This window comes from Meles meles, chromosome 1, assembly GCF_922984935.1.
Source record: "Meles meles chromosome 1, mMelMel3.1 paternal haplotype, whole genome shotgun sequence".
In the NCBI taxonomy this organism is placed as follows: Eukaryota; Metazoa; Chordata; class Mammalia; order Carnivora; family Mustelidae; genus Meles; species Meles meles.
Window position 1 is genome coordinate 163368197 of NC_060066.1, and position 288358 is coordinate 163656554.

At 41.4% G+C, this 288358-nt stretch overlaps 3 protein-coding genes across 6 annotated transcripts in view; 1 reads left to right on the top strand and 2 right to left on the bottom strand.

Moving 5' to 3' along the window:
- Positions 1–9756: 9756 nt before the first annotated feature.
- Positions 9757–133973, top strand: JAK1 (Janus kinase 1). Of its 3 annotated transcripts, none has more exons than XM_046000318.1 (26): positions 9757–9988; positions 52654–52782; positions 84803–84885; positions 87563–87761; positions 91199–91322; positions 97221–97374; positions 100967–101130; positions 102982–103324; positions 104852–105037; positions 108707–108864; positions 111088–111211; positions 113142–113328; positions 118370–118476; positions 121299–121442; positions 122218–122305; positions 122750–122877; positions 123473–123608; positions 125242–125393; positions 126284–126434; positions 126554–126648; positions 127656–127848; positions 128569–128693; positions 129089–129261; positions 131002–131119; positions 131827–131937; positions 132744–133973. In XM_046000318.1, exons 3-26 carry the CDS (start codon positions 84880–84882, stop codon positions 132837–132839), a joined length of 3462 nt encoding a protein of 1153 aa, XP_045856274.1. In that variant the 5' UTR covers positions 9757–9988; positions 52654–52782; positions 84803–84879; the 3' UTR covers positions 132840–133973. The 3 variants fall into 3 exon arrangements, with proteins under 3 accessions (XP_045856274.1, XP_045856282.1, XP_045856268.1); XM_046000326.1 differs by having other exon boundaries at positions 52654–52769; XM_046000312.1 differs by lacking the exon at positions 52654–52782.
- A 2-nt stretch (positions 133974–133975) lies between these two features.
- On the bottom strand, positions 133976–220925 carry RAVER2 (ribonucleoprotein, PTB binding 2). 2 transcript variants are annotated; one of them, XM_046000345.1, is made up of 12 exons: positions 220462–220925; positions 198955–199021; positions 193359–193828; positions 189685–189876; positions 180168–180294; positions 171142–171224; positions 169659–169763; positions 169393–169504; positions 167205–167473; positions 161958–162069; positions 160441–160577; positions 133976–136075 (listed from the first exon to the last, which is right to left on the bottom strand). In XM_046000345.1, the coding sequence occupies exons 1-12, from the start codon at positions 220699–220701 to the stop codon at positions 135929–135931; spliced, it is 2061 nt and encodes a 686-aa protein (XP_045856301.1). In that variant the 5' UTR covers positions 220702–220925; the 3' UTR covers positions 133976–135928. The 2 variants fall into 2 exon arrangements, with proteins under 2 accessions (XP_045856301.1, XP_045856292.1); XM_046000336.1 differs by having other exon boundaries at positions 171142–171227.
- A 48351-nt stretch (positions 220926–269276) lies between these two features.
- CACHD1 (cache domain containing 1) overlaps positions 269277–288358 on the bottom strand; it is a 208235-nt gene continuing 189153 nt past the window's right edge. The window contains exons 20-27 of the mRNA XM_046019830.1: positions 286643–286803; positions 286235–286321; positions 285190–285306; positions 283899–284050; positions 282450–282611; positions 281068–281145; positions 280348–280449; positions 269277–271084 (exon numbers count right to left, since the gene is read on the bottom strand). Coding sequence (XP_045875786.1) covers positions 270846–271084; positions 280348–280449; positions 281068–281145; positions 282450–282611; positions 283899–284050; positions 285190–285306; positions 286235–286321; positions 286643–286803 — 1098 coding nt within the window. The 3' untranslated portion in view covers positions 269277–270845. The remainder of the gene's footprint in view (positions 271085–280347; positions 280450–281067; positions 281146–282449; positions 282612–283898; positions 284051–285189; positions 285307–286234; positions 286322–286642; positions 286804–288358) is intronic.

The window sequence follows — 288358 nt, forward strand, 5'->3', positions numbered from 1 at the left end:
AATAACTAATGATATTAGTTATTAGATTATTCATCCTCATGATTATTCATCCTCATGATAACCCTATCAAGTGGATGTTAGGATTTTCCTCACAGGTGAAAAAATACAATCGTATAGAAATTTGGTATCTTGCCCAAGATCCCACAGTAGGAGAGGCCAAGACTGAACGAGATAATATATATGCACTTAGCACAGTGCTGGGCAGATAGTGTGTTGAATAAATGCGATAGAAAGAGTCAGTGTGAAGTGAGCAGAAAGATGAAGCTGTTCCAATGATAGTACATAAGATATATAATTCCTATATATAAAACATGTATGACTGGGGGCACCTGGGTGGCTCAGTCATCTGACTCTTGGTTTCGGCTCAGGTCGTGATCTCAGGGTCGTGAGATGAGCCTCCATCTAGCTCCACGCTGAGCTCAGAGTCTGCTTGAGATTCTCCGTCTCCCCCTCTGCCCCTCCCCCTCTCCATGTGCTCTCTCTCAAATAAATAACTAAATCATAAAAAAAAAAAATGTACGACTAAAATTTGATTCTGAGCTTCCTAACAATCAACAGGGGAAATATAATCAGTTAAACAAATAATAAGTAATCTTGCCCAAGAGAATTATAATTATCTGGAGCTCAGACCTAAGGGCTTTTTTCAGGACACAGCATTTAACATCCCAACAAGACCTGAGAGGATGAGGCAAACTCACCGCGGAATACATGGGATGGCTGTTTAGAAGCCTGGAAAAAGTGATGGCCAAACCTGGGTGAAGTGGAGATGCCAGAGTTGCCCTGGCAGAAGGCAGAGTAAGGATTAAGAAGTTGAGAGAAGGAGCATGTAGAGTTAAAATATCATGTCAGGCCAGAAGCTCCATGAGATGATTACGTTACATGGGAGGCCCAAAGGACATACCCTTCACCAAGACCATTAAGAATGTACTGCCAAGGGGCGCCTGGGTGGCTCAGTGGGTTAAAGCCTCTGCCTTTCGCTCAGGTCATGATCCCAAGGTCCTGGGATTGAGCCCCGCATCGGGCTCTCTGCTTGGCAGGGAGCCTGCTTCCTCCTCTCTCTCTCTGCCTGCCTGCCTCTCTGCCTATGTGTGATCTCTATCTGTCAAATAAATAAATAAAATCTTTTAAAAAAAAAGACTGTACTGCCAAGAGAAGTAGCAGTGTCACTAAGAAGTCACTTCGGAAGGTCTGGGCTTAAAGGAGGAGGAGAGTTGGTCTCAGAGCTGGGCTCCTTAATAGCCACGGGCATGAGGGAACTCTTTCTAAAGAACAGAGACCAGCTCGAAGTGCTTACCTACCAGAAGCCATGAGGCCATGACACCATAATCACCAGTAGAGATAGAGGGCTGGCCACAGGGGCTTGGCCTGTAGGAATTACGGATTAATAGGATTAACAGCTCATGGTGTCCCAAGGCTCAAATGTGCAGACAACAAAGGTACTACATAAAATCTAAAAAAGAGGGGGCCTGTGATCATGTGGTCCTCTGGCCATATATATCCTATATGACACCGTCTAGAGCAGCAGACCTCATAGAATGCTGGAGGCCGGGGCGCCTGGGTGGCTCAGTGGGTTAAAGCCTCTGCCTTCGGCTCAGGTCATGATCCCAGCATCCTGGGATCGAGCCCCGCATCGGTCTCTCTGCTTGGCAGGGAGCCTGCTTCCTCCTCTCTCTCTCTCTCTGCCTGCCTCTCTGCCTACTTGTGATCTCTATCTGTCAAATAAAATAAATAAAATCTTAAAAAAAAAAAAAAAGAATGCTGGAGGCCTTGGAAAGGCACACTTGAAGTGACGGATCAGAAGAAACTCTCTGAGAGACCGGGTTGTCTTCCTGTAAGATATGCTTTAAAGCTGACCTCTGGTATGACTGTGTGTCCACACTTAGGAGGGTGACTGGATCCAGGAACCAAGGAATCAGAGAAGGAGTGGCACCATCTACCCTCACTCCTAATGGCTTACTCGGGAACTTTGTCCACATTCTGGTCTCTTCAAGTGTTAGAGGTCCTGGGCCCTTGCCAGGGCATGTAACAAGAGTCTTTTGGGTTTATGAATTATAGCTGTCACCAAGGCCCTTTGGATTCCTTGTCTCTAGAGACTAGCAGGGGGGAAAGAGTCAACCACTTATGGCAGGGAAAATCTGTCTTCAACAGCAGGAGGTAGAGTTCCTCTTATCCATGTAGCTAGGGAGGAACATGGGTGGAACCCAGGAGAACACTGGGGCCTCTTCTGGCACTCACTTGCCCCATCGGAACTATGACCGGAAGTGTATAGCGCTCCTGGCCTGGGAAGCATGTGACTGCAAAAGGCTCAGATCCCTCCAGAAGGAAGATTTGGGTCACTTCACCAGGTAAGCCACCAGGACCTGCCAGACTAATAACTAGGCATGAGAGGAATTTAGAATGGACAGAAGAGAAAACAAACGAACAAACAAACAAAAACAAGGGACAGAAAAAGGAGAGGATGTGAACCAGCTGTAGCTCTGAGACCAACAGTAGTGACCTGGCCATTGTTTGCCTCATTAACCACCCTTTCTATATTTGCCTGCAGAAAGTCGGGTCCACAGACCTGTGGAGGTCCTATTCCCTGAACCTGCTACAGAAGCAGACCTGAGCAGTGCGATGGGTAGAATGTAGCCGCCATGAAACTGTACGACTCCTATGTCCTCCTGCAGGGAGCATGGCTGATGGAGAGTTCCAGCTCTTTCTTCTGTGTAATCTATTACCATGTTTGTGTGGGGACTGGACTTCCCATGCCCACGACTGAACACGGCAAGCATACTACATGAGCGGCAACCACTTGGCTTGAGGACTCCCAAGGGGCTTCCCTGACATTTTTCTTGGAAATCTCCTCTTTCTATCCCTTCCTCCCATTCCCCTACTTTCTTTCCACAGATATTGGAGCTGCAACATGGTCAGGAGGCTTCCCTCTCCTTCTCTTGCTTTCTCTCCCTTTACAGACATTTTCCCAATAAATCTCTTGCTTATCTAATCCTGTCTTACTTGTTTCTTGAAGCACCTAAACTAATATATACTACCCAGTTAGTGACTAGAAAATTGAGGGCAATCCATGCATCATAATGTAGTTGAAACAGTGAGTGTGCATATCCATTTTTACTTGATCTTCATAATCGTTGAATGATACTACTTATTACCATTTTATATATGAGGAAACTGAGGATTAATTTAGGAGCTTGCCTGGGGTCTATAGCTGCTAAGTGGCAGACGTGAGCTGAAATTCAAACTTAGATCTGGAATACTCCAAAACCACCTTTACTGCTCAGCTATGGGACAGTTGGGCTAAGGGCAGAGTGGACATCTTAAGAGAGTTGAAGTCTCTAAGGAAGATGAACCTCGTGTCTTAATAGGAGTGAGCCAAGAAAGTTCTCCAAATCAACATCAACGTGTGTCTCAAGCTATAATTTTAGGGCAGTACTGATCCTCTCATAAAATGCATGATAGAAACATCAACGTTCTGGACAGTGTTCCTTCAATAATATTAGTCCAGAAGGTTTTAAACTGGACATTTACAATCATACATATGTGATTCCATTGTTTATATTTTTTCTTTCTCTGAATTATACTTTATCAAATATCTACTGAACTTTTACTCTATGTCATACATTATTCCTTCTAGGCAAAAATTTATATACATCACTTTTGCTTCCCCATTACACTTAATCAGACTCTATTTTCTTACTTTCAGTCTGTCATTATCAACATTGTTGAAAACCTACTGTTTTCATGGCAGTAGGCAATGGGAAAGGATTTCTTTTCCATAAGTGTGATAATTTCTCCACCTTAGAAGGAGACTAATACTTTTTTTAAAAATAAATTTTATTGGAACACTTGGTTATCCATGTACTAAAAAATCAGAGATTATACAAAAGTTTTTAGATATGAAGTGAATCAGAGAACTTAAAACGAGAACTGAAGTTATAAATTTTCTAGAAGAAAATGGGTGAACATATTTATTATCCTGGATTAGGCAAAGATTTCCCAAATGTGACACAAAAAACATACATCAAAACCTTTTAAAAATTGACAAGGAGGATAATCAAAATGAAGACCTTTGTTGTTTGAAATGCACTCAATTTTTAAAACAAAAAGGCATGCTGTTCACATTGCTATCTATAAAACATGTCAACAATAAGAGACATATATCCAGAAAGAATTCATTCTTAAAGTGATATAATAAGAAGATAAAATACTGATTTAATAAAAAAGAGAATGACTTGACTAGACACTTCAAAAATAGAAGATACTCATTCACATGGCAAAGAAGCACATGAAAAATTCTCATCATTCTTTATTCATTGGGACAACAAAAGGGATCATTTCAAACCTACTGGAATTGCTAGAATTATAAAAAGACTGCTAATACCACGTATGGTGAAGCTACGGAGCCACGAAAATTTTATACATCACTGGTGGGGATACAGTAAGAGACTGCACTTTGGAAAGCCATTGACCTGTTTCTTATTAAGATAAGCGCACAATTATCATATAACCTAGAAGCGAAGGAGGCTAATTCAATGGACTAGAGACCACATATGTATCTGTTCAGTTACTGTCTAAATTTAGGTTAGAGGTGAAAGACCTAACATTTTATATTACTTTTCCTTTTTCTTTGGAGGGTGGGATAAGGGAAAGGGATTGTTAAATAAAGAACGTTTATTGAAGGACGCCTGGGTGGCTCACGTCATGATCCCAGGGTCCTGGGGTCGAGTCCCACATTGGCAGGGAGCCTGCTTCTCTCTCTGCCTCTGCCTGCCATTCTGCCTATTTGTGCTCTCTCTCTCTCTCTTTCTGATAAATAAATAAATAAATAAAATCTTGAAAAAAAAAAGAACGTTTATTGAATACTACATTTTCAATATAAATGACAGTCTTGATTTAAAACAAATAGTGTTTCAGACACCTTGGAACAACAATTGAAAATTCAGATGGTTTAAATATCGGATATTTAAAGCATTGATCTGTATAAAACCCAGAGTCATGTAAAACAAACATTTGTGTCATCCTTCCTATTCTGTCTCTTCAATCTCCTCCCCCCCCCACCCTTTAGCAATATCACTATAGGACATTATTCTAATTATTGACTCATTTTCTTGTTTTCAGCTATCCTCTCCAACTAGGAACTTGCCCTGTCTTGTTTCACTGCTGTATTTACAGTGCAGAATAGTGCCTGGTGCATACTTTGGTACTCAACAAATATTCGTTGTTTCATTTGTCTAACCTAAGGAGAGAGGATGACTTCCTACAGAGTTGCAGAGGAAACCACAATGCAAATAAACAAACAAAAACCCACAAAGGCCAAAATACTTGACTATAAGAAAATGGAAAAAAAAATTAATTAAAGATTTTATTTATTTAAGAGACACAGAGAGAGAGAGAGAGAGAGCACGAGTGGGGAGGAGAGGGAGAAGCAGGTTCCTTGCTGCCCAGGTACCCGAGATCATGACCTGAGCTGAAGGCAGAGGCTTTAATTCCATGTGTCCCTTTAAATTTTATTTTAAGTAGCTTCTACACCCAATGTGGGGTTCTAACTCACAACCCCAAGATCAAGAGTTGCATGCTTTACCAACTGAGCCAGTCAGGTGCCCCAAAGATGTGAATCATTTTAAAATGATAACATTTGGGGCACCTGGGTGGCTCAGTTGGTTAAGTGTCTGCCTTTGGCTCAGGTCATGATCCTGGGGTTCTGGGACTGAATCCTGAGACAGGCTCCCTCTCCCTCTGCCCCGCTCGCACGGTCTCGCTCTTGCTCGCTCACTCTTAAAATAAATAAATAAATAAATAAATAACGTTCATTGTTGCAGAACCCGACAATGTGTGCATTTTTCAGGGTGGTAAAGATCTTTGGAAAATTTCTGGAAACTGACTTGCCAATATGTATCTATGAATCAGGACTCTAAAAATACACTGTGCATTTTACTCAATAATTCCATTTCTGTGAGTCTCTCCTAAGAAATTGTCTAAATAGTATATATTTAATTATTATTTATTTGCATGAAGAAATTTATTAGTTATAAAGACTTTTGTAGTAGCATGGAAAATGCTCATAAATTAAAATAAATTTAAGGAACAACTTATAAAATTACATGCACACCATGATTATACTTAAAAATATACCTAGTGAAAAAATCTGGAAGAAAATATATAATATGATAAACTATATATTAGGATTGCAAAATTACAGTGATTTTTATCTCTCTTCTCTGGTTTCCAAGTCTTTGTAATTGAACTTCATGATCTGTACAAGGGTATTTTAGTTTTGTTCAGTTCAACTTTTTGAGGCAAACCTTACTGTTTGAATTTATTTCCCCATTGTAATCTAATCTTTTCCAGAGAAGCAGACTGGTGAGCAAACACTTTTTTGATGAAGATTTACCTGGGAAACCCATGTGTATGATTGCTGGTTGGATGGGGTTGTTTTTTGAGAATTTTCCTGATAAGAGCTTTCTGCTTCATTGCGTTTGGTTTAGTTCAATTTAGATGAATAATTGTAGTAGGCTTGCAGGTTTTTTTTTTTTCTTAAAGATTTTATTTATTTATTTGGCAGACAGATATCACAACTAGGCAGAGAGACACGCAGAGAGAGGAGGGGAAGGATGCTCCCCGCAGAGCAGAGATCTGGATGCGGTTCCATCCCAGGATGCTGGGATCATGACCTGAGCTGAAGGCAGAGGCTTTAACCCACTGAGCCACCCAGGCGTCCCAAGGCTGGCAGGTTTTATGCTATACGTTACATATCAGAAGGAAATATGGGAAGTTCTCCTTTTATACTCTCTCTCTCTCTCTCTCATATGTTCCTTTTAGGGTGACTTTCCAATTTTTTTCTGTACTCAAACATAAAATTGAATTCCTTATCCAATTTAGTTGGTGGTGTTCTTAGTCGGCTTGTTAACTAATTTGAACTAATTGAACTAATTTGAATTTGTCAACTAATTTGAATTTTGGTCATGTGAGGCTCTTCTTCTGCCTCAGCTCCCACATCTAAATGAGTTACCATGCAGTTTATTCCACCTTTTCAGCCTTTGGACACTTTCATGTTTATCCCTCCCTAGTCCACTGCTTTAAATATTGATCTTATCACTTGTAGCCTGCAGCTCTACAATGCTATGGACATTAATCTTGTCTTCCAGTCCTTAGTTCACCTTATTGTTACATTAGTGGTTCTCAACAGGAGTGGTTTCTGTCCCCCAGGGAACATTTGGCAATGTCCAAGGACATTTTTGTTTGTTATAACTAGGCCAGGAGGTGGGTGGGGGGGTTGAGGGGCGTGGAGGAGAAGCGAGGGGGATTGCTACTGGCATCTAGTGGTTAGAGGAGAGAGATGCTGCTAGAATTCCTGCAATACACAGTAAGCATCCCACAACAAAGAATTTTCTGGCCCCAAATGTCAATAGTACTGAGGCTGAGAAACTCTGCCCTAGGACCATTCTTGTAAAATAAAAACCTGATTAAATACCTCAGGAACACACAGCATCTTTCAGATAAGGTTTGTGCCTAACTCTCATCTTTTCCTCAGCCACACCGCATGTGTGTGTTACTATGTAAATATGCCATGATCCCCGCCTGGGCTCCTGTGATTTATCTGCTGCTTGTAGTTTCTTCTTTTCTTCCTGATTTGCCGAGGGTAGGTTGGGTAATTCTCCTCTATGACCAGTTTTAGCAGAGCATGAATCACACTGAACACTCACCTGTTATTCCACTCCGATGTGAGCATCAGAGGTCAGGAACTGGGCCTCTTTTCCCAGAATCTTCAGCTCTTAGTGCAATGCCCAGTATAGGGAAATACAGTCAACCAAGGCCCTCTGTCCTTATTCCATTTATATAGCAGTCAGATTCATTCTTGGGTACAATAGGGGTCATTGCTGCTGTCCTGGCTTTCCTTGATCTTTATTCTTTGCCTTCCCTGAAATGTGGCTCTTTCATGTTTCCATCTCCATTCATCCACTCCCAACTTGTTCTTCAAGGCCCAGATCAATAAAGATGATTTACCAAGCCCACCACGTGTGCCAGGCCTGCATTATCTTTGTTCGCCTTCGGCATAATCCCAATAAGGAAGATATCCCGATTTAACAGGTGAAGAATATGATGGAAGAGCCCTGAGTGGCAGGTGAGGCAGCATATGCACGCAAACACCCACAGGTGGAGGCAACTGGGCCACGACCCTCCCTGCTTGATTCTCCTGTCTTCTCTGAATTCTTCTACATCCTTCCAGAAGGCTTTCTCTTTGGAGATCTCTTAGACTGTCCTTCAACTTTTATGAGTAAGCTGTAAGTTGTTTAGGGTATCTCAGGTGGCTATTGGTGGTAGCCAGACCTAAATTCCAGAACTCTAGAATCAAATGCTCTTTTCATTCACCAGGTACCACATCAGCACTTCTTGCTTAGTATCAGGTTAAGTAGCAGTAACCTACCCCAAGTTACCGGAAGCCCTCCAATAGGATTAGTGAAATCAGGGCGGTGGTGCAGCCTCAGTCCACAGTGACGGGAGCTGTAGAAGCTTGACCACGCCCAGAAGGATTTTCTTTTTTTTTTTTTTTTAAATTTTTATTTCTTTGACAGAGAGAAATCACAACTAGGCAGAGAGGCAGGCAGAGAGAGAGGAGGAAGCAGGCTCCCTGCCAAGCAGAGAGCCCGATGCGGGGCTCGATCCCAGGACCCCGGGACCATGACCTGAGCTGAAGGCAGAGGCTTTAACCCACGGAGCCACCCAGGCGCCCCCCCAGAAGGATTTTCAAGGGGAAGGAAGGCACCGGAGTGTTTCAAGCTCAAGAGTGGAACAGATTTGAACTTTTAAAAGCTCACTGTGGAAAATTAATTAGACACTGGAGTGATGCAGAGCCTGGATTTGAGAGGTGCTTGTGGTCCTTCAAGTGAGAGATGAGGGGAACTTGAATCATGTTGTTGAAAGAGAGAAACAACGGACTGGAGATACCTTGGAAGTAAAATTGTCAGGATTTGGCTGTAGACTGCCTGCAAAGATACGTAAGACTCAATTTGTTTTCTCATGGATAAAATGAGGATAATATCTACTATGAGAGATTATTAATAAAAAAATGAAAAGCGCCTAATACATTAGGTATCAACAAGTGTTAGCTAAGTTTTTTTTTTTTTTATTTAAAAGAGCTCTTTACGGAATGCGTTGGATCTGCAGTAACTTGTCTTTTTCAGATAAGATTTATTTGCTTTGAAGTTGCTCGTAGTCAAGTGCCACACAGCTGACCTCTTACTCTATCCTGACAAGGGGCAGAGGACTGTGATAAGGGCATCGCGGTGCAGGAACATGTGGTGGAGGGCACTCCAAACTTAGGAGGGATAAACCTATAGCCAAAACCTGACAATTTTACTGTCTGCCCTGGCAGAACTCTCGTTCCTAGACTGGTGTCTCCACAAGGCGCGGTTAAGCAGCGAATGAAGGATGGAGGCATGAGCGAAACCAGATGGGGACCGGGCGGGAAGACTGGAGGCTCGGGGACCCGCTCCGCGGCGGAGCCTACGCCTACAGCGCGGCCTCCGCCCACTCTTTCCTGGGCTGCAGCTCGTGACGTCACGAGGAGGAGGAGCCGGCTTTGGCCTGGGAGGCGGAGGCAGCGGCGGGCGGGGCGGAGGCAGCGGCGGGGCGGGGCGGAGGCAGCGGCGGGGCGGGGCGGAGGCAGCGGCGGGAGGGGCGGAGGCAGCGGCGGGGCGGGGCGGAGGCAGCGGCGGGGCGGGGCGGAGGCAGCGACGGGCGGGGCGGAGGCAGCGACGGGGCGGGGCGGGAACGTCGCGGAGCGCAGGCCGCGGCGGCGGCGGGGTAGCTAGCAGCCGCAGACAGCGCGGGCCTGCGCCGCAGCAGTGGTGGCAGGTCCCGCGCCCCCTCCTCAGCTCCCGGGCGCGCGCACGCCGGGGCCCTGCGGGGCTGACTGCTGAGCGAGTAGGCAGTGGGACCTGCGCCGTGACCCGGAGCACTCCTCCACCCCAGCCTGGCACACACGGAAGTGGTGAGTGTCGCGGAGGGGAGTGGAGAACCTTGTGGCGGCCGCGGACGGCCGGGCGAGGGGCGTAGAGCCGGCGCTGGCGGGCGACGCGGCCGCCGCTTTCTGCCCTCGGCGAGCCGCGCATCCCCGGCCACTCAGCAAGCACGGCGCCGGACCGGGGGCCCGGGCGGGCTGGGGGAGTGTGGGTGCGGGCTGGAAGCGGGGGATTTCCAGCCGAGCTGAGCCGGCCGGTGGCTGGGAGATTGGGGGGCGGGGGCCTCAGACCGGGAAGCGGGTGGGGGGGTGTTAAGGCTCGCCGCCCCCTCCCCCAGAGCACACACCAAGTTTTCATAAACAAGCCTGGAACGCGCTGACATCCTGTTTATACCACCCTGAGATACAGGCGCGGGCTTGAGGTCTGACGTCCCTCGCCCTTGCACAGACAACTTGACCGCCAGCTCTCTGGCAGAACTGTCGTGGAGGGTGGGTGGGGGGCGGGAGGAGGTTTTCTGGCCTCCGGACGGAGGCCGAGGGTCGTCGTCGTTTTCCTCCTTTGCCATGCCAGTGAGGGAAAGTTTCTGGGCTTTGGGGCCATGTTTGGGGCTAGAAGAGGGTCCTCTGTGAAATCAGGAAACGCCCCCTCCCCTTTTACGTTCTTTTGGGACCCTGGCCCTAGGCAGCCAGCGAGACGGTCAAAAGACGAAGCATCCTGGGCGAGAGGGCCAGGGAAGAGGAACAGTGAGAGAGAGCCCCGGGGAAGTGCGAATTCTACTGTAGTGGGACTGATAGCTGAAACTGGGCTGGTCTCTGGCCTTCTGTCTTACTCTCCTCACCCATTCCACGCGTGGTCGCCAAGCTTCAAAGGGAGACGTCGCTTTAGCCAGGCTAGTAAACACCCCTCTCAAGTCACACCCCTAAGGTTCCAGGGATGTGGGCTCCTTGGATGTCTCTTTACCAAGGAACTTTTTTAGGGAGACTAGATAAAAGGTGTGATTATTGCAGGTGTTCACATTTTTTCAAAACACTCTGTATTTTCTGTGAATTCTTGTGTGTCCGTTGGGAAGAGGACCCTGCCACTCTTTCTAATACGTAGCTGTGAGCGGTCTGTCTTCTGCCCCCGTTGAATATATGCTATTAACTTTATTCCCCCCTTTTTTCTTTTTACGAGTCATAGGTTTTTCTCTCATGGCAGTAGTTCACAGCGGTATATAATTGTCATTGCTTTCAGGAGGAACGCATTAAAAACCTTGCATAGTTAAGTGATGAGTAGAATGCAGACAATTAGATGTGATCGTGGAGTCTTTGTTGGCAAATTTTTAAGAAAAGGATTCAAATAATGGGCATATACACAGTGCAATTTTTTTAAATTAGCATTTTACATTGATTAAATATTTTTTCCTCCCTTTCCAAAACCCTATTTTGTGCTGTTTCTTGCTTTTGTTTTTGGTGACTCTGATATTTTTTAAGACCAGGGAGTCCTTACTGAAGGATCAGTGTGTTCTTTTGTACTTTGTGGTGAAGGTTAATGGAGACCATAAGGGTACTAGACATTTGGGGTACAGCATATTGTGTATTATGGAGAAAAATATCTATGTATAGGTCCAGATCATGTTTAAAGGCATAAGATATCATACTGAGCGATTGTGGACATTTATGAATAGGAATAATCACAACCTCTCCTTAATTCTGTATATCATATTAACTAAGCTCTTCCACTGTATCTTAATTTCTCTAAATAGCTGCAAAAATTATTTTTAAATCTGAGGATTGCAGTGTGAGATGACACAGTCCACACTGATTCCCAGTTCCACTATATACTAATTACAACCATTGGGAAATGATAGAGGGTAAATAAATTTCACATATATAGATAAAAATAATTCAAACATTTTCCAAAATATAATTTATATAACTACATTTCAGTTTGCTATAATTTAAGCAGTCTTGTATCAGTTTGGTTAATGCTATACTTTGATTATCTTTCTAGTCTTTTGGTATCCACCCTTTACAGATTAAGGTATTAAGGTGAATTAGGTTGCAGAATTTTTGCAACTCAGGCATTTGTTTAAAAGCTGTAAAAATAAAGAATCTTGAGGGTGGAGTTGCTTTTGCAGGAACACAGACTCAGATTAAATGGCATGAAGAAACTTAAACTGAGTGCTTTTAAGTCAAGATTGTTAGGTCTGCCAGTTTAGATTCTGGGTTCACAAACACTAGTGGTTTCAACTGCAGGCCACAAATTGTAGTGATGTTTCAAAGTTATCATTCAGTTTCTTCTGAATAGCTTTAGGTCATGCATATATTAGGACAGAAACCCAACTGAAGCAATTATTGAGAACGTGTAGGTTTATATTAACTTTTATAGGAGGAACCCTGATATATAACTGAGTTAATAAGATTTATTAGAAAAGACAAGATCTGTGTTTTCTAACTCCTCTGATAAGTGTTTTTTTTCCCTACATACACAAATATTTTATATATTTTCCTTATGTATTTCCTTATTGTATTCTAATGAGATAAATCGCATTTAGAAAATATATCCTCTGAGATGTGAATATTTGTACAAGGAAATTTTTCTTGTTCATTTCCACATTTTGAAAAATTGTTTCAAGTAAATGGGGAATTGGTTAATTGACTCAGTGTCCCTGAACAAGCAACATCTGATGCTTTGTGATTTCTTGTGGCTCAGTGGTATATGGAGTCTTGTCATAAAATAGAGATGCCAAAAAGAATCTCTTGGATTCTTTTAGACCAGTATTTCTCAACTGGGTATGATTTTGTGCTCAAAGAGATATTTGCAGTTTCTGGAGACATTTTTGGTTATTATAACTTAGGGGGTGGGGTGGGAGGAGGCAGTGTTACTGGCATCCAGTGGGTAGAGGCCAAGGATATTGCTAAACATCCTAGGATGCATGGGGCAGCCCCATACAACAAAGAATAACCTGGCTCAAAAGTCAGTAGCACTGGGGTTGAAAAATTCTGTTTTTGAATGCCAGGTGGGGAACAAGAAGATATGGGGATCTGTCATAGCAAATAGCTTCCCTTCAGTTCCCAGTTTTCCTCATCCGTAGAATGGCAATCAGAGTATTCACCATTTCAGAAAGTTGTTGGGGAAAATCAGTTAAATAACACATGATAATTGATGTGCCACACAAATTATAATTGTTATGGAAACATATTTTAAATAAATTGTTAGATATACCAGTAGTTGAGGAGTAAAGAGGTTAAGGTTATTGAGTGAAAAGATTGGATGGTTTGGTATTACTGAATTCTTTGTTATTAACTTTTTTTGGGTAAAGGACTTAATATAGTTTTCTTATTAGAACATAAACTTTTCAGCTCTACAGTTTTTTTGAATGTAAGAATTGTTTTCTTAGCATAACAGGAGGGAATACTCCTAGAAAATCAGGAAATTAAGGAGAGTAAAGGAGGAGAGTCATCCATGGTTTACTCCCTTTCCCATTTAAAGACAATCAAATCTTACCAATTTTCTGTAAAAATCCTTAAAATTGGAAGAAGAATTAATGATGGAAAAAGGGGGGAGCAGCTGGTGACGAGAGAAAGTACTATCAGTTTCTATGCCCTTCATTTTCTCTCTCTTTTTTTTTTTTTTTTTTTTTTCATAATTACCACGGACAGGTAAATTACATTACGGGAGACATTAGAGAAATTTGTTCATTGTTTTTGTACTCTGTGGGCTAACCTCCAAGCCGTGTTCTCATTCGGCATGTTGTTTCCTCTCTGCTTCTTGCTCTCCCCTGTACTCGGCTAGGTGTGCCACTATTGCTTCCTGTCTCAAACCCGATGGTAACATGGAGTTTTAAACAGCTGCCATGTTGAAGTGACCGGGTTTCAGGGGCAGGAAACTACCTCCTGTGAGTATTCTTCCTTCTGAAGTGCACCAGTTTTTTTTGGCGACAAGAAAGCATAAAACATTAAGTTCGTTTCCATGATATATTTACTTCTAAGGTTTTATGATCTGTGATTCTTAGCAGCTGGCACTGGGCTCGAATTTTTCCTTGGTGCTCCGTGAATAAGTTGCCCAGTCCCAAGGCAAGACCTGCTTTAGAAGAAAAATGAAAATTTCTTTAAGTCTACTCTAGCCAAAAGACAGAGCTGGTCTTTGTTAGGATATTTTTAATCTGTGGTAACCCAGTTTATTTTGCAGTAATATTCACTCAACACTTTGTTCATTCCTTTATTCATTCCGTAAATACTTGTTGAGCCCTTGCTATGAATCTCGGGGTGTGAATAAACTGAAGAAAACAAAAATCCTTGTCTTTATAGAGTTTACAGTCCAGTGGAAGAACCTTGAAGCTGTTCATTCAGGGTTTCTCAGTTGTAGATTTTACACATACAAAAAAGTAAGTCCTACTTTGAGAATGTAGAATGTTTCCTAGGAACCTTCATGGCCCTCCTTTAAAGTCTGAGGACTAAGAACTGGCTTCCTACCTTTCCTCCGTTTTTTTAATGTTACAGATTAATTAGCTCTGTATAAGCAAACATCTCTGCAGTACCTACTAATTTCTGGTAGATGAATAAGACAGTTTATATGGAAATAAACCTGTTGTATATAACTGTCACACAGTGTGGGTGATGCTGTAATAGAGGTTGGAATTAAGAGTGCTGGGACCCCTGAGGAAACTAAACCTAGCTTGAAGCCCTGGCCACTGCTTTTTTGAAGAGGTTTCACTAGAGTTGGACCTTGAGGAGTGAGTCGGACTTCTCTTGTCTAGGGATGGGAAGGGAATCTAGGCAGAGATGGAGCATGCAAAGGTGGGTAGGTATGTGGTGTGGGTGACAAACTTGGAGGCAGCCACTGTGATTAGAGCAGAATAGGGGGAGGCAGCAGAAGGAGGTGAGGCTGGACATGTACGATGGGGCCAGATTGTGAAGACTGAGACTATCTTCAAGTCTTTGAGCAGTGTGAGGTCAGGGGCAGTGGTCTGTGTTGAATGAATGGGGAGCCATTCGTAATTCTTGAGCTCAAGCATATAACATCATTAGCAAATGAAACAACTGTGAAACGAGGAAAGGATCAGCTTCAATCCACCGTTCTCTTTTCCTCCCTGTCACAGAAAATATTTCTTACTTATCCACCCCTTATCAACTATCCAGAAGACTGCTAGGAGGCAGGAAATGTTTCGAGCCACAAGAGGCATCATGGAATCCATATGTGCTTTCCTGATAGTAGAGAAAAACCCACTTTGATTTGCTTGTAATTTATAAAGAGTTTCTTGACAGCCCATTTAACTGGTGTTCAAGTCAGCGGGAGAATAACTACAAACATAAGAGACAGGAGTTATTAAGAGGATGACTCCAAGAAGGTACATTCTCTGAGACAGGCAGTGTTAATTTTTATCTTGGAAGTGAGTGAGAAGCAGAATGAAAAGCAGAACCATAACTCAAAAAGTGAAACAGTCTGGGTGATGCCATTTAGTGGAGGGGCAAATGCCATTGTAAATACCCTAGTCGCCATCACAACACAGAATGGTAATTGGTGTTGCTAATGATGACCAAGCCATTAAGAAGAGGCTGGGTTGTGGAGCTACACTGCAAAGGGCAGGATAGATAGATTGGTCTTTAGCAGAAAAGGGCAACTCTAGTGGTTGGGCTTTTGGGAGGTGTGCAAGTGGTGGGCGGGGATGGAGTAAGAAGCTGCTGTAACGATTGCAGTAGGACAAGCTCAAAGAAGAGGTTTTCTTCAGAATGAGAAGCCAGTGAGGAATCTTTGCTCACAAGAGGTGCTTTAACTCTTCAGGGAAAGAGTTACTTAGGAATAACCTGAACCCAGCTGGGAAAGGCTAAATCAGTCTCAACTTACTACACCTCGAGATGGAAAACGGAGTTACTGTGTTTTTGCCTTGTTTTTCGTAATCTGTGTTTTTGGTGGCTCAGGAGCCAGTCTGCTTGTTTTGATCCTAGCAGTGATAATGTGGGCAACTTAAGCTTGTTTCCTTATCAATAAAATGAAAGTAAAGATGGTTCCTACCTGTAAGATTGTTTTGAGGATTGAATGATTATGCCTGAAGATTTTGGAATGGTGCCAGGCACATGGCATAAGCTAAACATGTGTTAGCTTAATTTTTAAATTTTTATTTATTTTTTTTTATTGTTGAATATACTTCGGGCTGAAAGCAAAGAGTTCAGATTGTATTCAGGATGCTTTAAGATGGTAGGGAAGTGGGACCTATTAAATACAAAACAGTAGCTGAAACATTCTGTATTAAGAAAGACTTCAATTAGAAATGGTTAAATCAGAAAAGTTTGGGCACTTAGAGTAGGCAGTTTCTCAAATCTAGAGTTTATTATGTAGACAGCACCAAAGGTGATACATTAGGTTCTGCTGTATTTTTAAGGAAAAATGAGAAACAAAGGTGCCTTTAGTTTAACTTAAAAGGTCATGCAAGGTATATAATTCAGTAGGAATGTATTAGACTTTCTGGGAAAGGCCATATAAAGGTTCTGTGTTGCTCTCACTGATTGAGTTTACTTAGGAAGTGGCAGAAACACAGGCATACCCGTTTTAAAATGGTGTCTTCAGAGTTGCGTGACATTAAAAATCTTGTAAGTCAGATGATGTGTTAGGGAGTTTTGCTGTTTAAGCAATTAGAAGAGTTTGAAGGAACTCTGAAATATATATTCAGTTTCTCCTGAATGCTGTTTTATCAGTTTCTATTTCCATATATGTGCTTTCCAAAAAGCAAAGTTTACCCAAAATATAAATGGTACGAAAAGTTGGCCCTTCCTCCTAATCATATTTTAAATAGGCATTTAGTTCCTTCTCAGTGTTGCATTTGTATTCTCAAGAACAGTTGCCACATAGTTGGAGTAGAGCTTGATCTTTTCAATCCAAGTTCTTGGATGGCAAAGAAATTAGCTGTATATTCCCATTTGAGAAGGATAAAGACAGTAAAACTCCCTACTTTGTATTTGTGGAAGAGAAGTCTAACTCAAATGATGAATAGGTTGACCTGTAGGCATTAAAAAAATAAATTTAGGTTTATCATTTTCAGGTGTATTGGGTAACTCCGACAAGTTTGAATGTATATATGAGGTAGAAATAGTTAAGAACAATTTTTAATTAATGCAACTCTTGTTTTTAATAGTGATTTAAAGGGCCTCCAGCTATTAGAACTGACAACAGTTCATTCAATTAAGCACAATTATGTCTGCAGACTTATTTGCACTGTTAATTTGCTCAAGCTGTAGCAAGGCTGTAATTCATAGCATTCTTTTTTTCAATTAATAGAATTTAAAATCTTTTATTTATGGTGAGAGAAAAAGCAAAGTAAAAAAATAAGGCGAAAACAATCTGTCAAATGTATGTTTTCCCAGTAAAAAATTCTGTTATTAAACAAGATCTCACATAGGGAGGCAGACAGATGTGATTTATATAATAAAGAGATGCAATAAAGAGATGGATATTTTACTGTATACCTGCAAACTCATTTTAGGGCTGATTCACAAAACAGACTTAAAAGAAGTTAGATGCATAATGCCTAAATTTAATATTCTGGCTGTTTTTTTTTGTTTGTTTGTTATTTTTTTTTTTTTCCAGTTAAAGCCATTCTGTAAAACTAGGTAGGTCTCCTAATAACCATATATTAGTTTTCTGATTGGAAAAATCATTTGATATATGCTGTTATCCCCAAAGAATCCCATCATCTTACTTGGTTAGAATGACCATTCACTCAGGTTGGTTAGAAGTGGGAGGGGGAGGTCAGAGAAAGCCAACTGGCCAGAATGTAAGTTGTAAGCGCACTTGATGTGGATTTAGGAAGTTGGCCATTAGAAATGCACAAATTGGCTGAGATTAAAAATGCTTTTAGGTTTTCATGTTTATTCCTTTATTTAATAATTACCTGTAAATCATGTATTATGTGAGAGGAAGACCTGATTCCTGCCCTCAGGAAGCTTCCTTGCTAGTGGAAAACACAATAATTCAACAATTATACAGCTAGTTGTTATAATTATGCTAAGTACCAGGAGAGATGTCTTAGTTTTCTATAGAGGTTGAAGGCAGTACAAAGGGGGCGGGTGTCTCTGTGGTATATATTTTTTGAAAGATTGAAATCTGAAGCGTGAAAGAGTTAGCCAGGCTAAGAGGAAGGGGAGGGTTTTTTCCCAGTCAAAGGAAACAGCGTGTGCAAAGGACCTGGGGTGGAACCAACACTGCAGCTGGAACAGAGGATAAAGATTCAGGCTGCTGAGGCAGACAGGAACCTGATTAGGCAGGGCCTTGTGAGCCATATTATTTTGGGCCTTATAATATAAAAGGGGAAATTGAAGGATTTAAAACAGGGCAGTGACATGATGGGACTTAAGTCACTGTATGAAAAAAAAAAAAATCCCCTCTTCACTTGCTGCTCCCCTTGGAACCCTTCTCTCCACTCTCTGCCTAATGCCTTGAAAGCCTTCACTTCCTCCCACTCACTCATTCTTTAATTCTTTGCAACCTGCCACCTCCACACTCTTGAGCCTTCTTTGAGGTCACTGGTGACCTTCTTGCTGTCACACTTTGACACTTTTTTTTCTGCTCTTGTTATCTAAGACATATGATGCTATTAAACACCCTCTTCCTGAAAGATACCCCACAGCCGCACTGCTATCTGGCTTCTGAAACATAGTACCTGTCTCCTTGCTTTCTGTGTCTTTGCTCTCTTCTCTGCCTCTCATCTCTCCCTTTCCCCTAGTGAAGACTTTCCCCCAAGCTGCTGTGAATGGCAAGAGTGATTTTGTTCCTAAAACTGTGCAGATGACTTGCTTTCATTGAACTCCAGTTGTGGAGCAGCTTCAGGCATGATTCAAAGCACTGGGGATGCTTTAGAAAACAAAAGGCAAGGCCTTTCCTTAAAGAGCCAGCCTTCTAAAATGTCACACCTGTCCATAAATAATTTCTGGTGGTGATAAGTGCAGTAAAGAAAATAAGGTAATGGATAGAGAATGCCGAAGTGGATGGGAGAGGGGCTTCCTCCTGGACAGTGACATGGGAGTTCAGGCCTGAATAACGAGTAGGAGCCAGGCCATGTGGTGATCTAGAAGGAGAGTGTACAAGGCAGAGAGAGTGGTGGATGCCCAAGGCCCATGGGGGGTGGTCTTTCCATTTCGTGCTGGGCCCCCTTAACTGACTATCTTATTGACACCTCCCATTTAACTGCTTCAAAATTGGTGTCTCTCTTTCTGACCCCACCATACCAATGGAAGATTTCTCTGTTCCTCTTAATACCGTCTCTCTTCACCACCCTCAAAACCTCTTAGATCAGCAGTCAGAGAACTTTTTCCGTGAAGGGAAAGACAGTAAATATTTTCAGTTTTGAGGGCCAGGCCGCCTCTGTCACAATTATACAATTCTTTTGGAGAACTAAAGCAAATGTAGACAATATATAAACCAATGAGTGTGGCTGTGTTCTGATTTTATGTATGGACCCTAAAATTTGAATTTTCACATGTCACAAAATATTATTTTTGCCTCAACTTAAAAATATAAAAATTTGTACAGCCAAGAAGCTGTACAAGTGATATGGGAGACAGGAGGACAAGTGAAAATAGGAGACAGACCGGATTTGGTGCATGGGCCAAAGTTTGCTGACCCCTGCCTTAGACTCATCTTGACTCCTCCCCTTCCCTTCTCCCCACCCACAGACTGCAGTCTGCCCAGCGCTCTCAGGGCTCCCTCCCAGTGTTGACACCTTTGCTAGCTCACCAGTCCCTGCCTCTGACCCAGCTTTCTTTTAACAGCATGATCCCAGCAAATCCCCATGAGCAAAACATTCCTGCCTCCAGCCCTTTCCCTCCAGTCTGTCCTCCACACAGACATTGAATAGTCTTGCAACTGGATTCAGGTCATAGAATTGTCCTGACCGGGGCGCCTGGGTGGCTCAGTGGGTTAAGCCGCTGCCTTCGGCTCAGGTCATGATCTCAGGGTCCTGGGAGATCGAGTCCCGCATCCGGCTCTCTGCTCAGCAGCGAGCCTGCTTCCCTCTCTCTCTCTCTGCTTGCCTCTCTGTCTACTTGTGATCTCTCTCTGTCAAATAAATAAATAAAATCTTTGGAAAAAAAAAGAATTGTCCTGACCATAAGCCTTTGTCAGCCCCAATTGCATACAGAAAATTGTCTAAACTCCACCTTAGCGTGGCATTCAGGGCTCCTCATGGTAAGACCCCAACTTTTCAGTTGCTTCTCCCATTTCTCCCTTTCTGCACTGTGCCAAATAGATTATTTACTGTTTTGCGTTGAGATCTTAAACATTTCTTCTATTTTTCTGCATTCTTCTTCTTTTCTAATGGACTTGGCCCGTGTCTTGTGCTCTTCACCATCTGTCAAATTTCTCTACCTTTCAAGGTCCTTTGAAATGTTCCTGATCCCGCCCACCCCCAACAAGAGATATACACCCATACACGTAGTGCTCCGGTGGTATGCAGTCCTCTTTTGTAGGGCATCATGTTTGGGTTTATGCCTTAGTTCTTTAGTAATCTGGCTATCTCTGTACAGTTCCAAGGCCCTTGAGGCCAGGAACGATCTCATTCACTATAATATCGCCTTTCACAGTGGGCACATGGGTCTTTATTGAATGAATGTTAAGTCCTGTGTAGATATATCCAATTTGTAGACATTCTCAATGGGAATGTTTTGCTCATGGGAACTTGGTCAGATTAAATCCTTGAGTCTTATATAAAGAGGTACACTTTTGTGAAAGATCTGGTGTTTTGGAAGACTTTGGTTGTATTCTTGGTCCAGTCATTAACTGTCACTAACATTAGGCAAATTACTAATGTTCCTCTTCAGGAATTGCTATGTTTCCTTTTATAAAAAAGAGAAAAGAGTGCTCTTTAATTAATAATATTTCCTTGCCAGAAAGCCCAGGCCCAAGTTACTTGCTTGTTTTAGGTTGCTGTCCGTTTTTCTGGGCAGACAATAGAGTCTCCCTGCCTCAGCCTTCTACCAGATCGTGTGTCACATGTATTAAGTCCTTGCTCTAAGGAATGGTTCTGTTTTATGTCTCTTATATTCATATAGGTAGCCTTAACTCTTTGGGTGATAGAAATGTAGATAGTAAATACTAGCCCCTTAGTTTACCCATCCCCGAGGTGACATCAAGATGGTAGAGGTAAGTATCTCAGAAGAAATAGGTAAACGGGGCAATATAGGAAACATGACATGGGTTTGGAGAAAAGGAGAAAAGCGCTTTATAAGTGTCTTATAATCTCTTGGTTACATATGCTTGGGACAGGTTATGTCTCCCAGGTCTGTGGTGTGTAGCACATCTTTTGCAAGTAGGAAGGAGAGAGAGCATGAGACTCAAGATTAGTAAACTTTCATGGGTCAGCTATTGTATGTGCTTTGCATTTGGTATTTAATCCTTTAACAGCCAGGGAGTTGGATCATGACAGCGTCATTTTCCAGATGAGCAAACAAAGCTAGTAAATGGCAGACCTGAAATTCAGATTTGAAGCTCTCTGGCATTAAAAACAAAAACAAACATCCTATCTACTCTTTCTCCCCTACCCCCAGCTTTACTGAGGTATAACCGGAAAACGCTTCTCTCAGAGAATCCTTTCTACTGTCTTGTCTCTTGCCTCTTTGTTTTTTTGTTTATTTGTTTGCCGACATTGGCATTTGAACTATGCTACTTGTGTCTATCCTGTTTTATGGAGTAATGCTTCTGGATCCATTTTTGGTTCTCAGAGACATGCCTCGTGCACCTGTATTGTATTTGGTGTTGTTAGATGGCTAGGTAATAAAGAGGATCTGAAAGGACTGGTTTTTGTTGGGGGGGTGGGGGTGAAACAGGTGACTGGGTTCATTTAGCTGTCCTAAACATTTAGAGTTCAGTACTTTCTTATGAAACATTTTTGACAGTCTAAATCAAACTTGATTTACGGTTGCTTTTTATTACCTGGTTATTAGATAACATGTTCCATGTTTACAGTGTTTGGATCTGAGTATACCAGATGTGTTGTGAAAAGCAGCCTGGACTTGGAACCAGGAAGAACTGGGTCTAAGGCTGTCCTCTGCCACTTGCTGGCTTTGTGACTTTGGGCTCATAATTGTTCAGTTTTTCTCAGCTGTAAGGTGGATTTAATTGTGCCTCTCACAAAGGTGGTTTTGTGAGGGTTAAATGAGGTAGAACATAGGGAATAGCTTCAGACAGTGCCTGGGATTCAGCGGGATTCAGCAGCATTCAATCAATGTTACCCACTCCTACCTCAGACACTGAAAATTACGAGGGAATCTGTAAATGATTATGTAATGTTTAGATGTTTATAAGTGGGAACCTTATTGATATTACTCAAGTTATGAACTTCTGATGCAGGAAACCCCCGTATGCAAATGGCTGGCTTCCTATTGCTACAAAAGCACCAGTATAACATAGTGGCTCAGACTTCCAAATCTGGAACCAGAGTCTGTGGGTTTGAATTCTGCTTTATTATACTAGCTGAGTGATCCTGGGCAAGTTATTCGACCTCTTTGTGTCATGGTTTCCTCCTCTGTAAGATGAGGATAATAATGGCTCGTACTTTTTAGGTCGTGAGGATTGCATGAGCACGCATGCACGTGCATGTATGTGTACGTGCACCAGCACTCCGTCAGGGCTTGTCACTACTGTTATTTATGATCCCTCCTGTCTTCGCCTCGTTGTGTAGACAGCCCATAAGTCCCTGGAAATTCCTTGGAATTCCCTCTCAAATCTTCTCTTACCAGGAGGATCCCAATACATCCTATACATTACAAATCTGTCTTTTCCCTCTATCTTCCATGCCTTCTCAGTGACTTCATTTTAATTCAGGCTGTCCTTTTCTCATATACTCTCAGCAGTCTTCTTCCTTGTACATTTCTTATCTAGACACTTAAAATCTGGTTTTGTTTTATGTGGAAGCTAAACATTTTCTGACAATGAATGATAAACCCAGCTATGCGTTAAGGGTACTTTTATGCCAAAGAAGATGAAAGCTATGTAGTTTCAAGCAAGTAAAAAAAAAAAAATGTATAAACTACTTTATTGTGTATTGAATGCTTACTCTGTGCCCAACATTCAGATCGGTTCACAGAGGCTAAGAATGATTGAATAACATGTTTAAAAGTTTAAAGGCATCCATTTAAGTGGAGGCACCTGGATTTGATCAAAGTGAGGCCTGCCTGGCTCTTGGTCTCAAAATTCCCGAGATTAGTTGTCTTAAAGCCCTCAGGCACCTCCTCACCACTCCATCTGCATCCTTCATTAACCTACACTCTGCTTACCCTTAAGTTCCAGCTTTCAAAATGGCCAGATCACTCACAGTTCTCTTTGGCTGCGCTGTTTTCTGCTCTCTTTGCACGGCCCATGTATATTGTTTCAGATACGTTAAATGTTAAATTAGTCTTTTGTGTGTTGGCTTGGAAACCTAACCACATTTATGCCAGTGTGTGTTGGGGGAGAATGGGCTTTAAATTTCAGATAACCAGTTGGGAAGGAATTTTTAAAAAGGCAAAACCTTTCATAAACTAGAGAGAGTACCAGTGTATTTGAATGTATTACCTACAGTGATACACTTGAAAGGCTTATATGTCATGGCTGAATTATGCACATTCCGGAATTTATACACATCTTATTGCACTTATTCGCTTAGCTGTCTGTTCTCATCTGTGGCTGACATTTGTATCCACCACAACCATGGTGTTTGGCACATACTAGGAACCCTATGAAGAGACCTATTTAGTCCTCTTTAAAAAATCAATGTTTTTTAATACTTTCTGCATGCTTGATATAGTTCAATAAAAAAAAAATCAATGCAGCAAGGTTCAGGCAACATTGAAAGAGGAATATTGCCACACAGTTACCAATCAGATGAAAATACTGCTTATGCTAGGCTGAATTGAGACATTTAAAGGTCTTTGGGAGCCAGACACTTAAGAGAATGTTACTTTGATAATTGGGAGGCAAGGAAAGCAGTCAAACAAGTTCTTTCTCGACTTGGAGTCTTGTTTACTTTTCTCAGGTTAGAAGTGATAGCTCAAATGGTTTTAAGTAATTGTGGAGACAGGTCTGCCATGAATCCCAGCATACTGGGTTCTAAGTTTATAGACATTTTCTAGTTGGTGTTGTTTAAAGGTTAGTAGCACACAATGATCAGAAAATCTTATAATAAGAGTTGGAAGAAATAGGAGTCACCCAGGAATACTTCCCCAGTTTTATAACAGAGAAAACTAAGAATTAGAACATTCATATGACTTGCCCAAGACCTCTGCGGGCCACGATTTTGTGTATTTTTAAAAACACAGCCTCAGGGCACCTGGATGGCACAGTCAGTTAAGCGTCGGACTGTTGATCTCGTCTCAGGTCTTGATCTGAGGGGCATGAGGTCAAGCTCCGCGTTGGACTCCATACAGAGCATGGAACCTACTTAAAACAACAACAAAAAACAGCCTTGTGCTGGATTTGTGATTGAGTTATAAAATTATACAGAAGGTATTTACATGTAGAACTTAAGAAACTAAATGTCCATTTGTTGAAATAGTTGGGAGAAGTTTAAGATGTATTTGTAGGTTTAGTGATTTGTAGATTTAGTGATTAAGAGAAATTTGGATTATGTAGGATCTAGCCATTGGACACTGGACACTGTAAAGGGCAGTGTCTTGCAGGAGAAGAGAGAAAGGTGCTCTCTTTGGCTCTTGCCTCACTGGAAGTTCCAGAGGTTAGGGACCAAGTCTCTCGATTATCCTTTAGTTCTAGTTCAGCCCTGTGCCTTCTGTTGAGCAGATGGTCAGTAAGTATTATTGAACACATAAATGCTAATCATAAGATGCTGACTATGGGTTTGTGTTGTGAAAGGCCTATCTGATATTTTGACTGGCATTTCTTTTTTTTTTTTTTTAAAGATTTTATTTATTTATTTGACAGAGAGAAATCACAAGAGAGGCAGGCAGAGAGAGAGGAAGGGAAGCAGGCTCTCCGCTGAGCAGGGAGCCCGATGTGGGACTCGATCCCAGGACCCTGAGATCATGACCTGAGCCGAAGGCAGCAGCTTAATCCACTGAGCCACCCAGGCGCCCCGACTGGCATTTCTTTTTTATGTTGTTCCTTTTGTCAGGAGAGAAGACCCTTTACGAAGCATCCCCAGCCTGTTAGACCTTAATGGGAGGTAATAGTTAATATTAGAACAGCAAAAAGCAAAGTGTTGAGAGCTCATTACAGATAAAAAGGAGCTCTCTTGTATAACTTTCATTTGAGACTTAAGGCAGCCAAGATTCTGAGAGGGGAAGTGATTGTGAGCTAGACCCAAGCCCTGCGCTCTCCCACTGGGCCCCGGGGCTGCACTTGACTGTTGTTGACTGGTTTGAGGGAACAGCATAGCCTGTAATGCCTCCCCCTCCCCCCGCCTCCCCCTCCCCCCGCCTTCCCCCCCCCCCCCTCCGCCCCCCCTGCATTCTGCTCAAGTCCGGCTGCTCCTCTGTTGCCACCTGGCTCCACAGAGCCTCCTGGAGGCTTGGTCTTTGTGTCTGCTGCCTTCTGGTCACAGTCAAGGCCTTGATCACATAACTGGGTCAGAGTGACAGCTCTCACCATGTTTTTGCTGTGGGAGTGAAGCCTCAGGAAGTAATTGAGTCAAGGTATTTTTGGCTGAAACCTGGTGTGTCAAAGTAAGATAGTCTCCTCACCTTGACTTGGGCCTCTGAGGAGAGAAAAAATTTTAAACCTCTTCTGACCTTTTCCTTAAATCATTAAAAAGCTACAGCCTATAAATTCAAAATAATTGTAACCATTTGGTTTTATACAAGAAAGATACATATTCTGTGGAGTCTTTTCTGATCTGTGTCATGTTTAGTTTCTATAGATAGTAGGCACTTGCATTTTTAGTTGTTTCTCTAAAGAGTTATATTGGAATTTCAGATAAATTTTCCAGTCTGTGTTCAACAAGTATAGTTTCATGCAGAATACATTTAGCCATTCTTTTGTTTACTTTCGGAGAAGTCAGGATTAAGCCTGATATTGGTGCTTCCTAGGCAATCATTAAAAACTCGCTGTACCTCCTGGAGTCTTCTTTTAAAATTTTATTTAGCATTTTAAAGAAGTTAAATACTGTACTTGAATTTTAGAAAAATTAATTCCAAGACCTATCACTCAGATAAACATTTTTGTTAATATTTTAGTGTTCATGATTTCAGACTTTGGTTCATGAATAATGACCTATAAATTAAAAAAAAATTCAAGGAGATCATAGAACATAATGCTGTTTTGTAACCTGTGTTTTTTTTTTTTTTTTTCACCAAATGATTCCTCACAGTTTTATCCCCACGTGGTAATAAATTTTGGCTAGGTGACATAACTTTTTATGATATACAGTTTTTCTTAGTATGAATGAATGAAAGTTCATTTATCTGACCCTCTAAAGAACATGCATTGTTTTTCCTACTGTAAATAATCCTGTTGAAAACATCTTCGTGCCTCCATTTTTGTGTAATTTTCTGATTATTTCCTTAGAAGACTGTAAATGATACTGTTTTCTGAATTTTTCTCACATTTTAAGATTTTGGATACTTATTTATGCCATAATTTGAAAAGCATGTGCTGTAGTCTAATGGAAGCATCTTACATCTGCCCAGTTGGGGGTTTTATAACAGCGAGTTCTGTAGGTTCTTTGGTTTAATATACAGTTCTGGGGACTTTGGATGCCTGAGCCGTGTTTCTAACAGTTAGATTTTCTTAAGTACCATAAGCATTCTGGGCTGCCAGATTCCAAGATTTACTTTGAAGGTGTGAGGTGGAAGTCAAAGAATAGGAAGAGAATATACAGATACGATCTCTCATCTGTGCTTGAAGAACTTGACCCTTGACCATGTCTTCAACCCAGTGCTTCATAACTACAGGTTCTCTTGGTTTGGTTTTCACTAATTACTGACACAGTTTAATTTTATCAAATATAAATCTAATTTTAAAAAATGACAGGACTGCTTAGGTATAACGGCACTCATATGAACCAGGAGGCATATCCTTCAGTAGCTGGAGGATAATCCTGTGGAAGAGAGAGGCTTTATTATTTTGTGTTTACCAGGTGTGTTGCAGTGAACTTTTGAAAACTCTTCCAAGTAGAATAGGGTTTTCTTTTTTTTTTTCCCTCCTAATGATTAAACTACTGGCTGCTAGTCTGTCATGACAAAGATACCCAAAAGCAGTTTCAGAGGATGGATCTTTTACTGATTAGTGGTTATAAAGATTTCACATGGATAGTACTCTCAGTGTTCTGAAGTTATTTTATTGGTCAGATCTGTTTCCGTGAAGTCAGCCAGGCTAGTTATCTCTGCAGAGACTTGTGGCAACAAGCTTGTAGCTGCATTCCCTGGGGAGCATAGTACGCTTTCAAGATCTTTGCTTCAGGCACCTCCGTGCAGCCTGCTGCTGTGGGCCTTTTAGATTCTCCATGTGAAACCGGTTTGATATTAACTCATAGCATGACAGATGTTTAGATAGCCTGTTTGCATAAGTCAAAGTCTGCAGAGCTAGCACCATGCTCATCACATTAATTTCTTTTCTCTTTATTTGCTCCTTTCTTCATGCCTCCTCATTCATATGAGCGCCGTTATACCTAAGCAGTCCTGTCATTTTTAAAATTAGATTTGTATTTGATAAAATTAAACTGTCAATAATTAGTGAAAACCAAACCAAGAGAACCTGTAGTTAATGAAGCATTGGGTTGAAGACGTGGTCAAGGGTCGAGTTCTTTAAGCACAGATGAGAGATCTGATCTGTGTATTATCTTCCTGTTCTTTGACTTCAGCGTTAGTGTGTTCCATCAAAACTCTCTGTTTTAGGTCATAACCTAGGCAGTCTTTTCTATGTTATACTTCAGGTAATTTAGAAACATTTATACTTCTAACTCAGTCTGTTTCTATATACACCTTTTATGCTTTGTGTGTTTCTCCTATGTATAATCTAGTGTAGATTTAATGATTTTTTAAAAATTATTTTTTCTTCATACATGCAATAGCATTCTGGACTAACATAGTGATATATTTACTAACTTGAATTTAAATTTGAAATTGTACTCACAAAATCATGGAATTGTGTACTACTGTTCTACTAAAGGTATGTGATACTGCAGATACAATTCCAAATGGAGCTGTGGAGAGAAGATTCTTATTCAAGGACCTATAGCTCAGCGTGATTGCTTTTCTTTTGGATTTCTGTGTTCTCTCCCAGTGAGTTAAACCAAAAAAACAAGATATTGGGGTTTATTTGCCCCTGTACCTAGAGCCTCTTAAGAGTAGGAGAGGGGGAAAATCTGTGAACTTAGTGATAATCAAGGCATGATCCCTTCATTAGGAGTCCTTGTTTCTGTTTCTCTCATTGGTCTCATTTCTTGCCACAGTAAGGTTTTCTCCAAGTAGCTTGAGGAAGAACAACGGACTGCCCCAAGATGGTATTCTTTCAGCTTTCATTCATCAAATCTCCCAGGTCTCTTGAGTCACCCTTTTGATCACATAGGTAGATAGTGGTTGGTCAGGCCTGGGTCATGGAGGAGGGGGTCAGGCAGGTCATGGAACTGTAGTCTTAACACCAAATGGGAAGAGAGGTTTCTAGACAGATAAAGATAAGGTCTACCATAACATCTTGAGCTGGCAGTTCAAAAAATTTTTTTTTGTTTTTAATTGTGGTGAAATATACAACATAAAATTTACCATCTTAGCCATTTTAAAGTTATAGTTCAAAAGTATTAAGTACATTCATACTGTTTTGCAGCTTGTCTCCAGAACTCTCTTTGTTTTGTAAAACTGAAAATATATTAGCAGGCAGCTTTTTATACCTTAAACAATAAATTTGTGAAGAAGTGGCAAGAGAAAAAGTCTGGGCTTGGGGTAGTAAATTAATGTAGAAGTAACAAGTTACGTTTCTATAGCCTTCTTTACCCTGGATTTCCTATTTCTGGCAGTAAGGATGCCTTCTGTCCTGTAGGTGCAAGGTGGATACCCTTCACATGGGGAATTTATTTCCTGTTGTCAGGGGGACAGAGGAGGGTCAGAGTGTCCTTCTTGTACTGGTCATTTCTTAAGTAACTTTAATTCGAAATAATCCATATGCCAGAGTGGCATTGTAGGGTGGCCTGCCTGAAATTCCTTCGATGCAGTATTTATCCTTTTGTGGTTGACTTATTTCACTTAGCATAGTGTCCTCAGGAATCATCCATGTTGTAGCATGTGCCAGACTTTCCTTCCTTAAAACTGAATTAGTATGCCATTGAATGTACCTACCACATTTTGTGTATCCATTCATCTGTCTACCGACACTTGTGTTGCCTTATGCCTTTTGGCTGTTATAAATAACCCTATGAATATGAAAGTACAGATACCTCTTTGAGACCCTGGTTTCAGCTGCTTTGTGACTTGGCAGTTTTTAGACAACTCTGACTCAAACAGGACCAAAACTAAGTTAATCTTTCCCCTTAAAAATTGCCCTTCATTTTAACCTCTCTCTCTTACCACCTTCACTGGTCGCCTGAGCCTGATCCTGGCTCATGGACTGTTAGTCACTCCTTGCTCATGGACTGTTAGTCACTAAGCTTTACCAGTTTTTAACTTTTAAACATCCTTTTAGTCCAGTGCTTCCCTAAGTATGTTTGTTCTGGAGGTGTCCTTTGAATAAAGGATTTCGTGGTCAGGTTGAGTTTGGAAATTGTGTGTTGCTTAGTTTACCCTCTTCTTGGAGAACCAGAATGTCTGTTAACAGACTGAAGTCTCGGGAAGTCTCACAGTAAAGAAACTATTAGATGTTGCTCAGTCAGCTCTTTTCCGGCTATACTTGATCATGGAGCCACTGTTTGACTTAACACACTGATATGGACTGGAGTGAGAAGTACAGCTCTCCTCTCCTTGCTTTTCTCTCTTGCTTGGACTGGAGCCCAAACCTTGGAAATCAGGGCTTATAAATCTTTTTTTTCCCCCCATCTCATCGATCCATTTGGCAGTCAGTTGAAGCCTCCTTCTCTTGGAATGAGAGAATAGATAGGGTTATAAATCATTCGCTGATCTGCTAGAGAAGGCTGTCCCCTGGTTCATCTGCAGTTGCCGCAGACTGGGAATGCTGTGTGGACAGAGTGTTATGTGGTGGAGAATAGCATGGGCAGTAGAGTTAGGATAATCTCTGTGGGCAGTTATTTAACTTCTCTCAGTTTACTCATCTGGAAAACTAAGATAATAATAGTACCTACCTCATAGGGTAGCTCTGAAATAAGTGAGTCCTATATTTAAAGCACTTAGAATGCTGACTGCGATATGTAAGTGCCCAATAGCTGTTAGTTGTTATTTCTCTCCTCCCTCCCCCTGTGGGGAGCATTGTTTCAATCATATTGCAAAAGATGATCTACGGTTCCTCTGAGGTTCCTTATTTGGAGGTTTTGCACGCATTTCCATATTTCATCCCCCAATGAAGGAAAAATGCATCTGATGACATTATCCGTAATTAACTTTGTTGGTGCTCAGTAACTGGAAAATATGGACCATCCTTTTGTTAGTGTAGAAAGTTTGCTTTGTTTAACAAACACCTATTCTCAAAACCTAGAAAGCAGAATATTGGAGGAAACACTGTGGAAGGAAGTATGGTTATGGGTGAATGGCTGACTTGGAGGATTTTTATTTTTACTGTGACTGAAATATTTTCCTTTGAGAGTTTCAGCAGGTGAGAGCATGAATTCCCATCATAGTCCTGTGACTGTGGGCAAGTTACCTAATGCCTTGCCACTTAAATGAGATGACATATACAGAAAACATAGCCTCTGTAGGTAGTGTGTAAATGGTTTCCTTTCTCCTTCCAGGGAAGTAGAAGAGAATCACTGTGTGATGGATTGCTCAGCTTCAGTGATCCTCACAGTGTGGGTGGCAAACCTCCCTCTTACCCAGGCTTACTTGGCAAGCCTTTTAAACGTTATTATTATTGTTGTTATTGGTGGTAGGGTTAATATTTTGTTTGGCATGGGCACTGTGTTTACATGGTTCTCAAAGCCAACCGATATAACATGGTACAAATTGAGAAGGCTTGCTCCTGTCCTTGTCCCTGTCAGCCTCCTTCTCTGCCTGCTTAAGTATCCTTTTATTAATTACTTGTGTTCAGATACAATTAATACAAGTGTCTTTTTTTTCTCTGAAGGGTAGCATACTCTATATACTGTTCTGACTTTGCTTTTTTCATTTTGCAGTATATCCTTCTCACTTTCCTTATTAGGACATAGAATATTTCCTATTCATATGCATGCATGCAAGTGTGTGTGTGTGTGTGTGTGTGTATTAGAGCTCCAGAGTTTTCCACTGTGAATGTACTGTGTTTACTTAACCAGTCCCCATACATGGACATTTGGTGTTTGTTTTTTTTCCCCACATTTTTGCTGTTGCAAACAGTGCTTCTTTATATGTATGAGGTTGGACAAATTCCCAGTTGGTATTGTTGGATTAAGAGATAAATGTATTTATAATTTGTATTAATATGGTAACTTGCTCTGCATGGGGTTTGTACAATTTTGCATACATTGGCATGCATTTATTTTTATTTTTATGTGTGCACTGCAGATAGTTCTTACCCCTCCCTCTATACCTCTTTTGAGCTGCCATCTTGTTAATGTGGAGAGTATTGTACGAGTGAAGAGATCTCTTCCTGTTGTTCCTAAGTGACCCTGGGCTGTTCAAATCCTGTGTTTTCCAAGCCAGATACTCTGGCACAGCGCTGTAGTGGGGTGTGAGATGGGGCATTCTGCCTGTCCTTATCTGTTCTTGTCCATGTCTTGGGATGTGAGGATGGAATGGTAGGGTGTATTGTGTGCCTGAGGCACCAGGTGGGTCTGGGGAGACAGTCATTTGCTCTGTTCATAAAATATTATTGGCTACTGTCTCCCCTCCTTGAAAGTTACTTATTTTTTGAAGGAATTATGTTCATAGCTTTATGCAAAAGTTGTTTATGTTTATTGAAGATTTAGAATTAAGAGAAAAAATTTTAAAAAACTTAGAATCTCATAATCATTGTTAATATTTTAATGAATATCTTCTCAATTTTATATGTTCATTGTAAGTGGTCATGATATATTGCATGATATTTTATAACCTTCCTTTCATTTATTAGTGTATTATGAATATCATTCTGTCTTCCAATAATCATAAACACACATATGTACATGTTTTATATGTATGTGTGCATGTTTGTATGGAATTCTGTTGGATGGCTTCACCAAGATTCTGTGTTCCTTAGATGAACATTTGAGATTGTTTTGTCAGTCATTTTAATTTTATTTTTCATATTTTATTTATTTATTAACACAAGCAGGGGGAGGGAAAGAGGAGGTGGCAGACTCCATGCTGAGCAGGGAGCCTGACATGGGGCTCAATCTCAGAACCCTAAGATCATGATCTGAGCAGAAGGCAGATGCTTAACTGACTGAACCACCCAGGCACCCGTTGTTAGTCATTTTAAACAGACTTATAATGAAAATCCTTGTAGCTAACTCTTGTATATCATTGTTATTTGCTTAGAAGAAATTCCTAGAAGTAGAACTGTTGTGTCAAAGTACACGTGCAGTTTTTCTCCAAAGATGGCATGCTGTTTAAATTTCTAAATGAGAATACTTGTTTCATCACATCTAATCAATTTGTGGACATTGTAATCTTTTAAGGCTTGCTAATCTTTTAGTAAAAAATGGTTAACCTATATTTTACTCTCTAGGTTTTTTTTTTCTCTTTTTTCGTACTTGAGAATTAATATTTTCTTTGTGGATTGCCTTGTCATGCCCTTTGCCCATTTTATTATTGGTGTGTTTCTTTTTGATTTTTTTAGAACACTGTAAATGTACAGGATAGTAACTTTTTCTCAAATATGGTACAAATATTTTTCTTCAGCTTGTTTGCCTATATATTTATGGTCTTTGGATTGGGAAGTTATATATTTTCGTGTAAAATATATTTTATATTTTATATATTATTAAATAGTAAATATTTATTAAATAGTGATTCAATAAACTAATTAAATAACTATTTAATTAAATAATCAAATTAATTATTTAATGAATGTTAAATATTTAATAAATATTTAATATTTATATATTTTTATATTTATATTTATATAATATATTTTATATTTATATTTTATATTTTCATTTTGTATTTTCATTTCATTACTCACATCTACCAGACATTTTTTAAAAAAAAGATTTTATTTGAAAGAGACAATGATCATGAGTGGGGAAGGAACAGAGGGAGAGGGACAAGCCGACTCTGCGCTGAATGTGGATCCTGATATGGGGTTCAGTCCCACGACCCTGGGATCATGACCTGAGCCAAAATCAAGGGTTGGATACTCAACTGACTGAGTCACCCAGGTGCTCCTCTACCAAACATTTCTACTTTTGATGTCATGTTGGAGAGACCTTTTGACTTCCCTGATTGCATAAATAATTATCTCATTTAGACTAAGTAGTTGGTATACCTATTGTTTTTAAATGATGGGGTATTTATTTTAGTCTATGGTATAGGATGAATGCTGACTTAATATTTTCTTCTGATTGGGCTATCTAGTTGTCCCACCGCACACACGCAAAATTATCATTCTTCCCTCTGATTTGAAATCCATGTGTTTAAAAATTGTTCTGTTTTTTAAAAACACACTTGAAAAGTTGTACTAAAGCTCTATGGAAAGGGTCATTAGAGCACTAGGCTGTTTTCAGGCAGTTGGTGTCAGGGTGATACTGAGCAGGTAGCTTGACCTCTCTTCGACTAGATTTTTTTCATGAAATCACATCTTACCATCCACCAGAGTTGTTTATGAAGATCTGACAAGATAATGGATATCAATTGTAAAATTCTGTATAGAGAGTGTTTATAATGCTACCAAGTAGGCAGGACCAGGTATTCCTAAGAAACTATAACCATAGTTAGAACTAATAAGACAACATTAGAAAAAGTTACGTTTTTTAGTTTTGGAGGAATTAGGAAAAAAAAACACCAACAAAATAGCTTCTCTGGCTTTAGAGTAATTTCCTATTAACCAAATAGAAGACAATCACTACACTAAACATATAGTATTTAATTTCCTTAATGATTGAAAATAGAAAGCAAATGTAATGCCGCATTTAACTTTTCACATGATGATATTCTTCATTTGGCCTTTTTCTTTCTTTTGAAAAACTTAAGACAGTTCCTTTATTTTGAACAAGAAATTGTGTAAACAACCAAAAATAATGCCCCACAATACAGAGAGGTTCTCCCCCCATTGTGTAGTATACCCCAAGATATGATTTTGGGAGGAAAAATACCATATTTCATTAATTATATTATTTATTGTCACTCCTTCTTCTAAGGCAGGCATGGCATTTTTTGTTATCTGGCTTAAAGTCTAAGAATCATGCCCAGTTAGAACATGCTAAGTAGTTAGCATTTTGGGAGATTAAACTTTAATTTAGATTGAAGTTGAATGTATGTACTAACATAGGGCTACTGAACCACTATTCTTAATTTAACGAAAGAAAAATGTGACTTGTCCATATTTTTGCAGTTTCTCTCATATAAAAATCAATTTTATTTTTTTATTTAAAAATATTCTGATGAAATAGTCTTGCAAAGGAAAGATAACCTAGCTTTGAGTGTACAATAAAAAAGCAAAGAGTAATGTTTAATTTTCTGTTCAGTTATGTGTAGGACCTTTTCAAATATTGTATTAATCTCTAGAGAGCACAACTGTGCTGCCCGGGCCAAAAATTTCATGTTCTCTCCTTGAGGGTCAACATGGTCCATACTGGTTCTCCAGCAAACATCCAGAAGACAAGAACATAATTCTTTTCATTCAGTGTGAAGCAATGATAAAGTCCTACAAGAAGTGTTAGCGTGACTTCTTTTCCCATGAAAAGCTGGATCCACTGTCCTCTTTACCTCTCATATCAAAATCTCCACTCCCATCCAAGATATATCAGATTTCATCATCCAGTGTTCCTCATAAAACATCTTAATTCTTCTCATGTGGTAGTTTGTCTTCACCTGTGATTATTATGTTTATCCGGGAGTGGTTTTCTCTTTTGGGGTTTTATCTAATTCTGGATTGTTCTCCTGCTTATCACAACCCATTACTCGTAAGGGATGCCAAGCTGATGAATTTGGGGCAGGTTGACTGGACTTTAGTCAGTAGGGGTTCCTCTGGCCCATGTACCACGTTCCACCATCTCCCCTGCCTCACCTGAAAATGAAATCCTGGGGGACACTGATGGGACACAGCTGACTTCAGGCTCTTCAGTTGGTCTTTAGATTCAGACATCGCCACTAACTTACCCAGTCAGGCACCTGCACTTGTGTTGGGGTCTGCCAGTAACTGACTTTCAGACCACAGTTAAGTCATTTCATACTACTGAGCTTTGGTTTCTTCATCTGTAAAATGAAGCTCCTTTTAGGTGTTTGAGTGCAATGTCCCAGCTTTGAGGTCCCCTTTGCCGCCCTAGTTTCTCTGATAGGAGGAGCAGGGGACTGTAAGAGCAGGCCAGTTTTTACATTCTAACAATGGAAAATTTGCAATAATTGCTGACTTATTTTTTTTGTCCCTAAAATACAAATGATCTGTGTTTTACCTTTCATTCCTGATTATTACCAGGGTAATGAGCAGGTAAGCCTCAAAGCCCCAAATCCAATAATATTGTTGCAATCTGTACTTAAAAATGTTTCCATAGAGTTAAGGAATGATTTTTTTTTTTTTTAAATATGTGGATGCAGGTTACAGTACAGGTTACTTGCAATGTGCATGTGAATTAAATTCTTGACTCTTTTCAAACCCGTAGGGATGAATCATTTTGGGATAGCCAAGTTTTCTAGATGGATGGGAGTTTATTCTTATAATCACCATATTTTAAAAACTTCAACTACTTTGATGAAAAAGTTAAAAAACAGTTTTGCTATGTCTTTGCACTGAGGTAATGGAGTACAATTTATTTTTCTCTGTTAATCTGGTTCAGTTATGGACACATTTTTAGGCTGAGCACTGCGCTTATAGGGGCTTAGCATGGGTTGGAGTAAAAATGCCTAGGTTTAAATTTACATTTTACCACTTGTTGGTTCTGTTGTCTTGGAATGGCAAACCGCTTTTAACCTGACTTTTCTCAGCTTTTAAGAAATTGAGATTGAAAAACTTTGTATATGGTAGATCTTCCATAAATTACAGCTCTTGTTATTATGATAGAGATGCCTCCATGTCTACCGAGTTGTGTATATACATAATACACACACACACACTCTCTCTGTCATGCACACACATACACACATGATGTATTTCTTTTTTTAATTTAAAAAAAAAGATTTCATTTATTTATTTAGAGAGGGAGGAAGAGAGTGAGCACGAACAGGGGAAGCAGCAGAGGGAGAGGGAGAAGCAGATTGCCTGATCAGCAGGGAACCCCGATGGGGCTTGATCTCAGGACCCTTAGATCATGACCTGAGCCGAAGACAGATGCTTAACCGACAGCCACCCAGCCACTCCATTGTATTTGTTTCATACTAACCAGTTTTGGACTAGAATTCTTGGGCTTTCTGTAGTTTTTCTAACCACTTCTCTATTTTTACTTCTTAAGTGATCATTGTGCCTGTGTATAAAGCCTTATCCCAGAGGATTTACAGGCTTGTTAGCATCCAGGCACTCTTATGTACAACTTTAAGTGAAAAGACTGGGAACATGTAATGTTCATGAAATTTTTCTGAAATTTCTGCAGCATTTCCTTTGGTGAATTCATATTTTATGTTTGCTCCAAAACAAGGTTATCATCATTCAAATGTAAGAGTATATTTGCACGGTAGTATTGAGCCAGCCAGTGGGGAGACCCAGAGTCTAAGTGGTTCTGTTATTTCCTCTCCCCTTTTTGTTGGCTATGTGGCACACATGACAGTGGTATAATACATCTGAGTTCCAAAGCACAGATTGAAACCATGTGGTTTTCTTTTTTTAAGTTTTGTATGGGGATTATGTCTATGACCTTGACCTTATAAATTACACATCTTACTATAAGTGCCCAACCTTTATGCATTGGATGATATCCCCATTTAAAGATGAGGAAACCAAGATTTGGAGAAATTAATTACCTTATCATTTTATAAATGAGTAACTCATGTCTGAAGAAGGTTCATGCTTTTTACCATAAAACCATCCTGTATGTTGGTTCCACACTGAAGCTTATGTGAACTTGGTGGATGTATTGGAGTTGGGGGGGGGCAGATATCTATATTTTGTTCTATATAATGAGCAGTAGGCTGCCGTCTGCTATTCTCAAGTGCACGGTTGCTTTTAGAGGTGTGTGTTCTCATATGTATACATTCATGCAAAGATCCACTGCTTACAGAACCATCTGGCATCTTCCTGTCTCTAGAAAAGAGGGCTGGTAGCCTAGAGGGCTGATGGCAGCCAGAACAGTATGCCATGGCAAAGAGATCTTTAGGGGAAAATTTGTTATCAGCTTTCACATAGCTGTGCTCTAAGCACATATGAGCCAACAGAGTCTCTGTGAAAAGAATGCTAGATGGATCTTTGGTTTTGTTCAATTAATTTCTTTAATTATTAAACATTCAGTGAATTATAGCATCAAATTAGAATGCCGGAGGAGGGCAAGTGACCGCAGTTCTGTTCTGGGGCCCTAGGAAGCATCTACTGAGACCATGTGATGCTGTCATCTGCCTCTGCCCCCATCATATCCTTTTGTAGACATAAAATATTAAGATGAGGGACTCCACAAGGAAACATTAGTTTTTCAGTTTCTTTTGCAGCAATCTTTAGTTGTAGCTGAGAAACATGGAATTATATGATCTGGTATTGGTAAAAGAGTTTGCTTGCTAGTTTCATTTAGAGCTAATAACTGTTTTGGGCTTTGTAAATGGTTCTGGTGTTGAGGGAAGGGAAAAAGAGAAATAGTTCTGGTGTTGAGGGAAGGAGAACAATAAAATCAAGCTGAAACATGGCCATTAAGCCCAAACTAATCAGATCATTTGTGTGTCTTCATGTAAGGTTGAATTAAGGATTCAGACAAGTACAAGTGCTTCTGGATTTTTTTTTTTTTCTAACTAGGCTTAGTTTATAGGTCAGAGAAAGAGTCCATTATTACTGAGCTAGTTAGTTAAGAGTCTTCCTGTCATTAATGGAAAAAATGGCAAAATCATACAGTGCATCTAAAATTTTCGATTGAAGTTCTTTATTAAAGGTTCATTTCTTGTGTCTTTGTATAATTGAACTTAAAACATTTAAAAAATTTTTGTTTTGTAATAATTACAGGTTGGCAGGAAGTTACAAAAATAGTACAGAGAGGGCCTGTGTTGTTCATTAAACTTTAGCACAAGTGATAGGCTTTTCTCTCTAGTTTTTGAAGATTTTAAACTTATGGAAAAACCCAAGATAAAAGATACTTGAAACTTCTTTTGAACTAGTTTTCTAAATGACTCCAGGTATAACTGTAATAATGGCTGAAATCCAGGTGGCGCTGGTCAAGACTGTGACTGTGTCCTAAATGTGACAGGGTTTCCCTGGCGGCCAGAAGCACCGTTTAGAAGGGGAAGAATGCTGTGGAGTTCTCTGGTCACTACAGGTTGGGCCTCTTGAGCCTTTCGAACTTCCTATAGGTCCCTGGGGTTTTGCAAATGGTCCTAGTAGCCCAGAAGCTACAGTTGTCAAAGTAACAGGTGTAGCTGGAAGCCAGCTTGGCAGCCATTCAGCTCTGCAAATAGCCGGGGTTGCTCAACCTTCTCAAGGTCCTGTAGACAAACTGGGGGTGGGAGGATCAGCCCCACACAGATATTTGATCCTTTTTTTTTTTTTTTTTAACAATCATTTGAAATCCCTTGCTTTGTGTTCCCTTTCATACCAATTTGATTTAACCATATGAAATTGCCATTTTTGTAGGTTAAAAAAAATAGTTAAATGCTGGAAGTTTGGTATGGTTCAGTCTAATGTTTTCTCCTATCATGTTGAAAATTCTTATGAATGTGAAATAGCATATTTTCAAGGACACATTGGCTCTGCCTCTTTCTTTGTGGAGGAAATATAACACTCTTAATAATCCTGAGCTTAATCTTAATAATCTTATAGCTTAATCTTAATAATCCTGAGTTAGGTCCTAGTATTTTCCCTCTTCTTAAGATCACAGATAGTGAGTGGTGGAGCTGGGTTCACACCCAGGCAGTCCAGTCATGGAGCTGCACTTCTTCCCAGCACATGTCACTGGCCCCACCTCTCCAGTCATGCTTACAAAAATCCTGGGTGTCGGGGCACCTGGGTGGCTCAGTTCTTAAGCGTCTGCCTTCAGCTCAGGTCATGATCCCAGGGCCCTGGGATCAAGCCCCACATGCGGCTCCCTGCTCAGCGGGAAGCCTGCTTCTCCCTCTCCCTCTGCCCCTGCTTCTGTTCCCTCTGTCACTGTGTCTCTGTCAAATAAATAAATAAAATATTTAAAAAAAAAATCCTGGGTGTCTGGGCAGCTGATGGGCAGTGATGTAGGTGTTTATTTTTGACATCATGAGAAAAAGAACTTAAATGAACTAAAAATGAATGAATTCTACAATATAAGAGTTTTGGGGACTTAACAACGATGCTCTTTCAGTCTTTGGGGCTCTAGAATTGAGGGTAGGAAGAGAGACTTGCCATAGTAATGAGAGTGAGATGGTTATTGCCATAGAAGAGGAGGGTGAGTGTTTATTTGTCCATTCCAACCATGAAATCCTGTGGTTGTCTAATGAACCTCTGCCTTTTTGTGTTGCTCAATCTCTGCAGTCTTGAGTGTGGAAGGAAAGGAAGTGCCATAGTGATGAGGACGTTTTATTTGGAAATTGCTCATTGGGCTCTTGCTTGCCAAGTCCCATATTGATATTGGTGGAGTGAGGCAGGGGGCTAGGAGACTAGGCTCCCTGGGAGCTTTGTGGATCAGGGAAAGGGGTGTGTCCTTGGGTCATCTGTTTCTGGGGCAGCATCCTAGGTATTAAGACACACACAGATCTCTTCTAGGACACTCCTACCGGATCCTGTCACGTCACACTCCAGCCTTTCTTGATTTATTTGTACATCAGTATGGCCCTGACATCCATTGGACAGAATGTAGTGCCCTTCCAGGGACTTTCCCTCTTCCTCTCCCTTAGCATCAGAGATGAGCCATCATGGTTGTGGGCGATTCTGTCATCAGCATCTCAGATATTCTGTCACATCAGGAAAGGCTGGACAAACAGCGAGTGACTGCCAGAGACCCAGATGACTTTCCATTCAGGCTGAGCAGGAGAAAAGGATAGGTTGTTGGAGACTTGGTTTAGACTGAAATATGATCAGTCTTCTTGGTTGTATCCTCTCATGGGCAGAGGAGAGAAGAGGTCAGAAAACTATTTTATAAGTATTTTTCAATACCTTCCAAGTCTGGTGCTTTAGTCAGTCACAATGGATATGAAACTAAAGACCAGTTTGATTTGTTTAGTGGAGTTATCCCCAGAGATGTCAGCTGCATCTGCATTACCATTTCTAGAGGGCAATCAAGGGAAAAGCTCCCTCATTCCTGTGTTAGAGAAAGTAAGGAGGGGAGTGGTGCATATCCCCATGGCTAGGATAGGATTGGTCTGCAAGTAAGTTAGTTTTATAAGTTGAACATGAATCTTCCTGCAGAATGCTATGGCCTTGGGAACTCTGGATGGTCCTGCTGGTGGATATTCATTCACCCATTTAGTACCTATGATATTATAAGCCCTGACTATGAGAAATAAGAAAAAATAAAGCATAACCTCAGACCTTGGTATGGTCTGGTGGGTGATATTTACAAGACAAAGCAGGGTCAGCTTGTAATTCCTGTGTTTAATGAAGTGTGCTATGAAGGCACAGAGAAGAGACTGACTATATTTGTCTGGGGACATCAGGAAGACTTCACAGGGAGGATGAGGCACTGAGTTGGACTTTTAGAAAATGAGATCTAATTCTTCAGGTCCAATAGATGGGAGAACTTTCAGAAAAATCTTAGGAGGATGGAGTCTTGAGAATAGTCAGTTGAGGGAGCACTCATATAGGTCTATGACCTGAGGTCCCTACCCATCTTGTTTTGTTACTGGAATGCCAGACTCTCCCTTTAATATGTTCTTCTTAATTTTTCTATGGATTCATCATGGTGAGTCACTGTAGCTTTTGTTTGCTGCGATGCTAGGTACTGCTGTTGAGAAAAGGGCCGAGCTCTTTACTGACTGAACCTTGGTTGTGTCCGCCCTCACCCTTCACCCTCCCGTTCTCAGAAAAAGCCTTGTATGTTGTGTTTTGGGGTCACTTATTGAGTATGTTTCTCAGGAGCAGACTGGACAACATTTGAGTGATGCCTTTTGGGATCTCACTGAAACCCTTCCTCACTGATCTCAGTTAGGAACCAGAACCCAGGCTGCTTTTGGTCCTTTCCCATTTCTCCATGTGTTTTCTGGCTTCTTGAGGTACATCTGTCTTTCCTGGATTTGGGCCAGCATTTATCTTTCCTCCTGTGTAGAACTCCTGGTAGTATCTGCGTCACTTTGTGCCAGCACCCCAGTTCCAGAGGTGGACCTGAGTTAGGCCCTTGGCCACCTGTCTTGTTTAGTGTACTTGCATTGCTTGAGAGTCTTCCATAGTTATATAGTAATTTTATATTCTGTCGTGCCTGAAAATCCTAAAGGCCAAGGCTGGCTTGAATGATTCAAAGTTAGTCACTTCACTCAATGAATGAAGCAAAGGGAGTCTAAAGCAAACCAAGAATTCTTTGAAAGCAAAAACTTTGTTTATAGCTATGTGTTAATTGCAGTAAACAGATTGATTTTTGTGGTGCCAGTAATACACTGTTCTCTTTTCATTCTCTCCGTCTTGCTGTGTGGCCAAAGATAGGAGGATCCTTTGGAGTGAATTCTGGCCACACAGTTTTGTGGTGACCATCACTGCGACAGTGCAGCATTAGAATGGAGGCTGTCCGGTGTGCCTGGAATTCCCGTAGAAGAGTGAGAGTTACTCAGCACGTTGCCTGCTCAGATAGTGAGGGGAGGAGGCAGGTGCGAGGTGGGTAACCTGCTGGGACACTGTGGAGACACATATGAAGAGCCTTTTGGAATCTGCTTTTAGGCAGTGTTGTGCAAGTCCCTCAGAAGTTTCCTCATTTCCCCTGGGAACGTGTACAGAGAGTGATACGTCACTCTGTGAAGATTACTCAGGAGCCGAAAAATGCTGCACTCGCAAACAGTTTTGCTGAGCTGGAGATTGGTCAGTTATAATGTTTGGATGATGGCCATGGTTATTAAAAATAGCTTCCCGAGTCCGGGAATCTAGGAATTTACAAGTTCAAAGCTGAGCGGTGGGAGCCCTATGTTCTCCCTCTTCCCAGGCAAGGAAAGTGTTTTTCTAGCTGCAAAACTTTCAGTAAAACTGAGCTTTTCTTGAACTTGGGTTTCCTCAAAGTGGAAGTGATAGTGCTACCCACCTTTTGGTATGTTCAGGATTAAATAAGTAAGTATAGGTAAACGGCTTGGCATGATGCCTGGTACATAGAGCTAACGTGTTTACTTCTATTTATTTTCCTTATTCTTTCTTTTGTTTTTTAAAGATTTATTTATTTTAGAGAGTGTGTGATTGGGGTGAGGGGCAGAGGGTGAGCACTTAAGCAGACTCCCAGCTCAGCATGGAGCCCCATGTGGGGCTCAATCCCATAACCCTGAGATCATGACTTTAGCTGAAATCAAGAGTCAGCCACTTAAGACTGACGCACCCCCTTATTCTTTCTTATTTGAGATTTCCCTGAGATTCTGTACTCATTTAAGGAAAAACATAACTTCTTCTGTGGCTTTAGGATCCATCCCTAGGCACTTAAAACTTCTTCCTTCCCCTTGCCCTGGGGTGGTACAGGGTAGAGGGTGGTGCAGAGTCAGAAGTCAGTGGGGAGCAGAGATGTGTGGTTGCCCAGCTGAGGCCCAGACCAGAGCTACTCCCTCCTCATGGTTAGGTGTTGAGATTATTTGGTGATGGAATCAGTGATTTTCCCATTTGCCAACAACAAAAAAAAGCCATAGCATTAACGTTAGGAGAAGATGAATGAAGGCATAGAGGACTCTCTAGACTGTCTTTTTAGGTCTTCTGTAAATCTAAAATTAATCCAAAATAAAAGTTTTTAAACATCGAGGGAAACGAGTTGCTCATGGTTAGAGTTTCTGTCACGGAAGATGAAAACAGCAATGTGCATATAGTGAACAAAACCATAACATACCCTTAAAAATTGTTACAAGGGTAAATTTATGTTAGGTGTTTTTACCACAGTAAGAAAAAGAAAAAAGTTTTGTTTTTTTTTTTAAGTTCAAAATAAAAGCTCCGGTGACAAAGCTGGCAAGTAGCGCCCTGCTGGCACATTAGTAGATGCTTAATTGTTGGATACAAGAGTATGAGTGAGCTAGGTTTGAACTTGGCCCTGACACTTGCTAGGTAGGTAGCCTTCAGCTCTGTTATTTTTCTTATATGAATCTGTTTATTTATAAAGTGCAATAATATCTACATCAGAGTTGGTGTGAACATTAAATAAGGATTAAAGAACCTTGTCAGAGGATCCAGTGTATAATGGATATTGTGGGTATTACTGATGATAGAATTGATATATTCTTGTTTGGATCCCATTTTTAAATCTACGCTTTTTTTTGTTACTCTGAGGTTGCTTTCAACTTTTTGCTATTTTAACAAATACTGTAATTAATAGCTTTCTAGCAAAATCTCTGTGTGCATACATTTTGTTTTCTTAGACTATAGTTCAGAGAATCACATGGTTCCTATTTTTCAGGCCTTCTTATTTCATTATCGCACTGCTTCCAGATAGTTTATAACTATTTGCCATTCTCCAAAGCAGTACAGAGAACAGATTTTTGATAGAGATGGGGGAGGGGAGGTGGGCCCTGTACAAAAGAGGTGCTCTCTTCACTGTAATGTTAAAAGTTGAGGATTCCTCTGAATGTTGGCTCTCAGGGCACAAGAAGCTAGCCTTGTGCCAAATAGCTGAGTGTCTACCACATGGTTCAGGTGAACTGAATGGCCCTCATCCTGGGGCTGCAGGAGGTCGGGACGTGGATGGCTGGCATGCCATCCGGGGGACAGCTGCCCCAGGTGTACAGAACCTTACTGTTGACAGATCGGGGAGCAGAAAGAGACGATTTTGCTTAGGCCTGCGCTCCCCGTGGGGGCTGTAGTGTGGGTAAGCAGGGTGGACAGGTAATACAGACCCAATTAGAACTTGCCTTCCCCTTTGAATATTGAAGCTTGAAGAGGACTTTGATGGTGGTTTTTGACTCTTCGGAAGTCAGGAAACTATCTCAAATTGAATCCCATATGGAACCTCAGTGTACTGAAAACACTAATTTTATAAATTCAGACATACAGTATCATAACTTACCATATCATAGCAATTATGCTAAAGTTAAGAGAACAGCGAATCTGATTGTGGGCACAGAATTTTGAGTTGGGTTTAGAGTGGCAGTCCCAGTCATCTTCCAGTTTTATTACCTAATTTATGTAAGAATTTAGTTTTGGTTACAGTATGGAAAAATCTAATTCACTTGAATAAGTAATTGCAGATTGTTTACTAATAACTAACCTTGCAGCTTCAGGATATCCTTCAATTAAATTGATCCAGAAGCCTATAGAAGAATAGGGGGAACTTTTATCACAAAATAGAATCACAACTGTTTAACAGATGTTTTCGTTCTCTATAAAATAATGCAAGACTGATAATAAAGTGTGCTTACTTTTTATTCTAATGCAACCTATTATGAATTCATTTGTTACTACATAATTATTTCTCTGTGAGTGGGAGCCCAGCAGATGTGCCTGAGATTTCCCTGGCGTTTGATTGAGCATGCTGCAAGTATGCTATAGTAGTGTACTTGCTTGAGCAAGTTCAAGGGAGTAGACAGGTATAGGTCTGAATTTAAAGAATAAAGTTCTGGGGCACCTGGGTGGTTCAGTCGGCTAAGTGACTGACTCTTGGTTTCGGCTCAGGTCATGATCTGGGAGTCATGAGACCAAGCCCCAGGTTGGGCTCTGTGCCCAGTGCAGAGTCTGCTTGGGGTTCCCTTTCACCTCTGTCTCCCCAACCCCAAAGTCTCTCTCTCTCTAAAATAAATAAATAAATTCTTAAAAAAAAAAAAAAAAGAATAGAGTTCCAGTTTCCTTCAGAATCAGAGACAAAAGATGTTCAGGCTGATAAGACAGGCTTTATTCTGAGGTCTATAGACTATCACATTGGTGATCTTTAGTGGGTTAAAATTTGCTCTCAAATTGAATTTGTGGGGGTTTATTATAATTTCAGAAATTGTTAAAATATAGTGAAAAGTGAAATTTGAATATATTCCCCCCCGCCAGAATATTATAGGACTCAGAAACATTTGGGTTGCTTAGAACATAGCTTGAAAGTTCCTGTCTGTAATGTAGTACAGCCTCACTCATTTGTCAGATGATGAAACTGAGGCTTAAAGAGGGGAAGTGACTGTCCAAAGGTCACTCTGCAAGTTACTGGAAAAGCTGAGAGGAGGGATCCTCGGGTCTCTAGACTCTTCTCTATGTGGTTTTTCTCTGTCAAACAGTTAGGACGTCCTGAGGGGAAAACCGAAACGGCCTCCTTCCTCTTGTGTTGTGCTTGTGTGTAGGTCCGTGCACGCACTCCCTGGCCCTCTCACTTACTAGACACGGTGTGAGCTAGCTTCGGGTCAGAGGGTGAAGTGTGTGAAGTGTGGGGTCTCCAGATTGGGCCTGCCCTTCCTGGCAGAATTCCTTGTAGTGAATCTCTCTCTCCCCCTTTTGCTGTATGTAAGCTTCATCTTCTCAGGACTCCACTTTCAGGCTTCTCTGTGTGGACAAGTAATAATAGCTAATCCGATCAACTTGTCTGACTCTAAAGGTGGGAGTCAGCTGACTGGCCCCCCCCACCCCGTTTTTGAATTCTCATAAGCATCTCTTGGAACACAATAACTTTCACCCCGGCTGGCTGTTTCAGGGCCACTGCAAGGGTGAGAGGCGTCTTGTGTGCCCTTAAAAATCCCACGGCACAGAGACCCAGCCTTAAGAACAAGACTGGCCCTCCCCAGGGCTGCTGCTGATCTGTTGCTTTTGTGAGAAGCAGAAAAGAGCCCTGAACTGGCAGTGTGGCCTGGACACTAGAAAGCAGGCAGTGGGATTTCAGCCATCACTCTTTCCCCTCCGTTGGGTACTCTTGGCAGGACTGCAGTCCTGATCTTCCCTGTTGTCTTCCAGCCAAATACAGTGACTTTATTGTTTTGCCTTATACAGAGAACACACAGATTTGCTCATTGTGGGTGCTTAATAGATGTTTTGGGTGACCGATAATTCAAAGTTGACCAAATACAGAAAATGGCGCCTTGCAGACTGACATCGTAGCAGCAGTAAGCATCCAGCATTGAAGGGTTCCATAGTTCGTCATTTATTTAGCTCAGCAGATGCTACTTGAGCACTTAACTGTGTAGAAGCAGGCAAGGTACCAACAAATATTTATTTAGCATGCATTATACACCAGGCTCTGGCTGGATGAAGAAGATATAATACTGAGAAAGACAGACATGGTACCTTCCCTCATCTGTAGTCAGGGCAGTGGACCCCAAACAAATACACAGACCAACTTAGCATAAGTGTCAGAATTCTAGGTTGTGATAAGTGCTCTAAGGAAAAGAAACAAGGGTGTGGTGGGGGATGGACAGGAGTAGGGGAAGGGCGAGGAGGGCACTTGAGGCAGGGCCTAGATGACCGGGATCATCTTGAACTCTGTTGTCAGGAACATCCCTCTGAGATAAGCATATCATCAGACCCAAAGAATGGTAGCAGCTGGTGTGCAAAGAGCAGTCAAGGCAGCTTGGACAAAAGTATACAAAGGTATATTTGAGGCTCTCAAAGTATGGACTTGGAGCATAATAGAGACGAGGTTGGAGGCAGCACTGATAACAGTAGAAAATACTTTTTGTCCAGATTCTGTGTGCTGAGTGCTTCCCATATGTTAGCTCTTTAAATGCTGAGAACAGTCCTATGAAGTACGTATTATTATCCTTGTTTTACAGAGGAGGAACCGAGGCACAGAAGCTGAATAACTTACCCAAGACTCTATAGCTGGTAAACGGTAGATCAGGGAGTCAAACATAGGCAGTCTGATTGCACACTGTGCTGGTATCCACTGTGGTGTAATGCCAGTGGAAGCTGAATCCTGCCAGGTCTGTTTCCTCATCAGAGAAATTGGAACTAATACGTAGATTAAAGGAGCTGAGGTCTGGAAAGTGACTGGCACAGTGGTAGGTACTCATTAAGTGGACTTTCTATCCGTGGTGGTAGTGTTAGTGTTGGGCACGGGGTGGGGTAGGAAACAAGGAACTACAGCTCTGGGGATGGGACGCGTATACTGCCTGCTGTGAGGCAGGAGAGTGCTGTGAAGGCTCTAAGTGGGGTCATATCTCTAGGTGGACAGACTTTGAGGTAAGGGAGGGCCACCTTACTGCAGACCTTGAAAGACAGGCAGGACTCACATATGCAGAGCAGGTAGGAGGAGTATCTCCTCCAAGCTATTGGATAAGCAAAGATCTAGCATTTGCTCAGAGGCTTGCAAAGTCGGGCAGAGGAGCAATAGCACTGACCCTCCTGAGGAGAGAAGCAGGACCAGCTACAGGCCGAGTGATGACGGGCTGGAGCCAACACTCAGCAGGGCTTGATGCCATCCTGAAGCTTTGGATCTTTATGTATCAGGGAACGTGGTGTCCTGGTATCCAAAGCTTGGTTGAAAGATCTAATGTGAGACGTCCCCTCATGTCTCAGATTAGCCTCTGGCTGAGTCAGTGAGAGAGAGGGATATTTTGTTTTGGCTTTTGACATGCTGTCTGGCTGTCCACCTAGAGGTGCTGCCCACCTCCTGGGTCCATGCAGGGAAGTACCACTCTAGTAGGAAGCTGTATTACCCTGCCTCCTTCAGACAGGTCTTGTAGGTAGTTGCAGGCAGATAACGAGCTCAGGCTTTGGAGGTGGATAGCTGGGCTGGAATTTGGGCTTGGATTCTAGCTTTTGTTCTTGGATTTTGTGTTTGGGCCTTATTTAGTTTCCTGTGAAGTAGAGATTTACACTACCTCCTACTGTCCAATGAGGGTCAAATAGGCAGTTAGTACTAGGTACCTGAAGCACATCGTAAGTACTCAGACGATAGTAGTGGAAGTTACTAGGTTGCAATGTGGCAGGCTCTAAATACCCACGGGAGGTTCTTTCGAGGCTATGTATTGCCTTCTCCCATACTGCTGAGGCTGGGGAACCAAAACAGTTGGGAGGACTCATTGGAGCCATGTTGAGATGGATCATAAAGCCATTCTCAGCCTTGGTGGAACATCATGTCCTGATGTGTATTTGCTGTCCTAGTCTTAGGCTGTCATTTTGGGGCAGGAACAATAGCATCCTTTAAAGTGTTTCTGATTGTGAGCGCAATGTCGGCAGTTTTACATTTCCGGTCCAGTAGATGCCGTCTTTGTATTGACTGAAAATACTGACTCTGCTTTTCTGCTACCAAAGAATGAATTTTAGGAGAAATACCACCCAATTCCTCAGACTGAGCACCTGCTTAGGAGCCAGGCATAGTTCTAAGGTCTGTATAGGAAAGACAAAGGCAGTAAGATTGCACTTGGCTCAGAGCAACACCCTTCATCACAGCTAGTTCAGTGATTTCTGTGGGGTTTTATTGGTTGGTGGTGGGGTGGGTACCTTTGGCATTTAGAGGGAATGGCCAAAAATAATAACTGTTCTTTAATGTGCATAGGGACAGTCCTGTGCAAAGAATTTTTCAGTAGCCTATGTGACTTTTGAATGTCTCTCCAGACATTCTTGTAGGGGGAGAATATGGTGATAATTTTATGGGCCTAGAACCTAATTTTATTTTATATAAAGTAATTTTTGTATTATTTTGATATAACCTGAATTTTCTAGGAATGCAACTGTTATATAAATTGATATATTGTACTATAGAAAGATACTGTTTTATTTTGTTTGGACCTTTACCAAATTCTATTCACCATTTTTTTTTAAAAGATTTTATTTATTTATTTGAGAGAGATAGAGAGAGAGCCAGCGAGCGAGAGCGGGGAGGAGGGGTGAGGGAGAGGGAGCAGTAGACTTCAAGCTGAGCACAGAGCCCAATGCAGGGCTTGATCCCAGGACCTGAGATTATGATCTGAGGTGAAGGCAGACATTTAATTCACTGAGCCAAATCATGTTATTTGTGTCACCAAGAAGGACCTGCCGGTGTCTGTCTGTATTTGTAGTTACTGCATTCATGGCTATTCTGGTGTTGGTGCAAGTATTAGACTACTTTATTATGTCTTCTAGTGGACCTATGAGAGGAATTACATGTTGAAATACACATTCTTGTAAATTTCTTTAAGTTCTCCTTTATTTATCATTTGGACATCATACTGATTCTTTTGAAATTTTGCATGTGAGTAGTTTATATTTGATTTTCACTTCAAGGTAGTAAGGAGAGCAATACAAAATATGTGCTTAGAAAAAGGTGAAGGAGACTGTCTGGTGCCCTGGTTTCCTGTCAATTCTTATCACTTATACCTGATAATATGCAGAGACATCTCTGGGGAGAGTTCAACCTCCAGTCTGTTTTAAGTCATAGTATGTGTAGCCTTGGTTCCAAACTCATTTGCATAAAGAGTTGTTTTTAGCTGATGGTTTTGCAGCTTTAGAAAATGGGTATATCTGAGTGGATGTGAAGTGGTTACAGTGGTTTCGTCCCCAGCACCCTGCGCCTGAGAAGCTTAGCTGGAGGGATTCTAACTTGTGTTCTAGTCACCACAGCCAGCAAATGGGAGTGTCCCCGTGTGAGCTGAACCAAAGTGGTTTCAGAACGCTCATTTCAAATGTTAACATTATGTGTTAGTGTTCAAGAGTGATTTTGACATTTTGATTTGACATTCCTGATTCTCATTAAATGGCATAGTGTCATTGCTGTGGCCTCCGTGTAGTTTGTAATCTGTGGGAATGAAAGGGTAACGAGACTGGAAGTTATAGAAACAGAGAACTCTTTCCTTGAAGGTCTTAAGTGGGTGTTGGGACTGGCCTAGTAGTAATCTTGGAAAAATAATACAGTGTTTAATTAGGGCTGATTATGTTAAGTGCCAGTTATTGTAGGCCGGAGTTGATGGAGAGGTGGTGGAGAAGGAGGATGCTGGATTGGGTTGGACCCCGCAGGGAGGAGAGTTGAGTATGAAAAAGATGTAATTGTTTTCTGCCCTGAATTTCCATGCTTTTATTACCCCAGCAATTACACTGGCTTGTATTCCGAATTTACATCCATAGGAATTAATGGGTATCTTTTATTTCATAACTAATGTATGATTTCCTTTGTGCTTGGTTTTTGGTGACAATTAGATGAGAGGGGAATTGGTATTATAGATGCAGAAACCTGAGCTCAGAAACTCAAGTGCCCAAGGCCACATAACTCATAAGTGGCAAGGCCAGGATTGAAACTTGGGTTTGAGTGATGCCAGGAACCACTCCTTAAGGCTCTTCCATATCTTTGCTGTGGAGATGGTGATCATGATTAGCCTGTTTACTCACCGTTTTCAACCCAGATTATAAGGCAGATCTCATTTGGCCCAAGTACGGAGATTTGTTTTAAGTTTTCGACATGTAATCTGTGATTGTATTTAAATTAGGTATGGTTAGAAAGTTCCAGCCCAGTTAGTAATTTAGCAGCTTAAAGCATTTGACTAGCATGGTTAACCAAAAACCTAAATCATACTAAATGTTTGAAGTGGTGAAGGGTAAGGGAGATTTTTCATATTGTTACTACTCTGCTTCTCTGTGAACAGAGAAGCCTAGGTGATCAGTATTTATATAGTGATGTTAGATGGGCTTTGGAAATTCCCTCATGGTGAGTTTTTAAAAACTTGGCTGGATAAACTGGTAGGGGATTCCAGCCCTTGTTGTGTAATTAAAGGTGAGAGTACAGAGTGAATTTCTGTGTCCTCCACTCTCATAAAGTTAGTTGTAGCTGCCAATGAAACTGTTAGGTCAATGAAACAAATCTTGTTTTTAAATAGGGATGGTCTGGTTAGCTGTTCTCCACTTGAGAGGACATGTAATAGTGGTTTTGTTTTGTTTCTTCTTAAGAATGATCTAATGAGGAACCTAACACCACCTTTGGCTGCTTAAGGAAATTTTGTCACTGAAAGTACTCCGGGAAGCCTGTTTCTTGGGAAGGATTACCACATGTCTAAGTGTCTTTGTGCAGAGAGAAGGTTGAAGGCCCTGTGCTGCTCTATGATTTGAGGCCATTTACTTAATTCCTCCTTGCTTCCCTTGACTCAAGCCCTGCTATAACTAGCAGTTTCTATTCTGAGGGTTGACCTCCAGATTGTCTTCTCACTTGGGAGTAGAAGAGAGGGCACATTGGGGTCCAGTCCAAATGGGTAGGCTGACTCAGTTCCTATCCTAACTGGCCCCTTTCCCCACCTCTGGGATTTCTACCCTAGCCTCCCCTTCCCCTGCCCTTCTGAACTTAATGGGCATGAACTGGGGTGGACTTAGCCATGGAACTGTCACTAGGCCTGCTTCTCATTTGGGCTCCGTCACTTTTTTGCCCTTTGGGGAAGTAGACGGAATTCACTCATTGGTGATGTTGGGGGTTGGGACAAGTTAGGGGTAGTAACTTTTTTATACATGGGCTTTTCCTAGCTGCCCTTTCAAAGATTGAACTACTCTCACAAGTAAAGTTTACAAAAGATTGAACTATTCCCATAAGTAAAATCACAAGAGTTCCCAACAGGCTTTATTTCAATCCATTGTTTTCTTCACAATCACAAAGCAGTTTGGTGAGAAGAGCCCAGGTTTTGGTTTTGGAGGACCAGTGTGCAAGTCCCAGCTTCATCACTTGCTAGCTGGGTACTATTGGGCAAGTCACTTAAAATCTCTGAGATCCCTCTTTCTTCATCAGGGTGTAGTAATGTCTGCTGTAGGCACTTTAGTGGGTCACTGGAAATCAGCTAATAGATGAGGAAGTGCTTTGTAAACTTATAAGGGCCTTGTAAGCCAGAAGGATAATTGTCTTTACTGTTTCTAGTATCAGAAGTGGCCGTGCTGGAGAAGTGAGGGAAGTCATATTTTGGGCATCTGACTGGGGGTCCTGTATTCTGAAGCCCAGAAATCCTCACTGGAGTTTTTTCCTAATGCAACAGTCCTGTGGTGGTTTTTGGAGTATGGCCAGAAGCACATGCTATACTTATTAAAGGGTTTTGGCACTCTAATGTGGGATTACTGGCACTGGAAGATAAAATGATAAAGGAACATCACAATATATTCAGCTGTGTGAGTCATACACATTTAGGAGTTACTTTAAAAAATGGAATCATAATAGAGATGGGTATGTGTTCAACTTATATTAATTTCCCTGGCTTTAGCAGTTTTCAGGTTAAAAGTCACTGCATTTAACTGTCTTAAAGCATAGCATTTATTAAAAAAAAACCCAACTTTTAGAACTCAAACTCTGTGTGAAAGCACATGAATTTGAAACATTTGATCTTTGTACTAGTAGGGTATTAGAGACCGATTTGCCTTGTACATGTCTCTGTGCACTGCTCTTAGTGAATCAGAAATCAGAAAGCAGGAATATATGATTCCTACAACCCTCTTGGCTCTCAGAGAGCTTTATGGACATGTGTTCTGTCCACTTGTTTTGCAGTGGGGAAAGCTGAGACCCAGAGGAGCTACTGGACTGTCTAAGACCCAGAGGGAGGATTAGAACTCACTCAGTGCACCTGACACTGCTAACAGGGAGAGAGATTCCAGGAAGATTTGGTCAGTGTGTTGGGTAAGAAGGCCCCCCTTACCACCACCGCCAGTTTATTCCATTTAAAACTCATGGTTTGTTTAGTTTAACCTACTTGCCTCTGATTTAGTTCTTTTCAGAACTGGAAATAATTTTCAAGGATTATCCTTTATATCATACGATCTTTTTATGCTTGAGATTTTTGCTTGATTTATTTAACCAGGAACGATTACAGTGACTTTTCCCTTTCCACAAGGGGCTACTTTTCCATTAATCTGTTCACCCATATTTGTCACTTTTCTTAGAACTTTTTTCTTCAGTAGAAGTTTGAGTTCTTACTCTGTGCCAGGCCCTCTGCTAGGTAGTTGAAGTGAGTGGGAAGACATTGAGTCATAGAAGGAAGGCCCTCATCTAAGAACTTGACTTTCTCTGGAGGATAGAGTGTGCCAGTCAGTCCCACCCCCATTTGACTCAAGGCCACCATGTGTTTTATAGTAGAGAATGGAAGGCTGAAAGAAGCACTCATTAACACAAGTAATGATTTAAAAAAAAAAAACAATTCTGTTCTCAGCCTAGCTAAGGAGAGACACATTGCCAGTGAATAATGACACAAACTGGCAGTAAAAATCAAGGGGATTATTGCATAGTCAGGGCTTTTGAAGGTTGCTGCCTTTCAAGATGGTCTTTAAAGCAGCTCAGGATTTGGATGACCGCAGAGGATAAGGTAGGTAATTGGTAGTTAATGAGTACCTAATAAAGATCTCTCATTGTAGTAGGAGCTTTAAATATATATATATATGCCTATTTAATTATTTGTGCAGGGAATTTTTTTAGAAGATTTTTATTTATTTGTCAGAGCGCAAGCAGAGGGAGAGGGAGAAGCAGGCTCTCTGCTGAGCAGGGAACCCAGTTGGGATCATGACCCGAGCTGAAGGCAGATGCTTAACTAACTGAGCCACCCAGGTGTCCCAGGAAGGGGATTTTTTAAATTGAAAAATGTATTAAACATATGAAAGAGTATACAAAACATATGTATAGTCAGAGAAGAATACCGATGTATTCACCATTCAGTTAAGAAGTAGAACATTGGGGCGCCTGGGTGGCTCAATGGGTTAAAGCCTCTGCCTTCAGCTTGGGTCATGATCCTGGGGTCCTGGGATCGAGCCCCATGTTGGGCTTTCTGCTCAGTGGGGAGCCTGCTTCCTCCTCTCTCTCTCTCTGCCTGCCACTCTTCCTACTTGTGATCTGTCAAATAAATAAAATCTTTAAAAAAAAAAAGTAGAAGAACATTATAAGTATTTTTTTAAAGATTTTATTTATTTATTTGACAGACAGAGATCACAAGTAGGCAGAGAGACAGTCAGAGAGAGATAAGGGAGGAAGCAGGCTCCCTGCTGAGCAGAGAGCCCGTTGCAGGGTTCAATCAGGACCCTAAGATCATGACCTGAGCTGAAGGCAGAGGCTTTAACCCACTGAGCCACCCAGGCACCCCATAAGTATTTTTGAATTTACCAAGTACCCCTCCTCATTGCACTCATCTCAGAGGTATGAACCAGCCCAACCTCTGTATTAATCAATCCCTTTTTCCCAGTGTAGGTGTCCCTAAAGCATGCCAAACTGTGTAAGGAAAGGGTAGTGTTGCCATCATTCTCAAGAGTAGAGCTTAATGGCCTTAGTTTGAATTCTTAATCCCCTGGTTTAGAACAAAAGCTCTGGGTCAAGTCAAGTCTGCATTTGGAGTTGAGAGGTTGAGGGACTTTTGGAAAAGTCAATGGGGCAGGTTGTTAGGGAGTTGTGGGACATGGGATATTGGGAGGACTGCCGTGGGTTCAGCTGTTGGGAACCTGGAAGTAATACCACAGTCACAGGGAGTGAGCTGCTCCATATTTCATTTTCACTTCTAAGTTCATCCTGGTTTATGTCTAGCTCTCAAGGGTAGGCCACAGCAGGAGACTTCTCTGTGGTAATGTGGTCTACCGATTCAGACATCAAGATGCTGAGGGAAGAATAGGAACTTTATCAGTGTGTAATTAAGAAAAGCCAAATTTCGTTAGGAATCTGACATTCTATCCCTTGATGCAGTCTTCGAGGATCTCGATAATGACAGCACTAAACACATCTGTCTCTTGTGTCTCGCTGCCCAACTGTGGACAGATCATCCTCAGAGACTGGCTACAGCTCTCATCTTGAGATCTCTCTCCTGTCCTCCTAGGAATTCCCTTTGCCTCCTCTGTGTTTGATCTTTATTTCTTGTTTTGGAGCTTCTCCTCTGTTTGCTTTTTGAGGGTACATAGCAGGTAAGTTTTTTAAGATCTTGAATACCTAAATATGCCTTTATTCCTCCTTTAGACTTTATTGGTAATTTGGCAGGTTATAGATTTTTAGGTTGGTATTGTTTCCCTTCAAAATTTTGAAGGCATTTGTCACTTGTCTCCTTGCTTCATGCAGCTGTTAAAAAGCTACCCAGTTATTAAAACAAATCAATTTTTGATCTTTTGAATTTGGCTTGGATGCATATAGACCCTTCTGTTTTCCCAGTGTTCCCAGTAATACTCAGCAGGTCTTCTCATCTGTTGTATTTTGAGGCCTTTTCAGTATGACAAATGATAGCCTTCAGTCCTGGAAAATCTTCCTCAAATGATCTTGCAGATGGTTTTCTTCCTCCATTCTCTTTCTTTCCCTTAGGATCTCCTTTTACTCAGATGTGTGATTTTCTAGATTGGGCGTCCTAATTTATTTATTTATTTATTTATTTATTTCCTTCCTTCCTTCCATTGTATTTATTTGACAGAGAGCACAGCATGGGGACCAGCAGAGGGAGAGGGAGAAATAGGCTCTCTGCTGAGCAGGGAGCGTGATGAGGGGCTCAGTCCCAGGAACCGGGGATCATGACCTGAGCAGAAGGCAGCTGTTGAACCGACTGAGCCACCCAGGTTCCCTGGTCATCCCAATTTTCTTATGTTTTCTCTCTTATTTTCAAACTGTTATTTGCTAAGCAGTTTCCAAGATTTTATCCTCAAACCCTTCTATTGAGTTTTAAAAAATAAAGGTATGATTGACATGGAGTAAAGTGCACCATTCTGAATGTTTATTTCACTTAGTTTTGACAATTGTCAAAACCAAGTAACCACCCATATGTAACCACCACCCAAAACAAAGTATAGAATGTTTCCATCAATATAGAAAGTTCTAGATGGTCCTTTTCCAGTCCCGTTTTTTCATTTCTGTGATCAGCTTTTTTTGTTTGTTTTGGAAGTTCAGCATGGGGCTTGAACTCGTGACACTGAGATCAGAACCTGGGCTGAGATGAAGAGTCAATTCTGCAGTCATCTGCAGTCATCTTTTTAATAATCAAGAACTCCTTTTTTCTTTGAAATGTTACTTTAAAAAGAATCTTATTCATGCTTCATAAATAAAATGTTTCTTTATCAGTCTGAGGACATTAATTACTTAAAAAAATTTTTTTCTCTCTGTAAATAATCTTTATTTATTCTGAGTTGTTTTTGTTCCTGTCTATGCTAGAGGCTTTCCTCAGACATGGGTTTGTCTTGGCTGGCTTTTCATGACTAAACTTGAGAAGAAGGCTGAGTGTGTATGTGGGACCTGTGAACTTTGAACTTCACTAAAGAGTGACTTGAATGGGCCATTAATTGGGGAACCTCAGTGTTAGTATTTTAGGTGTGCTTTTGTGGGATAGTAACATTCCTCAGAAAACCATATTTCACTCTTGCCGGAGGGTCAGAGAGTGGCTGCCAGTATTTCTGGAGCCATGTGGGGAAGAGGGTGGAAGTTGCAGCATTCAGGCCATCAGAATTCAGTGTGTGTGCAGACACAGTCCCCCTGTGTGCTGAAGGCCCCTGTGCTTGGCCTGGCCTCTCTAGCCCTAGGATCCTCCGTCTTATCCTCTCCAGAAAATAAGCCTCTTGACCCAAGCAGCCCTAAAATGCAATAGCCACTAGCCACATGTTGCTGTTTAAATTTACATTAGTAAACATTATATAAAATTAAAAAGTCAGTTCCTCATTTGCCGTGGTCACATTTTAAACTCTCGGTAGCCTCATGTAAATACCATACTGGGCAGAGCAAAGAGTAAGCATTTCCATTTTTGAAGAGAATTTTATTGGACAGTGCTAGTCTAGACTTCTGCTGGGTGAAGGAGTAGGCAAGAGAATTGTTTCTCAGACATCACTCCCAGGCTTCCTTTCACCTCAGGTGCTGGTGCTTCCAATTCCTGTGACTTTTGAGGCTTCTGTGGTATATATTTACTTGGTTCTCAGCTTTTGCCACTGTCAATGTGGAATTTAGTTTTCATGGGTTATCTAAGTCATTTTGCTGCACATCTGTCTAGTTACCATCTTCCAGAAGTCATTTGCATATTTCTCCTCTCCTCTTCCCCTTCCATATTTGTAGTTTTGGTCTTAAAACAAAAAGGCTTCCTGTATCTCCTGTTGTGTACACACACACACACAGAGTTTAGCTGGGTTTCAAGAGGGGATGAAATTGGACACTTGTGTTCAGTCAGCCGTTTTCACCAGGAATCCTAATTCATTCACTCTTCATAAACCTATAAGATATAGGCGTAGTTATTCTCATTTTACACTGAAGAGAGGTGGGTAAAATAATTGGCTCAAGGTCTCATAGCCAGCTAGTGGGTTTTGAACTCAAGTCAGGTTTAGAATTCTGGTATCTCTTTCATGGAGTAGTATTATGCCTCATCTTGTACTCAGGAAAGACTCCTCTCCCCTCCCAACATACCCCAAGTTGCAATACTTTATAGTTGTGTTTTAATTATATTATTCCAGATATTTCTCTGTTATCCTTAAACCTATTTAAGAAAAGAGGTCAATCTTGAATAATTCCATCTCAGAAAGGTTTTCTCTCCCCAGCTGTTCATTTCAACTTTGTTCCAGGACTTCATGACTTTGAAATTTGTGTTGGCATTCTCTTCAGTTCTTGAAGTGTTTACAGTCAAAAAAGATTCTGTTGTTTAACTTAAGCCTTTTATTCAAACTATCCGTGGTCATTCTCATATACTGTTGTCCCTATATTTGTCTTCGGTTGGACCCCACTTTCCACAAGGCAGTGAGTGGTCCTGTTTATCTCTGAATCTCTTATCTGAGGTATAGGATTCATAAATGTTTGTCACTCTTTGGCTTGACATCATTTCGTATTTGGACTATTGCATTGCCTCCCCAACTGCAGGTCTCTCTGCCCTCTACCTCCCGTTTGCCTGAGATGACCTATACAGATTGGTCTTTCTCAAATGCAGTAGTCATTGGCTTCCTCTAACCTTCACTGTAAACTCCTGTCTCCTCAATATAGCATTGAGGGTCAACCGTTCCCACCACTTTAGGCCCATCTCTGGCCCCACTGCCTTTCATGGAAGTACTATACCACCCTGCCTTTCATGGAAGGGTCTTTGTATGCTCTTGAATCTGTGCCCTTTACACATGCTTTTATTCTGCGTGTTTCCACCTGTTTCTTCCACCTGTTTCTTCTCCTGTTTAATATCTACTGTTTTCCTGCAAATCTCCACTCCAGGGTACTCTCCCCTATGAAACCATGCCCGATCCACCCTTATATAGACTTAGAGGATTCTGCTTTTTGCTCCCACAGCACCACATTTCAGTATACTTCATCCACCCATCCATCCATCCACCCACCCACCCATCCATCCATCCAGATGGGATCCTGTCATACATACTGTTCTATAGCTGGCTTTTTCATGTTGTAACTGTTGAATGACTGGTCAGTTCTCCTTTCTGGTTTGGAGGATTTGGTTTTCATACACCAGTTTTTAGCATAGAGGTTGGCACATTGTAGGCACAAGGGTTATTATTTATTGAACCAAACTGAACCCTAGTGTTCAGTGAGTTTATGGCAATTGATGTCTTCTTTGTTGTCTTTGAATTCTGCCATCATGGTGACCATAAATTCCTTGTATGTCTATTTTCCCAGGATAATTATGAATAGCCCCCCACTTTTACTCTTAAAATAGCCTTTCAGTTTGGATACTAAACTGTATGACCACCCACCAGCCAAACACATCCTGGTGGAAACCCATTTTTTCTTTATTTTTCTTTAGTGGAGCAACTAAAGAGAAAGAAATAGTTGGGATTTAAGATTACATTTGGAATATTGAATTCTGTTTCTCTGCACCCAGCTAGAGAGGAAAGCCCCAAGTTACACAATGGAAGAGGCACCTTTGATGTACCTTCAAAGTCTAAATGTTTCATTTTCCAGAAGGACTGCTGATTCCTTCCAGAAGTACTTTTATAAAGAGCAGTTTATATTTCAGAAATGGACATTTGCTTTCCTTTCCTGATGTTAATGTTTAGATTTTAGTTGGTCTGTTAGAAAAGCCAAGAGCTTTTCGGATTCTTTTCCCATTGAGACCTCCATGAAGTCCTGGATTTTTGATGCACAGCCTGAATGGAGACTAGCTCTTGAACGCTAAGGGGACTCAATAGCTTTAGCTTAGTTGGTGGGTGTATTGAGAAGAGCTTGGTATTTAGGTTCAAGTCCTTGCTCTGCCACTTCCTAGCAGTATCACCTTGGGAAAGCTATTTTAACCTCTTCAATAATGTGATATGGGGATGGGAATAATCCCACTTTAAATGGTTTATGTGGAGATTGAGATCATGCATGCAGAGCAGTTAGCACAACTAGTGGCACATAGGTGCTTACCAGATATCAGTTTTTATTGTATTATGACAATTATCTTTCCACAGGCTAATTCAGAAGATGTTTATGAGGGTGTTGGGGGAAGAGTGAAGAGGGTTGGCCCCACAGCTTCCTGCCTGCAGTGTGCATGTCCTCAGCTGCTGGTCAGTGCTGCATTGCAGAGTGGAAAAAAGACAATCAATAGAAAGAATTCATGTGGGTTGCAGAAGAGAGAATGATAGATGTGTGGTTGTGGTGGGTGGAATATTACCTGTGTCTACCTTGAAGTGTTGGTTGGATTGGGATTAGAAGGGCTGGATCTCAGAATCACCTGAAGAGCTTAAAATTTTTTCTTCTCTGGATTCCTGATCGAGTACGTAAAGGGTACGATATGGAAGAGTATATTTTTAAAAAGGTGCCAGGTGATTCTGATGTACAGCTGGGTTTGAGAATAACTAGATTAGCTGACTATTTATTACCCGGTAATTTCATAAAACATTTTCTAATCATATGCTGCTTAACATAGGGCAGGTGATGGTACAGTAATAATCATTTTAGGGTCAGAAAACAGATTATTGTTAATGTAGTAAAATGGAGAGCCTGAATTAACTGAGTTAAACTCAATTAAATTTTATGACAGTTTTGAATTTAAGCTTGTCATGCATCTGTGTTGTTTTCATCCAGGATTTTGGCCTATATTTAGATTACTTGAAATGAAGTAACAAGGAAATTTTAATATCAGAAACCATAAAAAAATTATCTTAGAAATATAAAATGCTCAAAAAATAAACCCAGTTATGTTTGCATTTCAAGCATAAAGGAAGGTTTTTTCCTCTGTATTTGAAAATGTCTTCCGTTTTTTTATCCTTGATACTGGATACTGGAGGTCCACATCATTGATATCTGGCTGTTCCAGGTTGTTAGATTATTTAGTGGAAAGGATTGAGTTTGGCGTCAGTCAGTAAACCCTGGTGGAGTCTTTGCTCTGATATTTCCCTTTATAAACCTGAATTCGTTACTTATCTAATCTTTTGGGCATGTGCTTTCTTTATCTGTAAAAGGGGGTTTTATTGGCCTTCTCTATCCTATGTGATGTCATTGAGGGGTATAATGAGGAAATTTGTTCAGTAGGAATGTAAAGCCCTGATGAGCTCACAGAGTGACCATATATTCTGGTTTAGCTAGGATGGCTCTGGTTTATGCCTTTTGTCAGGTATGATTATTAATAGCACCCTCTTTAACTCTCAGGTGTCCCAGTTTGGATGGTAAATTATTTGGTCACCCAGTATTAGTAACACCCAACCATTGTTGACCATTACTTAGTCTGCACAGTGGGAGGGTTTTTTGGCCTCATTCTTATAGCCCCAAATCACTCAGGCAAATAATGTAGCATTTCTCCTGGTAATTTTCTTTACTTTTAGGTCCATCTCATCTCTCTGACTAGATTGATCAGTGGATAAAAATGGTTTGTTTCTCCACTCTTGAATTATTTTCTAGATTTGTCATAGTTTTAGCATTTTAGACACTTTAATTCCCCACTTCTGATGTGTCCTAAGGAAGTAGTATCTAAGTGCAAGGAGAAGATAGGAATCATAGAGGGGGTCGTGGCTTTGTGGAAAAAATACTAAAAAACAGAGATACAGTTTTTAAGTTGGTGTCCTGATTTGATTTTTTTGAAATATAAATGCCCTGTGTTGATATTCCCAAGCGGCGCATAAATCTCTAAATAATTAGAAGAACTACAGAAGCTTCTAGAGATCAAATTTCAAATGCTCCCTCCCTCCTCAGGAAAATTTTGTTTTAGAACTAAGACCAGAAAAAATTTGTCTCTCAAGTAACTGGTGCATTTTCTTTATCCCTTTGACATTGAAAATAATGTATTTCGTTGTTTCCCTTTTCTTTTTGACCCCTCTGAATGTAGGAGCCAAATCCATGGCTCATCTGTTTAGAAAACTGCAGCTTGCAAATAACTTTCCCTTCATCTTGACTTTTTATCCTATTTTATTAGTAATATTATAACATTATTTCAAATAACATAGTATTTCCTTGGACCTGGGTTTTATTTTTATTTATTTATTTTTAAAGATTTTATTTATTAGAATGAGAGAGCGCAAGCAGGGAGAGAGGCAAAGGGGGAGGAGGAGGGAGAGGGAGAGAATCTCAGGAGAACTCTTTGCTGAGTGCAGAGCCTGACGTGGGGCTTGATCCCACAACCCCAAGATCATGACTTTGAGCCAAACTGATAGTCAGACACTTAACTGACTGAGCCACCCAAGTGCTCCTGTTTTTATTTTTTATATATTTCTGTCTTACTAAATATATTCTTACCAACTGCCATGGAATCTTGTGAGTTAAGTCAGAGGTTAAGTAAATAACAAATGTAAAGACAGCATGTCGTTTCAGCATTATTTTCATGTAACTGTTTGGAGTTGAGAAGGCCAAAGTTTTTGTGGCAAAGAGACCTGTATTACTTCTGAATAATAACAAGTCTACATGGATGCCCCATCCTACCAACGAAGCCATCTCCCTCCTGCAAGAATAAGGGCTAAACAAAACACATCATCTTCTTATGTCAGCTCTTGGACAAAGAAGCAAAACTAGTACAGGGCAGCATTAACTGAGGAGAGATAAAGACTGAATCTTCCAAATACTGGATTCAAAACCTTCAAAAACCTGGATTAGGATATGCTTCACACACACACAAAACAACAACAACAAAAAAGGATATGCTTCTCATGACAGTGTCTCTCCACATCTCTCCCTCTGTATCTTTTAGTTTCTCTTTCAGCTTTCTCACCTTAACTGTTCCTATCCACTGTTCCTTCCTGGTCTTGCCTTCTCCCTCCCTTTCGGTCCAAAAACCTTGAGGTTTTTTGGTATTTGGTCACCAGCCAGTTCCCCTTCCACATAGTCTCCTCCCCTCTGTGAAACACACTGTACCCCCATATGCTTTCGACCCTTTTGCCTCAGGGACCCTGTCTTCTTAATCACGTCAGACCGAGTGGTATGCGTGTGCCAGCTTGCTTATTAGGCAGCTGCCATTGGAAGTAGCCCCCTGCTAACCAGCTTCCCTCAAACCAGGAAAAGAAATACACCATCAAATACCAAGATGAGAAAAACAGATTGAAACATTAAATTTGATGGAATACCTTACACTGCCCTTCAGTAGTTTAATAGGAAGGAGAAAGAAAAACATGGCAGTAGCTAGCGTAATGCTAGATAGCAGTAAAGGTCAGTTCTTGTGTCCTTTGTTCATTTATTTGTTGGTTCATTCATTTGTTCACTCAGCATCCACTTACTCTGTGTCTGTTATGTTGCCAGTCATGTTTCAGTGATCCGGGCTTTTGATGTAGAGAGCTTGGTGAAGCCTGTCACCTCATCAGGAAATTTAATACTTGCTTGATTTTCGATCTGGAGAAAGGCCACCTCTAATTATGCAACTTTACCTGTACATAGAGGTTTGCCTTGGTCCACTGGACTGCTGTAACAAAATACCAGAGACTTACAAGATTTTTCAACAACAGAAATGTGTTTCTCATAGTTCTGTAGATTGGAAGTCCAAGATCAGAGTGCCAGCAGGGTCAGGTGAGGGGCTTCTGCCGAGTCATGCATTTCTCATTGTAGCCTCATAGTTCAGAAAGGGCAAGGGAGCCCTGGGATATATCTTTCACGAGAGCAGTAATACTCATCATAAGGGTTCCACCCCCATGGCCTGATCACCCCCAAAGGCCCCACCTCCTGACACCATCACATTAGGTGTTAGAATTCCAATGTGACTTTTGGGGGGGACACAGACATTCAGACCGAACAAGGTTATATTTACACTGAATGTGTACTTTATTTAAACAAGGTGTATATGTTTGCCGTGAACATACAGTGTATTGAAGTCTGTTGGCATATGCTTCCATTTTAGCAAGCTTGGAATGAAGTGCAGCAATTTGATTGTCTGATTGAGATGGAATTTTGCTAGTAAAAGGAGTAAAATTATTAGTACTGGGAAAGATAGGAACCTTAGCTACCTGCTTCTATTCTACTCTGAGGTCTTTGGGACCTTTTCCTTAATGCGCTAATTTAAAAATTAATATTTTCTTTTTTCATCTGTGTAGTAAAACTTATAATTAGAACAAGTAGGAGGATTACTTGCCTGGCTATGTTGAAAGCTTGAACAGGGGAATATATATACACAGGAATATAGAGGACCTGCAAATGGTAGCTCAGTAGAATGACCCCTAGCATGTTAAAATGAATAAGGATACAACCCAATATGTATGTCTTTTTGAGATGCTCACCACCCCGACCGTTAGGACCAAAAAAACTAGTCTTAATAAGGCTAAACTAGGCTTAATAGAAATTTTATGTTTAAGGATTTGATAAAAAATTATTTGAGATTACAGTGAAGGATGTTTTAACCCAAGCCATGCTGACTTGACCTCATTTTACATTACCAATACTATTTAGAGATAATTGGACATTTTTAGAGAAATCTTCTATTAAAGAGGTCAGTAGTCTCCTTTACTTCATTATTACTTTTTTTCTTTAGTTTCATTTTGGACAGATGGTGCAGGCTAAATACTTTGGAATATGTCTCAAAACCCAAACTGGGAAAATCTGATTTAGAAGGATTTAGGCTGATGGGAATAGCAGAGTAAAGATCATAATTATATTTCAGTCAGCGGATACACTTTGGTGTGAGCTGAGGTCTCCTACCTTTTTGTAGTCTTTACTGTCTGGTAGTAAAGGAATGTGTGCATTTCACTAGCATGTTTTTTGCACTTGGAGGTAGCTCCTGTGTCTTCTTGGGGACTCAGTTTCATAAAATTAGGGGAATCCTGGCATGTTCTGGCTGTGAGCACACTCCTAACATATCTTATTTGTATGGTTGTGTTGCACGTGAGGAACCTGAGGCTCAGAGAGGTAAAACGATTTATTGTAGCAAAACCTGCAGTGGGTTTGACCACTCTTTATAAATTCCACTTTGCTTTAGGTCTGACGAAGGCCCAGGGAGGTTTATTATGCTAGAAAAGTGTTATTCTTTCCGTCCGAGCCCAGCCTTTTCATTTTCTAATAGCTATTCTTTGCGGACATCAGGAGGAATCTGTAAGTGCCTTTAGAGAAGATGTATGTATTATATTGCTTAACTTCACAGAAGTACCCACACACCCAACCTCTGTCCTGATATTTTCAGTTCAGAACTGGAGTTAGGCTACAGCAGCCTCTGGACTGGTTCCATCCGCCATCATCACTGTGACTCTCTAAAACTGTTTACACTGCTTTACCATGCAGACTCAGCTTTAAAGGTGTTAATGGAGAGTTTATTGTACTTTGGGTCCCCACATGTGTCTCTCCTTTGTGTGCATTTCCCACTGAGTAGAGTAGAGGTTTGTTGGAAAAGAAGTTTTGAGTATGTGCATTTGAGAGAGAAAGGTGAAAGGGAAAAGAAAAAACACATGCAAGGATGAAAGATATCCCTTCATATGTGGAGCGCTGACTTTTGTCATTAACTTACTCTGTGAGTCCTATCACTTCTCTGAGCCAGTATTCACTTACTCATTAATTCTGAAGCATGTATTGTGTGTCAAAACATGGCAGGTGTAATCTAGAAAAAACTGACACAGCCTCTGCCTTCTTGATTGTTTATGTTAAGAAGGTGGTCACTGAGTACTGAAAGTGGTGAGAAGTTGTTGGATGTGTGAGATACTTCAAAGCTAACGCAGATAGAATTGGTAATGCTTTGGATGGGGGATGTGAGAAAGAGAGGTCAAGGCTGACCTCTGGGTTTTCTGCTCAAACGGGGTGTTGCGTAGCGATGACATTTACTGAGATGTTGAACACGGAGGAGGAGGGTAGTGATTTGTGGTGTTGCAGGAATTAAGGGTCTCTTTGTATAGGGACTTTAAATGCTTATTAGATCCTAAGTAGAGAGGTTGAAAGAAGTAGTTGAGTATTTGAGAAGTGAGTCTGAAAGGTTAAGTTTGAAGTTGGTCAGCATGTAAGTCATGCAGCTGGGGGTGATTGCTGTGTTTGTGAGTGTGATTAGAGAAAAGGGGTGAAGATCAAGGTCGGAGACCTGGGGCGCACCCACAGTTTGGAGCAGGGAAATGGAGGAGGCTCCAACTTCTGAAAATGAGGGTGCTAGAACCTGACCCCTCTTCTCTCTCAAAATTATTACAGAGATTGTGTAAAATACTATACATGAACACACACTGAAGATTCTTACCACCTAATTGCATGAATAAATATAGGAATAGGGGAAGTTATGTAGGAAAATCATTTTCCTACTTGACTTTTCTTCTGAAAATCTATTTGTTATGGGATTGGGCGAGGTGTTTGTGAATTTGAGAGATAGCAGAGGATCCCAGTGTGTAGATTACGTAACTGGGAGGGAAGAGGGGGTGGACATGGGGAGGACCTTTGGAAAAGTTCACAAGAGGCCTGTAACATGACGTATGCTTTAAATATGGTTATTTCTGTTTTTATCCATTCAAGAAAATAAATTTGCAGCCAAGGGATCATGATATTACTCTTAACAGGGTTATAGTAGTAAAAAATATTTAACACTGATATTGACATATATGAAGGTATACCCATGCATAAATATCATGTGTGTGTACTCAGTAGGAATTGGATATAGCTGGAGTTGTCTGTTTTTCTGTCATCTTCCCTTCAGTGGGAGTGAGGCAGGGTTTCCTGAAAAGTGGGCTCTCTTCTGGGAAGACTCAGTGGCAAGTTGCCAGTGTGTCAGACTTGCAAAAAGATGGGGGATAAAAACAGGAAAATCAAGTGGGTCAAAGGAGAAAGAAGCAAGGCGGAGGCAAATGAAGGCAGAGGTTCGTTTGGGACAGAGTTGGGGACAGGCACCTCCACTGTTGACTCAGTGATTGTTTTTTGTTTTTTTTCTTTCTCCTTGGGTTATTTTCTTTGTGCCCACCTGCTATAATCAGAATTGCAAGGACCTTCCCCGGGTGTTCGGTTATTGAGTAATAGGGGAATGTAACTTTTCCCAGGTATTACCTTTCAGAATGTCTGCTGGAGATGACATTGCAAAAATGCCCCTATTCCCCCTCACTTTTATAAGTACCTTTTAGTCTGATCTGATGAAATTGAAATCTTAGATTTTATTCCGATGCTTGTGTCTATCCAGTTTTAGGACATGAGAGGAGATGTGTGTGGAGAGAAACAGAAGGACAGAGACTATGAATATAAGGGGTTGAATGATGGATGGAGGGATGGATGGTTGGATGCATGAATTAGTGCCTTTTCCGAAGAATCTGGCCTATTAAATTACCTGCCTAGGAAAGAAGGATGGATTTCTGAGGTGGGTACTCTTAGATAAGCTTGTAGAATTTGGTAAGTGGAAGAGAGCACAGAGATCATTTGATTCACATTTTTCCAAATGTATATCCATTAAAAAAGAAGTCCTTAGGTCAAATAATTTTGGTAAAGTTGGAGACTCATTACTTTTATTAACATATTAAAGGCCAGGCCAAGCGTTCTTGCTGTTAAAGATCCTGTTGAACTTTGCTTAGCTAGTGTTTCCCCAGTTTATTTCACTATGGACCTCCACTTCTCCCTGCTTTCTGAGTAATATGTATATAAAACAATTATTACCATTGCACAGAAATAGAAGGTTTCAGAAAACAGTTTGGGAAGCTGATTTAATCTAATCCTTATATTTATTCTGAGCTTGCTACTTAACTTCTCTCGGTCTTTGTCCACATTTATAAGATGAGTAAGAGTAGGTTGAATGAACTAAAAAATGATAAATTACTGGCTGTGACACTTTCTGATTCAGGTAGATTCATTAACAAACCGGCATTTAAAAAAATTGTATCTATTTCTGTATTAAAGAAATTAGCCTTTCTTTTTCTTCACTATAACCATAGCATCTAGTACAGTGCCTGACACTGACACTAGCATCTCAGCAGGTGTTACTGAACAAATGCATACCTTTTAGTTTCTGCACACTCTGCCAGTTAAACCTTGATGCTTTTGACAAGAGATCTTATTCTTGCCCTCCAGGAACGTGTAGTCAAATTGGTGACTTTCTAAGAGCATGGGATGTGAGAGGAGAGAGAGAGAGAGAGAGAACCGAAGTTAGAGTTTGATTGTGATGATCTGTAGGATGTAGATATAATGGACATGATTTCTGACCCTGAGTCAGATGTGTGGACTAGAACATAAGTGGGTTGTGTACCATAACTTTCATGACAAAAGGTGTCATTTAAGAGCTATGGTCACTGTAGCAACCGCATAGTCCTTTTACCCTTGACAAGGACTTTCTGATACTAGCAGCACTAGGAGATAAGAGCTAGTATCATTCCCATTATATTTTTTAATTCTTGAAAAATTTTATTGTCTTTCTTCCCATTTTTTCCCTTAAATACGTTTCTAACATGTTGCTTATACTTCCAGCCTGTCAGGTCGACAGAGATTATTCATTCATTCATCTAGCTGTTTATTCCTTTATTTATTTATTAGGTATAATTGGCCCAATATTGTGTTTATTTTAGGCATACAGCATAATGATTTGAGATCTCTGTGTGTGTGTAGTGAAATGATCACTACAATAAGCTTAGTTAACATCCATCTGCATCTGGCTTCCTTCAGCTAACACAATTTTTCAAGGTTCATCCGTGTTTTAGCTTGTATTAATATTTCATTCCTTTTTATGGCTGAGTAATATTCCTCTGCATGAAGACATATAAAATTTTAAGATTATTTTAGGGAAATAAAATAATAGAAGTAACAGTATTCCTTGATCTTAAAAATCACCATAGAAAATGAAAATAGTATCATTACGATATATTCTTTACCACAATGTTCTCACATAATCATAATAACAACCTTGTGAGGGAGGTCAAGGAGTCTTCATTTCTTCAGGTGAGTGAGGAAACAAAGGCTCATAGAGATTACATTAGCTGCCAAATGTCAGTGTGGCCAGTAAGTGATAAAACCAGAAGAGCCAATATATTTTACTCTCTTTGGCTCTCCCATTAGTAAAATCAGTTCTATTTTTGCCATAGGTAAAATCAAGCAGCATTTCCCTGTAACCAGCTGAAAAAGCTAAAGGACAGCGTTTCAGCCCCTCACTCTTCAGTTACTTTCTCAACAATTATTGGAAGAACTCCTGTGCACTATGCCCTGTACAAGGATCTAGGGATAGAACATAAACACTGGGTATAAAAGTGCCTTTATTCACAGATTTGTTGTTCTTTTGTGTTACATCATGTTAAGAGAGAGTTGAGAATATTTAAATGATGATGAAAAGAATTAAAAGGATGAAGGTGAAGGTATGAAAGGGGAAAAGGATGATCTGTTGACCAGTGGTCAAAGGATGGAGTAGATAGGCAAGAGCTCTCCCAGTTAGAGGGGGTGGCAGAGACTGCTGCTTGTATGCCACTGCTCTTCCTCTTTTTCCTCAGTAATTTTTAGCTGTGCCTGTGGACACTCACAATAAAGGCTAAAACTGACAACCTCCCTTAGAGCTGTATGAAACCATGTGAGTAAGTTCTGGCCAGTGAGATATAAACAAACGTACTGTGTAGTACCTTCTTCCCAAAAGGAGAGCATGAGATTTTTGCTCCTTTTTCTTAATCCCTTCTGGAAACGTGCATATCCTCTGAACCTACGTAAGGTTCAGAGCTTCTGATATGAAAGGTACCAAGACTGAATGGGAAAACAGGAAGCCAAGTGGTTAAGTACATGAAGTTTAAAGTCACATACCTGGTCCTACTTCTGGCTTTTCGCTCATCAACTTAGACATGTTCCTAAGTCTCTGAGCCCCAGTTCCTTTGTTTATAAAATGGGCTTCAGTAAATGCCGTTGGGAAAACTAGACAGCCGCATGTAAAAGAATGATACTGGACCAAACTTACACCACACATAAAAGACAACTCAAAATGGATTAAACACTTGAACATAACATCTGAAACTGTAAAACTCCTGGAAGAAAACATGGGCGGTAAGCTCCATGACATAACTATTGGAGAGGAGTTTTTTGGTTTTGACCCCAAAAGCGAAGGCAACAAAAGCAAAACCAAGGAAGTGGGACTGTATCAAACTAAGAGGCTTGTGCACAGCGGTGGAAAACATCAACAAAATGAAAAGGGAACTTACTAAATGGAAGGAAATATTTGCAAATCATGTATCTGATAAGAGGTTAATATCTAAAATATAAACAAAACTCATAAAATCCAATGACAAAAAAACCCCCCAAAAATATGAATGTATACATGATTCCATTTATATGCAATGTTCAGAATAGACACATAGACTAATGATCACCAGGGGATGTTGTAGGGAGAGTGGAGAGTGGCCACTAATGGCATGGGGTTACTTTTGAGGGTGATGAAAATGTTCTAGAATTAGGTAGTAGTGATGGTTGTACAACTTTATGAATACACTAAAAACCACTGAAGTGTACACTTTAAAACATTAAAAAATATTTAAATGCATTCCCAGAGCAACTGTAAGTTAACAGTTTATTTTAAAGCTTTGTCTGTGGTTTGTTGTACAATTTATCATCTTCTGTAATAGAAATCAACATATTTGGTCCATACCTACTGTGAACTTGAGTTTTCCATTTACTGGCCCAGTTGGATTGATTTGATATACCATATTTGACTTTATCATTTCCATCCTAGGCAACTCCAAGCACACTGAGAAATATGAGTATGTTTTTCCTTATGAGAAAGAAGAATTAGGTGTGGGCTCCCTGATGGTGAGGGGAAGATGAAAAATACAAAGTTGAATTGGTTTTCACGGTTCAGTTAGGCATATAACTACAGTGTCATAAAAGTTTTTGAAATGCACATAGTCTATGTTCACATAGACTAGGTGAGTATTCTGGAGAGAAGTGGGATGGTCAGGAAGGGCATCCTAGAAAAGGAAATGTTTAAGCATTCCTTTCACGAGTAATTATTGACTGTTTGCTATACACTAGGCACTGTTGTTTGGTGCTATGGGTAACCTGTTAATAGCTCTCAGACCATGGAGAAGACACAATTCTATAGACAGTTACAGAGCAGGGTTATAAATGCTGCTGTAAAAGGAAGCATGGGATGCTTGACCTGGCAGATGGGTCAAGTCAGGGAAGCCTGCCTTCCAACTCAGCACAGCTGAGTCCAAGTACAAATGGTGGTAACCACAGAAGGTTAGATCACAAGTAGCCGTGAAGGCTGTCTTTCCTAAGAGAGTAGGAAAGAGGAAGCATAAGGTTTTTAGATTTGCAGTTTAGAAATATGACTGGCTACATTGTGGAGATAGGAATAGAGGAAATGAGAAGGACGGCAGGAACTTTTCAGGAGACTGTTGCCCTAATTTGAGAAAGAAATCACAGAATGATGCAGAGAAGTGGAGTAAGACAAAGCAGTTAACAATGATTGGGGCTTACCAGTTGGACGTGTAAGCAACCTGTGAGTCCCAGGACCTCTGTCCACTGCACTGTTGTCCCATCCATCTCAGTCTGATCTCAGCATACCTCCTCAGTCTTATCTCTACCTCTCTGCATGAATGTGGAGGAGGCTTCTGCCAACTGCCCCCAGTGGAAGCTTGCTGATTTTCTGCGTCCTGCCTGGGATCACAACTTTATTTTCACCTGGAATGGAGCTCACTTCTCTTTACCTGTCCTGTTCTCTGACTTATGAGGCCTGTGGAATCATTCCATGCTCTTTCTCCTCTGAAGTCATAGTACTTAGTATCTCTGTTACTCATTAGCCAGTAATTACATTTTGCCTTGTCATATCTCTTAATTGCTTTTGTTTGTTAGCAATTTCTGAACTGTTTTAAAATTACAGCAGGCAGAGTGACATATTGATATGATGGCCTAAATAGTAGACTATGAATCAGCTCTCCTGAATCCCAGTCCCAACCCCCAACTCCCTGTGTAATCTGGGGGAATTAGCCCCCCCACCCCCCAGCCCCAATTTGAGTAGTAACATGTAGTTGTCATAGAATACTTGGAAAAATCTTAAAAAGCATGCAAAATGAATTAATCCTCAATCCACAGAACCTGAAATAATCACTGTTAACAGAGATAATTTTTTCCATGCTCTTATCTGATTTTATTTATTTTTTATTTTTATTATTATCTTATCATTCCTTTCCTTCCTCCATCTTTTTTTCTCTCTCTGGGGTTATATGCATGTATCTCTCTGCAACATAGCTGGGACAATCCTCTATATTGCTGTTATGTAACCTGCTTTCTTCATTCATTTATTGTGGGGTTGCTGAATGAGAATTTTTTGTAACAAACATTTTTTTCAAGATTTTTATTTATTTATTTGACAGAGATCACAAGTAGGCAGAGAGGCAGGCAAAGAGAGAGAGAGAGGAGGAAGCAGGCTCCCTGCTGAGCAGAGAGCCTGATGCGGGGCTCTATTCCGGGACCCTGGGATCATGACCTTGAGCCGAAGGCAGAGGCTCTAACCCACTGAGCCACCCAAGTGCCCCAAACATGAGGATTTTTAAATACAGATTGACATGTGGGGTCCAATTGTCTTCAAAAAAGTTTGCACCAAAAACTGAATAGTAGTTGTCTCTGGGAAATAGGGAGAGAAACTTCTGCTTTTCAGTGATATCTGTCTGTATTGTTGAATATATATTTTTATTAATATGAGTCTAAATAACTTTTATAGTCTGAACATGACAGTAATTTATACCTCTACTTAATCCAGGCTTGAATTTGCATTTAAAAACAACTACATGACCTTTACTCATCAGATGAATTAAAAAATGGCATCCTATTATTTTAATTTGATGATTGGTAAAATTTGACCTTTTCACCATGATCATTTGTCATTTTTTCTTTAGACCTTTGATGAGTCACTTAGTATCAGTAGGCCTTAGTTTGCTTATGAGTAAAATAAGAGGAATGATATTTAAAAGTATTGTGAGGATTAATGGAGATCATGTATGGAAGATGCTTTGTAAGCTGTAAAAAGTATATAATTGTATTTATTGCTTGTGTGTTTATTGATTTTATATTGATTTAGGTTAGTTAATGGTTATGAACAGTTAGGCCAGCTTTGCTTTTTTGCATTCATTGGGAGAAAAGCTAAAAAGTCAGAGATTCCTTCATTAGTATTTATTTTTGTGCCATGTAGGATTCATGAGATTTGGCATCTTAGGACTAGGTTTGTGCTGCATTTCTGCTACTTAATAGCTATGTGTACAGGCATAATAATGCATTGGACACACACATTTCTTTGGTCAAGGCCAGAAATGTTCAGGGAACATCTGGCCAGACACACATCAGAGAGTTCTGTGCACTGAGAAAGCATTCATGCAAGCTCATGAAGACCATCTGTTTAAATGGATTGATAGTACAAGGAACCTTGTCTATGCAGATTCCACTAACTGGATTCCCCCCAACCCATTCCACCCTTCATAGTTTTGTGAAATGAAAATTGGTCAAAATCATGATTCTGAGGCCTTGGAAGGTTGGTCCAATATGTTCTTCTGAATTATCAAAGGCAGATTAATTTCCATCCAACATGGTTTTTGTGAATTCTATATTTAGCTCTCTGGAAACATGGGTACCTTGTTTGTCATTATCCAAAATGCTGAATTCTGGATAATAGGAAAACAGGGCTGAGTAAACAACTCCACTGAGTAATAGATGACCTCCTGGCCTCCTATTTCTGACACTGTGTTCCCTTTTATCCAAGGACAAGATGTTACAAAAATAACTTAGAGTGACTCCCAAGGGTAGCCCTATGAACTCCTCCCTTGGACTGTATGGTGGAGGAGGGTGAATCACCACAGCAGAATGTTGATTCCCCCGGTGCTGTTAGTAAATGTCCCAGCCAGGCACTTCAGCGGTGAGGACACAAGCAATGGGAAAGTTTTTTCTGACTCATTCACAGTGTAATTCGCAGAAGAAAACGTCTAGCTTCTCTCTCTCTCTCTTTTTTTTTATGATGTTAAAGCATGGATCTCCCAAATGAATATTCAGACTAGCTCTTACCAGTAGCAGTATTTGGGGGCTATTTTGTCAGTCAGTTTTTATTGTCCTGGATGTTCACACTGAGGGAAGAGGGATCGGGAGTCTCAGTGTCCAGTCCTATATATATCCATGATTCATTTCAAGTAGTTTAAAACAAGGGTATTACTTTTCCACAATGAATTTCAGGTGTCCCTGTGCCCTTTCTTATCACTCTTTGTGTCTGAGACCCCATCGCACCCCCACAGAACACACATTCACAAACCAGGGGACTTTCTTGCTTCAGAGGAATTCATCTGAGTCTGGGGATTTGAGTTCTTCTTGGGCATTGTCTCCTCAGAGGAAAGTCCACACTCTTTAGGTGGCATTTGTAGTCCATTGTAAATTGACCTCAGCTTTCTTCCTTTCCTCATTTCTGTTCTACACAGTCTGTTTACTCTCCCAAGAGGGACTCCCCCTTTCCCTCTTTTGATGTTTCTTCATGTTTCCTTAGTCAGCTCCCATTCTCATCCTGTTTGTATCTTCCCCATCTTGAAAGGCCCAGTTCAAATCCCACCTCCTTCATATCTATCACGTAACATATCTGTTACGTGGCTACTATGAGCCAGTTGTTCCACGAGACCTGTGAATATTATTTCTCACAGAGTTGTTTTTTTTTTTAAGATTTTATTTATTTGAGAGAGAGAGAGATCACAGAGGGAGAGGGAGAAGCAGACTCGCCGCTGAGCAGAGACCTTGGTGCAAGGCTTGGTCCCAGGACTTGAAATCATTACCTGAGCTGAAGGCAGACACTTAATCGCCTGAGCCACCCAGGTACCCTGCTCACAGAGTTTAAAACAATCCTGAAAAATAATTACTGTTATTTTTATTTTCAGATGAGAAAACAATCACAGAAAATTAAAAAGTAACTTGAACCCAGGTACTAAATGGCAGAGCCACTGTTTGGGTTTGAGTCTTCTTGACTTAAATGTTCAACTCCACATGCTAGTTTTCCATGAAACCGCCTGGATTGGACTAACCACACCAGCCCCCACTTCACACCTTCTCTGAACATGCTCTTTTGACTTGGTTGGGTATGTCTTGTGTTTGGCAGTTAATCATGTGTTATTACCTTGTCACATTCTTGGGTTGCTAATTCTTCTTTGATGATAAATCTTTTCTTGCATTCTTTTCTTCCAACATAGCTGTGTATCATAGGCTTTTCATGATGAGTTTTGTTTGTTTATAATGACTTCATGAATGTTGTCAGGGAGTGTTATTCCTCATAGTTGTTATTATGTTTATATTTTTCTATTAAGTCCAATCAGTTGTCAAATCCTACTATAATATTTATCTCTACAATAGTTTTAGCAAATTATCCTCCCCTCCTGTCTTTCTATATATTTATTCCCTTACCCTTTTATTCCCTTTCCGCTTTTCAGCAGGAAAATAAATGTAATGAAGGCGGTGCCTGGGTGCCTTGGTTAGGCTTCTGACTCTTGATTTCAGCTGGGATCATGATCTCAGGGTCGTGGGGTCAAGACCCCTGTCAGGCTCTGGGCTCAATGGGGAGTCTCTTGGGCATTCTTTCCCTTTGCCCCTGCCCGTGCTCATGCTCTCTGTCTCTCAAATAAATAAACAAATCTTTTAAATCACTATTTTTTAAAGATTTTATTTATTTATTTTTGAGAGAGAGCAAGCATGAGCACAAGCGCAGGCAGGAGGAGGGATAGAGGGAGAAGCAGACTCCCCGCTTAGCAGGGAGCCTGACGTAGGACTGGATCCCAGGATCCCCTGGGATAATGACTCGAGCCAAAGGCAGACGCCCAACCAACTGAGCCACCCAGGCCCCCCAAAAAACAAGTCTTAAAAAAACAATGTAATAAATGATTACCAGGCATTGCCACTGAATAGTTTGCATTGAGATGGATGACACTTTGCTTAAATTCAAGTGCTGTCTGCTAGACAAAGGCTATTTGATACAAGAATTATGGATACAATCAGGCTATGGATGTGTTTGGGACAAGGGGTACAAAAAAGTGTTTCATCGAGGTTTACAGATTGTGAAGTGAGGATTTATCTTGAGAAAAGGTAGTTCACTGGTAGAGTTTCAGTTCACTGGTAGAGAAATATAATTAAAGTTGATACAAAGGACTCCTAATCGAATCCATGGTATATGCCACCTATCATCTAAACCTTCCAGACCTGCATAACTCCAATCCCCAAAAATTCCCATTGGTGGCCATACACTGAGCCCTTCTGTCCATTCATAATGGTTATCTACATGAAATATATGGAAAATTTTGCATAGATGAGAAGTAAACAGTGGATTTTGAATTCTTTAGGTTCCTACAAAGCATCAACTTTATTGTGATTATAAAATTTGAAACTGGGGACTATGGGAATAAATCGTGGGCTTATGAATAAATTGTGGGTCTTAAGAATAGTGGTTATTGGCAAAATTTAAAGCATGGATCTTCTGTGCTCTATAGTTTCTGTGTTTTCTCAACCTGTGGCATCATTATATAGATTTTGAAGGTAACCAACTAAAGAGCTTTCTGGGAGAAGAAACTATATCGTTAAACAAAGATTATGAGTGTAGCTTTGTACAGTGGTTCTCAGCGTGGCTGTTTGGGATATTCTGTATACTGTGGGAAAAGAGAAACGATCCTCTGGGAGTCAGGAATTTCAGATGAAATACATTTCAGTGTTTTATGTTCAGCTGGGGAATGTATGCACACTGAATATGAACTCTTGATGTCAATTCAGTCATGATCTCAGGGTCCTGGGATTGAACCTCACATCAGGCTCCACACTCAATGGGGAGTCTGCTCGAGGGTTCTCTCTTTCTCTCCCCCTCGGGGCTACCCCTTGTGCACATGTGTTCTCTCTCTCTCTCTCTCTCTCATTCTTGCTCTCGCCCTTGCCCTCAAATAAATCTTTTTAAAAAAAGAATATAAACAGTGACTATAAAGTAAATATTGTTGGGAATCTTGTAGAATCCTTTAAACCAGTGTTTTTTCAAACTAGTTTGTTATTCATTAGTGGACTGTGAAATCTGTTTTGAGGGACTTGTTCAGCATTTTAAAAATGTATTAAGTAGAAGGAAATAGTATAGAATAGAAAATGGAATGAATTGCGTATAGTGAATCTATCTTTCTGTGAAACTGGTTTTTTGTCACATACATATACACAAATATACTGTAAAATATATTTTTTACTGTGGCTCATAGTGAAAAAGGTTTAGAAAGATGTTGTAAAGCGTGGCTGTCGGCACAGGATCTCAGATAGTGATGTATAACTAACTAATCCTTAGTAGATTGTCAGCTGAGCTGGGACAGACCAGACGGGTGAATGAGCGGGCTCAGTGCTCTGGAGTGTTGACCTAGTGGTCAAGTCTGCTGCCTTGTTGAGGACAGAGTACATTACTCATTGTACAAATACGGTCCACTGAAGAGCTCTGCCTGCAGTTTAAGATTGGAGTCTTGGTCGGCAGACTGTTTCAATGCTAAACATAAAAACTGATCATAGTTTTTTGGTTGAGGAGAGGTATAGGGGACCATTTTTCTTGAGATTTCTTATTTTTCTCCTCTAACTTCACCTATCTTTTGAGGTAATAGCTGAGTTTGTTGAGACTATAGACTGGACTGGACATTTGCCATTTGTCTAGCTCTGAACTTCCTTCATTTCTATAGTGATCATGTGTTGTTGCTGTGGAAGCTGAAGGAAATTGCAGACACATGATTGGGTGAACTCGGTGCAGCCTCTTGGATCCCCGTGTCACAGGACTTTGAATCTGGAGGGAATGGTGTGAACATGTAGTGGAGGCTTGAGATCGTTCAGGGAAGCAGCAGAGCCAGGAATCCAGTTGTGGTAATGGCCAGGGACCAGTGGTAGCCATGCTAGAATGGTGTCTTGATAAGACTGTTCCTGTGTTCTTATAGCTTTCTCTTAATTCATTTTTATCCTAAGGTGAGTGGAACTGGTTTCTGTTGTTTGCACCCAAGAACCCTAAGTGGTTGGTTAAAGAATTACAGGAAAAATGTTAGATTGTTTTTTGCCCTAAAACAGCTTAGTACATAACAGAGAGAAGGGGTAGGTTAACATGCAATAGACACACAAGTAAGTTAGTAAAACTTAGGAAGGGGTGGGGGGATTCCGCATTTCCTGTGTATTCTGTTAAATTACAGTTACCCTCAAACTTTGTCAGATGCATCATCAGCAAGAAGTTGTTGAAGCATGTCATCTTGGAAATACAAATTAATGAAAAATTAGCTGTGTTAAGATGTGGCATAATATGGTTTCAGACCTCTATTCTTTAAGGAACCTTGGAGGTCATCTAGTATTTTTTTTTTTTTTTTTTTTTTTTTTTTTTTATTACACAGTATTTCAGCTCAGAAAGCTTTGGAGGCTTGCTTAAGACCAGGCAGGTCCTGGCAGAACCAGGCTGGAACCAGGGCTCCTATGGGTGGTTTCTCTTGTTGCCCGCAGGAGGAAGCTGGTGCACAGACCCTGTCCTCATTCAGACCCTCCCTCACCTTTCCATGCTTTCTCCCTCTTTCCTACATGGTCCCTCCTTTTTATACACTCATCCCTGTGATTTTCTTTTTGCCTGGCCCTTTTCCAGAACAGCCACACCCTTCCTTTCTGTCTTTTTAAATCTTCTGTCTTCCTCAGAGCTGGAAACCGATTCCACTGTCCCTCTCTTATGGACTCCTGCTCTTCCTACTGCCTGTCCGCATCCCCCCACAACCACTGTCTGGAGGTCCCCCATGGATCTGTTTATCTTGCCAGCTGTTAATGGATGGCAAGGTTTTGGTGGGCTCAGTTTTAATTGTGATGCTTCTTTAGATTCTGCCAAAGCCCCGTGACCAAGGAAATGGGGCAAAGTGAGAAAAGGCAGTGAAGCCAGAGGCTGAGAAATGTGTTTGAGCCCCGTCTTGCCACTCACTGGCTACTTGACTGTGGGAATGTCTGAACCCGAATCTTCTCATCTGTGAAAGGGGCCATGAGACTCAAATGTGGTTATAGATGTGAAAGCCCTTTTAAGCTATAAAGTACCGTGCAAATGTAAGGTTTTATTGCGATGGCACAAGTGCTTAATATGTATTTTAGGGATGAATGATTGAAAAGCACATAAGGTGAAGACAGGTCATTCTCCCCACCGTGTTTGGAGTGTCTCCTGCCACCATATTCCTGACCCCTATATTCTGTGTTCTTTAGTGACATTATAGATGTATTAGTGGTAAAAGAAGAAAAGAAAAGTAGCAAAGCATCTTGATACAATGCGGCTTTTAGGAAAATACTTATTGACTTTAATTAGGCAAAGTACTATATTTACTTTGATCAGAAATTGTCTCTCAGGGTAAGCAGGCTCATTGGGAGCCGTGCAGAGAGCCCTGACCCATAGAGCTGGCATTGATTGTTTGATCATCCCTAGAAGTTTATTGTAAATGAAGCAGCACTTACGGTTCTCCGGTATTCCTGGAATTGCTGCTATAGTTAGAAGTGAGTTATTCTGTGTGGCAGGAATGGCATATAGAAAAGCCATAATTCTGACTTGCTGACAGGAAAAAATAGCAGATTTTGTATTTAGATTATGTCGTCCTTTTGGCCAGAATCCATCCACTCTGCACAGTATCTTGTGATGCTTTCATCTGAGCACTTACTCTGGGTCTCAGCAAGGCAGGGGGTATTGGGAGCAACTGACACAGGTCACTTCCAGAGTTCATGTAGGAGCAGAGTCCCTAGTGAGGAGACTGCAAGGGAAGCAGAGATGCTTTCTTTCCCTAGCTCGGTGCGTGTTTTATGCCTCAAGGTGGGTCCGTGTGCACGCGGGCTGCGCCTGGGTGCTTCAATTTTTTTTTTTTTTTTTTTTGTTAATGACAGCTGTTGGGGTGCCTGGGAGGCTCAGTTGTTAAGTGTCTGCCTTCAGCTCAGGTCATGATCCCAGGGTCCTGGAACCGAATCCCACATCGCATCGGGCTCCCTCCTCAGAGGGGAGTCTGATCCTTCCTTTTCCTCTGCCTGCCGCTTTGCCTACTTATGCTCTCCATCTTTCTGTCAAATAAATAAATAAAATCTTTTTTTAAAAAAATCTGTTTAAAAAAATAAATGACAGTTCTTTCAGTCTCTGGAGGGAAAGCCTTGGAATGAGTTCAGTCTCCTGGGTGGATGTTAGGCTGTGAGAAATACTAAAAAGTCAGAGAAGACAGTGATGTAGGTGATCAGGGGCATTTTAAAGCAGCTTTTGCCCGCTGTGGAAAGAGCGGTCCTTGGAATCAGGAGTCCTGTGTTTGACTTCCGGCACTTCCATTGACTGGCCTCAAACCTCCCCCGCTTATGAGAATTAAGTGGAAAGTGCCCAGCTCCTCTCATGAGATGTTGCTGGTACTCTGTATAGACTGGAGTTTCCTCTCCTTGACTGGAACTGTGTTCCATCAAGATGTAATCCATTTAACAGAAGTTAGGGCCAGAATGTGAATGCTTGCTGCCTGGTAAGCTCTGCATTAGGCACTTTATTTGCATTAACTCACTTAACCCTTAACAGCTCTGTGAGATGAATGCCATTTTTAGCCCCCTCCCCTTTATAACTGAGAACATGGAAGTTTTGGATGTTAAGTAGCTTGCTGAAGATGACAGGAGCTAGTAGGTGGGGAAGGTAGGATTCACACCCCGCTCAGGATGGCTCACTCTCTTCACTGCCCTGCTAGATTTATGAAGTGGAACTTCATTTATGGCCAGGCTTTTGTTCTGAATCCCTGTGTATTCTTTTGTTCTTCAAACCGGCTCACAGCCTAAGGCCTTTGCCATGAAGCCTACAATATATTGCTTTAGCACTTAACACCTTTCTGGGCACTTCCACATCAACAGCCCTGTTTGAAAAAGGCATTGTAGGAGCTCAATGAAGACTTTTTGAAAGATCTTTTCTGATCCTTTAGGCAGGATGTTTCCTCTCAGATTGAGGGATCAGGAAACTAAGGCTCAGAGATTAAAATGATTTGTCCAGGGGCACACTTGCTAGTTGTGTATCAGCTCAGTAATGTTGCTTACTTTATTACCTTCATCTTTCCTTTAACAACTGCAGTTGATCTTTAATTAACAGAAGTTTGAATTGCATGGGTCCACTAATATACATTAAAATATATATATATATATGTATGTAGTACAGTGCTGAAAATCATGTATTTTCTTTCCCTTATGATTTTCCATTTAAATTAATTTTTTTAAAAGATTTTATTATTTGATAGACACAGCGAGAGAGGGAGCACAAGCAGGAGGAGTGGGAGAGAGAGAAGCAGGCTTCCTGCTGAGCAGGGAGCTGGTTGTGGGGCTCTATCCCAGGACCCTGGGATCATGACCTGAGCCAAAGGCAGATGCTTAACAGCTGAGCCACCTGAGCGCCCCTCCCTTATGATTTTCTTGGTAACATTTTCTTCTCTAGTTGACTTTATTATAGGAATATAGTATGTAATATATAAAACATACAAATATGTGTTAATTGACTATTTGTCTTATTGGTAAGGCTTCCAGTCAACAGTAGGCCAAAGGTAGTTAAGTTGGAGGGGGGAATAAAAAGTTATATGTTGATTTTTGATGGTGTGGGAGCAAGTGTGCCTAACGTTTGTGTTGTTCAAGATTCAACTGTATTTGATTACTTATTGATTACCTAACATGTGCTGGTGACCAGCACTAAACAAAAGAGACAAAAGTCCCTGCCCTCTTGGAGCTTGTGTTGTTGCATTAGGTTTGCTCCCTGACCTTAGGGCTGTGCCTACGGAAATAGTTTTTTAAGGTCTAAGAAATTTAGTCTTAAAATTTTTTAGGCAGCTGATTTCAGGAAATATTTCTAAATTACATATTTTTCTTTTCAATTTTTCTTGGTCATACTTTAACTTTCAACTTTTGTATTTTCTACTTCGGAAACCAAACCAAAAGCTTTGATTCCTTTAAGGTGTACATATAGTGACTCACTGTGTGTGTTTTAGTAAAAACAACCAGATACCCAAAGTGTTGTAGTCTGACTCTTGTCATTGATTTTAACCATCATCCAGTCTGTTTTTATCGTGTAAATCTGACAGTGGCCTTTGGCCAAAAGCCATCCTATTCTGATCATACTTACGAATATTAACATGGTCTATTTCTATGTCTCTTCACTATTCAAAGTTTAATTGTATATTCTTCCCTTACATAGATACCTGTATTTCAATAGATGTCCTTGACAGTGTAAGAGGGTTTCTTTATCTTCAGACTAATAGATTTCTGGGAGTTTAACATCTTGGAAAATAGTTGTAAAATTCCTCTGTTGTAGCCAATCCCTGTTCAGACCCACAGAGTTGTGTTTTGTTTCTGTTAGTTCTTCCTCATTCAGGAAGTATCAGATATACTTGTCTCCTGTATGAGACTTTGTAAATCAAAGAATTGTGAGATCCCACAAAATTTCCCTGCCCCCCCCTTTTTAAATGAAAAGTAACATCTACAAGACCAGGAAACCAGTCCTCTGATCATAGAAAGAAAAGCAATTTTTTCAAAAACTTGAAATTTTATAAGTAAATTAGTGTGGAAGAATTTGCCGCTATTATCAAAGAGCTTTTGATTACTCACTCTTATTCTTCCCATTTTCTGAGCTTCTTTGCTTTGGGAATGGGACCCAGTGAATCTTACTATTTTTAAAGGGTATCGTGCGATTCCTACTGGCCAGTTTTTTTTTTAGCATTAAAGATTTTCCTTTTGTATCTGTAACAAGAAGCTTGAATTGATTTCTTGGAATTATCCAGAGTATTTATAAACTGATCTTGCTCTTTCCTACCTGTTCTTAAAATAAATAGAGAGCATCTTGCTTGCTTTATGTGGAAAGAGATGTTATTTGAGTGAAGCTTTTGCACAGTCTGTAGCAGCAAAAAACTTCTCATCCTGAATGAGGACAGGTGTCATTTCATATAAAGTGGATCAGCAATTTTAGATTTAAGTACTGAGAACGGTCTAGCATGTCTTTTAAGTGTTTTATGGGTGTCTTTACATTTTTATCATTAGAGTGTCAGTTTTTGAGAGCAGAGATTTTGATGTTATTGAATCAGCATATAAAAACATCATAGTAAATGTGTATTATCTAGAAATTCTGTTACTGATCTTGTTTTCCTTAAGAGTTTAAGCTAGCGCCACAAGTCGATACCATTTTATTGTCCTGTCCAGTAATAGTGTGGGTCAGTTTGAAAATTAAGTACTCTCTGATTTCAGTATAGTGTGGCTTGCAGTAGGGAAGGCTAATGGAAAAAGCAAACTCTCCATTACTATAGGTTTTCATATAATCCTAGTTCTTGAACAACCTTGGTAATTTTTGGCTGACTCTCAAATCTTAGATGAGGCTCAGAACAACCCTGTGACTTTTGAGTTCAAGTTATAATATGCAATCCGGTGGTGCATTTTAAAATCCTTTGTGAGTTATAAAAGGATTTATGCTGTACTCTTTGTTAAGGAGCTGGGGGCTAGTGGAACCTATAGCTCTCTTCCTGATCTGAAAAGCTTTGAGTATGTGTCCCTTTCCTGATTTGGGGCAGGCTTTTTTTTTTTTTTTTTTTTTTTAGATTTTATTTATTTATTTGATAGATCTCAAGTAGGCAGAGAGGCAGGCAGAAAGAGAGGGGGGAAGCAGGCTCCCTGCTGAGTAGAGAGCAATGCCGCTCAAAGGCAGAGGCTTAACCCACTTAGCCACCCTGGTGCCCTTGGAGCAGACTTCTTAATGCTTTAGAGCATGGAGTCCATCTGGTCCATTTTCATTCCTCGTGGCAGTAGCATATAATAGCATGCTTCCAGGAATACTCAGAGAGGCCCCAGACATGTTGTTAGCAAATACTGCTGATGAACCAATAGTGCTGTGCTTTGCCCAGGTAAAAAAGAGTATTGGAGAGTTTTCCCATTTATAAAGCAGGAGAGATGAGACTAGCCCCTTCCCTCTACAGGACCTTTGCACATGCTAATCCTTTACTGTTTTCTCCCCACCTCCCTGGATATCCATTACATCTCGGCTCAGTATTACTTCGCTCTTGAGTCCTGCACTAGATGACACTCTTCTTATTATATCTCTCTCTTTTTCCATCATGGCCTTTTAAGCTCTTTATAATTACCCCTTTATGTGCATCGTTGTTTGATTCCACTGTAGACTGTCAGCTCCATGTAAGCAGGGGCCATATTGTTCCTGTTCTTTATTGTGGCCTCCTAATATAGGTCAGTTTCTGGCAATGAAGAACTGTTCAAAATAATGAATTTCCTAAATGTGACATTTGAAACTCTGATTCTGAGCTGAAGCAAAGTGTTAATTAGCATGTAACTAATTTCACATTGCTCTTTTGATGCAGGGCAGGGTATCTGTTCACATAATTAAAATAATTGATTATATTAAATTTCTAAAACCTGAGAGCATAAGGATTTATTCTTTGAATCTTGTTAACATTGTCCCTGTCAAAATAGCCAAGTCGAAATTGTCATATCAGAATTCCTACTTGTATCCTCTTCCTGGCCTCCAGAAGACGACATTGTGACGGGATTGATTTTAGATTGCTTTTATATTTTCATTTGTGCCATCTCCCACTTTGATCGTAAGGTCCTGTGGGAATGCTGGCCTGCAGCCTTGGAGGTTACCCATACTCATCTCCTTTTCCCCACCCGCTTTGTACTTCTGCCATACTTCTGCTTGGGATTGTGCACTTCCCAATGTAGAGTTCTGATGAAATGTATTGAATGAATGGCAGAAAACAGACCGTAATCTGTCTTAACTCGGAAACCACTAAGGATGGTTACTCCTTAGTTACAAAAATTACTTGATTCTACTGTTAAAAAATTTGTGAGAGGCATCTGGAGAGTTGTTAATAGAGAGTTCTGTGTGCATGTTTTGGAGGAGGTGGAGGGTGGTGGTTGGTGATGAAGATGGTGGGATCAGGTACTTTAATTCTACAGAATCAAGCTGGTATCTTTATGTTGCTACCTAAGTTTTCAAGGAAGAATGGCTCAAAAAATATTAGGTGAACAAAAAGCATTTTTCATTAGATTTATTCCTAGGCCTTCCCCCTTTCACCGTATTGTATGATATTTCACCATTAAAATGAGGCCAGGTTGGGGGAGGGTAATTCTAAAGGAAATGGAAATGGGAAGTAAAAGCGTGTATCTTTGGGTGTCCTGTTGTTCACAGCCTCAGGAGGGAGGTTGTTGATGGAAAAGCACAGGGTCCTCACTTAAACTAGACAGGGCATTCTATGCCAGGAAGCAAAGTCCCTGGCTTCCTTTCTTAAAGCAGTGAAAATACCATCTTCTGAGATGCTTCTCTGTCCTCTCAGTGTCCTTAACCAATTTTTTTTTCCTTCTTCCTCCCAAATGCTTTTTCCTGCCCACTTATGGTTTGGGCTGCTTCCTTAATAAAAGTGTACTCTTACTTTCTGATGCAATTACCTCTGCAGCTGATTTATTTATTTATCCTTGTTTTTAGCCCAGCTCTAAACGGACTTTGGAAAGTAGAGAAGAAAATCCAGTCTGCTTTTTGGAGGACTTTGGACAGCCGAATAAATGCAGGTATATACATTTGCATATTTTTAAAGAAGGGCCAAAAGGAAAATAGCTTTTAGAAAGAATAATGAAACTGATCTTGGACTTACAGGGCTATGTGCTCTTATATCCTTTACTTTTAAAGTATCAGTATTTTAATTTTTGTTCGTTTCCAAATTAGAGTATGCTGGTTTAAAAATCCCAAGTATGGAAGTATAGGAATTCCAAAGTAAAAGGTAAACTTCCCTTATAATCCTTCCTAGATATTCAACACTTTAACAGTTTATTGTATGTTTTTCCATATTATGCATATGCATGACCAAAAGGGTCATATTATACATATTATGCTTTTTTCACTTTGCTGTATGTCCTGTATGTCTTCCAGTGTGGGTTCATGTAGCTTTATCTCACCTTTTTTAACAGCTGTATAGTAATCTTTTGTGTTGATTGTTCTTGTTTTGTATCGTCTCCCGTTGGACATTGTCAGTTGTGGTTTTTCTTATTTTAAGTGGTGCCACACCTTGTACATAATATAATTTGTATACTTACCTGGTCATTTCCTTGGGGTGAAAGGGTATAACCCCATCTCTGAATTCTTCCCATGCCACGCCTCTATAGGATCTCAATGACAAAGGCTTATCTTACATTGTAAAGCAGACTGCGGCTGTTTTGTTTTCCCTGTCTATTTTTCATTGTGGGGTGGAGTTGGGAGCTCAGTGTTGGGTTTAAAAACTTTTTTTTTTTTTTTTTTTTTTTTTTAAGATTTTATTTATTTATTTGACAGAGAGAGATCACAAGTAGACAGAGAGGCAGGCAGAGAGAGAGAGAGGGAAGCAGGCCCCCTGTTGAGCAGAGAGCCCGATGTGGGACTCGATCTCAGGACCCTGAGATCATGACCTGAGCCAAAGGCAGCGGCTTAACCCACTGAGCCACCCAGGCGCCCCTAAAAACTTTCTTCCTTGACAGTTGATCTGAACCCTCAGGGTAAGTTATGAGCTAGTCTTACAGCCTGTGTTCTGGAAGATTCTGGTTTTTAAGATGAAACAAGTAAAATTGAGTGCCTCTCAGTTGTAGCATTGAGGCATATCCGATTTGTGTCTCTCCTGTAAGTATCTTGCCTCACCAGGGCAGCTAATAAACAAGCACATGAGTTCGGTGAAAAGACTTGTGGCTGTTGTCTGTACTCTGTGACTTGTCTTGTTTGGAGGAGCTTCCTTGGGCCATTCTGCAAGTACCTATTAAATGTAAGGTTCTGTGCTAGGTACTGGGAATACCTATGATGTCACTAGATGAGTGACATGGTCCTTGCCCTTAAGGAACTCCCAGCATATATGATTGAGAGAGACAGACATGTACATAAGATGGTCGTAACCCAGTGTGATTAGTGCAGCGAGGTGATCTTGGGAGAGGGCATCTAACTTAGGGGATGGGATGGAGGTTCCTAAGTGCTTCTTGGAGGAGGTAATGTCCAAGCTGAGCTCTAAAGAAAATTGCAGCTTGCCATGAAGAGGATGAAGTGTTCCTGGTAGAGAAACCAGGATGACCAAAGGCAGGAAGGTGTGAAAAACAGGATGGGGAGGGAGCTGGAGTGACAAGAACGATGAATGGCAGCTTTGTTGGTTTTAGGCGTGAAGTCAGAGGCTAGGAGTAATGGAAGATAAGGTTGAGGGGGGTGGCGGGGAGCTAGCTGGCAGGCAATGGAGGGGCTCTGTGAGGAGTTTGAGATGGCACTTGTAGATTAATGGGAAGCCTTTGGAGGATCTGATATGTGTTACAGAGACATTACTTTGAGGGCCAAGTGAAGGTTGGCTTGGCAGGCAGAAGGAAAGTAGAAACCTGGGGTCAGGGAAGTTAGTTTGTAGGTGATAGGTGTCAGAGTGAGGGGAAGAAAAAATATATAGGGTTTTCCCTTGTTCTCCCTACTTTCTGCCTCGTCTAAGGCTAAGTAGCTGAGGCTGGCTCTTCAATCCTTGTTACCTTCCCTTTAGAGGGGAGCAGAGGTCTCACCAGCAAGTTCTGACCTCTTCAAAGCAAGGCTTCCAGCCCTCATTCTCCTGTCACAAAGTGCTGCCCATCCTCCTACCTGCCTGTGGAGTGACAGGGACCTGGCTCTGTTCATTAATTTTCAAAACACTTCCATATGGTTCATGAACCCGAATTGGTAGTCCCTTTGTGTGTGCCATCTCAGAGCCAGCCCTGGGCTAGGCTCAGGGGGCATGAGGATAGAAAAGACATGGTTCATGCCCTCACTGAGCTTCCTGGTTAGTGGGAGATAACTTTGTCTAAAGTTAAAAGACCATTCGATCTGTGCCATGGGTCAATTCAGAAGTGAAATGATTCTGGTAGAGCTAGCTGTAGCATCAACATCAGTAGTTCCAGAATGAGTCACATTTTTCAACAACTACTTGTGTGCCAATAGAGAAAACAAATTTAGGCTGTGTCTAAAATTATTCTGATTTTTGAGAACATGATCTAATCATAATTAGAAAGCATAATGGATTATGTGTGTAATTAGAGTGGATGGTTTCACCTCTTATACCTTCTGATGCATTTGATTTTCAGAGAGGGAAGGTGCAGGGAGAGGTACTTAACTTGCTTGAGAGGTAGTTCTGCCTGCTTCCATTACCTTCCTAACATTCTCTTGCACCCCTCGAACTTTTAGCATGTAGAATGACCACACGGTCTCGTTTTCCTTCCACTACAGTATCTAAATATAAAAGAGGACTGCAATGCCATGGCTTTCTGTGCTAAAATGAGGAGCTCCAAGAAGACGGAGGTGAATCTGGAGGCCCCCGAGCCAGGAGTGGAAGTGCTCTTCTATCTTTCTGATAGGGAGCCCCTCCGGCTGGGCAGCGGAGAGTACACTGCGGAGGAGATATGCATCAGGGCTGCGCAGGAATGCTGTGAGTACGGGTTGCCCTGCGCACATTTCCGCTGTCCAGCAGGGGCATCCCAGTGTCTCTGGCCCCCAGGAGCTCTGCTTGTGGGTTCTGCCCTGCCTCTGCCACTTATTTGCATTTGACTGTAGGCCAGTGATTTTTAATTCTGGGAGTTTGACTTTTCACTTTCTTGATCGTAAAATGGTTTGTTCTTGCTCTGTCACTCATGACTTTGGGATACCAGGGAATGATGCTTGCCTGCTGTGGAGGCTCAGTTTTTATTTCCCCTATGTCTAGGAAACTGGAATCATATCAGCACTAAATGAATAAAAACAGGGAGTACAAAGTTACAGGCTCAATAATGGCATCTCTCAATATCTGAATGATTGTTCAAAACTTCTTCTGAAAAGTGTGATCCTTCCTTTCGCCACTTTAACCTGCTCCCTCCCCCATGATTCTGACTTGAAGTGAGAAGTTGAGTGTCACTTTGTGGCTTGGTCGGAATGCCAGCTTGTAAAAAGGGCAGCGAGGCTGTGAACAACATGGTCTTTTTTTTTTCCCCTCCATGTGAACCTTGTCTTACTTAAGTTAGCCTGTTGCCCTCGGAAGGTGAGAAACCAAACTGAATAACAAAATGAAGCCCTCTTTGTTATCCTTTGAACTTGGAATCAGTCATAGCTTTTTTCTACCTCCTTGTATATAACTAGTAAAGTTAAATCATAGAAATGTAAATATACGATCTGACCTACTGGGATTGTGGTGATGGTTGTATAACTGTAAATATACTATAATTCACTGAAATTTACACTTAAAATGGGTGGGCTTTATAATATATAAATTATATCTTAATAAAGCTGTTTCTAAAAAAAAATTCAATTATTTTATGATGATGGTGTGACTAGCAATGATGGCCAATGGTCTGATCTGTGTTTCATTTATATATCATCTTTAGCCCTCAGGACAATTATATTGGGATAATGGAGACATTTCAAGAAATACTTACCTAGTTTGTGATACAGCTTGTCTAGGAACCCATTTTTCTTGATATATATAGATATATATATATATATATCTATATATATCTGCCTCAAATGCTTTAAATACCAGAGTTCCAATAAAAGGGGAGAGGTTGATGCTACAAGGAAGAGTGTAGTAGGCCCTTATTAACTAAACAGGACATTAGATAAAATCAGCTGAGCTATGTAAATTATGAGGGGGGAAATGGATTAATCTTTTAAAGTTGTTTTGACTAGATAGCAAAGTAGACAAGGAACCAGCTTTTGACCTCAGCTTTAAAAGGATTTGTAATTAGCAAAACAACTAGATGTAAATTATTGCTTCTAATGTATTTTTTTAAGGTGGGTGTCTTTTTTCTCTTTTCCCTTGGGGTTTGGTTAGCCCAGCCATGGTGTTTGTACAGAATTGCTGGGCTGCAGTTAATGAGAGAGCAAGGGGCTGCTGCTACAGAAGAGGGGAGAGAGCCTGAGTCTGCAGGCAGATGCAGCCACTGAATCTGCTGTAGGTCCGGGCTCAGGGCCAGTCGGTGTAGGGCACCGGCTTCCAAGCCCAGTCTGGAGAGAATGAGTGGACTCTTTGATAACTGACTCAGGGGAGTGTTGCAAACATTTATTAATTTTAAAAGTGTATGAGTACAGAATGCCACATGTTCTTATAGCTCTGCTTATTATTATAGTAAGTGGTATTTAGAGGCAGAATTGTTTTCTTCTCTATTGTCCATTAAAGATATGGTCTCTTTGTTCTTTCAGCTCTCATTATTTTATTTCCTCATTACCTCTGTCTTCGTTTGAATCGTAACTCTGCATTTTATTAGCCAAGTAGCCTTGAATCAGGCTAAATCTCGGGAGGCCACAGTTCCTTCACCTGTAAAATAGCAAAGACATTAATTACCTCATTAAGTGTCAAGAGGATTAAAAGATAATCAGTGTACAGTGTGTTAGCCTGATGCCTGACACTTAACTCTCAGTAAATGTTAGTGGTGTTGTTACCATTATTCAGTACTTTTGTATAAAAAGCTATCTTTGATCTTCCTATTTATAAGTATGAATAGTATTAAAGTCAGACCTGTGGTAGAATACATATAGCTGATTACAAATTACGCTTCAGTATGTACGTGTCAGTGCACATTCAAATCTATGTACGTATGAGGAGAGGCTGGGTTTCCAGGCCGGTTCAGAAGGGCCAATTCATGAATGAACAACTACAGTATACCTAAAACATAGTCTTAACAATACTGGATGTAGAACTCATTTGCTTTTGTTCCCAAGGAAAAATGCTCTTTGAAGTTTACCCCCATCTTCTCTGTTAAAAGGGACTTCTGAGGGATGAGTCCAGATACCTTGAGCAGAAGGAATTGAGGGCTTCCAGTGAGGCGGCATCAGGATGCCAAGGCATTTGTTGCATCTCCACACAGTGTGTGCGCTGGAGAGAGTTGGTGGCTAAATGGACAGGCAGGGGCAGCGAGGGTCCCTGTCAGTGTCCGTCTTGCTTCAGAGGTCTGATTTGGGAAGTGCTGATTACCTTATATTTCCAAATATTTTTCGGTTAAGTTGACTGTGTCTTAGCTTGAGGCCTGGTCATGCATGAAAATATCAGTTATAATTGAGTATGTGCAATTACCACCTTCTTCCCTTCCCCCATGCTTTTAGATCACAAGTCTGTGTAATTTTAATTATGGGCTCAGAAGTAAGTGGAAAGGTGCTTTCCTGGCCTGGGAATCTCCTTTGTCTTTTTAACCCTTCCTGTATCAAAGGAGGCAGTTGGTGGTGGGGGAGTCAAGGGAGCACTATAGGACCACTTTTGTTAAGCATATATCTTATTAGTTGGCTACTAATAAAAAATATTTATGATAACTATACAGAGTACTTAAGAAGTGTATTTATTATTAATAGTAATAGATTTTTATCCTGACAAAAATCACTTTGGTTATTTATTCTAACTCATGATTTCGTGTACTACTGCCAGGAACTTCTTTGCATGTTTAATGCATAATCAGAGTGTGTTAGAATTGGTAAAAACATTTCTGTACGAGACAGATTGGGGATTTCCCAAACTCCAAGAATGTTTCTGGGGTTAGCAAGGTGCCTGCCCATCTGGTGGGATCTGGGAATGTGGGCTGGCATACTTTTTCTTTTAGGCAGGATTTATTAAGACTCTCATAGACACCGTGATGAGAAATACCATTAGACTTTTATTTTCAAATGGGTTTAGTCTGGTTTGCCAGGAGCTGCAGTACATATTCCTGGGGAGCCATGGTTCTAAATTACCATGATTAAAACTGCCTGATTAAACATGGTTGGAAGTCATATTTGCCCTGAGAGGATAAAAATGTGACCTAGATTCTTCAGATAGAGTTCCTTGTCTTTTCTTACATCCTGCTTCAGGAACAAATGGCCTAATGTATCTGTCTTTAATTTTCTGATATGTTCTTTACCTATCCCCAGGTATCTCTCCCCTGTGTCACAACCTCTTTGCCCTGTATGACGAGAACAGCAAGCTCTGGTATGCCCCAAATCGCGCCATCACTGTTGACGACAAGACATCCCTCCGGCTCCACTACCGGATGAGGTATGGGGGCCCGCCTGACTGCCTCTTGTGGGGGTGTGACAGTCAGCCTGGAGCCCTGAGTCACTTACTGGGAAGATTTGTAGTCATTTTGTAATTGGTGAGTTTTGTATTTGCTTGGTCTGAGAAAGGACTTTTTCAGTATTTGAGATACAATTCAAGATGAATTCGATCACCACTCACCACCGTCTGCCACATTTTAGAAAAGACATCGTTATGATGCAGAGGGTATTTTGAATAGAATTAGTATCCTACAGCAGAGTTTTTCAAGCAGTGAGTCATGGTTATTAGTTTAATTTAGTGAGTTTTGACCAGAATTTGTCTTTAAAAAAATAAATAAATAAATAAATAAAAATAAACAGGCGAGAATAGGTAATACCGGTGTACACACATATCCTAGGAGTACTGTTTTTTCACAACTTCTGTTTGAGATATGCAGGTGTATGTACCAGGTCATGATACAATAAATGATTTCTTAAAAGTTCCAGCTAGAAAGTTTGAGAAACACCACTTGAAGTGGTTCCCTAGAAATCCTAGGTTGGTCTTGCTCTCAAGGGGTAGATGTTGTGATCCACTCCCTGAATATTTTTATCTAGTGGGTGGGACCCAAGTTTTTCTTCTGATGAGTACTTGCCTTTTCTCCTATATCTTAGACTTTCTTAGATGTCACGTGGTCTCCCAGGGTGGCATAGATAGTCAGTACTTCACTGTAGGGTCTTGAGTTTATAAGCCCATTTGTGCTGTACCCAGAATTGAAAATAGGTCTGTTGGATACTAGTTAAGCGCAAGTGAATGTGTACTTAGCAAAAGAGCTTATAAAAAGGGTGAATTCTTTTTGAAAAGCATCTGAATTTACATAGATGTGATGAAATCCGTGGCTTCCCTCAGGTGCTAATGGAATGTAGGGGCCCGCTGGAAAAGCCCTGGGGGATCTGGGAGGCTTTCCCCAATATCTTAGCTGCTGTTTCCTTTGGGAAGTTGGTAGAGTTGTTAACATTCCAGACTGGCCTGGGTGCTTTTCTCAGTGGCAGTTGAACCAGATCTTTCTTTGGTAATCATCCTAGGGCTGACTTTTTTTTTTTTTTTTTTCTATACTCACCCAAGGTCTCACTTTAAGGGGAAAGATGTGTAGCATATGAGATTTCACGCCCCAGATTTAGGGAAACATTCACTCCACCCAGCTGAGCCTTCTGCCTATATTTGGATTTGTTTTTCAAAGTGTAATCTTGCTTTTTGTGGCCTCAAGGGTTGGCTCTGTGATCCAGCATTAAAATGTGTCTTTGCAGCTGGCAGTCCAGGAAGGGGGCATGTCACTGAATTCTAGTCTTTCCTTGTAGATCTCTCCACTTGGCTCAGAATCTGGAATGGTAGAATTGGGGACTTGGATGAGACCTGAGTTTACCTAATTCAACTATTGCAGTTGTTTCGGGGAGAAGTGAGTTACCCAGAGTCACACCTAGTGAATCCTCTTGTCAACCCCAGAGCCCTCCTGAGACGTTGGTCTTTGTTGTGTGTGTGTGTGTGTGTGTCCCTCACTCACCATTAAAAGCTAGTTATCTTTGCCTCCTCCTTGTTCGGTTAGCTGCCAGGAAGTGCTGGGCTACTTCATTTTTTGGCACCTCAACTTTGTACCTGACATTGGGCTTCAACAGGATATTGCTTTGTTACCACAGACTCTTTGAACTTGGAAAAAAGATCCCACCCAAAGCTAAAACATTTGCATTACAACAAACTACAAAAACTTTGAAACCTCATAATCTCACCACTAAAAAAGGTGTAATACAAAACAAATGTTAGTGACTATTTTAGTGGAATCCCAGCTCTATTTTGGGAAATACTCTGTGCTTCAATTTTAATTTTCTGTTTTTAGATAATGCTTTTAATAGTTTTTTTATAATATATCTTAATATAAGCCTATGTTTTATTCCTTTTTAAGAAAAAAAATATTTTCTTGATCTTTCACTATCCATTAGTAAAGATTCTATAGAAACCTAAGGAGAATTTGTTGTGTATAATATCTATATGTAAACTTAGAATATGCAGTCATTTGTAATATAGTTTCCTCAAAAACTTGCAAGGAAGGCATATCTCCTTGATAGGTCTATCTTTTTATCTCTCTCTCCCTCCCTCTTCCTTCCTGTGTCGTTCCTCCACGCCATTTTGAAAAGGAATCTACGCAGCTGTTATACTATATTTATTTATGCCATTTTTATTTTTTTTTTTCATTAGCATGTTCTAATACTGGGAATTTGTGTGTGGCCCAAGTTTGATGAACATCTTGATAATTTTTTTTTAAGATTTTATTTATGTATTTGACAGAGATCACAAGTAGGCAGAGAGGCTGGCAGAGGCAGGGGAAGCAAGCTCCCTGCTGAGCAGAGAGCCTGATGTGGGACCACATCCCAGGACCCTGAGATCATAACCTGAGCTGAAGGCAGAGCCTTAACCCACTGAGCCACCCAGGTGCCCTGATAATTAATTTTGAAAAGGAGTGTAGAGCATCTTTTCATGTGTCTGTTGGCTGTCTATATGTCTTCTTTGAAAAATGTTTGTGTCTTCTGCCTAGTTTTTAATTGGATTATTTATTATGTGGTTTTGAGTTGTAGAAGTTCTTTATTTTGGATATTAGTCCCTTATTGGCTATGTCCTTTACAATTACCTTCTCCCATTTGTTAGGTTGTGTTTTGTTTTGTTGAGGGTTTTTCTTGCCTGTGCAAAAGCTTTTTGTTTTGGTGTCCTCTCAGTAGTTCAGTTTGTTTTTGTTTCCCTTGCCTCAGGAGACCTATCTAGAAAAAATGTTCGGAAGCTGATGTCAAAGAGATGACTGCTTGTGTTTTCTTCTAGGAATGTTACAGAATTGTTGAATCATTATATTGTACACCTGAAACTAATATAACACTGTATGTTAATTACATTTGAATTTAAAACAAAGTATAGAGTTTCTCTCTTCAAGGTACCTTCTGGTTTTGTCCTACTAGGACAAAATTAGGAAGGTGTTGATTTTGGTAGTTACTGATTTAAAGGTTTTTGTTTTTTGTTTCATCATCTTATTAAATAGAAGGCTGTCAGCCTTTGACCATGGGCAATTTCTAGAGACCCAGCCTAGCTTTAGGCTCTGCTTAGCCATTACTGAGGTAGCAAAGCTGCCCATTAGTTTGATTCCCGCAGTCTCATCTTGTCTGAACATCTTACCAAAAGATTTCCAAATCAAAGCTAGTCCCACAGGGCTCAGACAACAGCTTCAAAGAATTGATTGAAGATGATGTTCTGCCCAAAGAGGGTAGGTTGGGCTGTTGGCTTTACCAGGTCTGAGGACTCTTTCTCATAGAGACTGAGTGGGATTGGCAGAAGGGGGCCGTGCCTTGGACTGGTTCAAAGAGAAGCTGTCCTCCGTGCTTCTCTTTTGAGCAACCTCCTCCATCCTGGAGATCCTTTTACCCCTTCTCCCAGGTGTCTTTCCATATTGCACACAACTCTCGTTTTCTCATCACCACCGTCTTCCACTGCCAAACAGAATTTACCTGTCTGCATGCCTTCTTTGAGAGCCGTGCTTTGAATGTTTGCATAAGGAGTGCCTGGCACGGGTTAAATGTTCAGAATTTCTTCGCTACCATCTCCATCATCCTGTTTAGATCTGTTCACCTGTCTCCTTCCATGCAGATCCCTAGAACTCCTAGCAGATGTCTGCTTATTATGTGAATGACAAAAACTTTCTGTTTTGGACTTGACTTGGTAGCCAGAGTAGCTGGCTGTGTTCTCATGGATTTTTTTTCTCCCCCAGTCTCAGCTCTTTCTGTATTTACTCAGTTGGTAAACCCGTTCACCTCTCACTTTCTGTTTACCTGAGATCACTGATCCTCATTGAGTCCTCTTGTCCTGGGCTCTGTCCAGTTCTACTCTGAAGAGTAGACTCCTCAGTTTGGCGAGAATACAAATGCCAGCCGCTTCCTCAGCTGATAGCCTCACGCCTCTGCCGTGACAGGGCCTGATCGCCTCGCATAGGAGTGTGAGAGGACAGTTCCACAGCTGTGGTTCATGCCACACACGGGCCCCATGGATATATGGTTCTTTCTGTGTGTGAGGGAGAGACACCAAAACCCACTGTCAGATTCTCAGTCACTTTTGTAAATTATAGGGAAGATGGGCTATATAGAATCCAGGAAAGTTTTAAAATGTTATTTTTACTTTTATAGTAACTTCCTTATCCACCCTTCCCTTTCCATGTTAATGGCGGCTTCTCGAACTAGTCCGTTCATTTGTCATTTATTCTTCCAATAATCATGTATTAAGTGTCTGTTGTATGTTGGGGGTTCAGTGCTGAACAAGACAGCTGAGACCTCTGCCCCCACAGAGCTCACGGCATTGTCCAGACTATTGCCATAGGTATCTGCTTGTCTGTGGATATCCTGCCTCACGTGAGCTAGCCTTGCAATCTTCTCTGCCAGCTGTGTACCATCCCGGCTCTGAAGCCTGGCATTTATTTATACTGGTCCCAGCTTCTCTTCCCAGCCCTTGCCTCCCTTCCCTGCCACTTCCCCTGGCAGTGGAGGGCAGTTTTTCCCTCTTTGGCACCTCATCAAAGCCTCTCTTCTGTCCAGGTACTACTTACCTATTAGGCACAATGCCTAGGGCTCATAATATTGTTTAGGGACTCAAAAAAGTGCTTTAATTTCTTTTAAAATCAGAGAAAAAATGAATGTAATGTAGCCTGGATTATATTAATCTTTATATCAACACAGATATGAAATATAACTTTAATATTTTTTATGAAGGAAAAATTGTGGGCTCCATGAAAGTCACAGTGTTGTTGTCCTACTTATGAGACATGCCCCTTTTATGTTACTTCATTGCTATTGTTGGATTTGACCGATTGCCATATATACACACATAGACAAGGAACTCCAGAGCACTAGGGACTATGCCCTTTGAATCCACCCTGGCACAGGGCCTGATATATATAAGCTTTGCACATACAGCTCAATGACGGATGTCTGAGTTTAGTGGTAGCACTTTTTTGGGAGGAAATTTTATTTGTTGCTTCTTCCTACCATAGTTGTTTTTGGTCAGCACATGGGCATATCAAGGGAGAAAGACCCGGGTACCAGCTGAGTCTGTAGCCTAGAGATGGGCTGGAGCAGCTTAGCTTAGTCAATTTCACACACCCCCCAGAGCTTGCTGTGTTTCTCTCATAGGTGGCAGGGGCAAGCAGTAGTTAAGAGAGCAGGCTTGTCGTCAGGTCACCTAGCTTCTTGGAACCTCAGTTTTCCTCGTCTGTAAAATAGAAACAGCAGAATCTACCTTGTGCAGTTCCTGTAAGGGTGTAATGGCATAAAGTGCTTATTAACTTCATACCACTGGAAACTGATGGTTGTAGTAGTGCTCATGTATTTCTTCTACTTTAACTTTATTGGTTGTAAGATAAAGTATCAATTTAATAACAGTGGTCTGGGAAATAGGAGCCACTGCCATATTAACTGTACATCTTGATTATACAAGGAAACTTAAAAAATGTTTGAACAGAAATGTTGAAATGGGCATAAAATCGGTCTTGGATTCAAGGCAGGATGGCATTATTAAAGGTGAAGGGAGTGACTGGGCCAACTTCTGGTTCTAGTCAGCTGTATTTTCCTATTTAGGAAGATGTAGTGGAAAGTCACTTTATCTTCCTGAGTCATAGACAGGTTCTGGCAGGACGCTCTTCACAGAGTGTTTGTAAGAGTGAAAAGAAAAAGGACTTTATAACCAGTGAAGTGCTCCACAGCTCAAAGGACAGTCTGTCTGCTTGCTTTTCAGGCAAGTTTAGCCTCCAGCACCAAACACTGTGGGTACAATCAGGACACCTCTCCCATGCGTTCCGAGGTACCCTTTCCCAAAATTGACATTTATTTTCCTGCCTTCCAGGTTCTATTTCACCAACTGGCATGGGACCAATGATAATGAGCAGTCTGTATGGCGACATTCTCCAAAGAAGCAGAAAAATGGCTATGAGAAAAAAAAGGTCCCAGATGCAACCCCTCTCCTTGATGCCAGTTCTTTGGAATATCTGTTTGCTCAGGTAAGAAGTCTGGGCCCAGGAGAACCTGGAGTTCCCACGATGGGTCGGGCATCACAAGGTTCACATTCCCGTGGACAGCTGACCTGGTTGGGAGCTAGGATGTGGGACCTGCTCTGTGGGCAGTCCTTGCTGTCCTTGGACTCAACCTGAGGTGAGGAGAAAGGCAGCAGATTCAGTGCCTAGGGACTGGTTGTCCCACTTGTGGGATTTTGAGGCTTCACTCTTCCCTATTCCTCTCTTTACCCCTCATCTCCTATCATTCTCCTTCTCACCTGTGGTGCCTCCCGTGGAGCTGCAGAGGGAAGCTGCAAGCGAGGAAGGGTGTAGTTCAGTGGGGCGAAGGTGGGGACATGTTAGCAGGCAGTAACGTTCGGGGAGGAAGGAGGTGGCTGCCCTGTGTCACAGCAATAGTAGGGTAGGAAGATTCAAAGCTAGACAAAAAAAGAGAAGTTAGAGTTGCCTAAATTATATTACCCTATCTGAGATAATGAATATTTTTGGTGATATGCTTCCTGATTTTTCCATACATGTCTTTATTATGTTCTGTGTAGTTTTTGAAAATACCATTTTATTAACTGCTTTTTTATCCATCCTCTTGATGATATTTCAGATGTCAATTAGAAATATAGATCTTTGTCTTAATGACTTCCTAATCATTCAGTCATTCAGCAGATACTTACTGCTGGATGTCTGTGTACTCCTCACTGCGGTACTGTGAGTACTGTGTGGAACAAGGCAGACATGGTCTCTGCAAGCAGGAGATGCGAAACCAAGTTGGACAAACAGAAAACAAATAAGCAAATGAAATGATACATAGGTAATACATAAGAATTGTGAGAAGTGCCACAAAGGAAAAAGCTTTTGTGATAGGGAATATGGGGAGGGGGTTAGAGGGGGAAGATCTAAAGATTGGATAAGGTCTCTAAGGAGGTGGCACTTGTGCTGAATCTGGAAGAACAAGGAGTCTGCAATTGTCAGGAAGGAGAGGGGAAAGTATTTCTTGCCTGTAGTTTTTCAGCAGCAGCACTACTGACATTTTGGGCTGTATAGTTTTTTTGCTGTGAGGGACTGCCCTATGCACTATAGCATAATTACCCACACCCCTGGCCTCCAGTCATTAGATGTCATTCCCCCACCAGGTGTGACAACCAAAAATGTCTCCAGACACTGCCAGATATCCCCTGCAGGGCAAAATCTCCCTGGTTGGATGAGTCTGATAGGGAAGGAACAGAATGTGGGAAGGCTCTGAGGCAGGCAGGAGTTGAGAGGAGAATCAGCGTGGCTGCAGGAGAGGAGAGTGATAAGGAGTGAGACTAGGAAGGCTGACAACGGGCAGATCACGTGAGAGCAAGATGCTGCTTTGGCCTCCTGTGGTGGAGGGAGGGTTGGAGAAAAATGGGTGGAGCTGCAGTTCTGAAGATAGACTTGATAGGGCTTGCTGATGGGTTGGCTGTGGAAAGGGGGAGAATGTGAAGTAACAAAGATGATTTGGGGCAGTGTTCGATAAAGAATGGAGTCCTTCCCTACATTGGGAAGACAGAGCAGCAGGTTGGAGAAGGGGTGGGAATTAGGCATTCTCTTTTGGAGATGCCTCTGGAGATTGCAGGTAAGAAGTGAGTATGAGGCTGTAATCCAGAGGGAGAGGCCTCATTTATTTAACTCATCTCCTCTTTGTGAACGTTTTTGTTTTTTCTGAAGTTTTCCCTATTATGCTATCATCGTTATAGTAACAGTGTGTTGTGGACAGCCTCCACATGTATTTGTACATGTGTCGTATTATTTCTTTAAGATACACTTTCACATGCGATTTTTGTGTCCCAGTTACATTCTGTCGTACAGCTTTAGTTTCTGGTTGCATTTGATTCCATACATACCTTAGGATTGGCCTTAGAGACAACAGAAATGTACAGCCCTGGGCAGGTAGTGTGTGGAAAAAATAAAACAAACTGGCCATTTTCAGATGGATCATTTTTTTGTTCAATCTCCCGGTTTTATATATTCAAGGGAAGAGCGTGCCATACTTCCAAGACTAAGTATTGCATTAGAATCTGACCTTCGAGAGGTTCAGGGATGAGTTAGTTGAGGCAGTTATATGGTGATGTTTACAGAAAATCACAGCCAAACAAAATAGTTTCAGATTTTGTTCTGCTCTTCACACATTGCTGGCAGAGACGATTGTTGTTGGCCCTTAGGAGTTTATGGAAGTGAACAGTGTCCCTTTTGTATGTGAGAAAAATAAGCAGTCCTATCTTGGAAGGAAGAGGAACTGCAGCAGTGAGAAGCCTCTGTCCAGAAACCACCAAACCGAAGTCCCTTCAGGGAAAGTGAGTGTCTTACTTCTGTACAAACACCGCCCCCAGACTTCACGTCTGCCTCTGTTCCAGCTAGAGAAAGGCCGAAGAATCCCATGCTCTTGGGGTTAGTGGCTGTGGCGCAGTGTTGAAGATCCAGAGCACTATGGTCACATCTGGGTTTGACTGTCCCCTACCGCTTGCTAGATCCCTGGCTCCCACGGCACTCTGTCTTTCCACTTGACTTTGTCTCTTGTAGCTGCTTGATGCTCTTTATTTCTGTTTATTCTTTCTTCTCAGCACGGAGTCTCCCTGAGGTCAGGAATGCAGTCTGGCTTACTGCTAATGCAATGGTGGGCATTGCCTTTATCCCCAGCACCTAGAATGACATCTGGTCCATAATTGGCTCTCGGTAATCAGTAATTACCAAATGAGTGAGCGAAGGGATTTAACCCTTGGGTACCTTAGATTCCTCTGCCATTAAGTAGAGCTGATGATGTCAGCATCCACCTCATAGGGCTGTTGCAAAGATTAAGTGAAACAGTAAATAAAAAGGAACCTAGCACAGTGTCGAGCACTGAGGTTAGGGTTCAAGAAGGGGGAGCTAGCACTGACATCATCGTCATTACTCTGTACAAGACAAGTGGCAGGTACTGATTTTTAGTTTTCTTTTTTGTTTTTGAAACCCTCACTGGCTCTTGGGATGCTGTGCCCCTCCACCAGGGAGAGGGGCATATTTTGGTGAGACATTTCACTACTAGAACTTAAACAACAGATGCTGATAAACTTCTGTGTGGTAATGATGCACTGTAAAATGTGGATTCTTTCCCCTTTCTCTAAGTCTACCTCAGAACAGAGTGTGGTACCATGCCTGTTATACACCCAGTTCCCAGGCTAGGATATCTCAGCATATGTTTGCAGGACCAGAGAGCCAACCCCAGCCAGCTGTCACCCTCCGTTGCCCAGGTGCTCTCTGAGCCCAGTCCGCGCCGCTGGCCACCATCATTTCTAAATAAGCCCTGAGAAGGGGCCTCACGTGTTTATGCTGTTCAGCAGCAGCTAATACACTGCTTAGTAAATATTTGTTAAACAAATGAATTAACCTGAGAACATTTCCTGAGCCCCTCCATACCCACCTGTTGAGAAGGAACTTTGGTGCCAGAGAAACTGTAGACCTTGTTAGTCTCATTGCTGTCTTGCTTTTCTGGGTGGCACCTCCCTGTGTGGGAAACAGTGTGGGAGACGGGGTGGACTATTGAAACTTCAGTGGTGGTTCATTTTTTCTCATCTGTGCTCCAAAGGGACAGTATGATTTGGTCAAATGCCTGGCTCCCATTCGAGACCCCAAGACCGAGCAGGATGGGCACGATATCGAGAATGAGTGTCTGGGAATGGCTGTCCTGGCCATCTCCCACTACGCCATGATGAAGAAGATGCAGTTGCCAGAACTGCCCAAGGACATCAGGTAAATCTTCCTGCTGGCTAAAGAATTGATTGTGGGGATGGTGCTATTTTTATATGTCCTCACCCGGCTCCGTGTAACCGCTGCCAGTTTTTGGCTGACCCCTTCTCTCTGCAGAGCCCAAATCTGGTTTAGAACATTTATAAAAGGCAGCACGGTTATAATGATAATGGTGACGTGATACTGAATGTTGGCTGACTTGGGTGAAAGCTCTGGGCTAGGGATGCCAATCAGATGGGTGGGCTACGTGCCTACCTCCTGTACCTCTGCCCATGATTTTTATTCTTTATCCCTACCCTTTTCCTTTTGTGCAGGACCCATGTTAACACCCTTCTCAGTATGTTCTACAGGCAGCCTGAACTAGAGTTCACCAGAGAGCCATGGGGGCTGATGTGAATGATGTTACCGCAAGAAAACTGTATTTACTCAAAAATATCATTCATGATCAAGTCTTTATGAAGAAATGTTCAATCTGTGTAATTTCACCTATCTATAAAATGTGTGTGTGTTTACTAAGGAGTTCTTACGAACATCTCATTGGGAAGAATGAGTTATTTAGAGCTGTATTGTTTGTGATAGGTGGCATGCGCTTTCTCAGAAGTTTCCTCCATGTATCTCTTGTCCCGGGCCAGAGTCTGGCAGGGAGTGAGCACAAAGCAGGGGGCTGCTCCTCAGTGAGCCGGGGCTGGATTCGTACTCTGCTGCTGCCTTCTTGTTTTTTTTCTGTGGCTTTTGCTTTGGGCACCTCCTCTGTCCTTTGTCTTGAGACTAAGGTGAAAAATGACACCTCTCCTCTAATCTTCCTCTCTGTTACCTTACCGTAAAATGTTACAGTGTTGGGTGCCTGGGTGGCTCAGTTGGTTAAGCAACTGTCATGATCCTCAGGTCATGATCCCCGAGTACTGGGATGGAGTTCCGCATTGGGCTCCCTGCTCTCAGGAGTCTGCTTCTCCCTCTGACCTTGTCCTTTCTTGTGCTCTCTCTCACTGTCTTTCTCTCAAATAAATAAATCAAATCTTTAAAAATAAAATAAAATATTACAGTGTTTGGGGGATAAATTCCAAACTTCGCAGTTTCCCACTGTTAGAGAGCATTTGTGCTTCAGGGACTGCCCAGTGCCAGATGCCATCTCAGGCCTGGCAGTGATAGGCAGACCAGTCTCCCCACTTGTCTGGTCCCCCATTTGTTCTTTCGTTCATGGGTGTTCATACTCTTCTTGTTGAGACTGTTAGTCATAGATACTCTCCCATCAGCAGGAGTGTAAGTAACTGATCCTTCAGCTTCCTTGTCAATCTGCTTACCACATCTGGGACACTTTGATGTGGCAGACGCGTAGTCGTTTGTATTTAGATTTTGTGTGTGTTCCCCTTTCTTACAAAAGCAGCATGTGATCTTATAGAGAAAGTATAAAACAGACCTGAAAGTAGAATACACAGAATATCTATAATCACTCTTGACACCTTTCAAACCACTGTCTAACTGAGGCTGAGTCTTAGTAACAGTGTATATGGGCACCAGCGAGCACAGGAACAGCGACAGCAGCCAGCAAACACACGAAGTCAGTTTTGCTGCCTGCCTTTGTGACCCAGAAAACTGGATGATACTTGCAGGAATTCCTGTTTCAGTAAAACCTGTGGAACATGTTTTTCCTTCTCTTCCAGTCCCTATTCACCTTTTTCTCCTTGTGATTATCCTCTCCTCGTGCTTAACCCATCTAAGACCCCCCTGGGGGTATGTCTTCCTTTCTCATGGGGCAACACATGGAAGGAAGATTTGTAGACTTGGGTTTGTTTCTGGACTGTTCTCTGCTGACCTGGACATGAAAGACAGACCTATTTTTCTACTTTGTTTTAGCTACAAGCGATATATTCCAGAAACATTGAATAAGTCCATCAGACAGAGGAACCTTCTCACCAGGATGCGGATAAATAATGTTTTCAAGGATTTCCTGAAGGAATTTAACAACAAGACTATTTGTGACAGCAGTGTATCTACTCATGACCTAAAGGTGAAGTACCTGGCCACCTTGGAAACACTGACAAAACATTATGGCGCAGAAATATTTGAGACTTCCATGTTACTGATCTCATCAGAAAATGAGATGAATTGGTTTCATCCGAATGACAGTGGAAATGTTCTCTACTATGAAGTGATGGTAACTGGAAATCTTGGAATCCAGTGGAGACAGAAACCAAATGTAAGTGGTAGTGGGTAGCTGATCAGCATTGACCAACGTGCATCAGAACAGACCTGTTCTGTTGATCTGGTTGGGACTACCTGTTCACATGTCTGTCACCCCCAGCCGCTGAGTGTGTTCGAGTAGAGACCATGTATCTTTTGGTGTGTTCATGCAGCAGTAGATCGGAGTAAGCATTTACTGAGTTCTGTAGGGACATAGAGAAACAGAACAATGGCCTATTTAATATGTAGTCATATAATAGTAATAGCAGGCATTTACTGAGCACCTTCCATGTACCAGGTACTTTTCTAAGCATTTTACATGTATTACTCATTTATGCGCCCCCCCCCCCAAAAAAAAACCCTGAGGAGTGTACTACTACCAATTATCCCTATTTTATAGATGAATGTAAAGAGGCACAGAGAAGTTAAGAAACTTGCTCAAGGTCATAACTAACTAACGAGCGACTGTGCCAAGAATTGAACTTAGGCTTCTGGCTCCATGAAATAGGGTAATTGATTTTGCAATTTAAAGCTGCTTTTTTGAAGTATTTGCTGGACGAGGCAATGGAGCAGAGTGGTTTAAAAGCATGGGTTTTAGATCTAAATGGACCTGGTTCAGATCCGGGTGCCACTACTTATAGTTCTCCAGCTTTGGGGGATTACTTCCCCTGTATCAGTTGCAGATTGTTCATCTGTACAATGGAGATACTTACTAGATCTGCCTTGTGGAGCTGTTGAGAGAACTAAATGGCAGCACAGAGCCCAGCATGTAATACATGTTCAGAAATTATTATAGCTGCCATCATCATCATTATGGTTATCAATAATACTAAAGTAATGGTGAGATTTATTTTCTCCTTCTTATTCATACTAAGAAAACAATGCCTAACACTTACCAAATGCTTTTTTTCTGTAGAATAGGTATACTCTTAATGAGAACTTACCTAATCCTCAAAGAACCTTGTGAAGCGTAAGCTCTGTTTTATGGACAGGGAAATGGAGGTTCAAATTGATGACCTAACTAGTTAATAAGTAGCAGATTATTCAAGCATGGGATTCATATCTCCTTTCGAAAGTTTCAACTTGAATGTTGTTAGGAAGTCAAGCTAATCAGTGGTAGGTTCTAAAAGGAGAAAGCTCAGGTTCTGTCCAGCCACATTTGGGAAGACATGTTCTGTGCTTGTTTTGAAACATTTATCAGTCTGGAAGTGAGAGGACCTCATGGTAGATGCCTGTCTAGTGGGCGGTTATTTCCCTCTTTGAGTTCACTTGCACATTATAGATTATGTGAAGCATTTAGTGACTGTGCTCGTTAAGGTCCCTCCCAGGTATCAAATCCCCAGATTCCCTGATTGGCCCCAAAACTGCAATCCTAAGCCCACCTGTGTCCCCTCCCCCAGTTCTTTGTAAGTCTAGGCAGGCTGGCTGGCTTTTCTTTGAACATAAGTAAGCCCTGCTTTAGTTTTCCAGAAGCATGAACCTTTTTCACCAGTAGAAAATGAGAAAGCCAACTTAACTCTGGCACCCTTATGCATCTTATCAGGTTGTTCCTGTTGAAAAGGAAAAAAACAAACTGAAACGGAAAAAACTAGAAAATAAACACAAGAAGGATGAGGAGAAAAACAAAATCCGGGAAGAGTGGAACAATTTTTCTTACTTCCCTGAAATCACTCACATTGTAATAAAGGAATCTGTGGTCAGCATCAATAAGCAGGACAACAAAAAAATGGTAAGTTTGCTCTGGAAGTAATTCTGTCTGGACCCGGTGACGAGAGGGAGACTTTGTGGAGGACGGTGATGCAGCAGTTGCTTTATGGAGTTCCTGTCCCAGAGAGAAAATCTGATGACCGTCTCTTTCTCCTCCTTCATGCCAGAAATCCCTCTTGTTTTCACTGACATTATCAGTGCTGGTTTTTGAGTGACACCGGGATTTTTGAGTGCCTCTCTGGTTTTGTAAATGTGTCTTGGGTTTGCTACCTTGGGTTTGCTACCCTCCCAAAGATGTTACAGCGTAAATATTTAATTCATGAAAGGGAGTGGATTTGAAGGAAAAGGAGATGGGTGAGCCTTAGCTTTTTCCCCCCAAGGGCTCCTTTGGCCTCTGTGGAGTCGGAGTCCAGTGCTTCCTCTAGGATGAGGTCGGTGGGAAGCCCCGCTTTGCATGTCAGCAGACTGGTCAGGCTGGAGGCTGTGGCCACAGTGGCTGTCCTCGTTGTGGTGTCAGGCACACCCTAGTCACTCTCAGAGGGAGGAAGGGGGGTGTTCAATCTCACTTCCTCTTTTTTGGTATCACTTAGGGACATAATTTAGACAGGCAGGCCAGTTTTGGCAGGAGAAATAGGAACGCTGCCAAAATAAACATGTTTGTGTTGGGGAAGTCATGGCTGACTGCACGTGGAGAAGATGGGCAGCCGAGGCGGGGCACTCGCAGAAGGAACTCACAGAAGGAAGGTAGTCAGCACCAAGGAAAAACCATGTTTTGCCCCAGATTTGGCAAAAACTGTGTCAAAAGGATAACACCCAGTGGTGAGAATGAATCTGGTGCTCTGGTTTAGAACAGATGAACACCCTGTTCATCCGGCGTAACTTGCATTTTGGAAAGCAGTTTGGCAACACATACTGAAAGCCTTGAAAATATTTATGCATCCTTCCATTTAGGAACTTAGGGCTGTTTTCCAGAAACAATGAGAGATGAAGCCAGTGGCCTGTGAATGAGTATGTTTGTCCCAGTGGAATTTACAGTGTAAAAGTACTGAAAATTACCTAGGTATACAGTAATAGGAGAATGGTGGAATATTCTACCCAAGTCGTAGAATATTACATAAACAATTTGCTAAAATTTTTTAATCTGGGAAGATGCTTTGTAAATGGAAAAAAGCAGAATATAAAACTCTCTATAGAACAGTACCAATTTTGCTCAAAATGTTTTTTAAAGGTATGCATATATATAGACACACTATTAGGAAAGTCAAATATTAACAGCTATTATTTGTGGTTTAAATCTTTCTATTCTCCTAACCCCCCCCCCCCTTTTAGCAATAAACAGTTAATTTCATCAGGAAACTGTTAGTGAAAAATAAAGTGAAGGGAGAAGTAGAAGAGTCCAGGTAGATGTTAGTGGGAAGATGGAGACGGAGGGAGGGAGGGAGAGGGTCAAAATAAATGCTCTTAATTCAGCATATTAAAGAGATGAGGCTGGATTATATGCTGTGTCCACAGGATCTTCTTTAGTCTTTACAGAAATTGTAGCTGTAGGCATTTGGCTCTGTTTCCAGTGGGGAAATGGGAGACCATGGACAGGTGTAGAGAGAGAAAGTGGCAGCTCCAGCCCCAAGGCACCTTCTTCCCCAGAGACTGCCCTGAGGAAGAACTTGGCGCATCCATGCTCTGGCTTTTCAGCAGGGTCAAACCCTGAAGATGCGCAGCAGAGCCAGAGAAGCAGCCAGCTGGGACGGTGTGAGTGAGCCTGCCCCTACCATGTCCTGGCTGGTGGAGTCTGGCCTGGCGCCTGGGTGGCACACCTGTCCCCTTGGTTGGAACCTCCTCGGACCACGTGGGCTGGCGAGTCTGCCAACTGCATGCTCTGTGGGGAGCAGGAGAAAGGTGGGGAGAAAGAACTCTGTGATCTCCCCAGGACTTCATTTTTCTTTACAAACACTAGCTCCTGCTACATGCCAGGCACTTCCCATTCTGAGTGCTTTACAAATGTAAACTCTTTCCATTTTCATTGACCGCAGAGGTGGTGGGTGTGTTATTATCTTCATTTTACAGAGGAGGAAACTGAGGCACAAAAAGCTTAAGTAACTTCCCCAGGGTCACACAGCTCTTAGGTTAAACCATTTGAAATGGCCAATATGTGACAGTTTGTGACCTGTAAAAATGATCATTACCTATGCTTCACCGTAATAGCCAGTGGAGATACTGTGACTTGAGCCCACATAAACTAGTTCCAGAAACTGCGACTAATACCGTGATGCTTTCTCTTCTTTATCTCTTTCCCCTGTCCCCTTACCAGGCATGGAATTTCCAAGCCCTTTGTTCAGGCAATACTTTGGCTGTTGGTCTTTCAGGAAAGCATGATGGTAGCATGTTAACCAGGTTAAATCTCTCTCCTCTCTGCCTCTTCTCGACATCTTCCATTTCCATTTAGACTTCTGTTCTAGGGAACTTAAGTGTTTGTGTGGTCTTGATTTTTATGTGATTGGGTGAAGGGCTGCCCGAGCCAGACTACCCTGCGTTTGCTCTGTGGGGAGCTGCAGGTGGATGAAAGGAGGCACACTTAGCCCAGAGCCTCCTGACTGAATATCTGTCCCTGTGGTGGCCTTGACCTCCTTGGCTCACAAGTCCACAGCGGACCTTTCTTTTGGCAAGATAGCTGTCATTAGCCCCACTTATTTCCATCCTTTCTAGTTGCTTCTCTCCACAGGGAAACTTTGATTTTCTCATCTCTGTTTTTCTCTGCCAGCAGCCTGTCCTTTCTCCAGTGCTGTGGACAGAGTCTTATTCTCATGTCATTTTGCCCTCAGAAGGCTCCCGTGCTTTTTAATGTTCTTGTGAGACAAAGCTCTAAATGGCTTTCCTTCCTCCTTCCTAGGAGATGTTCCTGGTTGAGCCCATGGTTCCTCTCACATGGGTAATTTTTGTTCAAGGCTCTATGACCAAGCCCCCCCCAAAAAAATTAAATTAAAAAAAAAATCACCTGTCTTCACCTCCAGGTATTTTTTTTTTTTTTAAACCTTCCTTCCGTGGAAGTTCTCTCTCTCATCTTCTCCATTTTTGCTTTTGCTCTTCCACTTTGAGTAAGACTCTCTGCCTCCTCCAAACCCTCAGAGGTCTCTGGGCTTAATCTAGCAACCTCATCATTGTCTGGGACCATTCCTGGATTAAAATCTGGGCTGAGTTTCACTTTCTAGACCAACTCTGTATAAGAGGAAGCCCCAGTGCCTCTGTTTCCTTTTCTGTAAAATGGGACTGATGCTACTGCGTCAGTCATTGCTCCTTGCTAAGACCTGGGTACCACTTGCACACCCTCTGCTCCTACTCCCTCCACTTTTTTTAAACTCCACTTTTATACCACTGTACCCTTGATGCAGGCTTGCTCCTCCCTCTGGACCCAGGTGGCAGCCTCTCCACAGGTCTCCTGCCTGCCACTGCTGCCCATTCAGCCCTTCCTCCCACACAGACACGCCATACCTCATCTGATAGTTTGGAGATAATAGACAAGAATGTATGCTAATCGGTCAAAATCCTGTATTAATGCAAGGGGTACAGTAACTTTGAGGTCATGTGTTCTGCATTGTGTTTTAAATATCTTCTCGGTGTAGACCTCCTCATAAAATCAGCTGCCTGAAGCGGTAGGCACGTGGTGTAACCATGGCCGTGTCTTCTCTCTCACCAGGAACTGAAGCTCTCGTCCCACGAAGAGGCCTTGTCCTTTGTGTCCCTGGTAGATGGCTACTTCCGGCTCACAGCAGATGCCCATCATTACCTCTGCACCGATGTGGCTCCCCCATTGATCGTCCACAACATACAGAATGGTTGTCACGGTCCAATCTGGTTGGTTCTGGCATCTTTTCAGTTGCCATTGGTGGAAAAGAACCACATTTTAGTGATGGGGCGTGTGGCCTCCTCAGACACAGAGGTCATCAGTTGTTTAGGTGGGGGCTGGTTGAGCGTGTTGAGGACTGACTTGGTGCCGTCTTTTCCATCCCTGCTGTCCACTGCTCAGACCTTACTGTCATGTCTTACCTTGGTTCGCGCCATAGACCCTTCCTTCTTCCCCCTTGGGGTCTCCTCATAGTTTAACGCCCTCACTTCTCTGCAGCTAACTAAAAGATGCTACACTTCCTAACCCTGTGCTGTGCCAGACACACAGATAGGACACGGATCCCAGTTGCACTGTAGTGAGCAATGGCATCCTGCTTGTCTTAAAGTGCCAAATAAATGGTGGAAACAGTGGGGTGACCAAGCCATAGAGCTGCAAGGGGCTTTGGTGGACCTCTTGTCCCACCTGCATCTCAGACCTAGTAGCCCTTATGCAGATCCCTCCGGGGATGGGGCGCTGAGTACTGCATGAGGCAGCCAGAGACTAGCTCTGACGGTTACACACCTACGTGTCTCTGCTAGGGAGTTGGAAATTTGCCTCCATCACTTCTTCCTTGCCACTTGACTTCTGCTGTTTGAAGCAGCGGGGATTCAGTGTACTTCCTTCACAAAGGACTGTTCTTTAGAGGAGAGCAGCTGCTGTATTTCTTCTGAGTCTCTCTTCCCAAACCGAAATAGGTCTGGGGAAGCATCTCTTCAGCTGTTTTCCTCATGATAGGTTCCCACCATCTTCCCTCTGCCGGTTACTTGGGGACAGCGAGTTCATTGGTGGGGGAGCCCCAGTTTCAAGAGGCTCACAGACTCGTGGGCAGATAGACACACAGAGAAAGGCAAAGCAGTCTGCCAAGCATTGTAATAAAGCGCCTCCCTCGGCTATCCGAGCCACAGTTAGGCTTCAGGGCCCTGGCCCTCGCTCTTCCCTTGGCCTAGAATGCTCTTCCTCTGGAATGTATACAGCCACCACTTCCTTCACATGTCACCCAGATAGCGCCTTATCGGTGGAGTCTTCCCCAGCTACCTTCGGTGAAGTAACAACACCTCTTCCTCCACCATACCACACTTCCTGGCACCTTCACTGTGCTGTAGTTTTCTTCAGAGGCATTTCTTACCTCCTGACTCGCTTTGTTTATTTCCGTGTCCGTTTGTTTCTCGCCTGCCTAGCCTCGCTGCCCAGAGTACGAGCTTCATGGAGGCAGAGGCACTGTGTGCTTTGCTCGCTGCTTTTCCTCGGCGTGCATGGCAGGCCCCTACACATACCACAGGCCCTCCACAAGTATTTGCCGAAGCGGTGAACGCTTTGTGTTCCGTGGGAGGCTGAAACTCAGCTGCCTCCTCTGAGTAGGCAGCATTCAGATCAGATTAAACTTTGAAGAATCAATGAAGCTTGGCAGGTCTTGAAGGGGGAAAAGGGCCTCCCAGGTGAGGGGTCACCATGTGGGCATGACGTTCCAGGTCATGCAGCGGTTGGTCTCTGCCTTTCATACACGTGTTGACCATGTCGGTCCTCTTTCACCGACAGTGAGCACCACTCACGGGCTACGTGGTGACTTCACTTGTAGATTTATTTAGTGATCGTTCACTGCTTTCTGTGTGCCAGCACTGGTTGATCCTGGGGATACAGAGGAGTGTAGACAGGCATATTCCCTATTCATATCTTTCTGACTCTTTGTTCTTTTATTTAGTGTTAGTTATTCAATTACTTATTCACTGAGTAGCTACCGTGAGCCACGTGTACTCTGGTTACTGTGGATACAGCAGTGAACAGAATAACCCCAAATTCATGCTCTCCTGAGGCTCATGTTCTAGTTGGGCAGCCTAGGGATGGTGGGGAGGGACCCCATTCTGTGGCGGGCGCTGTATGACGGGCAGCCCTGCATCACCTCTGTGGGGACATCTCTTGCACGAGCTGGAGACCTCATGTGCGGGGACGTCAGGGACAAAGTCAGGCTCAGTGCCTTAGGCGGCAGGCGAGTGCTCTTCTAGACCTTGGAGACTTGATGGGCCTTGAGGCTCCTTGGCATTTTGGCCTGCCGCACGTGTCTGCTCAACAGGACTTCGGGACCCAGGACAGGTAACATGATGGGTCTGTAGTCCTCGAGCCAGCTGAGAGATGTGGAAATCACTTGGGGTTATCTGCTATGAGCTCTTTCTCCCTTTCCCTTTCTCTCCCTCTAGCACGGAATATGCCATCAATAAGTTGCGGCAAGAAGGAAGCGAGGAGGGGATGTATGTGCTGAGGTGGAGCTGTACCGACTTTGACAATATCCTCATGACGGTCACCTGCTTTGAGAAATCTGAGGTCAGTCAGGAAAAGTCTTGGTCAGTCTGGCCAAGTCATATCGCCACAGGGTATTTGGTGCAGCAGGCCCAGGAGCTCCTCTGGAGAGGACCACACTGGGGTGTGGGGTTAGAAAAGCCTGGGTTTCTGAGAAAATCCTTGGTGGTTCTGACCAGGACAACCCCACTCTTCAAAAGGAGACTTCCAAGCAGCCAGACCCCAAGTGTTTCTTCCTCATGGCCCTTTCTTCCCTCAAGGGACTCATGGCAGGGATCCATGGTGGCTCTGGAAGGTAGAGCGTGGCCAGAAAACCAGTTCACACCAAACTATTGTTAAGTTTAATGCACTTGTTGCAAGTGGTTGATTTTACACTCAGTGACAAAATCATAGACCCAGAGCCATGTCTGGTCTGTGGCACTGACTCAGTAGACCAGTGTCACCAGCATCTACTGAGTCAGACATTTTAACAGACGACTTGCTCTCCTGTGTTTGACAAGTGGAAATGACTCTGTTTAGTGACTCTAGTGTAGCTAGAATCCAGGAATGGTGTGAGAGATATCCCGAAAACAAAGATAAAAGCCAAAATAATTGACCTTTTTAAAAGACCATGAGTTTCACAGAATTAGTTCAGATAAATACACTAGTGTTGACTGGTTGGTGTGAGCCGGGAGAACTGGGGAAGCAGGGGGACAGGGAGCGGGGAGCTGCAAGGTGGAAGTCAGCACATGAGCGTGCCATAGACTTCAGACAGTGGAAGGAAAAGTACTGGGGAGCCCCTGGGGACTAGACTCTGTCAGGAGTGGGAAGAGGAAATGGCTGAAGGAACCCAATGCTGCCAAGTGTCCCGTTCAGTGTCTAGGTGCCACTGCCTGCCTGGGGGTGTTCCTGCACAGCGATGTCTCCTGGTGGGTGTGGACGCAGTGGGTCAGAACTTGTCAGGTTTGCTTCTGGGCAGCATGCCTGTCTTCTGCTTTCATCAGTCTTTGAGGAAGTTTAATGTTTTGAACATGGATGGGTGCACGAGACAGCCCAGCCGCCTTCTGAGGGGGAGTAGCTTATGCTGTACCAGGAATGTCGGTGACTCAGAGGCATGGTCTGCCTGGGGTCATATCACCTGGGGAAACAGGATCATAGCTGTGGTTACTCTTGCTGTTCATGCTACCTCACCAGACGCTGTGCTGAGCACTTTTATCTGCCTGCCCTTATTTAAACCTTACACTGACCCTGTGAGATAGGTGGTATTATGCCCATTATACAGATGAATAAACCAAGGCATTAGGATCTTAAATATCTTGTCCTGTTCTATACTATAAGTAGATTTTTCTCACCCTCATCCTTCATTACTGAGATATTTTTCTCTGTACAAAAAGCACCTGTAAAGGAAAACCTCTGCTTATACTTCAGTCTGTGGTGCCACAGAGTCCTGAAAATAGACCAGACCACTGACTGCCACCTCCCAGGGTGGTTCTCCTCAAATAGACGCCTGGCAGGGCTCAGTTTGAGAGACTGCCTGGATAAATATTGTTATAGTAATTATTATTTCATGCATAATAATATTTGCCAATCTTTACAAAGTGCTTACTAAGTTTTTTACTCTGTCGTGTAATCATAGCAGTCCCATGAGGTTGGTTTTTCAGTGGACTTCCTCTTACAGATTTAAGATGAGGTGATGCTGTTACAGAAGTCCCTGCTCGGTTATGCTTTCTCTCCAATGTTAACTCCCTTCGGTCAGTGTCTTCTTCTGGGTTGATTTATTTCTTTATTCGATTACTTGTTTAGAATACATTTTACTTTTGAATAATTGAAGATTTATAGGAAGGACTCAGAGACTGTACAGAGTTCTGGCTCTCTTTTATCCAGCTTCTCCTATTGTTAACAGATGACATGCCCATGGTACATTTGCTTGACCCGTTTAAAACACTCTGTTTCTGGTCATTTTTCTGATGGGCAGGTGCTAGGTGGCCAGAAGCAGTTCAAGAACTTTCAGATCGAAGTGCAGAAGGGCCGCTATAGCCTGCACGGCTCGGACCGCAGCTTCCCCAGCCTGGGGGACTTGATGAGCCACCTCAAGAAGCAGATTCTGCGCACGGACAACATCAGCTTCGTGCTGAAGCGCTGCTGCCAGCCCAAGCCCCGAGGTCAGTCTCCCTGGGCCGGAGGCAGGCCCTGTCCCCCCAGGATTCCCCCTGCCCTGTGGCAATGCTCCAAGACACTGATAACCTAGAGAGGTTGGTTGGTTGGAAGAAAGTGGTCCCTCCCCCACAGTTTCTAGGTGTCTTTCACTTCATCTTGTTGCAAGTCCATCCCCACTTCCAATCCCGGACCTCAAGTGTCTACATTTTCTGTAGAACAAAACCTACACATCTCTTCTTAGCAGCTCAGGCTTCAGGAAGAGCCATGTTTGGATTAGTAAGCAGAAGCTTACCACTTTTCTCTTTAAGATAAAATGTCTTGAGAGTTCCCCTGTGAGTGGTTTATTATCTGGGAAACATTTCCTGGCACATCTTCTGTGGGCCAAGAACTATGGTGAATGCAAAGCATCAGAAATGCCTGGAACCCAGTCCCTGCTCTCCGAGGGTTTCCAGTCGCATGCAGAAAATGCCCCAGGGAACCGAGGCCACTGCGTCACCTTGGACGGGGATGTCAAACATCTGAGCTGTGGCATGGAAGACTGTCCGGAAGAGGTGGTTCTTGGACAGTGAGCGTGGGGCTTGCCTGTTAGTTGAGGGCATTTCCTGCTGAGCATGTGCAGGGGTAACATGACAGGCCACAGCAGGGGCTGAAGGTTTAATGTGTCTGGTCAAGTTAGAAGGGGCAGGTAATGTTGGGGGAGGAAGATTTGGGTCAGAAGGAGGCCTTGGGTGCCATGCGGGGAGTTAAAGTGCCAAGCCACGGGAGGGTCAGGTTGTGAAATGGACAGGAGGGGTGAGGAACCCGGCTCTTATTTTTGAAGCCCCGTGGATAGTGTCACCGATGTCCTGGAGGCAGATTCATCACCTCCTAGAATGTGAGAACTGGAAGGACAGTTAGAGATCACCTGGTCAAATGCTGCATCTTATAGATGAGAAAACTGAGTCCTGGAGAAGTGGAGTGGGTCTCCCTGAGGGTTAGGGTCAAAGGGGTTTGAGTACCAGTCTACCTCAAGTGTTTTTTTGACATCCCCTACTGCAGGGTGCTGCCTGCATCGGTCAGATCCTTCCCTGAGAGGAGGTCAGGCCTCAGAGAAAGGGTGGGCAGCACCGTCGTTCTGACACCCTGGGAAGTGTGGTGCGGGATGTTCTCAGGAGTCTCTTTGGCAGAGATGCCTCTGGTTCTCTTAAGGGAATTTGTGAACCTTGATATCAGGGGTGGGCAGAGGAAGCAACACCAGGACAAAAGGGGGCCTGGGTTCTTGAAGTTTGAATCACTCCCAGCAAGGGGCTGCCACCGCATTCGGTGAAAGAGGAAGGACTTATGTTCTTGTTGATCAGATAGGGTTTCCTGCCAGCTCTGGGGGTAACTGCAGCCTTTGTTTTCATGCTTGAAGATGTTCTGCAAGGGTAAAAACACGTCTGCCCTTTGGCCCTGAGACCTGAGGGTGAGGTAGAACCTTAAAGCTCATGGACCCTATTTACTCACATGATCTCTCCTAACAGATATTAGGAGCAGTCTTTACTATCCTTGGGATGCATGATCTCTGGGTCAGGTTGAGGAAATGGAGAGCTGCGGCCACAGGTAGCGAGGGCTGGTGGCAGATGGGAGACAGGGGCATGATTGCTTCGCTGGAATTAGCTGGGGAGGTCACTGGTCCCGATGCCACCCTACTGGTCCGTATCTGGGATCTGATAACAGTACTGGAGAAGCACAGGAACAGACTGAACACCTCTCATGGCTTCTCATAAGGCTCCTGGAACTCCACACTGAATGTGCCTTGTCTCTCCTACTTGAGTATGAACTCTTAAGACAGGATCACGGAGTCCATGTTCACTGATGCCTGTCAGGTGAAGGATTACAGCAGTAACCACCGTATTGTGGGTACCTGCTAATTTCAGGAGCTTTTCATGCATATTTGCATTTATTACATCTGACAGTGGCTCTTTGTAGCTATTATAGAGATGCGGAAATGGAGTCTCAGAGATGTTCAGTGCCTTGCCACTGATAATAATAGTAGCAACAAGTAGCAATGATGATGACGAGGGCTCTTATGCCTCCAGGCCCTGTTTGAGGGTCTTTCATGTTCGGAGTCATTTAATCTTCAGAACAAGCCAGAGTGTGTTATAATCCCCATTATATTTGCCTTGGTAGTTAGAGGATGACTGGGAAAGTGAACTCAAGCCTTCTGACTCCAGCTCTGGTGATCTTCCCCGTACATCCCATCATGCTCTGCAAAGGTGCAGGGGCAGCCATCAGCCAAGGCTCTGGGGTGAGAGCCTGTTCTCCTGACCTGGAGAAGGGAAGGACCGGGTGGTGGGAAGAGGAGGAATGAGGCCTGCTTCTGTGGGCTGTCAGAAGCCCTTTGTCTTGCCTCCGCCACCTGCAAATTAAGAGAAGTGGTAAAAACATGAAAATTAAGGAGAAGGTCATTTTTGGTTCCTCAGTGCTTCTGCCCTCTTAACTGTAAGGTTCTGATGGTCCGACTCCGACCCGGGTTTCTTACTTGAAAATGCAACTGAGAAACTTCTCATGGAATAAAGGAAAAGCAGGTGTCCACTCAAGTGGATGTGACAGTAAAGCAAGCCCACATCTCTTGTGTGTTGTCCAGTCCCACTGCCCCTCTCCAAGTCTGAGGGTGACTGTGGCAAGAAGGGGCTAGCCAGTTGCTTCTCGGCCTTTTGGCTAAGATCAAGTGAAGAAGAGGATAGCCAGCCAGCAGAACTCACTGGCCCAGTCATCACTGACCTTCACACTCCCTCATCCTGGAGTGGGGCCGCGGGTGTGATTTCTGCACCTCTGGCTCTGACACTGTAAACTTCTGACTTGCCAAAGCTGGTACAGGATGGTGGTGCTGACCGAGATGTGGTACTGGTCTTAACCACAATGACTGCCAGTTTTGGAGCACTCCCTGTACACCAGGCACTGAAGTAAGCACTCTGTGTACATTGTCTTGTTTATCCCTCACAGCAGCCTGCTGAGGGGCATGGCTATGTCTCCCATTTTTCTAGTGAGAAAATAGGTTTAACATCTCCCCCAACTCACACAGTTGACTTCAGTGCCATGCTCCCTGAAGCTACCATACAAATCATCGGCCCATAAATGGTGCCCGTTTTCATCCTCCTCTCTGATTTTCAAAACACCTCCACTGTCCCTACCCTTTGTTGGGGATACCATTTAGGTGGCCCTTGCTTGGTCTTTCCTCCATCAGGTCAGTCCTGAGTTGCCTGTTTGAATCTGATTTTATCCAGGTTCCAGAGTGGAGTCAGGATAACAGAATGGAGGAGATCATACTAGAGAAAGGGTACCCAGGATATGGTAATAAGGGGAGGACCCAAATCTGGCTCCCAGATTTGTACACCGCACTAGGGCCATAGGAAGTACAAGCCTGGAGATGTCTGTGACTGAAGTGTGAGCATTCAGGGCTTATTAACCGCCTGACCTCAGGCAGGCTGTTTAATCTCACTGAATCTCTGTTTTCTGACCTATAGAATAAAAAGAAGGGTAAAGGGGCACCTGGGTGGTTCAGTGAGTTAAGCCTCTGCCTTCAGCTCAGGTCATGATCTCAGGGTCCTGGGATCGAGCCCCGCATTGGGCTCTCTGCCTAGCGGGGAGCCTGCCTCCCCCCCTCTCTCAGCCTGCCTCTCTGCCTACTTGTGATCTCTGTCAAATAAATAAAATCTTTAAAAAAATAGAAAGAAGGGTAAAAATACCGTGTACCTCATAGAATTGTCATAAGGACAAAGGAATTACTGTGAGGAAAGCTCTTAGGGCAGTGGCTGGCCAAGAGGAAGCAATCAGAAAATGTGATCTGACAAAAAAACAGCAAGGAGAATAAGCCCGGGCCTGCAGGGAAGTGAGGATTTGAGAGACCGTGTCCGAGTTACTCGGCAGACTTTGGGCACCTGGTCCTCAGCAGCTCAGGTTCTTCTAGGATTCCAGAATCCTCTCCTTGCAGTCTGAGTCTGGAAGGGGGCTCTCTCAACCCCCACACTGACGTAGCTTGAAGTAGCTCCATGGTGGGAAGGCACCTTCTGTGGATTGTAAATTCCGTGAGCCACCTGTGCTCCTAGTAGCCTGGCAGATTTTGTAAAGTGTTCGGTTTGCCGTTTGAATCCGTAGAGTTGGGGGGCTGGTCTGCTCATAACCTATACATTGAGTTAGCGCCTCCCGGAGTCAGGCACTGCTGGAAGCCCAGAGAGAGAGGTTCAGGCACGACCTTCTCTCTGGGTTATCTGTCCTGTTCTTTTGCATGAGATCAGTGTTGTTTTACCCTCCTGCCTTGGTTGCCATCACCCCCTAGACCCAGGAGACTGCTGCTTCCTCCCTGCCCAGCTCTCGTCCTTCAGGTCATATCCTGATTATTCTTACACAGTGAACAGAAACTTCCTGAGTACCTATCACGTACCAGACTGTGGAGGTAGAGCAGGAAATAAGACAGACACTGTCCCTGCCAGTGGGGAGTTTCTCGTCTCTGATTTTAAAATGTCACTTCCGGGGACACCTGGGTGGCTCAGTGGATTAAAGCCTCTGCCTTCAGCTCGGGTCGTGGTCTCAGGGTCCTGGGATCAAGCCCTGCATCGGGCTCTCTGCTCAACAGGGAGCCTGCTTCCTTCTCTCTCTCTGCCTGACACACTGCCTACTTGTGATCTCCGTCTGTCAAATAAGTAAATAAAATCTTGAAGAAAAAAAAAAGAGGAATTTGTTAATAAAATAAAATGTCACTTCCGTATGCAGACCTTCCCTAAGGTCTGCTGTCCGAACAGATCCTGCTGTGTCAGCCCTCGAGCACCTGGGTCTGGCTTGGAGAGGAGCTGTACCAATTGGAGCTTTCCTTTTGATGGGTGGATTATTTGATTAGTTTAGGCTCTGTTATTAGCCTGCAAGCTCTTGGGGGCCTAAATCAAGTACTTAATAAACATTTACTGAATGACTGAACTAACACATGCACCAATATGTGTTTGGTGAGCGCCATGGTTTGGCAGGCAGTTGCCTGACGGATCTTGAACTCTTGCTACCTTGCTCAGACTTCTTCATTCTCTTCCACAGAGATCTCCAATCTGCTGGTGGCTACGAAGAAAGCCCAGGAGTGGCAGCCTGTCTACCCCATGAGCCAGCTGAGTTTTGACCGGATCCTCAAGAAAGATATCGTGCAAGTGAGTCTTTGCTAAGGTTCCTGGGTCCACCTCAGGCCTGCCTCTTCACAGCAACTAGTCTGAGGATTTGGGGGAGTGAAGTCGGGGTTTGGGGAAATCCTATCAGAAAATAAGGAGATTTCCTTTCATAGTTAGAGCTGGTCAGCCACCGCCCGGCCACTCCACCAGCCTTGCCAGTGTTCCCCAGGGATACTTTCCTCTTTGAAGGGAAGTGGATGCGTCAGGCTTCGTGGGGTTATCTAGGGTTATGGGACCTTCTGTTGTGCATAGGAGTTGGAGAACTGGGTGGGGATGCTGACAGGGCAGCACGGATTGGGTGTCTGGGAGGGAGTCTGTGCCGATGACCTGTGCTAACCTACCACATGCTGTGTGACAGAGCACTACTCAAGTTCAGTGTCTGGGCTTTCTAATGATGCTTCCAGAGGGAGCAAAGCTGGGGTGTACCGAGCGCAGTAAGGGAGCTGGTGAGGCGCAGTGGCAGCCTGCAGGAGAGCTGTCTTGAGAAATAGTTCCCTTGGACCTGGGCTCCAGCTTGGGAGGCCTTTTGCCCAGAGTCTGCAGCCATAAGCAGGCCCAGCTTCCCTGGTAGCTGCTCTTGGGCCTTGGCTAGGGGTGTGAGACCCAGGGCAAAGCCCACTTTCCATTCCATGCCCCCACCCCAGTTCCTGTACACAGAGCCACGCACCAGGGAGGCTAAGGAGACGACATGCCAGCAGCCGTGGAGGGAAGGAACCAATGACTGCCTGGAAGAGATCGCAACTTGGCAGGTGTTGGAGAGCCAGTTGTGGGCTCACATCTGTTAGGGAGTGTGGTGGAAGGTACCTGGCATTAGGTTGGTTTCCTAGTTTACTTTTTTAAGTTAATCCCTTAAATCGTTGAGTAGGGTTTTCAGGAAGTAGAAGCCCACTGCTCCAACTGCCCCTCCCACTTCCCTTTGGATACATTCTTCACTGAAGGCCAGTTTTTATTGTTTTCTGTCCCTCTCATAGGGTCGGAGCTGTGACCAGAGATTAAAATCACCAGGGCAGCAGTACCCTGGGCTTTTTTCTGTCTAAACTTGGCACTGTCCTGGACCCTTCCTTCTTTCCTTGCCCTCAAGCCCCTGGGCAGGTCCCAACCATCTGCTGTGTCCCCAGAGCTTGCCAAGCCCACAGTGACTGAGCCCTTGCACATGCCAGCTGTGGTTGCCACCCTCGGAGGGCCCACGGCCTGGAGGGGGAGCCAGCTCTTGCCTCTTCAGTAGATAATCCCATTACTGAGACCTAAGTCCTAAGTAGGGAAATAGAGCAGGATGTGGGACTATCAGAGAGGACCATGCTGCCTCACCTTGGGAGGACAGAGATGGCTTCTTGGAGAAAAGGCGTCGAAGCAGAGTTCTGGGGGATGCACGGCAGGTGCCTGGCGAAGGCAGAGGGAGTGGCTCAGAAGGAGGCTGATGGAAAATGTGCCCGGGCCTCTGTGGGTTGCTGTGGAAGCCTGCTGCCATGACTTGGCCACTGGAATAAGCAGCCCTTCTGGGGAAGAGTGATTATTCTGAAAGCATATGGCTTTTACGGGATGTTCTGGGAACACAACTTCCCATAACCTTGATGAATCGCTTCGTGACAGCTGTGGCTTTAATGAATAGTCGCAGGACTTTGCCAGGATGTGGGAGACAGGGCAGATGCATCGCCACTCGGCTGTGACATATGACAAATGGTGGCATTTGTGCAAATTAATATACCCGATTAACAATTGTATACGTTCTTGTAGGGGGCAGGGCTGATTCCAAGAGAATCCATTTTCTGCATTTATGGAGAAGGTCCTGGGCTAATAGGATGATAGCACCTCAACTTACAGATTTCATGAGATTAACCTTAGTGGCTTGAGAATGCCTGAGTTTAATGAATTGCATTTGGATTTCCCAATATTAAGAATGTTTAAATCAGAATTATTAAAGCTTGAACTGGAAGGGTCCTTAGAGACAGATGATTATGTGAGATGATTTCATTTAGGACTTATACCACTTATTTGGTGGTGTTATCCCCTTTCGTATGTGAGGAAACTGAGGGCCCACCCTTCTGGTGTCTGCCTCGGTCTTCACACCCCTTCCCCACCGTGGGGTCGCTCTGGCAGACCCACATATAAACACGCCACAGATTTGAAAGCTCAGCATGCAGGCACGTATATACACACGTGCTGGATGGATGGATGGAAGATGAATGAGTCCCTGGTCTGGAGGGCAAGCAAACAGAACACATCAGCCCAGCAGATGGTTTCTACCCACGATGTGCTGGGCTCTGTATGGAGGAGCCTTTACTCCTGCCTCTTCACTTGGTTCTAGAACAGTCCTGAGAAGTGGGTGCCATGGTTACCCCTCTTTACAGAAAGCACATCCCTGAGTTAGATGGCCAGCGAGCAGTCGAACCACCACTAACAAGCCCCTCTTTTTGTGCCCCAGCCTGTAGTAGAGCCCCGTGGGGTCCTCTCTGCATCACTTCGGAGGCCCCGGGTGGGCTGCTGGAAGTTCTGCGATTGGTCAGGATTACGGTTTAGCCACAGCTTGTTTCAGAAGGTAGAAGGCAAGGAACCATTTGGGAATTAACTGTCTCCTGGGGCCCAAGAAGGGTCTCATTTGTGTTTGGCTAAGTAGCTTTATGTGTCTTTTGGAGGCCTGACCAGACGAGGCCCTGAGAGGCTGTGGCTGTGCAGGCTCTTTCGTCCTTGCCTCACCATTTCTGCCCCTTCTGGTGTGGCGGGTTCCCATGAAGCCCTCAGTGCCAGACTTGGGTGTCACTGAGCCCTAGAGTGAAGTCACCCCAACCTCCTGCTTCCTCCTCCAGGGTGAGCATCTCGGGAGAGGCACACGGACACACATCTACTCCGGCACCCTGGTGGATTACAAGGATGACGAAGGAACTTCTGAAGAGAAGAGAATAAAAGTGATCCTCAAAGTCTTAGACCCCAGCCACAGGGACATTTCTCTGGCAAGTGTCTTCCTCAGAACCCTGTCCCCTCTCTACCCCCAGTTCTGGAGCCAGTGGAGCACAGTGAGCAAGAAAGAACCTTTGCCTTTGTTTTGGTCTCATGGTTGTCAAACTTGTCACTTAGTCTGAATTCCTTTCATCAAATACAGTCTTAGATGAAGCAGGCATGTAAAGTAAGTGAGGGAGGATTGAAGGTGAAGTGCATTGAGCAGCCTGTCCCCCTCTCACTCTCGCCCCATAGAGGTCCTTGTGATTCCGTGGAGCCCCAGGACTCTAGCTGAATCTTCTTGAAGTCCCTAATGTAGTCCAGGGCTATCACTATGCGGTCTAGAAAATTAAAGCCCAGGGGAGTAAAAGGACTTACCCAAGATCCCACACACTATTAGAGAATGATGAAGCCAAGTCTCAACAGAGATCTGGTTTTTCACTTATTCTACTGCAGTTCCAAATGTTGTTATTTCCCAGAGTTTAAAGGAAGAGAAGGTGGTCAATATGAGTATCCAGTGGGGAAATTGTCACCCAGCTTCTACCACCAGCCTGGCTATGTATCCTGTTAGGTTTTCTAAGTAGATTCCATATTGCAGCTGGACTGGGCCCTAGGTAAAGGCTTGGCAATGCCCCTGGGCAGTCAAGGCCAGGGGAACAGTTTCAGGACCTGGGATGACGACAGTCTTGAGTGTTCTGGGTGCCCCTGACTTTCTTCTCAGCGGCGCTCCTTTGGCACCAAAGCTGTGGAGTCTGATCTTTGACATTCTCTTGTGGTCTTCTCCCACAGGCCTTCTTTGAAGCAGCCAGCATGATGAGGCAGGTCTCCCACAAACACATCGTGTACCTCTATGGTGTCTGTGTCCGAGATGTGGAGAGTAAGTGCATTCACTTTGGGATGGGAGCTCGGCCTGGCTGGGGCGAGTGGGTGTGGTGATGACGATTCGGGGACGATGCTGCCTTCATGTGGCTTGGGCTTCTTGCCTCTTCTTGCAGTCGAGGAACTTGAGGTACGAGCAGGTCTCGTGCTCAGTAGTGGGCATAGAATGAAATCCTGTTTGTTTTTCACCATTGCTTGGACGTTACTTGTTCCCAGCTCTGGCAACATGCTGTTCTGGACCCGGGAGAGTGGGGTGAGCAAATGGAGAGAGCAGAAGGCGCTCGGCCAGGGGGGAAGCACTCTGGGCTTTGTACCTCACAAGGCATTGCCATCCTCCCAAGCAGAGTACCAGCCATTAAAGTGAGCTCTCCTCAGAGGATGAGGGAAAATACTGTCCCAAATGTACAGAAGGTTCCAGATGTGGCTACTCTTATGCTTGTAGATATCATGGTGGAGGAGTTTGTGGAAGGGGGGCCCCTGGATCTCTTCATGCACCGGAAAAGCGATGTCCTCACCACCCCATGGAAGTTCAAAGTTGCCAAACAGCTAGCCAGCGCCCTGAGTTACTTGGTAAGTATGTTCTGAGGTCTATGGTGGGCTCCACCAGGAACCAGAATACCCTGTAGGAGGCAGCAGGAAGGCGGTCTAGCCAGGTGGGTTCCAAGGGCCTGGGTTCTGTGGTTGAACACAGGTGTGCCTGGGGTTTGCTGAAAATGGTCATTTGGGGCTGTTCGTATGCTTGTGTATGAATCCTGTTTCGAGGGAAGTTTTTGTCACATCAGGGAATTGACCTCGGGAATGCAACGTAGGTAAGAGTGGAAATAGCACAATACTTGTTGAATGAGTGAGTGAAACTGCTTGGATCAGTAGCGCTTCCCACAGCTCAGCCGTTCAGGTGTTAAACAGGTTCATTCTCACAAGCCCTAGGAGGCCTGCTCCACCATTATTCCTGGTTTGCTGGTGAGAGAACTGGGGCAGAAGGCCATGAAATAATGTGCCCAAGTCACACAGATAATTGAGGGAGAGTGACGCTGCCTGGGCCTGGCTGTCCCTGGGGAATATGGAGAGATGATGCGAGGGGCCAGGCTTGGAAACAGGGAGTGAGGGAAGGAGGAGAGGCTGCCCAATGGGCAACTGGACTGATTTCACCCTTTTCCTTCTGTAGGAGGATAAAGACCTGGTCCACGGAAATGTGTGCACGAAAAACCTTCTCCTGGCCCGTGAGGGCATTGACAGCGAGTGTGGCCCGTTCATCAAGCTCAGTGACCCTGGCATCCCCATCACCGTGCTGACCAGGCAAGGTGTGTCTCCCTTCCCACCCACCCTATTTCCCATCCCTGCCTTCCACCTTGCCACTCTCCATACCCCTGCTCTAATTAGGGTCAGACCAGCAGGGAGAAGGGAGCTAGTGCTCAGGTGTGTTTCCTTTTGAGAAGGACACTTCAGTAGACAGGCTTGGTGCTGCTGCTGTGCCCTGGGGGCTGGGGGAGATGTGGAGTGGAGGGCGGGCCCATCCCTGCCCTGGGGAGCTAACCAATCGGAGGGAGAAACAGCTCAGCCAAGGCACATCTTTGCTCCAGGTACTGGGGTAGCACAGAAGGAGGCTGCTGGGCCTGGGGGTGGTCAGAGGATGTCAGGAGGAGCTGGGTCTCCTTGGTGCTCAACTGGAGTTGGCGAGCCATTTGGGGAGGCACCTGGGTGATTGCTGGAGTCTTGTGTGCTTTGAGGTTACCATGAGCTATGGTGCTCCACAGGAAGGCGCAGGCCTGGGAGCTGAGACACCGAAAACGGCGCTGCACAGTTGTGCTAGAAGGTCATGTCCGGGCTATCAGCGAGCCCTCGGGCCTGGGGCCCTGATCTCTGCTGGCCGGCAGTTTCCAGCACCAAGCACACTGCCTGGAGCTTAGAGTTTTGCTCTGTAATTCAAAGAACGGGCCACATTTGGAAGGGAACCAGGATGAAAACAAGCATTACAAATAAGACCTAAAATATCCATTCCTTAGAAGGGGAATGGAAAGCCTCCTTTCATGCTTGTGTCATGCTTATCACCCACCCAACTTCCCACAGTCTGTGCAGATTCAGCCCTGAATCTGTCAAGACTCCAGCCCTCAACAAGCGTCTGAGACACAGACACAGGAGACTCCAGAGCAAATGGAGAAGCCTGGGTATCCCACAAGAGATGCCATTTGAATGCTGTGTGCATTCAGGGTGAAAGGGATGTCATCTAGCTGGGGCTGGAGCGCGACTCAGGGACGCACTGGGGTTTCCTGCAGGCCCTGTATGTAGGTCAGTGAGGTGGGCTTGACCAGGAATGCCCCGCTCAGGAATGGCCCGCCTGCCTCTCTTTGCAGCAGGAGCCAGGGGGCTGCAGCATTTGTTAAGGGACATTTCTCTGGATGCAGGGGGGGTGTCTGTTCCCATGGCTGGTCTTGGCTGGAAGCCAGAACAGGGCTACAAAGTAGCCGGGGCAAGCTATGTAGGAGAACCTCACGTCAGTCTTCTTCCCTTGCCTTTCCCACAGAAAGCAAGCACAGCACTGCAGGTGGACTGTGCAGAGTGCGTGAGGTTAGCCCAGGCCTGGCCTGGGTGTGTGTGCCTCTCTTCCTGTCTTTCCTTTCTCAAGCGTTGGTTCTCCTTCCCCAGGGTGTTGGCGTCTACCCTGGGTGCTTTGCTCTGTCTGAGGGCAGAGCTTCAGAAGACTGGCCCTGCATGACCCTCCCAGGGGCGTGTGATAAACAGACACCCCTGCCAGCCCTGACAAAGACTGATGGATCTGAAATGCTAAGGGCGAGGGGCCGGAAGACGGCACCTTTTCCAGCTCCCCAGGGACCAGTGTAGCTGCGGACTGTGTTTGGAAACACTGCTTAGAATAGTTGCGTCCTTAGGTTCCTGCTGCAATGACCGTATCTGGAAACATCTCCCATCTTTTTCCAGAGTGCATAGAACGAATCCCGTGGATTGCTCCCGAGTGTGTTGAAGACTCCAAGAACCTAAGTGTGGCTGCTGACAAATGGAGCTTTGGAACCACACTCTGGGAAATCTGCTACAATGGCGAGATCCCTCTGAAAGACAAGACCCTGATTGAGGTGAGCAGTTGCTGTCCGGGGTACAAGCCAACCGAAGTCTCCTGAGCCGTCAGGAAGCCTCATGTTGTGGGAGGAGGTGGATGTCTGTTTGAAGCCCCTCCACAGGCTTACTGGGTGTGTGACCTCGAAAGTGTCACTAAACTGCCCTGAGCCTCAGTTTCATCATCTGTAAAATGGGGCTTGGGTGGGGCTGTTGTGAAGATTAATAATGCATGTAGAGTGCCAGGCACACAATATGTGCTGATAGAACATTATAATATTACTTGGCTCCGATTTTAAATGCCTGCTCGTCATCAAAAATAACACAGATACTTGTTGAGTTTCTTTACCGTAGATATAGGTATATAGGCTGTACTTTTTAATATTGTGAGTTCTTCTCTAGACAGTTAAATATGTCTTAAAATTTTATAAATTTAATGTAAGAGTTGTCTCAGTAAGTTCACATTTACTTAACTAATTTTATATTTGGCATTTGGGTTGTTTTAAAATTTGTAATGTTCTGTCTCATTCTGCAGGGGATATCTTTGAACATAAATCTTTGTTCGTATCTGACTTATTTCTGAGTCATTCGATAGTTGGAATTAATGAGTCAAAGGATTTGAAGAATCCAAAGGTTGTTACACATATGGCCAAGTTATATTCCAGGAAGGTTGCTTGACTTCCCGGGAACACAGCCTGTTCTGGGCTGGGGTATCCTGCCCATCTTCCTTGTGGGTTTTTGTGGGGGGACTAAGATTTCCCCAGGCAGCAGTGAGGCAGCAGTAACACACATGTTTGTGAAATCTACCTTGAAGTATAGCAGTTGGGAATTAAATTAGGGGTGGTAACTGGGGCTAAAAGGTTAGTGACTGGTTCCTTCAGTTTCTTCCATGTGGTTTTCTTCTTTACAGAAAGAGAGATTCTATGAAAGCCGGTGCCGGCCAGTGACGCCATCTTGTAAGGAGCTGGCTGACCTCATGACACGCTGCATGAACTATGACCCCAACCAGAGACCCTTCTTCCGAGCCATCATGAGAGACATCAACAAACTAGAAGAGCAGAGTAAGACAGTCGTGCTCCGTACCTGAGAACAGCCAGTGCCCACGGGAGCGGGTGAATACCGAGGGGCCCGTGAATGCCAGTTACTCCTTTGTAATGTGGTTTCTTTTCTCCTCTGTTAGATCCAGACATTGTTTCTGAAAGAAAGCCGGCAACCGAAGTAGATCCCACACATTTTGAAAAGCGGTTCTTGAAGAGGATCCGTGACTTGGGAGAGGCAAGTTAGGCTGGAGTGCCCCACTGATCCTGTCACCTCCCTCTGCATCCAAAGCTGCTCTCCATTGTCTCTCGTTTGGGGCCAAGGTTTATGAGAGGTTTATGCATTTCCTTGGGGCCGGTTGAATCCAAGCAGTTCTCCATTTGACAGGCACACATATGCCTGCCTGTCCGGGGGGCTGAATGTGCACACAGGATGTTGGTCTGCTCCCTCTAGACTTGATTCTTCCCTGAGGGATGAAGAGAATGGGAAGGGAGAGAGCTAGGGGAATAGGTCGAGATGGGGTAGAAACAGAAAAATCTCTGTGTGGGACTTCCCTGGGTGGCTGTATTTGGCCAGGCTGCTTAAATGGGGGATTCATTACTACACAGGCCAGATAGAGTGTCATCTTTTCCCTGGACCTTGCATGGGAGTTTCTGAACAGCTAGTGGGGCCAGAAAAGCTACTGCAGTTTGTGTCTTTGTCCCGATTTTCTGTAGTTTGGTTAAATGAACATGGGCTGCGGCCCACGCTGGGTGCCTCCTGTGTGCCGAGGCTGTGTGCTGACACTTTACAGGCACAGTGTCCTCGTTCCTCACACTGTCCCCACGAGGCTGCTGCTGCTGCTGTGTGCATGGAGCCCCTCCGGAGCCAGCTCAGAGGATGGAGTGACTGGGCCCACATCACTGTCTGGTGGCTTGTTGGCATCTGAGCCCATGTCTTGTAAACATGCTTCCTGCGGGGCCAGAAACCACTTTCATTTCCTTTTGGGTTACATTTCCATGGAAACTGGGATTGATGTGTCAGTTCCCCAGTCCCCAGATACCTCCTTGTCTTAGTCCAGTCATGGAGAGGATGGCCTGTGAGGCCATGGGAGGAAGGGGCCAGGTAGGAACTTGCTGCCCATAAATTTGGGCTGTGCTACTCACCCTTGACCTTCCTGGGAGCAGCACAAGGAGCAGGCATCATGTACATGTTCCTGCTGGCTCTGCATGGGGCTCATCAGGCACGTGGCTCTTTCCTTCTAGGGCCACTTTGGGAAGGTTGAGCTCTGCAGGTATGACCCTGAGGGGGACAATACTGGGGAGCAAGTGGCGGTGAAGTCCCTGAAGCCCGAGAGTGGAGGCAACCACATAGCTGATCTGAAGAAGGAAATTGAAATCCTAAGGAACCTCTATCACGAGAACATTGTGAAGTACAAAGGCATCTGTACGGAAGACGGTATGTTGGGCACAGTGGGGCTGGTTTGAAGACGAAGGGACTGTCTGGGGTTGAAAAGCCAGCATGAGCAGGCAGTGCCCTCAGCCTTATCTGGGCCACCTGGACATGCTCGCTGGTGGGTCACAGGAGTTCTGGGGCTGTGCTGCCATATGCATGGTTTCATCCCTCCGTGCGGAGCTGCCAGGGAAGCCCCCCAGCTGCCCCCAATGCCAGGGATGCCCCCAGCATTCTCCCTCCGGTACTGGAGGTTGGATTTCATTTGTCCCGGTATTCACACTCGGGCCCTATGAATCAGACACCCGCTGCCTACTTTTCCTATTCTGATGCAGCCCTAGCAGGATCTTTCATTGTCTAGGTGGAAAGCAGTATTGACTAAATAGCATTTCTTTTTTTACAAGCCAGTATAATACATATTGTGCCTAAGATGGGTAATGAAATGATGGGGCTCATAATTTTTTAAAAATCAGTCATCTGCAGTGGTTTGCGGAGCACTGTGAGCTCAGTGGGTGCTGACAACTGGGCTGTGTGTGTACAGGAGCTGTGTGTCTCCGTTCGTTGCTGAGGATCCCGAGGTTCTGGAGCTCAAGGGTTTCACTAGTGATTCAGGGGTGACACTGAAATCAGCGTAGGGCCTGCCTCTCCAGATCCTGCAACCCTCTACTCTCCCACAGTTCCTTCATCTGGCCACCTTGTGCTGATGGGTGTTTTTTTTCTAAACAGGAGGAAATGGTATTAAGCTCATCATGGAATTTCTGCCTTCAGGAAGCCTTAAGGAATATCTTCCAAAGAATAAGAACAAAATTAACCTCAAACAGCAATTAAAATATGCCGTTCAGATTTGTAAGGTAAAAAAACAAAACCAAAAAAACGTTAAAGATTAAAAAATCAGGCACTCTGTCCTGGGTACTTGGATTGCGATTAGTCTGCAAGTGGGAAGCTTTCCAGTAATTGTACCTGGGTTCGTTTTGTGCTGCATGATTTGGATGAAAATTAGCTGGTACTTAGAAAACTGATTTGTTAATATGGCTGACTTAATGTGTATTTCTTTGAATTGGGTTGGTCTTACTATTCTTGCATTAAAAACAATAAAGTAATGAACAAAGTAATGAAATGAACAAAGTAACAACAAAGTAATGAAATGAAATGACATTGGTGCTTTTTTGGGAAGCAGTGATGGATACAAAACAGAACCTGAACCGACCTTTAGCCAATGCACTCTCCCTCCACCTCTCTCCCTCAGGGGATGGACTATTTGGGTTCTCGGCAGTATGTTCACCGGGACTTGGCAGCAAGAAATGTCCTCGTTGAGAGTGAGCACCAAGTGAAAATTGGAGACTTTGGTTTGACCAAAGCAATCGAAACTGACAAAGAGTACTACACCGTCAAGGATGATCGGGACAGCCCTGTGTTTTGGTAACTGAATCTAATGTTATGTTAATATCTCTCGGTCCTCCTGCCCCAGTCAAGGTTAGAAACAACTTCCCACATTTGGAATTGATTGATCTGTGCCTTTGAGAAACATGTGTTAGACTGTTTCACTGAAGGCATCCCACACAGAAATGCCAGAGTTCATCCGACACCATCTTTCAAGTAGTGGGGGATGCCAGCCGCCCGGTGGCTGAGCATTGCCAGCTTCCCAGGAGAGGGCATTCCTCTGACACGGTCCTTGAAACCATTAGTAGTTGCAGGGGTCACATGCCTGCAACAGGAGGCCTGGAGGGTAGGAAAGAGGAAGTGGTGGGAACGAGTTGAGGAAGTAGGCGCTGACAGATTCAGGGAGATCCCAGACAGAGCAGAGCAGAGTCCACAGGGAACTTGGCTGTCTGCTGAGGGATCACCGGGGTGTCTTGGTCAGGAAGGTGCACCCTGTGACCCCTTGCAGCCCGGAATGCCATCCAAGAGAGAAGTTCTTTAGGCCTCTACTCCAAGGCTCCTGTAGAACAAAAGAGCAGGGGCGCCTGGGTGGCTCAGTGGTTTGGGCCACTGCCTTCGGCTCAGGTCATGATCTCAGGGTCCTGGGATCGAGTCCCGCATCGGGCTCTCTGCTCGGCAGGGAGCCTGCTTCCCTCTCACTCTCTCTGCTTGCCTCTCTGCCTACTTGTGATCTCTCTCTGTCAAATAAATAAATAAAATCTTTAAAAAAAAAAAAAAAAAAAAAAAAGCACCTCCGAGGTGTATCCCGCATGGACACAAGCCTGGATCTCTCCACCCGAGGAGCCTAAGCCTTCGTACCCTCATGAATGTGGATCAGGGCCAGACTTTGGCTGGGTGCAAAAGATCCATGCAAAAGATCTGCTTGCAGGAGAACAAGCAGACGGAGTTTAGAATTGAATGGATTGGGCAGCCAGTTTCATGGTGGTAAAGCATAGAAGGGTTCAGGCTTGGTTTTCTGGAAGTCCTGTTAAGACTTTAAAAGATCCATGGGGTTTGTAAGGTTGGCAGAAGAAAGCATGTGTGACTTGCAAGAGTGAGACGAGAGTAGTGAATATCCTGGGACCTGCATCTGAACCAGCTCCGGAGGGCTGGCTCCCGAAGTGGGTGCTCAAGGACCTGCTAAGGTGGAGCACTGTAAGTGGAGCCGCAGAGCTGGCACTCCACCTTTGAGCGTTGGGATATATCACTGGAGGTGTAAGAATGGCAGCTTTTGCTTTAAAAAGACCTCTGGGGATGGGAGGGGAGCAGGACTGGAGCCAGGGAGTCTGATTCAGCCAGAGCCAGTGAGGGTGTGAATTAGGACAGTGACGGTGGGGCTTAAAAGAATGGAGTAGGTTTGAGAAGCATCTCGGAAATAGGATATGGGGGTGCCTTCATTTCTGGCTGGGGAAGTTGGGTGCCATCCACTGAGACAGCTGACCTTGGAAGAAGGCTGCACGGTGAGGTCACTGCTAACTAATTTTGAACTTGCCAAGAACACTTGGGGCGTGTCATCCTCTGCCTCCTCCACATGGACAGCACCTGCTCTGTGGAGCGGAGAGCGCGAACTGTCTACTACTTCAAAGTGGATGTGTGCCACGGCGAGCCTGTGATGGTGGTGGTGTTCGGGTCAGATGTGTGCTTCAGCAGATGTGTGATTAGTATGTTCAACACTGAGAGAAGCCGAAGGAGTGATTTTTTTGGAGTTACTCTGTAGTTTCATGGTCTGCTTTCTTTCAGGTATGCTCCCGAATGTTTAATTCAGTGTAAATTTTACATCGCCTCTGATGTCTGGTCGTTTGGAGTGACTCTGCATGAGTTGCTTACTTACTGTGACTCAGATTACAGCCCCATGGCGGTAAGCCTTCCTTGTCCCTTTGTCCACACCTGGCACCCATTGAAAATGTGTAAATTTTGTTCTTAAATGGAATCCAGTTAGGGTGTTGCAGCAGAAAGTACCACTTTTCCATTTAACATGGTTTGTCACTTGACACTTGTGACCCTCTCAAGTCCTCATTTCACAAGAAGCTCAAGTTCTAGAAAATGCTGCTTAACTTTCAAGGATATTACCTGTGTGAGGAGTCCAGGGACAGTTTCCTGGGAGAATAAGGGGGCAGTGGGGAGGGCCTTATTTGAGCCTCAGGTATTCATTAATGAGATCATTTTCACTGAGGCAGGCTCTTTAGCCAGGGGAAGGGAGGGTTGGTAAAGTCTGAGAGCATGATTACAGACTCATCACGGAGAGCTAATCAAGATTTTGGGCTTGCATTTTCAAATTACTAAGGAGAGGGAGGCCTGGGTGGCTCAGTGGGTTAAGCTTCTGCCTTCAGCTCAGGTCATGATCTCAAGGTCCAGGGATCTAACCCTGCATCAGGCTCCTTGCTCAACAGGGAGTCTCGCTCTCCCTCTGCTGTTCCCCACCTCTAATAAAATCTTTAGGGAAAATAATTACTAAGGAGAAAAGCCTTTTTATTATCTTAATTTCCAGGTAATTCTAGAAATCTTACTTTAATCTGTTGATATAAATATGTACTAAAATATTTGGTTTGGTTTGATTTTACATAGTTGTTCCTGAAGATGATAGGCCCAACTCATGGCCAGATGACAGTCACAAGACTTGTGAATACATTAAAAGAAGGAAAACGTTTGCCTTGTCCACTTCACTGTCCAGATGAGGTATTTGGGGGCCATTTCACAGTAACAAACTCAATTTATGTTATGTTTTCAGGGCTTGAGTTATCCAGCAAGGGTTTGAGTGGAGGGGTGGGAAGAAGTAAAAAAGTCATTTTTAAAGTAAAAAAGCTGAATTTCAGATCAGACATCTGAAAAACCATCTTTGGGGCAGATGACAGCCACAAGTTCTGTTTAAAGTAAGGATTCCCTCCAAAAGTAGGCTCACCTCAGTGAGCACCCTAAATGATCACAGGAACACAGTCTGGTGTAGCCCAAATGTGACGTTCATATAGAGTTGATTCACATGGGATTAAGGGAGCTGACTTCCTACACAGTTGAAAATCTGCATGTAACTTTTGATTACCCAAAACTTAAGACTCCTGTTGACCAGGAGCCTTACTGATAACAAGAAAAAAAAATGGTAAGAGAAAATACATTTATAGCACTAGATCATATTTACTGAAAAACCAGTGTATAACTGGACGTGCGCAGTTGAATCCGTGTTGTTCGTGGGTCAGCTATAATTGCATGTTCGTCAGTAGCATTTATGACATTTATTCAGTTTTTTGTATTCTAAAGTGATTTGAGCCTTTAAGGCCAACTCTTAGACTATTGGAGATGCACTGAAGAGTTTGTATGCATCAGAGAACAACGAGTGAGGACATTTTAGGGTCTACACTGAGATGTGATGACCTGGACTTTTTGGAAGATCAATTCATGAGCTCTCAAGATAGATCGTTCATCAATAATACTTTGAGTAATAAGAAAAGTCCATTTCCAAAAAGTTTCTTTTTTCCCTCTTCTTACAGGTTTATCAACTTATGAGAAAATGCTGGGAGTTCCAACCATCCAATCGGACAACTTTTCAGAACCTTATCGAAGGATTTGAAGCTCTTTTAAAATAAGCATGAATAACATTTAAACTCCTGTGTATCAAGTCCTCCTTCCCCAACCAATACCCAAGCCATTTAAAATTTTTAATGGAAAAAAATTTGTATTTGGGTATGTAAGGCACACTGTGGTGCTTATTATGTGTAAGTACTTCCCTCTTGAAATTTGGCCCCTGTAACAGAAACAATAGAAAGCACTTAAGCACTCCTCCTTTTGGAAAGAACGGAAAGCACTGTTCTGTTTGGCTAGTGTACTGCCCCAGTTGCTTACCAGAAAACGAGAGGAGCCGACAGAAGCCCTTGTTCCCAACTGGTTGGAAATGCTTTCCCAGCAGATAGAGGTTGACAGATGTTGCCAGTACTCTGACGTGCCCTCAGATTTCAGGGTCTCTACAGTGCTAGCCCAGGCGTTCTTGAAATATTAGATACCAGTTAGTGGACTATTGTTTCTATACAAAGCTGAGTGTATTCCTGTCACCAGTAGGACTTAAACTTTGTTTCTTCAGTGGCTTTTCTCCTGTCCCCATGGGTGACCAGCCGTACTGATGTCTGAGAAAACTGGTCAGAGCCGGGGACAGCGGTGGAATAGAGACTCTGCTGCCTGTTGATTCTTGAGAACCAGGCCTGTGCCTGCGCTTTCCTACCCGGGAGCCCTTTAGGCAGAACGGACTCCAAGGCCCCGGATGCTAGCGTACGTGCTTTTCAGAAATGCTCCTGTCAGTCCTTTGCTAACTCGACCACTGTGCGGCGAGCTCTTGCAGCTTTGGATGCTGTGTGCAACCAGTCCGTGTTTCCATACCTAACCATCCATCTGCAAGAGTGCAGCAGCTACTAGACAGTTTTCAGTTTGCTTAGAGGTAGCTGGGTAATCAAAAATGTCTAATCTCTGATTCAATGTGAACCCTAAGAACTTGACCAAGAGTCTGAAAAACTTTTTGTTAATGCTGTCTAGCATTTGTTTGATATCATTACTTTTCACCTGTTGAGCCTGAAAGAGCGTTCTGGATTGATTCAATGGCAACAATAAACTTGCCATTTAAATTTATTCAATAACCTGACATCACCAAGGTCTCTGTCTGTGTCAAACCTGTGGCCACTCTATATGCACTTTGTTTACTCTTTATACAAATAAATATACTAGAGACTTCACATGCATATGCCTTTTAATATTAAGATTTCACTTTCAAAGCATTCAAACAATTTGTTTACATAGAAAAATAACAGTATAGACGTTGCAGGGGGTGGGGAGTTTGGTAGTGGTCCTTAATACAAACACCACTTGATTTGTACTTTTCTGTTCTATCCAGTGACAGGGCAATCCACATGGGCTATCATCCAAAGTACTTAGTTCTTTCACCCTCTTCCTGCTTTCATTTTGCAGCTGTGACTTAATACAACCAGCAGATGGTGAATTTTATCAGAGAGGTGTGACTAAGCACTGAGGATGCTTAATGCAATAGGAAATGGGAAGGAGAAGTGCAGAACATGGAGAAACCATTATGCATCTGCTGAGTCATAACTGAGTGATGCCAATCCTTAGTAATTAACTTTCTAGCTGTCGCTTTTAAGTAGAAGTTAGTGTATGAAACAAATTAGACCAATTCTTTAAAAGTCATATGTACCAATTTTAAACTTGATAATTAGAATAGGGTAACTTATTAGAAGATATGTAATGATCTGATTCAAAAAGACTAGGATCACAAGGAATAAACCTGGAAACTTCTAGGTGGCAAAGGGTTTCTCATGAGTTTAATACCAAAGTCTTCGGGAAATGGTGATGTCAAAAGTTATATGCAATAAACACAATTCTTGCCGAAGTAAATTGACTTAAATAGCTGATAATTTTTCAGCCCAACACTACAAAAGAATAAGAGAGCAGAAAATGAGGTATAACTCACTAGCTCAAAATTGTTATATTTGTTACTCCATAGTGCTTTTCCAGAAAGAGCAATATTGACTGTGGAAATAGAGCATTTGAGGATCAAAATAGGCCTTGTTCTAGCAATTAGATCATCATTGGTTTATGCCATGAAATCAGACATAGAAACCTACATTGCCTGCCACTTACAAGTCTGTTGCAGAAGTTAAAGGATTAGGGAATTAGTGCCATTAGACCAGGGGTCTGCACACTTTCCCCCATAAAGGCCCAGACAAATATTTTAGGCTTTACAGTCCATATGGTCTCAGTCAGAGCTACTCAGCACTGCCACTATACCACACAAATAGCTCTAGACAGTATGTAAATAAATGAATGAGCACGTTTATGTTCCAATAAAATTTTATATATGGACACTGAAATTTGAATTTCATAGAACTTAATTCAAATCTGTTCTACTTCATTTAAAAATGTAAACCTCAGTCAGCTTGCAGACAGTATAAAAAGAGGTGGAGGACTGAACTTGACCCCAGGGTGTAGTCTGCCAACCCCTGAAATTATTTCACCAAAGCTACTTTTTTCTTTTTTCAAAAATAGCTCGTTTTTCACAAAAGGTATAAACGGTAGGTAGAGAACATTAAAAGTAAAGCATCTGTAGTTGTGTAGAACTTGGACATCACTATCACTCTGGGTTTTATATTGCAGGGCTGATGTAGGGGTAATTAGTTTGCATGTAGAGCATCTTTATAACATTACCAGCACTGCATTTTGTACTTGCACTCTTGTAGTTCTAGGAAAAGGTCTAAAAATCTATAAATGAGATTACTTCTCGGGAAAGTAGATTGAAATGCACATTGGCATATAAGAAATTCATTCTTCTAAGGCTCAGGAAACAAGACCGTTTCCCATTTATTGCTTCATACTTTTATATATGGTGTCAAAATTATTCCCAGTCCTAAACAAGGAATATTGGAACATTGTTACTTTCTCCAATGGACTATAAGTTAATACCAATTAAGATGCATCTAATTGTAATGGAAAATATCCTCCATTGTCTTATTGCTACTTATTTTTTATTTGGCAATTCTGCTTGCTGCACGATACAGTTCCTTCTGGGAAATTAGAAACCCGTATTTAAAGGATATGGCTAGTCTGAATGTAGTTAAGGCAGCGATGAACAGCAGAGATACTGCAAAAACCTTATGAGGTTATAAGAAGAGAACTTAACTCAGTATACGCGCTTCTTTTTTAAGTAGGTTTCCATATAATATGCTCCTGTGCCCTGAGAATGCTGGTCCACAAATTCCACAGAACCACCTTCTGGGGCAGAGATGAGATATGATGAGCCTCGCTTTTCATTTCTCAAAGAGGATACCTATGAGAAAAAGCACAGTGCTAATATCTAAATTAAAAGTTGGTTTATTCACTAACGATGTTTATAAGAAAAGCAATGCTTCTGATTTGCTATTTATCCTATTTTGGTTTTAGACCAAATCTATCAAAAATTAAAACATTAAAATTTTTATATCAAAATCACTTGTGGAACTTAAAAAAAAATACAAACCAGCCTCTGAGTGCCCTCTCCCCTCCACCCACAATATTTGGGCTAAAAAAAAAAAAAGCAATTGTATTGCTTCCACTGCCCCCACCTAGTTAAACCCCACTGACTCAGAATACCTGTGTGACATGACCATATTCCTCTGAGAAAGATGAGTGGGTAAGAAGTGGAACTGCATATCAGATTAGATGGTGGGTCTGTCTAGTAACAGAAATGGCAGTACACGAGTAGGTGTAAAAACACATATAGTTCCAGACCCAGGTGAAACTCAGGTGTGCACAGGGAATTCAAAACATTTTCCAGAGCTCAAACATGGTAGAATAGGAAGATCTTGCACTTACTTCATCCCATAGAGGGAGCGACAACATCTATGCAACTAATTCTGAAGGATAACCTTAAGATTGACGGATTTTCCATAGCTAATAGCAGAGAGAAGGCTACACTGAAAAAGGAAGGAGCAGAAATGCAATATGGAAACAAACCCCAGCACAACTACCCACACACAGGAGGGACATCATAAGCACAGAGGAGCAAGGGGATCACAGCCCACACCAAATACCACCACCCTGCACTGGGAAGGTGAGTATCCATATGTCTGGCTTTCAAAATCAGCAAGGCTTACCTCCAGGAGAGCTGGAGAGCTGCAAGAAACGGAGTCTTCACCCTTAAAGAGCCAACAAGCCAAACAATGGCCCAACACAGTGTGAAAGACAGGGTTCGAAAAGTACCTGGGTTATACATGGAGATTTATTGACTAATTTTAGGGCATGTGTCAGTGGGGCAGGGATCTGCAGCATTTTTTTCTGGAAATAAAAGTGCTGGCTGGAACCATTTTTCTTGCCTTTTCCTCAGCCTAGATAGCCAGAGGCTTTCAGGAGTCAGTTCTAGCACTCTTCAATCTGCCTTGCTAGCTAGCACTATATGCCCCAACACATCATTCCTTGATGGACCTGCCCTGGGCAGGGCAGAGGTGCAAACCCTGTGCACCAGCACACATGCAGTAGTCACAGTGGCTCATTACTATGCAGATAGTTGGGCTGGGTACCAACCTTGCCCACCAGTGAGGCTATGGTGGCTGCAGCTAGACCTCTAAACCAGCAGTCCAGAAAGCAAACCCTAGCCACCAGTGCCCCCACTACTGGCTGCAACCAGGCCTCACAGGGCACTTAGAGTTGTCATAGCTCGGCCACAACAGGAGGGCACATGAAGTCCACACAGGGAACACCCCTAAAGTGCTTGGTTCTAGTGACTACGAACGGTTTACAACAGGGCCCTTTCTACACAAAGCCACTACTTTCAAGATCAGGAGACATAACTATGTATTCAGTAGTTAATACATAGACAAATGCAGAGTTAGACAAAATGACACAAAGGAACATGCCCTAAATGAATGACAAAATCACAGAAAAAGAACAAAACAGAGATAAGCAATATGCCTGATAAAGAGTTCAAAGTCATGGTCATAAAGATACTCACTGGACTTGAGAGAAGAGTGGATGATCTCAGAACTTCAACAGAGAGAGAAAATAGAAAAACAATGAGAGGTGAAGAATACAATAGCTGATATGAGCAATACACTAGTGGAATCAATAGATGAGAGGATACAGAAGAATGGATCAGGGATCTGGAAGACAGGGTAATGTGAAGCAACCAGGCTGAACAGGGAAAAGAATAAATGACAGAGTAAGAGACCTCTGCAACGTCACCAGCATAATAACAACATTATTATTCCTTCCCAAAAGGGAGAGGAGAGAGACGAAGTCAGCAAAACTTACTTGAAGAAATAACATCTGAAAAATTTCCAAATCTGGGAAAGGAAACAGACATTCAGTTCCAGGAAACAGAGCCCCGAACAAGAAGAACCTAAGGATGTCCACACCAAGACTGATAACAATTAAAATGGCAAAAATTAAAGATGAAGAGGGAATCTTAAAAACAAGAGATAAGTAAGCAGTTACATACAAGAGGAGCCCCATAAGGCTATCATCTGGTTTTCCTGCAAAAACTTTACAGTCTAGGGGAGTGGTTGATACACGAAGGTGCTGACAGGATAAAACTGACTACCAAGAACACTATATTTGGCTTTACAAGAAATGTTAAAGGGAATTCTTTAAGTAGAAAGAAAAGGCCAGAACTAGAAGAAAATTATGAAAGGAAAACCTTTTGCTGGGAAAAGTAAACATAGTAAAGGTAGTTCATCAATCACAAAGTCAGTTAGGATATTAAAACACTAAAGTAGTAAAATTAAATATATGCAAAAATTAGTCAAGGGATACATAAAATAAGATATAGAATCATATACATAAAATATGGAGGGAGTAAAAGTTCAATGCTTTTAAAACGTGTTTGAGCTTAAATGACCATCAACCCAATATAGACTGCTGTACACACACAGGATGCTACACATGAACCCAGTGGTAACCAAAAGCCTATAGTAGGTAAAGAGCAAGGAATCTAAGCATAACACTGAAGAAAGCCATCACACCGTAAGAGAGGAGAGCAAAAGAACAGGAAAAAAAAAGTTAACAAAATGACAATGAACACATCAATAATTAAATGTAAATTGACTAAATGGTCCAATCAAAAGACACAGAATGGATAAAAAGAGCAAGACCCAAAGACCCATCTATATGCTACCTACAAAACACTCACTTTAGACCTAAAGACATATAAAGATTAAAATGAAGATACAGAAAAAAGTTACCTCATGTAAATGGAAGCAAAAAAAAAAACAAACACAAAAACACACACAAAAGAACAACAAAACAAACCCTACAGCTGAGGTATCAATATTCAGATAAAATAGACTTTAAAACAAAGACTGTCACAAGAGAAAAAAAAGGTCATTACATATTGATACAGGGATCAATCCAAGAAGGTATAACAATTGTAAGTATTTATGCACCCAATTTAGGAACACCTAACTATATAAAGCAAATACTAACAAACATAAGGGAGAAACTGACTGTAATACAATAATAGTAAGGGATATTAACACACTACATACCCCAGCTGTGGTAGGGCCATCTATATCAACCCACAGCTAATATACTCAATGATGAAAAACAGAGCTTTTCCTTTAGGATCAGGAACAAGACAAGGATGTCCACTCGTGCCACTTTTATTCAAGGTGCTATTGGAAGTCCTAACAATTGCAATCAGACAAAAGACATCCAAATTGATAAGAAGTTAAACTGTCAATATTTGCAGAGAACAGGATGCTATATATACTAAAGACTCCACCAAAACCTTTTAGAATTAATAAATTAATTCAGGGGCACCTAGGTGGCTCAGTCAGTTAAGCATCTAACTCGTAATTTTGGCTCAGGTCATGACTTAAGGGTCATGAGATCGAGCCCCACGTGAAGCCTGCTTAAGATTCTTTCTTGCCCTCTCCTTCTGCCCCTTCCCTCAGCACACACTCTTTTTCTCTAAAAGTAATCTTTCTGGGCTCAGTCATGGAGGGAGTGAGAATGAAATATCACCCCATACCTAGTAGAATGGCTATATCAAAAACTATACTGGGGGGGCGCCTGGGTGGCTCAGTGGATTAAGCCTCTGCATTCGGCTCAGGTCATGATCTCGGGGTCCTGGGATCGGGCCCCACATCGGGCTCTCTGCTCCACAGGGAGCCTGCTTCCTCCTCTCTCTCTGCCTGCCTCTCTGCCTACTTGTGATCTCTCTCTCTGTCAAATAAATAAATAAAATCTTTAAAAAAAAAAAAAAAAAACTATACTGGGGGCGCCTGGGTGGCTCAGTGGGTTAAGCCTCTGCCTTCGGCTCAGGTCATGATCTCAGGATCTCTGGGATCGAGCCCCGTATCGGGCTCTCTGCTTGGCAGGGAGCCTGCTTCCTCCCCTCTCTGGCTGCTGCTCTGCCTACTTGTAATCTCTCTCTCTCTCTATCTGTAAAAAAAAAGAAAAAAAAATTTAAAAAAACTATACTGGAATTAACATTATAAAACTTAACTAAAAAAAAAAAAAGACGGGATTAACAAGTATTGGTGAGGATGTGCAGAAAGGGGAACTTTTAGGCACTCCTGGTGGGAATGTAAATTGGTGCAGCCACTATGAACAAACGTAGAGGGGTTCCTCAAAAAATTAGAAATAGGACTACCATTCAATGTAGCAATTCCAGTTTGGGGTATTTACCTGAAGGAAACAAAAACACTAACTCAGAAGTGGTATCTGGTCCCCATGATCACTGCAGCATTATTTACAATAGCCAAAACATGAAAACAACCTAAGAGTCTATCAACGGATGAATGGATACAGAGAATCTCTCTCTCTCTCTCTCATGCACACACAGTGAGAGAGAGAGAGAGAGAGAGAGCACTTATCCAGCCATAAAAGGAGAAAATCTTGCAATTTGTGACAACACAGATGGAGCTTGAGACCGTTGTGGTCAATAAGTCAGATAGAGAAGAGAAAACAAATACCATATCTCATAGGTGGAATCCAAAAAAAATCTAAAAAAAACAAAGAAAAGAAAGCAAAGGAAACTACAGACACAGAACAGAAACTGGTTGTTGCCAGAGATGGTGGGGAGTGGGGTGGGTGAAATGGGTGAAGGTGGTTAGAAGGTACAAACTTCCATTAATAGACAAGTAAGTCCTGGGGATACAACGCACAGCATGGTAACTATAATAATACTGTGTTGTGTGTTTAGAAGTTGACACAAGAAGGATGCCTGGGTGGCTCAGTTGGTTAAGTGTCTGCCTTTGGCTCAGGTGATGATCCCAAGGTCCTGCTATCGAGCCCCACATTGCGCTCTCTGCTCAGTGGGGAGTCTGCTTCTCCCTCCCCCCTCTGCCCCCTCCCCTGCTCATGCTCTCTCTCACGCACTCTCTAATAAATAAAATCTTTAAAAAAAAAAAAAAGGTGCTACAAGAGTAGATCTTAAAAGTTCTCAGCATAAGAATTTGTAACCCTTGGGGCGCCTGGGTGGCTCAGTGGATTAAGCCGCTGCCTTCGGCTCAGGTCATGATCTCAGGGTCCTGGGATCGAGCCCCGCATCGGGCTCTCTGCTCTGCGGGGAGCCTGCTTCCTCCTCTCTCTCTGCCTGCCTCTCTGCCTACTTGTGATCTCTCTCTCTGTCAAATAAATAAATAAAATCTTTAAAAAAAAAAAAATTTATAACCCTGTGTGGTGATGGATGTTAAACTAGACTTCCTATAATAATCATTTCACAATATATGCAAATATTATGTTGTAGAGCTGAAACTAAAAAATGTTATATACCAACTATAGCTCAATTAAAAAAAAAAAAGAAATTCCACCCTAGATTAAGATTGCCTGCAACAAAATTGCATATGAACACCCTAATTCCTCCACTATGAAGCCTCTAATAATTTTCCTTGGCTGTATTTTTCATTTGAGCCCCTTGGTTGGTCTGGTGATCTTACCATGTGTTAGACTGTGACCACTAACACCTTCAGACCCTTGGCTTCAGGTATAAAGAACTCTTTTTCTTATTAGTGTTCTTCCTCTAACAAATGATCAGTCCATTAAACTAAATTTTGAAAAACTACTTGTTTGATAACCTGATCCATTTTTCAAAGACAACATGGAAAGAAATAATACCTAACTCTGGGATCTGGAAATCACACACTTTCAGTTCCCTTTCGGTGATTCCTCCTGCTGTATAGTAGTCCATATTTCCTGTCTTAGTATAAAGCAAATCAAAAACCTGAATTTTCCTCTTTCTATACTATCTCTATTCTCAGACGCCAGGGAAGAAATTTATTAGGTGCCTTCATGGAAAGACTTCCCAGGAGTGCTACACCATTCACAGAAAGAATCAAGTGAGAGGCAGGAGATCAGCAAAACACTTTGCCAAGTGGCACAGGGAAGATCAGTAAGAAGAGGAAAGGAAAATGGAAATGATTATTACCCATACAACAGGGGGAAAACAACATTTTTCTGATATGCACTATCAAACATATCTAATTGTTAGTGTAAGGACTGCTGGGTGCATTGGGAAGTGATGATAGTTGATTAAGATTTTGAAACAAAGCTCAGTGTTCTCAGAGAAATAAATCTGGATCAAACATCAGAAAAAAGGAAAACCACAAAAGACGGGTAGAGTATAAAGCAGGCAAACACTCTTCTTTCTAGTTCATATTTTCAGGATACAGACATCCATTCCTTCCTAGACTAACTATTGAGGGCACGGGGCTGTGTGCTAAGGGGCTACCTAAATAATCGAAGCTTGATGTGTGCCCTCCAAAAGCTCATATCCTAGGAGGAGGAGTAAGAAAAGTGCAAAACTTATTTCTAAAAGAACGCCGCCATGCCAAATGAGACATAGAGGTGAAGAGCTCAAGCTTCTCACAGAAGGGAAAATGAGAGAGGAGATTTTGAGAAAAATGGACAAAATCTGCATGGTGAGAAGGCACTTGGATGGAACTGGAGAGGATGTCAGATGTGGACATGAGGGGAGCGGGAATGGCTGTTCTGGCCGAGAGGGGCTGCCTGTGCAAAGGCAGGCGGCAGGAAGGCGCAGGCCTGGGAGGGCATGCAGTGGCTGAGTCATGGAAGAGAGTGGAGCAGAGAGGTTGGACTCGTCGTGGAGGGGCTGGAATGCCAGGCTAAGGATTTTAAGTGTAATAATAAATTTGATTTTGGAATCTGGGAAATGTAATAAGCAGCTCCATAAAAAATGGGGTAATGGAAGAGATAGGCAATAGATACATACATGTGGGCAAATACAGAGATTAGATGTGATTTAAAACTTTGGGTTAAAATTTTACATGGAATAAACAAGTGAGAAAGTGGTGTACTTTGAAAATCTGAAAATTAAAAAAAAATTCAATGGGCATTAATGCTTTGGAAAGACTAGAGAAAGACACTGAGTAGAAGAGAATGTCTACTATTCAAATGTCAATCAAATTAGCAAAATATCCCAATCATAATACATTTGGGAGAGAAACAGACAAAATTTAATAATGATGATATTCTACACCGTAACACTGACATCAGCCCTGTGTAGTAAACAGAAAAGGAATGATCTCCACTGAACAGATATGAAAACAAACGCTCAGATACTTTAGGTGACCTGGCTGAAATCACAAGGTTATTAAATGTTAGAGCCATGAATCCAACCCATTTGTTCTCACTCTGCTGTCCTTTTCATTAATCCCATCTACCTGATTTCTAAAAACACATTTTTGTACATATTTAGTCGGTATGAAGCTCATTCTGTAACTATGCAGTTGCTCTTTTATTTTTGGATTTAAAGACTCTTATTTTCTTCCTTTAATTAAAGCAAATATTTTTATCTTCATGTAAATGTAGACTAATTTCCTTTTAGTCCCATGTGGATTGCAGTTTCATTTTTGGACCGGCAAAGTTTAATACTTTCAGTGTGTCTTAAGCTCAATATTTAAGCTCACTTCCATAACAGAACTGAAGGCTGGTTTTAAAAGTCTGGTCATGGGGCGCCTGGGTGGCTCAGTGGGTTAAAGCCTCTGCCTTCGGCTTGGGTCATGATCTCAGGGTCCTGGGATCGAGTTCCACATCGGGCTTTCTGCTGGGCGGGGAGCCTGCTTCCCCCTCTCTCTCTGCCTGCCTCTCTGCCTACTTGTGATCTCTGTCAAATAAATAAATAAAGCCTTAAAAAAAAAAATGTCTGGGCAGAATTCACAGAACTGGGATTGTGACTAGTCCCCAGGGAGATTCCTTTGGGAGATTCATGCTGATAGCGGACTGGGTTCGGCTCCCTTACTGCTGGCCCAAGGTCATGCTAGTTATCGTTCCTGCTCTTCTGAAAGGACTGGAACACATGGTGTATAGTCCTTGAAATACAAAATCAAGTTGGTTTTTCAAAAATTCTGCCTCTCTTTAGGGCTCCTCAGCCTCACTTTTGCCGTTAGCCCTGTTTCAGCTTCTCCAAGTCTTACCTCATTCGTGGAGGTAGGTTAGACCGAGAGCCTAAAGTGAGCAACTGTACTAGTTCTTCTAGAATCTGTAGCAACCCTTTAATATTCCTTTCTCACGGCTTCAAGTCCGGCTTTTAGACTTTATACCTAGAGAAACATGAACTAATTCATCTTTTCTGCATTAACCCTAGTTCACTTCTAAAATTTTATTTAAATACAATTTTTCTCTTCTCCCCAGTTAAAGTTGTTTTTAAAACCAACGTTGCTGTTTTGTGACATTAAAGATACAGCTAACAATAGCTCTTCTTCATATATATGCATAGATGTTTTCAATTTTCACATTGATTTTTGCTTCTCAGCTACTTTTCCTCATGAACAATGTTAAATCTTAACTTTGAATTTAAGGACTGATCCTCTAAAAGTATTGCAGCACATTCCAAAAAATAAAAGTAAAATCTGACTGCCTCACGAGTTTCAGTGTGCCAACTTATACAAGTCCTCTATCTTAGGTTTATGTATGTTTAATTAGGACTCTTAGACACTTGGGTGGCAAAGTTGGTTAAATGACCAACTCTTGGTTTCAGCTTGAGTCATGATCTCAGAGTCGTGAGATCGAGCCCCATGTAGGGCTCTGTGCTCAGCGTAGAGCCTGCTTAAAACTCTCTCCCTCTGCCCCTCCCCTACCACTAATAAATCTTTTTTTTGAAGTACTCTTAAAATATCAAAATACAAAATTAAGATCCTTTGAAAAATTAGACTAACATGTGAGAGCAGCAATTCAAAGCTCTCCTTCAATTTAAGTATACCATACAATATTAATTTTTTAACACTTAAAAAAAGTTGGGGCGCCTGGGTGGCTCAGTGGGTTAAGCCTCTGCCTTCGCCCAGGTCATGATCTCAGGGTTCTGGGATTGAGCCCTGCATCGGGCTCTCTGCTCGGCAGGGAGCCTGCTTCTCCCTATCTCTCTGTCTGCCTCTCTGCCTACTTATGATCTCTCTCTCAAATAAATTAAAAAAAAAAAAAAACTGAGTTGGTTTATAGACAAAGATTTTAAAGTAATGAGGGTAACTAAATTCCAAATGGTTGTTTTAATTCCAGTTTTTAGCAAAAATCATTTTTATAGTATTTTCTAAATTACTGGCTAGGGTTAATATAACCTGTGGTTCCATAATTATTATTAAAGTAGATTTAGGCTTTTATTTTTTAAGATTTTATTTATTTACAGACTTAGGTTTTTAAAAACTATTTTATATAGTTGACGTTGGTTTGTCACCAGATTCTGATCTACCAGTCCACACACAAATCTTTTTGGCCCGTCTCCGCACCTTTTGACCACTAGGTGGCAGCATTAGGCTCTAGATGAAAGGAAGGAACCCGAAGCCTTTTTGTTCGTTTTTCAGTTTTGTTTCCTATTTCCTCATCACAGAGTCTTGTACACGTTCTGTGGTTGATTCTCTGAAACAGGCAACCGGCCTCTTTCAGGAAAAGACCCCTGGAACCAAGGGCAACACAAGAGTACAACAGACAGGTAGACAGTATTCCCCTAACGCATCATGAACCAGACAGCTAACCAGTTTGGCAAGTGTCAAATGAAAACCCTAAACCACAATTTAAACAACTGAAATAATTCCTATATTATTCTTTACATTATTACACTCATGACTATGTCAAACTGAAAAGCCGCCTAAGGGATTTGTGACCAATTTTACTAAAAGAGGGGAGGAGGGAAATGTCATTTTTTTTTTTTTAAGATTTTATTTATTTGACAGACACAGCAAGGGAGAACACTTGCAGGGGGGAGTGGGAGAGGGAGAAGCAGGCTTCCCGCTGAGCAGGGAGTCCAATGCGGGGCTCAATCCCAAAACTCTGGGATTATGACCTGAGCTGAAGGCAGACACTTAACGACTGAGCCACGCAGGTGCCCCGGGAAATGTCTTGTTTTTGATAGATTATAATAAAATATTAGGTGGAGGCATTTAATAAAAACTTAATTGGCTCAAAGTCTTTTCCCTTGAGGTGGACTTCTCCCAACCATCTGACATAGATGTACCTACTTACTGTTAATTGAGAACCTGACATTTCAAACTCCATTTATACATTCTAACTAACGGGATTATGGGGTGTCTGGCTGGCTCAGTGGGTGGAACGTACAACCCGATCTCAGGGATCTCAGGGTTGTGAGTTTGATCCCCACGCTGGGTGTAGAGATTACTTAAAATAAAATTTCAAAAAAAAAAAAAAAAAAACCCCACACATGCAAGCGTAGAGGATTATAGAGCCTACTATAATGCTACTATCATTGCTAAAGTGTTACTATAAATTTTTAACTTCATCTATTTTTTAAGTTTTCTCAATAAGAAAACATTTAAGAGATGCACTTTTTTTTTTTTAAGATTTTATTTATTTGACAGAGATCACAAGTAGGGAGAGAGGCAGGCAGAGAGAGAGAGGAGGAAGCAGGCTCCCCGCCAAGCAGAGAGCCCGACGCGGGACTCGATCCCAGGACCCTGGGACCACGACCCGAGCGAAAGGCAGAGGCTTTAACCCACTGAGCCACCCAGGCGCCCCAAGAGATGCACTTTTTGAGAAAATTAGTAACTATGGCTCAATGGCCATACTCTGTTGTTATAATCAACAAGAGAAATAGGATAGGTAACCCACATTCAATTGTTTTTTTTTTTTTTAAAGATTTTTATTTATTTATTTGACAGAGAGAGATCACAAGTAGGCAGAGAGGCAGGCAGAGAGAGAGGAGGAAGCAGGCTCCCCACGGAGCAGAGAGCCCGATGTGGGGCTCGATCCCAGGACCCTGAGATCATGACCTGAGCCGAAGGCAGCGACTTAATCCACTGAGCCACCCAGGCGCCCCTCAATTGTTTTTTAATTAGAACGAGATCTATAATTAATTTAACTTGTTTTCTTACCAAACTTTTATACATACTTTTAAGATCTCTAGAAGTCCAATGCGCTATCCATTGTGCTATGGAGCCACCCTCTTTTAAGATCTCTAAAACACTGAGTGAAAATGCTACCCTCTATTTAGTGCAGTCAGACTTTTTTTTTTTTTTAAGATTTTATTTATTTGAGAGAGAGACAGTGAGGGAGAGGATGAGAGGGGAGAAAGTCAGAGGGAGAAGCAGACTCTCCAAGGAGCAGGGAGCCTGATGTGGGACTCGATCCCAGGACTCTGGGATCATGACCTGAGCTGAAGGCAGTCACTTAACCAACTGAGCCACCCAGGCGCCCCAGACTTTTTTTTTTTTTTTTTTAATTCGAGTCCAACATTTGTGGATACTCACACGGGCTGCACAACCATCACCACAATCTAATTCCAGAGTATTTTCATCAGTCCAAAAAGATGCCTTGTACCTGTTAACAGTTACTCCCCAACTCCTACTTCCCTGACCCCCAGTAACTGTTCACGTTCTCTATGAACTGGTCTATTCTAGACATTTCATACAAACGGGATCATATAATACGTGCCTTTCATGCCTGGCTTATTTCACTTAGCATCATGATTTCAAGGTTCATCCATGTAGTGACAACGATTAGTATTCCATTCCTTCTACAGCAACAGAACGTTGCACCGTATGGCTATGCCTCAGTTTGTTTATTCACTCATCAACTGATTGACCTTTGGGTCCTTTCCCTTTTGGCTATGATTAAAAATGCTGCTATGAAAATTAAGGTCCAACTTTGTGTATAGACCTAGATTTTCAGTTCTCTTGGATATATACGTAGGAGTGAAATTCTCAGGTCATATGGTAACCGTGTATTTAACATTTTGAGGAGCTGCCAAATTTTTCCAAAGCAGCTGCACCCCTTTAATTCCCTCCCAGTAGTGTTATGAGGGTACCCATTTCTCCACACTGTTGCCAACGTTTGTTATGGTGCATTTTCTTCATTCTCTATTCTTTCTATTCTTCAGACTGGATGATCTCAACTGACCTATCTTCCAAACATGTTGATTCTTTCTTCTGCCTGTTCAAATCTGCTATGCTCTAGTAAATCATTTCAGCTACTGTACTTATTCAAATCCAGAACTTCCTCTTGGTCCTTCTCTAATAATTATTGCCAGTTTTATTGATGCTCTTCTTGAGGAGAGAATAGATGGATCTTCTTAATTGTGTCCGTTTTTGCTGATATCTATGGCTTGCATTTTTCCATTTAGGCCTGTGATACGCTGCAAATTAATTTTAGAGTATGGTCCGAGGCAAGAATCAGGCTTCATGTTTTCCAATATGGATGATCAGTGGTTCTAACAATATTTCTGTTCCTTGTTTATTTAATTCTTTTGGCATTTTGGTCAAAAATCAGTTTACCGGGGCACCTGGGTGGCTCAGTGGGTTAAAGCTTTTGCCTTTGGCTCAGGTCATGATCTCAGGGTCCTGGGATCGAGCCCTGCATTGGGCTCTCTGCTCAGTGGGGAGCCTGCTTCCCCCTCTCTCTCTGCCTGCCTCTCTGCCTACTTGAGATCTCAGTCTGTCAAATAAATAAATAAAATCTTTTAAAAAAATCAGTTTACCATTTATGTATGGGCCTATGCTAGGACTCTATTCTGTTCTAGTGATCTATTGTCTATCATTTTGTCCACACCGCACTGCGTGATTGTCATGACTTTATAGTATATCTTGAAGTCATATGGAGGAAGTCCTCAAGCTGTGCTCTTTCGTAAGATTTTAGCTCCTTTACATTTTAGTACAAACTTTAAAAATTTTCTATTTGAGAAAAAGGCTACTGAGTAACTGGTTGGGATAACAATCTATAGATCAGTTTAGAGGGAACCACGATATTACAAATATTAAGTCTTCCAATTCACTGACATGGACAGCTCTCCATTCATAGGCATTTTTCATTTCTCACAGCAATATCTTTAGTTTTCATTGTTCTTACAATTTTTCTGTTAATTTAGTGCTACGTATTTCATATTTGATGCTGTTGTAAATAAAAATTTTAAAAAATATTCTTTTCCAATTGTTTGCTGCTTGTACACAAAAACAATTGATTTTTGCATATTGCCCTCTATCTTGTGATTATGCAAAGTTTATTAGTTTAATGATTGCTTTTTAGGGGGATTTTTCATATAAACACTCAGACAGAGAAAGACATTTTTACTTTTCCTTCCCATTTTATGCCCTTTTTTAATTTTTGAGAGAGAGACAGAGACAGAGAGAGCAAACGAGCTTTGGAGAAGAGAGGCAGAGAGACAGAGAATCTTAAGCAGGTCCACACCCAGCGCAGAGCCCAACAGGAGCCCAGTGCAGGGAGGGACTCGATCTCACAGCCCTGAGATCATGACCCCAGCCAAAATCAAGAGTCAGATGCTTAACTGACCGAGTCACTCACGTGCCCTCTTATACCCTTTAAAAAAAAAAAAAAAAAAAACCCTACCTGCACTAAACCTCCCATAAAATGTTTGAAGAGGCATAGTCAAGCCTTATTCTGACAATCTCTTTGTTTCAATTGGAGCATGTATTCCATTTTTATTTAACTATTACCATCATTCAATTTAGATTTCTTACCTAGCTATTTGTTTTCTATTCATCTGTTTTTTTTTCCCCCCCTTTCCTGACATTTTTTGGCTTAATCAATGTTCTTAGAATTCCACTATAACTAAACTACTGACATTTCAGGTGTACTGTTTTGTATTTTTTTTTCTAAATAGTTGCTTTATGAATGACAATGTTTTCTATAACTTATCACAGATGACTCAGGGTTACTGTTCTACTTCATGTAAAATGTAATGTACAATTTTACCTAAAATGTACGTTTGAATAACCCCACAACTATACTTTCATTCACTTCAGACAGTCCTTTGTACTATTATCAAATATTTTGTATCGGGGCGTCTGGGTGGCTCAGGGGGTTAAGTCTCTGCCTTCGGCTCAGGTCATGATCTCAGGGTCCTGGGATCAAGCCCCCATCGGGCTCTCTGCTCAGCAAGGAGCCTGCTTCCCCCTCTCTCTCTCTCTGCCAGCCTCTCTGCCTCCTTGTGATCTCTCTGTGTCAAATAAATAAAATCTTTAAAAAAATACTTTGTATCTATGAACATTATAAACCCCACACTAAAAATCATAATTAACTTTTAAATAAATTAAGAGAAAATATATAGTATTTTATTTACCCCACAAATTTACCAGTTGTTTTAACACTGTAGCCTCTCAATGAGGAGCACTCTACTGGGTAGAGGACAAAGATACTATTAAATATCTTATAAGCACAGACAGAGAATTACAGAGCCCAGACAGCCAGTAGAGCCAAGGCTGAGGAACTCTACCTTAAGAATAATGCACATTATTTTTATCTGGTTACTTTCAAGATACCTTCCTTAGAACTTAGGTTTTCATCATATTAACTGACATGTCTAGGTAAAATATTTTTATTTATCCTGCTTTGCAGGGGTTGTGTCTGTGCCTGTTAGATCTGGAGGTTTTTTGAACCAAATTTAGGACATTTTTTTACTGTTATTTTTTTCAAATATTTCATGTGACATTATCTTTTCCCTCTCCTCCTGGGAGTGCAATTACCCATATTTTAGACTGCTTGGTATCATCCCTCAGGTCTTCAGGACGTGTTCATGGATTTTCATAGTCATTTCTGTTCTAAATACTGAATTATTTTTGTCTTCATGTTAATTGAAACTTTTTTTCCTGTTCTCTCCAATCTCTGCTAAGCCCATCCACCATTTTGTTTCTTTCCCTGATACGACACTTTTCAGTTGGAGTTTTCTTTTTTAGTTTATATTGCTTGCTGAAAATCCCTACTTGTTCATTATGACTTTATACTCCTTAGGTCCTTGAACAAATAATAGCTGCTTTAAATAAATCTTTGTCCACTAAGACCAACATCTGCATCATCTTGGAGTCAGTTTCTGTTTATTGTTTTTCTTCTTAATTGTGGGTCCTGTTTCTTCAATTATCTAGGAATTTCATATACTGATTAGAGATGATATATCATAAAGACCACAGATGTATAGCCTTCCTCTAAATATTGCTGATTTTTGTTGGAAGGAGGAGATAATTTTGCTGAATTCAAACTCAAACTTCTGTGCAGGGGAGGAACTGAATCCCGTCTCAGTTCATTAGGGACTTGGAATCTCCCTCATTAAAATGGCTCAGAGGTCAGACAAGTGTGTCTTGGCTGAGTTGGGGCTCCTTCCTAAGCAACCCCTTTTTTCAGAGAGTTCATTCTTACTTTTCAGCCTTCCTAAGGGTTCTCAACTCTGCTCTGACTCCAGCAGCCAACAAGAACCTGGACTACAGGTAGTGTTAGGCAAAATGATAAATCTCATCCATGGCAGTTTCCCTCTTTTAAGGACTAACTCTCCACTTCAGGTTCTGCCTGCTTTTGATCACACCCCAGGACGTTCAAACAGTTGTTTTTCTTTCATATTTAGTCCAGTTTTAATAATGGTTACCTACAGGGGGAACAATTTGATATAAGCAACTTTGCCAATATTGGATTACCAGTTAGGATTTTTAAATGTAACAGTTTTATTGGAAATAAAGATTATTATACCCCTCTACACCTTGATACATTCATCTCTCCTAATCCTTATGCACAGGGCTGACACAAAAGAAACAAAGGAACGGTTTCTACTAGATGAGACACTACTTCCATGCCTGAAGAAACTTCTCCATGGTATAATGAAAACAATGCAACCTTCGTTATCACAGAACTTGTTTGCCAACTGCATGAACTTACAAAGATGATTAAATTCTTTATGCTCTTCTACTTGTGTTATGGAGACAGTCTCACAGGCTTGTTAGAAAGGTTAAATGCTTACGTTGCAAAGCGTAATGGTAAAACCAAAACAAAACATGTCAGGTTCTTTTCTTTAGACCTCTTCCTCCATTCCAGCAGTGGAAATAGTAGGAATTTCTCAAACATGACTGCTCTTTTTCTAGTTACTTTATTTCATTAGTAACATCTAGTTAACTTCACTTCCTAAGGAGGAAAGAACGTAAGACTGAGAACAAATCTCACTTGATGAACACACACGAAGTAGAAGCAGGGACTGTCCAGGGGGATGGTAAATCCAGGGAAGACACGCACCTCCACAGTGTCTCTGGGACAGCAAGGGTAGAGGCAGGAGGAAGACTGGCAATGTAAAAGGGATCTTTATCACAGGATTTCTCCATGTGTACATAGAAAAGGATTTTTCTGTGGATATAAGTATACAATAAACCACAGTAATCTAATAAAACTGCTGAGAAAAACAGAACAAATTTCAAGAGTGAAATAAATGAAAAGGTAAGGAAAATATTAACTTAAAAAAATTAAATCGTACAGGTCAGATGGGCAGATGGCAGAGTGGGAGGACCCTAAGTTTGCCTTGTCACCTGGATACAAATAGATAACATCTCTATCAGTGTAAATAACCTAGGACATGACCTGAAGACTGGCAGAACTCCAAAACTAAAGGCAGGAAGAGGCCACAGTGAAGAAGGAGGAAGGGCGAAGACATGGTCTAGAGTGAAACGGACTGTGACTATCCTGGTTGGGAGGGAGCCAATGGTGCAGAGAAGGGCTGAAAACAGACTTTCACACTGGGGCGCTCACAAATGAGGAGGATGAATCTCCATAATATTTGCTTTTGAAATTCAGAAGGCCAAATTTTGTGAGTTCTTAAAATCATCAGGACTTAAGATCTGGAATTTTAAAAATCAGCAAGCTCAGCTCTTGGAGAGCCTCGATGGTGTTAAGGAGCAGAGCCCCCACCCTTAAAAACACAGGATGACAAAGAGTCCAAGCAGACACGGTGTAGAACCAGCAGTTTAAAAACGCTGGGGCAGACAGGAAGGACAGTGATTTTCTCATCTCAGCATGGCATGGAGAGATAGGGATCATGGGGAGACCCCTCCAGGAACAAAGGAGCTGGCAGTCATCATTCCCTCCCTGCTCCCAGCATAAACAACAGTTACCTGCAGGAACCAGAACAGTATAGACACTTCTTACCTAACTTGTTTACATCAATCCACGCCCCCCCCCCCCCATTCCCCACCCCAACCTTCAGTGGATCCCAATCATACATCCCTCACTCCTGGCACTGTGGGCTTCTCCCCCAGAAGACCAGGGAATGACTGAAGGAAAGAGAGGCTACGACTCAACAGCATAGCACATGCAACACACATAGAAGATACTCCCTAAAGCACCAGGTCATGGGCAACAGGGAACACTGCATTGTGGGCACTAAAGGATCTGTTCTTCATAAGGCTTTTATTGTTAAGAGCAAAAGTAGCTGACTTTCCTAACAGAGAGAAATAGGCAAAGTCAAACAAAATGAGAAGATAGAGAAAAATGTCCCAAATGAAAGAACAGGACCAAACCAAGCAAGAGACCAAAGCAAAACATATATAATGTGCCCGATAGAGAATATAAAGTAATAATCACAAGGATACTCCCTGGACTGGAGAAAAGAGGACATCAGTGAGACTCTTAGCACAGAGATTTAAAAAAAAAAAAGCCAATCAGGGACCGAGAACACAATAAATTAAATTAAAAATACATTTGATGGAATAAATAGGCTCTATGAAGCAGAGGAATGAATTAATGACATGGAACACGAGTAATGGAAAGTAACCAAACTGAGCAAAGGAGAGGAAAGAAAATTATGCAAATTGAGAACTGTCATCGGGAACTCAGTGATTTTTGTCAAGTGTAATAACATTTGTATTATAGGGATCTCAGAAGGAGAGAGAGATAAGGGGGCAGCCAACTTATTTGAAGAAATAATAGCTGAAAACTTCCCTAATCTGTGGAAGGAAACAGATACCTGGATTCAGGAGGCACAAAGAACTTCCCTCCAAAATTCAACCCAAGGAGATCCACACCAAGAAATAAAGTAAATAAAATGGCAAAAAGTAGCAATAAAGAAAAAGCTTTATAAGCAATAAGAGAAAATAAAACAGTTACATACAAGGGAAACTCCATAACATTATCAGGATTTTTCAATAGAAACTTTGTTGGACAGAAGAGAGTGATAGGATATATTTAAAGTGCTAAAAGAAAATAAAAGTGCAACCAAGAATACTCTCTCCAGCAAAGCCATCATTCTGAATAGAAGGAGAGTGAAGAGTTTCTCATACAAACAAAAACTAAAGGAGTTCATGACCATTAAACCAGTCCTATCAGAAATATTAAAGTTGAAAAACAAACTCTTTGAATGGAAAGGAAAACCACAGAGAGAGTATGAGGAGTAAAAAACCCAAAGCAGTAAAAATAAATATATCTGTAAAAATTGGTCAAGGGATTCCTAAAATAAAAGGATGTAAAATACAACATCATATACCTAAAATGTGGGGGGGGGGGGGGTCAGGTGTGGGGAGAGGAGTAAAGAATGGGTTTAAATTTAAGCGACCATCAACTTAATAGAAACTGCTATATGCAAAAGATACTATATGCAAACCTAATGGTAACCACAAATCAAAAACCAGTAATAGATATGCAAAAATAAAGAGAAAGAAATCCAAATGTATCTCTAAATAAAGCCAATAAACCAGGAGAGCAAGAGAAGAATTAGAGAAAACCTATTTTTTTTTAAATCACAAAACTAGTAACAAAATGGCAATAATTACATGTCTATCAATAGTACTTTGAATGTAAATGGACTAAATGCTCCAAACAAAAGACACAGGGTGTCAGAATGGATTAAAAAACAAGATCCAACTATACGCTGCCTACAAGAGACTCATTTCAGACCAAAAGACATCTACAGATTTAAAGTGAAGAGATGGAGAAACATTTATCATGCACAACAAAGTCAGGGTAACAGTGCTTATATCAGAAAAATAGACTTTAAAACAAAGACCGTAACAAGAGACAAAGAAGGACATTGTATAAGAATAAAGGGACGATCCAATAAGAGGATATGACGATTGTACGTATTTATGCACCCAACATGGGAGCACCCAAATACATAAAACTATTAATTACAAACATAAAGGGAACAACTGATAGTATACAATAATGGTAGGGGACCTTAACGCCCCATTTGCACTGATGGACAGACGATCCAAGCAGAAAATCAGTAAGGAAACAATTTGTTTTGAATGACTCAGTGGACCAGATGGATTTAACAGACATATTCAGAACATTCCATCCTAAAACAGCAGAATATACATTCTCTCAAGCACATATGGAACATTCTCCAGAACAGATCACATATTAGGCCACAAAACAAGTCTCAACAAATTCAAAAAACTGAAGGTATACCACGCATCTTTTCTGACCACAACACTATGAAATTAGAAATTAACCGCAAGAAATAATCTAGAAAGAGCACAAATACTTGGGAGGTTAAAATAACATGCTATTAAACAATGAATGGGTCAACCCAGAAATTAAAGAAAAATCAATAATTACATGAAAACAAACGAAAATGAAAATAGAATGTTTCAAAATCTTTGGGATACAGCAAAAGTGGTTCTAAGAAGAAAGTTTATAGCAACACAGCCCTACCTTAAGAAGCAAGAAAAATCACAAACAACCTTACATTATACCTAAAGAAGCTAGAAAAAGAACAAACCCAAATCCCAGCAAAAGGTAGGAGTAAAGATTAGAGCAAAAATAAATGATACAGAAAAAAAAAAAAAAAGCACAGATCAATGAAGTCAGGAGCTTTCAGAAGATCAATAAAATTGATAAACCCTTAGCAAGACCCATGAGAGCAAGAGAACCAAATAAACAAAATTACTAATGAAAGAGGAGAAATAACAACCAACACCACAGAAACACAAACAATTCTAAAAGAATATTATGAAAGCCTATATGTCAATAAATTGGGCAACTTAGGAGAAATGGATAAATTCCTAGAAACATATATTCTACTAAAACTAGGTTAGGGAAAAATAGAAAATCTGAACAGACCAGGTACTGGTAAGGAGATTGAATCAGTAACCAAAAAACTCCCAAAAAATAAAAGTCCAGGACCAGACAGCTTTACAGGTGAACTTTACTAAACATATTAATTTTTTTATTTTTATTTTTTTCACTAAACATTTGAAAAAGAGTTAATATTGATTCTTCCCAAACTAGTCCAAAAAATAGAAGAGGAAGGAAAACTTCTAGATCCTTTTTATGAGACCAATATCATCCTGATACCAAAATGAGATAGATACCACACACACAAAAAAAAAAATTAAAAGAGAGAATTACAGGCCAGTATCTCTCATGAATATAGATGCAAAAATCCTCAACAAAATGTTAGAAAACTGAATCCAATAAAATATATTTTAAAAATCATGTACCACAAGCAAGTGGAATTTATTCCCAGATGAAAGGGTGGTTCAATATTCATAATCACAGTGATATGTCACATCAGTAAAAGAAAGGATAAAAACCACATGATCATTTCAATAGATGCAGAAAAATCATTTGACAAAGTACAACATCCATTCATAATAAAAACTTCTCTGCAAAGAGAAGATTTGAAAACCCACAGCAAATATCATACTTAATGGGGAGAAACTAAGAGCTTTTCCATTAAGATCAAGAACAAGTATGTCCACCCTCATCAGTTTTATTCAACATAGAACTGCAAGCCCTCGCCACAGCATTAAGACAACATAAAGAAATAAAAGTCATCTAAATTGGTAAGGAAGAAGTAAAACCTTCACTATTTGCAGATGACATTTGCAGATGATATTATAGAATAATATATTATTCTATATATACTATATATAGAAAACATTAAAGATTCCACCAAAAAGCTACTAGAACTGATAAATTTAGTAAAGTTGCAGGATATAAAATCGTTGTACAGAAACTTGTTGGATTCCTATACATTAATAATGAAGCAGCAGAAACTGAAAACAAGAAAACAATCCTATTGGGGCACCTGGGTGGCTCAGTGGGTTAAAGCCTCTGCCTTCAGCTCAGGTCATGATCCCAGGGCCCTGGGATAGAGCCCCGCATTGGGCTCACTGCCTGGCAAGGAACCTGCTTCCTCCTCGCTCTCTGCCTGCCTCTCTGCCTACTTGTGATCTCTGTCTGTCAAATAAATAAATAAAATCTTTAAAAAACAATAAACAAAAAGAAAACAATCCTATTTACAATTGCACCAAGTACATTAAATATCTAGGAATAAACTTCACCAAAGAAAGACCTGAATTCTGAAAACTATAAAATAGTGATGAAAGAAACTCAAGACAATACAAAGAAATAGAAAGACATTCCATGCTCATAGACAGGAAGAGCCAAGACTATTAAAATGTCCATACTACCCAAACCAATCTACAGGTTTAATCAATCCCTCTTAAATACCAAGAGCACTTTTCACAAAACCAGAACAAATAATCCTAATTTTTTTAGGAACCACAAAGGTCCCCAAATAGTCAAAGCAGTCTTGAAAAAGAAAAACAAAACTGGAGGTATCATGATCTAGATTTCAAGTTATATTACAAAGTGGTAGTGATTAAAATAGTATGGTACTGGCATGAAAACAGATACACAGATCAATAGAATAGAACAGAAAGGAAATAAACCCACAACTAATCTTCAACAGAGGGGGAATATATATACAATGGGAAAAGACAGTCTCTTCAACAAATGGTGATGGGGAGAACCATAGCAACAGGCAAAAGAATGAAACTGGACCACTTTATTTCATCATACACAAAAATAAACTCAAAATGCATTAAAGATCTAAATGTGAGGTCTGAAACCATAAAAATCCTTTAAGAGAGCACAGGCAGTAATCTCTCTGACACTGGCCACATCAACAGTTCTAAATGTCTCCTGAGGCAAGAGAAATAAAAGCAAAAATAAATAACTAGGACTACACCAAAACAAAAAGCTTCTGCACAGCAAAGGAAGCAATCAACAAAACTAAAAGGCAACCTACTGAATGGGAGAAGATATTTACAAATGACATATCTGATAAAGGGTTAATCCAAAATACATAAAGAACTGATACAACTCAACACACAACAAAACCAAATAACCCATTTAGAAATGGGCAAAAGACATGAAAAGACATTTCTCCGAAGAAAACATACAGATGGATAACATACATGTGAAAAGATGTTCAACATCACTTATCATTAGGGAAATGCAAATTATAACTCCATGAGATATCACGTCCCACCTGTCACAATGGCTAAAACAAAAAAACACAAGAAACACCAAGTATTAGCAAGGATATGAAGAAAAATGAAGCCCTGTGCACTGTTGGTGGGAATGCAAACTGGTACAGCCAATCTGGAAAACAGTATGGAGATGCCTCAAAATGTGAAAATTAGAACTACTGTATAATCCAGGAGTTACACCACTGGGTATTTACCCCCCAAATACAAAAGCACTAAGTAAAGGGATACAAGTACCCTTACATCTATTGCAGCATTATTTATAATAGCCAAACTACAAAAGCAGCCCAAACTATGGAAGTGTCCATCAATAGATAAATAAAGAAGATGTGGTATATACACGCGATGGAGTATTATTCAGCCATAAAAAAGAACAAAATCTTGCCATTTGCAACAACATGGATAGAGCTAGACTGTATTAAGCTAAGCAACAGAAGTCAAAGAAAAACAAATGCCATATGATCTCACTCATTCCATATGTGGAATTTAAGAACCAAAACATATGAGCAAAGGGAAAAAGAGAGACAAATCAAGAAACAGACTCCTAACTATAAATAACAAACTGATGGTTACCAGAGAGGGAGGGGGACATGGGGGATGGGGAGTAAAGAGTATGCTTATCATGATAAAATAAAGTGATAAAAAATTAAAAAGCTATATAAAAAGTTAAATTACATATGTTTAAAAATTTTTTTTAAAGTTTATTGTGCTTCCTTCTATTTATGAAAGTAAATTTTGCTCCTCGTAAAGGAACAAAAAATTAGAATTATACAGGACTATAATTTATAAATTCTTAAAATTAACAATAGATTATGAAGTATTTACTATGTGTTTACATAGTGTTTACTTGAACTTTACTATTTGCATTGTATTTCTGGAATAAATGTGACATAACTTATGTACTTAGTATTAAAAATTATTGGCAATTTAGGCTCTTTCTAATTTACAGAACTATCAATTTACAAATTTTACAGAACTCTGATAATTTCCTTGGGTTTTGTCATCTGTAAATATAATTAGCATACAAATAATGTCAATTAATGTTCTCACTTTGATTTCCTAAAATGTGAATTAATAAAGGAAGAAAAATGGAGTCTTATGAAACAGATGAGGGAATGCTTTCCACGTTGTATTAATTCATGATTACTGTCGCTTGGATATAGGTCTGTTGGTACCTAACTACATCATCTTCCAACCTATATTTCTCCATCTTTTCCACAGGTATATGAGGCTTTATTACATATTATTCTAATATCCAGCTGCACCATTCTTACAGAATCTGTTTCACCTGTGTTTCTAGTAACCTATCATAAAAGCATAAGGAGGCATCGATTGTTCCAAGTGAATTCACACAGGTTTCCTGTTCTAAAGGTTATTAGAAAGAGATGAGGCCCACATCGGTGCTCCAAGGAAATCAAAGTAGAAGCACTTCTGCCGCATACAGGGCAGAGCTGAGAAGCAGCTGATGTGCTGAGAAATAAGAAAGAATCAGAACCGGGATAGTTCATTACAAGACTCCCAGGATTATACCACCATATACTGCTAACACGATATATACTCTCAGCTTAAGCCACTGAGAATAACCTGAAGGAGCAAAGACCAAAGTAAAATTGACCTATTTAAGTAATGGTACAATATACCTTTGGAATATAATATTTTTTATGTTAGTGGTTGGTTTAAATGTTAGCCTAACAGCGCCCGTCATTATGGTCATGTGTCTGTAATCAGTAATCAGTGGTGAAGAACAGGGGCATTTCCTTGAGTTCCTTAGTCAGGTGTACATTTGTATAAACCACACGTCAGCAGTTTTTCTGTAGAGAACCAGTAAATATTTAATAAATATTTCATCTTATGGGTCATATGGTCTCTGTTGCAGCTATTCAACTGGCATGTTAGCAACATAGACAATATGTAAATGAATGGACATGGCTGTATCCAGTAGAACTTTACTTATAAAACAGGCAGTGGGCTGGATGTGGTCTATAGTTCGTTGACCACTAGTGTAAACACCGAGAGGTAATTATCTAGCATAAATATCTAGGTAAATATCAATGTCTTGAATATGTCCTAAAATCCCAAATGAGCAAGGAATATTGTGTAGATGAGTGCAATTTTACTTTCCTATGATATCACGGGAATCACATTTTCATATTCAACGAACTCAATACACCGTTGAACCACTTTTTCTAGATATCATCAAAACTTGAGGATCACTTACCTGTGCATAATCACCAAAAGGTTGAGAATAAGAAATACACTTTTCTAATGTGTGTTGTGATTCATTTCCCTGAGAGATTGCATCCAGAATATTGTTTGCAATTCCAGTCTTCTGCAGAGTGGTTTTACTTGCAGGGGCTAAAGTCAAATTTCAATATTTTTAGCTAAAAGGTTTTTTTTGTTTTGTTTTGTTTTTTTAAAGTTGTTTTGTTATAAATTATAAACAAAGTACAAAACTCATTAATTCAACATGTACCCAAACAACACAGATTTTCATTTGCCTGCATATAGCTATAGTTCTTTTCCCTCAGGGGGAGGATATATAGTATATGATGTTGTCTTATTCATTTAAAGCAACTGAACGTGGAAGTTTGCCCACTGGATAAATAATTTTGATGGAAACATTTTTAAGATACATGTCTAATCTCTAAAAGAAGGCAAACAAAATGTAAACTAATCCTTCTTATTAACGCAATAGTTGTAACCATCAATTTTAGACCAGGTTAAAAAATGCAGTGGGTACAGGAGAAGCACATTAAATTTTTTTCTGGCTCTTTTAAAAAATTACAAATTAATGTCGAGGTACAAGAAGATACTTTATAAAATACAGAGCATATATATTATTTCATTTCTTTTAACTCTATTCTTTTTTCCCCAGAGGTAACAGTTTAGAATTTATTTTCCCAGATTTACTGTATGCATTTACACATTAAATATGTACACGTAAGAATATATAGTTTAAAAAAAAAGAATATACAGTTTTAAACAAACATTAATGGAATCATTTTAGGCACACATTGGCTTTTTCTACTTAATTTGCTTTAGAGATAATTTCGTATTAGTACATATAGCTCTCCCTCAACTATAACAAAAAGTTGTATCGTATTCCATTTTATGATGAACTATTTTTTTACTTAACCATTCTCCTATTGAGGAATATTAAGGCACTTTTCAGTTATACTGACAACCAACATTATCGTGAATATCCTAGTGCCAAGAACACACCACATTTGTGATTTTCTCTTAAAACTGTATTTAATAACTTACCTTAATTGAAGGCCTGAGAAAGTCATCCAAAAAAGTAAGTAAGAGTTCAACTTCTGCTTATTATCATTAACTCACAGTTTTGGGGGAATAGTTTGCAAATATTCTGGATATATGAGATATGTAGAGGTTTAAATCTCTATTTTAGAAATAAATTTAGAATACAAATGATTCTATATGTATTGTACAGCATTATAGTATTGCCAATAATTCCCTTGCCAGATTTTCAATTATGATTCAATAATTCAATAAGTTGATTATATTCTTAATAAAATATTACAAAAGATGTTTCCTTAAATAGTTAGAATACATTTTAAGTGTCTTAATTTTAGTTATTCTTTAATTTAAAGATGAGGTCATAATTTAGGCTTTCATGGCCAATAAGCATTATTTGCTTCCATTTAATTAGAGTAAGACTGATTATGGAAAGTATTTAATAAAACTCCAAAACATTAATACTGAGCTCTTACTTACATGATAAGCACACACTGGGCAACACACTTGCCAAGTTCAGGTATGGATTCTTACTGAGCCGTATTTCTTTTGGTGGTTCTCCCAATAGTGAAGTCTGATTCTTAGAGGCCGCCTATGTATCAAAAATAAAACAGTAGGTGTTTAATCAGTGGTACAGGAAAATATAAATGCAGAAAAAGTAGAGAAATACTTACTCTTCAGTAAATCTAGTCTAGTGTAGTAAAAATTTGTGGAACCTAATCTTTGAACATATGAAGTTATGGAGTATTTCTGGATAGTGACTAAAATGATCACACTCCACTTGTTATTATTTTTTCAATTAGTTTTTTTCAAACTACCCTAGTTTTTCAAACTACCCATAGAACTTTAGAACTGAAAGAGACTTAAAGGCATTCTTGTAAATTCTTTTCTCTGGAACTAGGAGAGAATTACTTCACAAGAAAAAGCAAATCCCATACCTTGTTTCCAGAAATTCTGTTATCTACATTTTCCTACTAAGATGTTTATTTTTATAGTGTATGGCTACAGCCAAATGATACAGGATAACTTATTTCCGGTTCCAAAAGTAATACCAAACAACATAAGTGGATTTAATAAAATCCAAATCCGCATTTAGAAGATAACCCTAGAAATTCACATTTCTTGAAAATATATCAGTAAATTTTTTATAATTAAGTGTAAGGGTTCTAGCACTTCTTTAACAGAAGAAAGGGGCTGATTCTTCAGATCATTTTGTTTTGTGCTGATGGAATTTTTTACTTTTCAACTCTCTGTTGGTAAAAAAAATTTTTTTTAAATAAGACAATTTAGGTTACTATAATTAAAGCTAGAAGCTAAGTTTTCATTTCTAGTTAATTTTTGTTTTGTTTCCTGAACAGAATGAAGTATAATATCGAGTGCTTATTTCTATATTTGAGAAACAACACAATAAACAACTCCTTTTATTTCTTCCTTATCTGGTCAATATTATTGTATTTGGATTGAGAAATCTGTCCTGTACATCTTCATAAGACTCAAAGAAGTCCAGATTTGCTTGTGATAGGTAAATCACAGATACAGATGTATGTATTTATTTAAAAATTTTACTTACTTACTTATTTATTTATTTATTCCTGCTCAGCAGGAAGCCTGCTTCCTCCTCTCTCTCTGCCTGCCTCTCTGCCTGCTTATGATCTGTCAAATAAATAAAATCTTAAAAAAAAAAAAAAACACCTTATGGAATACAGCAAAAAGCAGTCCTAAGAGGGAAGTTCATTGCAATGCCTACAAAAAGAAAAAAAAAAAAGGTCTCAGACAACTTAACATTACACATCGAGGAACTAGAAAAACAAACTAAGCCCACAATTAGCAGAAAGGGGAAAATAATAAAGATTAGAACAGAAATAAAAGAGACTAGAAAAATCCATGAAACTAAGTGTTAGGGTTTTGAAGAGATAATCAAAATAGAGAAACCTTTAACTGGACTAACCAAGAGAAAAAGAGAGGATACAATAGTTACAAATGAAAGAGGAGACATTAAAACTGATACCACAGAAATATGAAGGATCATAAGAGACTATTAACCAAGAAATACATGCCAACAAATTGGATAACCCAGAAAAAAAATGGATAAATTCCCAGAAACTTAACAACCTACTAAGAACAATCATAAAGAAGTAGAAAATCTTATCAGACCAATAGTGATATAAGAAGTAATCAAAAACTTCCCAAGAACGAAAATATCAGGACCAGATGGCTACACTGGTGAATTCTCCCAGATATTTATTTAAAGAAAAATTAATGCCAACAAAGCCAGGTAAGAACGCTACAAGAAAATAAAACTACAGACCAATATCCCTGATGAACACAGATGCAAAAGTCCTCAACAAAATACTAGCAATCCAAATTTCAATACATTGACTGTATACAACTGTATACAGTGATACATAGACTGTACACCATGATCAAATGAGACAGCTCAGAAATAAACACACACATACATAGTCAACGAATCTTTGACAAGCGAGTCAAGAATTCACAATGGGAAATGACAGTTTCTCTAATAAGCGGTGTTGGGAAAACTGGATGTCCACACACTAAAGAATGAAATTGGACCAGGATCTTAAACCATACATAAGAATTCACTCAAACTGGATTAAACTTAAAGGTAAGACCTGAAGCCATAAAACCCCTAGAAGAAAATAAAAGGGAAAATTTCCTTAATATTAGTCTTGGCAATGATTTTTTGGACGTGACCCAAAAGTACAGGCAACAAAAGCAAAAATGAACAAGTTTCTTCAAACTAAAAAGCTTCTGTACAGCAAAGGAAACCATCAACAAAATAAAAAGACAATCTATTGAATGCAAGAAAACTGATGCAGCCATAGAGGGAAACAGTACAGAAGTTCCTCAAATAATAAAAAATAGAACTACCATATGATTCAGTAATCCCATTTCTGGGTATATATTCACAGGAAATGAAATCACTATCTCAAATGGATAGTGCACCCCCATGTTCACTGCAGCACTATTCCCAATAGCCAAGATACAAAAACATCAGTGCTCTTTGATGGATGAATAAAGAAAATGTGTGTATATATTCAGTCTTTAATAAGAAGGAAATCTTGCTATTTGTGATAACATGGATGGACCTTGAGGGCATTATGCTAAGTGAAAAAAGTCAAATAGAGGGGGCCTGGGCGGCTCAGTGTGTTAAAGCCTCTGGCTTCAGCTCAGGTCATGATCCTAGGGTCCTGGGATCGAGCCCTGCATCTGGCTTTCTGCTCAGCAAGGAGCCTGCTTCCCCCACCCTCTCTCTGCCTGTCTCTCTGCCTACTTGTGATCTCTGTCAAATAAATAAAATAAAAAATCTTTAAAAAAAAAGTCTTAAAAAAAGTCAAATAGAGAAAAACAAACACCATATGATCTCCCTTATATGTAGAATATAAAAAACAAAGCAGCAGCAGCTCAGATACAAAAAACAGATTGTTGGTGTCAGAGGCAGTGTGGGCAAAATGGGTGAAAAAAGTCAAAAGGTACAAACTGCCAGTTATGAAATAAATAAATCATGGGGATGTAATGTACAGCATGGCAACAATAGTTAATATTACCATGTTTTATATTTCAAAGTTGCTAAGAGAATAGATCTTAAAAGTTCTCGCAAGAAAAATAATTATAACAATGTATGGTAATGGATGTTAACTAGACTTTTTGTGATGACCATTTTGTAATACATGCAAATATCAAATCATTGTTTTATACCTGAAACTAATATGCTGTATGTCAATTATACCTTAATAAAAAAAATTTCTTAAAAATGCAGGTCTAAAAACCTAAAGCCACGTTAAACCAATTATGTTTAGCAAAGTCAAAAATCTTGTTACATTCTTGGAAAACCTACTCGAACTGGTTCAAACCCCTACTGTCAGAAAGACACTTCTACAACAGTCTGTACCAGTGCTCACCTGGGGACTGCTTAACTATGTTCAACTTTTTCTTTGTTTGAAAGCTTTAGCTGCTCTTTGTTATATTAAACCTAAATTCGCTTTATTGTATGTCATACTTACTGGACTAGGTCTGCCTACTGACGAAACACAAAATGCCATGTGACTAGTCTGAGGGTCTATTTCTTTAATGTATATACAGCTGGTCCTCCCTTTCTGAGTTACATGTAACCATTTCCCTCAATTCTCTCCCAGAACCTGTTTTCCAGGCCCTGGGCCACTTTGGCTGTTTTCTTCCTGACAGACTCTGCCCATTATGTGAATCACCACAAATCAAGCTTTTCTGAAGATCCGGTGCTCTCTGTCCAAAAAGATACAGCATATTCATATATGAGTTCTATTTGTTTAGTTTTCAATAACCCAGGAAATCAATACTGCAGGTAAATTTTTTTTTTAAGATTTTTTAAAAAATTTATTTGTCAGAGAGAGAGAGGGAGAGAGAGGGAGAGAGAGTGCATGAGCACAGGCAGACAGAGTGGCAGGCAGAGGCAGAGGGAGAAGCAGGCTCCCCACCGAGCAAGGAGCCCGACATGGGACTCGATCCGTGGACGCTGGGATCATGACCTGAGCTGAAGGCAGCTGCTTAAGCAACTGAGCCACCCAGGTGTCCCTACTGCAGGTAAATTTTTAAAATTTATTCTAGAAGGATTCCCTTAGCTTTCTCAATGAACAGTTGCAGAACCTTCTATCCATACTTGCTGCTATGACTCATTGACAGCAAAAACTCCTCCAAATTCAGTATTATTATTTTGACATTTGAAAATGGCCAACTCAATGAGTTTTTGTCCTCACATGCTGCTTATAACCTGAGTTTTATACTACTTACATGCTAAAGGGTATTTCAGGGTGTGAGTAAAAATTAAATGTACTTTATTCTACCTATCAGTTGTAACATTTACTAATGTCACTGGCCTAAGAATCAATAAAATAACTGGGTAGAAACTTACAGAATTAAAACAGGTTAGATTCTTTTGCGCAGTCCAGAGTTTAATAACTTTGACATTTTTCAGATAAAAGAAAATTGGTTTTGCCAATTAGCTATAGAGTATACATTTAAAGTAGAAAACATATTTTGAAGAGCACTAACTTAGAAAGCCTCATAAATAATATAAAATTGGGTAAATATTAATGATGCTCTTAAGCTTTTTCCAAACTATAAAATTTTGAACTCAGTTTATATTTCATTTCTAAAATATCAAGCATTTTTGAGTATCTTGAACTTTTTAGAAAAGGATATATCTATGATAAAGATTCCATATTTAAATCATTTTAAATAACAGATTTAAACTCATTTTACTCAAATTATTTTATTTATAGACAAACTGGTAAGTAATGAAGCAAAGCCCAAACATCAGCTGGCATCACTTATCAAAAGATGGATTTTTGTTTGTTTATAATAACAGCATTTTGGGGTTTTTTTTGAGTGCAGTATTTTCTATTTTGAGAAGTAAATGCACACTATGAAAAAATCATGTCCTTGACATATCAACTATCTAGTTTATAATCCATATTTATATACTCGAAGTCTATTATTAACTTTCTTTGAAATTTAAAAATTAAGAGGCTTTAGGATACTTCATAAATTATACTACATGTAAAATAACCCCAATTTAAAATCTTCTAAAATTAGAATTTAAGATATAATTTTAAAAGAATATACATATATATATTTCTGAATAGTATCTACACACAGGTAGTATACACGTGTGTGTGTGTGTGTGTGCACGTGTGCATGCACGGGCATGCACAAACATAGTTTTCTTACCCCTGAACTTATCTCCGTGCCTCTTGGCTGACTTTGCTGTGGCTTATGGTGTCCCGTCAGCAAGCCTCCAGCAGTAAGGTTTGGAAAGCTCTGAAGATAAGCCTGTGACCCTGAGAAATTTCCTTCTGCCTTCCCCACCGAGGCTGGCTGTTTCTCCTGAGTATTCCCATGCCCTGGCCCAGCTTGTCCAGCAATGTGCTGATTTGGAAAGAATGGTAATATGCCCATTCCAGCTGGTACCGTTGTTGGAGCTGGAATCAGATTAGATGCTGTAGGGAATCACAAATGCAAGAAGCTTTTGGTTAGACAAGAGTTATTCCCAGCAGTCTGATTTTGTTAACTTATGGGGGAAATGTGGAGAAGCCTATTCTGTATCTATTAGAGAAGAGTTACATTCAGAAGACAAAGTTAGAGGTTGTAAAGCAACGGGTTCCTATACAAAAAACAAAAACCTCTAACAGCAATCATGCTTTTCTTATTTTCCACAACTTCTGGGATAATATCAAGGATATTTTTTAATTCCAAATTTTAATTGTATATTTTAGAACTTGAGAGAAAATATATGTATTTTTTGGCACTTGAAGTTGTATCAGGTGCCTTCTTTTTTATGCTCGATCACTAAAAATTGCCTGCTTCCATATTTGAAGGGAATAATTAAATAAATTTTCAGTTAAAAAAATTCTGACACTTAAAAATCTAATAATACATTTAATCAGCTTACTCGCACCAGTTCATAATAGCTGACTGTGCATATCTTTTCCCAGCTCCTGAATTCAGTGGGCAACTGGCTATGAGTTGTAGTGTTCATACAAAGAACTCCAAAGATGCTGTAAAAATCAAAACTCTTCTTTGTAAACCTAGAGAGCTGGTTTTTAAACATCAGCACACCACTGGCTTAAACAAATCAATGTTTGTGAATAGATAGGCACTAAATTTAACACAGGAAAATTTTACATTTTTATTTACAGGAAATAACAAAAAATTCTGGAAGAAATTAAAGTTTTAATGGGAAAAGTCTGACATTCTACTTTTTAAAAATCTCTAGTTCAAAATCAAAGGAACTAATTCTGATAACACTTTAAGTCAAATTTGTATTTTATAAATTCACTACGCAAATTCCTTTAATTATTTCTAGTACTTAATATTTAGAGGCAGTTACTTACATTCTTTTAGCAATGTATGTATTTGGACACTGATTTTTTTCAATGTTCTTAAAGCAGTGCATGCTAAGGCAACTGGCCTATTACTTAATCCAACACAAATAATAAACATGGGCATACGCTTTTGGTGATACCAAATTTAACTTTTAGAACAGGCCTCAACATACCAAAAAATTTCTATGCCTATCTGTATCCTAGTTCAGCTTTCGCACAGTCAATTCCAACAGTCAGAACTGATGGACGCATTTAATCGTTTGACTCATTGTTATTATGTCGAGGTTAAATATGCTCCATATTCAACTGACTTATTACTATTATTACTGGTGGTAATAATAATATTAATATTAGTATTAAATATTAACATTATCGATAATATTGAAGTAATAATAATATGCTTTTCACAGCATAATCACCAAACAAATTTCAATTACACTTCAAACTGAAAGTGCCTTTCAAAGTCACATTCAAATAAGAAATCTTGTTAAAATATACCACATGCTCTTGCTTTTCTAAAAAATAATTGTTTTGTTTAAATTCGTCATCTTTTCAGAAGCCCAAAGTACACATGTCATTATTTCCTTTTTCTAAGTTTGGAGATCACATTCAAAAAACGATTATAATCAAGTAAACCATCAAAGCTTACATCAGAATACCACATATTTCCTTGAAAGCTTAGGGTTTCTTACTCAGGCAAAAATTAAATGGATATCTCTGTGATATGTTGTCAGCCCAGCGGGCAGCATGTCAGTCTCACAGGGATCTAGGTCTTTGCCTCACGCTGCTATGAACCTTCATCAAATATTAAAGCATATCCAACAGGGAAAATGTGATCTTGGCATGGAAGCGAGTCCATCAATAACTTATCAATAGTTCTCTAATATTAAAAATAGAAAAGCCACGAGGGTTCTTAAAATTTTAAATGACTGACAAACTCAACTTTGAACTTTCTGCAAATAAAAACAGGTAAACCACCCTTAAGTCTCAAATCTGACTGTTTACGGACTTCTCGGTAAATGCATGTCATTTACTTTTATGTGCTTCTCCATGATGACCCAACTCTGTTTTCAAAGGAAGTGCTGACCCTATCCCTACTGCTGTTTGAAGCACCACGGCTGGGGGCTCTCCAAGTAAGCCGGGTTTCTGCAAGACAAGAAAAGAGAGTGAGACCTCTGCCCGTGGCCGCAGGGTATTACCTCATGAAAAGGCTACAGTGAAAAGTCATCAACAACCGGGCTGTGGCCTGAATCTAGAAAGGGAATGAATTCGAAAATTAAAAAAATAACTCCAGACTTACGTTATTAGTAGGAATATTCTCAAACTTCAGTAACTGTTGCTGTGCCAGGGGTACGTGAGAAAGATTCTGAAGGAATAAACTGGAAGTATTACCCATAACTGTGCTCTGTGGAAACGAGAAAGCATTCTGTTAGCTGGACTTGGGAGAGCTACTCGTCCTAGAACCCAGTGCACTTTAAAGTGCCACTCTCCAGCTGATCTGAGCAAAACAAGAGCATCTTAATAGTCCATTTTCCCACTTGAGGCAATGCTACTTAATTCTTTTAAAAATACACAAGATGTGACCGCGGAGTCACGAAACTAACTCCACATCCTCTCTTTTGCCTTCATCCTTCCCCCTCCCCTCACCCCTTTTCGGCTTTGAGGTCAGGGTCATTTCATCATTTCTTTCTTCACTTAATCATCCAACAGCTACTTGTTGAGCACTTTCTCCGTGCCCGGCACTGTGCCACGAAGTGAGAAATGCACAACGCGACCCGCCCTCACGGATCTTAGAGGCTCCTGGGGAAGGGAGACATTCATTAATTATAAACCCATGGAATTACACATGGTGACGAGCAGAGCAAGGAAACACACGGGAGCTAGGAGAAGAGTTGGGGACTTAGTTAGATGTGGTAAATTCAAGGAAGGTGTCCCTGAGGAATTAACTCTCCCACGGAGATCTGAGGCTGTAGGCAAGTAACCAGGTGAAGTCTGGGGGACTCAGGTGCTGTTGGGGTGGGGAGCATTCCTGGCTGAAGGAACAGCAGGGAGCAAAGACCTGAGGAGAGGGGAGCAAGGTCCTCTGAAGACCTAAAGCTATCCCTTGCCCCCCCCACCCCCCCACCACCCCCCCCCACCACCCTCCGCGCTGGGACAGTGACACCCGATGAGCAGGAGAGGCAGCGACCCAGCTGGCTCAGGCCTTCCAGGCAAAATTAAACATTCTAGTCTTAATTCTAAAATAAAGAGAATTATTTATTCTCTGACGATATCGATACTCTGAATTCCCTCCACACCTTATTGTAATTCACATTTCTTTTCTATATGTTTGAATTTCTCTAAGAAAAAGGACTTGCAATGGTTTTGTTCATGCTACGGCATCAGTGACTGGCAGAGTGTCCAGTTTGTATATAGATTAAATTTTAAAAATTAAGAGTTTACGTTCACTTATTTTTTTTTCTTTCTGTAACACTTGGAGTTAAGACCCCAGGAGACTTGTTTTTAACCACTTATTTCTACAAAAATATACCACAAAACACATCTCCTTCCTTTTATCCCCTATAATCAATGCCCAGAAATCAATGCCTAGAAATCAATAGAACTACACTGCTCTGACTAGCTTAATTTGATCTCAGGTACTCAGTATGTTTTCAGGTAGCTATAGTTATTACTAAGGATTTGTTTAAAAAACAAAATACCTGTTTAACTTCAGGAGAATTTTAAACTTTGGGAACAAACAAATGAGTCACTCCAAGTTGCAGTACTCAATGCTATTTATATACCTGATGTGCTTTATTCAAATGCAAAAACGCGGAGGAGATGGATGGGTTCATCAGATGGGGCAAGCTGTGAGGTGTTCCGAGAACTGCTTTAAGAAAATAAAAGTAAAAATTTAACTTTATGATAAGATAGAAACAAACTCCAAAAAGGACAAATAGTATTTTTTTAAAACTTAACAAATTCATCCAAAGTTCAATGCTATACTGACCTTGTCATTGCACAAAACTGGCGAGGTCCCTTCCTTGTGATTCAAACCTAGAATTTTATTTAAAATTCCAACACCTTCTATCATCATAATAAACCACCAAGCCTAGCCTTTCTTTTCTCTAGCGCTTAGAGCAACAAAACTAATTCCATCTTTTAGTGAGTATAATTCTAACTGAACTCATGTTATTTGCTCAGTATTTTTATTAGGTGTTTGGGTATTTTTCTGGCAGGGGGTGGGGGAAGGAAGGGCAAGATACAGACTTTTCCTTTGAAAAGCCTACAATCCATTCAAGAAGAGAATATATGCACAGAAAAAAATATTTACATAATAAAAAGAAACATGAGCATCATAGTGGATAGAAAGAATAAATGGTAACCACACTTTTTAAAATCAGGTTTGCCTGACTACAGTACCAGAGTATGTATCAAAAGGGATATCTTCAGAACATGGCTCCGTCATTTAAGCATCTAACTCTTGGTTTCAGCTCAGGTTGTGAGCTGAAACCACATCCAGCTCTGCTCTGGTCCTCCCCACGTATGCACACACTCTTTCTCTTTCAAATAAATAAATAAATCTTCTTTTAAAAGGCGGGGGGATGCTTTCAGAATAAATAGTATATAAACAAAAAGGGCCATGAGATAGAAAATATATGAAGTAATTTCATCTAATTACTATAAATCAACTGGAAATGGTCAGGCATAGAAAGCACTTCAAAAAAGCATTCAATTTCAGGTCCCCTGGCTGGCCCAGTTGGTGGAGCACATGACTCATGCAACTCTTTATCTCTGGGTTGTGAATTCAAGCCCCATGGTGGGTGTAGAGCTTACTTTTTTGTTGTTGTTGTTGCTAAAGATTTTATTTATTTATATGAGAGAGAGGGCAAGCAGGGAGAGCAGCAGAGAAACAGGGAAAAGCAGGATCCCTGCTGAGCAGGGAGTGTGAGGCAGGGCTTGATCCCAGAACCCTGGGATCATGACCTGAGCTGCAGGCAGACATCCAATCCACTAAGCCACCCAGGCACACCTAGAGCTTACTTAAAAAAAAAAAAAAAAAAGAACTGTGTTGTCTTATGTTAAGGAAAAAAGGAGGGAGGGGTAAAATATTAGTGCCTTTTAAAAAAAGCATTTAATCCAATGATCAAAAATATTTGGATATTATATATGTAATATATAGCATCTCTACAAGTTTATCCCAGGTTTTCAAAAGTACTTTTTTCAAGTTTTACTACTTACTAAACCAGCCCATTTCATCTTTAGAAAAATGACCATTAGAAATTGCTTTCTTTAGAATGAGTCCATTTCATGATTGGTGGTAGGAAAATTAGGTCATTAGCACGAGGTGTTTATAAAGACAGACTGTTTATTAACAAAGAGGGATAAAGATGGCATTTCGTGATGATAAAGGGGTCAATTCATCAAAAGGATACAACAGTCTTAAATGTGCTTCAAATAACAAAGCTTCAAAATATGTAAGGCAAAAATTTCTAGAACTGACAAAGTAGACAAATCCACAGTTATGGTTAGAGATTTCAACACCACCTCCTCTCTTTTTTCAGTTAGTCACTGTATTTTGTTACAAAACATTAATATTTTTTCACAGTTTTTAATGAATACATTATTTCCCAGTTTAAAACCACCACCACTGAAATCAAAACACTTTGAAAATGTCTATTGTCTCACATCTCGCTGCCTTTATCTTTAGCTCTTGGCTAATCTGCCATGATGCCCCAACATTTCCTTCTCAAGAAGGCTTGAACAATGCTATCAATCAAAAATATATACAAAGGACTATAATATATAATAATATATGCTACAAATAAAAGGTTGGTTTAACATTGAAAAATCAATGTAATTCATCATGCTAGAAGACCAAACAAAAACAAAAAATACATATGATCTTCTCAGTTAATGGAGAAAATCACTGTATACATTCCAGCAATTATCATGACAAAATTTCTCTGCAATATAGAAACAGAAGGCAAAGTTCCCAGCTAGAAAAAGAAAATCTGTGAAAAAAAACTATAGCTGACATAATAAAAGAATGAATGCTCTCCAAGGTCAGAAATAAAGCAGAGATGTCCACTCTCACCAGTTCAATGTACAAATTATGCTGGAATTTCTGTCTATTGCAATAAGACAAGAAAAAGAAGTTAAAGGCAGGGCGCCTGGGTGGCTCAGTTGGTTAAGCGACTGCCTTTGGCTCAGGTCATGATCCTGGAGTCCTGGGACTGAGTTCCACCTAGGGCTCCCCTGCTCAGCAAGGAGTCTGCTTCTCCCTCTGACTCTCCTTCCCGTGCTCCTTCTCTCTCTCTCTCTCTCTAATAAATAAATAAAATCTTTAAAAATAATAATAATTAATAAAAAGAAGTAAAAGGCATACATATTGGAAAGGAAGAGATAAAATTGTGTTTATTTGTGGATTATATGACTGTCTATATAGAAAATCCTAAGAACAAAAGCCTACAAGAAATAATAAGCTAAGTTTGCAAGATAGGATATACACAAAATCAATTGTACTTGTATATGCTAGCAACATGAAATTCAAAATTGAGATTTAAAAAGCAAAACTATTGGGGCACCTGGGTGGCTCAGTGGGTTAAAACCTCTGCCTTTGGCTCAGGTCATGATCCCAGGGTCCTGGGATTGAGCCCCACATGGGGCTCTCTGCTCAGCAGGGGGCCTGCTTCCCCCTCTCTCTCTGCCTGCCTCTCTGCCTACTTTTGATCTCTGTCAAATAAATAAATAAAATAAATAAATAAAAATAAAAAAATAATTAAAAAATTTTAAAAAGCAAAACTATTTAAAATCATATCAAGAAATGTAGAATACAATGGATAAATCTGACAAAATATGTGTAATATTTGTACCCTGAAAACTACAAGCTATAGCTGGAACAAATTACAGGTGGCCTAAATAGAGAAATACACCATATGCATGGCTCAATCTCAAAACTGTCAATTCTGCCCAAATTAGTATATAGATTCAACACAATCCCAACCAGATTACTGACATTTTTCATAGAAATTGACAGGCTGGTTCTAAAATTTATATACAAATACGAAGGACATAGAATGGGCAAAACAAATTGAAAAAAGAAGAAGAAAGTTGGAGGACTTACACTAACAGATTCTAGGGCTTCTCATAAAGCTACATTTATTGAGACAATGCAGTATTGGGATAAAGACAGACATTTAGATCAATGGAATAGAATGGAGAGTCCATAGATACAGCCATGCATATATAATGATCCTAAGTGGAAGTTCAGTGGGAAAAGAGCAATCTTTTTTAAAAAACGATGCTGGAACATCTGTAAAAAAATTAATCTAGAACTTTCCTTCACATCATAAACAAAAATTAACTCAAATTGAACCACAGATCTAAATACAAAAGTTAAAATTAAAAATAATTTTTAAAAGGTAAAATTATGAAATTCTCAAATATGAGAGAGTATCTTAATGATCTTAAATTTGTCAAAGATTTCTTAAATCTGACAAGAGATGTACAAATTGTAACAGAAATGTAATAAACTGGGCTTCGCCAAAATAATAAGTTTTGTTCTTCCAAAGACATTGTTAATAAAGGACGTCTTACGGAGTGAAAAAATATTTGCAAACCCATATATACAACAGCAGATTTGCATCTAGAATAAAGAGCATTTGCAACTGAATAAGAAAAAGTTAACTCAATTTTAAAATGTGTAAAATACTTAAAAAGAGGGGCGCCTGGGTGGCTCAGTGGGTTAAGCCTCTGCCTTAGGCTCGGGTCATGATCCCAGGGTCCTGGGATTGAGCCCCGCATCAGGCTCTCTCATCAGCTGGGAGCCTGCTTCCTCCTCTCTCTCTCTCTGCCTGCCTCTCTGCCCACTTGTGATCTCTGTCTGTCAAATGAATAAATAAAATCTTTATAAAAAATACTTAAAAAGATATAACAGAAACATATAAAGATGGCTAATTAGCATATTAAAAAATGTTCAAAATCATCCGCCAAAAGGAATATTCAAAATCACAGTGAGATAGCAGTATATACCCAACAGAAAGGCTAACATAAAAGCACTAGCATGTCAAGTGTTGGTGAGGAGACCGAGCACACTGAAGCCCTATACAGTGATGGGTGAGAACGCCAAGCGGTTTAACTACACTGGAAAACAGTTGGCAGAGTTTCCTATACATCAACCATATGCCCCAACCATTCCGCAACTAATTTGCTGGCAAGAAATAAAAACATAAGCTTACATAAAGTCTAGTACACAATGTTCACAGAAATTTTATTTGTAATAATCCCAAACTAGAAATAACCTAAATGTTCATCAGTAAGTCAATCAATATGCAAACTGTGGAATGGACTACTACTCCTCATTCAAAAAGAATAAAAATTATTGATACATGCAGCAATGTAAATGAATCTCAGTAAGCTGAGTGAAAAGAAGCCAAATGGTACATACTGTGTGATTTCATTTATAGAAATTTCTAGAAAATATAAGCTATCGTAACAGGAATCAAATCAGTAGTTTCCTGGGAATGGGGGAGAAGGAGATTACAAACGGCCAGAATGAAATTTTTAAGAGTAACAAATATGTTCATTATTTTGATTTTGGTGGATATACACATGGGTATACACATATGTCAAAATTTATGTATACTTATGATTTTATACATGTCAAAAACGTACCATTTTTTATATTCTAAATATGTGCCAATTAATATGCAATTATGCCTCAAGAAAGCTGTTAAAAATATAATTTAGACTACAACAAATTGCACACTACTTAAAATGGATACACACACATATATACAGAGAAAGAAGTCTAGAATATTTACACTGTATTGTATTTTTGAAGGTGGTTAAAAGGTCTGGACTGAAGAAAAAAGATCAGTATGGTCAGAATAACATAACCAAACCGGGCCTGGGGGGGAAAGTCAGTCTGATGGAAGCGTACAGATTAGACTGAAAAGGCAGACAAGTGTCCTAAGGAATTAACAAACCAGACCACATGTGAGTAACCAGGTTTGTGTGAGTTGTGGGACAGAGATGTAAAGGAAGGGGATTAACCTGTAAACAAATACCATATCTCTTTCATTATAAATAACAGTGCTGCTTTAGGTGCATGAGATGAACAAGACGTAAATCTTTGCAATTATGGAACTCACATTCTAGTAGGAGAGACAAATTATAAATAAGCAAATATATGTGTTATGTGAAAAATAAAACAAGGGTGTAAATATAAACATATTACATGTACTACATTTAATATAAGCAGAAGGAATTACAATTCTTAGGTTGCTCAGAGCCCTCTGTGAGGAGGTCAAAGTAGTGTAAGGGTTAGTGGATAGCGCTAACATAGAAAGGATGTAGGGGCTCAGTGGGTTACGCCTCTGCCTTGGGCTCAGGTCATGATCTCAGGGTCCTGGAATCGAGCCCCACATCAGGCTCTCTGCTCAGCGGAGAGCCTGCTTCCCTCTCTTTCTCTGTCTGCTGCTCTGCCTACTTGTGATCTCTGTCAAATAAATTCAAAAAAAAAAAAAAAAAAGAAGAAATCTTTAAAAGAGAGAAAAGACATAAAGAAGGAAATACAGATGGAGCTTGCTTACTGATGAACAAGAAACTCTATCTTTCCGGAATGCCAAGAAACTCTCCAAACATCCTCCAGAAGTTCTGCGTGTGTTCCAGAGGTAGATTTCACCCTCCTCCCTTACCACACTACACAAACAAAAAGCCATACGTGGTGAAATAATTTCTCCATTAGTGTATGAGTGGAAAGCCTTATTTAAAATTGTGAAACTAGGGGCGTCTGGGGGACTCAGTCGTTAAGTATCTGCCTTTGGTTCAGGTCATGATCCCAGAGTCCGGAGATAAATCCCTACAACAGGCTCCCTGCTCAGTGGGAGTCTGCTTCTCCCTCTGCCTCTCACCCCACTCATCCTCTTTTTCCTGCTCTCTCTCTAATAGTAAAATCTTTAAAAAAACAACTGTGAAACTTGCACTAAAATAAGCATGATCTCTATGGCCGCATATCAATCTGAGTAGAAAGGCAGCGTAGAGAATATATATTCTTACCCAAAAAGAAAAGACAAAAATACAATATTGGAGAGGAATTACTGAAGAAAGCAGAGAGTCCAAAGGTGTGGCCAATACTTGCAAGTATTGGCCAAAAGACCCAAGAGCATGCTGTATTTCCTTCAGACACTAATACAATCTTGGACTGCATTAACAGAAATATAATGATCATAGGAAGGACATCTCACCTCATTCTGTGCTGATCAAAACCCATTCCCAGGATATGTTCATGTCTGTGTACACCATATTGCTGGACAACCCAGAAAACCGAGGCTAATATCGACAAGATGACAACTGGTTGGGGAAACTAGAGAGCATTTCTTAGGACATACTATGGAAAGTCAGATATAGAACTGTAATCTCCAAAGAAGTCGATGAGGTGTAGGAAAAAAATGCTAAAACTCTTATTCATATTTACTTTCATCTTTAATTAAAGACATTAGCTTTATCATTTCTTAATGTATGGGTTAACAAGGTACATTTATGTAAAGGACATATAACTGATAAATATAGTGTAAACACTGGAGCTTTGCTCAAAGTTTACTGATAGTGGGGCACCTGGGTGGCTCAGTGGGTTAAAGCCTCTGCCTTTGGCTCAGGTCATGATCCCAGTGTGCTGGGATCGAGCCCCACATTGGACTCTGCTCAGCAGGGAGCCTGCTTTCCCCCCTTTCTCTGCCTGCCTCTCTGCCTACTTGTGATCTCTGTCAAATAAATAAATAAAATCTTAAAAAAAAAAAATTTACTGATAGCGCTGCCTAGTCAAAAAATAGATTTCAAGGGGCGCTTGGGTGGCTCAGTGGGTTAAACCTCTGCCTTCGGCTCAGGTCATGATCTCAGGGTCCTGGGATCGAGCCCCACATCGGGCTCTCTGCTCAGCAGGGAGCCTGCTTCCCCCTCTCTCTCTACTTGCCTCTCTATCTACTTGTGATCTCTCTCTATATACCAAATAAATAAAATCTTTAAAAAAAAAATAGATTTCAAAAAGATCACTGACCTGGAGAATAGAAGACTGGGAACCCCAAAAAATGACTAAGTTTTCATGATAGTGGTCTTCAGGTATTACTAGAAGTCTTTTCTTATGGAAGAAGCAATGGACTTATTCTGTGGTTCTTCCTCTGAAGAACCACAGAATAAGTCACTAAAATTATAGGGTTTACCATCTAATATATAAAAAAAATAAACCTACTTATTAAATTTGTCCAACTAGGGAATAGGTTGCCTTAGGAAATAATGAGCTTCTTGTGCTTTGAGTGGTCAAGACATAAAAACATATCTCTCTACCATTAAAACTGTAGAAAAGATATCTGAGTATGTAATAGGCTGAGCCAGAAAACCTTTAATGCTGCTTCTTAGACACAAATAATTGATGATTATAGGATATACATACTATGAATATTGTTGTATAATAAAAAAAAATTAACTGGTCTTTGTCTCTGGTTCCTGGAAGGAAAATTCTAAATCTTTTAAATTTTCTGAGTGATGGGTATGTCTTTGTTATGCTAATGAGGTCACTGGAGGTGGACCCTTACAGGGGCTGGTCAATGCCAGAAATACCAACCATGTGATTAGAGGGCTGGGGCATTGGGTCACATGGTATCAGCTGGCCCTCCTGACCTCCAGGAAGAGGAGGGAAACTGGAGGTTCAGTTCCGTAACAGCCAACCAGGGCTACATAGCTACATAATGCAACTCCTACAAAATCCTGGATGCCAAATTTAATTCCATGGAGATCCCTAGTTGGTGAATACACAGATGGGCTGGGAGGGTAATGTGCTCTGATTCCATGGGAAAAGAGTGTAAAATCTCTGCATTCAGGGCCCTCTTAGACCTAGCTGTAAGAGTATCTTCACTTGGCCATTCCTGAGTTGTGTCCTTTACAATAAAACTGTAATCATCAGTATGGTGCTCTCCTAAGTTCTACGAGTTGTTCTAGCAAATCATCAAAGCTGAGCCTCCGAATCTGCGGCCAGCTGGTCAGAAATACAGGTGGTCTGGGACCCCGTGAGCTTGTAGCTGGTGTGTCAATCAGGAGCAGACCTGTGGGGGGCTAAGTCCTTAACTTAACCCTGCTAACCCGGGGTAGTTAGTGCTAGAACCAAACTGCAGTCCACCAGTCCGTGTTAGACCCGCTGGGGTTGAAACAATAAATATACTGAAATATTTTTTATTCTAAACTTTAGTACTGAATATAAAAATCCACTTCTTCTTAATGCTAAAATATACATTTTCTGAATACAGAGTTGTGCATTTCCAAAGCTGGGCTCTTACCAGAGGAAGAATACTAAATAGGTAGGTATTTAGCATATACCAATATGATAAGATTTCCATAATATTTGTCATTTTCTACAGAGTACAACAATTTTCCAACAGAAAATTTACGAGGAAAGAGGAAACATACCTTTAAGACATTAAACAAAGAACAAAGTAATTCTGCTAAAAAATATTACAGGCAAAAGTATCATATCCTTTGTTGGTAGAATCCATAACAACAAAAATGTGTGAATTATCTGGTCTCTAAATTCCTGTCAACCAGGAGCTAAGCTGGTTTTAATATTTAACATTTACTAAAAAGAAATTAGGAAACACATAAGCAGACTGTATCTACCAAAAATAGTGAAAACATATCAGCTCAGATCATTAATTAAAATTCACTGACAAGTCCTAGAGAAATATTTTTGGACTCATTTAAATGTGTTTTTCATGCAAAACAGCACAAACTGACTTCAAGCCAACATTCTATATTTAGTCTGTGCCCATGTGCTTACCTGGTTTAACAGCTCGCCCACAGGGCTGGGGCCGTAGAAGAACTTGTAACATGGCAGGATTGTTTAAACTTTTCATAATTTGTACAGGATTTGGCTCTGGAAGTAAGCCTTTTTGATTACTGTGCATCTTCAATAAACACAGAAATAGAAAACATTAGAACAAGGATAAGTACAAAGACAAAATTTTAAAGGCTTTCTTCCAGAAGTTCTCACTCCTCTCATCTTTATGATAAATGCAAATTGCTTTACATGATACATTTCTGTATATATTCTACAATTCCTAATTATAATGTTAAGATATTCTATTATACAGCATATACTGAAATCTTCACAAAATGTCTCTGTGAAATACAATTTGGCTTTAACAGGACTGATAATTTAGTAAGATAAATCTCATCATACAAGTAGAAAAATGCCAAGGGAATCTGAATTTATTAATGGGGAGATAATTTGTTGACACAGTATGAATACTTTATACTACAGAAGAGCCTTACTATAATGTTTATCTAAAGCGTAATAACGTGGGTTGCCTTACAAACAAAATTTTTCTTGTACTGAAAGTCTTCACTAGGGGCTCCTGGGTGGCTCAGATGGTTAAGCCTCTGCCTTTGGCCCAGGTCATAATCCCAGTGTCCTTGGATTGAGCCCCACATCGATCGAGCCCCACAGGCTCCTTGCTCAGTGGGGAGTCTGCTTCTCCTTGCTCAGTGGGGAGTCTGCTTCTCCCTCTCCCTCTCCACCTGCTCTTGCTCTCTCTCTATATCTGTCTCAAATAAATAAATCCTTAAAAAAAAGTCTTCGTTAACTTCATCTTCTGAGACAAAGCTGAACTGGACTCACAAACACATGCGAGGTATAGGTAGTGTCCTAAAAATATGAAATTGCTTTCAGTTTCAAAAACCAACCTGAGAGATGAGAACATTAATATACAGTTATAAAATACTATAAACTTCTAGTCATGAAAAATTGGAGAACTGACAATACGAGTGGGATCCCTCTCTAAACCCAGATACTGTGAACCTGAGAGGGACAGGGTGACAGATCTAAGACTCGGACACAAAATCTGTGAGAACTCCCTGAAGAGAGGAGGAAGAGGGTCTAGATGTGGAGGTAGAGACTTCCACAGGGAGCATGAGGGAGTCTGGGTCTACTGCCAGTTTGGGGAAGGGCTTTTGTCTTGTGCAACTGTAATGAGGGCTTTTCTGGCCAGCACAAGGAGAGAAACCAGCAGCATCAATCCAGGGAATGTCACAGGACCACTGAATTAAGTTTCCCCAAGGTGCAGGGTTGCCTGGTTGGGTGGGAAAAGGGCTGTGGTCAAGGACAGATAGTAAAGGAGAGTTCTTGGCCCTGGGTTCTCCTCTGATCTGAATTCGCTAAACCCTAGCTAAAATGAACTCATTCCCGCTCTCCCCTGTCCAACCTCCTTTCCCCCAACCTCTAAACACTCACATACGAGGAAACTGAAACCCTCCCAGGGAAATACGTATTCACAGAACACAGCTAGACATCTGGAGAATATAGTCATTAAATATAACAAACCGAATCACCTCGAAGAGATGAGCCAGAATTAACGGATAAGAAATAATAAGAACACCACATAGTAATAGGCATAATAGATAACCCTTAAAATTTTTTTATTAGTAATGGGAATCAAGGACAAACAGCTACAAAGAATAACTAATTAGAAATACTGGGTATGAAAAAACATAAACGTTAAAAAAAGAAAAAAGCTGCCCTCACCACGTACTTGGCATCGTTCTACACACTTTACGTGGATTGTATCACGTAGTCCTCCAAAACAACTCTACAGGACTGGTACTATTATCACCATTCTATAGACAAGGAACTGAAGAAACTCATGCAGAGCATCAGTCTTAACCTCTATCCTGTGCTTGAACAGACCAATAGTAGATTATGTGTGGCTGAAAAACAAAACAGAGACTTGAAAGATCAAAGAAAGCTCTCCGAAGACAAGGCAAAGGATAAAGTGGAAAATGCAAATAAACCAAACAAAACATGGAAATAAGAAACACGAAAGAGAAAAAGCAAGGCAATGGAGAGGCTGGACCTGTCAACCTGTATAAAATAGGAGTCCCTGAAAGAGAATAAAAAAGAAGGGGGGCTTTGAAGAAATAATGGCTGAGAATTTCTCATTATTGAAGAAAAATTAAAGAACATGGAGTGAAAGTGGTTACGGTGTTCCAAAGATGATGTATAAGGAAAAACATACCTAGTCACATTTTTGGGTTTGAATCTTAAGAACATCAAAGCCAAAGAGAAAACGCTAGAAGCTTCCAGTGAGAAAGAATGTATTTCCAAGGAAACAGAAATAAATTAATATCATCTTCTCCCTCAAAGCATCAACATTGGATTTGAGAAGGCAAAAAATTAGTATTTTCAAAGTGCCAAAGGAAGAACTTTGAATCTCTATTTTTAATATTTTTATATTCAGCTATTATTTAAATATGTGAAAAATAAATATACTTCCAACTACACAAATTCTCAAAAGTTTTTACATTAATACCTTCTCTGAAAATGAGACAGTGAGATGCAGTAAATGCAAGAAAATATTACATGATATGCGCAAATAAAGATACATAATAGCATAGCTCATTTCATTCGTGCATACAAAACCCAGTACCATGGGGAAAAAAAATACTTCAGGCAATCCTAAAGTTAAAATGTAGACACCAGTATGGTGGTAGGTGGGGTAAGGAAGGAGGAAGTAGGATGGAGATAAGATTGAGTTAAGTGGGAAGAAAGGGATAAAGGGGTGTAAATAAGGTAGGGATGATCACCACCAATAGGAAAAAGTCAGAACATATTTTCAAATGTGTAGAAGAAATTTTTTTTAAGTAATTATTTTTCTATGACTTTTTTTCCCCCCCTCATCCACAAAATCTCAACACTCCATTTCCTGATCTTAGGGGGCTCAAATAATTTAAAAACCTCATTTAACAAACATTTATTTGGTGTCTAGTGTAAATGAGTATGACTGATGCCAGGGAGGAATACCAAGATGTGCAAGACACAGCTCCCTGCCTTTCTAGAAAAGAGTTCGAATGAAATGGACCAAGGGAGAACCCAACCATCAGTCGTTACAACCTCTCTTTTGTTGGCCTTTAGCTATGAAGCACATCGCTGCTGCAACGGGGTTATGCGCTCAACCAGTTTAGTTCTCAAACTGTTGTCCTCACATGGAAAATGCAGAATTCCATTTAATTTTCACGTTTATAGGGGTGATATTAAGGAAGGCACATTTGGGTTTGCTGTCTGAGGGGTTTCCTTTTTCCTGATGCTTACATACTCCCACCTGCTTCCCAGGACAACCCATATTCAAAGAAAATTCTTATTTATCCAATGTTCAATGGGAAATGAAAATATTTTTAAAAGTATAGTTAAAAGAAAACATGATATAAGAAAATAATAACTACCTATTTAAACAGTTTAAGTACCAATTAAAGACAGATTTTTAAAAATGTTTTAGAGTGCCATGTTAGCTATAGGACACATACCTAAAATAAAATGACAGAAAGATTGGCAATGAAGGGATGGCAAATATAAATGAAAATAAAGTTCAAGTAGCAACTGTAACATCAGAAAAACACACAGAGGGGTAATCAATAGACTACAAACAAATGTGTACCTAATAATAATACCTATACCTATCTATCTGTCTATGGAGAAACAACTAATAGAATGAGAAAAAGAAAATCCAACAATTATACCTGATAACTTCTAATACATTCCTCTCAGACACAGATCAAATTAAAAAATAAGCAAAGATATGGAAGATCTGAGTCACAATTAATAGTCTCAAACTAATATTTATACATACATATATACACATTTAACCTTGTAACCCACAAACAGAGAGTTTGGATTGTTTTTGAGCCTACACGGCACATTCATAGAAAGTAACCATTCAACAAAACAAAATGCTGCTAAATCAACATTAGGGACTAGATTCTCTGACTACAATGCAATAAATTACAAATCTATGTCAAAAGAATAGTTTCTTGAAATTCCTCAGTGGAATAAACTGAAAAATGGAAGCAAAAGTAATTAAGCTTTAAATTTAAAAGGAAATCATAGAACAATTTGAAACATTTATAATTTAAAATTTATGACATGTTGTATAGAGCTGTTGAATCACTCTATTGTACACCTGAAATTAATATAACACTGTATGTTAACTAGGATTAAAAGAAAAACTTAAAAAGCCAAAATAAAATAAAATTTAGGATACATAAGTATAACAGTTAAAAAGAAACTTGATTTAAATCAATTAATCAGAAAATACAAATAATACAGATTGAAAACAAAGGTGCTAAGAATTAATATCAATAAAGACAAAGGAGAAAGAGTAACCCCAAAGAAGAAAACAAGGATATTATAAAGATAAGGGCAGACACTGTAGGAAACAGTAGGGAGGCTCCTCAAGAAATTAAAAATAGTGTTGCCATACAATCCAGTAATTCCTCTACTGGGTATTTACTCAAAGAATACAAAAACACTAAGTTGAAAAAATACATACACCCCTATGTGTACTAAAGCATTATTTACAATAGCTACGATAGGGATGCAGCCCCAATGTCCACTGATAGATAAATGGATAAAGAAAAGGTGAGATACATATGCACACATACATAGGAATATTACTCAGCCAAAAAAAAAAAAAGACTGATATCCTGCCATTTGCAACAACATGAATGGATCTAAAGGGTGTAATTGCTAAGTGAAATAGGTCAGAGAAAGACAAATACCCTATGATTTCATTCTTATGTGGAATTTATGAAACTAACCAAAAAAAAAAAGGGACAAACTAAGAAACAGACTCTTCACCATAGAGAACAAACAGATGGTTTCCAGAGGGGAGGTTGGTGGGGGATGGGTGAAATCGGTGAATCACTATATTGTACATCTGAAATGTACACCATATGTAATCTATACTGGAATTAAAATTTAAAAAGAAGGGCAGAAATAAGCAAAAGATAGAAATGACGAACAGAACAAAACCTGTTTCTTTGAAAAGACAAAACGGGGAAATCTTTTCTAAGACTGATCCAAGGAAGGAGTACCTAGGTAGCTCAGTCAGTTAAGTGTCAACTCCTCTGATTTTGGCTTAGGTCATGATCTCGGGGTTGTGAGATCAATTGAGCCCTGCTTCAGGCTCTGTGCTCAGTGTGAAAATGCCTTGAGATTCTCTCTCTTCCTCTCCTTCTGCAACACCCCCGTTTGTGTGTGTTCTCATTCTCTAAAACAAAAAAACTGATCAAAAAGAAAAAAGAAAATGCAAATAAATATACAATGCCAATGAGAACAGTAAACAGAACAATTTGATTTTGTAAAAGATTTTATTTATTTGAGAGAGAGTGAGTGAGAGCGAGAACAAACACAAGTAGGGGGAAGAGCAGAGGGAGAGGAAGAGGCAGGCTCCCACCTGAGCAGGGAGCCTAATGCAGGGTTCGATCCCAGGACTTCAGGAGCATGGATCAGAAAAAATTTTTAAAATAATATTATAAATGACTATGTGCCAATAAATTTGAAAATGTAGACAAAGTGGATGAATCTATAAAATATAATCAAATGCCAGTATGCTATAGAAAGAAAATAAATTAAAAAGATAAAACTATAATATCTAAATATCTTAGAAGGAACATAATCAGTGACCAATGATTTCCCTCTATATGGTGCTCCAGGACTAGGTCTACATGATTTCATGGATGAGACTTTTCAAAGAACAGGAAAGCCCTATTTTATGTGAGTTGATCCATGAAATAGAAAGAAAAGGGGGAGAAGGAGAAAAAATAGTTAAATCATTTAATGAAGTCAGTATGCCCTTGATTCCAAAATAAATGATGGTTTCAGCGTTTTTCACTTATGACCACATGAGCATATAATAAAATAAAATATTATCCAGTCAAATCAAACAGTGCATTGGAAAAATGTTATCAATTAGAGCTTATAATAGAAGGATCGTTTAACATTAGGAAATCAGAGTGCTTCAGCACATGAATGAATTTAGGAAGAAATCACATGATTATCTCAATAGTTAAAGAAATATTTTGATAAATTTCACTACCTATTTATGATTGTTTTTATATCTCAGAAAACTTGAGAAAAGATTACGTACAAGAATCCATTATTTTTTATCAAGAAACATTTAAGGATTTCTCATTGTCACTGACATTCAATCACGAAGGGCCCAGCATGCCGTGCAAAGAAACCTGAACTTATGGAGGCATTAAAGAATATTAAGCAAGTGAATGACATGATCTGACTTGAGGGTGGAAAAGATCACTCTTGAGGCCCTATGGAAGACTGGTTATAGTGGTGACTACACAGGTGATTATTTTTATCATCTAGATGAGAAAAGAGGAGATCCTGAACAAACAAAGATGTTGACAAGCCTCAAGGATCGAAGAGATGTGAGGATGTGCAATTGAATGGATTTGCTAATATTTTCAACATCTAGATTTGGGGAGCAGGTGAGGAAGATCCATCATGATGAACTGAGTTGTTGGTTCAGATAATTTTAGTTTGGGTGAACGGGTGCCATATACACAACACAGAATTGTACGTGTGTGTCACACATGCGTAGTGGCATCAAGCCACCCAGGTGTGTGTTCTTCTCCGAGGGAACACAGTGCCCTGGTGCAAAGTAGGCAATTGGATGGATTCAGACCTGTAAACTCAGCAAGATCCAGAGAAAAGACAGTTTTCTTTTGGAAATGTTGAAATTGACCTACTCATAACATAACTACTTATATAGCATGGAGATGGAATGCTTAATAATCATTTGGAAGCGTAGATTTTGTGCTGAGGGTGAATGGGTTAAAAAATTGGCGCTTGCAAGTCATTCTTGATCAGCGATAACTGGGGCTGCTGGAGCACACAAGGAGAAGAAAGTGAGAAAAACCAAATACACACACGTACTGATACCAGCCGTTAAGGAAAAAGAAGGGGAATGAGTAGTTAGGCAGAAAAAAAATGGTGGGGTAGAAATCTAGAGCGGAGACTTTTCAAGAGACCAAGCAATAAAAGACTGAATAGCGCCTATTCAACCTCAATACTGAGAAATTTCTATTAATCTTAACGAGAACAGGTTCACATGAATAGCAGAGGCAGAAACCACCGTGGATCTGGCGGAGACAGAAATGAAGAAATGGAAATGATGACAGCAAGTGGGGCCTAATTATTCAAGAAGCTCCAGAGGTGAAGGAAGAGTAATAGAAAGACCACTATGAGGAGATCATTTTTATTTTTTTAAAAAAGATTTTATTTATTTATTTGACAGAGAGAGATCACAAGTAGGCAGAGAAGCAGGCAGAGAGAGTGAGAGGGAAGCAGGCTCCCTGCCAAGCAGAGAGCCCGACGCCGGACTCGATCCCAGGACCCTGAGATCATGACCCGAGCCAAAGGCAGCGGCCCAAACCACTGAGCCACCCAGGCGCCTGAAGAGATTATTTTTAAAGGAAAGGATCTGAGCATGTCTACAAGCAGGAGGGATGGAGCTAGTGGAGCACCCAATGACAGGAAGTAGGAAGGTGAGGATCAAGGTCCTTGGAGATGGCAGACAGGTCATGAGCCCCAGCACTGGCAGGATGAGGCACAGCTCTTCCTCCAAGAAAGCAGGGATCTTTGTCCATTTTGTTCACTGATGAATCATAAACGTCTCTCTCAGTGCCTAACATGTAGTGGGTGCCCAGTACATATTTGTGGAATGAATGCTACTAAAGGGAAAACGAAGTAAAAAACAGGGACACAGGGCACCTGGGTGGCACGGTAGATTAAGGATCCGACTCTTGGTTTCAGCTGGGGTCATGATCTCAGGATTATGAGATGGAGCCCCACATGGGCTCTGTGCTCAGCTCAGAGTCTGCGTGAGCTTCTCTCTCTCCCTCCCCTCTGCTCCTCCATGCACACTTACACTCTCCCTCTCAAATAAATAATCTTTTTTTTTTTTTTTAAATGGGACACATTTGCTTGGGCAGCATGAGAAGAGGTGAATGAATGATCCAGCACATGGCCTTTGTATTTCTAAACATGAGGAGCCATGATCAGCTGACAGAAAGGACAAAGGCAGAAACAGTGAAGGTTCAAGATAGTGGCTGTAGAAAGTGGAAACGAGCAGCCAATGAGAGATGAGGAGCTCAAGTTTTGCTGGGGAGCAGCCATAACATTACACACGTGAAGCAGCACCAAGCCGCATAGGTGTTTCTCTGCAAGAGGACACAGTGCCCTGGTGCAGAAATAGGTCACTGGATGGATTCAGAATTCTAAACGCAGTCAGTCTGGTCCAGCAGAGGCAATTTAAGCAGAGACACAAGGATGACAGTCAAAGAAGAGCTGACGTTGTGACGTATGCAAGCTAGGACAGGAGAATGACAGAACCAAAGAGGGAAAGACAAACTACAAAAGAAGGGAGGCGGGATCCAGGACCAGAGGTGAGGCTAAAGAACAGGAAGAGAAGGGCAAGAGATGTGAGACCAAGAGCAATCTCCTCTGTTTTCCTCCCTCCTCAGTTCATCTGCGAACCACTTTCAGACTAATGTCTTGAGGCTTAACTCTGATCCCATCACTGTCTTGTTTATATACTTCAAGAGCTCCCCCCTGCTTATCAAATTCAATCTCCATTCCCCCAGTGCTCAACAGTCCTCCCTGATTTGGCATCAGTCCACCATCTCATCAGGCATCCCTTCCTACACTCCTCCACCTCCACCACTCACCACCCTCGAAGCGTGCAAATTGGCCTTATTCTCCAGCTTGAAAGCTTTTGTTCAACTCACTCTACCGCCTTGCAGTTGTGAGATTTAGCAAGTGAAAATACAGAATGGCCACTTAAACTGGGGTTTCAGATAAAGCATGGATTTTTTCCATATAACGTCTCATGCAAAATCTGTTTTTATCCGGCTATCCTATCCTCCACTCCCAACAATACAATGCAAAATCACACTTTAATGTCACACTCAAATGTCCCCTCCATCATGAAGCCTTCTTCCCTCATCCCTCAAAAGTGTATTCCTTCCTTAGTTCAGTCAACAAGTATTTACTATGCTAAGTGCCTGGAGTCAAAACCGAACAAGGATTAGTCACTATCTGCACGAACTTCCACAGAGAGGGAGGCCCAGAGAAGCAGCAGCACACAGTTAACAATAGAGAGGTAGTAACAACGGGCCCTGTGAGCAAAAGCAAAGCACACCCCTTCCTGTATTTGCACGACAGATACTAACAAACACTTTGAAAAAAACAGACTTGACACTCAAAATGTAGAACAGAACATTCCTTCCCAAAAAATTTATTGGGATAAATGTTACCAAACTCAATTTCTTCTTTGGCAATGACTTCCGCCTTGACGTGACAGAGATACCATTTAGACAATTTTTTTCAAAGGAAGAATATCTTTGTGTAATGGAAATATGATGAGGGTCCAGTGAATGGCCAACTGGTTTGGAGAGACTAAAACAGTACGCGAATGTTTCTAGATCCTAATAAAGAACACTAGACTTACCACACGTTGAGCTGCTATCAGGGCTGCTAACGTACTTCGCCCTGGCGCTCCCGGAGCACAGAAGGAAACTTGGACTTTGCTTCCCTTGATGGTCAGGCCATCCGCCACCTGCTGAACCTCTTCCGCATGCTCCGCAGTGTTATATTCAACCACTGCAAAGCCACCAACATAACTACCTTCATCCTGTGCAAGCTGATTTAATACAATTTGTTAAAAGGGGAACTCTAATATTCAGTTAGAAATATTTATTTTCAGTATATAATTTTCAAATTCAAAAACAAATGTACCAGCATGATGCTGGTGAAAATAGTATATTCTTTCTCTCTAAAATTAAGTTTCTTAGTTGTGGGAGGTCTGGCTGGCTCAGTTGGGAGAGCATGAGACTCTTGATCTTGGGGTCATAAGTTTGAGCCCCAAGTTGGGTGTAGAGATTACTTTTTAAATGAGTAAATAAATAAATAAAAATAAAAGTTCATTAGTTGCTTAGATATGGTCCTTACTGAAGATAGGATGATAAACAAGATTCTGTCAAGTTTCTTTTTAATTCTTTGATTTTCTAATTTATTTTAAAAGTCAATGCTCAAGGGGCGCCTGGATGGCTCAGTGGGTTAAAGCCTCTGCCTTCGGCTCAGGTCATGATCTCGGGGTCCTGGGATTGAGTCCCGCAATGGACTCTCTGCTTGGCAGGGAGCCTCGTTCCTCCCCTCTCTCTCTACCTGCTTCTCTGCCTACTTGTGATCTCTCTGAGTCAAATAAATAAATAAATTCTTAAAAAAGTCAATGCTCAAATGATAATATTCCTTCTAATTTAAGAAAGATGTAGAACTGATAATTTAGACATAGAAAAATATAGAGACCCAGTAACTGAAATCTTCTTTGAATTTACCAGATATGTGGACAATGAAAGATACTGAACAATTATTTGACCACATCGCTATGTAAATTAAAGTTTGTATTATCAAGAGAAGAAAAGTAGGAGGAACCATATTCAACTTTTAATTCAATAATTTAGGCAGATTTCAGGAATTTGGTCAAGTATTCCAAATCAAAGTTTATTTGGGAAAACTGCCCCAGGGTTTGTTAAAATGCCATATGCAACACACAAGTTTTATTTCTGAATGTGCCCTAAATGAACTGCTGCAATGCTGAGCTTGATTTGTTTCCAGTCACCCACCTGTAAGAGTGTAAAGGAAGATACTAAAGTCCTGGATCTGTAAAGACTGATACAAAGAGCAAAAATAAGAACAAATAAGACACTAACAAGTTTTGAAGTTCTGAATATGCCTGAATTATCTTAAACACATTCACGTGATAAAGTGGTAAATGTGATAAAATTCATCATGGTAGGTCTCAACATGTGTTTGGATTTCATGTCTCCTAAGTTAATATTACAATTAAACAATTTCAGTCTTTTTTAGTTTCTATCTTATTTCAGAATCTTCACTTTCTTGTATTGTTAGAACAAATTTCTATTTTTCCCTTCACATTCTTCTTCCTTTTAAAACTGTCCTCAAATGTCTTTTCTTCCACAAAACTTTTCCAACCACATGATAGAAAGGCAAAACATCTGCCTCTTCCAAACATTTCTCCTACAACCCCATTCTTCTTGTAATCCAAACCAGATATTACAATCAGATTTATAAAAGCCATCAATCTTTGGTGTCCCATGATCACAAGATAAGAGACTATCTTCACTACAGTCTACGTCAACCTACCAGGCAAAAGAGCCTGAATTTCAGAGATCCACTGATAAAGGCATCATAAATTTGTTTTACTAATCTTTTGAGAATTTTGAAACACTTACTATTATTCCTGGTTCATTATGATAGCTTTCATGCCATATAAATTATAATACCATTTTAATTCTTTCAAAAGACAAACTCATCTAAGTTCACAGCATCAGTAGTTTTAAAGAGGAATATTTCAGTTCAGTAGGAAAGCCATTCAAATATAGAATGGTCTGACTTCTGATCTAGTTAATTTCCCATTATCTTGGAACATTTTAATAGAAGCTAAATGGTCACTCACAAATAATATAATAAACATTTTTCTACCACCGGCAACCTAGATTAGAGGACCTGTCATGTCCAACTCTGGGATTCATAATTGAAATACAAGTTGTGATAAATGGGTTTTCTCCTCACGTTTGCTTCAAAGGCCTCAACTACAAAGAATTTTGTTTGACCACAGAATACCACTGAATAATTTTAGTATCCAAGAGAAGGATATGGATTAGATATCAACATCTATCACCTTTCAGTAACTGAGAAAAGACTGGATGTAAGATCTGTGACAAAATTTTCTAATTTTATGATGTTCTTAAATGGTCTCTTTGATGTATATATTGGGATTGGAGGGGTACAAATGTAAGAAAAAGATGGTAGCATTAACCTATTGTTTATATAACTAGAGTTATACAGTATATATATGTAGTTATTTAGTTATATATAATCTATATTAGTTATTTATGCATTATACAATAAATTTATATATTTATATAAACACGATATATAATACATTATAATAATATATAGGTGTATATATGTGGTTGTGTGTGTGTGTGTATATATATACATAACACACATAAATTTTACATTTTATATATATACATATATATATATAAAACTATAACAACTCCAAACTTTCTAGTGTAATAGTAGAGACTCAACAAATGTATGATTAAAGAAAAATGGTGGGTGGTGGGGGCAGGGAATATGGGATAAGAAGAAAAGAAACATGGGAGGAGAGAAGAGAGGGAAGGAAGAAATTAAGGGAAGCAAGAGAGGAAAGAGTTCATCAGTTGCTACTGAACACTTACAAGGGAAGGAGCTTTATACAGTACATATTTTTATCTATTTAGTAGAATATATATATATATAATTTTACTGATCAAGTGCATGAAAAGTCTTACCAGTGTTGTTAAGTTTTCAGGATCTTCTCTAAATGTCTCACTACGATCCCATTAAGACAGAATTACACATTCTTTTTAAACTTTAAAATACTTTCCTATCTTCCATTACATTACTCTTTATACAGGATTTATAATTATTTGCTTGTCAGTACCTCCTACAAAATTGTAAAATATTGAGAGAGTACGTTTCTCTTCTCTGTATTTCTAAGCTTTAAGCAATATAGTGTCTGGTGCAGAGAAGATAATAAGTAAAAAGTGGACGGATGAATGGATCAAAGGATGAAGGGCTCAAGAAATTGATAGAATGAGGTGAATAAGTGATGGGTTTACTAAGACATATCTACTATATAATAACAAAAATTGACTCATTCACAAAAGGACTTGACTTAAAATTTAGAGTGACCGTAAAGTCTTCACTGCGGACTAAAGAAGACTTAGATGGGGACGCCTGGGTGGCTCAGTTGGTTAAGCGGCTGCCTGCGGCTCAGGTCATGATCCAAGCGTCCTGGGATCGAGTCCCATATCGGGCTCCTTGCTCGGCAAGGAGCCTGCTTCTCCCTCTGCCTCTGCCTGCCACTCTGTCTGCCTGTGCTTTCGCTCTCTCTCTCTGACAAAATAAATAAATAAAATCTTAAAAAAAAAAAAAAAAAGACTTAGATGATCCATTGTGATATTCACATAGGTATAAAAAATTTGTGAGTGCATGCAGAATACATAAGCAAAAATTTTCAAATATTTCAAATGATACCTTAAGAATACATACCTGGCAAAACATGGGTTTATGTATATTGGAAAAAAATTGCAACAGCTCTTCTGAATCCCTGTAGTCACTAGGGAGTTTATCTACACAAAGGCACTTAGAATGAATGAGCTCTGGGGCCAACAGATTAACATCCATCCATTGTGCAAACAGAGCTGAAGTTCCCAACTGTTTACCCAATAACTCCAATCTAGCCTTTGCAGCGAAGTCCTTTTTCATGTATTCCACAAATCCATAGCCTTTGGAATGGCCAGTAACTTCACTGTATACTAGAAAACATCTCTCGATATTTCCATAAGCACGAACAAGTTCTTCAAATTCTTCTAATGTAAAAGAAGTGGGCAAGTTGGTAATACACAGCAAAGCGTCTGTTGGCTGGAGCTGAACAATTAAGTCCTTTCCTCGAAAAGAATATTGATGAAACATCCGAATTGCATTCTGGGCTTGCTCCCCATTCAGTAAGGTAACAAAAGCTAGAAGATAACAAAATGAATTAAAGAATTTTCTAAGCCAGTGTTTTCAAACTTTTTTTGACTATGACCCATAGTAAGGAATATATTTTTGGTCTGTGACTCGGTACACACATACACATTTCTGAAACAAAAGTATCAAGAACAAATATTCCTACTACATGCGATGCACTCTGAAATATCTATTCCATTTCATGGCATTTTTTAATGCTGACACTAATCACTTAACTAATTCCACAACCAAAGACTCAAATAAAAGTAGAGAAATTATATTAGGAGTTCTACTATAAGATACTATAATGTTTTGTTTTTTATTTTTGTAATGCTTTCAAACTACATAAAGATTTTATTTTTCCCAACTACATGTAATGCAAAGTATCGGGAAGTCTTAAAAATTTTCTTTTATATTGAAGCACCTAAATACATAAAGCAAATATGAACAGACACAAAGCAAGAAACTGACAGTAATACAATAATAGTAAGGGACTTTAACACCTCACTTACATCAATGGGTAGCTCATCCAGGCAGAAAATCAATATGGAAACAGTGTCTTTGAATGACACATCAGAGCAGGCGGACTTAACAGATACATATAGAACATTCCATCCAAAACCAACAGAGTATACCTTCTTTTCAAGTTCACAGGGAACATTCTCCAGAATAAGTTTCAATAAATTTAAGAAAACTAAAATCCTTTCACGTATACTTTGATTATAATGGTATAAAATAAGAAATCAATCAAAGGAAAAAAAATGCAAAAAGTCCCCCCAAAACATGGAAGCTAAATAACATGCTACTAAACAGTCAATGTGTGAATAAAGAAATCGGAGAGGAAATTAAGAAATTACGTAAAGACAAATGAAAATAAAAACACAGTGATCCAAAATCTTTGGGACACAGCAAAAGCAGTTCGAAAAGGAAAATGTATAGGGAAAATTTACAGGCCTACCTCAAGAAACAAGAAAAATCTCAAACCATCTAACCTAACACCTACAGGAACTAGAAAAGGAAGAACAAACCAAGCCCAGAGCCAGCAGAAGGAAGGAAGGAAGATCAGAGCAGAAATAAATTAGGAACTTAAAGAACAATAGAAAAGATCAGTGAAACCAAGAGCTGCTTCTTTGAGAAGATAAACAAATCGTTAAAATTTTAACCAGGCTTATCAAGAAAAAAAGAATACAAATAACTAAAATCAGAAATGAAAGGGGAATTAACCAACACAACAGAAATATGGAAGATTATAAGGGAATACTACAAAAAATTGTATGTCAACAAATTGGACAACCTAGAAGAAATGGATAGATTCCCAGAAACATATCATCTTCTTAAAATTCAATCAGGAAGATACAGAAAAACTGAACAGACCAATTACTAATAACAAAGCTAATTTGGTAACCAAAACTTCCAATAAACAGAAGTCTAGGACCAGATTGCTTTACAGGTTTATTCTACATTTCATTTAACCAAGAATTAATACTGATTGTCCTCAAATTATTTCAAAAAACAGAAGAGGAAGGAAAGCTTTCAAATACATTCTACGAGGCCAGTATTACCCTGATACAAAAACCAGACAGAGACACTATGGAAAAAAGAAAAGTACAGACCAATATTCCTGATGAACATAAATGTAAAAATCCTGAACAAAATATTAGCAAGTGTATTCAGCAATACATTGAAAGGATGATTCACACCTAGAACAAGTGAGATTTATTCCAGGGATGCAGGGAGGTTCAATATTCACAAGTCAATCAATGTGAAAATCCACATTAACAAAACAAGAATAGAAACCACAAAATCATCTCAATAAATGCAGAGAAGGCATTTGACAAAAGTCAACATCTGTTCATGTTAAAAACTCTTAAAGTGTGTTCAGGGGATACCTTAAGCTAAATAAAGGTCATTCATGAAAAACCCACAGTTAACATCATACTCAATGGTAAAAAAACTGAAGTTTTTTTCTCTAAGATTAGAAACAAGACAATGATGTCCATTCTTTTTATTCAGTATAGTACTGCAAGTCCTAACCATAGCAATTAGATAAGAAAATTCATCCAAATTGGTAAGGAAGAAGTTAAATCATCACTATTTGCAAATGACATGATATTATACATAGAAAACTGTAAAAATTCCACCAAAAACTATTAGAATTAATGAATTCAGTAAAGCTGCAAGATTCAAAATTAATACACAAAAAACAATTGCTTTTCTGTACACTAATAATGAAATAGCAGGAAAGAGAAAGAAAACAATTCATTTATAATAGCACCAAAAAGAATAAAATGTCTAGGAATAAATTTAACCAAGCATGTAAAAGACCTGTACTCTGAAAACTAGGACAATGATGAAACTAAAGATGGCACAAACAAATGGAAAGATATCTCATGCTCCTGGACTGGAAGAACAAATACTCTCAAAATGTCCATACTACCCAAAGATCTACAGATTTAATGCAATCTCTAACGAAATACCAACAACATATTTCACAGAACTAGAACAAATAATCCTGAAATTTATATGGAACCTCAAAGGACCTCAAAGCACCAAAGAAATCTTGAGAAAGAAGAACAATGCTAGAGGTATCACAATCTCAATATTTCAAGGTCTATTACAAACCACAGTAATCAAAACAGTTTGGTACTGGCACAAAAAACAGACACATAGGGGCGCCTGGGTGGCTCAGTGGGTTAAGCCGCTGCCTTCGGCTCAGGTCATGATCTCGGGGTCCTGGGATCGAGTCTCGTGTCGGGCTCTCTGCTCGGCAGGGAGCCTGCTTCCCTCTCTCTCTCTGCCTGCCTCTCTATCTACTTGTGATCTCTGTCAAATAAATAAATAATCTTTAAAAAAAAAAAAAAAAAACAGACACATAGATCAGTGAAACAGCCCCCAAATAAGCCCATACCTATATGGGCAATTAATCTGTAACAAAGGAGGCAAGAATATACAATAGGGAAGACAGTCTATTCAATACATGGTGCTGGGAAAACTAGATAGCGACATGTGAAAGAATGAAACTGGATCACTTTTTTACACCATACACAAAACACACTCAAAATGAACTAAAGACCTAAATGTGAGACCTGAACCCATAAAACCCCTAATGGTTGAAAAAAAAAAAAGGCAATGATCACTTGGACATCACCCCTAGCAAAATATTTACGGATATGTCTCCTTAGGCAAGGGAAACAATAGCAAAAATAAACCACTGTGCCTACACAAAAATAATTTGCTCAGCAAAGGAGATCATCCACAAAACAAAAAGACAACATAGTGAATGGGAGAAGAAATCTACAAATGATGTTTATGATAAAGGATTGATATCCAAACCTATAAACTCATACAACTCAACACACACACACGCATGCACACACACAAAAAACCCCACTAAAAAATAATCTGACTAAAAAAATAGGCGGAGGACCTGAGTAGACATTTTTCCAAAGAAGACACACAGATGGCCAACATATACATGAAAAGATGCTCAACATCTCTCAACATCAGAGAAATGCACATCAAAATCACAATGAGATATTACCTCACACCAGTCAGAATAGCTAGAAAGAATAGTATCAAAATGACAAGAAATAACAAGTGTTGATGAGGATGAAGAGAAAAAGGAACCTTTGTGCATTGTTGATAGGAATGCAAATTAGTGCAGCCATTGTGGAAAACAATATGGAAGTGCCTCAAAAATTTAAGAATAGAACTGCCATATGATCCAGTAATTCCACTACTGTGTATCTACTCAAAGAAAATAAAAACATTAATTTGAAAAGACATATGCACCCCTGTTTACTGTAGCATTATTTACAGCAACAAAGATATGGATGCAACCCAACTGCCCATTAATGGATTAATGGATAAAGATATGATGGCCAAATTACTTGGCCATAATTTACTTGGCCATATTACTTGGCCAAAATAAAGAATGAGATTTTGCCACTTGCAACCACATGGACAGACCTACAGGGTATAACGCTAAGTAAAATAAATCAGACAGAAGACAAATACCATGTGGTTTCACTAATATGTGGAATCCAAAAAAACAGATGAATAAACAAAAACATACAACAGGTACCTGACTGGCTCAGTCTACAGAATGTGTGACTCTTGATCTCGGAGTCATGAATTTGAGCCCCATGCTGGGCATAGGCCTTACTTAAAAAAACAAAAACAGTGTAGGGGGGTTGGGGAGCCTGGTGGTGGGTATTATGGAGGGCATGTATTGCATGGAGCACTGGGTGTGGTGCATAACAATGAAATCTGGATCACTGAAAAGAAATTAAAAATAAATAAAATTTAAACATTAAAAAAAAAATACAGAGAACAAACTGGATGCCTAAGGGGAAGTGGGGAGGATGGGCAAAATATGTAAAGGGAATTAGAGGTACAAACTTCCAGTTTGTACTTATGAAGTAAGTGCTGGAGATGAAAAATACAGCACAGGGAAATACAGTCGGTGATACTGTAATGTTGTATGGTGACAGATGGTAACTACACTTAATGTGGTGAGCACTGGGTAATGCATAGAATTGTGGAATCAATATGTTGTATCCCTAAAAAAAGAGTTATACACCTGAAATGTAACACCAATGTTAATTACACTTCAATAAAAAAAAAAATGGAAGGTCACCAAGCCTATAAATATTATTATAGCATAACATATAATATTAGAAAATTCTTTATAAAATAATGTCTCTAGTGACATACATATAAATTATGTGATTATAATTTAGGATACTAATGTTATCTTCAGAAAATACATTGTGTGAGTAGCATTGATATGACTTAATGCTTAAGAATTTCAGAGAGTGGGAATTTCAGTGGCTTCAGAGAGCCAGTGGGTGGCTCAGTGGGTTGAGCCTCTGCCTTCAGTTCGGGTCATGATCTCAGGGTCCTAGAATCGAGCCCCACATCGGGCTTTCTGCTCGGTGGGGAGTCTGCTTCCCTTCCTCTCTCTCTGCCTGCCTCTCTGCCTACTTGTGATCTCTGCCTGTCAAATAAATAAATAAAATCTTTAAAAAAAAAGAATTTCAGAGATTATCTTAAGAATGAAAAGACAGTAATCTTGTTTAATAATGCACACACTTAGAATCAAAATGAAACCACGTGCTTAAAATTGAAATCTTACCTGTTCGCTTATTTCTGTCCACATAACAATACTTTAACTCATAGTCTTGCAATAAATCATGAACTTCCTGAAAGAGACAAAACATGAATTCAAATAAACACACAAGTGCAGTTAGTCGGGGGCAACTGGGCGGCTCAGTCATTAAGTGTCTGCCTTCGGCTCAGGTCATGATCCCAGGGTTCTGGGATCGAGCCCCGCATTGGGCTCCCTGCTCAGCCGGAAGACTGCTTTCCCTCTACCACTCCTGCTTGTGTTCCCTTTCTCACTCTGCCAAATAAATCAATAAAATCTTTAAACAAAACTAAACAAAAACAAATGCAGTTAGTAGATAATCCAACTGTACTAGTCAACCACTACCACCACCATCTGCCATGTGAAGAACCTTTCATGGATCTCCATTATTTGTTTAACTTAAACACATTCCATGCCCAATAAATATGACATCAACCTTCCTCCCCAAGCATATCTCCCAGTACGGAACCTGCACATAGATCATGTTTCTGCTCAGTGGGCATTCACTATTCCACCAGGATGTCATGCCCAGTCCTCACTCTGAATTGCTACTCATGCTGATACCTTGACCTTGCATGGTGCAAAGATACCACTAAAGCTCGTAAACATCACCTGAAATCACATACATTCTTTGAAATCCTGCTCAAATATTCTTTCATGAAGTTTTCTTCCAATTTTATTTATTTACTTACTTGCTTATTTATTATGATTAAGAGAGAGAGCGTGCAAGCAATTACGGGGGGGGGGGAGGTGGCAGGGGGCGGGGGGAGGTCCAGCAGAGAGAAGGGGAGAGAGGGAATCCCAAGCAGTCTCCACGCTTAGCATGGAACCCAATGTGGGGCTCAATCTCATGACACTGAGATCATGAGCGGAGCTGCAATCAAGAGTCGGATGCTTAACCAACTGAGCCACCCAGGCGCCCCAGGTTTATTCCAATTCTTTTCTGTGGGATACGACCTCTACCACCTCCATGCTAACAATGGTCATATTTTATGTATGCCTGTCTGACAGAAATATTAAACGTTTCTCTTTGTATAAGACACAAAACTGAGTTTTTAACAAGTAATACACTTGTAAATACTGTAGTATCAGCAAACAGAATAGATACAGGTAGACGCAAACCTAGAGATCCCTGGGTATGAAAACAATAACCGCCACCAAAGTATGTAGGTAATTCAATTTAGTCCCGCTTGGCTCCTTAAGGTGTTGAAACTGGCTTTCCTATTCATTCTGTTTCCATTAATAATCCAGTCTGAACTTGTTTATGCTGGTGTAAATTTCACCCACCAGGGGTCTCAAAAAGCAGATTTCTATTCCTAATCCTTCCTGTTAAACTAACAACACTTGAGTACAGGAACTATAGTTCATGTATGTGTATATACCTTGTATTGCTCAGCAAATACTAGGCACTCAAATATACACTAAAGTGAATACAATTATTTTTTTGTCACTGAATTGATATGTGGCCTTAGAAAACTTACTCATAATACACACACTGATGGAATTATTATTTTCTAAAGGAACTGGACTATCACATAGGTGGACATTCTGATCCTAGATTGGAAAGTTATAGCCGATCTATTTTATCTTGCTTGTGAATGAATTAAACATATACAAGTGCCAATATGCTAAGTTCACAACAGAAACTAACTCAATAATAATTCTTATTATTGCCATTAATATAGTTAACTTTCATTTCACTTTTACTAAGTACCAGAGCACTGAACTCTCCCTTTTCCATTAAAAACCAGGAAACCAGGCCTGACGCTGACAGGGCTATCCTACAGAAAGGTGCATGCTCTTGACTCTTGATCTTGGGGTCGTGAGTTCAAGCCCCTTGTTGGGTAGAGAGATTACTTAAATAAGTAATTTTTAAAAGGGGGCACCTGGGTGGCTCAGTTAGGAGCATGTGACTCTTGCTCTCAGCGTTGTAAGTTCGAGCCTCATGTTGGATGTAGAAATTACTTAAAAATAAAATCTTTCTTTTTTTTTTTTTTAAGATTTTATTTATGTGTCAGAAAGAGAGAGAGAGCACAAGCAGGGGGAGCTACAGGCAGAGGGAGAAGCAGCCTCCCTGCTGAGCAAGGAGCCCAATACAGGACTTGATCCCAGGACTCTGGGATCATGACCTTAGCCGAAGGCAGATGCTTAACCAACTGAGCCACCCAGGTGTTCCTTAAAAATAAAATCTTTAAAAAAAAAAAAAAAAAACAGAAAAAACCTTTATAGAAAAATAAATAAAAATCAAGAAACCTCAGCAGAGCAAAATCAAATAACTTGCTGAGGGGAGATTCACCAGTCTGGCACCTTTAACCCCTATATCCTACTACTAGATTCCTTCCAGAGCTAACTAAAACGAGTATACTACCACCAATAGTTACAAAAACAGTATCATTAGTGTCCTAATAAGAGATCACATGGAAATGGGAAAAAATAAGCGGACAGTTCCAAGTTGAGACAATAGTTTCCCTTTTAACACAATGCAAGGGGGGAAAGAATGATATGATAGACAAAGTATAAAAACATAACACTGGGTGGAAAAAAGATAATCGCCTATGATAAGAAATTAGAGAAAGCTGAAGTTGGTAATTTAGTATTCTCTATGAGTAAATCAATATTAGGTGTGTTTTAAAATACATATACTACAGATTTCATATAATAGGTTTGATGAATTATACAGTAGTGTGATCAATATACAGATTAGTGGGGCGCCTGGGTGGCTCAGTGGATTAAGCCGCTGCCTTCGGCTCAGGTCATGATCTCAGGGTCCTGGGATCGAGCCCCGCATCGGGCTCTCTGCTCCGCAGTGAGCCTGCTTCCTCCTCTCTCTCTGCCTGCCTCTCTGCCTACTTGTGATCTCTCTCTCTGTCAAATAAATAAATAAAAAATCTTTAAAAAAAATATATATATATATACAGATTAGTTTACATCTTACTATGGTAGTTTTTATAAGCTTCAGTGTTTCCTTGGACTTAACACATACAGTGTATTCATTAAGAAGATCTAATTCTCTCAATAGCATAGTGTATACATCTTGCCAATCGACTAATTTAATCCTTGATATAGAAGGTGGCACAGTTTTGTTTGAAGGGATCCGGTGTATGCTTTTAATTGCACAGACTCTAATCTCTCATTTCACTGGTTAACAGCTGTGGGATGCCAGATAAAGAAAACACGACAGTGCTGCTCGCATTATCAAGTATCTTTAAACAAATGACATTATGTTACTCGTCCAGCTGAGAGAATTACCTGAGAGAGATCTCACGTATTCAAAGATGCATTTTGCAACTTAAAAATTTTATTTTTAAAATACCTATCTTTCAAATTGTAGCTTTTCTATGCATCAGATGTGGGATACAGCATTTGCCAACTCGGAAACCTTACAAAGCTTTTTGCAAAGAAAAAACAACAGCAACAACAATTATTTTTCCCCCATGTCCCGGATGATTTGACCCAGGCAAAAGTGGGTCACCCCTCAATTTGAGCCTCAGTAAGTTGGCCAAATTAAAAACTTAAAACCTGAAAGAGAGTCCTAACAACCAATTGCCAGAATTCTACTACGCTCCACCACACAGAACCCAAACAAATAAAATTCTCTCTATTCTACTCTAACTTTATGACATTTCTATTAACTTACAAGTTAATTTTAAGGAATAAAGTAGCACCTTCTGGCCAGGAATATCAGTTACAAATTTCTCACAGTAAGATAAGTTCATCAAAACTGATAGTATTAGAGAGCTTTGGCAACCTATTTCCAGACCACATTCCTTATTACTTCCTGGAATTAAACAAAAAGTTTTGCACACACAAAATCTCTCCTTGGGAAAGAACTGACAACCACAATGAAACCCAGCCTTAGTTTTAGGCTTTAATCACACTGTCTTCTAAGTCCTTTTCCAACTTTGATTTATTTCTTTTTCCTAAGAAAGGCTTTCACAGATTAAAGCACTCTAATTTCAAAGTCCACTCTTTTGGGAAAAAAAAAGAAATACTTTTGCTACTTGTCTTTGAAAATTTTTAATGATTTTCTAATATGGAAATATTACCTGCAACATATTAAGTTATGGGGCATAATAATGAAATAAGTACCTGGGAACCCATCACCAAACCTAAAGACTGGAACATTAGCAACACTGTTCCGCTGACTTCTGCATTCCTTTGCTAGACCATCCCGCCACCCTCCCCGATGGCTGGAGTTCCTAACGTAGGTATGTATTCCTAAACAATATGTTGATTCATTTCACTTGTTTCTGAGCTTTAGAGAAATGCTATTATGCTATTTTTAACCTTCTGTGCCATTTACTTATTTGTTTAGGTGTCTTGCTTTTTTAATACTATGCCTCAAAAATTCACTCGTGTTCCACCTGGCCATTTTTTCACTACGGTTTGATATTCCATTCTATGCCTACAGTACGATTTATGGATCCATTTTTCTTTTCTACCAGTGAATATTTGGTTTGTTTCTAGGTTGGTTTGCTACTTCCATATTTTAAAACTACTACCACATTCTTAAAAATTTTATGTATTTCCTGGTGCTCATGTGCAAGTTTCTGAAGGAATGAAATTTTGGGGCTGCACACATACAAATGACCATCTTTGTAAGAAAGTGCCAACTTGTGTGCTGGAATGGTTGTAGCATCTTACGTCCCCATCAAGAGTACACAAGGATCCCACTGATACATAACCATAAAATGCTTGGTGTTCCCAGTTACTTAAGTTTTGTCAGTTTGGTTGATATAAAACTGTACCGCACTGTGATCTTAATTTGCAATCCCTTGATTAGTAAAGGTAGAGGACTGTGATGGTTAGTTTTAAACTGCGGTTTCCAGAAGAAGAAATCCTGCCTCAAGATGGTAGCACCAACACATGCCTGACTCTCTAGCCTACTGGTATACGTGACAGATTCCGGACTTACCAGTTCCCACGATTGGTCAATAGCTCTATGTACATCTGTATATAATATAAATAGATGTTAATATAAATATTACATATAAGCTCTTTCTTTGAAGAACTCTGATATAGGCATCTTTTCATGTTTATTTGCCATTTATTTCCCTTTCTGGAAAACACTCTTCTTGATGGCCATTTTCCTATTTGTCTTTTCTTTTATTGATTTATAGTAGTTTTAAAAAATATATTCTGCATACTAATTCTTTGTTGGAAACTGTATTATAAATGTATTCTCCTACATTTTATTTGTGAGTTTTTTCTGGTGAAGAGAAATTTGTCATAGAAGCCAAATTTGTAATTCTTCCCTTTACCATTTGCGTTTGTGTGCCTTAAGAAATCTTTTCCTACCCCAGCCATGAAGACATTTTGTGCTCCAACAGTTTTAAAATTTTCCTTCTACGAATCAAGTTTGAGTCAGTTAGCCATGTTACGCTAGCTATAGTTTCCAGTACAATCTCGAATGGAAGTGATGCCAGCATTGTTCCTAATCTCAGGGGTGAAGTTTTCACTTTCACCACAGAACACGATTACTTTGGGTTTTCTAGATAATTTTCAAATTTGAGGAAGTTCTTTTTTATTCATGCTCGGTATGAGTTTTTATTAGGAATGGGTGTTAAACTTTATCAAATGCTTTTTCTGCATGAATTGAGGTGCCTTCAGTCCCATCTTCATGCAGGTGATCTCCAAATTCTTTTTTTTTTTTTTTTAAGATTTTTTTTATTTATTTATTTGACAGAGAGAGAGATCACAAGCAGGCAGAGAGGCAGGCAGAGAGAGAGGAGGAAGCAGGCTCCCCGCTGAACAGAGAGCCCGATGTGGGACTCGATCCCAGGACCTGAGATCATGACCTGAGCTGAAGGCAGAGGCTTAACCCACTGAGCCACCCAGGCGCCCCTGATCTCCAAATTCTTACTTCTACCTTCAAACCTCTCTTCTAGGCTCCAAACCTACATATGTTATTGCTTGCTTGGAACTGCATTTGTTTGTTCCACACCAGGTAATACTTTTTCTTTCTTTCTTTTCTTTTTTTGATTTGTGCCCAATGCAGGGTTTATCATATAATATCTTTTGTGATATTAGCTGAGTAAATGTGATGTCAATTTTAATTTGGGTAAATTTTTAAAACTTTCAATGAAACTTCTTTGTTGGGAAGTTCATTTGAATACAAACTTCTTGCCAGGGGAACATTCTGATTTTGCCTTAAAAAAAAAGATAAAGAGGGGGGCCTGGGTTGCTCAGTGGGTTAAAGCCTCTGTCTTCAGCTCAGGTCATGATCCCGGGGTCCTGGGATCGAACCCCACATCAGGCTCTCTGCTCCGCGGGGAGCCTGCTTCCCCCTCTCTCTCTACCTACTTGTGATCTCTGTCAAATAAATAAATAAATAAAATAATAATAAATAAATAAACTGCCAGCTTCTTTTTATTAGCAGAATAATAGTATTATTTACCGAGTGCTCACTTTATCCCAGGTGTTCTATAGACATTATCTCCAAACCTATTCAGTCCAAATGAGCTGGAATATATATGCTTTTATTTATACATACACACACACACACACACACACACACACACACACACACGTGTGTGTGAAAAATTGGGAGAGGGGTGAAGGAGAGAGAGAGAATCTTGAGCACGCTCCATGCCCAGCACAGTGCCCAACTCATGGCTCAGTCTCACAACCCTGAGATCATGATCTGAGCCGAAATCAAGAATCAGATGCTTAATAAACTGAGCCACCCAGGTGCCCCTATAATGCAGATTTTAAAGATGAGGACACTGAGGCCTAGAAAAGCATGGTGCCTGGCTGTACAGATAGTATGTGATGGATCTGGTATTCAAACCCAAGTTAACAGACTCCAGAGCAAACACAGTGACCCACTATATGTATTGCATCTTAAGTGTCAGCACTGCAAAAAGAAAGTCCATGAAATAATCAATTCCCATCACATTCCTAAAGCTTACTCCATCACTGACCTCCTAATCTTGGCATGAGGATCAGGCCAAGAACAAGGCTTGAAAGATAGAAACCAAACCAACACAGTTTTACTTTCTGACAGCTAGAAATCAAATTGCATAGCTCCCTTGTTTAACTCTTTCAATGGATCCTCATTTCCCTTAAAATAAAATCCAAACTTCCTCACGTGGCTTATAAACGTTTCATCATCCTCAGATGGCCTTGCTTGAGTGCTTGCACATATTCGGGGCAGGGAAAGGGAGGCACATAACAGACAGCAAGCTCTCTGGTGTCTTCTTGTGAGATGATAAGAGATGAGGGTACTTTTTTTAATTTAAATTCAATTAACCAATTTACAGTACATCATTAGTTTCAGCTCTAGTGTTCAATAATTACTCAGTTGAGTATGACACCCAGTGCTCCTCACATGTGCCCTCCTTCATGCCCATCACCCAATTACCCCATCCCCCCGCCCACCTCCACTCCAGCAACCCTCAGTTTGTTCCCTGTAGTTAACAGTCTCTCATGGTTTTTCTCCCTCTGATGACTTCCCATTCTGTTTTCCTTCCCTTCCCTTACAGTCCTCAGCCCTGTTCATGTTCCAAATACGAGTAAAACCATACGATAATTGTCTTTCTCTGATTGACTTTTTTTCGCTCAGCATAATATCCTCCAGTTCTATCCACGTTGATGTAAATTGTAAATATTCATCCTTTCTGATGGCTGAGGAGTATTCCATTGTATATACACACTACATCTTCTTTATCCATTTATCTGTCCATGGACATTTTGGCTCTTTCCATGGTTTGGCTATTGTGGACATGGCTGCTATGAACACTGGGGTGCAGGTGCTCCTTCAGATCACTACGTTTGTACCTTTCGGTACATTAAAAGGATGATTCACCATGACCAAGTGGGATATATTCCTAGGCTGCAAGGATGGCTCAACATTTGCAAGTCAATCAACATGATACATCATATTAACTAAAAAAGGACAAGAACCACATGATCCTCTCAACTGATGGAGATAAAGCACTGGACAAATACAGGATCCTTTCTTGATTAAAACTCTTCACAGTAAAAAACAAACAAACAAACAAAAACCTCTTCACAGCGTAGGGATAGAGGGATCATGCCTCAATATCATAAAAGCCATCTGTGAAAAGCCCACAGTGAATATTATTCTCAATGGGGAAAAACTGAGAGCTTTTCCCCTAAGTTCAGGAACACAGCAGGGATGCCCACTCTCACCACTGCTGTTCAACACAGTACTAGAAGTCCTAGCCTCAGCAATCAGACAACAAAAAGAAATAAATGGCATTCCAACTGGCAAAGATGAAGTCAAACTCCTACTCTTCACAGACGACATGATACTTTATGTGGAAAACCCAAAAGACTCCACCCTAAAATTTCTAGAACTCATACAGGAATTATGGCAGGATATAAAATCAATGCACATCGGTTGCATTGCTATGCACTAACAATGAGACAAAAAAAAGAGAAATTAAGGAATTGATCCTATGCACAATTGCACCCAAACCATGAGATACCTAGGAATAAACCTAACCAAAGACGTAAAGGAGCTGTTCTCCAAAAACTACAGAATACTTAGGAAGTATTATATACTTGAGCATGACATAAAGAAATGGAAAAACATTCTATGATCATGAATTGGAAGAATAAATATTGTTAAAATGTCTATGCTACCAAGAGCAATCTACACATTCAGTGCAATTCCTATCAAAATACCATCGACATTTTTCACAGAGCTGGAACAAATAATCCTAAAATTTGTATGGAACCAGAAAAGATCCTAAATTTAAAAGCCAGAGGAATGTTGAAAAAGAAAAGCAAAGTTGGTGGTATCACAACGCCAGACTTTAAGCTCTATTACAAAGCTGTCATCATCCAGACAGTATGACTGGCACAAAAACAGACACATAAATCAGTGGAACAGAATAGAGAACTCAGAAATGGATCCTCAACTCTATGGCCAACTAATCTTTGGGGGGTATTTCTACTGGATCAAGTTCCCACCCTTAGGACTTTTTTAACCTTAATTATTTCCACAGGTGCCCCATCTCCAAATACGGCCACACTGGGGGTTAGGTCTTCAACATGTGAATTTGGAGGAACACAAACATTTGGTCCATAAGAGATGCCTTCATGAAAAGGCTGATTCTAGGGCTGGAGCACAGGAAGTGCAAAATAAGTCACAACATCTTTATGTTAAAAACAAAGGCAGGGGGCGCCTGGGTGGCTCAGTGGGTTAAGCCGCTGCCTTCGGCTCGGGTCATGATCTCAGGGTCCTGGGATCGAGTCCCGCATCGGGCTCTCTGCTCGGCAGGGAGCCTGCTTCCCTCTCACTCTCTTCTGCCTGCCTCTCTGCCTACTTGTGATCTCTCTCTGTCAAATAAATAAATAAAATCTTTAAAAAAAAAAAAAAAAAAAACAAAGGCAGGACTCAGCAAATGACAGTGACATGTCACGAGGACATCAGACCCTTCCATAAGTGTGTGCTGGAATTAATGACTAGTCTCCAAGGAATTGTGAATGGGAAAAGTGGTATCTTTACAGGAGTGATGGAGCAGATGTCGCCTTAAGCAGATGATCAAGGTTAATGTCACTGGTAGTAAGTCACGTTTCCCCTAAAATGATGTGATCAGAAGTGTACTTCACCTCTGTGGAATTCTTACCAAAACTCCATAACACCAATTTCTCATGAGAAAATCATACAAACACAAATTGAGGGCATTCTAAAAGATACCTCACCAAAACTGTCAAGATCATATAAAACAAGGAAAGATGGAGGCACCTGTGTGGCTCAGTCAGGTAAGTGTCTGCCTCTTGATTTCAGATCAGGTCATAATCTCAAGGTCGCGTGATCGAGCCTCCTGTCGGACTCCATGCTCAGCACAGAGCCTGCTTGTCCCTCTCCCTCTGCTCCTTCCCCCATGCTCGCTTGCTCGCTCTCTCTCTCAAATAGGTAAATAAAATCTTACAAAAAAGAACAACAAGGAAAGACTGAGAAACTGGTGCAGACTAGAGACCAATGGGAGATAGCAACTGAGTGCCATGTGGCACCCTAAATTGGAACTTGGAACAGAAAAAGGACATGGGAAAATTAATGAAAGCTAAAGTCTGAAGTTCGGTTAATAATAATGTACCATGTGTTGGGGCACCTGGGTGGTTCAGTGGGTTAAAGGCTCTGCCTTCGGCTCAGGTCATGATTCCAGGGTCCTGGGATTGAGCCCCGCATTGGGCTCTCTGCTCAGCAGGGAGCCTGCTTCCCTTCCTGCCTGCCTCTCTGCCTACTTGTGATTTCTGTCTGTCAAAAAAAAAAAAAAAAAAAAAAAAAACTTAAAAAAAATAATAATAATAATGTACCATGTGTTAATGTCTTAGTCCTGACTAATGTACCTTGAGTATTTAAGACATATTATGAATGGAAACTGGGTAAAGAATATATGGGAACTCTATGTGCTACATTTGTAGTTTTTTCTTTAAATTTAAAATTATTGCAAAATGAAAGATTTAAAAAGAGGACATAGGAGCCAGCTTGAAGAAGCTCCCACTGCCCAAATATAAAATAATTTAAGCATGAAAGTAAGTAATCATATTAATGAAATATAACTCATTGAACAGAAGAACCTGTAAGCCCATTTTTAAATAAATTAGTAAATAAATTAAACACTTGAAAGGGAATAGAATATTCACATAGTCATAATTAATGTGTTCCCCTTTAAAATCCTTATTAGTTGCAAAGGGAAAAAACTTTGCATGGAGAAGCCTGGCAGATCCCACTTCAATAAAAATCAGTCAAAATGATCTAAGTTAATTTTATCGACAATGGGCCAAAATCTAAAACATGCACCACCCTGTGATATTCCTGCCAAGGATACCTAACTTGAATCTAATCATGGAGAAACATCAGACAACCCCAAATTGAAGGACATTCTACAAAATAACTGGCCTACCAACTTCAAAGGGGTCAAGGTCATAAAAGTCAAGGAAAGATGGAGGACTTATTCCAGACCAAAGAAGATTAAAAAGACACAACTAAATGCAATACATAATTCTGAACTGGATTCTTTCACTATGAAAGACATTCATGGGACAACTAGCAAAACTTAAATGTGATCCAAGGATTAGGTGCAATTATTCTGACTTCGATGGTAGTGATGTGGCTAGACCATGTCCAGTTTTGTAAAGTACATGGGGTGGTAAAGCGTGGTGTCAGTGTTCACTCTTGAATGGTCCCGGTGGTGGGGAGGGGAGTTCTTCGTATTGTTCTTTTCTGTAAGTTTGAGAGTATCTCAAAATTTAAAACCTCAGAGATCCACATGTTCTTGTTTATTGCTGTTACCTTTACACTAGATCAGGCTATAAAAATCCCACAGGGTTGAAAGTCAGAGTCACGGAGACTAATCTGGAATCAAAAGCAAGCAGTTAAATGTGTGGGTAATAGAAAATACAAAGTCCAGGAAATATAAGTCAGCTGGGAGCTAGGAGCAGATAATCACAGTAGTGAGTGGAGGGGGGAAGATAAAAAACCCAATTGGCTGGGGCAAAAAGGGTCTGATGGGGTAGGGTAAAGGAGTAGGAGAGAGGCAAAGTTTATGCCTGCAAGTACAGGCACAAACAAATTCAATGAATTCTAATGTTATTTTGGCGTTCAGGTGGTAACAAACATTAAACAGAAAGCTTCAAACACAAAGAAAACATACAAGCACAGGGAAGTGAGAACTAAGCTCACACACCTGAAGATAATCACAACAAATAAGCACAAAATTAAGCACAAAATGCATAAAAACAGGTTTAGGGGCTCACAATGAGGGACTCAGAAATTTAACAAAAGAGAGAAACTTGTTTCTTATCAATACTTATTGTGGGCGCCTGGGTGGCTCAGTGGTTTAAGCCGCTGCCTTCGGCTCAGGTCATGATCTCAGGGTCCTGGGATCGAGTCCCACATCGGGCTCTCTGCTCGGCAGGGAGCCTGCTTCCCTCTCACTCTCTTCTGCCTGCCTCTCTGCCTACTTGTGATCTCTCTCTGTCAAATAAATAAATAAATAAAAATCTTTAAAAAAAATACTTATTGTGAAGAACACTGAACAACACATGAGTCTTCCCATGTTTCAAAGAGAAACATTCTTTAAAGAGAAACAGTCTTTGACATTGAATAAATGTTCGGGGGGAAATAACACACTGATTCCTTATAAACTTCTGTGCCAGGCATAGTGCCTAAAAATATCCGTTGGTACTGCTGGGTGGCCAGAGAGCAATGAGTTTTTACATCAAACACCTGGATTTCTATACTTGCCTAGATGGAGCCTGATTTCTATACTTGCCTAGATGGAGGATCACCCCACCTTGGCCTAAAAGTGGCCCACAACTGTCCGTTGACAACTCTTCAAGCAGCAGCCCTGGATCTGCTCGAGTGATCTCTACTCAGGTGAAGCCCCACAAACATGATCAAATGATATCCGCGCCTGGAAAGGCACTTCTCAACCTGGGTCTGAATTCCCCAGCGAGATCAGGCATAAGTTATAAGAGATTCACAATCCCTTGAACTTGCATGTAAATCATTGTGTGTCTATGAGCATTAGCACTTTCCTGGAGAGAGGGTTGATGGCTTTCAACCTACTCCTAAACCATAAACAGTTGACTGAATTATTGTAAGTAAGTGGAGTAACATCATTGCCAAAAAAGCCAGCACAACTATACAATGCAAAATTTGTTCATTTTACAGATCAATCCTGAGGGCTTCAGTGTGTCAGACATTTTTCTAGAAGTCTAACTTTTGACAGCAAAGTAGGTGGGTGGTACTCTTCTGTTTTAAATTTCCCTTGGAACAATGTGTCAGGTTCTAGGTGAAATATTTGTGATACAAAGGTAAATATTACGCAGTCCCTGTCCTTTGAAACACATACAATGTGTGCAAAGAGGAATTACAATTATAATACAGTGCAGGATAAGAACATGAGCTTTGGAATCAAACAGATACTAGTCTTTTCCACTCTACCGCTAATTAGTTGAATGACCTTGGGCAAACTTCTTGACATTAATCTTGCATCTGTTTCCCTATCAATAAAATGGGAATGAATAATTCTAATCTTATAGTCTTGAAAAGAGGATTAAGTACAGTATAAACAAATGTAAGCAAAATACAACATACAGTGTCTGGCAATAATAGGTACCCGATAAACCAAGTGGGTTATTGTTGTTCTAGATATCAAGAGGAAAGAGAAATTTGTTCTGGCAGAGGGATTACAGGAAGACCTCAATTAGACAACCATGCTCCTGTTTTAAGAGATACAATGACAGAGTGGTAGTGGTGTGCATCCAGGGGAAAATAAATAAGACTGCAAGTTAATCTGGACTCCCAAAAACTAGTGGTTTGGAGGAACTGAAGTTATAAGTTAAAAATCAATGCCATAAATTCTCTGTATGATGGGAGGAGAGAACTTGGATCAAGAAATCAAAATTTCAGGGAAATTAACTTATATATTCAGTATAAGTAAGATATTTTAAACAAAGCTATCTGAAGATGGACTAGGATACCTTACCAAGAGTGATGTCTTTGAAAGTAAAGGTGTTAAAAGTGTGCAAGAATTCATGTGTCAAGAACTCTAATTTCACTGTACATAGTAAGCAGAAGAGTCAGACAAAATGTCTTCTACCATCCCTTCCAATACGGAGATTTTATGCTTTTGTTCAAAAATCAAAATTCTGTATTAGGATACTAATGTTTGGTTGTAACGTAAAACCCCACTTGAAATGCATGAAATAAAAAGAACTTAGTGACTTGTATAACTACGAAATCCAGAGGTAGGTTTCAGACATAGTTTGATCAGGGCTCCAGTCCAGCTTCTCTACTTTGTTTCCCTTTGGATTAGTCCTCCTTTGGATGTCTGCTTCTGTCCCCAGATTGCCAGCTGCAATCAGGGCAGTATGTCTCTGCACTTGTATCCAGTGGGAAGAAAGAGAATCTCCTACCTTAACAAGCCAACAAAGGTTCTAAGCTTCTTATCATATTGGGTTGAAACAATCACTGTGGCCAAGGCGCTGTGACATACTGACTGGCTTAGGGCCAGGTTATTGCCCATACTGTAACCAACTCTAATGCCAAAAGGGAAGAACACTGTGTGTTGGTTTATGTCACCCAAACAGATGGGGGTAATCTCTATCAAATTGACCCAAGCCATATAAGCTGGTAAATAATGAGGGAGGCGTAGAGCCTCAAAGAAAAATCTGGGTGCTATTAGGAAACAAAGAGAAAGTAAGGAGACTGGATAGGCAACAGCATCAGGTTCTCAGCACGAAACATATGGCATACTTAAAAACTCAGTAATTGGAGAGGATTTTTAAGAGAGACTACTTACAAAGGCTTTAAAAAAAAAAAAAAAAAAAGCCTACGGTTAGCAACAGTCCCCTATAACTCCTGAGCCTAAAGCGGCAAAGGTGATGATTACAACAACCCCAAGAGCTTAATTGCATGGAGGGCACCACTGGAAAGAACCATGACCTTTGAAAGAGGAAACAGCCAACCTAGGGTATCCCAGCACAAAGGGAGCTGGGTGAATAAATGCTCCAATCTATCTCTCCTTACTCTTTGATCTCCCACTGGTGGGTCTGCCAAATGCAACCTAGAAACCAGAGGACAGAGCCTTGTCAGTGCAATCCACAGTAAGATAAAGCCTCCTAGGACACAGCACAGGTAAGAAGGATGGAGACAGATCTGGAGGAACGAATGAAAGATATTCAGCACAGCAACCAAGGACACGCCTCTGCAGATAAGGATAAGCCCAAATATACAGACTAGTGTTCTGACTTTCCCACTTCTCACCCCTCTCAGTGCACATCATCCCCTTAGAGTAAAGCAATTACCTCCCTAAGCCAACAATACACAAATAGAGCCAAGGTTTCAGATAAGCAATTACAAAATATATAATTTATAGATAATTTTGTTTTCTTTATCTACATTTTAACATTCTGGGGGCGCCTGGATGGCTTGGTTAAGCGTCTGCCTTCAGCTCCGGTCAGGACCCTGGAGTCCCAGGATCAAGCCCTGGATCCGCTTCTCCCTCTGGCCCTCACTCTGCTCCAGCTCGTTCTTGCTCCTCTCTCTCTCGCTCTCAAATAAATAAAATCTTTAAAAAAAAAAATAACATTCCTGGGGCTCCTGGGTGGCTCAGTCGTTACACATCTGTCTTAGGCTCAGATCATGATCCCAGGGTCCTGAAATTGAGTGCCTCATCAGGCTCCCTGCTCCCCAGGGAGCCTGCTTCTCCCTCTCCCACTGCCCGGGCTTGTGTTCCCTCTCTCACCGGGTCGCTCTGTCAGATAAATACATAAAAATCTTAAAATAAAAAATAACATCTGTTTACTTGCCTGTTTCAGCTGGTCTAAGCAGAAGTAAGCATAAAACTTCCTGCCCACAGATAAGAAATGGGCTCTGGCAGCTCCTAAGGACAGCCAACTCTAAGGTAGGGAAGGTAAGTGCCAGTAGAAGTAGTAAGAGACAAAACTTAGGGGGTCAGAGGGATCCCTTTCAGCAACAACTTTCCATCAGAGATGACTTACTGTTTTCCTGATGTTCAGAATCTTGTTTACTTAAAGAGCAATTACCTTAAACACAGCTCTTTCTTGAGCACTGACATAAGGCACAGGTGCACCTGTCCATGATTTGAAGCTGGGAGTGTCTCTGTTCCTGCACAAAAATCTTTACAGGTTATTGCACTAGTTAGAGTACTCGTAAACTTCCAAAGCACCATAGCTTAAGTCATTGTTAAAACGCTAACCAACAGCACTAAATATCCTCTACCATATTCTTCTATGGGAAAATGTGGTACAACTCCAAAAAATAATTCATGAGCATAACCTATTCATGAATTAGAACATGGTCTGTAAATCACCTGACAGTCTTTGGGCTGCTTGTTAACACGCAGCATTGTGATGCTGGCCACCAAGTACCGCTCTCCATGACCATGTTTCCAGATCAGAAAATAAGCATTGCTCAAAGACTTTTCAAGAATTCCTGCCAAGACAAGAAACTTACTGAGCCAGTGGCGACCCAGAAATCTAGAAGATGTTCCTCTAGCAGCTTTCAGGATCCTTGTTACATTGGGAATAGCATAATAAAACATGCAGAAAAGGGGTACAACTCATCATGAAATTCTGATTAACTATATTAGAAAATGATAAATTTTCAGGCGTGTCAACTACACCATGAAAAGTAACTTTTGGACGTAAGCAAAATGGCATTCTGGATAAGAAAAAGAGTAGTTTCAAAATACAAAAATATCCCAGTATTATCAGGAAAAAGTGAACAATAGCCCAATACAAAAAGAGGCTGGAATTACTGAATAAAGTATGCGATGAAACAAATAATGTATATTTTAAAATCTCACAGTTAAAAAACAAAATGTATGTGAGAAAATTCGATTGGTTTTCAACCAGTATGAAAGAAAAACAGGAATAAGTAGCTCTTACCAAAAAAATCAACTGGAGTTTTCTACATTAGGTGGCTTGTTATTCTAAAAAGTACTTAGTTGATAATACCATGCTTTCAAATGGACCTCTGTGAATTAACCATCAAGCTTCTCAATTAACTATTATAACAGAGTACTTTGAAATGAAAGCTAATAATGCCCAGAGTGAGACAATAGAATGTTTCTTCTATTACAGATCCTGGCTGTTAGCCCTAAGCACTTCACATTTTCTCTTAATTACACAAGAAAATCTTTTTCAGATTCTGAAATAAACACAACCAGAACAGAACACATTTACACATACCTAACATGTTAGAAAAAAAGTGAATTCAAACAACATAGGGAGTCAATACCACTGTCTTCTCCGTTTTGAAACCCCAGAGTTAATAATTCTATTGAAACAGGACCAGATTAACCAACAAATATAAACAATGTGTAGGAAGACAATAAAAAATTAGGACATTACCTTAAATCAAAATTCTAAGTTCAGAGCTGTAAAAGACTATTTACACATACACATTCACAATGGCTACTCTGATTAAGAAGCAGTGTTCTCAACATTGTTTATTGTTTAATTATTCACGTAATTATAATTATCACAAATGTTATTCATGATACATTACTACAATTACATTCCAAAAACGTAAACAATCAAAGACGTTACTATAAATATCCAAATCACAGTGGCCCAGAGTACCTGGGGCTCTCAGTAGCTTGAGAAAACTAGAGTAGTATCCAAGGTAGGACTCAGAAGAAATGAGACTGCAAATGTAGGCGGGGCCAAGTCACAAAAAGCCTAGGGTCTTCGATTTCTATTCTGTTATGTCACACTCTTCAAACTAAGGTCGGAGTACTCCACGGTAATAAAGGAGGACAGAAATTCACAGTGAGTCTTCTGTAAGTGTCAAGTTTACGAAAAACATTTAGAGGACAGTGAAAGAAGTTTAAGTTACTGTTTTTTACATTACATTTTACATTACATTACAATGTTTTTTACATTAAATCCAAATTAGTAGGACATAAAATTAAATAGAATTTTTTTAGTCAGAATGTGAAGCTTCAAAGCAATGTCTTTCTTGGGGTAGGCTAGTGGTGCTCCACTATTCTTTACAATTTGAGGAAAAGAGATATGTTGACGGACATTTGAGGAAGAGTTTGAGAAGCAGTGCTGGGAATGTGGAGCCAAACATTTCTTTCCTCCTTTTTTTTTTTTTTTGCAGGAGAGTGACATGATTGGATTTGTGCCTTGGGGGAGTTCTCTCAGGGGAAGCAGTAAGCAGGATGGGCTAAAACACAAGACACAGGGTAGATGACAAACAGAAGAAAAGTTGTAATAGTCTGGGCAAGAGATGAAAAGAGACATGAACCAGAGAGGAGACTCTGAAGACACAGAGGGCTAGGAGGATTCGAGAAAGCGTGGGAGGCCAACCAGACATGAATATTCCATGAGGCAGCTTTTAAGAACTGTTTTTACCAAAATTACCATTTGAGTAAGATTTATAAAAATCCTGCTTAATAAAGGAAACACTCATGTTTTAAAAATGTTAAAGGATATTATTGGGCTCCTAACTAATCAATTACCAATGGAATTTTTCCAGAGACATCACTATACAGCTTGAGAACTGAAGCTAGTAATGGCCTTGATCCTTAATGTAATTAATATTCCAGAATAAATGAATGAATGAACCTATAGGGTCTTCTAGAAAAGAACAGGAATTTGATATTTAAATTATCTGATTACTTAATAACTGATTAAAAAGTAATAACTTTTTCTTAAACCATGTTAGTTATTTCACAAGGAATAAATAGGTAGTTTAGCCAAGCAATAAATGCTAAAAGGCACAACATAAAACTCAAGTTAAACCCTCATTTCTAAGCTGACAGTAAAATGCACCCACTAAGGCAATTAGAACTGTGAAAGGAAATAAAAGAGAAAATATAACAAATTCTTGCAAAACATATTTATGAAAGTATTAGAACTTTAGAGTAGATTAAGTATATGTTAAATTTATTCAACCAACAAAAATAGCAATGCTCAGTCTAATTAATCTGAAGACTGTCTTTTAATTGCTTTTAAAAATTAGCATACTTGGGGCACCTGGGTGGCTCAGTGGGTTAAGCCGCTGCCTTCGGCTCAGGTCATGATCTTAGGGTCCTGGGATCGAGTCCCGCATCGGGCTCTCTGCTCAGCAGGGAGCCTGCTTCCCTCTCTCTCTCTCTCTCTCTGCCTGCCTCTCTGCCAACTTGTGATCTCTCTCTGCCAAATAAATAAATAAAATCTTTTAAAAAAAATTAGCATACTATTCTATTCTACTTATTTAACACGGACCACATATTTACGATTGTGAGCAGAAAACTAGCAAAGATACATACAGAGATACATACAAAGATACATACAGATACATACAAAGATAAATACAGAAGATGACAGAAAAAATTACTCAAACAAATGTTATTTGTGTGCTGATATGTTTAGATTTTAAAACTACACATCAGAAATATTAAAAACAATGTTTTATAATATAATTTGTCATTGGAAAAAATGCTAGAACAAGTCTGGAAACTAATCTCTAGATCCTAATAACTTTTTTTTTTTTTTTTGCTTTTAGATGAAATTCTTCAATTCTCAAAAAAAACATGACATAAGAATTTAACTTAACATAAAAATTTAAGATACTTCACTTGGTGGTAGAAGACTCATCTAGATATGTAGATCTTATACCAATTTTATTCAATAGCTTATGCTTCCTACCTTACAGAAAATCCTAAGATTTAGGCCAAACATAAATTCCTAACAGAGAAAGGATATCTCAAAAATGGAAATCAGTCTAAATCACATAAAACCTCCATCCATCACTAATGCCAAGTAATTAAAACTGTTCCCCTTTTTAGACCCTTTGGTATATTTTTTCATGTCTCTTAATGAGGGAAAAATGAGAAAGACACCAACGGCAAAACAAGGATAGAGCCAACTGTCTAGAATGTTGTCTAAATATTTTTAGAATGCAAGGAAATACAACAAAAATAGATGACACTCCACAAAAATAATAAGACATTTCTCCATCTCTCTTTTCCTTGATTATCTATACACAGAACTGCTATCCATTCAGTTTTTTTCCTTTTAACACCACCTGCCTCTTCCAGGCATCCCCCTTCCTGAGCCCCTTTCCTTCCTGTCTTCTATTTGCATGGGTAGGGGAAATTGGCCTCTATGAAATCAGTCCATTGCAGGTGTTCATATAGGTAGCATCACAAAATACTACCTGACTGATGGAAAGTGGACAATAATGAAAAGAGCTGAAAGAGGAATAAGACACATTGCTTTTTGAAACAAAATGGCCCCTCATTTATATAGATTATAGGGTTATATGTTCTCATTCATTTGTAAGGTGTAATTACGTAGTAATGAGGCATTGCCCTTATTACTTTACGGGTCTTAGGGAAGAACTGCTGTGCAGTTATCAATAGCCAGCCCACTTGCAATTTCCTGTATCCTGTTACACGAGGAACTACATAAATCCGCCCAAATCTCCCACTGCCAGGACAGACCACCCTCCCCTATCCACACAAAATACGTAATTTCAAGCTATATATGAAATGTACACAACATCTAGACAATTAAGAAACACGTAAGTACAGAGACATGGTCTCTCTCTTTTCCGTGTGTGTGTGCGCACGCACATGTGTGTGTGGTGAAACAAAAATGCATATGTATACACAGGCACCGGAAAAGGGAGAAGGATACGATCTCACGTTAACAATGGCTGTCTTTAAGTATCAGAAATAGAGAAATATTTCCTTGCCATTGGTGACAAAATGCATGGACTGCGAGGTATTAGGCTAAGTGAAATAAGCCAGACTGAGAAAGAGAAATACCATATGATTTCACTTACACGTGGTATCTAAAAAACAAAAGAACAAACAAACGGACTCACAGACACGGAGAACTGGTGGTTGCCAGAAGGGAGAAGGATGGGGCGGGGGGGGGGGGGGGGGGGGGGGGGGGAATGGGTGAAACAGGTGAAGGAGATTAAGAGGCACAAACTTTCAGTTATAAAATAAGTAAATAACGTGCATGAGAAGTACACCATCGGGAAACTAGTCAGTAACATTGTAATAACTTTGTATGGTGTTAGACATCGTGGTGAGCAAAGCCTAATGTATGGAATTGACCACTATGCAGTACACCTGAAACTAATCAAACATCGTGCGTCAACTACAAGTAAGGAGAGAAAAGAAAGTTGATTTCTATTCTTCCCCTTTGTGCTTCTCTCTGTTTTCTTGCTTTTCTACAAAGAGCATGTATACTTTGGCAATCAAGGGCGTGGAGGGAGGAGTGTTAAAGTTAAATAGATGCAAAGTTTCTAATCTTGAAGCAACAGTTACCAGTTAATCTGGATCAAAGACACAAAGTAGCCTGCCTTTAAGCCTCTTTGAGTCACTGAGTAACAAATCCTCCAGTACTTGGCCTGGCAGAGGTGGTCGCAAGGTTCCCCAAAGCTCAGCGATAACCTCTCCATTTCGAGGCCTTGGTAAACTGGGGGCGGGGGCAGAGTTCTTCCATACAAACTTGGGCAAGTGCTTCTGCAGCAGCAAAACTCACTCCCAGCTCTCCCATGACCCGCCCCCTATGGCACACCCAAGTCTGGAGGACCCAGGAGGGACCCTCTCAAGGTACTCCTGAAAACTTGGTCCCCCAAAACTGTGCTCCACGGCTCCCCTCCACTCTTGTTTACCCACCCTTCCCCTACTACTCCCGCGACCCCTTCTCCTCCCACAGGCAAGGGCCACAGGGGAAGAAAAGAGCCGGGCGGGCTAAGGACAGCCTCCCAGGATTCCCGTGACCTTGGACCAGCCGCTTTGCCTCTCAAAGCCTCGGTTTCCCAATCTGCCACTCTCGCCGGGGGACCGCAGGCTCAGAAACCCGGGGGCTTTGCAACAGCGACAGACGGTTCTAACTCCGCACCGACCTCCCTCCTCCCCTCGAGCGTTCCAAGGCGCCGGGCACCAGCCTGGACGCCGCGGAGCAGCCCCCACCCCCCACCCCGGAGCCCTGCCCCGAAGCCCCCGAACGGGTCGCCTCCCAGCGCTAACCTCGTACCTGGCAGTTGCTGTCCTGGGGCAGGTTTTTCACCAGGATTTTCCTGCGGTTGCTCAGCTCCCGGTGCATCCGCTGCAGCCGCGCGGCGACCTCCTCGGGGTGCAGCGCGCTGGGCGCGGGGCCACGGGCGTCCTCGCTCGCGCGGGCGGACGGACTCGGCCCGCGCGGCCGCGACCCTGGCCCCGCCGCGCTGCCCAGACCCGCGCCCCCCTCGCCGCTACCGCCTCCCGCCGCCGCCATCTTCCCGGGCGCCCCGCGGCTGCGGGCTCCTCGGGAGGTTCGAGGGGAAGCGGAGAGAGAAAGCCGGAGGAGGCCCGGGCGGGGGCGAGGCGGGCAGAGGCCGCAGAGTGGGCCCGGCGGTGGCGGGGAGGGAGGCGGCGCCGCAGCCAGCAGCCGGCGGGCGGGAGAGGAAACCTGAGCGCCAAGGAGGAGCCCGAGAACCACCTCGCGGGAACCTCCCCCTCGGGCCCCGGCCCCCGCGCACAGGCGGCGCCCATCCCTCCAGCCCGCCCCGCCGGTATGGGCTCGGGCGCCGCCACCCGGACACCTGTGCGGCCGCGGGAGGCCGACTCCCCTCCCCGCAGGGCCTTAGACGAGCGCCCAGGCCTGGGCTCCGGGGATGCGGCCCCTTGGCGGCAGCTTCCCGGGGGGACTCGAACCCCAGGCTCCAGTCCCCGCGCGGCCTCCCCACGTGACACCCAGCTGTCCCCAGGCTCTCCTCGAAACTCCCGCGCTGGGGCGGCTCGGGGGCTGCAGATGCCAAGTCGGGCTCCCCAAACGCGGCGAGGTGCCCGGCGGGCTCCGGACTTTAACCTTCTGTGCTCAAGATGTGCATATTTGGCAAAGAACTTTGAGTTTAGAGTGAAAAATAAAATTTGAGATATTCTAGGGAGTACAAAGATATTCTGGAGGAAATTGTATATATTTGGAAAAACCTAATGGCAAAGTATTTTCCTTGCTTTGTACCAGAGAGCCTGGGCTTTTCACCCATCCCTTCGTAAATTTACTGAAATATGAAAAACCTGGATAGTTGCATGTGCAACGTAGAAAGCGATGCTGAAGCAGAAACTAACACGGAAGAGGAGCTACGGAGGGTGGGGGGGGGGCTCGAGACTGGAGAATACCCTACTTGAAGCATTTTCACTGAAACCTAGAGGGAGAGTTACATTGTAGAACGGTGTTCAAAGTGATGTTATCAGATCAAAGCATCAGCAACCTTTCCCATCAGCCCAAATGATTATTAGGACTAAGCATCTTAACTGTATAACGTGCAAACACACGCAAAAACAAAAACCCTGTTTAACACCAGTATTATTCCGTTAGGGGAAAATATTTCAAATGAAGGTAACCAAAAAATAGAAAAAAAAAATACTACCATTCAGTACTTACACTGTACCCCTACATATTTCTAAGTGCTTTATATGCATTTCATCTACTCTTCACAATAATCCAGTTTTATTTTTTTTTAAAGATTTTATTTACCTGACAGAGAGAGTGAGAGGGGGAACACAAGCAGGGGGAGTGAAAGGGGGAGAAGCAGGCTTCCCGCTGAGCGAGGAGCCTGATGCCGGGCTTCAGGATGACCTGAGCTGAAGGCAGACGCTTAACGTCTGAGCCACCCAGGTGCCCCAATAATCCAGTTTTATTTTAGGTTCTATTTCCTCACAATACACATGAAGAAATGGAGTCTGGTCAGCTTATTTCTAAAGCCCAATGATCTTAATAATATAAAGAGATTCCTCTGTAATCCCCAAATAATGACTCCTAATACTTCCGAATTTATTCTTTACCAGTACATACTTAGATCATCAAAATGATTCTGCAGCACACCCATGTTCATAGCAAAACTATTCCCAATAGTCAAAGGGTGGAAACAGCCCAAATGTCTATCTACCCGTGAACAGATAAACCAGTTGTAGTGTATACATACAATAGAATATTATTCAGGCATAAAAAGGAATAAAGTACTGCTACAAGGTAGATGGGGCTTCGAAACATTAAGTGAAGGAACAATGGGTAACATATGTATGATTCCATTTATATAGAATATCCAGAATAAGTACATCCATAGAGACAATGCAGATTGGTGATTACTAGGGGTTGGGGGAGAGGGGATTGGAAAGTAACTGCTTAACAGATGCAAATTTCCTTTTGGGGTGATGAAAATGTTTTGGAACTAACAGGTGGTTGATCAATAAAGTGAATGAACTGAATAGCCACTGAATTGTTCACTGTAAAATGTTTAATTATGTCATGTGAATTTCACCTGGAAATTTTTAAATGATATTCTACAATTTATCACTTTATTACTTGTTTTTGAGCCTCCTGCTATGCCAATATAATTGAATGTCATTTTTCATGGTTGCATATTGTTCTATTGTGACAATCACATAATTTATGTCATTAATTTCCTAGTATTAGACATATTTCTCCATTTTTAAAAACCCTGAGATTAATATCCTGTGTCTATATTTGTAGATGCTTAATATGCCATAGAATAAAGAACTAGAAGCAAAATTTCTACATGGTAGAAAAAGTATAATGAAAGATTTTTGGTATGTATTTCCAAACTACCTTCTTCAGTTTTTCCCTGCTTGCATCCATAATTTGACATCAAAATAGTATCTCATTTTGTTTTCAATGTTATTCCTTCGATTTAAGAAGTTGTGAATTTGGGGGCACCTGAGTGGCTCAGTGGGTTAAGCCTCTGCCTTCAGTTTAGGTCATGATCTCAGGGTCCTAGGATCGAGCCCCGCATCGGGCTCTCTGCTCAGCGGGGAGCCTGCTTCCCTCTCTCTCTCTCTGCCTGCCTCTCTGCCTACTTATGATCTTGCTCTCTGCCCCCCCCAAAAAAGTTGTGAATTTTAAATTCCAATAAAGCCCCATTTTGTAGCTGAGAGACTATGAGAAATACATTCTTCGAAGTGGGCAGGAAGCATGAATAGCCTAAGCATGTGCTCTGACCCCGATTCACTCATTAAGTTTCAGAACATGTATTTATCCAAATGAGTACTGTGTTTCTAACATGATTAAGTATCTCATGTGCATACACACACACACACACAAACAGGCACTAGAATACAGAAGCAGTAAAATAAGGTTTCTGTGTAATAGGGACTCAGTCTCATGGGGAGAAAATTATACAATAATTATAATTAAATGTGATAAACATGGAAACAGAAACTTCAGGAGTAGCCCTGAAAAACAGGGCTCTGAGTCTAAGTTTAGTGATGTTGCTTTTGCTGAAAATATCTTTCAGACTGCTTTTTTGGTATTGACTTCAGAATCTATGGCAAATTTTTTGGCCTAGTTTCTGCGGGAGTGAATATGCATGTCTCAGAGATGGGTTTGGCTTTGGAAATAATTAAATGTTATTGGAAGCCAGGTCTGGTGAATGAATCAGGTGTTGATTATGCTTTTGGAATTATGATTATGTAATTAGGGTTTGGGGCCCCAAGAGGGGCATGATTACAATGTTATCAAGTTATTAAAGCAATTTTATTAAGTGGGTACTTGGATGAGATCCCACTTCTGGAACAATATTGCTGTGTCCTGTAGGGTGGTGACTTTTAAACAACTTCCCAGTCCAGTGAGAGCTATATACCGTAGTGGGAAATACATTTTACATCCCAACCCAGTAAACACACACACATACAGCTGTAACAAAGATTTTATGAAACAACATACTCTCACCTGATGCAGCACATTCTAGTATTTCCTATTCCTTTTCTTTTTAATTGCTGGGGGGGGGGGGTGATACACTAAATTGATTTCATGTGCTGTTAATGAGTCATTACTCACATTTTGATAAACACTGCTCTAGTTTGCAAACCAATGATTTTCCTCATTACTCTGGCTGAGCAGTTTCCAAGGAATTCAGGGAAATAATAGAACTCACGGATTTTAAATTATTTAACTGAATTGATTATATTGCCACATGAGAGAAATGAATGGAAACTGCAAAGACTTGGACATGCTACTATAATTCCAGAGAGTTCTCTCACTCCAGGTTTTAGCCTGATGTTTTAAATAGCAGCTCCTGACAAATCACTAAATTCTCCCCCTGAAACTAATTTTATACACACACACACACACACACACACACACACACACACACACACATACACTACATTAAGTTTAAATGAAGAATTTTTAAAAAATTAAAAGCAGCTTTTGTGGCCAATTAGATGAATGTTCTAATCTGACCCTGAAGTGGAGTACAATTACCAAGTTGCAAAGTATTTACCAATAACCACAGGTAATTATCATGAGCTGTATAATTACCTTGTTCTTAAAACATGCTCTTATTTTTCAAAAGTTTTGGTGGTTGTTTTTATGTATTTTTGAAGCTCTGCGATTGGGGAAAATGTTGGAGAAATTTAGTAAGTCCCAGCTGATAATAATAGAGCCTCTTCTAGCCAGATAGTCTTAAGCTTGTATATTATGCTAATGTGATGAAAACAGGTTAGGCATGTGAAAAGATCTGTCTACTCTAAGAATCTTTTAGGTGTCATTTATTCATCCAGTGACCTATCGTGATTGCCTACAGTGTACCAGATGCTGTGCAACACACACCAAATTTGATTGATTTTTATTTGGAAATGGTCTTTTCCCCGAGGAAAGTAGTTGCAATTTAGTAATTGCAGATTTGGCATGATAAGTACTATGAATCAAGTGCTTGATAGCACAGATTGATTTTGATTTAGGGGAAGGTATAGTGAGGAACCAGGTCTTGAAGACAAGCAGGGGTTTTCTAGATGACAAAGGGTAAATACTAACACAGGAAACAGAAAGAGACCCAAAAGCATCAAAGGGACTGGCATGTCCATGAAATAATAAGTTTGATGTTAATGAAAGCTGTGCTACTTTTGAGAGAGGAGCAGAAAAATAAATAAGATGGCAAGCTGGTTGCACTTTAAGTCGATGCTTTGGGATGGCACAAAAAGCAAACTCATAGAGAAAAGCAGTCTTAGAGGCTTTTAGGGAAATGACATGATCAGCTACAGCTTAAAAAAAAATAATTCTGACTACAACTGAGAGAATGATCTTACCAGGTCTTATGTGAGGGAGACCAGTTAGAAATCTTTTGATATGCTGTAAAAACATCGGAGGGCTTATACTGGAGTAGAATAGGAACAGTAACAAATATATTAAGTGTCATGCAACCTATGTGTGTTAAGTGTATAGAGCTTTAGGTATGTTACCAATGATTTAATTCTTCATTTTTTCTTTATATTATTTAATGTTAAACCCTATAATCAACCTGTAATGTAGCTAGTACCTACCTCTTTACCAAAGAGGAATAAGAGGCAGAGAAGGTAACCTGTCCCGAGTCACAGAACAGGCAGGGGTCCCGGGATTCCACTGCAAATCCATCTGCTTTTGGAGCTCAGGTATGTGAACTTACGGAACTGTAGCTGAAGGAGGGGCTCGATTTGTGAGACTTTGTTGAGAGGAACACGGTAGAAGCAGAACACAGTGATGGAGAAAGCAGGATCCAGAGTTAAAATATCTGGATTCAACTCTGTGTAACTGGAGCAAGCTATTTAAAACGTAAGAGAATAATTCAAATATGCCGAGCCCCAAACTTTTCATCTCTAAGACAGAGATAACAGCAGCACCCACAGGCTATTATTAAAGGCTATTATGAGGATTAGATGAGGTAATGTATAGAAAAGGCTTAGGAGAGTGCTCCGCTCAAGGGCTAGATAAAAAGGCAGCCACAGTAGTGGGAGTAGTAGCAGTAGTAAATTCTCATTAATTATTTGTAGAAGTCTTGGCGAGGATGTCAGCAAAGAGAAAGAAGGAAGGAATGGCATCCGGGTTTCTAATATGAGAGACTGGATGGGGGTGATGCCACAAGCAAAGGAGGGACCAGTTTAAGAAGATACCAAGCTCAAGATAGGCATCTGAGCTTCAAATGCTGCAGGACATCTAGGTCTGGTCTAGGTCTAGACCACTTAGATGATCTAAAACTGTAAGCAAACCAGGTAGTTAAAATCAAGACTACATGAGATCATCCAGGTTGAGTGTATATTGAAAGAGAAATCTAAGACAACGGATTTTAGGGAACAACATTTAAAAGCCCAAAAGGAAAGAAAATGGGTGGTAACTCAGCAGTGCTGTTAAGATGCTGCCTCTACTATTTTTGTGCCATACCTGTAAAAACAGTGCCAGGTAAAAAGGAAAAGGGTGTCCAGCAAGCATAGTTGTATCACAACTATTTCTCCCTGTTTTCTTATCTCCACTTATCTTAGTGGCCATCTCAAGCTCCCGATTCTTGGCTCCAGCTCTCTGTGACAGCTTCTGGAACCTCCCCTCCTTGGCTTGTGTCTTCACAGTATTAGTCTTGGTTGGCTTCTTGAATCAGGAGATGAATCGACTCACCACTGCTTTTTGCTACTGGCCTTGCATTCCATGATATGCCAGCTATAAAAGAAACCCAAAATCAGGAAAAAAAAAAAAAAAAGGACTGGAAGTGAACTAGAAAGTATGGCTTCAGAGAAGCCAAGAAAGCAAAATGTTTCAAGAAGAAGAAGAGTCAACTTGTCAGCACAGCAGAGAGGGCAAACAGAATGAAGACAGAGATGGAGGTAATTGGCTTTGGCAGCTAGGAAGCTCCTGGTGTCTTCAAATCGGAGCAACTTCAAGAAAGAGGGGCAGCTGGGTGGTTCAGTCGATTAAGCTTCCGCCTAAGGCTCAGGTCATAAGCTCAGGTCATGATCTCAGGGTTTGGGATTGAGCCCTGGACCATCAGGCTCCCTGCTCAGCAGGGGAGTCTGCTTCTCCCTCTCCCTCTGCCCCTGCTTATGCTCACTCTCTCTCTCTCTCTGGCTCATTCTCTCAAACCAATAAAATAAAATCTTTTAAAAAAGTGTTAAAGGGACAAGAGACCAATCTATGAAAAAGAACTGGTGAGATTACCTTTGTACCTTCTAATTTTCTCCAGGAAGCAGAAAGAAGTTCACCCTCTGATAGTGAGGAAATCTGGCAAGAAATGAGATATTGTAGTCCACATAGGTGATTTACACAGACTGTATTCTCACCATCACCCTTGCAGCGGGCATTCTGATCCCCCTGCTAAACGTTAGGCAGCTGACATAATGAAGAGAAGTCATGCAGCCGGTGTGAGGCTAATTTAGAACCCAAACCCAGGTCTGTTGCCAGATTCCCTGTATTTCTTATTGCATTACCACCAAGGGGCATGTGGAAGTATTGACGGAGCAATAATAGGTATAGTATTATAAATATTATTACTTCTATATTAGTATATAATAGTGGGAAGGAGGATAAGTAAGACGAAATCAGATGGTGGTGGTGCTCATGGTAACAGAGATAAATGCTTCTCTTGCTTAAAATTTAATGACAAGCAATAGTCTCGCGTCTAACTTGAGGCCATAATACACAGTCCACAAGATCCTACAATGAAAGGATGTTACATAATACAAATGACTTTTCTGAGTTTCATTTCAGTCATCACACTGTAACATTTATAGACTTAGCTTTTGTTATAATCTAAACATGTCTTTAAAATATTTATAAGCTCCATCTTTATATTTACTTTTATTTCCAAGGTTACAAAAGGTATTCTGAAAATTGTTAGTATGTAAACTGCAAACATTTCCCTCGAACTTTGAATTGTATTAAATAATGTAAAAAGAATTTTACATTTTGCCACTGAAGTTTGAATTCTTTTCACACTCTGAATTACAGAAGTCTTTCAACCACTCTCTAACACATTTTCTATCAAAAATGTATTTTTTTAAAAATGGTAGCTATCAAGTTAGAGAAAAAAACCCATAAAACAGGTGGCATGAATATTTGAGAGATAACAGAGTATAATCCAGCTGTCTAGCAGGGAAATCAATCTTTCTAAATCATAAAGTTTTGGGGTAGAATGGAGGGAGATACCATTTAAGCAAGTGCCATTTAAAAAATCATTTTGCTGAAAATCCTCTTAAAGTACATACATAAGGGAGTACATATTTACTTTACAGGACAGATGATACTCAACCTATCTTTTTGTGATGGTTCCAATAATAGAGTGATTGTTCTCTGGGTATATTGAGGACTATAGGATGATTTTCCCACAGTAAATGGCTCCATGAAGATACGCCTTCTTAATTCTTATGTCTGATTGTTATAGTTTTTTTTTTTTTTTTTGCCTCCTTTCCTTGTCCATGCTCATTTCTTACTGGAAGCCCATTTATTCACAGACTCATTCATACCTGTTGTAACATTAAACTAGTCCATCCAACCCATACTCATGTAAATAAAGGGGAAACTTGCACATGGCTGTGCCAATCCACAGTGCTCCTTGGCGGGCTCCCAGTCCGTTTTCCAATTGGCCTCCACGTTGTGGCTTTTTTCCTTCCTGCTCTTACTACTTGGATGCGATTGTGCTGCTATTCCGTGCTCTTCTTCCAAGGAGTGTATGAGGTGGGTTCACACTGTGGTGTACTGTCGCTGGGCTGTTTCTGCCTGACCTAAGACTTCTCTAGTGGGCAGTCTTTGTCCGGGGACTCCTCAGTTGTGTGGCCAGACTTTCTCCAAGCTGCACTGTGGCCTGGGGCTCTTCCTACCTGATCTCTCCTTTCATAGGTGTCAGCCCTGCCTTGTGATTTGAAGGCTCTCCCCACCTACTCTTGCTCTCTCCTTTATCCTTCGCAGCCATTTTCTCAACACATCTTTTGCGCATCTGATGTTGGTTTGGTGTCTGCTACCCAGAGGACCCAACTGACACAGTTGGTAAAAAAAAATAAAAATAAAAATAAATTAAAAAAAATAATAATGGTCCAAGAAAGCAGGCAGTAGAATTAGGACTAGGGATTTTTCACTCATGCTTGGCTGGCAAGTAGGACCTCATCCTGAGTGGCATGTGGAGAACAGAAAGTTCCTGGCACAAGGAAGCCCCATGATTGCTGAAGATGTCACTGCTGGGGACTTGGGAATGCATCTTTATAGAGAGGAAACAGCTTTGCTAGTGGAATGATTTAGACATTTGAAAGACATGGGGAGACTAATGCCTACTACTACAGTGGTGTGGGCGGGTTATTTGACAGTTTGACTGATGCCTTGCAGAGGGATCATGAGAAACTGAGAAAGTGTGAAACAGTAACGGGCACAGTTGTGAGAGACAGAGAGCCTGTTTGAGCACCTTCTTGGAAAGTGGGATTTAATACCATTGCAAGGGCTAACCTTCCACCTCATAGAATGGGGCAAACCCACCGCAGGATGGGTCTTCGAAACCTAGGAAAAATGATAACTCGGGCTGAAGTTGAAATGCCCGAGTTGCTGTGACAGACAGTAGAGGAAGGAATAAAAGGGCTATAGGAGGGAATATGTTATAATGGCTTCACAACGTGAGACCAGAGAACCCACCAGAAGATTATGTTCCATAGCAGGGCCTGGAGAACACGCTTTTCTCCAAGGCCATCAGCAATGCACTGGTGAGAGGGGCACCAGCATCATTAAGAAGTCTAGTGGTAGCACTCCTGGAAGTAAGTAAGTAAGATTTAAGCTCATCTATACCAACAGGAATAATAGCACTTGAAAATAATAGAAGCCACATAACAAAACTTGACTGCCAGAAGCTGGGGCAGGGGCACCATAGCTATAACTACCAGCAAAACTGGAATAGCTGTCGAGGGAGCATGACCCATAGAAATGGTTAAGAGAATCTGATGTCCTTAGCTGCAAAATGAGACAACCAAAGAGAATGCCATTTTGTCTCTATAATCAGAAACAGACAAGCACAGAGAAGCAAGAAGATAGGGGTAGATGCCCCAATAAAAATTCATGCTCAGTTTCTGAATCTGGGACAAATTTAAAATAATTAATTAGTACAATTTATTAATGGATATAATTACAGATATAATTTTTTTGATCTCTTGAGGTGACCACAAGGTGTCTCCCCTATTTAATTCATATTTTTCCAGTTTTATTGGGAAATAATGGACTTGCATCACTATGTAAGTTTAAGGCATGCAGCATGGTGGTTTGATTTATGTATATTATGAAATGTCTGCCACAATGGGTTCAGCTAACATCCAACTTCTTATATAGATTTTTAAAAAAAGAAAGAAAGAAAGGAAAACACTTTTTCTTTGTGATGAGAAATTTTAGGATTTACTTTCTGAATAACTTTCATATATATATATATATATATTACAGCAATTTTAGCTATGACCATCAGATTGCTCATTACATCCCTAGTGCTCATTTATCTTATAACTGGATGTTTGTACCTTTTGATCTCCTTCCTCCAATTTCCCTCCTCCCCCAACCCTCCACCTCCAGTACCCACAAGTCTGATTTCTTTTCCTGACTTTGGTTTTTTATTTCTCTTTTTAGATTCCACATATATGTGAGCTCTTACAGTATTATTTCACTTTGCATGATGTCTTCCAGGTCCATAGATGTTGTCACAAACGACAGGACTTCCTTTTTTTTATGACTGAATAATAATCCATTGTATATGTGTGTATGACACCACAACTTCGTTATTGGTTTATCTATCGATGGACACAGGTCATTTCCATGTCTTGGTTCTTATAAATAATGCTGTTATGAACATGGGGGTGCAGGTATCTTTTCAAGTTAGTGTCTTCATTTTCTTTGGATATATTCACAGAGTGCAATTGCTGGATCATATAGTAGTTCTATTTTTAATTTTTGAAGCTCCTCCATATTGTTTTCATAGTGGCTGCACGAGTTTTGAGATGAGAATGCAGTGACTGAGAGATGGCTGTGTCCCAAGGTGGAGGAATCCTACAAAAGCTATTGAAGAATTGACTATAATGATTTCCCCAGTTCTGCCCCAAAGGGATCTTCGGCCATTTCTCCAGGTAACTATACACTGGACAAAGGAGGATGACTATACATATTGAGGTCTTCTGGACATACTTTCAGAGCTAACACTGATGACTGAAAACCTCAGGTGTCATCATGGCCATCAAGAAATTTGGGACTCAGCTAATAAATGTAGTTTGGGTCTACTGGGTTCATGACCCTAGCTGGTGTCATTGCATTCGTCCTTGGTGAAAAATGAGGATTAACACTGATGGCAGTTTCACTCATTTAGGTCCCTGGCCAGCAAGATAAGAACCGTCATATTGAGGAAGGCCAAGAGGAAGCTTCTGAAGCCACCACTTCCCCAAGCCATGATAATAAATGAAAAATAATATTGCATCCCAAAAATGGTAGCGCAGATTAGTTCTGTTGTGATAGTTAACTCTGTGTGTCAACTTGGCGAGGCCACAATGCCTAGATATTTGGTTAAACATTATTTTTGATATTTCTAAGAGAGTGTTTTCAGTTGAAATTTCCATGTAAACTGGTAGACTTAAGTAAAGCATATGGTCATGGGCTTCACCCAGTCAGCTAAAAATATGAATAGAACAAAAAGCTGAGTTCCCCTGAATAAGAGGCAATTATGCCTCAGACTTCAACTATAACATCTGCTCTTCCTGTTTCACCAGCAGACTGCCTTTGGACTTGAATTATAACTCTTCCTGTGTTTCCAGCCTGCTGGTCTCCCTCGTCAGATTTTGGATTGCAAGCCTCCACAATCACATGAGCCAAATAAATATCTTTTAAAAAATGTTTTTGGGGTGCCTGGGTGGCTCAGTTGGTTGGGTGACTGCCTTCAGCTTAGGTCATGATTCTTGAGTCCCGGGATCGAGTCCCACATCGGGCTCCCTGCTCTGCTTATCCTTCTGACCCTCCCCCATTTCATGCTTCCTCTCATTCTCTTTCTCTCAAATAAATAAATCTTTTAAAAATGCTTTTATTTTTTAAAAATAAATTTATTTATTAAAACACACACACTCACACACAGGTGTGCACGCGCACACGCACACACACCCTATCGGTTCTATTACTATGGAGAATCCTAACTAGTACAGCCACTACTGAAGATTTAAAGGATGCCTGTAGTGGTCCCTATCTTATCTCCATTTAACTCACCAATCAGATAACTCTAAAACCACATGGATCCTGCACAATGATGATAGATTTCTGCAAGCTCAACCAGGTAGTAATTCCTGCAGCTGCTTTGCCAAGCAAGACGTTGATAGTAAAGCAGATCAGCAAGGCCTCAGCTATGTAGTTTGCAAACATTGATTTGATACTTGTATTCATTTCCATACCAATCAGAAAAGAGGATCAGGGACAGTTCACACTGACATGGAATGGATAACAAGATTCATTTATAGTTTCCCCCCAGGACAGTGTTAACTCTCTACACTCTGTCATAATAGAGTTCAGAGAGTACATCATCACATCAATCCAAAATGTTAGTGATATAATGCTCATCTGGCAGGACAAGCAAGAGTTGGTTTCAATGTTGGAGGCCTTGGCACATGAGCTTCACAAGGTGGAAGATAAAACCCATGTTGTTCCAGGGACCCACCACTTCAAGAAAGTTTTTAGGAGTTCGTTGGCCAGGGGCAGGCGAGGACATCTCCTCTAAAGGAAAAGACAAATTGCTACATCTTATATTTCCTGCTATAAATGAAGAAGCACAACACCTGGTGAACTTCTTTGGGTTCTGGAGGCAACCAAATCTGTACCTTAGGGTGAAACTCGATTCCAGCCCATTGACCTACTGACATGGAAACCTGTCAGATTTGAGTAGAAACTGGAACAGAAAAGAGCCTGGCAGGAGGTATAACTCAACTCGTAGCTCAAACAGTCATAACACTGGAAGATGAAAGATGAGGTCTGCACTGGAAGCATGTGGATGGACATATGGAAGTGGACATGAAGTGTGAAGATCTTTGTATTGCATATTAATGTCCATCAAAAAGCATCAACATCGGAAAAGGCGTTGAAAAAACAATTAGCTAAAATTACTCAGGTGGTCAACGTTAGCCAGCCTTCATCATTGGTCAATCCAGAATTGACACAAGGAGCACATAAATGAAATGGCTGTGGTGTCAAAGACAGAATTTATGTATGGGCCCCATGGCATGAATACCTATTTACAAAGACCAATCTAACTACTGATGCCTCAGAATATCTAATCTACCAGCAGCAGAGACCAACCCTGAGATCTGGTATGGCACTATTCCTCATGGAGATTAATACCCACCTGGGTGTCATTGAGCTCTTCAGTCCTGGAAGGGCCAGCAGTTCCTCCTCACAGGGATAGATACCTATTCTAGGTCTGGATTTTCTTTTTCTGCCTGAAGAGCTTCAGTTAGCCTCATTATCCAGGAGTTTATACAATGCTTGACTCATGGACATGGAATTCCATATTGCATGGCATCTGACCAGGAACCCCATATTACAGTGAAAGAGATCCAAGATTGGGTCCTTGACCACAGAGTCCTTCTGGATGGTGATCCTTCACCATCCTAAAATAGCCAGCCGAAGAGAATGTTGAAACAGCTTACTATAGCATAGCTGAAATACCATCTTGAAGGTGATATTCTACAAGCATAGAATGACCTCTTTCAGGATACAGTATATGTATTGAATCAAAGACCTCTACATAGCATTGGATCTCCAAATGAAAGAATGTCTGTGTGCAGAAACTCAACAGTAGAAGCAGTTACAGCCCACTTACCATCACTGCCAATGGTTCACTGGAGGACATTTTGCTTCTTATCCCTGCAACACTGAGCTCAGAGTGGGTGAGGTTCTCATCCCCGAAAGGAGTATACTCTTGCCAGGGCAACAGCAAAGCTTCCCTTTCGCTTGAGCTAGGGCTGCAGCTTAAGCACTTTGGACTCTTTGTATCCATAATCCGCAGGCAGGAAGAGAAGACATCATCTTTGCTGGGGTAATAGACCCAGAACAGCAGGAGGAGATAAGGTTGCATTTCCACAGGGTGATCCGTTCGGGTGCCTCTTAGTACTTCCTTGACCAATTATAATCATGAATGGACACATGTAGCAATGTTAGCCTGATGACTAGGGATGATTACCAAGGAAGGAAGTCCCTCAGGAATGAAGGTATGGGTTGTTCTACCAGGTAAGCCAACAGGTACAACAGAGGTGATAGTTAAGGATGAGGAAAGTTTAGAAAGGACCGTGCAAGAGGGAAACAATGAATACCAACCACTTACAGTTCTGAGACCAACCATACCTCTGGAGATGTAGTTTGGTTTTATTTTGTTTGTTTGTTTGTTTGCTTTCCCCATTAGCCTCCCTCTTTGAAGAGAGGCTCACAGGAACTGTGGGGGAGCTGCTCCCAGACACGTGTGGAGAAGTGTATCTGAGTGGCATAAAGGGTGGACCATGGCAGCCATACAGGTAAGCCTCTCAGATTTCCCTTCCAAAGAGCTTGCTGTGAAGAGTACAGTGGACTGACCACCTCCAGGTGTTGCCTTTTGTGACCCAGCGCATCATTCATTCCTAGGGCCATGTTGCCCCCAAACTGCTTCCAGCTAATGACTGAGCACAGTGGCACTCTCAGAGCCGGGCCGTTTCTCTCCAGAGGATAACGGGTCCAGTGGGCAATATTTTCTAGGGCACTTGCTGCTGATCTTGCTGCCATGCAGTCTGAGGTTATTTATACAAGATTCCCCTTCCTTTCCTCTCTCTTTTCACAGAGGTCAGACCTCCACTGTGGCCTGAGAGCCCACCTCGCCCACTTCTGCTTCCTTCCTCCTTTATCCTTCTTAGGCATTTCCCTCGGGAATTTCTTACCTGTCTCACTCTATTGTGGTAAATTGCTTCTCAGAGGACCCAAAATGAGACAAATTGTTTTTTGAATTTTGATATTTAGAATTCCCTACAAACTCTGACATAAGCTCATTGTTTAGTCTTCTGCCGTTTTACACAATTCCCTCAGTTTCACCCCTTTAGTTTCCAGGCCCTGGCATAGTTCCATGTTACGTTTGTCAATGCTTACTTGGAATCTGGCGTTCAAGCACATTTTTAAGACCATATCTAATTAGCACAGTCCAGACAACAGTCTTATCTCTAATTAGTAGTGGATTGCAGTCCTTGGACAATTATTGCTTTGGAAGCCAACCTAACAGGAGCTTCACATCATCAATACGCATAAATTATCTGGTCTCATTTAGCAGCCAGTTTAAAAAAAACATATTAAACTTCCCTTCGCAGATTCTACATTTCTACCTCTCCTCTAAGCCAAATGAGGAATGGGTTTTCAAGTTAATTCCCCTCATTCCTTCCCAAATATATTGCTGAAACTAAATTCCTAGGATTCTCTAGTTAAAGGCTAACTTTCTTGTAGAATCATTAGCATTTGACTGTCCACTCAAAAGGAGCTTTCCTACAACTGCCTTTGTTTTCAGCTAATTTTACTTCCCACCATTTTGCTGTATTCCAGTTCTCTTGCCAAGGCTTCCATTTCTTTTTTGGTTGTAATATTCCATTACCCCTTCTGCTTTTGCACTCAATTGTCCATTTACGGGCAGCATTTTGCTTTTCTTCATCCAGTAACAGAAACCCAACCTTTGAAGTTGTACTATTCTAGAATAGTTTTCACATGAGCGCAGATCTTTTTCCTAATGTACTTTGCAGCTGGTGAACTTATTCCTTACACAGAGAAAGATTCCAGGATAAGGCATGATAAAGAAAACCTTAGTAAAGTAGGTTAGTGCTAATTTTGTACATACTGTTGAAAGTTTCCCAGGTACCCATAATTACAGGAACCTATATCTTTGATGCACATTTAATACAATGATAAATATTTCACTTACTGAATGTCCATTCACAGAGCTCATCAAGTTTCCACCGAACTGAATCTAACACAGTACAGGCATATCTATGCCTGCTTCATAGACCATCTTAGAGAGTCATATGCCTAAAAGAGTTTTACAAATCAGCTCTGCTATATTTGGGCAGAACTGTACATAAACAACCCAGAAAGGATGAAAAACTCCCAAGCAAGTTAATAACCACTTAGCTTTAGTTAAACAATGACCACAGTCAGGAATTTCTTCTTTGAATATAGAAATCTCTTTGTTATGACTCAAATTCATTATATATATATATATACATATATTTTTTTTTGAGAGAGAGAGTGTGTGTGTGTGTGTGTGTGTGTGTGTGTGTGTAGGGGAAGCAGCAGAGGGAGAGAAAGAGAGAGAGAGAGAGAAGCAGGCTCCTGCTGAGATCAGAACCTGATGGCAGGGCTTGATCCCACGACCTTGAAATCATGACCTGAACTGAAATCAAGAGTCGGACATGTAACCTCTATGTCTTAGATAGAGGTTAAAAAACACATGATTTTTTTTTTTTATGTTTACAAAATGAGTCATATATGCCCTAACTTGTAATTGTTTTATTTTTTATGTAAATGACCACTTTCTATTTGAATCAAAGTACAACTCATTCATTCATTCAATAAATAAATATTTATTAGTCTTAAATCATCCTTTTGGCAATATTTTAAATCACTCTGTCCTTTGAAAATTGCCATGGCCTCAGGGTTTCTTTGATGGACTCATCTTCCAATTACTCTGATCTATTTTTTTTAAGATTTTATTTATTTATTTGACAGAGAGAGATCACAAGTAGGCAGAGAGGCAGGCAGAGAGGGGGGTAGGGAAGCAGGCTCCTCGCTGAGCAGAGAACCCATTGCGTGGCTTGATCCCAGGACCCTGAGACCATGACCCTGAGTGGGTTAAGCAGAGGCTTAACCCACTGAACCACCCGGGCGCCCCACTCTGATCAATTTTAATATCAAATTTGTCACCTCTTGTCCAGTGACTACTCTCTCAAGCCAGGGCTGTTTTTTTTTTTTTTTTTTAACATTTTTTGAAGTATTTATAAAAAAAAACAACTTTAGTTTTTGGGAGGTGACTAGTGAGCTCAGTTGGAAGCGCATGTGGCTCTTAATCTTGGGGTTGTGAGTCTGAGCCCTGTAGTGGGTATAGAGATTACTAAAAAATAAATTAACTTAAAAAAATCTTTAGTTTTTGACAACAACAAGATGTCTCAGGCTCTGCTTTCTCCCTCCTCTCCTCAGATCTAGTACCACATACTTTCCAAGGAGCCCTACTTCCTTTACTGAAGAATTTTGTAAGGAGAAAAACTATGAATACTAGGGGTATATGTTCTATTTTCCCTCATTGCTAATGAGAGTAGTTTGAACTAAGACCAACAGGATAAGTAGGAGTTCGCCAGAGAAAGTAGAGAGGCAAGTGTGCAAGGGGAGATCTAATAAGGCAAGACAATTAAACAAGGAGTAAAATAATGTATAATAGTTGAAATGAAAAAGGATGCAAAGGCACTAGGGAAGCATATCAAACCAACAGCTTACTTGGAAGTGGCAAGTGTTGTTAAGGAAAGGCTTTCTGAACAAAGCAACTTTGATTTAGGTAGCAGACATTACCAATATCCAGTTCTCCTTTCCTTCCAGAGCATATGAAAATCTTCACTTCCTGGGTCTCCTTTAAATAATATAGGCTATCTAGCAAGTATAAGATAATACAGTGTGAGCAGAGGTAATGTGTGTCACTTCCTGGCTGAGGCAGCTGGAAGATTCTCCACCAACTTGCTGTTCTCATGTCAAGTTGGCCAACAACATTCTAGATGGTGGAATCCCCACCACCTGGGTCCTTGAATGACTACGTGGAGCAGAACACCTCTTTATCAGCCTACCACAGCCTTGGTGTGAGCAACAAAGAATCTTTTAAGTACTGAGCCACTGAAAGTTGAAGGTTGTATTACAACTAAGGCAACCTCATATCTTTCTTACTCCCCTTGGCAAAATTTGACTCTTCTTGGGTTGGCACCAGCAGAGAGAGCAATCAGACAACAAGATAGCAATTTTCAAGTGAAGCTAATTCAAAAAGCCATCAGGAAAGTAAGGTTTTCTGTGTCCGGATCCAAGGTGCCTTCTAGGAAGTGATCCTGCCAGGCAAAAGAGTAAGTATAAAAAACACCTAGTCTGTTCACACTAGCTATGATCAAACAGGTCCTCAATCCCCAGAAAGTTCTGGAGATAACTCCACCTTAATTATAGTTTAATCCAGTTGAATGTGGCACTTCTCACTACGATAACATTCAAATGGAGGATGGGGGGTGGAAATAGGAGGACTGTAACAGAAGCAAATGGGAATGGTCCCAAGGCAATCAAGCTTCAGCAGACTTCTTGTTCCACCTTGTCAAATTCCCACTCTTAGTTTGTTTCCTTTGTGCAGTTGCAAAAATGTGAACAATTTATAATCTATTTATCTTGTCTGGCCCAAACATATTCTCTCAAACCCACTAAACTAATAAGTTATTACACTATTAGTATTAACCCACAGAGAATATATAGAAAATACCAAATATACATAACTACCTAATTACAGCTTTTAAAATTCTTTGTTGACTGCTATTACAGATCATTTTGTTTGTTGAAATTTTATCTTTCCCCACTGCAGTATAAAGTCCACAAAGGCAACGACTCTGACTGTGTTGGGCTTTGCTGCTATCCCCTGGGACTAGTACCAGGTCTTGGCACACAGAAAACATGCAATACATAATTGTTGAATGAATGTCTTATTTCATAAGGATCATTTGTAGCTACAATGAAAAGAATAGATTGGAATTCAATGAGGCTAGAAGCAGAGAGTCCAGATGGAGGCCTCTGGAATTCTCCAAATGAGAGATGAAGATGATTCAGAGTGATGCAGTCACAGTGGGGGGTGGGGAGGCATGGAAAGAAATGAACAGATTTGAGACTTATTAAAAGACAGCATAGACAGGACTTAGTGATTGATTGGATATTAGGAGCTGTGCAGGGGGCAAAGTCAGGATTTTCACCATGGGCAATGAAATGATCGATGTCACCCTGAGGAGGAAAGGGTTAGGAGGGCATAAGGTGGATGATAATGAGTCCAGTTAGTAGAGATTCTTATAAGCTATCCAAGTATCTGAGCCTAGTAAGCCATCATGTCTATCAATTCTATAATCAGGAGAGTGGCTTGTATCTGAAAAACGGTTTAGGGGAAAAGTATAGCCATAGACTTTTTAAGTTTTGGAAATATATGAAAGTAGAATATGAAAACAAACTCAGGGTTTTGGAGGGGAGGGGGATGAGGGTTGGGTAAGCCTGGTGGTGGATATTATGGAGGGCATGTATTGCATGGAGCACTGGGTGGGGTGCATAAACAATGAATGCTGGAACACTGAAAAGAAATAAAGAAAAGAAAATAAAGAAAACAGGACTTAGAATAAAATCCTGAGGATTACCCACACTTAAGTTTTTTTTTTAAGGAAAGAGAGCACGTTTATTGAATTGGTTGAAATTGGTAAAGTATGCTCAGCTTCATTTTTTTCCCCCATCGCTGCTTTTAAACCATTCCACCCTAGACAATATCTTGAGCATCCTCCATTATTTCTGTTAAATTCTCAGTATTCAAATAGTACTATTTTCATATGCTAGAATGTTTAGATCAATCTAAGTTACAACTTCCATCTAAATGTTTCCTCCAACCTAAGCTTGCCTTACTTCTAGCTCTAGCCTGACTCGGGGCTCCCAATCATGGAGTGGAGGAAGGTGGGGTCTGTTCTTTTGCTCTTTTGGTGCCATATTTTATTTATTTCTCCTGTGGCTCTTGGTCCCTCTTAGGTAACTGTAAGAAGATGGAATAAGAACAAAAAATTACAAAAGTGTTTCTTTTGTAGCTGGCTGTCAGATGCCCTCTCCCATGAGAGATGTTAAAATATTCTTCCTGCTATAGGGAGCTTCGTGAACTCTCTAAAGGCACTTATTTACCCCTCATTCCCCCACCCAATCATCTGGGGACCTCTACAGAGTAATATTCCTTGACTCAGAAAAGCCATTATCCAGCTAACCTCTCACAACTCCTCTCAATGTTCATCTTTTTTTCTGCTGGGCTCACCAACCCTCCACTTCTTGAATTTGATGCTTGAAAGACCATGCTGCCTTCTGGTTGTAGCAAGACAGGTAGGTTATGCTACAGCAGCTACTAAATCTCAGTAGAAACGTACTCATACTCAATGCTATGTGTCCATTGTGGGTTACTAGGGGCTCTGGTTGTCATAGTCATTCAGGAACACAGAGTGGGAAAGACTCCCTCTTGATTCATGCTTCCATGATCACCACAGCAAGAGGAAAAAAAACCATGGTGAATCCTGTGCTGACTTTTCAAGCTTCCACCCAGAAGTAACACCTCTCTTCTGCCCATATTTCTTGGGCCAAAGCTGGGCACATAACCAAGTCTAACTTGAAAGAGAATGAGGATATACAATCCACATGTCCAGATGAAGAGAACTGGAATATTTTTGAGCAACACTAATGACTACCACATCCTCACATGGTCCAGTTGGCCTGGAGGAAATATTACAAACCCTGGTAGGGTAGGCTACTCCCACCATCTCTCCCCATCCTTCCCACTCCTTTTGCTAAAAGAGCCTTTCTTCTAGCCAGCTCCTGTCTTAATATGTAGACCCTCAAGAGTCTTTGAAGCCTATGTCAAGATCTCAAAAACAAAGCAAAACAAAACTCCCCCAAACTGTGTTTGGCTCTGTATGAGCCTGGAAGTGGAACAGGGAGTTTTTGCATTTCATTGAGCATCCAGCAGAGAGTACGAGGCCAGTGTTCATTGCTGGAATGCATTCACCATAAATTTCTCTGAGTTCTCATTTACTGCCTCCCTCGCTTGGCTTGAGATGAGGTAGCATGCCCCTCACCTCCTTCATGGGAGGAGGAAAATTTGTTGCAGCTCTCTCTGCTTGGTCAGCAACTCTTTTCTAAGAAATCCTCCTCCTCTGGGGATCTCTAGATGAGTTAAGGGGGCACATAACAAGGTCTGTCCACTTTTAGCAAGTTGTAATACTTGTCTTTTGGAAAAGGGGCATGTGCCATTTGTTTTCAGCTAAAATTTGAGACATCAGGGAAAGTCCCATTTAGCGTGTTATTCCATCTGAAAGTGGACTAGGGACAAAGCACCAAGCAGATTGGAAGAAAACCAGGGGAATGTATGGTTTTGGTAGCCAAAGACTGTTTCAAGAAGAAGTGCTCAATAGTTTTGAATCTGTTGAGAAGCCAAGAAAAATAAGGACATAAAAATACCCACTGGGAGGATATGTGAGGAAATGTGATGACCTCACCAAGGTGGTTTGAAGAGAAGGGTGGGGAAGGAGTCACCTAATAGTGACTGAAGAGTGAGAGGGGGGTGGGGAGGTGGGGATGTGGAACAGTCCTCACAGCAAGTACACATCAAGAAGCATGGCTGTGAAGGGAAGTGAGGGGTAAGGTGGTGCTTGGGGAGAACATGGGTATAGGATGAAGGCTTATTTTTTTTTTAATTTTATTTATTTATTTGACAGAGAGATCACAAGTAGGGAGAGAGGCAGGCAGAGAGAGAGGAGGAAGTAGGCTCCCTGTGGAGCAGAGAGCCCGATGTGGGGCTCGATCCCAGGACCCTGAGATCATGACCTGAGCCGAAGGCAGCGGCTTAATCCACTGAGCCACCCAGGCGCCCCTGAAGGCTTATTTTTTTAAATGAAAGACTTGATCAAGTTTAAGTGCTAATAGGAAGGGAACTAGGGGCACCTGGGTGGCTCAGTTGGTTAAGTGTCTGGACTTCAGCTCAGGTCATGATCTCAGGGTCCTCGGATAGAGCCCCGTGTTGGGCTCCCTGCTGGGTGGGGAGCCTGCTTCTCCCTCTCCCTCTGCTGCTCCCCCTGCTCATGCTCTCTCTCTCTCTCTCTCTCTCACTCACTCTCTCTCAAAGAAATAAATGAAAATTTGAAAAATAAAAATAAAAAATAAAAAGGGAACTAGTTGGGAATGGAGAATGAGAGATTAAGTGGACGATGAAATGGTTTTTGATCAGTAATTTTGCATCTTCAAGGGAACATAAATCCGTAACATGAATGCTAAAATTCATTGCAGAGATACTGACATGCAGTGGGACGCTGTTCTATGCATAGGTGGTGGTGGTGGCAGGGAATGACAAGAAGAAATGGAATGTTTTTCTGGGTAAATAATAATAGTTCTTGGGCAGCTGTAGCTTTTTACTCAATAGAATAGGTATGTTCATAGAGCTCTAAAATGTTATAAACCTCTTTGCATCCTCAAATACATACTTTTATTCCCTTGGTGGTGAACAAGAATCTTAACTTGTTCCCCTGTTGCTGTTTACATAGCTCATTAAAGTAAATTTTTATTTATTTCATTGTTTATAATAGGAAAACCCCTAAAGGTACCTTAGTATTTGTAAGGAAATTATTTGCTAAGTGCTTTTATGTCTTCCAGCTCCCACTGAAGTACTTTGCAACAGCGACAACCATCTCTCCCCTCTGGATGTGTAAACCTTTTGATTTCTACACATTTTAAATTATTTAATTCGGGATGATTAAGAAAAAAAAAAAACTTCCTATGGTATGTGTAAAAAAGAAGTGTTTCCACAGCTCTATTTCAAACTTATTTCCCAATTTAGTTATGTGGATTACTAAGTTTTATTTGGAAGTGTTCATAGATCATAATTAAAAATTGGGTTATTACTTGCATCGCAGCCCCTGATAGGCCTGCATCACAACTCTCTAGTACCTGGCCTAGAAACAGTAGGAGTTCAATCAGTGTCAGACTTAAGAACAAATGAAACGATGGGTGGAAGAATGGAAGAAAGAGTAAATTAGTATTATATGTGCCATAGATCATATGGAATATGTCACTCAATTCTATTCCAACCCCATTGGAAAGTGTCTTGAGCAGTTGAGGCTGGAAAGCTCAAAGCTACATGTTCCAGACTTCCTCACTGTCCATTTTCCATATATAAGCTCATTTATACTGAATACAGCTATGTAAAAATCAGGAGATGGAAGTGATCATAGTGAGGTAGAAAGCATATGTCTGCCAATTCTCTCTGGAGACTTTTAAGTCTTCGAAAGCAATGGAACTGAGGTTCTAGTCCCTGGTCCCTAACACTGAGGGTATTTGGAAGTGAAGGATGTAGCTGGAAAGCTTAAGCTAGGGAATGTTTCAAAAAGAGTCCAGCTGAGGCAGTGTGGCCCTAGAGTCAGCTGTCAGGGCTGTAGCTTCCTAATCTTGTCAGCACCAACAGCACTCGTGACTGGTCTGTTCTGCAGTGTTTTTCTGAGAGTCACTTTGGAAGCTCAACCTAGATCTCCCTCCCCCAGTCATTCCAGTCAAGGAAATTCATTAGTGTTGTTCACCAGCTACATTTCTGGTTTTCTGCTTTCTGGGCACATGGTATGACTGCTGTATCCCACCCTCTTGGAGTTGGGTTTGGCTGTGTAACTTGCTTGTGCTAAGGCAATGGGAACAAATGTCACCTCTTCCTTCTACCATGGTTAATAGCAATGCTCTAGAAAGTAATGACTCCATTAGCTTGAAGTGAGGATGCCACGGAATGGAATCCCCAGTCAACCCACGGTGTTCACAGAGCATGAGTGAGATATAAACCTTTGATTTATTAAAAAAAAATTGGGGGCTGTTGATTACTGAGACACAGCCCAGGCCATCCTGTTGATCCAGTAGGTCATACCTTTCCTCTTAAACTATCTTTAGTGAATTCTGTTGTCTGTGATCGAGCCCTGAGCAATTATGTTCAGCAATATGACACTGACATATGGTTTAAAAGCTAAACACGGTTAAGCTTATAAGATCATTATTACACCTCCAATAAGAGCAACCACCTTCTAAGGCTTTTATTTCCCCATAAGTCATGGACTCTAGCAATAGGAACAACATGTCACACACCTCTGGGGGCACTGAGACTACACTGTGAATGACATTTCCAAATTTGTGCTATACCAAGGCCTAGCCAAGGAGAGTGCTAGAGGCATAACAGAAAAATTATCTTATTTGATTTGTCTCATAAGTAGGAAGTTAGAAAGTATACAAAACCAATAACCGTACCATAATGTTTCACTAAATTATTAACTAAATATATTTATATATATCATATGCATTATATAACTAAATATATTTATAATGACAAAACCACCCTGAGAGGGAAGGTTGATTACTAGGAACCACCAAAACTTTTATTAAAATGCGCTATACAATTCTGATTTCTTCTTCTGAGGTTTTAAGCCTCAAATCCATCATACAAGAGAAGACAGATGGTGAATTGCTAGGATTAGGTCCAGTTTTCTGTAGCAGAAAAATCCCAAATAACACTGGCTTATGCAGGACAGAAATTTATTCCTCTTTTACACAAAAGTGCACAAGGGAAGAGTCCAAGGTAGAAAGCATCACGAAACTGTCAGAGGCCTGGGCTCTTACCATCATCAACCTGTGTTCTCTGTGATAAGAGTCCAAAATGACTGCTCTAGTCAAGTCACCATGTCTACTACTTTTCAGGAAGCCCAAGGAGGAGAAATAAGGGAGAAGAACATGTTCCTTCATTTAAATTCACACCATAGCTCTGATTACAAATTTTACTGGCCAGAATTTAGTCACAAGATCACATTTAGCTATGAGACAAGGAAATGAAGCCTTTGTTCTGGACAGTCCTGTGTCTAACAAAAATTTGAAGTTTATATTAACTAATGAAGAAAGAAAGAACAGATTTGGGGGATGTTTCACAGTCTATATCATAAACGGTTAGTGTAGTAGGTTGAATAATATCCCTCCAGAATTGATGTCAGAACCTCAGAATAAGATCTTATGTGGAAATAGAGTCTTTACAAATGTAATTAGTTAAGGACCTCAGCATGAAATCATCCTGAATTTTGGATGGGCCCTAAATCCAATGACTGGGGCCGTTGGGAAGAGGGAAGGACCCAGAGACACAGCACAAGGCCATGTGAAGATGGAAGCAGAGATTGGAGTTACGCTGCCACAAGCCAAGGGACACCAGAGCCACCAAAAGCTCAAGAAAGCTCACAAAAGGCAAGGAAGGGTCCTCCCCTAGAGCTTTCAGAGGAAGAACGCCCCTGCCAACACCTTCATTTCAGACGTCTGGCCTCCAGAACTGTGAGAGAGTTGTCTTAGGACATGAAGCTTTTGGAAATTAATTATGGCAGCCCTAGGAAACTAATGCAAAATGTTGCTTGTAGCTGTTGCTGAGGTCAAGGGCAACATGGCATGGTGTAATAGTAATGGTAGTGTATGTCATTTTAGCTGTAGTTCTCCAGAAGCAGGTTGGTTTTTGCTTTGGCAAACTGTTCATGGTTTGAGACCAGTATGTGGTCTCTCATTCATCATAGCACAGATCCATAGTTTTTAGCCCCACAGAAAAAAATAGAGATTTAGTCTCTTCCCTGTAGCAAGCACTTAACATGTTTCTCCTTTAATCCTTACAAATATCCTAGATGATTAGTTTTATACTTATTTAATAGATAGGGGCACAGGATGCTAGAGGTTAAGCACTTGGTGTATATAATATAGAAATAAATATATAGATATATAACAAATATATCTATTTAAATAAATATAGATGCAGATAGATGGTCAAGGGCAGAGACAAGGCAGACCTGGGTCCCGTCTGAGTCTCAAGTATAAGCTCTTTCCCAAAACGGTGATTAGGCTGAGGAATATCTGACTCACCTGCCTAACAGAACGTTTTGTGCCAAAGGCCCATTAAATTGCAGAGATGATACCCCTGGGGATAAAAATACATTATATGTTTATAAAAAATAAGAAATAAAAAAAATCTGTAAAAAAAAAATTGCAGAGATGAAGCTTTCCAGTGACTTTGTGTTCACTTCCAGGCATGACCTCCTGTGTCAAAGCCACTCAGCTCAAATAAACTCAACAAATCTTATAGTCTAGGCATTGAAGGGGGTATAATGATGGGTAAGACAATCCTTCGTCTCAGGTTGCTTACAATTTTAGCAGTGGCTAAGGACGGGGAGTCTATAATAGAGCCATATGAATGCTTTCGTGTACTGGTTTTTATACATGCTTAAACATCAGAAGCAGTTGGGCATACTTTTAGAAATCCAGACTCCTAGATCTCATCCTAGCCTGTGCAATCAGAATATTTGGGTGGGCTTTGGAACCCTGCATTTTTTAAAAAAGGTTTTATTTATTCATTTGAGATAGAAAGAAAGCACGAGCAGGGGGAGCGGCAAGTAGAGGGAGAGAAAGAAGCAGACGTCCTGCTGAGCAAGGAGCCCCATGTGGGGCTCGATCCCAGGACGCCGGGATCATGACCTGAGCTGAGTCAGACACTTAGCCGACTGAGTCACACAGATGCCGAGAGCCTTGCATTTAAAAAAACAAAACAAAACTCTCTGGGCGATTCTTATCTAGCCAGTCTGGTCCCTATTTTAGATATAAATACTTTTCTTATATAGTGGCTTAAATATCAGTGATAAAATAAAAACACCAGCAATGGGTAATATAAATTATAATTTTCTCCATAGTAATTGCATAATCCCTACATATCTGAGGAGCTCTGCTATAGGAGAACAATTTAGACAGTTCCTACGTACATGTATAGCGCCTCTATGAAGAAGGAATGGTGTTTCTCACTTCTTTGATAAATTTGAAAAAAGATGACGAAGAGGTCATATGATCTGATTCACACGCCATCAAAAGCATCAAGCAGTAACCTAGCTCTGTGACATCTAGGTATTTCTCACAGACCAAGTCCTGAGGGAAAGGAGTTTTTCACTCGAAGGCCACCGTGGTGAACTCAGAATTTGGAGAGGCACAAGGATGGGCGCACCAACCGCTTGTCTCAGTGGGATTCTCCACAGCTAAAGAAATTTGAATCACCAAGTTATAATTAGACTTGAAGCTCTTGGCCACTACCATCCTATCTACTCACAATGACTCCATTATGTCTTAACTTTCCCCTGAATACGGATAACCTCCTCACTCCCTGGCGGGGGGGGGGGGGGGTTAGTTTTCTTTAAAATTCTTTCCACTTAGCGGTGAATGGAATGCTCTAGAGAAGCACTCTATTTAATAGCGCAACAGCTGCCAAACAGGGCTACTGGCAAACTTATCTAAATTTTTAATCATCGTGGAAGATGAACACACAGGGAAAGAACGATATAAAGTCTCCTGCTAGTGTAGTGATGAAAATATCCGCACAGCGCTGCGAAGACCAATTTCCATTTTGTGCAAGTAAGCTGGGCTGGGCACAGGGTACCACTTCTTTCTCATGGTCAAAAAATACTTTCAGGGCGTATATATCCTTTAGGTATTACAGGATATATATCCAACTGGGTATTCTTATTAACAGAAATATCCATTTTCTTTTAAAAACCGTGTTCCTATGAATGCAAAGACTGTTACATTTAAGCAAGAATTTGATTTGGAAAGATAATATATTGATTGAAGGAAATATGTGGATAACAGATGGATGCAGAAAAAAATAGTTCCCCCCATCACTAAGAAAATGCAAGGACTTGTTAAATGATTGAAATACATCTTTACTAACCTGAACTTTTACAGTTTCATAAATGGGAAAAATTCTGGTTAATCTCTTAATATTTGAGGGATATTGTCAAGGGGGGGCATTTCCCCCTTCAGCAAACACTAGTCATGCTACACCTCCCACCGAAAATCTTCAGCTCTCTTCCCTGAATGCATGTGTTTCCGAGAGATGTAGAGAACAGGTATGAGGACCACACTCTGGCTCGGGGTTGCTTGGGTTCAAAGGCTGGCTCCACCTCTCAGAAGCTGTGCGACACTGAACAGCGTCCTTAACCCCTGCTGCCTCAGGTTCCTCCTCCACAATGAGGACAATGATAGCGTCCATCCTATTGGGTGACTGAGAATCAAATCACCTACTGCCTGTGGTGCCCTTAGAATAGTGTCTGGCCCAGACTGAGCACTCAGGAAGTCTTAACTGTTATTATTATCCTAACTTATTTGAGGGTTATTATCTCTTTCCTAGTGTTCCAGAAGACCAGGGGTCAGCATATCATTGATGGGTTGCTAAGGGATGTGTATAAAATGCACCCTATGGTAATGAGGTAATTCAATAATAATTGTTTGCTACCAGCTAGCACCATTCTAGGCACCTGGAATATATCCATGAACAAAATTAAAAATCTCTGCTCTCCTGGAGCTTACTTTCCACTAGGGGCAGATAGAAGAGAAATAATAAATACGGTGCATGAGGAAATTCAATAGTACTTTAGAAGATGACAAATGTTTGGTGAGGAAAAAATAGAGCAGGATACAGGGAATTCAGAGTTCAGGAACAGGGGACCAGATCCACTGAGAAGGGGACCTTTGAGCAGACATGAAGGGGATAAGCAGAGTTGAAACTGCTGAGCCTCAGGAGGAAAAGGGCAGAGGGACCAGCCAGTGTCAGGACCCTGAGGTAGAACACAGAGCACGCATGGGATGTTTGAGCCATAGCAAGGCTGGTATGGCTGGAGGAGAATGAGTGAGACGGGGAGCAACTCGCCATGAGTGGTGTCAAAGGCCCTCCTAGGGTGGGGTGGTAGCGTATGTGTGGGGAAATAGGTTGTGTAACGCCACACGGCTGTGTCCGGACTTTGCCTTTCACTCAGTGTGATGGGGGTTCTCTCAGGGTTGAAGGCTGAAGAGCGTCCTCACTGGAGCCATTTGACACACCCTGGCTGCCACACAGGAGATCAGTGGGGAAACAAGGAGACCGACCGGTGAGTAGTTTGTTGGAATAACGCAGAGAAGAAATGATGGCGCCTCTGACTAGAGAGAGGGCAAGCGATGAGAAGCAACCACATCTGGATACATTCTGAAAGCAGAGCCAGCAGGATTTCCTGATGGATTGGAAATGGAATGTGAAAGAAAGAGAAAGCAAAGGTGGCTCCCACGTTGTTGGCCAGAAGATCAAGAAAACTTGATAACGAGGAACGATTCCTGGAGAAGAAAGTTTTAGGTAGCAGATGATTAGAAGTTCTGCATAATGATTTCATGGTTTCACTACGGCGAGATTTGCCACCAACAGCTCACTTTCAAAGACACGTGCTTGATTTCATTAAAAAATTCACTATTACTGAATTATTGACAAACTATCTGTAAACACACTAAATTAACCCATAGTTACCTTAGTTTATTGAAAAAAATGTTTAAAAATCTGGTCGCTGCAGAAAAGTAACATTTTTATGACTTCTGGAAATGAGAAAACCTGATTTTCAAAAGAAACTTTCCCGATTATAAACATAATGTGTATTCACTACAAAAAATTTTAGAAAATATAATAAATTAGGAAGTAGGGAGAAGTAACCTGTAGTTTTACCACCTAGAGAAAACTTCTCTTAACAATTTTGTATGGGGGTGCCTGGGTGGCTCAGGGGGTTAAGTATCTTCCTGCCTTCGGCTTAGGTCATGATCTCAGTATCCTGGGATCGAGCTCTGCTCAGTAGGGAGTCTGCTTCTCCCTCACCCTCTGCCACTCTCCCAGCTCCTTCTCCCTCTCAAGTAAATAGATACAATCTTAAAAGACAAAACAAAACAGCTTTGTGTGGCTTTTCCCTTTCTTTGCCTCATAAATTCATCCACAGAGTTATCAGTAAGTGCATTACCAAATACATATTAGAACAATGGAGTCATATTTATATATAATTTTATACACTTCTTTGTTCCCATGCCAATAAATATTTTTCTATATTCTGTGGGCTCTCAACATTTTTAGACAGGATCATCCTATCTCTTCACATGGATACCCATGATTTCCTTATATTGATCACTTAATTTTCATCATGAATGAAGATTCTGCTCCCCAGGGCTGAGTCCTTGATCATTTCTTCTTCATTTCCAGTTACTCTTAACCACTCTCATGACTTTTTTTTTTTTTTAAGATTTTACTTATTTAGGGGCGCCTGGGTGGCCCAGTGGGTTAAAGTCTCTGCCTTCGGCTCAGGTCATGATCCCAGGGTCCTGGGATCGAGTCCCTCATCAGGCTCTCTGCTCAGCAGGGAGCCTGCTTCCTCTTCTCTCTCTCTCTCTCTCTGCCTGCCTCTCTGCCTACTTGTGATCTCTGTCTGTCAAATAAATAAATGAAACCTTTAAAGAAAAAAAAAGATTTTACTTATTTATTTGACAGAGAGATAGCGAGAGAGGGAACATAAGCAAGGGGAGTGGGAGAGGGAGAAGCAGGCCTCCCACTGAGCAAGGAGCCTGATGCAGGGCTCGATGTGGGGCTCGATCCCAGAACCCTGGGATCATGACCTGAGCCAAAGGCAGATGCTTAACTGACTGAGCCACCCAGGCACACTACTCTCATGACTTTAATTGTCTATGTGCTGACCGCACTCCAATTTGTATTACCAACGGGAGCCTCTCTCTCCTCTCCACACTATACACCCAATGTCTCATTATCACTGTCTTTTTTCATCTTGGTTGATGGGCAGCCCCATCCTTCTAGTTGCTCAAGTCAACATGTTGACATCACCCTTTACTCTTCCCTTTCACACTTCACATACAATTGGTCAAGAAATTCTGTTGACTCCACCTTTCAAATATATCCAGACTCTGGTCACCTCTCACCATCGTCACTGCCACCATCTCAGTCTGAGTGGCCATCATCTTTTCCCTGGATTATCAGGTAGATTTCCCAATGGCTCCCTTCTTCTACCCTTGCACTCTCGTGTGTGGCTTCAGCATGGATCCAGAGTTATCCTTTAAAAATCCAACTAAGGGGGTGCCTGGGTGGCTCAGTGGGTTAAGCCTCTGCCTTTGGCTCAGGTCATGATCTCAGGGTCCTGGGATCGAGCCCCGCATCAGGCTCTCTGCTCTGCGGGGAGCGTGCTTCCACCCACCCCCGCCCCCGCCTGCCTCTCTGCCTACTTGTGATCTCTCTCTGTCAAATAAATAAATAAAATCTTTAAAAAAAAATCCAACTAAGGTCATACCACTCCTTTGCTCAGAACTCTCCAGTGGCTCTCCATTCCACTCATAATAAAAGCCAAAGTCCTTAAAAAGAGGCACAGGGCCCAACACAGTCTGCCCTTCTGCCACCTCCGACTTCTTACCTCTCTGTCCTTGTCATTCCCCTAATCTTGTCAGTCTTTCCCTTCCATTCACAAGTTCCAGCTGCACTGTTCCAGCCTTGCTCTTTCTCGAACAGCCATACAAGATCATATTCTAGGGCCATTCACTGGCTGGACCTCTGCCTAGAAGTCTCTTCCCTCAGATAACCACATGACCCTCATCTCCTTCAAATCTTAGATCAAACCCCACCTTCTCAATGAGCTCCACTAGACCAACCCGTTCCTGCAATTCTTTTCCCTTTATACTATGTTTTTATATCTATGTATTCTTGATTTTTTTTTTTAATTTCACTCTTCCCCACTAGAATATAAGCTCTATAGAACTGAGATCTTTATTCTGTTCATACTTATATCCAAGTACCTAGCACAGTGCTTGGCACATGGCATGTTCAAAAATCTATGTTCAATAAATGGGTGTCACTCTATTATGTATGACACGTTTACAAGAAACTTTTTTCAGTTTTGCATTCAAAATATTTTTAATAGTGCGTATACTAATACTTCTCTAGGCAGTATTTATCTTGATATTTTTTTCAGTTTGGATCACTCTATGACAACATGGGAGGTAGGTACTGCTTTAAAATGTACTAGGGAGGACGCCTGGGTGGCTCAGCTCATTAAGCAACTGCCTTCAGCTCAGGTCCTGATCCTGGAGTCCTGGGATGGAGCCCTGCTTTGGGGGTTGGGGGGGTTGTCCATGCTCAGCGAGGAGTCTGCTTCTCCCTCTGACCTCTCCCATTTCATGCTCTCTCTCTCTCATTCTATCTCTCTCTCAAATAAATAAATAATGTCTTTTAAAAAGATGTATGGGGATTTTGTTTTTATTCCAGTGTGGTGAGGCCAACAGATCAAGAGATGATTGCCATTTCAAAGATAATTTGATGGATGTTTACTAAACTTATTGTGGTAATCATTTTGCAATATGTACATATGTCAGATCATCAAGTCGCCCCCCTAAAGCTAATAACAATGTTATTTATCAATTACACCTCAGTAAAATATGGCGGGGTAGGGTGGGAAGATAGTTTGTTACTCATGATTCCCAAGAGAGCGGGCATGTCATGCTGTGCAAGACCACTTGGGAAACATTCCGAAGGAATGTGGGGAAGAAATGATCAGGAGCCTTTACTTTGGTTTCTGTGGAAAAGGCAAAGAATGGCAGGGTAAGCAGATTTAGGTTGAGTTAGTTCGAATAATTTCAGCATGCACTGGGCCACAGGGGTAATCCCTAGTTGTACCTGGCCTTGGGGGCTTAGGCCAGAGGAATAGTGTCTTGGACTACAGGAACCTCATAAAAGGAGGTGGGTGGAGATAAGGACTCAGGATTGGGTGGCACACATATGAAAAGTCATGTTTGGGGACGCCTGGGGGGGCTCAGTTGGTTCAGCATCTGCCTTGGACTCAGGTCATGATCCCAGGGTCCTGGGATCCAACATCAGGCTCCCTGGTCCTCCCTGCTCAGGCTCTCTCTCACTATCTCTGTCTCTCTCTCAAATAAAATTAAGTAAAATATAGATCCACTAAAAGAGAGAGAGAGAGAGAGAGAGACAGAGACAGAGAGAGAGAGAAGCCCTGTTGGCAATCTCTAGGAATTGGCTAATTCTGGGAGTGGCAGTCTCTTCCCAGCTCCTCAAGGCCTCCAGAGACCAAAGCATCCTAAAATACTGAAAATACAAACTGCGATTAAAACAGGTAAATTTTTTGAAAAAAGAGTTTATTTTTAAGGAATCTCTACACCCAACATGGGGCTTGAACTTATAACCCTGAGATAAAGAGTCGCATGCTCTATGAGCTAAGCTAGCCAGGTGCCCCAATACAGGTACATATTTAAAACTATAACCAAGAAGATTTGAGTTTCATTTGGGCCTTTCAATACACTCTTCCCTCGCCTGGAACACCTGCCCATTCCTTGTTTACATGATCGTGACTCACCCTTCATATCCGAACTTGAAGGTCATTTGTCATGTGGACCATATGCGAGAAGAACTTGTACATTTCCTTCATCCCTATATCCCCAGTGTTCAACACAGTGCCTGACATGTGCCAGAGGCTCCATGAACATCTTCATGATTCTAGAGGGGAGTTTAACACAAGTATTAACTCTCAACGTATAAGGCTCTGTTTGAGTAAAAATTATAAGTCTATTTTCCAAAGAGTCAAAGATGAGGCATTCCAAATATTTGGATGGCTGGGATTCAGTTCCCTTTCTTTGCTATTGACCCTACCAACTTTTCCCTTCCAGCTTCCAGGCCTGTAGGAGTCATAGATGTGGGGGAAGAGTCTTAAATTGGCAAATGAATACGTCAATGAACAGCCTGACATTGCAATATGAAGGTAGTGCATTATACAACTTCCAGAACGTTTTAAACCTCCAATTTAAATTTAGTAGGTCAGACAACATCTTAAAGACTTCACACTGTTCACAACATCCAGTTGTGCTATTAATGCAAGGGCTTTCTCAGCTTTGAAACAGATGCGCCTATTTCCAAAGGAAAATTTTGGAGTTGTTGGAAACTTTAGAAATTTGACCTGGTTTCATGATTTCAAAAAAACCCAAAACTTTTGCAAGTGACACTATTTATATACCGTACATATTTTGTCCTATTGCCTTGGGAAAAAAGACTCAATTCAAATGATTCTGCACTTTCTCCCTGTGACTCCCCATGATGTTTAAAATAGAGAATGGCCTGGAAGTTGCACACTGTGGCTGCCCTTCAGCATCTGACCAAGGAATAATGAATTGTGAGAAGAGCCATTGGTTGACATTGTGCATCAACCTGCATTCTTTTCCTTTGATGAGAAAGTTCCTGTTTGAAGCTCTTTGCCCTGAAGCAATGAAAGAGAGGTTTTCACCTATGCCTAGCCTTTACTTACAGGTGAACTTGAATGCTGATAGAATTATTGTGGAATTTAATAAAACCTGACATTTCCCATGCCGTGTATATTTTGTATTTTTCCTATAGGAGAGAGGGGAAGGTGACTCAGAATTATCCTTTTCACCATCCCAGATATACATTTTTGTTATTTATTAAATAGGAACATAGAGCAAGAGGGATTAAAGGCCCCGCTCTCCATTCTTCATTCACTTTTCCAGGCTGCCAGTCAGGAAGTGCGGGTCATGTACCTGCCAAGTGCCTGGTGGGCTCAGTGATGGGAGCCTGAGCTGAGAAACGCAGTCCCTGTCCTCACAGAAGAGCATCATCATGGACTTTTCTTAGTGGGTTTGCCTTCTCTCCTTACGCTCTCAAAGATCTTTGTATTAGACAGACCTCCAGGTTTCAAGAAACAACAGCCAAGTTGATGCAGATTCAGCAAAAAAGGGAAAATTCTTATAAAGCGTATGGATATCCCATGGCATTGAAGGTATCAAGGACCTCAGGAATGAAGGGGAGTAGGACCAGCTCTGTCCCTGGAATCTGGCAACATCTGGTTGCTGTCTCTCGCCTCTCTTCCTTTCTGTACGTTGTCAACATTCTTTCCTTCTCTGAGGACTATTTTTCTCTATCCCTAGTCCACAGAGTAGAAAATGGTCACATCCCCAGCTCTCAAGTTTGTATTTCTTCCATTCACAAGAACTTGATTTGGGAATCTTTTTAATCTCCAAGTTTTCAGGAAATGTAATTTGATGGGACTAGCTTGGGCTAGATGCCCACCCGTGGACCTGCTGACCATAGCTAAGGGGACAAGTTTATTTCGTACACTCTTGGGTTTTTAGAGGCACCTCTAGAACCTTGTGGATTTAGAAGAGGAGTTTGGGGACACCTCCTAGAAAAGTTGTCTGGCCGTACAGACAACCCAATATGAGTCCAAAATAACATTACAAGCCCCTTTTTTTTCTTTTAGCCAAGAAAGTGTAGTCATTGTTAAAAGTTGGGGAAATAAAAATAATACAGAGAAAAAATTTAAATATCTATAACTGTGACAACAAAACAACTCCATTGAACATTTTAGTATATTTACTTTTAACTCTTTTGTCTATGCAAACTAATCTCTCTCTATATATGTATATAAAACTGGGGGGGTCTCCTGGGTGGCTCAGTCTGTTGAGTGTCTGCCTTCAGCTCAGGTTAGATTGCCAAGGTCCTGGGATAGAGCCCTGCATCATTGGTCTCCCTGCTCAGTGGGGAGCCTGCTTCTTCCCCCCTCCCCCCACCCCCCGGCTCATGCTCCTTCTCACGTGTTCACTCTCTTTCGAGTAAATAAAATCTTTGGAAAAAAGCAAATCTGCTATCAAAAATCCCAATTTTGTATTCTTTTCAAAACTTAAAACTATTACACTATGTACATTTCTACATGAAATCATGTATTTTGGGGGTGCCTGGGTAGCTGAGTCAGTAGGGCATGCAACTCTTGAGCTCAGTGTTGTGAGTTTGAGGCCCATGTTGGGCATAGAGATGACTTAAAAATAAACTCTTTTTTTTAAAAAGATTTATTTATTTGACAGATAGAGATTACAAGTAGGCAGAGAGGCAGGCAGAGAGAGAGAGAGGAGGAAGCAGGCTCCCCGCTAAGCAGAGAGCCCGATGTGGGGCTCGATCCCAGGACCCTGCGATCATGACCCGAGCTGAAGGCAGAGGCTTTAACCCGCTGAGCCACCCAGGTGCCCCAAAAATAAACTCTTAAAAAAATAAATTATAGATTCATTTAAAAATAATTTTAAATGACTGTAAGGTACTCTATTGCCTAATTTCTTCAAATGGTTCTCTATGATTTTTTTTGCTTCTGATTTTTTACTTTTTTAAAAAACTGAGATAATACAATAGTATATATCCTTGCAAATAAATCTCAATGTACTTCTGTAGTTGGTCCTTTTAGGCATTAAAAAGGGGACCATAACATAAGGTCTGAAAGACATCTGTAGTTTAAGGGAAGTGTAGTGAAAGGTCAGTTGAACAACTAGGCTCATCTCCACTTCTGAGGAGCCTCCATTCTAGTATAGACAAGAGGAAGGTAGAATCGTGGAGTAATAATCACCGTCTACACAACCACACACTTTCCATGTCATTGGTCAACTATTCCTAGTTCTTCCTAGCACTTGAACTTTCCCCTGAGCCCCTCAATATTCCCAACCTGTGCACTCGCATCATTCTTGCACTGAACACCATCCTTCCGATAACAGCTGCAACATTTATTATAGTTATGAGCTTGACACACTATTGACATGAGCTTGTGAGTTCCTGGGGGGGCAAAGGCTGTGGATTCTTTTTCTCTGCATATCCAATATCTAGCACGGAGCCTGCTACACAATCTAGAATTGATGAATTTGTGAATCAATAAGTCAGTGAGTGAATATGTAAATAAGTAGCTTGACTAGTCAATTTCCTAGCTTCTCACCAAACACAAGAATGCTTTTCCCGTGGGCTTTTCTTGAACACCTCCAGTGTTCAAGCTTGTGGAGAAAATGCGGTGGAGTGAACTCTTGATGTATTTACCCACTAATCCAATGGAAAGCTACCCAGTGTCTAGTCCATGCTACTGGGGACTCCTATTTCTTTGGTGATTCTTACACAGCACACCTGGATTTCTGGGAGGTACAGAGGTCTGAATAATGACATTGGCCTCCAGACATATATTTTTTTTCCCTTATAATGTTTAACGTTAAGACATTTCATATGCAGATTTAAATCTAAATCTAAAAACTGACAATCTATATGTTATAATGTTAATAATGTTAAAGTCGGCTGCTCTGGTTTGCTTGCTTATTTATTTATTTATTTATGAGAGAGCAACTGAGCACACATGCGAGTGGGAAATGGGGGGAGGGGCAGAGGGAGAGAGAGAATCTCAAGCAGGATCCTCTCTCAGCAGGGGCCCCAGGTGGGGCTCCATCTCAGGACCCTGAGATCATGACCTGAGCTGAAATCAAAAGTCAGATGGTTAACAGACTGAGCCACCCAGGTGCCCTCGGCTGCTCTAGTTCAGCTGGGAAGATTTATTAACCTCTTCAGGTTGTCAGATTTATTAATTCTCTTATCTAAGAAACACCTCTTGAATGTCTATCTTGAGCCTATAGGTTCTGGCAGGTATCTGACATTATGACCCCTGCCATAGACGAATTAATCCAGGTAGCTAGAAGCGGTGGAAGCAGAATAAATAGGGGATATGGTAGGGACACCTCCCTGGGGACTGAGCTCTTCACTAAGAATCGAGAAACTGGATTTGAGTCCCAGCCTTGCCATCACCTCATAGCTTTGTGGCCTTGAATAAAACCTTTATGAATATCAACTTCCTGATCTATACAAATGAGGTGATTGGAGATTATGTCCAATTGAGACTTCTAGATCTAATATTCAATTACAAAAACATCATTTTCAAGTCCAGGAAGGTAAAAAAAATACCCACCTAGTGGGGTGATGAAAAGTTTTGGAACTAGAGCGTGGTGTTGGTTGCACAACACTGTAGATGTACTTCATACCGCTGAATTCGACACTTACTGGGGTTAAAGTGGCAAATTTCATGTGTATTTTATCTGAACAGAAATATTTTTAAAAGCACTTTTAAAAAATTTATTTATTTGAGAGCGAGCATGTGTATGAGTGGAGGGAGGGGCAGAGAGAGAGGAGAAGCAGACTCCCCACTGAGCAGGGAGTGCTCCACTGAGGTGGGGCTCGATCCCAGGACCCTGAGATCACGACCCGAGCTGAAGGCAGATGCCTAACCTACTGAGCCAACCAGGTACCCCTAAAAATGTTTTTTATATATACAAAAGTACAATAGTTTGGACCCAGTCCTCCAACATTGACGATCAGCCAGTCTATCCATTAATAGATGAGATTTAGGAGACCTTGAGGAGTGAGGGAGAAGAACCCATATTTCAGTGTTGGTCTACAACTTGGATGGTTCTGGTGGGAAGGTGCTTTGGTCTCTATGCTTCCCTTAGCCTCCTGCCTCAATGCTATTTCACCATCTGCCCCAGCCTCCCTTAGGTTAGGGACCGGTTGAGTTTCCAGGCGGGCCACACCCTCCATCTCTAACCCAAAGGAAGAAACTACCACATCCCTCTTCGATCTGGACCAACTTGTAAAAATGTTCTGTTTTCTCTCTCTGCTTTTTCTTCCAACTGAGATAGGTTGAAGTTCTTAAAACTAAAATTAACTAAGACACATTTGCAAAAAGACAAAACAGTCTGAATTTCAGTTTGCTTCATATTATTACCGCTGTAGGGGTGGCCATTCTTTCAAGATAACATCTCTGCCTACTATTTAATGCCAGGAATTTTGCCCAATGCAACCATTCATTTAATCCTCATAACCAGCCTCAAATACTTTACCTTTCAAATCTTTTGTTCATTCATTTGGTTGGAAGGACATCTTCCTTGTTAGGAATGCCTGTCACCAGCCCCATCCCCCTTTCCAGCCTAGCTCCCATCATTGCTGAAATTCTACACATGTGTTCCCCTCCCTGTAAGACCAGAGGAGAAGGCCCCTTGGAGGCCAGCAGAGAACAAGTCTCAGGGTGCATCTTTCTTTCTCAGGAGCACATGCCCCTTTGCTTTGTTTTGTTCCCCTTTCCAACTTTTCCATAATTAAAAAGCTGAACTGGTATCCTTTTCCTCTTCATCTGTTTTGCTTCCCATCTCTGTAAACTGACTCCTGAACACGAAACATACTGATCGGGTAGCACAGGAGATGACTCACCATTCCCCTCCTCTGTCCCCTTCGTGGGGCTGGCCAGGCTGCACTCACAACACACATTCTCCACAAATGAAGCACCTGCCTGCCAGACACATTTAACAAATGGGGATACATTCCTCTCCTCAAACCGTGCTGTGTGTGGCCAGAGTCACCCGGCCATCCTCTCGTGGAGTGTGAGCTGAGCTGGGGTGACATCGCCAACGGGAGGATGGCAGAGATGGGAAAACCAGGATGAGTGTGTTTCAGGAAGAAGGCGTCAGTTTAACTTGGGGCAAAATGGACATTTCAAACATTGTATCATGACAGACACAAAGCTAGACAGTTTTGTTCATTTCCTGAGGTCAACTTACAGCCATTGAAATGCACTGATCCCAACAGTCCAGTTTTCACAATGGATCAGCCACAGGAACCCCATCTTTCCATCACCCTGGAGCCCCTCACTGCTTTGTCTTCACCATGCTCAGAAGAGCCACAGCTTTGATTTCTGTTCCTACTTATAGAATAGTTTTGCTTGTTCTTCATCTTCGTGGATTTCATCCATGCACAACTTCACCTTGGTGGATTTACTTAGAATGCACTCTTCAGTGTCTGGCTTCTTCTGCTTAGTATATCACTAGTTCCTCTCTTCTTATTGCCCTGAAGAGTCTTCCTGTTATGCATTTCATTTCAAATTACTGTAAAATACAAACAGTATGCAGTTACATTTGCTTTGCAAAAGTTTGGAATGTTATACACAAGAAGTCTAATGTGCTTTGGTCAATGCCACCCTTTGCCCCCTCCACCTGGAGAAAATTTGTTGGAATCTGTTTTTTTTTTTTTAATTCTAAAATTATTTATTCTACTCAGTCTCAGCTAGCAGAATTCTTTTTAAAATTTTTAAATTTTATTAACATATAATGTATTATTTGCTTCATGGGTACAGGTCTGTGATTCATCAGTTTTACACAATTCACAGCACTCACCATAGCACATACCCTCCCCAGTGTCCATCACCCAGCCACCCCGTCCCTCCCCACCACACCCCCTCCAGCAACCCTCAGTTTGTTTCCTGAGATTAAGAATCTCTTACGGTTTTTCTCTCTCTCGATCCCATCCTGTTTCATTTTTTTCCCTCCCTATGCCCCACAACCCCCTACCCTGCCTCTCAAATTTCTCATATCAGAGAGATCATACGATAATTGTCTTTCTCTGATCGACTTATTTCGCTTAGCATAATACCCTCTAGGTCCATCCACGTCTTTGCAAATGGCAAGATTTCAGGGTTTTGATGGCTGCATAATATTCCACTCGCTCTCTATACCACATCTTCTTTATTTATTCATCTGTTGATGGACATCTAGGATATCTGTTGTGTTTTTTAAAAGAGATTTAAAATTTATTTGAGGCAGAGAGTGAGCACCAGCAGGGGGAGCAGCAGAGGCAGAGGGAGAAGTCGACTCCCGGTTGAGTAGGGAGCCCAATGCAGGACTCGATCCCAAGACCCTGGGATCATGACCTGAGCTGAAAGCAGACATTTAATGACTGAGCCACCCACACATCCTCCGTTGTGTTTCTTAAACAGCAGGTGTAACCTTATATGTACCTCTCTGCAACTGTTTTTTTTTTTTTAACTCAATGATATGTCTTGTAGCTATAACCATGGTCACGCTCAGAGAGCCACCTCATTTTTAAAACAGCTGCATAATATTTCATAATATACACATTCCGCCCTTGAATCTTACTGAGATGCTTTCCAGTTCTTTCCATTTCAACAAATGCTCCATAAACACATTTGTCACGTTTCCTGGTGCACATGTGTTTCTATAGGATACATTTGGGGAAGTGAAATCAGAGAGTGTGTGCATTTAAATGCCAGTAGTTTGCCAAAGCAGTTCTACCACTGTAAATGCCCCCATCAATGCGGAGGGGGTTATACAATCTTGGAGATTTTGCAATCTATGGGCGAACACTTTTACCTCTTTTTAATCTGTATTTTATTAATTCTAGAAACACTGGACATTTCTTCCCATGATTAGTGGCGATATGTATCTTCTTTTTTGCTGAAGAGGGACTGGCTTAAGTTTGTATTGGGTAATTTCTTCTTGGTTTTATAGTTTAATTAGGCTAGTCCTTCTTACTACATTAGTTTTAATACATATTACTGTCAGTGCCAAGCCTTTGTTCTATTTTAGCAATTAAGGTTTTTTTGGGGGGGTATTTTTATAGTACAGAGATTTTTAAATTATACCCATCTTTCAGTTAGGACTTTTGCTTTCTCAGTGGGCCCTAAGAAAGTCTTCCTTACACCAATGTCATGAACACAAGGCTTTACTTCCTTCTGATATTCTTATAGTTGACAGGTTGCTTTTGATGTGCTTAGGGGACATTCTGACAAGGCAATTCCAACCTCTTCCAATCTTCTAGCAAATAAACCTATTCCTATAATTTCAGGCATCTGGGATTTTCAGCCATCTTTTTCACTCTATTCCCAGTGCAGCAGAGAGAAATAAAAAATAGGAAATCACCCCACGTTAGTATTTTTTGTTCCTTTCCTAATCCACCTCCAATTCTGGTCAGAAATAAGCTTACTCACCCAGCAAATATCTTCATGCACCTGCTGGAAGGGGCACCAGGACGCAGCACGCAGACAGACACACGGACAGACACCCCCTCGCCCCCACCCCCGGCTGGCCCGCGCTCAGTCTGGTGGGAAGACAGACATAAGACAAACAGCTCTGTGTGATGACAGCAAAGGAGGAGACGTCTCACACGGGATGCTGTGAAATACCCACACGCGGCTGGGCGCCAACTGTGTTGGGGGATTGAAATAAAAGTGGCCTGGAGCTTTTATCCCGGGCCCTGTAGTAATCCCGTGACCTTCCCTGAGACGCCTGTGAATTCCTCAGAGCTTTGGTGGCCTCGGGGATTCGTTCACTCAGCTGCGTCATTGGCCTCTTACTCTGCAGCGTCGCAGTCCTCTTGGCTTCACTCTGTCCTGACCCGTCGCCCTTGGTTCATTCCCCTTGACTTCCTTTAAGTCACTCACTCGGAGCTCGTGTCCGAGAACCTGCAGTGAAGGCCGGGGGAGGTGCAGGTGCGCGGGAAACAGCCAGACACATCCGTGTCTGACACTCCCTTAGCCTCCTCTGCCACCTGGTGCCCAGCAAGCTCTCCCGGGTCACCTTTCTGTGTGGATGCTGGTGTCGTCCTCCGACCTCGAGACGCCCCACGTGTCCCCCCGCTTCTTGCTTTCCGAACCCCTTCAGAAGCACCCTCTACCCCAGCTTCTGATGCAGACCGATTTCGCAGGGCGAAGAGTCTCATCCTGGCGCAGCACAGAAAAACTGGCGGGGGGTTCGGAGTCTCAGACTGTCGTTCTCTGTAAAGGGCGAGAGCCTGGATAAGGATGGGCTTTCCCCGGAAGGATCATGCCCTCCATGCCAGCAGGTAGAGAAGCAGCCAGAGCCCGTTTGGGGTTTAAATCACATTTCCCCTGCAACCGTGGAAGCTAATGCTGGTGGGTAAGTCTCTGAGGAAGTGGCCTTGAAGCTGAGATTGGAGGAGGAGGGCCCCCACAGGGGGCCCACAGGGCCACTGTGGGGCTGGGAGAGGAAGGGTTCCGGGCGGAGTGAGCAGATCACACACGGTCCCTGAGCCAGACTAGGGCAAAGTACTTGAGAAATAAAGAGAAGGGGGGGGGGGGGGAGATGAAGAGACTGGGGGTAAGACGGCGGAGTTACTGTTGACTTTAGCCCAAGGGCAGAAGGAGGGTGGGCCAATGGGAAAAGGTTAAAGCAGGTGTAAATTTTACATTAAAAATAAGATTGCTCTGCTACAATGAATATGAATATTACTTGATTACTTCCCACCCACTGGGATGACTATAATTTTTTTGAAAAAGGAAAATAAGTGTTGGCAAGGAAGCTGAGAAATTAGATCTCTTGTACCTTGCTGGTGGGAGTGGAAAACAGCGTGGCCGCTCCAGAAGACAGCCTGGAAGTTCCTCGGTGTTTAACATAGAATCACCACGTGAGCAAGCAATCCAACTCCTTGGGATTTATCCGAAAGAATTAAAAATTAGTATTCAAACAAGCACGCATATACAAACAGTCAAAGCAGAACCGTATGCAATTGTCAAAAGGTGGAAACAACCCACACATCCATCAGATGACAAATGGATAAACAAAAGGTGGTTTATCCATATCATGGAATAGTAGCCAGTCACGAAAAAGGATCAAATACGGATTCATGCCATATTACGGAAGTACCTCATGAGTATTACGCCAAGTGAAAGAAGACAGACACACAAGGCTACCCATTGTATTTATACAAAATGTCCAAATTAGGGGCGCCTCGGTGGTTCAGTCAGTTATGCCTCTGCCTTCAAGCCAGATCTTGATCTCAGGGTCCTCTGGTCGAGCCCCGTGTTGGGCTCTCCGCTCAGTGGGGAGTCTGCTTCTTCCTCTCCCTTTCCCTCTATGTGCGCACTCACTCTCTTGCTCTCTTTCAAAAAAGTAAATAAATAAAATCTTTAAAAAAAAGGAAATATCCCGATCAGGTAAATCCACAGAAATCTACAGAAAGTTGATTGGTGGTTTCTAAGGGCTAAGGAAACGGGGGACTGGAGAGTGACTGCTTCATGGGTATAAAGCTTCCCTCTGGAATGGCAAAAATGCTTCGGAACTAGACGGAGGGCATGATCACCTAACACTGACTACTAAATGCCCTGAATTGTATTCTTCAAAATGGCTAAGTTTATGGTACATGACATTTCCTCAAAACTGAGATCAGGGGGATGTCTGCCTGGATGAGGCAGAAGGGAGCAGGGAGAACAGCAAGGAAGCCGCTGGTCACCCAGGTGAGAAAGGTCACCAACTGGAAGCAGGGCAGGGCTGGTGGGATGCCCGCTGCTGCACTTGCTGCGAAGCACCCACGCGGCCCATCTCACAGGTGACTGGACAAGGGGTGGAGATTTGGGGAAAGAAGAGATGGTGCGCGGAGGCTCAGTGCAGCCGGGGGGAAGGTGCCTCTGTAGCTTCTGGCTGAAGCCCCAGCAAAGAAGGAGCCCAAGGTGGGTGGGGAGGGTTTGCATCCAGGGCTCAGCAGGAGAGGCTGGCGAGGGCTTGAGGGAACCCTGCAACTGTGTAACAGGGGCCTGGAAAGGCAGGGAGATCCTCTCACCGTCCTTGGAGGGGAAAGCAAGGCGAAGGAAGGTTTGTCCTTGTAGGGATGATGGGGTGTTTCAGGAGCACTGACTGGGCAAGTGGAGGTGGGCAAGTGGAGGTGAGGATGTGTATTTGGGATGCAAGCTGGGCTTCCTAATTTGGGAAGGAGTTGGAACATTCCTTCCTCTGAGAACAGAGAGGGTGAAGTGTGAGAGCCACGGTGACGTGGAAGGTGTGAAAGTTGTGGGATTTCTACCCAAATGTCAGCACAGAATGAAGGCGGCTGTAGAGAGGCTGTGGCAGGGCAGGGCACAGGGCAGGGGGATGAGGAGACGTTCTGGAACAGAATTTGAGGGGGAGTGTACTAGAGTACAAACTGGATCTGGACAAAGGATTGCCAAGGAGCCTTGAAAGTCAGGGACACACTTTTGCAGGGGAGCCAAGCTTCTTGTTATGTAATTTTCTTTTTCCAAAAGCACTAGACTGAAGTAGGAACTAAGGCAGTAATCCTGGTGGGTATATTGTTACATAAAACACTTTAATCAAGCAGTGGCCAGAAATAGAATGAGTAGTGTGAGACAAACACAAGAAGTCTGATGAGAAGATCGTAACGGGACTCCTTCAAAATCAATGCCATTTAAAACTGTATTGCGTAACTATACATTTAAATTACACGACAGGGATTCTTTTTTTGCACTTGGATGTAGGTACACATTATTAAAATTTAGGTGGAATTTTAAAGGCATATATATCAAGACTGTCTCAGGAAGTTGATTTTTATGCCAGTGATAACATTAAATGACTGCTAAACATGGAAAAACAGTTGCACAAAAAACCAAAATGAAGTTCACGGTCACAGAGAACAGACTGGAGGTTGTGTGAGTCTGAAGGTGGGGTGTGCAAAATGAAGGTGGTCGAAAGGCACAGATTTCCAGTTGTAAGTCATGAGAATAGAATGTACTGTAGGGTGACTATAGCTAATGAAACTGTATTGTATATTTGAAAGTAGCTAAGAGAGTAGATCTTGAAAGTTCTCATGGTGAGAAACTTATCACTGTGTATGGTGCTGCATGTTATCTGGACTTACTGTGGTGATCATTTTGCAATATATACAAAGACTGAATCATTACCTTGCATACCTAAAATGTTATGCTAATTACACCTTCATTAAAAATGTACTAATTGATTAAGCAAATATTTATTTTGGAAAAATAAATTTACTCCATCTACTACTTTAAATTGTATAATATCCATTGTAACTAATTACCGTTGACCCTTAAACACTGGTTCCAACTGCATGGGTCCACTTATACATTTTTTTTTTCAACAGAGGACTATAAATGTTATTTTCTCATGATTTTCTTAACATTTTCTCTAGCTTACATTATTGTAACAACCGAGTACGTGATATATATACACAACATATTAATCAACTGTTTACATTACTGTTGAGGCTTCTGGTCAACAACGGGCTATTAAGAGTTAAGATCTGGGGTGCCTGGGTGCTCAGTCTGCCGAGTGTCTGCCTTCAGCTCACGTCATGGTCTCAGGGTCCTGGGATCAAGCCCCACGTTGGGCTCCCTGCTCAGCGGCAATCCTGCTTCTCCCTCTCCCTCCACTCGTGCTCTTTCTAATAAATAAAACTTAAAAAAAAAAAGTTTTGGGGGAGTCTAACAACTGTGTGGGGAGTCGGGGCCCCTCCTCTCTGATTTTCAAAGGTCAACTGTAAGTATGGATGCAGTTGACACTCAGACATTTAATCTTCTCAACACACACTGAAGGCCCTCCCTGCAAAGTAGAGGGTATGGGGGCCAGGAGCACAACAGAGAGTAAGAAACAGTCCTTGCTCTTAGGAAGCAGGGGTCTAGTTGAGGCTCTGAAAAAAGTTCATACAAAAATGCAGCTGACATCTGAGCCAAGATTAACCAGAACCTCACGATTGGTGGGGAGGAGCTTTAGAAGATATGAATGGGCAGTGCTCAATTTTTATCAGGCACAGGAGTGTAAGTAGGGTTAAGGAAGCTGCTGGTCATGAAAGAAGTTGTATGTAAATTCAGATCTGCAGAGGTGAGAGGAAGAGATATTTAAGAGCAGAAGAGAACATAAAGTAGGTAAAAAAACATGAACATTCAGCCATGAGGAGATTCTACCACTTGTGACAACTATGGTACTATGTGAAATAAGGACATGATGCTAAATAAGGACATGATGCTAAATAAGCCAAAGAAATATAAACAGCGCGTGATATCACTTACACGTGGAATTTTTTTTTTTTTTTTAAAGCTCACACTCCTAGAAACAGTAAAGTGGCTGCCAGGGCTACAGGGGTGGGAGAAATAGGGAGAGGTTGGTCAAAGGGTACAAACTTTCACTCTAAGATGAATAAGGTCTGAGGATCTAAATGTAAAACATGGTGACTATAGTTGACAACACTGTATTGTGTAATTGAAATCTGGTAAGAGTGGAAAAGAGAACTTCAATGTTCTCACCAAAAATCAATCAATGAAGAAAGTGTTAATGGGGGAAATCTTTTCACAATGAATACATATATCAAATCGCCATGATAGATATTTTAAATATCTTACAATTTTTTTGAAAGATTTTTTTAAATTTATTTATTTGACAGAGAGAGACCACAAGTAGACAGAGAGGCAGGCAGAGAGAGAGAGAGGAAGCGGGCTCGCCGCCGAGCAGAGAGCCCGATGTGGGACTCGATCCCAGGACCCTGAGATCATGACCCGAGCCGAAGGCAGCAGCTTAACCCACTGATCCACCCAGGCGCCCCTAAATATCTTACAATTTTAAAGATCTTATTTTAAAGAGAGGAGCAGGGGGAAGGAGAAGGAGGTAGAAAGCAGACTGTGTGCTGGGCACAGCCCAACCGAGATCATGACCTGAGAAGAAACCAAGAGTTGGACGTTTAACCGACTGAGCCACCCAGGCGCCCCAGTATCTTACAATTTTTTATGTCAATTAAACCTCAATAAAGCTCAGGAAAATAAAACCACACACACACACACACACACACACACACACACACGAGTGAAGATCTGGGTCATATCAAGAAATGGAATTCTGGGGGTGGGGAGGAAAAGAGAGTATTACAATGGTTTGTAGCCCTCTGAACTCCACCTCATCCAACAAAAATCTTACCTGCTAGTATTTAACTTCTTGTAAGGGTGAATTTAAATCAGAATTTCCTCTTGAGGAGGGGGGCCATAGTGAGTTTTTAAAAAGGTCAGGAAACACTAAGATAAGGGGGGAAGGAAGAGGCCCTAATTAGCCATGTAGAATGAGGGAGGTTGGAGGACAGCTTAAACAATTTCAGATGCCTATAGATCTACATATATTGATACACACCTTAGCTACTAAACAGATTATAGTTATCACAGCCATACAAATAGATCTTTCAACTTAATATTCTTTACTGAAAAATCAGAAAAAATTCTGAATATGGCATTGTATTTCAGCCAGGAAAATTGCCACTCCTTTTGTCAGAAATAGACCAAACATGACACGGGTAAGGCTGGGCTAATCCACTTTGATTATTCTACCAGGTATGTCTTTTTTCCTTGAAAGAATAATCATTAGAACAGTCCATCACCACAGGGAAATGAGCTTAAGTCATCTTCCAGGATTTCTTTCCACATACCAGTCACTCCGACATGCAAAATAAACCCAAGTAAATGTGACATTTAAAAAAAGATAGGGGCGCCTGGGTGGCTCAGTGGGTTAAAGCCTCTGCCTTCAGCTCAGGTCATGATCTCAGGGTCCTGGGATTGAGCCCCGCATCGGGCTCTCTGCTCAGTGGGGAGCCTGCTTCCTCCTCTCTCTCTGCCTGCCTCTCTGCCTACTTGTGATTTCTGTCAAATAAATAAAATATTAAAAAAAAAAAGATATTGTTAGAGAGGCAGAGAGTATGCACAAGCAGGCAGAGGGAGAAGCAGGCAGATCGATGTGGGGACTTGATCCCAGGACCCCGGGATCATGACCTGAGCTGAAGGCAGACGCTTAACCGACTGAGCTACCCAGGCATCCCTGACAACATTTTTCGAATGAAAGTATTAATAAGGCTTGGCTGAGCATTCAAATGAAATCAAGAGGCAGAAGAAGAAAAACCACACTTTCCAAAATGTGTAAAATAAATGTCAGAAAAGCAGATGAACACATACTTGAGAGCTAGATGGGTCTGAACCCTGTTTTGTTTGGGCCACAAATAAGAATTTCCCTTTTCTAGCTTATCAAGTGATCAGAGCACCCTTAGCTGTTGAAACTTGTCAACACTGATATGAACGTTGGTTATAGGCATTAAGAGGGCCTTAGGGAACGAGAAGGCATTGCTAGGACCTTCCTCTAGGATTCCAGAGATGACTCATGTTCAACAAGCAACGTTACCTGAGGGGCAAGAGCCACCAATATAAGTCACCATGATAGATATTTCCAAAAACGCAATTGTCCTTTAAAACAAGAACACGAACAACAAATGTTGAAACAACACTTGGGGGAAGAAGACAAAAGGGAACTTCGAAGGATAAAACCTTGCAAATCTGTGTGCCCTGTTCTCCAGGCGTTGAAAAACACAGTTGTTTTCTTCTCAGTTGAAGCATTCAATTACTTTTCCCTGAAGTTCGGGACAGGGGAGATGTTTATCACAGAAGACACAAGACTCATTTCTGCTCTTACATTTGAGTAGGTTCTAACGTATTTTATTAAGCTCTACGTTTTGTGATTCTTTTCTTGAAAACCCCAAGTTTCCCCCCCATCAGGAAGTTAGTGTCATCACACAAAGGTTCTCAATCTCAGGAAACAAACCGGTATCCCACGGAGAGGTTTAATTTTTCTGGAAAGACAGGAAAGTCACCCATTCTCTCCAGCAATTTGAGAACAACCATTTATTATTGACATGAATGCAGATATCCAGCGCGGGGGGAGGGGGGCGGGGGGCGGGGGGGGGAGGGGCACTACGTTCCACACATTGTAACATTTGCTTTTCATTTTATCCCATTCTTTTTTCTTTTTTCTTTTTTTTGCATATTCAAGATGTCAAGAAATCCCTGAAGTTGACGGCAGCATCGAGGGGAGGCCCACTTTCAGTCTGGTGACCGATCTGCTAGGTTACAAAGTGAACATAATTTACCTTGAGGCACAAGAAGGGGGACATTAACAAATCACTATAAACACTAAAACCGTCCATTCATACAGTTTATTTCACTAGACTGCAAATTTATACACAGTATGAAGGGGTTTCCTGATAGCACGCATATAGTTTACTTTCCGTACTGCTGAAGAACCAATTGTTTTTTTACATTATATCGTTAATACCCTATCATTAAAACATTATTCAGTGAATTTTTTTTCCAACTACATATAAACGGAGATTTACCACACACACGGTGCAAGAATGTCTTTATAACATAGCTGAATCACAAAATGTGAATCTAAAATACATCACTGTAATCAGAACACTACTTAAAATTACAATGCCCCATGTCATATTAGCCAGATTTTATGAATCTCTGTATACATGACAAAGCGGTTTAGTGGGTAACTTCTTGGATAACTGGCAGCAGCTTTGAACAAGGATATCGGAAGAACTCTTTAATTAAGAACCAATCGTGAATCTTAAAAACATCTTCCCTTACGTACTCACTATTCTCACAATCAAAATGGGACAATTAAAAATTGATAGTCTCTAACCCAAGGAGAAGAAATCCATCCCTCCCTTAGCGGAAAGGCTGGGGTTGTAACATTAGGTTTTGTTGAAATCTAAGAAAAGCGCTGTATGGGGAGCAGAAAGGAGTTAAAGAGAAACATTAGAATTTCTTTAAAAACATTTTGGATTCCTCTGTCCTCTCCAACTCTGTCAAACACAGAGAAAGAATACTGCATCGCAAATAAAGATGTGTTTCCATAAAACGACGTTCCAAAGAAAATGTACGTAAACAGGTTGGAGAGAAAGATTTCTTCATTTTCCCATTTGCAGCCTGGGGCAGTGGGATGGTATCCGTTGCCTAACAGAACTCCTTCGTCAAAGAAGCACTTCATCACACACAAAACAGCTAGGGATGACTGCTGAACATTTCTCCTGTGTCTCCTTTTCTTTCCCCCGAAGTTCGAGAATGTTTGAAAGTTCAATAAATAGTAGAAAAATAATCCTTTACTTAGAAATTTTGAGATGCATCATTAGAGCTCACTGGGAGTTTCCGAGAGCGACTGTGGTATCCCGGTACCACTAGGTACCGCCGCGAAACCAAGCGACATCTTCAAAGCACACGCTCCTCCCTGGGTATGCCACGCTCTCAGTCTCCGGCCGGGCATGCTTCTCTCTCTTCCAGTTAAGGAGAGCCCAATGTTTCTGGCTCCTTGGAACATTCCTCTGGCTCAGCTTAACGAAGGTTCCCCATGTTTCATTTATGGGTTTCGTCTCTGTTTGGAGGTCTGCCTTCTGTTCCATTCCCTTAGTACGATGGCAGGCTCATTAATCAGGCTTCTTTCCCCTCCGTTTCGGAGCCAGACTTGCATTTTCATGAGTGTGAGTCTGTTGTGGTCTCTCCTCTTGAAACACGTGAACGGGCAGGAAAGGAGTTCAATCACTCTGGATGAAGTGTGCACGCACACGCGCGCACGCGCGCACACACACACACACACACACACACACAGGGGTCTCTTGTGATGGAGTCTCTGATGCTGGCTCTTTTCCCCCTCCAGAATATTCTGTCCCTCCCAGATCCTGTCCTCCCGTGGCGGTGAGGGGAACGTTAGCATTCCGCGTCGACAGTGTGTACTGTCACGGCCGCCTGTAAGTGGTGGCTGTGGTGTAGCGTGGGGTGGTGGGGGCGGGGGTGGGGAAACTTGTGACTTAGGAGGGCAGCTGTCTGAGGCGGGGTGTCCAGATCCAAGTCCTCATCATGGTTTCCCACATCGACCCCGGCTGACAAGGGGTCATTGTTGCACGGGGGATTCTCACTGTCTTCCTGCGGGCTCATGGTACTGTAACCTGGAAAGGGAACAGAACAGGCAGCTGAGAACTTCCAGACGCAGGGGACAGGACTCTGGACGCCTACGACACTGAGAGATGTTCCTGTCTTTGTGCTACCTGGTGGCCAAGGTCTGCGGGCTGCCAGCGGATGGTCAAGTGACTTATTTCTTTTTTTTTATTATTTTAAAGATTTTTATTTATTTATTTGACAGACAGAAATTACAAATAGGCAGAGAGAGAGAGAGAGAGAGAGAGAGAGAGAGAGGAGGAAGCAGGCTCCCTGCTGAGCAGAGAGCCCCATGCGGGGCTCGATCACAGAACCCTGGGATCATGACCTGAGCCAAAGGCAGAGGCTTTAACCCACTGAGCCACCCAGGCGCCCCAGGTGACTTATTTCTAAAGACATCTTTTGTTAGCTATTCTTTTTCCACAATTACACAATAAGACCATAACCGTTTTAGACACCTGAGAGAGCACAGATAAGAAAAATCTACAAGCAGCCTTTTCCCAAATCCCCAGATCAACAACAAAACAAAAACTAACATCACCGCACATCCCCTCTGATCCATAGACAACTACCATTGACATTTGGGAGCTATCCTCCTACACCTTTCCCAGAGATAAAGATTAGGACTGTTAATTTTATTTTAAGGGAAAAAAAGAAAGGCAGTTAAAAAAAATGTCGTAACGGGACTTGGATTGAGTTGGGGGTGGGGGGTGGGTGGGGAGCGGGGGGCTTCGACAGGCCTGAAAGTGACGTCACAACACAGTGAGAACAAAAACAATGGCCACCGTCACCTGTACACCTGAGCCGTGGCAAGCACCAGCGTCCTGGGGCTCCCACACCCCAATCAGGCATGCGGTTTAACATCCATTTTACGGGTGACGGAAGTGACGATCAGAGAGGTTAACGAACTTGCCCAAAGTTCCACCCCATGGAATACTAACTCCATGCACACCCCTAGCAACCAGCAAAGGAATCAACTATTCTCTGTGTAAGCTGGCTCACTGTATTTAAAGATTAATTTCTTTCGGTATTCTAAGTAATACATGTTTCAAAAGAAAATGCCCTTGCTGATCAAAGGATTCCATTCCAAGAACCCTGGCATGTTTTTAAATATTGCAGAAATCCCCTTTAAAAATGTTGAGAAGTGACAGCTCATTAATAATTCCGCTGCATCTACGGTTAGCATCCATCAGCACTCGCCCATGGGTAGCGCTAGTCACGTCTGTGGCTGCGAATGTATGCTCGGTGCAAAAATGAGAAAGGCAATTCTCTGGCCTCAATGAAACCTTTATCAAATGACAGACTTATTTAAGCCAGTCCAACTTAATGAGCATTGTTTATTGTGCACCTACTAGGTACAAGATACTGTGTTAGGCATTGTAGGAGACAGCAAGGTGAAAACCTGGTCCGTGTGCAGGGAGCTTAAAAGCTAGTACTTGGGAAATAAAGCCAACACAATGCTGGGTCTGCTCAATTATTCATTGGCAGAAGACCATTATGGGCCAGAGGGGGAGGCGATGAACCATGAATACGAGATGACTCTTTTCCTTGAGGATTTCACAACTGAACAGGAGACACATATTCTTGAAGCTAGGTTTATTCTACTGTGGATAATGGTTTAAGTGCTATGGCTGAGGTAGAACTGAAATCTAGGACACGGAATAACTGCAGCTGGAAGAATGAGAGCTTCGCAGAGAAACTCCTATCTTAGTTGGGCTTTAAAGGATGTGTAGGAGTTTGGTAGGTGGATAGGAGCAAGAGGACAGAAGAGCACAACCACAGGGGTGTGGAACCCCAAGGCCATTTTTGTACCACGTGGCTAGGGTGAGTGCTGGGAGGTAGCTGGAGAATGTGGCAGGAGGGAGGTGAAAAAAGGGAGTTAATAGTTGGATTATAAAGGCCATGTCAAAGGAGAAAAAATGGAGAAACCGCAGAACGTTCTGAGCAGACTGAAAAAAAACAGCACGACAGTTTCTGTGTTTCAAAGAGAGTTCTGATGGCAGCTTTTTCTTATGAATAAAAAGGAGAGGGGGGAACGGTTAGGTTATTTCAACAGCCAGATGAGAGACTAAGAATTAAAACTAAGGGTACGGGATTGGACAGATTGGAAAGTATCTCAGGAGCAGAAACAAGAGAAGCTGGTAAGCTATTAAAAGTGAGAGGGTTGTTGTGGGTGCTGAAGGGGGTGGTTAACAGGGACTGTGACTTGGAGTCAGGATGGTAAGACTTGGAGATCCCCAGTCTCAGGAATGAAAATGAATTTTGTTTCAGATTTTTTTTTTTTTAAAGATTTATTTATTTGACAGACAGAGATCACAAATGGGCAGAGAGGCAGGCAGAGAGAGAGAGCGCAGAAGCAGGCTCCCTGCTAAGCAGAGAGCCCGATTCGGGGCTCGATCCCAGGACCCTGGGATAATGACCTGAGCCAAAGGCAGAGGCTTAACCCATTGAGCCACCCAGGCGTCCCTGTTTCAGATATCTTGATTTACAAGTTTGTGGAGATGTCTAGCCAGAAACGCAGGAGTGTTGGCCATGAGAAGTCATGGCAGAAGATGGGGAATTCAATGACGTATGGGTCTTGGAGAGTCTTCTTGGTGCCAGGTTGGGGGGGGGCACTCACCAGAAAAAGGGGTAAAGGTGAGGTCCCAAGAAGTCCACAGTCAAGAAGGGGAAACACAGGGGCGCTTGGGTGGCTCAGTGGGTTAAAGCCTCTGCCTTCAGCTCAGGTCATGATCCCAGGGTCCTGGGATCGAGCCCCGCGTCGGGCTCTCTGCTCCGCGGGGAGCCTGCTTCCTCCTCTCTCTCTCTCTCTGCCTGCCTCTCTGCCTACTTGTGATTTCTGTCTGTCAAATAAATAAATAAAATCTTAAAAAAAAAAAAAAAAAGAAGGGGAAACACAGGTGTTAAAACAGAGGCATACCAAAAGGAACACCACAGCTGGTTAACTTGGTTTATGATACCTGAGGAGGACACTTAAGGTAGCTCTCATGGGAGAGAAGGTGTTCATTAGGTAAAGAGAGGGGTGGAAAGGTACCGCAGGCCAGGAGATAAGCAAATACAAAGACACAGTAGCCTCAAAGTCTCTGGTGGGCTTGGGGGATGATAAAAAGCTCGGATGGGAGAGAAAGACACAGGAGACACGGCTGGACACGTGGGCTCAGACCAGATCAGGAAGGCTGGTTGGGCAAGGAGTTAGGATTTAGGGTAACAGGCAAGAGGGTGAAGGGGGGTGGCAAAGACATAAGGTGGTTGAAGAAGATCCCTTGTGGCAACGAGGAGGCTGGACAGAAGGAAGGGGGGGGGATCAGTGGCTCAGAGGACAGGAGGCTGGAGTGCTGGCCCAGGAGAGGATGAGGAACTGGAGAAGGGACGGGAGCGGTGTTAAAGCAGCTGGCTTCGAGGGACCACTGGAGAGCTGAGTGGTCTGAATCCGGTGGCCAAATGGACTTGCCTGGTGAAGCTGCTAGGAGAGAAGACATCTTTGGACAAGTCTGAGGTTTCCAGGTTTAGGGGCTGGGGAAACAATGATGCCTTGCCTCAAAAGTAAGGGACTGGGAGCCCCAGTGAGCTTCTCAGCTTGGGCAGTGCTTGCCCAGGAACGGGATGGCGGGCTCTGAAACCCCAGCTACAAAGCGCTCGGTGCTTCACACGCAGGGGACGTGAGAAGAATGTACACTTCCAGCAGAATCTCGGGGTCTTGACTGATTACTGTCGGCCAGCCGTTAGTGCTAGGCTGTTTTTATCTTGCCTCCGAGTATATCCTGATGGCTTCCCATCTCCACTCATTTACAAGCACCCATGGTAACTGTTAGCTCATTTGCACATTCGTGACAGCCTTTCTGCTGGGCTCCCCCCACCATCGTCTGGCTATTGTGCTTCATGCTTCAGTTTTTAAAGGTCTTCTCTGGGAAGCAACCCAAACCCCAGCCTTCAGCCCACGTGCGGTCAGATGCCCCTTCTGTGAGTTTAAATGGCATTTTGCACACATCTCTCCCTGAGATTTTTACTACATAATAAACTTCGGGGCTGCCTTGTTCATGAGCAAAAAGCCTTATTTCGGTACTCCTAATACTTAACACAATGCCTCACACAAAGCAGGCACTTCATTATTCAAAATCACATGACTGGGGCACCTGTATCTCAGTGGGTTAAGCCGCTGCCTTCAGCTCAGGTCATGATCTCAGGGTCCTGGGATTGAGCCCCGCACTGGACTCTCTGCTCAGTGGAGAGCCTGCTTCCCCTCTCTCTCTGCCTGCCCCTATGCCTACTTGTGATCTCTTTCTCTCTCTCAAATAAATAAAAAAAATCTTAAAAAAAAAAATCATATGACTGTTCTCCCAAAGCAATGGCATTAGTTTTCTGAGTTATCTGTGGTTTCCCCTAGTGTGACATTCAGCAGGCTCACCTAACAATGAAGATACTCCAGGATTCCCTGGGCCCTTCCCGGGGCTTCCAACCTAAGAGTCTAGGGATGTCCTAAATCCGGCTGGTCATCAGCTCAGGTGGTTTTGACGGTTGAGCATTTCCCAAAGCAACTCAGGGGCACCCCTATTTCTCCTGCTCTGGCTTAATGAGGGGAACCCCCCAGTGGAGGCACTTTCAAAGTGAACCACTTGCTCTGGGGACATTGCTCAACCCCTCTGCAACTTACTCAGGCTTCCTCTTATCTCAATAATTAATGCCAATCTGGAGGGAGGGATGGCAAGCTGTGGAGGAGGAGGAAAAAGCCAAACACATGCTCTCACTTAACAAATGGAGTGTTTACTTAGCACCAAGCAATTCTGTTGAGTGCTGGGAACAGTGATGAATAAGACAGACTCAGTCTGACTCATGGAGGGGGAAGCTCTATTGAAAACACAAAGGATATCAGCAAACACTTTCAAAGGAAAGATTTCTTTACTATCTAAACATGTACACAGTGAAGTCTTTGCAAAAATGACCTCAAGCAAAAAGTAGGCTTTGAAAAGGAGGTCGGGTGTTCATTAATAACAGAAGAGTCAAGGGGCGCCTGGGTGGCTCAGTCGGTTAAGTGGCTGCCTTTGGCTCAGGTCATGATCCCAGAGTCCTGGGATGGAGCCCCGCATCGGGCTTCCTGCTCAGAAGAGAGCCTGCTTTTCCCTCCCCTCTGCCTGCTGCTCTGCCTACTTGTGCTCTCTCTCTAATAAATAAATAAAATCTTAAAAAAAAAGAGAGAGAACAGAAGACTCAAGATTAGGCTGTGGCTCTTTGGTATTCTGCTTACATACTTAGCTGATGGTTCCTGAGAAACCTCTCTTGATGGTTAGTGATGTTAGGTCCCTGGTTGGGGGAGGCATGGAGGGTGCCTACGACTCACTCTCCCCCTTGTGGTCACAGAGAATAACTGCAGGAGACTGTGCACCTCTAGAACACGGTCTCATGCTGCACTGTGCAGGTTTTGACCAGGTTTTCAAGGCTCAGCATTTGCCTCTGAAGCTTTGTGGAATTTGCTTCACTAAGAGGAAACTTCCCTTTTACAAAGAAAAAACGTGGCTTAATACACATTTGCATAAAGTTTCTAATGAAATAGTAACCAACCCATGAATTCACAAGGAAGAAAAATACATCGGTGGTTTTTAACTTAAGTAAGCCAGCTGATAATCAGAGCAAGGTATTTTCAGGAGAGAGAATAGTAGAGCATATATAGAACTGAAAGCATCAGTAGGGAGTAAACTTTTTAATCACTACCTGTGAGCGTAACAAGAAACAGTCAACTGCTGAAAAATCATCATTCTAAGTGGTCTTAGAATATTGACAAAAAATTTTCGTCAACTTCAAAAACGATTCCTACTTTGAGTAGTTTTTTTAAGACAGAAAAATTGAAGATTCCTTTGAAGCATCAAATTCTCTTGGACACATGAAATACCACAGACCCTTGAACAACAGGAGTCTGAATTACATGGGACCCCAAGGAGGCCAGTTCCCCATAAATACAGGGCAGTAGTGTCAATGCAGTGTTCTCTATGATTTTCTTAACATTTTCTTGTCTCTAACTTATTTTGTTGTAAAAATACAGTAACACATGTAACATACAAAATGTGTATTAATCCATTGTTTATGCTCTTGGTAAGGCTTCCAGTCAACAGTAGACTATTAGTCGTTAAGCATTTGGGAAGTGAGAGGTCAGACATGGATTTTCAACTGTGCCAGCGGCGGCGGGCGGAAGGGGCAGGGTCGGTGCCCCTTATGCCCACCGTGTTCAGGGGTCAACTGTATTTCTAAATAAAAATACAGCTTGGAGTCCCCAAGTTTGACTGGGTTATGTTTAGTTTTAATTCTAGGAAGATCACAATTCTAAACCATACCACGAAAGGCTAGACTGTTCAGTATTTACATATTTATGTCTTTTATTCTTTTGAGTTTCCCTTTTGTGTCTCAGAGCCAAGGACTCATGTGGAAGCTCTCTCACTGGGTTGCAAAGAACCATGGGGCTAGAGTTTACCAGTCCAAGGGCCAGCCCCAATACCACCTGCCCTCCAGGGGGCGTCCATGGTTTACGTGCTGATAAAAGTGAACTATCTCCCTATCCTCTGCTTTGTTCTGGGCTTTTAAGGAAGCGGTCATATTCAGCCTTTTATCTGTCTTATGAATACATGCATTCATTTACAGTTTCTTGCTAGACTGTAAGTTCCCTGAGGGCAGAGTGGGTATGGAGGTAGGGAGGGCAACCCGAGCTCAACATGCCAGCTGTATGTTATCGCGTTCAATGCTTACAACTTCACCAGGGAGAGATTTCTCCTCCCATTTTTTAAAAGATTTACTTATTTATTTATTTGACAGAAGAGATCACAAGTAGGCAGAGAGGCAGGCAGAGAGAGAGGGGGAAGCAGGCTCCCCGTGGAGCAGAGAGCCAGATGTGAGCCTCCATCCCAGGACCCTGAGATCATGACCTGAGCCGAAGGCAGAGGCTTAACCCACTGAGCCACCCAGGCGCCCCTCCTCCCATTTTTACCATTAGGATACTAGAGTCCAAAATAGCCTCATAAGATCTCATAACCTGCAAAGACGGGGAGAGGAGGGCTCCCAGGGAGCTGTTCTTGACCCTATCTTTTTTTTTTTTTTTTTAAGATTTTTATTTATTTATTTGACAGAGATCACAAGTAGGGAGAGAGGCAGGCAGAGAGAGAGCGAGGAGGAAGCAGGCTCCCTGCCAAACAGAGAGCCCGATGCGGGGCTCGATCCCAGGACCCTGGGATCATGACCTGAGCGAAAGGCAGAGGCTTTAACCCACTCAGCCACCCAGGCGCCCCTGTCCTTGACCCTATCTTATAAGTTCCTCCATACCCTCTGGTTCACAGAAACGAGGCCGCCCCTTCACCAAGTCCCTCCACCGGGCCGAGCAAAGAGCAGGTGCCCAGTCTATGCACCAAGCAGAAGAACACAGAGCCAAGAAAGGAGTGTGCTGACCAAACAATTCAATTAGATTTCCTTGTTGTAACATGGACCTATGGTTGGTTTATTCTTGGCATCACAGGGACACGAGCACTTGATGCCACCACGCTTAGTGACCTGCCACACAGGCTCAGGGATAGGACACCATGCAGTTAAATGCTACTGATTTTGTGGTGCCTTTGGAATTACATGGTGTGTCAATGCCTTCCATTTCTTTGGGTGTTGCGTTCTGTCTGCATGAGAAACTATTTTTCATTCCTTGGGGATAACAGGGACCCGATTATTGTGAAAAATGAAAGCAAGCAAGCCCTTAGCTAGATCCCTTAGCTTTCAGATACTGACAGTACACTCTTCCTTTTATCTAAGCTGCTGCTTCACATGGCATTTTCCTAAGACAATGGGAGAGCTAATGGAACATCATGAACGTCATTCAGAGTTCCAGCTTTGTATTGAAGCAATTTCTATCCGGGGAGAGAGACAGAGAGAAAGGATTCAGTATTTCTGCTGAATAAGAAATTATTTCTGTTGAACTTTAGTAGCCTCAAACCTGTTTTATTATTCAAAGGAGAAGAGGCACAGAACTGCCTGGCAGGATGAATTTATGCAGGTTCAAAGGTTTTTAGGGGGGGAAAAAAAGCAGAAAGTCAAAGAAACTGAAAAATTTAAGTTGTGCTTTGACTCTCCATAGAAACCTGAAGTTTCTACTTAGTTGGTGGGAACAATGTCATTCAGAGCCCAAATTAGGAGGCTCCAATTTACAAATCAGAGTTTTGGCTTCTCCTGTTTTCCAACGGGACTTTGAATCCCTGGCTCTCATGTAAAAGGCAGCACTGGGCGCCTTGATGAATACCCACCCCTGCATTTTTTAGCACAGGGGTGGGAGCACACGGTTTAAAGACATCCTTTTTTCTTTTTCCTCCCCCAGGGTAGATGTGGAAAAAGAAGAGTCAAAAAAAGGTACAAATGCATTATCGATGCATTTAAAAAAGACCTGATTCTGGGAAGAAAGTGAAGATTTATGGAAAATTAAACAGCCCTATGAAAAATAAAAAGATCTTCCAATTACAGGAGAGGCCTCCCCCCCCACCCCACTCTTGCCACTCCAACAACATGTCTGTTGTTCTCTGTGACGCCAAGCCACACGGACTCTGGTAAGGTAAGAAGCTATAGGTGGTGGCCAAGTCTTTGGTACAGCACGTGGACCTGAATAATTCACAGCCCACTCAGCCTTGGTGTCTCCTCACAATATAGCCCCCACCCTTTCTGAGCATCTCAGAGCCGCCTTGTACAACCGCCACGACTAACTCTAGACACCAGTCCCTTTGCCTCTACTATCCTTGGCCCCCAGTTGTTCTTTCATCACCCCTTAAGCCCAGTGCAAATTGTGGTCTCCTTGGTGAAGCCTTCCCCGAACCTTCCAGGCAACGCTGGAAGTCAGGACGGGGAATGCCAGAAGGAAGCACGGATTCCTGTCATGTCCCAAGTGTATGTGGCTGAGAGCGCCTGTGAGGATGCTGTTGTTCGCCAACTAGCAATACCGTGTAGTAGGACCTACGAGGACTGCCAATCACCAAGGATCAAATGGAGTGGTAAGCAGACTCCATTTAGACAACGTGAATCCTCATGCATGGAGGACACCTAGAAAGCAATCTGTGTGCCCAGAGGTCCTCTCACTTATGCCCAGGAGTGTAAAGACATAATCGAAACTACCCTTGGGCTCCAATAAATGTGCCATGTTGGAATGTGTCCTTCGGAAAACTATGTCAGAGTAATTCACTGGAGCACAGAACAGGAGGGAGAAGCGTGGGTGTGAGCACTGGCCCACAGGAGCCCACCAGGTTCCTCAGAAGGAACCAGACCTTACCATGATCGCTTTCTGTTCCTGATCGACCCCAGTAGCGACGCCTCCGTTCTGGGCTGTGTGCGTGTCGTTCGATGACTGCAGCTATGAACCGAGTATTGCTGACTGCGGGAAGCAAGGACAGTTAGTCATGTGTATGCCGGGATCTTCAACGCATCAAGCACATTTGCTCTGAGCAGGCTCATTCACACGCTGGGGGACCTACTCTTTGGAGAGAGAGGATAAGTAATTTTTTTTAATTGTGAGGATTAGCAGCAGGGAGATGTCCCATCTCTGACATGTGTTAAGAAGATACGTTCTATAGAGTCCAAGACCAAGGTATGTATCTCTAACGGAACTCTGTTTTGATAAAGAAATACTCCACCCGCCCCTGAGATATACACAGTTAACTCCCTGAGGTATTAAAACAATGTATGCCTGGTGACTGCCTTTCTGAAATACAACTAGGCTGGAAAAGGAACGAGGAGGAAAAAGAAAATGTAGGGTGAGGGGTTTTAGGCCAAAGCACTTCATGCAAAAAGGAACAACACGAGATCTTTTAAGATTTTTCTAAAACAAAGCAAGCACGGACACTTGTTCCTAATGAAAATGGGAGAGGAAAAACCTTGGTCATGTCAGAGATTCTTAAATTCTAATACAAGCCAAAAGGATGTAAGAAAGAACGTTTATTCTGGGTTAGCCTCCTGCTGGTACATTCTGCCACAAGGCAGCTTGAATACTCACTGATGCCTCTGTCCTCGTGGCTGTCATCGTCCCTTTCATCTCTGTCATTCTCCAGGTTGGACATACGCACTGACATTTCTACCCATCATTAAAAAGAGAGAAACATGACTATTTAATCAAACAAAATCACCCACTTTAATACCCTGCGGAGTGCTCGTCTGATGGCTGGTGACAGCGTCCCATCAAGGATGAGTCCAGACTTGGAAGACAATGCACTGATGTCCCAGCCTTTTTTTTTTTTTTTAAAGGAGAGGGGAGCAGGAATCAGAAGAGGGAGGACCAGAACCGAATAATCAAGAGAGACGCCTGAGGTCAACTTCTGAAGAAAGGAGAGAGTAAGTTGATAGAGGCTAATGGATCTTTCAGTCTCTACTAATGTACCTGAAACCAAAGGGAGGGGAGGGGTCTGAAGCCATGGCTGAGCGTGCTGATAACGTGGGGCTACAAAACCCCATCGGAGGCCAGGTGTAACGTAACACTGGATGACAGTCACATCCTGACCAAGGGGAAATCCTGGCACCCGAATCTTACCAAAGGGAAGGAGCTGTGTGATCAGCCCTGTTCCTCAATCAGGCAAAATTATCCCAAGATCATCCCTCCCTCCCCTCATCAGCACCACGGCCACAGTGAAATATTCCAACAGTAACCCGCCCTGACTGCTGCAAGGCTGAGCCAAGCGGCTCCTGACCAAGTCCAGGAAGAATGGTGAGTGAGCCTTATCTCCAAAGAGGTCAGCTTAACCCGTCTCTGGGGGCTGTTAAGGAGGCTGGGGATGGCCATTCAGTGGTTTTGTCCTCGCAAACGAGCACAGACACCACATTTAACTACTGGTATGGAAACCATGACTGGAGATGATTCATTCTGTATCTGACTTCCATTACTTATGCCATCTGAGAGATGCGATGATGGCTTTGAATATGCTCGTTCACGGGATGTAATAATAGAGGCAAAAGAACAGATTCACGGCCCTGCCAGTCATGGCCTGGGGTATCTTTGCTCCACCTGTCTGAACAGCAGAGACCACAGATCAGAGCCAAGGGAAGAACCAAACTTCTCACGCAGCATCCCAGCTCCCAGGACTGGCTAATTCCAGAGGCCGGCTGGGGTAGGCTAATGCTGCGGCAGAGGAGAGTGCAGCTAGGGATTTTCTGGGGAATCCAAATGAAGCTCAAAGGGTCTAGACACTGAAGAATGAGCCACGGGCTAAAGGAGGAAAGGAGGCTTTGGGGAGGGGCGACTCTTTTCCACGGACGCGGAAAACGCGGTGCCGTTCTCCTAAGCGCTCAGCGGCTTCCGCGATCAGCGGCCGTCCTTCCAGCGTTGGAAGGACACGAGGGAGGCTGCTGCCTCCTGGAGAAGCTCTGGATTCACTTGGTGCTCACCTTGGGCGGCCAGGGGAGACATGTGCTGGTGACTCCGGCGATGAATCTGATGGCGGTAGGCATACACAGCCAGGACCAGGACCATGATGCAGCCCATGATGCCTCCGGCCACGGGACCCACGGGGGCACTTTTGATCATGTTCAGTGTCACCACCTCATCACCTTTGTTCAAATAAACAGAAGTCCCTCGTAACGACTCCCATGTGTGGCAGACAGTGAGGACAGGGATCAGATGGGAAGGAACAGAGGGGGGCGGGGTTTGTGGAGACAAGGGCAGTTGCTCTAAGTTTGGGAAGCATCAAGGAGAACCCACCAGAACTTGGGAGCAGGGGCTTCCTTTAATCTCTGGTTCTCAACTTAAATGTTGGTTGCTTGGCCCAGCAAGGGCGCCCCTGGCAAGGACTACTGAAACCAGTGAGGCGTGAGAATCACTTAAACGTGGGCTGCCCAAGGTCAAAAGCCTAGCTCCCTGTGGGATGGGCAACTCTTGGAAGACATGTCATGCAGTACAGAGCGGAGGCCAACGTGAGCCTCTTAGCATCGATTTATGGTACCGGGTGTCCTTGATAGCAATGGATATGACACACGACCCCAAAAAAGGATCACATTTCAAAGCTCATGGTTTCCCTTTAAAACACTATTTGCACCCCCCAACACCAGACTGCATGTGGGTACATAAAGGGATGTCTTAGAACAAGGTCACTTCGACTGTGTCCTCATCTGGTGCACAGGTACTGTGTGAGTTGAGGACCCTTCCTCACCTAGGAAGAGCTCTTCTCCTGCAGACAGGTTAATTGGGGAGATGTTAAAAACGCGAATACAGGTTTAAGTAGCTCACCTGCCAAGTAAGCTTTAGCTCCAGAAAAACACTGAGAAAATCTTTGCGGAGGTAAGCAGGTGGTATTTTTGAGGTCTTGGGGTCTGGTCCCAGACATCTTCCTTCCCATAGGGCCCCCGTCCCCCCATCCTAATCCACCCAGACCACATTAGATAGCTCCGGTTTCTGTTGGCCCCAATACCTTAAGGGCTGATTTGGAGCCACAGACTTCTGCTTTGCAAATGTCGCGAGGGAAGGCTGCAGCAGGAGAGTGACGTGCCGTGGTCATTCCACCCGCCGCTGGCCCTGTCCTTCTGACAGCTGGGACTCACATTCGAACTCCACAGCTCAGCCACACAGAAATCAGGCCTGACATTTCTCAGAACAAGCTTTATGGGAATGAATTCCAGGCTTGTAAAATTTGGCAGGAAATATGGCTGCTTACTCTGCACAGAATATCTAGCCAACTTTGAAGGTAATTATCTGCCTTGGTTTTGTAACTAAAAACTACTGGCAAAGAAAACAGGAAAATCGGGTAGAGGATCATTTTTAAGAGTTTTGTTCTAGTGTAGAGGCAAAAAAAAAAAAAAATATGTATTCAAGAATCAAAATATTCCAGGTTCCCAACATACCTATCGCTCCCATGTCATCCACATAAGGACTCTTGGCTCCCACGATTCCCCCAAAGCACTCTTTCTGGGGCGCACAGTAGGATTTGTCCAGGTGGGTCTTTCCATCGCTGTCCACCATGCACCACTCACAGTCCAGTACACCAAAGCAGTCCCTGCCAGAGAGATGACACTGAGTGTCCCAGGAAGCAGAGCCGGGCAGGGGACAGCATATGAACGTGGCCATCAGACCGCTCTCAAGAGCTCCCTTACTTACTATGCTGCAAGTCCTCAAGCTTTAGTTTCCTGTCCGCATAAAAGGAGAATAGCAACAGTCTGCCAGGGGATAGCTGTTTTATGTCTCTCAACAGCTAGGAAATGAGAGAAGTAAAACGGCTCTCCCTGTGGATCATTCCACAGAATCCACACATCACAGATCTGTGCAGCATTGTCCCAAATCCTCTTAAAAGACCAAATGGCCCCAAGGTTTGTTAGACTTTGGCCTGACCCCAAGCGTAGGGTCATTCAAAAGGAAAAGAAAAAAAAAAAAAAAAGGACGGAAGGAAAAATGGTCATATAAACTGGGGAAATACTGGTTAAGTTAAACAGCTTTCTTACTGCCAATTTCTTAGCACTATTCATATGTGAAGTGAATTATGATTTTCTAAGAGAATGTATGCAGTGTTTCTCCAATTTAACTGATTTTGAGTTACTGCCTAACATCCCAAATTCATCTCTGATGCCCAACCGTTCCTCTGCTAAAACATCCACTGAAAGTAGAACTGGCTGCCCCTTCGACCCACAGACTGTTTCATCAAATGGCAACTTGCAGTGGCAAGAAACAAATCAGCCAGCTCCCACCCTGGGAGCTATCCCCAGGATGGCTAGTCCCAAACATCCTAGAGGGGAGGGACAGGGAGGAGGGGACACATCGTTTCTGGTTCTCGAAGCTACCATGAAGCCTATCTGCTTTGTAAGACAGCAGACTCAATGAGCTATAATGTGTCACATACCTGCCCCTTGGCCCCTGCTCCTTCGGGCCATGTCCCCTCTCATTCCTTTCATTTCAAGAATGACGTTCCCATCCACGGGTGGTGTGACTGACATACAGTACAAATGCTACACAGCTACAACAAGTGGACACTGGACAACATTAAATCTGCTGGATACAAGGCTTACAGGAATCACTCTTGGGTCAGAAAAACTAGTACACCTTTAAGAAAAGCTCAGTGAGGCTGCCGGTCACCCCTCCCTCCTCGGTTCTACTCCTGCAGCGACTGTGCTGATGTAGAAGCAAGCACCAGGCAAGGCTTACCCACTTTCCATCCTCTGGCTGCACCTGCTGTTGACACACTGGTGAAGGGCATCCTGCAGGCCAGGGTCAAGAGCTGTGTACGTCACTGGCTCCTGGTGGACCTCGCAGCTTGGATTTCTAGGCAGGGGCAAGTCTGTAGGTTAGGACCAATAGTGCTCACATTCCAAACTCATCATGCCTCTGGCCCCGGATAGCGTCAGACAGATCTGGGCTTGAATCCTGGCCACTTAACTGGATGGAACCGTGGGCCAATCACTTAACCACTCTGAGCATCCATTTGTTCATCTTTATATACAACAGAAATAATTTTTATATACATATGTAATATATAATTTTTATATACACACACATATATACACAAATATACACATATATACAAATAATATATATACATATAAAGTCGTAAAAATCCCACAAAATAGGAATGTGTATGATCAGAAGTAAAAGTTATCTCCCTGACTTGCCACTCTACATCTTTCTTTTCTGAGGTCATCGCTATTAACAGTTTAATGAGGGTCCCTTTAGACATTTTTTCTACACTTAAACATACAACTGTATATCAGTGCACACAGGATTCCTTCATTTAAGCTCTAGAGAAGGGATTTATCCCAATTTATTTAACTGTGGCCATAAGATCTGTCACTAAGATGAAGAATGCTAAGTTAGACATAAGCGCGTGCGTGTGTGTGTATGAAAGGTACCTACAGATCTATCACAAGGTTAATTTGAAAACAAAGTGACTCAATGTACATAACGTATCTGACGCACGTGAATGCTGGTAACAGTCTGACAGTTTTTTTTTATGGACCGCATATAATTTTAAACATTTTCACAGTGTTTAAATGTAAACCTGAAAGAGGACTTCGTTTTAAGACTTGAACTCTGACTCAGTGAACAGTTAAGTCATTAGAATGAATCATCTTCTTATACCACAACGCAGAACACATCTATAAAGGAGGCTCCCATGTGCATGTGTTATACACGTGTGTATATGATATATATAGATAGATATAAAACACGTATTTATGCAATATGCGTATTTTACCGGTTCTCTGCATTGGTGAGGTTGCCGGTGCACTCATTGACCTCTAGAGGGCACTCACAGGGACATTCACATTCATTTTGCTCCATTCTGAAAGGCAAAAGGAAAATCATTATGCAAAGGGTCAATGACAAACTTTATACTGTACAGAAGAAGGAAAACAGAAGACACTGTGAGCCAGTCAAAAGGGACAGCTAAAGGGAACTTAGGACCAAAGGTTTAAACATATAATTGGCCTCAATCCACGACTCTTTGGCAAATCGCACAGTGGGAAACACCTCCATAACCAAGACCTTCTTCTTCTCTGGGACACACCTCTGCACTGTTTATTTGGCAGACGCTGCTATGAGACACCTGGCATTGCTTCAGATAGTCAACAGCCGAGTAAAGAGAGCCCCACTGCATTTTTACCGGTGACAGTTGAGACAGAGCCGATCCACCATGCTACAAGCACAGAAGGCGAGGGAGTCGCACGTTTCATTGACGATGCCAACAAACGCATTGGTTCCTGGGATCCTCGCCAGTCTGTACTTCGAACAGTGGCTGCCATGCACGAGGTTTGTCAAATCTCCCTGGAGACAATGGAGGTGTCAGAAGTGACAGACAACAACGCAAAGATTCAGCCCTGCTGTGGTGAAAACAACCCTTCAACCACCTGCTGAAAATAGCTTACAATAAATAAAACTTTGTTTCTGACTACAAAAGTAATAGAGAGTTACAGCTAAAAGTTGGAAAAATACAATTTTTCCTTAATACCAGAGATCATTCCCAATTCCCATTTAACAGTTGTGTATATATTCTTTTATCTACGTGTCTACGGATACAATTTTTATAGCTGTGTTGTGATCTATTTTTTTAAAAATTTTTATTTATTTCTTATTTTTTTTATAAACATATAATGTATTTTTATCCCCAGGGGTACAGGTCTGTGAATCGCCAGGTTTATACACTTCACAGCACTCACGATAGCACATACCCTCCCCAATGTCCATAACCCCCCTCCCCCTCTCCCAACCCCCCCTCCCCCCAGCAACCCTCAGTTTGTTTTGTGAGATTAAGAGTCACTTTTGGTTTGTCTCCCTCCCAAAACCATCTTGTTTCATTTATTCGTCTCCTTGTTGTAATCTATTTTTAAAAACATATTACAATGTATCATAACATGAAAATAAGTGCAAGAAACAATGAAAGACAACTTTTGGGTAAGGAATAGTTTAACATTCAAGGGCAAACCTAATCCATCAGAAAACGTGCATTCTCTGCTCCACCTTGGATAACAAACCTCAGTTCTTCTAGAACAATAAAATTTAAAAACCAGATTCGTTAACAGTCCAGTTTCCTGCCTCCAGGATATTAAATAATACTTAAACAGAATAGTTAAATAACTAACACAAGCATCCATTTCTTCATTCTATGACAAGAAAAATGTGATAGCCAGCTCCCTGACATGCCAAATCAGTCTACCATACAGAAAACCAAAGATTCTAGAGCAGCACTGTGAGGCTGAGTATGGCCCTCCTTTTCTGCATGTGTATCCAATGTAGCAGGCCAACTATGTGATCCCATGCTCGTTTCCATGCCAGTTATCCCTTCTATGTGCACGGTGAGGCTAAGCTGAACTTGGAGAATTGTGGCACTGAATGGATTCTTAGAGGTCTAGATGAATTTTCCCCTGCCTGGAAGACGCCCGCCCCTACTATATCAGCAATCATACAGGCCTATCATCCTGTTAGCTCCACTAGCCAGAAAGGCTCCAGTTCCATTTTGGAATAACTTGAGCTGTTAAGAAATTACTCTAATTCATCTTCCACTAAAATTTCGCCTTTCTGAACAATTTCTCCCAGAGTAGCCTGGCTTTGTCTACTGAAGGCTCAGGAAGTCCCTGCACCAATGGTAGAAGATACACAGAGGAAATCAGACTTTCTTAGAACCACTACTTACCTGGCAGCTCCCTTCTCATCACACTCAAGGGTGTCAACATCTCCTTTAAGGAGCGTGTTCCTTAGAATGGGATGAAGTCTAAACACAGTCATCATGAGTTCCTTTACTCTGAAAGCACCATCCCATTGACCTGTTCATTTTTTTTTTTTAAAGATTTTATTTATTCATTTGTCACAGAGACCACAAGTA

What these genes read in the sequence shown, in the direction of transcription:
- JAK1 (XM_046000318.1), top strand. An exon ending in GGTTGTCACGGTCCAATCTG is followed by an intron (nt 108,865 to 111,087) that starts GTTGGTTCTGGC and finishes CTCTCCCTCTAG; the next exon opens with CACGGAATATGCCATCAATA. An exon ending in ATGCCGTTCAGATTTGTAAG is followed by an intron (nt 128,694 to 129,088) that starts GTAAAAAAACAA and finishes TCTCTCCCTCAG; the next exon opens with GGGATGGACTATTTGGGTTC.
- RAVER2 (XM_046000336.1), bottom strand. Translation starts at nt 220,701, where the DNA reads ATGGCGGCGGCGGGAGGCGGTAGCGGCGAGGGGGGCGCGGGTCTGGGC. An exon ending in TGATAGCAGCTCAACGTGTG is followed by an intron (nt 180,295 to 189,684) that starts GTAAGTCTAGTG and finishes TGTTTATTGAAG; the next exon opens with ATGCACAGTAATCAAAAAGG. An exon ending in GCCCAGTGTGTGCTTATCAT is followed by an intron (nt 160,578 to 161,957) that starts GTAAGTAAGAGC and finishes ATTTGACTTTAG; the next exon opens with CCCCTGCAAGTAAAACCACT.